Source organism: Actinia tenebrosa, unplaced genomic scaffold (assembly GCF_029948245.1).
Source record: "Actinia tenebrosa isolate PJP-AT-01 unplaced genomic scaffold, QUT_ActTen_1.0 PGA_scaffold3__52_contigs__length_22856419, whole genome shotgun sequence".
Lineage (NCBI taxonomy): Eukaryota > Metazoa > Cnidaria > Anthozoa > Actiniaria > Actiniidae > Actinia > Actinia tenebrosa.
Window position 1 is genome coordinate 10,622,414 of NW_028292580.1, and position 288,358 is coordinate 10,910,771.

General features: G+C 39.6%; 14 protein-coding genes and 6 pseudogenes across 24 annotated transcripts in view; 11 read left to right on the plus strand and 9 right to left on the minus strand.

Annotated features, from left to right (window-relative positions):
- Positions 1 to 6,477: 6,477 nt before the first annotated feature.
- LOC148908523 (uncharacterized) lies at positions 6,478 to 7,311 on the minus strand. The gene is made up of 2 exons (XM_089035911.1): positions 7,180 to 7,311; positions 6,478 to 7,077 (listed from the first exon to the last, which is right to left on the minus strand). Exons 1-2 carry the CDS (start codon positions 7,309 to 7,311, stop codon positions 6,478 to 6,480), a joined length of 732 nt encoding a protein of 243 aa, XP_088892037.1.
- A 5,470-nt stretch (positions 7,312 to 12,781) lies between these two features.
- LOC148908524 (uncharacterized protein F54H12.2-like) lies at positions 12,782 to 14,541 on the minus strand. The gene is made up of 2 exons (XM_089035912.1): positions 14,205 to 14,541; positions 12,782 to 13,944 (listed from the first exon to the last, which is right to left on the minus strand). Exons 1-2 carry the CDS (start codon positions 14,539 to 14,541, stop codon positions 12,782 to 12,784), a joined length of 1,500 nt encoding a protein of 499 aa, XP_088892038.1.
- Positions 14,542 to 17,246: 2,705 nt separating this feature from the next.
- LOC148908525 (uncharacterized) lies at positions 17,247 to 19,957 on the plus strand. Its single transcript, XM_089035913.1, has one exon. The coding sequence runs from the start codon at positions 17,522 to 17,524 to the stop codon at positions 19,955 to 19,957; it is 2,436 nt and encodes an 811-aa protein (XP_088892039.1). The 5' UTR covers positions 17,247 to 17,521.
- Positions 19,958 to 36,872: 16,915 nt separating this feature from the next.
- LOC116291078 (5S ribosomal RNA) lies at positions 36,873 to 36,991 on the plus strand (annotated as a pseudogene).
- A 201-nt stretch (positions 36,992 to 37,192) lies between these two features.
- Positions 37,193 to 37,311, plus strand: LOC116291079 (5S ribosomal RNA; annotated as a pseudogene).
- A 512-nt stretch (positions 37,312 to 37,823) lies between these two features.
- Positions 37,824 to 134,199, plus strand: LOC116291076 (uncharacterized). Of its 10 annotated transcripts, XR_016120693.1 has the most exons (4): positions 37,824 to 37,937; positions 39,602 to 39,809; positions 95,138 to 95,237; positions 133,878 to 134,199. XR_016120693.1 is itself a non-coding variant. In XM_089035052.1 (3 exons), the coding sequence occupies exon 3, from the start codon at positions 46,872 to 46,874 to the stop codon at positions 48,093 to 48,095; it is 1,224 nt and encodes a 407-aa protein (XP_088891178.1). In that variant the 5' UTR covers positions 37,824 to 37,937; positions 39,602 to 39,809; positions 46,814 to 46,871; the 3' UTR covers positions 48,096 to 48,284. The 10 variants fall into 10 exon arrangements, 3 of the variants coding, with proteins under 3 accessions (XP_088891178.1, XP_088891179.1, XP_088891177.1); XR_016120692.1 differs by lacking the exon at positions 95,138 to 95,237; XR_016120694.1 differs by lacking the exons at positions 95,138 to 95,237; positions 133,878 to 134,199 and adding an exon at positions 71,379 to 74,173.
- Positions 48,423 to 50,239, minus strand: LOC148908526 (uncharacterized; annotated as a pseudogene).
- LOC116293689 (uncharacterized) lies at positions 102,272 to 103,395 on the plus strand. The gene has a single exon (XM_031701149.2). It carries the CDS (start codon positions 102,724 to 102,726, stop codon positions 103,336 to 103,338), a length of 615 nt encoding a protein of 204 aa, XP_031557009.2. The 5' UTR covers positions 102,272 to 102,723; the 3' UTR covers positions 103,339 to 103,395.
- Positions 105,269 to 106,918, minus strand: LOC116293688 (uncharacterized). Its single transcript, XM_031701148.2, has one exon. The coding sequence runs from the start codon at positions 106,916 to 106,918 to the stop codon at positions 105,269 to 105,271; it is 1,650 nt and encodes a 549-aa protein (XP_031557008.2).
- On the minus strand, positions 122,169 to 123,048 carry LOC148908527 (uncharacterized; annotated as a pseudogene).
- LOC148908528 (uncharacterized) lies at positions 130,160 to 131,210 on the minus strand (annotated as a pseudogene).
- Positions 134,200 to 137,109: 2,910 nt separating the features above from the next.
- LOC148908529 (uncharacterized) lies at positions 137,110 to 144,417 on the minus strand (annotated as a pseudogene). Its single transcript, XR_016120774.1, has 4 exons — positions 144,153 to 144,417; positions 141,129 to 141,234; positions 140,895 to 140,983; positions 137,110 to 139,791 (listed from the first exon to the last, which is right to left on the minus strand). The product of XR_016120774.1 is annotated as an uncharacterized LOC148908529 (transcript).
- Positions 144,418 to 145,263: 846 nt separating this feature from the next.
- LOC148908530 (uncharacterized) lies at positions 145,264 to 148,643 on the plus strand. The gene is made up of 4 exons (XM_089035533.1): positions 145,264 to 145,329; positions 146,536 to 146,642; positions 146,946 to 147,055; positions 147,647 to 148,643. Exons 1-4 carry the CDS (start codon positions 145,271 to 145,273, stop codon positions 148,070 to 148,072), a joined length of 702 nt encoding a protein of 233 aa, XP_088891659.1. The 5' UTR covers positions 145,264 to 145,270; the 3' UTR covers positions 148,073 to 148,643.
- Positions 148,644 to 182,189: 33,546 nt separating this feature from the next.
- On the plus strand, positions 182,190 to 185,632 carry LOC148908531 (uncharacterized). Its single transcript, XM_089036056.1, has 4 exons — positions 182,190 to 182,718; positions 183,643 to 184,445; positions 184,827 to 184,936; positions 185,028 to 185,632. Exons 2-4 carry the CDS (start codon positions 184,295 to 184,297, stop codon positions 185,382 to 185,384), a joined length of 618 nt encoding a protein of 205 aa, XP_088892182.1. The 5' UTR covers positions 182,190 to 182,718; positions 183,643 to 184,294; the 3' UTR covers positions 185,385 to 185,632.
- Positions 185,633 to 205,436: 19,804 nt separating this feature from the next.
- LOC148908532 (uncharacterized) lies at positions 205,437 to 206,492 on the plus strand. The gene is made up of 3 exons (XM_089035914.1): positions 205,437 to 205,630; positions 205,708 to 206,440; positions 206,475 to 206,492. Exons 2-3 carry the CDS (start codon positions 206,027 to 206,029, stop codon positions 206,490 to 206,492), a joined length of 432 nt encoding a protein of 143 aa, XP_088892040.1. The 5' UTR covers positions 205,437 to 205,630; positions 205,708 to 206,026.
- Positions 206,453 to 212,376, plus strand: LOC148908533 (uncharacterized). Its single transcript, XM_089034899.1, has 2 exons — positions 206,453 to 212,226; positions 212,304 to 212,376. Exon 1 carries the CDS (start codon positions 206,501 to 206,503, stop codon positions 211,850 to 211,852), a length of 5,352 nt encoding a protein of 1,783 aa, XP_088891025.1. The 5' UTR covers positions 206,453 to 206,500; the 3' UTR covers positions 211,853 to 212,226; positions 212,304 to 212,376.
- Positions 212,377 to 225,155: 12,779 nt separating this feature from the next.
- LOC148908534 (uncharacterized) lies at positions 225,156 to 227,317 on the plus strand. The gene is made up of 2 exons (XM_089035915.1): positions 225,156 to 225,721; positions 226,018 to 227,317. The coding sequence occupies exons 1-2, from the start codon at positions 225,156 to 225,158 to the stop codon at positions 227,315 to 227,317; spliced, it is 1,866 nt and encodes a 621-aa protein (XP_088892041.1).
- Positions 227,318 to 227,413: 96 nt separating this feature from the next.
- On the minus strand, positions 227,414 to 229,267 carry LOC148908535 (uncharacterized). The gene is made up of 2 exons (XM_089034809.1): positions 229,073 to 229,267; positions 227,414 to 228,916 (listed from the first exon to the last, which is right to left on the minus strand). Exons 1-2 carry the CDS (start codon positions 229,154 to 229,156, stop codon positions 227,693 to 227,695), a joined length of 1,308 nt encoding a protein of 435 aa, XP_088890935.1. The 5' UTR covers positions 229,157 to 229,267; the 3' UTR covers positions 227,414 to 227,692.
- Positions 229,268 to 267,519: 38,252 nt separating this feature from the next.
- LOC116306774 (uncharacterized) lies at positions 267,520 to 270,035 on the plus strand. The gene is made up of 5 exons (XM_089035916.1): positions 267,520 to 267,849; positions 268,397 to 268,452; positions 269,105 to 269,211; positions 269,469 to 269,578; positions 269,655 to 270,035. Exons 1-5 carry the CDS (start codon positions 267,520 to 267,522, stop codon positions 269,964 to 269,966), a joined length of 915 nt encoding a protein of 304 aa, XP_088892042.1. The 3' UTR covers positions 269,967 to 270,035.
- A 16,656-nt stretch (positions 270,036 to 286,691) lies between these two features.
- The window catches only part of LOC148908536 (uncharacterized), a 2,109-nt gene continuing 442 nt past the window's right edge, over positions 286,692 to 288,358 (minus strand). The window contains exon 1 of the mRNA XM_089035918.1: positions 286,692 to 288,358. This exon is cut by the window's right edge and continues 442 nt beyond it. Coding sequence (XP_088892044.1) covers positions 286,692 to 288,358 — 1,667 coding nt within the window.

The window sequence follows — 288,358 nt, forward strand, 5'->3', positions numbered from 1 at the left end:
ATGACTGAGCTGATAACACAGCGCAAGCAATTCAACGCTAGCTATAATGTTTATGAGCTATTATTAAACGACTTAAAATTTATATTTATTGATACACCTTACAAACCTGAAAAGACACGCGGGCAAAACATCAACTGTCCAGCAAGAAAGTCTTATTTTTCCTTGTGGTTTTCCTACTAAAACGGAAAACATCGATCTGCTTCGATTCTCGTTTTAGGCCCTGTTATGGTCTTTGTCAAAGGTTCTTGAGTTATGGGTGTGATAGGGTCCTAAGATTTGAGTTACGGGTATTTCGGATTTAGTGTTCTTGGAGAAATTGAATGGAATGGAACAGAGGCCAGGATGTTATCTTCATTTATGTGGACATCGGGTTAACTGTACTAGGACTCGCATTTTTCCCTTAACTCACTATTTATTCTATTGTGGAGCGTTGTTGCACTTTTTGAATATACCACAATCCTGCTCGTTTATCCAAAACTAAAGCATAGACTTTATTCATTGTGGTGGAATGTTTACTTATTACAGAAATCGTGTTATTCCCTTGAGAAAAAGTGTTTTGTTTGAATATTTATGTCTTGTCATGCGCAACTTTTTAACACAAAAATGATAATATGGGAAATGACACGCTGTTTGATGGAAAAACATTCCACCATAACGAATAAGGTCCGTTTGTTGTTTCCTTTGATTATGCATGAATGTGGCTGTCGCCTATTTTCATATTTTACAACAAAGAAGTTTTGAACTAATTTGCATACACATTACAGGCACGCGCAGACGTGTCCCCCTCTTATCATATCTAATAAGTGGATCAAAGTATCTATTAAACTAAATGCAACAGTTTCAGTGTATTCGAAACAGAAAATTTGCTGTGTTAAAAACTCAGGACTTTTGCTCTCTATGCAGTTTTATGCACAATTAACATTGCAAAAGTAGTGAAAAGCAGAGGTGTATGTTCGCCAGCTAAACAACACGTTTTCTAAAATTTTTATATATTTTTCTATAAAAAACATTGTTTAGTTTGTCTAGATTTCATAATGGTCAAGTTTAATGGACACGTTCTCTCTCGTGCGAAGTTTATATTCGCAAGTGTGACTTTACTCATAGAAGAATTGAAATAATCATTTTTATGTAGACAAGAAGTAATCTTCAAGAATTCAGGTGCTTTTTAGCGAACAATCGGATATTTTTTACCGCTCTATGAAAAGTTTCGTTCGTTTCCACTTGACAATTCAAATGAGATTTTCTTTTTGAATATTTATAAAGATTATTTATTTTCAAATTGAAAGAAAAATGAAGAAGATCAAAGAGTCTTAAAATAAAGATAAAGAGTCTTTAAATTTGCAGCTGCATAAGTTGTCTCATACACTGCGGGGATCAGCTCAATTTGATACAAAGAAGATTACATATCCATCTAATATTCACCGTTTATTAAGCTTTTCCAGCTCCATAATTTCATAATTAAGTTAGCTTATATTTTGGCTGTCTTTTATTTAAAAAAATGAAAAGAAAATATCCAAATACATTTACAAAGAACATTTTTATTTTGCACTAGTAGTAGGGTAGGGGCAGCATGAGCCCTTTTTTGGACGGGGAAGGGGACGGGAAAGGACGGGGAAGAACGGGGAACCTTAATTATTCATCAAATATTAGCATAAAACGACGGGTAGGTATTGTTTCGGGTTACCATGACGACCAATTGACGTCATAAGACTATTGTTGACCGGTATGAACAAGTCTTTGTTTCGGGAATGGTGGGCCAGTGATGGGCACCTCCATTGTTTATTAAATCGTTATCATAAAATGACGAGCAGACTATTGTTTATTAAATCATTACCATAAAACGTCGGGGAGACTATTGTTATGCAAGTTTGGACAAGTCTTTTGTTTAGCAATCCAATTTATAGAGCGCGGGGGATTTCGAATTTTATTCCACATTTGGAGCTAACGTCTTGATCATTGGACTAGTTTGGAATTTTAATTCGACTCTATTTTATCTGATCATGGCTAAATTTTATTTTGATTCTGAAAATATGGACTTCAATGCTTTGGTAAGCATTCTTGTTTTAATACATATTCCTTTTTTTTTTTCAAATATATTGAATCTTAAAAGTCAATTACTTTACGGCTCGAAATTAATTGCTAGGAAAGAATGGATGCTGCCGAAATACCACCAGAAATCTTGGAACCGTGGAACGATTGGGAAGAAGAGTTTGTAAGTTTCTAAGTTTGATAAAATACATGCAACTTTATTAGAAATTAATTTTAACACTATTTTTTTAGGAAAATGCCTGCATTCCTCCAGAGATCTTGGAAGACTGGGGTCCTATAGAATTGTCAGAGGAATCTGTAGAGTGTTCTAACTGTGGGAAGAAATTCAATGACAAGACAAACATGAAAAGACACGAAAAGACAAACCAACTTCGTGGTGTGGAACGCGAGTTCACCTGTGGAAAGTGCGATGAAAAATTCCAAAGTTTGCCGGCTTTGAGAGTCCACGTAGAAACCGCTCATCCAAAACCCTCCACGAGTGGAGTGAAGAGAAAAAGAAGCAACCCAAAGAAAGCGAACAAGAAGCAGAAAATTGTGAATGGTAAGTAAGTATTAATTCCTTAAAATCTGTAAAACATTTTTTAATCTTCTTTTTATCCATCTATTTATTTCTAGAAGCGAATCATGAGTCCGTAGTGCAAGATAACCCATGGCCAGCTGACCTACCCACTATGCCACCCACTCTTGTCTTGAATGTGGAACAAGCGACCCGAACCGTGTACCGTAAAAACTGGCGCCAGATCCGTACTCGATTCAGTAGAAGAAACAAAGTCCAGGATTGGTATAATTTCAGAATTGACAACCTGAACACCAACGACCTTGTCCAACAAGTCGAGCGTATTTTCCAAGAGCAGTCTACCGTGTTCCGGCTGAATGTTTCCTTTGGATTCATTCTCCGGAACAATGAGACCGGTGAACAGCAATATTATCACGCTTCACATAATAACAGCAGACTGTTTGAGGAGCCATTCCTCATCTCCAACGCTCAAGATTTGGAAAAAGTCTACGAGCAGTTACGAAACCTGGATGTTCTAGAATGGATCCGCCAGAAAAGACCGAATAGTAAATGGGTCGTCAGCTTGGTAACCAACGTGTGCTTTTATGTCACCAAACTCCGAGAACATCCCATCGGTCGTTCTTTGTTGTTGCCACCCTATGTTTTAAATAACAAAGCTATTGTGAGTTTGGACTGCTATAAAAAAACTGGACGTCCCTACCAAGACAACCTGTGCTTCTTTCGCTGCTTGGCCGTCCATAACGGATGACACAAAAAGAATCTGGAGCGCGACACGAAATATTATTTCGAGAGGTTAGTAATTCATCTTAACTCTTGAGTCAAAACCTTGTGAAAAGACGCGCATCTTTTGTTTCTGACTTGAATAACCCCTAATTAGTTGTTGTCAATAGTCTTTTGTTATTATTTTTTCAAACCATTTTAGAAAAAAGGTTAAGTTTATCAAACTCATAGAGATTTTTTTTTTTTTCTTAGATTTCGTGAGTCCTATCCTACCCGTCGATTCCATGGAGTCCAACTGAAAAACCTTCCTGACTTGGAAAAACTGTTCCAAGTCAATATCATGGTGTACTCCCTGGAATCCGCAAGATCTGATGAGGAGGAGGAGGAGGAGGAAGAAAGTCCAGAAATTACTGCTCGCCTTGTTCGCCGCTCCCTCTGTCATCATTCCATTACTATGTACCTCAACCTGTACCGAAACCACTTCTCCTACATCAAATCTCTCGCTCGTTACTCCAAATCCTACCAGTGTTCTCGTTGTGGCAAGTACTGGAAACGCCCTTACAAGATGAACCGCCACGAACAGAAATGTGAAGCCAAAACAAGACTGCGCTTTCCTGGTGGCGCGTACACTATCCCGCAGACCATCTTTGATCAGCTTGCTGATGAAGGTATCGAGGTTCCTGAAGAGATGAGATACTTCTCCCACTTCGCCACGTTCGACTTTGAATGCTTCTTCAACCAAGAACATTTACCACATAACACTGAGAAATTGACCTGGGAAAACAAGCACATCCCGCTCAGTGCCAGCATCTGTTCCAATGTTCCTGGTTTTTCTAATCCCAAGTGTTTGATAACAAACGGTGACTCTCATGATTTGCTAGAGCGATTTGTTTCGATGCTAGTTGAAATCAGTCAGGAGAGTTATCGTTTGTTATTGAATGACTTCGAAGCTATCTTCGCCGCCATCGATGAGAAGATTGGTGAGCATAGTGATGATGATCAAGAAATGGTAGAATTACTGGTAGGACTGGAAGAAGAGAGCGACAGAGGGATTGATGTGATGGAGAGTGATGATGAAGACGAAGAACAGGTGGAGAGTGAGAATGAAGAGGATCGGGCCTTCATTAATGATGACAGTGAGAGCGAAGAAGAACAAGACGTGAATTTTTACAGAGCGTTGGACCAAGAACTCGGAGATCCTAGATCATGGAAATTACAAGACAGAATAAAGGAAATAAATAAAAAGTGGAACTTATTTCCAACGCCGTGTGAAACAACTGGAGTGCAACAGAGTATAAAGGAGAGGTCAGTGATGATGAAACCTTAGTATAGTGTCAAAAGATTTAGCACTATTTAACATTGTTAACATTAGCATTGTTTAACAAATAGCTGTTTAGATAGAGTGCTTGCACTTGAGTGGTTTTCACAAACCTGACAAATAGATACTTAACTTATACACAATTAGTAGATCCTAATGCCATTGCTTTCTTTTGTTCTCATCTGACTATTGCACATTTTGTACTAGTATTTGTTTCACAGGTTTATAAAAACCACTATAAATATAGGCAAGTCAAATTTCTGAGTTCCTTTTTATTTTTTTGTCAGGTTGGAAATCAGGTTACAAACCTTGACTATAAACAATCCCACACTGGATAGTAAAATTAGAATAAAACTGTCTGGAGATGGCACAAACATTGGCAAAAGGTTACATGTCATTAATATAACATTCACTGTATTAAATGAAGGAGAGAAAGCAATGTCAGTTGAAAGGAATCATTTAATTGCTGTTATAAAAGAGTCAGAAAACTATGAGAAGCTGGCAGAATCCCTGACAGATATTAGAAAAGAAGTGGAGTCTCTTAAGCAAATTTCACTGGGGAAAAAGAGATTTGTACTTGAGTGGTTCTTGGGGGGAGACTGGAAGTTTCTTGCCTGCGTTTGTGGCCTTGGTGCAGCACATCCCACCCATCCTTGCATCTGGTGCAAAGCACCACTATATGACAAGTATGACAACAGTACAGAATGGTCTCCCATTGATAATTCAAAGGGTGCTCGTACTGTCGAAGAAATTGCAAAAATATCAAAGCTGCGAAGAGTAAGTGCTGATGAACGTTATAATGTTAAGAAAGCTCCACTTTTTCCATCTATTGCTCTAGACCATGTCATAATAGACTCGCTGCATCTATTTCTCCGGATTTCTGACAACCTCATAAATCTTCTTATCCTGGAATTGCGACGTCTGGATGCCATTGGAAAAAAAAAACATTTCATGGTGGATTTGAAAGATCAAAATACAAGTACATGGCTAACTATGAGTCCTATCTTAACAATACAATGAAAATTCCATTCAACCTGTTTATTTGTAAAGATTCAAAGAAACTTAAATGGCGGGATCTGAATGGCCCAGAAAAATTGAAATTATTTAGGAACATTGATTTTTCCACAATACTACCCAATCAAAACAAATCTGTTGAATTGGCACAGCTGTGGAATCAATTTATGGCAATTAAAGACTTGCTGAGTTCCCCAAACCTTAGCCTCAGTATTGAACAGTTTCAACAGAAAGTTAAAGCATTCATGGATCAATTTTTAAAACTATATCACACCAAGCATGTGACTCCCTACATGCACGCTCTTTTGTGGCATGTTCCTGAGTTTCTAAAACTGTATTGCCAAATTTGCAGTTTCACTCAGCAAGGCCTTGAGAAGCTGAATGATAAAACAACAAAAGATTACTTCAGATCAACCAATCAAAGAGGACTTGATGCCATAACACAAATTATACAGAAAAGCAACCGAATGGAGTATCTAAAGGACCTTGGCTGCCAAAGGGAAAAAAGAAATTTTACCTGCAAAAATTGTGCTACCCATGGGCACAGCATTTTGACTTGCATGTCAAAGTGTAACACATGTGGATTCAAACCATATTGTTCCCCATCCCATGTGATTAAGTGAGATAGAAAGGGGGTCAAAAGATGTGACTACCTAAACTTGTAGTTTTGAGAAATCAATATTCAAACCTTGTAAACATTTAGCTTACAAGCACTAAATCCAACATAAGATAACATAAGTTCAGCAATCATGTTTCTCTCTATCGTATAATACAGTTCTGTTCTGTTTTTAGTTCTGGTTTCTGTTTTGAATTTGAGTTCCAAGGTAAAGATGTTTTCACCCAGCAGTACTTATTAAAGTCAATGTTCCCTCCAAAAATCATTGCTGTATTCTATTTGGACGCCATCTCCACGGACAAATGTAAATATAAGTTCAAGGTCATTCTGCATGTGACTTTCAAAGAGTTTATCTCCAATGTAAACAAATTCCGAAACTGGTTTCTTTTCATGAAGCCAAAATCGTACCGTTCCTGTGATAACAAAACTGATATCCCCATTGATGTTAAGTACTCTTTCATACCATTTATCTCCCAAAATAGGACAGAGCTGGCGATTCTCAACACAATGGACATTTCGTCCTCTAGACTCCTTTATCACTCCAATGTCTCTCAAGTATGCCTGGTAAATGTCCATATCCATATATTCAGTTATTCGCACTTCTGGAGATTCCCTTTTGCTTGAAAACAAGGCAAACTTTATGTCTCTAGCAAGACGATAGAACATGGCATTGGCCCTGTCTTCCAAAGATTGATTGCTTGGTGAAAATCGTGGCGTGTAACGACCAAGAGCAAGTTTCGCGGTACCCGTTAGCTGTTCAGCATCTCTCCACTCATCGTACTTAGCTCCATATCCAATAAAGTGGATTTTGACTTTGTTAGACGTTTCATTTCTTTCAATGATCTAAGAAAAAAATGATAATCCTTGAAACACAGTCAATCTTAGAAGCTAGTTGTCTTCGATTTCAAATTAGTTTGACCCAAAAGATTTAAATATCGTACTTACCTCGATCGGATAAATTTGCTCTTTATTGATTTTTTCTTTTTTGGTTTGAATCTTTTCCGCTCGTATACCAACTAAGCCGTCTTCTAAAGTTTTAAAAAACCCTTTCTCGGGACGCTTACGCTTACCCGCCATTTTGAAAGTTGGCTCCTCCACGCATGCGCTATATTATTCATGTGCAAAATGCGCAACCCTGGGGCGAATGTCTCGTCTGAGTGGCCAATATTTTCGTATGACAAGAACATCTCGGTTGAAGAGTATCAGTATTGTCAACGTGTATGGGACGAACAAAGTATGCAAACATTCCGAGACTTTTTGGTATGGTACAACGATCTTGATGTCGAACCCTTTGTGGAAGCAGTGAAAAAAATGATGGACTTTTGGCGGGAAAGAGAAATAGATATGTTCAAAGATGGTGTGTCGGTTCCCGGCTTAACCATGAAATATCTGTTTGGCTTTCCCGATGAGACGACGTATTTTTCTTTGTTCAACGAGAGAAACAAAGATTTGTACGATCTGTTCAAAGAGAATAACACGGGTGGTCCATCTATTATTTTTCACCGTTACCACGAAGCGGGGAAAACTAAGATTCGTAAAGTGGAGATGTTAGCTAAGGGAATCGAACCCAAAACCTGTAAGAAAGTTCTTGGTTATGACGCCAATGCTATGTACTTGTGGGCTATCATGCAGGATATGCCCACAGGGTCTTATACACGGAGACGTGCTGAAACCCACTTCAAACCCTAGAATTCTAGACGAATGGCAGATGAGTGGATCGCTTGGGAAGCTCATCAACGAGGGATCAAGATTCGCCATCAACTCAACAACACCGAGAAAAGAGTTGGGGCTCGGCATCTTCCTGTTGATGGGTTCCACAGTGAAAGTCAAACGGTCTTTCAATTTCATGGTAGGTTTTTTATTCTTTCTTAAAATTGGGTTTCCTGTGGTTTTATGTTTTCTAGAACTTTGGGCTGCCTGTCTTATAACACATATTATTTCTTTATTCTTATTAGGCTGTTTCTGGCATGGTCATAACTGCCATTTAAACAAGGGGAAGACCGTGAACACCATCCGCAACAAGTCCATGGTTGAGCTGAGGGAAGAGACGCGCGCCAACACCGAATACATCGAGAGTGAAGGCTATACTGTGGTGGAACTGTGGGAGTGCGAGTGGCGGCGAATGAAGAAGACGAATCCTCTCCTTCGAAGATTCTTGTACTCTGAATTAAAACGTCCCCTGGACCATTGTTGGGCCCTCAATGAACAACAGATTTTAGAATCTGTTGTAAGTGGAACTTTATTTGGAGTGGTGGAATTCGATATCAGAGTTCCGGAGTCTTTGAAGGAGAAGTTTGGAGAGATGTGCCCCATCTTCAAGAATACCGAGATTTCCCGAGAAGATATTGGAGACCACATGAAGTAGTTTGCTGAGGAGAACGAAATCATACCACAGCCAAGACGAAGTCTTATTGGCAGTATGAAGGGAGAGACGATCCTTGAAATGGTACTTGGAGCACGGGTTAGAAGTGTCCAAGATCTATCAAGTGGTAGAGTTCACTTCTAATCCTTGCTTCAAGCCATTTGGGAATGCAGTGTCTGATGCGAGAAGAGCTGGGGATGTTGACCCCAGTAAAGCCATTATCGCAGATACCATGAAACTGGTAAGTTGTTGATACTTTACAAATTTGCATCTTACGGATGATTAATTTTGGTTTTTACTCTCTTTTGTAAGGTTGGAAATAGCAGCTACGGAAAAACCATCACGAACCAGATGAAGCATCGAGAAGTGAAGTTCTGTGATGATGGAGTTGTTTCACGGCACATTAACACCAAGTTTTTTCGTCAGCTGGATCCCATAGACGAGGATACGTATGAAGTGCAATCTGCGAAGAAGAGGATCAGTCTGAATTTGCCTATGCAAATCGGCTTTTTTGTTTACCAATATGCGAAGCTAAGAATGTTAGAATTTTATTATGATTTTTTAGATAAGTATGTAGATAGGTCTGATTTCCAGTATTGTGAGATGGATACGGATTCAGCCTACATTGCTGTTTCTGGGGAAAGTGTGGAAAGTTTAATCAAACCCGAGTTGAGAGCGGAATTCGAATCCGACAAAGCTAACTGGTTTCCGCGTACTGATACGCCGGAACACCGGGCTTATGATAAAAGAACGCCGGGGTTATTTAAGGCAGAATTTGAAGGGGAGGGAATTATTGGGTTATGTTCTAAAACCTATTATTGTTTTGGATCCCATGGTAAGTTTAGTTGTAAGGGTATTAATAAGAAGACGAATGACATTAATAAGGATAAGTATTTGAATGTATTATTAACCCAGCGAAGTAGTTCGGGTATCAACAAGGGTTTCAGAGTAGTGAATAACAGAATGCATACTTATACACAAGCCCGGGATGGTTTTTCCTATTTCTACCCTAAGAGAAAAGTATTGGAGGATGGAGTCACCACCCTTCCTTTAAATATTTAGTTTAAAATAAATATAATGTATATAAAATATTTTTGAGAATTAGATTTTCTTTAATTCGTAAATAGTAACTAGACATTTTAAATTAGGATGATAATGGAAGACAAATATATGAATAGGTGAACGCGTCTCTTTGAAAGTCCCTTCTGTCACCTTTTGTCACCTTTTGTCCCTGGTTTTTAAGTCAAAAATGTTTGAAAACAAATAAAATAATCCCAACATTTTATAATTTGATGTTATAGGACATTTTTAATTCCATGAGTCTTACAGATAAGCTCTGAATTTTGTAAATAAATCTCTAAATATTTTGATAAGTAATTCTTATAGGATGTTTCTTTAATTAAAGTATTGTAAATAGTAATGAACAAAGATTTTTAATAAATATATTTGGTAGTGAACACGTCTCTCTCTCAATGTCCCTTTTGTCACCTATTGTCACCTTTTGTCCCCGATTTTAAGTTAAATTTGTGTGCAATTGTGATAAAATTTTAGTTGTGCCTAAACTTTCGTGGAGTGAACATGTCCAAGCGATATTGTAAGGATTGTCCGATAAGTAACTGTGGATCGAAGTATTTGGTGAAATTATCCAATCATTTGGCTCAAGTTCATAATTTATCAAGGGAGGAAAGAAAACCGCACTTACAAGAAGCGAAATTGCAAACAAGTAAAGTTGTTCGAGACTACAATACACCGAAGTTTCAGGAGAATTGGCTTATTCCCTCGAAAAAGATAAAATAGACGATTATAGACTTGAATTTTCATTCACCGAGATGGATCCAAGGCTTGTACATCCATTTGGTGCTCTTGTAGCCGGTCCGACATGTTGTGAAAAAACACAGTTTGTGAAACGGTTGTTGGAAAATGCTGAAATGATGATTGATGGTCCTCCACAAAATATCTTATGGTGTTATGGAATGGATCAACCTGCTTATGAAGAAATGATGCAAACTATCCCCAATATAAATTTTATTGAAGGATTACCCCACCACTTGGAATCCCAAATCGTTCCTTCTGTTCGTAATTTAGTCATCATTGATGATTTGATGAACAAAGTCAGTAATGATAAACGTTTGACGAACATTTTCACCAAAGGTTGTCATCACAAGAATTTGTCCTGCATCTTTATCTTACAAAATATATTCCATCAAGGAAAAGAATTGAGAAACATCAGCTTGAATGCTCACTACATGGTTCTGTTTAAATCGCCCAGAGATAGCAGTCAAATCAATCATCTAGCCAAACAAATGCATCCAGGTCACGTCAAATACATGCAAGAAGCTTTCAATGATGCCACTGCAAGGCCTCATGGGTACTTATTCTGTGATCTAAAACCCCAGACCCTAGAAGATTTTCGATTGAGAACCAGTATCTTTCCAAACGAGACTCAATATGCTTACGTCAAGAAGGGTTAAAAAGATCAGCACACAAGGAACTTTAATCAGTTGACCATGAGTCGCCGTGCGAGAAACAATTACCATCACTTGAAGGTGTTGTCTACTAGTAAACCTAACCAAGTAAAAGCTATCCTGAAAGAAGCCAACGATTCATTAATCCAGACTCTTTGCGAGTGTGTACACAACGTGTTAAGGTCTACAGTACCTATCACTCCCAAGGAAAAAACTAAATTGATCGAGTTTAAAACTCCTTTGCTGAAATTAGTGGATAAAGAATTAGCGTTACCAGAGAAACGAAAGGTTTTGGTCCAGAAAGGAGGTAATTTTCTATCTGTATTACTCCCACCTGCCTTAGCTGTCTTGGAACAATTTTTGTAAAATGAATCATACCAGGAAGATGGTGCTTGTTCCTGAACAGACCTTGGAGAGATTGCAACAAAGACAAAAAGTCAACACCACGCCTTTGACTTCCAGACTCAAGGATTTGGATCATTGATATTCAAGATGTCTTGAAAAGCAAAGAATTAACTGATGAAGAAAAAGTACGGGAATATGTTCAGAATTTACAAAATTACTTGACGTATTACTATTAGCGGAAAGATCATCCCTTGAAGGTGAAAATGGATTCTCCGATTCCAAGTGAAAAGAAAGAACAAGAGAAACCCTCCCCAGAGCCACAAGAGCAGGAAGAAGAAGATAAGATCGAACGAGATATTTTAAGGGGTTTACCAAAGACCCTGAAAGGAAGGGGGAAACTTTTAATCGGCAAGATTCGTGAACATCCTAACATCGTGAAGTGGGATCGTAGTGGCCAGTTGATTTACGAAGATAAACCCTTGTCTGGTTCACACATTGGAGATCTAGTGGGGGATTTTTTACGAGCGCGCAAAGGGTTTGACCCTCTTGGATGGGAAACGTTTGCTAAAGGATTTGCCAAGATGAATGCTCCAGAAGATCTGGTCAGAAATGAAAGGAGAAGAACCGCTCTCAGAGAGTTTAAAGCAAGAGCCAACCCTTTACCAGAACATGATGACCAATGGATTACCCCTACGCCACCCCTGACGGGAAGAAAAACCGTAAAAGGTCCTATACGAAGTGCAACGCGTAACCCTAAGAAACAAATGCGTCAACGATGGCTTAATTTTGCTCCATAACTGTGTGTAGCTGTAGTGTGAACAAATAAAATACTAGTTTGATCGTTACATGGTGTTTATTGATTTTTGTCTGGAACTTTGATGTTTGACAAGCCTTTTCCTAAGATATTTGTATAAGTATCCAAAATACTTAGTGATAAAATAATACACTAAACGATCGTTTTTCCTTGTATTTTTACCAAAGCGGTTTACTATAGTTTTCATGGATACGTTACGACAACGATTAATTACATAATACAAGCAATAATGTCCACGCACATTAGAATTTAGACTTTGAAGGTCTTGGTGATTATAAGTCCAATGATGACTATTCCTTTCTAGAAACTCGAGAAAATGTTGACTGTACTCTTGAGGCTTCAATCCATAGGAATCAAAAAATTCTCCCTCTTTATCTTGAGTGAAATAAAACGCACACCAATGAGAACCGGGACGTCCTATAGGGTCGACGTTGGCTACAAAAGCTGCTGGGTAATGCTTGATCTTGTTCGGCAGTTGGTCTGACGGGAAAACTCCTTGAAAGATAGGGTTGGTGATGGGATCCCTTTTCAATACTACCGCAATCTGTCTCGTGTTCATGTTTAACTCGACCAGTTAAAAGTCACGTTTCGATTCTCATCAATCTCAATTAAAGAATCAAACTCGGCGTAGATGATGCAGTTGACTGTCACAGGCAGGGGTTCTGCAAACTGAATGCCGATGCGAAGGTTGCCTTGCTTTATAGGGGAAATGTGAGGTCCAGCGGAAAGATCGGGGCTCAAATCAAAGGCGAACAGTGTGTATCCGTTGGGGTAATCCTCGCGATTGATCTGATTGCCTTGGTTATGAAATAGACTTCCCGTACCAAAAAACAAGCTCATGTATCCTGGGTACAAGTTTTGATCAAAATTGAGTTGCAATGCCTTCATGGGGTAACTTTCACCATTGACGTAGACTCCAACTTGAGTTGCTTTGAAGTGTTGGAAATTGAAAGGGTTTCTGTTGAATGAACCGTTAAAGGCTGTGTTTTCTACCAAGCCCAGAATGATCCGTTTAGGAATAGATCCTAAGAAGACATCGTCGGGGGAGAAAGACATTTGACCCGTAGAAATGGACATGGCTTTGCATTCAACTCTTCGAATGGCGTAGAGGGCAGGTGCCTGTTCTAAAGCAGTAGCAATACCCAGGAAAGGATCGTCGTAAATCTTTACTTTACGGATATACAACGTGGACTGTAAGATAACCAGCTTATAATTGGCATCCGCTTCTGAAGAGACGAGACAAAAACTGTTTTTGCTTCTATTGAGTCTGATACGTAGCGTCACACCGTCGAGCAGTAACCGGTCTTGACAAAACAGATCTAGATGTAAAGGTCCCATGAGTTCAAAGGGAGAACTCCCCTTGATGTGGTTGTATCGGGCATGTAAACCATGATTTCGATTAGCAGCTAGAGCTAAAGGATCCACAGCATCCATTTTCCCTGGCGTATCTTTTATAAAGAGTTCTGCTCCAAGTTGAGAGGTCTTAGCATCAGATCCATAAGTCATGAGGGTGGTGATCATAGCTCGATAAGGGTTGGTGTTGGTAGACGTTGATATCATTTTATCGTTGATAGTCAAATCCACTTGACTGAACATGGCCTGTTGGAAGAGATTGACGGGTCCCACTTTATCGTCGTCGGCTAGATCGGCTCCATTAGCTTTGGTAATCTTTACTTTGTTATACACCCAAGCTTGCCTCAAGTCGGTAAACTCATCTCCACTGCCTGAGACGTTAAATTCGATAGGACCAGAATCGGTAATGTTTGAGATAGGAAAATATTCAATCCACTGTCCTCGTTCAATGTTAGTCTGCACACTCGGAGCCAGAAATAAATCCAACTACGATTTACTGCAATGCTGAGATCGAGTTGGGTGAGCCATTATTATTGGAAGAAGTAGTACGGCGTTTTTTTCGCTTTTGATGTTGTCTGCTTCTTGGCTGGAGGTGAACTGGCGTTTTTAGCTGAGGTCTTTCTTTTTCTACCTTTTTGACCGGCACCTGTTTGCGCTCCTGAAGCATTCTGGGTATTCGTTAATCTCTTTCCGGCTTCGTTGACTCTCTTCATTGTAGAATCCTCCAAATCTTGACCTTCTAAGACATCTTGAGCTACATTCAGACCTCCTCTCAAGGCTTCACGGCCTACAGCTTTCATACCGGAAGATAAATGGGGAACTGCCCATCGATAAAGACCTCTTAGGATAGACCCTAATCCATAACCCTGTTGGACCGTAGCACCGCGAAAGGCAGGGAGATTACCTCCTTTCTGCTGAGCTTGTTCAAGGTAGTAATTCTTGTAATGTTCCGAACGTGGATGAGGCATGAGGTGTATTAAGGCCTGACTTTAGCATGGAAACGAGGCTAAAAATCAAAAAAAAAATTTCTAACCCCTAAATAATTTTTTCTTCACCGAACTGACATATATTATTAATCATATCAAAATGAAGTCTTTTTCTTCATTTTCGTTGCTATGGCAACCCTTGTCTGTAAAATTTCTTGAAAAATACTACATTAAAAACTCGGTGAAAAGAATTGTAAAATGGGGAAAATTTAAAGACTTTTAACTTTGCCTTATCCGGCCCTTATGTACTCATATGTAATTGAATAATTCAAATACGCTTTTTAAGGTTGACTACAATGTAGATAAATGAAGAAAAATTCCAAAGTCACGAGTAAATTACTATTTTGAGCATCTTTTCCTTTTACTGTTTGGAAACGAAGCTTTCTGGACTAAGTTGAAAGGCGTCTTTATAAAGAACAACCATGCTACTTTTCAGAAAAATATAAATTTACATGATTTTATATGATTAAATGTTCCCCATTTTAGAAAAACTATTGCTTTTTCTAACCATTTCTTGGAGCCGCCATTTTGGTTTGCATACCGAGCTGGGAATGGGCCCGAAATAGTCAAATTCCCCATCCAGGGGAGAGAGGGGATATAAAACCCCATTGGTTTTGAAGCTTTTAAAATCTTCGTCTTACCTCCCCAAGCGAAAAAATGGCACAATTTCAAAATGGCGGACGAAAACCTTCGATTCCCTCTATGTTTGATTTCAAATTGCTCATAAAATACAGATAATATTGATGATTCTACGAGCATGGTTCAATCATTTGATACCTCTTCTATTATAAAATGAGCAAAGATATTCCTTTTTGGAAGTTTTAGACAGGTAATTTTGATTTGAAAAAGGTTATGCACACCACAATGTTTGAGTGATCGTTTACTAACAAATAAAAGTTCTGCTCTATTAAAATGTTAAATATTCTTCAATATCTTCATGTTTATTTGAGTTTTAGGCGGGAAAACCTTGCAACGCGCGTCAATTTGCAAACAGAGCCTCAAATTTCTCTTCAATTCTATCGGTTTAGTCGAGGCAAAGGGATCTCCTACGAGACAGTCTGTTGAAGTCATACCCTTATTACAAGTAATTACTTGTGTTTAAACAGCTTCCGTAGAAGCTATATCAATTCTTTTCAAACTTATTTTTGTTTGAGGGGGATTAATTTAGTTGAAGACCTAAGTTTAGTTTGCATACAGCTTCTTTAGAAGCTATATGGTTTATGCAATTTACTTTTCTTCAAGGATAATTAATTCACTTGAACAATATTTAAGTTCAATATGTCTGTAAAAGTAGAATGTGCCTGGGCTAGAGTGTGCATTCGAGAAACCAAGAGCCTGTGTTCTATAAAAAAGGCCTTTAATGAGGGAAAGGCAAAGTTTGGGGCAAGGGTTTTGCATGAAAGGTATCAACTTTACAGTGAACATTTCAGTGGCCATGCAAAATTTAACCTAACGCAGTACGAATTTAACCGTGTTGCGAGGAAAATAGATGAGCAAATTGCTAACTGGAGAAACAAAAAAGACAAGGAGCTGTATTTGTCTCAATTTTCGATGACAAACTGGTCTGATCAGGGAAAGATGATGACCAGCGAAACACGAAAAGCACACTCGATAACATATTGCAAGGCTTGCCAACTCTATAACTCACAGTATCAAGCAGCGTATCCTTTGAAAAAAATGTCCATGTTAGGTAAAAGGGGCCCGCTTACCAGTATTGCCACAGATTCTAAAAAACATACACTGCTTTCTGAAGGGTTAAAGGCAACAAAAAAACAGCTGAAGTCTGTTGGACAAACAATTTATTCGACATACAATGAAAAATGTAAAGAAAACTTTGGAAAGACACTAAGGGAAATACTAGTTCTTGTCCCAGATGCTGGTCTTCAGAGAAAACTTTCCCCTGTGGAAAAGAAAAAAGAAAAAAGGAATAAGCTTCGACAGACCAAGAGAGATGTTGAAAACAGGGTTTTAATGGAGAATGACACTGGTGTGCACCTAAATTTAAGGGAATCCTACAATGCAAGACAACAACGCCGATTAGCACAGTCATTTGAAACACCAGAACAGGCACAAGAAAGGGCAAGTACAACACCCCCTAAAATAAAAGAGAGGTCCCACATTCCTGCACTAGAAAACATTACAGGTGATATCGATCAGCTTTTGATAGACATCAACTCATGGCCGCATGAACAAGTAAACTGGTCTGAAAAGGCTAGGGTGTACAAGATACTGTACAAAGGGCAAGACTCCACTCCTCCAAATGGTGGTCAAATATTGAAGACCTTACTGCAGAAAACTCAAAGTGTTAACCTGGCAAATTTTGATAAGCCTGAAAATAAGGATGGTCCAAAAGGTATTTAAAATCTATATATCATTGATTTTGAATTGTCATCAATGTAGTTGGGATGCCTGTGGTAAATATATTTAAATACCGGTAAGCTCCAGTACAATAAGTTTGTTCTATTAGGGAATGGGAAATTCAAACGTTGATGAGGGAATGGATAAAACAAATATGAACTTTGTTTTTCTATTATTGCATGTGCAGGTTTTTTTTTACTATCTTAAACAATAATAATGTGTGCTTAGTTATATGATGTACTGTGAGTTGAAATATAGTAATTTCTTTTATATGTGGCTTACAGAATTTCGAGTAAGAAGAGCACTGAAGAAGCAGGCAGGAGGTGAGATATCAGTTCCAGTTCCTCGCACCAATGAGAAGATCCGGGCATCCATCAAGCAACTAATTGAGGATGGGACATATGATGTTGGAGTCCCAGTGGTACAAACCGAAATAGTTAAGTTAGCTATTAGTAATGAGGGTGAAGTTATCCAAAAAAAGACTAATGTCTCTGCAAGAAAAATCCCCCTACAGCAAATTAGATCTGAAGCACTCGTTAGAAACAAGGATCTACTCAGAATCAAAGATGACAGTTCATATGACAAATTAACCAGAGAAGAAATAATGAGTGAGCTGAAAAGAATTAACGAAACAACTGGAGATGACACTGAAGAAATGAGAAGTCGCTTAAAGAAATTGCAGCGCCAAAGACATTGGCTAACATGGCATGACCACTCAACAGTGGCAAATCATGGGCATATGCTGTTCTGCGTAAGAGAACTGTATGACAATGCAATTCATTTAAGCACAGAAGAGTTTGCTACTAAGACAGGCCGAAGTATAGACATCCAAGCCACAATTGAAGAGCCACAGCTGTATATACTGGGTCCCAGTAGATCAACAGTAGAGGACCAAATGCAGTTTGTGCCTACAAGACAGGAAGACTTAAAGAAATTGAAAGACAATATCACAACTGAATCTGGAATAGGAATAAAGGATGTCATGAGATTCATGAATGGGGACAATCCAGCAGCAGAAATGGAAGATGGAACTCAACATGGGGGCCACTATGGATGTCCAGGTTGTGATGGTGATATTAATTTTAGCTGTGATATGGAATACTCCTTCCAGAGGAAATATAAAACGTTAGAAGAGAAAAAGAATTTGATTACTGCTGGTCCTGCTGGGAGAAAGAATTCACTGCATCCATTCAAGGACTTGAAAGTCAATGAACTCAAAGCTGAGCTTAGAGCTAGGGGTATGTCTGATGAAGGGAAAAAGAATGAGCTACAGAAAGAGCTAGCAGAAGTACTAGGTGGAACAACTAGACTGCCTGCATTGCTACACCATAATGCCTCAGTTCAAGATCTCAATCTGGAAATGTATGAAGTGCTGTGCTTTGAACCATTACATTGTTTGATGAACCACATCAAAAACATCTTGCAAGAACTGCCTCATCACATAACAGACATTGACACATTGATCAAGCTTAAGGAAATCCTTTCTGTACAGCTAGGTAAAGAGAAACTTAGAGGTGTGGACTACAGAAAGACACTTCTTTATGTGACAATTGCCCTTTACCCACTGGCCAACCGGGAAGTTAAACTTCTACTTGTAACTTTGTGTGAAATGGCTGAGATCTATTATAGCCAGGATGAGAAGAGATGCCCCAAGATGATCCTACGCCTCCACAACCTTTGTTGGAGGCATGCTATTCAATGCCGAAGAGTACTGACTCCTCCAAAGTCCCTGAGCTACAGAAAACTTTTTGGATTGTACTTCCACAGCTGCATCACACACTCCTCACAGCTTCTTAGAATAACATCCCACAGGTCCATTAATGCTGAAATGTTTGAAAGATTTTTTGAGAAGATATCAGATATCACTTCCAAGACTTGGAGCAGGAGAATACAAGATCTGCCAAAGAATGCCATTCTTCATGTCAAACAAGATCCATCCAAACCTGGTCTAAACTATGTTCTCAAAGAAGAAAGGGAGATCAGCAAACTAGCTAAGTCTCTTCCAAGGATGGGAAATACCTTTGTGCCCACAACTGATCTGATGAAATATGCAGGGGACTGGGAGGCACACCTGAAGCTCATTGCAGACTATTTGGAGCCAGGAGAAGGAGTATGGTGGAAAGAAGTTGTTGGTGGAATAGAATTCCTTGATGGTCATGATGAAACAAGCTTCAGAGAAGAGGGACCACAGCTTCATCATTTTCGATCAAGTACAATAAAGAAGGAGCAACAACATCTAGACACTTCCTGGAACAAATGCCTAGAGAGCAAGGTCAAGATTCCAGCAACAAAGCTGAGAGATGCCAAGGGTAAGTGGCATGTCCCTGAAACATGCTATTGCTCTGGAACTGTGCCTGATGATGAGGATGACAATGCCATTTCTACAGAGCAAATGATTCAGCTAATAACAGAAGACAGTGATGTTGGTAATGCCTTGGCTGATGATGAGGACAACATGGATGGAGAAGCCTTTACAACTACATGTGACATAGAATCAGAAGAAGAACAAATGGCTGCACATCAAGAGATGACTGAAGAAATGCATGGAAGTGTCTTGGGTGATGACAAGACCAGAGGGACAGAGAATGTATTGACTGCTGTAAATAAAACACCAACAACTGCTGAAGAAGGAAACAAACTACATGGTAAAAGGCCATACTCATTTCCTGAGGTCAATGAATGTACACCAGAAACCAAAAAGAAAAAGAATTCAGATGAAACAAACAATCAACAACTCAACTCCAAGACAGCAAAAGCCTTATGTACAGTGCTAGGCCCCTGTGAGGAAGTTTTGAAGTATGACAAACTAAGAGAGAATTTAAGACATAATTCCAAATCAAGGTTTCACATTGAAAGATATGAAACTCACCTTGTGAAAATCCAAATTGCAGTTCTCAAAGCTTTCAAACATCTGAGCTCATTCCTTGACAATGCTGAAGAGCCTGTAGTACAAGTAGATGAGTTCAAAACAAAGAAAGTACAATTAAAAACAGCTTCAGAACTTCTTAAATTATGGAAAATAACTGTACACTTCCAATAGGTAGTATGATGTTTACATGTCTCAAGAAATATAAAAGGGCCATTATATGTATACATCATGTATATTAAATTAATAATTTTTTTGTATGAGATTAATAAGATAGTATTTCTAGATGAAGCTGCTGTTAGAACTATTCACACCAATGACTAAATACAGATGTTAAGAAGCATTCACAAACACAACTACCTACTGCAGTGAATATGTTTGAAAACAACTTTGTATATAGAGAAAGCATCCATTACTGCTATTTTTGTATTTAATTGTATAAATATTTAAATAACTTTGTATATAGATGAAGCATGTATTGTTATTTTTGCATTCGAGTGTATAATATTTTAAATAACTTTGTATATAGATGAAACATGATTTGCTATTTTCACATTTTTAAACGATTTTGTATATACATCAAGCATGTATTATTAATTTTTTACATACTTTTGAGGGCACAAAAAATTTCTAAATAAATTATTTATTTATAAAGTTAGAATCATCATGTTATGGGTTGTATATAGGGAATAATCCAGTTATAGATTGGGACATCAAACTAAAACAAAGATCAATTAAATTGATAATGTACGAAACTTACCATGAGAAACGACAACTTTTGTCCACCAATTATGATGACAAGCTAATGTATTATAAGCCTATCAAATAGCTTATAAATACACCCAGCAATATTACATTGTCTGGAAGCAAATACAAAATTAGTGTTGTAGCAAATTTCTGGAGGCAATCACTGATAAAAATACAACGCAACAACAATTCCTAGGTTAGAAGAACTCGGTATTGTGACCTGTTTCATCCGCAAAACATATAAGATTTATAAGTTCAACTTGTAAACAAGCAGCAAAAAAACCCGGGCAAAAAAAAAAACAATGGAAAATTTGAAAAACATTCTTACAAAGCTTGGTGAATAAGATTTGCATCGCTTTGGATAAGCCTTATTGTGTTTAACCTTCAACGGCTCTAATGTTTCTCAATTCGACTTGTAGCAGAGTCAAACAAAAATGCAAACTTCGTGATAATACGGTTTCATTACCGTTGCGTTCGAATCTTTAAAATTTTAATTGACCTTAAAAGGTCAAGTTAAAACAACAACTTGGTATCACTCACCTTCATTCATCATATCTCATGAACTTCTGTTGTTCCCATCTTCAAACATACAAACTCAGCTTTGTACAACCAAGAAAGAAAAATACCTTTCATAGCAAACAACGCTTCGAATCTCATTTTGAATCTTCGGCCGCGTGTATCCCTAAGCATCCGCCATCTTGGATTTGCCAGCAAAGGAAAAAGCTTCGCGGGGGATATTTTGAAACTATTTACCAGGCCTTAATACACCTGAACATCTTTACTCTTTAATGAAAGTACGGTGAGGCTCTGCGGAGATGAAGTGTTAACAACACTCTTCCAGTTTCAAATGAGACTTTTTCACCTGTGTCGCGCTTAATATTGACCTCGATACTTTCGAATTGTTTTCTGCTGACCGGTAGATACTGCGGGTTCAGAAATATCTTGCTCACACGTTCCCCATCTCTTCCCTCTACAGGGACGATTCTCAGTAAGGGTACATGGGAGTCCCCAACGACTTGAGATTGAACGGTATCACAGTATATGTAGACATAGAGGTTATGAAAGCCCAAGTCCACTTCTCGTGAGGCGGTGGTAGTCTCGGAGATCAATTTTTCTTTTGTGAATCCGAGCGTAGTTCCAATATCGCTGAAAAAGATTGAACGGTTATCTAGTAGATGAATCGTTATTTTTCGAGTTAGTGTGTCGTAAGAAAACCTCACTTTATCTTCATGCCCTGTGTTGTCGATTAGATTGTTCATGGCGTCCACAATGTTCTGCACTGAAGAGTAATGACCTTGGCGGACAATATAGACTTTGATATCATCTCCTTGTTTGATATAAAACCGATTTCAAAATGTTCATGCACATTATTCCAGCTAGGGGGGTAATGAATTTCGGTTAAAGCCACCTCCCATTCATCAGTGAGGTTAATGGTTTGCGGTAGGCGAACTCTAAATTCCGATAAGGTATTGGAAGGGAAAACATCCATGCTGCTATTGGAGGGGAGCCAGAGGTAAAACTGAGTGTTATCCATAACGACGACTGGCGTGATATGAAGGCGCGCAAGTATTGCTCTAGCATTATATAGAAACAAGACAATTGAGAGTTTAAACAATATTTATTGGTTAATTCAAAGGGATTACAATTTTTGAACTTGGTTTGCTGGGATCCAGGAATTGAACTTATCTGGATACCCTCTCCATTTCACAAACACCTCAGCGACTCCACCCTTGAGTTTACGTCGCTTCAAGACCTTTTCTATCTGATACACATCATCTTCTTTTTCTATTTTCTGAAGTTCTGGTTCATAAAATACTCCTTCAATCCTTTCTCCCTGTTGATCCTTCAGACGATAGACAGGTGGATTTCTCGGAATTCGCTCTGTTACAGTAAATATTTCGATACTCCAATTGGCTTTATATCCTTTGTCAAATATTTTCTTAGCTTTACTGATTCTCACTTGATCCCCGACTTGAAATCGAAAACGCACGGGAGCGGCTATTGATGTTCCATACAAGGTATGCCATACCGCATTTTCATTCTTTTTCGTGACTTCGATGGGTTTCATTCGGATACTTCGATGAAAACTTCGGTTGTACGATTTGAGTAGATCTGGAAGGATGTCGAGGTACTGATGTGTGTTCTTGTAGGTGAAATACTTGTAAAGTTTTGTCTTTATTGTACGATTAAAACGTTCTACCGCCCCACATTTCGTCTCTGAATGAGTAGTGAAGGAATGGATGCCTTGTTTTTTCAAATAATTCTGAAAAATCTGGTTTAAAAATTCAGTTCCTTTATCCGTTTGCAACTTCTTCGGTTTTCTTCCAGATTTCAAGATTTTGGCAAAAGCGTCTGTTATCTCTTGTCCAGTCTTTGTCTTTAAAGGAATGGCCCAACCGTATTTACTCAAAACATCGATGCAGGTCAACCAATACTTGTATCCTTTGTTGAATCGACTCAAAGAGCTCAAATCTACCAAGTCGGCTTGGAATTTATCATCTTTTCCGCTGACAATCACTCTGTTTCCTGGAAATCTGTGGCGTACGGGCTTATGAACGGAATAGGTTTCTTGTTTTTGGAGCCAATCTTCGATTTGTTTATGGGTTACTTTCTTGAACCCTTTTTGTTTTAAAGCACGATAAAGGGCATCCACACCCGAAAAACTTGCGCCGTTTTCGAGATCGTAGTAGATTTTCTGTAGTTCGTCCTCCATCAGTAAATTCCGAGTTTTCTACTATAATCTGACCCCCACAGCAGGCCAGTATGCAACGAACTCGGTTGAAGATTCGGTCCAAACCAATTTGGTAAGATGGTGGAAGACAACCCATCCTCTATCCGCACAGCTAGAAGGTAGAGACAGAAATGATCCAATTCGAGAACGTGTTCTCTTAAAAGAGGTACTGAAACAGTCGTTCCCATTCCCTCTCGGTGAGTTGAAGTTCCTCGGCAAATCTTATGCAGGCCAATAAGCAAAAAGAACCTATGTTGACTACAGCAAGGTTAGAACGACACTGATGAATTTTAAAAGACTTTATTGGTATATATAATACAAATGACATACATATTCATCATCATACTAAATATTGATATTACATATTCAAACCACAAAATTTTACATCGATTTCCATAGGTTTTGATTCTTTTCTTAAAAACTCTTCAGGGCAATGTATTGGAACATGAGGCGTGTTAACTTCGTCGACTTTGTCAGACAGAATGATCTGAATTTTTTCAACAGTACTGAGTTCGTTTTCAAAATGTATAAGTTGACAGCGTAGTAGATACACTGTAGTCCATGGAAGCTTATAGAGTTCAGTTAAATAAGTCTTCCAGGAGCAATGAAGCGGAATTTTCATCATGTAGCATACACCAAGGATCTGTCTCCAAACTTCCTCTGCTTGGACAACGTCTTTGGCAAGATCGTAAAATAAGTTCCAAGATTCTTCTTCGGTTAACATCAAGCAGTCATGTTGTCTTTGGCTTGGATGGTTTACTTCACAACCATAACACTGTCTCTTCCTTTCGATATAGATAGGTTCCACACATTCATCAGCGTATACCAAGTGAAATATGTTGGAAATCAAAAAGTACATGTGATCTCTTTCAAACATATCGACCTCATCGACTCTAATACTTGCCATCATACTTGCTTGCTTGGATGAGTTTTGGAATAAAGAATTCAAAATCTCCGCGCTCTATAAATCGGATTCCCAAACAAAAGACTCGTTCATATCGGTCTGACAATAGTCTTATGACGTCGTGGTAGCATTAAACAATACTTGCCCACCATTTTACGCTCAAGTTTTGGTAGGCTCGTCCCCGTCCTCGAATCCCGAAACAAAAGACTTGTCCAAACAGGCCTAACAATAGTCTTATGACGTCAATTGGTCGTCATGGTAACCCGAAACAATACCTACCCGTCGTTTTATGCTAATGATCGATGAATAATTAATGTGCCCCGTCCTTCCCCGTCCTTTCCCGTCCCCTTCCCCGTCCAAAAAAGGGCTCGTGCTGCCCCTACACTACTACTTGCACTAATAAATATTTCTTGTTCTTGTGAAATTGAATGTAAGCTGAAATTATAGTTTCCGAAAATTTTTGTCGCTCGTGATTTTCGTATTTTTTCACAAATAAAAAACAAGTGAAAATTAGTAATAATTCAATTTGTTTATTTTTTAGTATTAGAATATTTTTAGTATCTCCACCTACCTTATTCCATCGACAGTTGATTCGCTTCACAAGAAATCTTTTCCCAGTTCCAATTTGTCAAACTAATTAATTAATTAATAATACTTTATTCAAAAATGCAGATTACGTATTTTGAAAAGGAAGACATTGAGGTTAGCCCTATATAAGTTCCCGTAACCGGCGTCAAGGCGCTCAGCTATGAATCAGATTGCAAGTGGTTTTGACAAAAGAATTTATTGAAAAATTCACACAACTTTACAATACATGAAGAAAAACGGGAACGAGATTACAGGATATCTCTTTACATCGTAGAGAATTCCTTGTCTTGATATGTGCAACGTCTTCAAGAACTTTTACTACACTGATTTAAGCTTAGTTTGGGCCTATTTTTATGGAAAAACCTGCATTCTTAAGACCTTACACATCCTACGCAATGTTGCACGCCCTAGGCGCAAACAGGATGTCCCAAACACGAACTTACGTAAACAAGCGCCAAACCTAGGCATGACTCACTGTAATGTAATTACGTACGGAAATTATTTCTTGCTTACGCATTTTCCACGCAAACAGTTAACTAAAGAATTACATTCCTATGTGTACACGAGGCATTCCTAATTAAAAATATAGATTTATGACTAAATAATTACTGTCCAAAATAGTGTCTTTTGACTCTGTCACACTTGCCCCTCCTTTTTGTTTGCTTCGTCCTCGAGCAAATTCAGGAACAATGATACGCAGGTGGACTCGTCAGTGCTGAAGTGCGGATCTTGGAAGATTATAGAGGTTGCTGTGTTGGCCTGCCGTTGTCCTTGTGGAACGTCGGAGTACAGGTGCAGCCAGTTCTTCCTCAGACGCATCATCACTATCATCATCATCATCAGGTTCAGCTGGTTCTGTCATTGGTTGAAAGGCGATTGTCATTCCTCCAATGTCATCTTCTTCATCTGATGATTCTGGCGATGCAGTACATGTTTGTCTAGACCTGTCAGCTTGCCTGTGTCGTCCTCGTATCTCCAGCATTGGTCTTGGACACACTTGCATTTCTCCTTGACTAACAACTTTATCTCCTCCATGTCCATCAGCTCTTTCAACGACATATGTATTGTTGTCTCTTCGTTCGACGATTTTGTACACTTGGTTGTCCCATTTATCTTGAATCTTGTTTCTTCCTCTGACTTTACGGTTGCGAAGGAGTACTCGCTCTCCAACTTGTAGTGGTTCGGCCAGTGCTCTGCTCTTCTGGTCATGGATCTTCTTTCTGATGGTAGCAGCTTCCTTCAAGTTTTGTGTCACAGTGGTATAAGCTTCTCGTAGACGAGTCTGGTGCTTGGTAATCCATTGCTGGTTGTCTACTGTCACTTGTCTGTCATCATCAGGAAGTAGAATGTCCAAAGATAGCTTTGCATCTCTACCAAACATCAGGTAGAAGGGTGAGTATCTAGTCGTTGCATGAGGCGTAGCATTATAGGCGTAACATAACTCTTTCAGGTGTTCAGGCCACCTTCTTTTCTTTTCTGCTGGTAGAGTTCTTAGAAGCTCATGTAGTGTACGGTTGAATCTTTCGCACTGCCCATTTCCTTGAGGATGATAGGGGGTTGTCCTTGACTTCTTAATTCCATACACTGCACACAACTCCTTGACTAGTTCTGCCTCAAATGACTTGCCTTGGTCAGAGTGTATTCTTTGGGGGATTCCATACACAAGGAACCATTCTTTAATCAGGGTCTTGACTACGGTTGTAGCTTTCTGATCACGGGTAGGTACAGCAATTGTAAACTTTGTGAACACATCTGTTAACACGAGGACATTTTCTCTTCCATCTGTTGCAGGCTCAAGCAAGGTAAAATCCATCGCTAGCACTTCCAATGGCCTAGTAGCTAGTAGGCTGCCCATCGGCGTCTTGACTGGAAGGTAGGATCCTTTGGCAATGACACATCTTTCACAATTTGAGATCCATTGCTTCACATCTCCTTGCATACCGGGCCACCAACATCTTTTTCTCAAGAGCTGTTCTGTCCTGTCTTGTCCTTGATGTCCACATTGATCGTGCGCACCCTTCAGTACTTGTGATTTCATTGATGTGGGGAGTAGCAGTAACCGAAGCTCACTTCCCTGTCCGACTCCTGTACGGCGGTAGAGAACTCCATGGCTTTCCTCAATCCTGTTCCAGTGACTAAGCAACTTCCTTGTATCCCTTGTCTCTTGTTGGCTTTGCCTTTTACTTGGCCGACGTCCAAGGTTTCGGTAGTGGAGGAGACGACTGATACATGGGTCCTCCTGCTGTAGTCGTTGGATCTCTGTAAGAGGTGTGGTTGGGAATGAGGTTGCTTGCTCCTCCAGCGCACTTGTCTCTGTGTTGCTTATGAATGCTGCTGATACCATCAAATGTTGACGTACCTCTTCTGGTAGGTCTGTAGTATTGGTAGAGTAGGCTAGGGTGCTTCTTACTTCAACTGTGGTTGGTTCTTCATCTCGGTTGATGCGACTTAGAGCATCTGCATTCTGATTGTGACGTCCAGGGCGATACTTGATGGTGAAGTTGAAGTTTGCTAACTCTGCAGCCCACCTCTGCTCCACAGCTTTCAGCTTACTCTTTGACTGTAGGTATGTCAGCGGGTTGTTGTCTGTGTAGACGACAAACTTCGATCCCAGCAGGTACTCCCTGAACTTCTCACATACAGCCCACTTCAAGGCTAGTAGTTCCAGCTTCCTCGATGAGTAGTTCTCCATGTTTCGCTCTCCACCTCTCAGGCCTCGGCTGGCATAAGCGATCACTTTGACTCTTCCGTCCTGTTCTTGGGACAGCACGGCTCCCAATCCTTCGTTGGACGCATCCGTCTCTAGGATGAAGGGCTTGGTGTAGTCCGGGTAGGCCAGCACTGGTGCTGAGGTTAGTAGATTCTTTAACTTGTTGAAGCTCTTTTGGCACTCTTCTGTCCACAGTACGCCAATCTGCTTCCGGGTGGTCTTGTTACTTCCTCCGCTCCCGAGCTCAGCAACTAACTTGTGCAGCGGGCCTGCCATTTGAGCGAACTTGGGGACAAATCTTCTGTAGTATGACGCGAAACCAAGGAATGATCGCAGATCGCGCACTGTCTGGGGGACTGGCCACTCGTTAACTGCCTTTGTCTTTTCAGGGTCTGTCTCGACACCGTCAGCAGAGACCACGTGCCCCAGGTAGGACACCCGATCTCTGAAGAGTTGACACTTGGTTGGTTCAACCTTTAATCCATGATGCTTCAGCTTACTGAATACCGTTTCCAACCGCTCAAGATGTTCTTCAATGGTGGACGAGAAGACTATGATGTCGTCCAGATAGACCATCAGGGTGCGAAGTATGTCCTCTCGGAAGACTCCTTGCATCAACCTTTGGAAGGTCGCTGGGGCATTCTGTAGTCCAAACGGCATCCGAGTGTACTGAAACAAACCCATGGGCGTTGTGAACGCAGTCTTGTGCTGATCATCAGGATGGACTTCAACTTGATTGTAGGCTGATGCCAGATCTATGGTGGAAAAGTACTTTGCGCCACGCAGTGCCTCCAGTGATTCCTCTATCCTTGGTAGGGGGTACTGATCACGCTTGGTTTTCTGGTTCAGCTTCCGGTAGTCGACGCACATCCTCAAGGCTCCAGACTTCTTTCGTACAAGCACTATTGGGGAGGCATAGTTACTCTCACTTGAACATATCACTCCTTTTTCTAGCAAGTCTTGTAGATGCTGTTGCACCTCCTGGTATTGGTTTGGAGGAATCCTTCTGTAACGCTCTGTGACAGGCACATCATCGTCTGTGTAGATGCGATGATATGTTGTCTTTGTACAGCCAAGGTCCTCCTTACATGAAGCGAACACCTCTTCATTTCTTTCGAACATCTGGAGAGCTTTCTCCCTCTGAAGTTCCGTCCCGGGGAAATGTTCCAGGGTAATCCCGTGAGGGGGTGTCTGTATCCTTTGCCAACGTACTTTGCCCACAGCTTCCCGTTGGGGTGGCATCTGAGGGTCAGCACTAAGGTTACAGCACACTGTCACCATGTTATTCTCGTGTAGGAACTCCAACTGCTCTCCTCTCTTGACCATCTCTCCCTCTCGCACAATTCCAATCCGCGTCCTCGGCTTTAGCCATATGTCCTTTGCCGTCTGGTTGGCAACTCTGACATAGTAACACGTCTTGGTAGTATCCACGAGAGTACTGGCCACGGTGAGGTTTCCTTCTACTGGTACACCAAGGGGTTCGATCACAGCATCATTGCCCCATGATGGGCCTGTGACCAAGACATCAGATTCCGTGAAAGCAGGGACCCAGACTTTGTCTGAGCCGGCTACTTTCACGAACCCAGTTTTACGTTTACTCTTCTTCTCTTCATCTTGCAGGATCTGTTGGTATTGGGGCACCTGCCCAAGAACGTTGGTTCCCAGTAGGCCAGGTACCCTCCTCTGCATTACTGTAGTGGCTGCTGTGTCCTTCGTGATGAAGATGCCGCACCCAGGGACCACCACTCCTCCGATCTCTACTGTAGCGACGATATATCCAATGTAAGGGATGTCCAAACCGTTAGCTCCTCGCAGCTGCAGTAATCTTGTTTCAGGGTGTAGGTCTCCTAGGGTTGGCTGTAGCTTTTCCCTGTAGAACGACTCGGTGATGAGGGTAACCATGGAGCCCGTATCCACTAAGCTTTTCACAGGTACTCCGCCAATCCTCGCCACCACTGTGGGACTTGTCCCGACAAACTTTTCGTTCTGAAAAAGAGAGTTAGAGCCACTACAGTTCCTCTCCACGGCGTGGCTCACTGCCGTGGAGAGCTGGAGTTTGACTCCTTCTGTGGTGCTGCTGGTGCCTTGTCTTTCAGGGGCTTTGGGCAGTTCGGCCGAAGATGTCCAAGCTCGTGGCAGTTGTAACATCTCCTCGGACCACGTGGGGGACTTCGTGGTGGTGATGGGCTTGCTAACTTCATGGTAAGTTGGGTTAGCAGCTTCTGCTGCTCATCCAGCAATTTTTGTTGCTGCATGAGCCTCTCCACCAGGGCCTTCTGTCCTGCGGTAAGCTCTTGGATGGCATTTACTTGGTTGCTCTCCACCAACACCTCCTTGGCCGCTGCATGGCGATGTGCTCCTCTATCTGTGTCTTCCGAGCTATGATAGGCCTCTTGCCTCACCTCGTTGAAGGTCTTCTCGGGATGTTCTCTGATATAGCGCTTGAGATCCCTGCGCAACAGGTTGTCACGCAAGTTCTCAACGAATGTGTCTCTGAGGTTCTGGTCCTTGTTTTCCAGAGCTCCTACGTGTACTCTGGTTATGTGCTCCGCCATTGACATCAGGGCATGGGCAAAGTCCTGGATGGGCTCCCTGTCACCTTGTTTTCTGGCGAAAAACCTCTGGAGAAGCTGGGTCTTGGTGAGCTTCTCCCCGAAGACGTCTCTTAGAATCCTGAAGAAGCCATCCGGGTCTGTCCAGTCATCCACAGGCCTTAGTCGAACTTCATCTCGAGCCGCACCTTCTAAGCTATGGTACAGGAAATCCACCGCCTCTTGACCAGTTAACTTCTGGGCAGCCACAGACCTCTGTGCATCCGCTATCCAGTCTTCAAGCACTTTGTCGTCTCTGCCACCAGCATACTTTCTCAGCTTCTTCTCCCTTGGCACTGTCACTTGTACCACTGGTGCAGGAACAGGTTGGGCAGGGGGTCCTCCTTCAGCCTGCATGCCATCCAGCTGTGCCTTGAGTGCAGCCAATTGCTCTGTGAGTGCAGCCACAGCTTCTTCTGTCATGATTTCAGTCTCGTTCCCGTAATATTCTGTCTTTTTACAGTGGATTCAAGAACCTTAGCATATTTCTCGGTTGAGAGTAAAAATATTCACAAGAACTAATTTTTTTCACGCGGGGTTTGCCAAAGACGACCAGTGATGTCCCAGTTTGTGTGGGTGACTTTGTCATTGGAACCCAGGTCACCACGGTAGATTGGTCCAAAACTTCCTTCCTTCAAATGTTAATGGCCATTTTATGGGTACTATCGTCGTGTACGGGTTAACCAACTACGTCATTTTCGTTTACCCCATAAGTCATCTTCATCACTATTATTTTTCGTTAAATTACATTCAGTTCTCAGTGCTTGTATGGGCTCCCTGTGTTTTAACTGACATAGTTTGGCTTTGCTGTTGAAGGCCATGCAAACTAAACTAGCTCGTAATATTTGCGAATTTTCTCTCGGTTGCTACCAAAGCTTTTAGATTTTGTTTTCTTTTTTCGGTTGCGGTAAAAATACGGTTAATACAAAATCAAAACTCTTTTAGTAAACAATCAAACGTTGCTATGCAAAGGAAGTAAAAGTAAGCTTATGATTTTGTTCACCATTTTTTTACCTTCAAGTTTGTTTAGAGTCGTTTTGTCCTGCCTTGGAAATTTCCTAAAACTTAATGGATTTGGATGAAAGACACCCGAGGTAAAATTAGTATCATCCGCATTCCTCCGCAGCCGTCATTAGTTTGGGTCCCAGATCCTCACAGGCCCTCTCCAATAGCCCACATCCGAGATATGCTTCGCTAAATTAAAATTCGTTCTAAATTAAATTTATTCTTACCGCCTGTCACGAATGACTGAGTATTTAGCACGTAGCCTCATACTGAAACCTTTGTGCGTGACAAGCGAAGGATATCTCGGAAGTGGCCTATAACGGCTGCTCACTCGCGCACTACATTCCTTTCCTTTTGTTTAGTTTGATGAGGAACCAAACTAATTCAGAGCAAATTTTCAAACTAGATCAGATCAGAGCTTTATCTAGATGCTAATGAAATTTCTATACAGTCGACTCTCTTTGAATGACCACTCTCGTAAGCGACCATCTCCCGTGAGCGACCATTTTTTGAAATTCCTGTTTTGTTCCGCATATAAACTCTGTAAAAAAAACTCTCTCGTAAGCGACTGCGACCACCATTAGGGTTAAAATTTTGGAATTTTTCATTGTTTTCATCTCCCGTAAGCGACCACCCATGAGCCAGTCAATTACACATCCTTTAAAAATAATAAAATTAAGAACGTAGAGTCATCGGATATTAAGAACCCGACGAAATAATGACAAATATAGTACTGTAAGCATATAGCACAGTTTACTAAGACAGTTTAATCGTTAATATTGTAGTTTGAAAACGTGAGTTACAAATAATGGTTTAGGCTTCTTGTGTTGGGATTCCCATTGTTTGGGCTTCCTGTGTTAACTCTCTAGTAAGCGACCATTTCCCGTAAGCGAACACTTTCTCCTGGCCCTGGGGTGGTGCCTTATAGGAGAGTCGTCTGTAGTAACATTTCAAAAACTCGTGCTTCGTGTTTCATTAGGGTTTCCAAACACGAGAAAACATTTTATCGTTTTCGAGTGTTTGGAAACCCTAATGAAACACGAAGCACGAGTTTTTGGAATAAGCCTGAAGCGAGATGACGTTTTACCCCCGTCTCTAGACGATAATCCTTTTCACAATGCTTTTGTTCTTTAATTATGACTATTTTTCCTGTATTCTCTAAGGAATTAAAAAATTTTCCCGGGGGAGGGGTTCCGGGAAAAGGGTACCATTGATGCTCGTCGTATCTCTTAGGGGTAAAAATTCGCGATTTGGTTTCTTTTAGGGTGTTAAATGCGAATTTTTGAAAATCAGCAATTTGTGGGATCTCTTAGGGTGTCGGAAAAGGAGAAAAGCGGGCATCGATATTGTAGTGTTTTGTTTTGTGTTTTGTTATGACCAGTATCCTCTACCCAACCCCGAGGAGTTATTCGTTACTCTAAGTGGCGGAAAGAAATTTTCAAGGTTAGATCTCTCTAGAGCGTATCAGCAAATATTGTTACACGAGGATTCTAGGGAATGTGTTACTATTAACACGCACAAAGGGTTGTACCGGCCGAGGAGACAACCCTTCGGCGTAGCCTCTGCCAGTGCAATTTTTCAATCTAAGATAGAACAAGTGTTGCTATGGATACCCATGGTAGTGTGCAGGGTTGATGATATCCTAGTTACTGGTAAGACTGACCAAGAGCATTTGCGTAATTTGACTGAAGTTTTGGCGCGTCTAGAAAAAGCAAGCATAAGGCTAAAACTCGCTAGGTGCAAGTTCATGCAGCTTTCCGTAGAATACCTAGGGTATCGCGTAGATGCGAGCGGCTTGCACGCAATTGAGAAGAAGGTCGAGGCGATTAGGGAATGCGCCAGCGCTAGAAAACCAACAGCAATTGCATTCATTTCTAGGCATGGTTAATTATTATTCGAAATTCGTGAGTAACTATGCAACCATAACACATTCGCTGAACGAGCTTTTGCATAACGGTGTTAAGTGGAATTGGGGTAGCGCCCAGGAAAAGGCTTTCACTGAACTAAAGAATAAGCTTTCTAGTGCACCAGTTTTGATGCACTACGACGAGAATTTGCCACTTAGGTGAGACACCGATGCTTCGAACTACGGAGTGGGCGCAGTTATTTCTCATGCTTTATCTAACGGCGAAGAGCGACCGATTGCTTTTGCTTCGCGAACACTAAATAAAAGCGAGCGCAATTATGCACAGATTGAGAAAGAAACACTCAGCATTGTTTTTGGGATTAAGAAATTCCATCAATATTTGTACGGTCGGAAGTTTTCGTTAGTCACGGATCACAAGCCACTGATAAGTCTTTCGGCTTATCATTACGATATCATTTACCGTTCGACAAATAAGCACGCTAATGCCGACTGTTTATCGCGATTACCGCTTCAGGTTACATACCACAACTCGGAAATCGATGACGTGAAAATGATAAACAAGATGCAAATCGAAGTGGCACTAGGAGTTGATCACGTTCGAAATGCCCGCATGAGCCGATCCAATTCTTTTAGAGTACACGTTATCGGGACGGCCGGAAACGAAAACATCGGAAGCCATTTCTTGATAAGCGACAAGAAATAACAACTGAAGATGGCTGGTTGTTATAGGGAATGCGAGTAATTATCCCTAAAGCTTTACGCAATCAGGTTTTGTCGGAGCTACATGCAGGGCACCCCGGCATAGTTCGAACTAGCGAGAATGCATGTGTGGTGGCCTGGTTTAGATGAAGATATTTCTCAGGTTGTTCGAGGTTGTTCTAAATGTCAGCTGTCACGCAACAAACCGCCACAGGCACCACTGCATCCGTGGGATTGGCCAAATAATCCTTGGCAAAGGATTCATTTAGATTTCGCAGGACCATTCATTGGTAAAATGTTTTTAATCGTAGTCGATAGCCATTCGAAATGGTTGGAAGTAGAGATTATGTCCAGCACCGTGAGTGAAGTTACGATAGATAGACTTCGTGACATGTTTGCACGTTTTGGATTGCCCAAACAATTAGTAAGTGATAATGGACCGCAATTCATGTCACAAGAGTTTGCCGAATTTACAAAACGAAACGGAATAAAACATCCGTGTCGCACCTTACCATCCGAGATCGAACGGACAGGCAGAACGGCTGAGGGAAACGGTTCGATCAAACAGAAATTAGCTCAATTTTTGTTTTCATATCGGAATACACCAAATAGCACCACTGGTCAGACTCCAGCGGAGTTGATGCTTAAACGGCGACCGCGCACGCGACTGGATCTGTTGCGACCACATCTTGGAAACAAGATGGAAGCAAAACAGGCCGAGCAGAAATCAAAATCAATGACCAACAATTCGAAAGAGCGAGAGTTTCCGATCGGTGAGCCAGTATTCAAAATTTTCGAGGAGAACCCAAATGGCTCAGAGCTACTATCACAGAGCGAATAGGACCTGTATCCTATAAAGCATTCGTAGGAGAGGAGATATGGAGACGACATGTAGATCAAATTCATAAGCGACCAGACGACAAGTTTCGAGAAACTGGCACGGCAGAGGATTCTCTTACAAATGCACCATCCAGTGCACGCACACACAAACCGATGATATTCGAGAGCAACAACACTGAACGCACCCAAATACAAGCACAGCAACTTATTACAGAGCCGGCGATAGAAGTAGCAGAAAACGCTGCCACATTCGAGCAGACTAGTAACGTGCAAGAAACAAAAACTCGCTACCCACCACGCGAACGTAGACCACCCGCACGTTTAGGTTTTGATGAATAAATAATTTGACAACACTAAAATAAGTATGGGGGAATGTAGTGTTTTGATTAATCATTTACTCTTAGTTAGTTATTGCTCTACTATATATCCTGTACAGCTATGATTGATTGATCTGGAATGTAATCACATGATACTTAAAGCTATATGGGTAGTGGGAAGAATGCGAGTCAAAAAGTTGCGAGTTGCGAGTTGCTGAAATGAAAAAATACATAAACTACAAAAATTAAAATTAAAAATTGACAAAATAAACAAGTAAATGGGAAAATAGGGTTAGTTTAAAATTGTTAGAAAGAACAGCAAGAGCGGTGCACTCAAACAAATAAAAATACAAAGCTGCCCAAGCGAAAAAACAAAGACAAAAAATAAGTTCAGATTCGAAAAATCTAATAAGTGCTAACTTATAGTGTAATAAGTAACCAATCACTTAGACAGTTATAACAGTTATTCATCCCGACTATGTTTCGGTTATAATTCATCGATATTCACTTCGCCTCCGGTTAATAATTGTTAACTATGCTGACCGTATTTTCTGAAGTCATGTACGTTTTTCAGATCAGTGGACGAGGATTTTCGTGAGGATTTTCTTTTACAATGGAGAACCAGGTATAGGCTTGAAGAAGGCGGAAATCATTGCGCTATATATAAGATATATAATCCCTTTATGTAAACAGCAAACGCCCAGCAACCTGACATCGGGTGGCTCTCGTGTTGCAAAAATTGACAGGCACAACATAAGTAATATACTTAGTAATAACGGTCCAAAGAAAATTCATGGGAGGGTTGCAGGAATTTTGGTTGCATGATTTTTTTTTTTTTTGGCTCAACCCTTGCACGTTATTTTGTTTTTGCGTACAGTTAGATATTTTTCTTCCAGCAGAAGAGGTTGCGCGATATATGTATATATATATATATATATATATATATATATATATATATATATTTGGTTGAAGTGCCAACTTTGGAGCCAGCGTGAACCCATCGTTATTACAACCTGAAATCTTCAATTCGTGCACAGACGAGGAAGAAGACTATTGTTGTTTGAAGCTAAGTAAACACGACGACCCGACACAGACTGATAGAGCCTTCCCATTTTAAGGAACTCAAGATAAAACGTCAGATAAAAGCTAGTCTAAGAATGTACATTTGCACGAAATTGGAAAAAATATAAAAGCTTTATTGTCTTAAAAAAGTTTCTCTCGTTTCTCTGCCGATCAGTAGTGGAAGTCAATGAAGATTTGCCAAGTCGACAAACTCAGAGCCAAGGTCGCATTTTCTCGTACTGGCACCATCATCTTTTTTCAAGACTTTACGATAATTATGTACAAGATATCTTCTTATCATCATTAAACATTGTGAAAGTACGTCGGTGGTAAAATGTTAGAACGTACCGTCACGAACCCCTACATTTTAAAGCATATCTGCTAATTTATTGCTGTTTTTTTTTTTTTTTGCTGTGAGAGTGCTGTTTGCATGTGTAACAAGAAACGGAACGCCTCAATGTACTGAGTGATAATAAATAAAACTTTTGTTGCTTGGGTTTTGATAACCATGATTTTGATAATTTTACAAGTGTGAAGTTATCGTTAAAGTACAATTTTTTCAATAACTCGCAACTTGCAACTATCGGACTCGCACTTTACCAAGACCCGATTATTATATTACAATCATTTGAATAAAGGTCTCACGTACGATTAGAACTCTGCGTGCTTATTCTCTATAGCAGAATATAAACGAACCCTTTTAACCCTTTTAACACGACAGATATGGCTTATCCTAGGCGCTTTTTATATAAAGTTTAATATTATTTGCCGTGGTATCTCTTAGAGGTTAAAAATCATTCACCCACGCCCTTTTTTAAAGACTTCCGATATCTTTTAGGGGTCTTTTTGAAAATTTCCGACGAGCATCCCCGCTACTCTTTTCCCGGAGTCCCACCCCCCCAACCCCCGGGTCATTTTTTTGTTCTTCTTTGTTTCTTTTGTATCTGTATTTTCTTTCTTCCTTGAAACGTTTGTTGCTGCTAAAAACGTTATCCAGCATAAAGCACTTATGTTGTGAAGCTACTTCTGTCTACGGCAGCACCACCGAGAAAAAACCGGTTCTCGACCGATCACCGAAGTGAAACTCGTTATGGCCAGCATAGTACTTAAATGGGTGACCGCCTGGGAATAACTGGTGCTGTAGACTTTCTTTTTGCATGTTATTCCACCTCTCTTTTCAAATTTCTTCCGTTCACTTTATTTGTTTCATTTTTTATTTTACTACTACACTCATTTTTTTGTTGTTTTTTGTTTGTTTTGTAGGTGAATTTTGTTTCTTCCTTGGAACGTTTGTTGGTGCTAAAAACATCATAATGCATAAATCACCTTACGTTTTGCAGATAGTTCTATCAACGGCAATACCAACGAGAAAAAACCGGTTCTCGTCCTATCACCGAAGTGAAACTCGGTAGGGCCAGTATAGTACTTAGATGGGTGACTGTCTGGGAATAACTGGTGCTGTAGAATTCCTTTTTGCATTTTATTCCACTTCTCTTTTTAATTTGTTCCGTTCACTTTATTCGTTTAATTTTTTATTTTACTACTCTACTCATTTTGGTTGTCGTTTTTTGTTTGTTTTGCAGCTGTATTTTCTTTCTTCCTTGAAACGTTTGTTGGTGATTAAAACGTAATCCCGCATAAAGCACCTTCAGTTTCGCGGCATTTATTGATATTTTAAATATTTTTTTTTTGCTATTGCTGTTGCTGGTTTTTCTTTTCTTTTCTTTTTCCCCCAGATTAACCGAACTTTTCCTCTACTATTTACATAAAACACATAAAAAATGTGAGAGGAGGAGGTCGGTTAAAAAAACATGACAAGCTTTTATATTGCAATAATTCCCATACATTTCCTTATATAACATGACACCACAGAAACCAAGCTTGGGCTACCTGTGCTATAAACCATGTATCTGATCCCCTTCCCCTCCCCCGTGGTGTTGTTTGTCTCGACATGTAAACGAGGCATGCACTAGGTTTCAGCTGAGTTCAAGAGCAGTCGACGAGAGAAGTTGTTGTGAGGGCGTTTTTTGACTAAAAATCTTTCTTTTATTCCTCAAATATGGATCTTTAAGGGCTCATACAGCATCCTAAAGGTAAAGTACCTATTACATTAGGCATTTATCGTTTAGTTTATTAATTTAAAGCGATATTTTAATGTTGAATTGAGCGTAAAGAGTTCGCTTGCTTGTCGCCATGTTTTGTCGGGACTCATTCTCAACAATTTAGCTTGAAGTTCAACGATTTATTGCTTGTAAAAAACTTAAATAAACCGAATTATTTATGCTCTACTTCTTCATTTGAGATTTTGCAATGTTTTCCGGTAACTTTTTAGATATTTTGTGAGATTTTGTTGCATTTTACGGCCTCGTCAAACAGACTTTTGAAGTCAGTTTGAAACGTTTATATTTTCATCCAGCGTTTGATTTTTGTTTGCGCTTGGATCATAACTAAACTTCGAGTCAAACTAAAATACGAAATAAATACAAGTCATAATAAGAATAATATATAATATAGTTCGTGTAACCTTGAAAAGTCCTTTTATTTCACCGTTTTTCCTTGAAAAGTCCTTGAATATTTGGGAAAAAATTCTGAAAAATATGGAAGCAGCAGTTGAACTTTATAATTATTTACCTTGCTCTCCATAAAAGTTGAATGCAAATTCTTAAAATAACCTTTATTATTCATCGTTGGGGCTTATTTTTATCATTTAATTCTGATCAAGATGCTATTTTTGGGGGTTTTCTGGCTATTAAGATTACTACAAATAAATGTGACGTTTATTTTAATTTTGATTTTGCATTATAAGACCCGGAGTAGTCAATGGATAAAAATCGATATCGATTTTGCCAATCGATAAATCGATAACAATTCGATACCTGCTGATTTGATTGATATCAATTGTATCGATCAATCGTTAAAAATCGAACTCACACTAAATTTTTGTATCGATTTTTATCGATTGATTTATTATATACATACATGTATCGATTTTTTTCGATTTATGTTCTTGAACAATTTCTATCGATGATCGTATGAGGGTCGTGTGGCTACGGATTTACACCACCGGAAATTACTCTTTCGTAACCATAGCTTGACACAAACCAGGAGTTTGTTATAGTGATCAGTGAACAGACAGCAAAAGTACTTGGATAATAAGCTGCCTGATCTACATATTATTACTCGTGAATTAATAGTTATAAAATCTATTACACCATCATCGATATTTTCGAATACTTTCCGTGAAATAAAGCTGATTATATGATTGTACTCATTATTGGATCGAATTAAAGCTGTCAAATCTTGATCGATAAAAATCGATTAAATCGATAAAAATCGAACCCACACCAATTTTTTTTATCGATTTTAAACGATTTCCCATAAAAATCGATACAAATCATCTGATTTCTATCGATTTTTATCGATTGACTACTCCGGGTATAAGAGTAATTGATAAGGCCAAGCATGGGCTGTAGGAGAATATTATTTGGTTTGCGACAGGGAAAATGTTTGCTAGTAGGCCAAATGAATCATTAATTACTCTCTTGGATCTGTCTATCCATGTTTTATTGATTGTTACGTTAGTCTTCGATGAATGAACATAAATTAAATGGTCGTTTTACTTCCCTAGTTTTCTTCGATTCTAACCCTCATCTTTGTCTTTCTAATGAGCCCGCTATATTTAACTAATAGATCAGGCTTAGCTATGTATATCATTATTTTACTACAGAACTAATATTGTTTTCCTTTATCAATATAGTGTGCTTCGATTTCTTGGTCAAGATTATTCGCTCCCCGCTTTTTGCTCGGCGATAGCAAATCGACATCTTCTTGCTTAGTAAAGCAAGTTTTTGCTTTTAATCTGGATCTCTTCCCTTTCGTCACAACCTGGATTTGTTTTGCTGTATCACTGAAAGATGGACTACTTGGCTGTTTCGAACCAGGCCGGGCATCAAATCCGTTTTTAGGTAGGTAGGTGATCTTTATTTATACACAACACTCTTAAACTTGGTTTTTTAAATCTAGTATTTTTTTTACTAAAATTAAGAAGTTTTTTCCTTAGATTAATGTCCTGGGAGCAGCACAAATATTCTTAATTTAAGTTGCTTAGGCCCAGGGCAAACGTCGGACTAACGTCACACTGAACCTATTTAACATAGGTTCAGTGGCTTTACGATTATTTCGCCTACGCACTGGTTCGCCTACTGAAGTTCGTCTACGTATCTATGTATCTATGAAGGGTGAGACAATAAATATACTGTAAAAAAAGGAAAAAAATAGTTCTCGTGTAAAGAATAAAACTTTTATATGAATAGCAAGGCAAACAAAGAGAAACACTGAAAACTTTAGACGCGAACGAGTAACTGGCAAGCCTTGTGTGACAACACCGTAAATCAAGAAAAGTTGTGAAACCTATCTTAAGGCAGTGTGACACATAAAATATATAAAAAGGTAAAACAAAGTGACTGCTGTTGAGTAAAGTAAGAGAAATGTTACGAATGAGTCAAGAACTTCCGAGATGGGAACGAGCTGTGAACGATCGTTGTGACAACAAAAGCCTAACGACTTGTCAAGTGAAAGCCGTAAACTATCAGATGTCATGAAAAAATCTTTGCTTACTTACCAATATCTTTATTAAAAACGCATCTTTTATCGCTAAGAACTATTTTTATAAGTATGAAGGTGATTAAAGAAAGAGAAACGTTACGAATGAGTCAAGAACTTCTGAGATGCGAACGAGTTGTTTTGGGCATACTGTAAAACATTGACTGGACTGGACTGGACTGGCCTGAAAAAAATCTGTAAAACATGGACTGCACTGGACTGGACTGGACTCGAAATCTGTAAAACATGGACTGGACTGGAATCGAAATCTGTAAAACATGGACTGGACTGGAATCGAAATCTGTAAAACATGGACTGGACTCGAAATCTGTAAAACATGGACTCAAAATAATAAGCTTAAATAACCGGAAATGACTCCACGACTTATTATCTTAGCTTATTATCTGTAAGCTTGATTATACATTGCCCATACATTTGGAATATTTGCTCTTTTCGGTCTTTTTCCTCTCTTTCCAAAGCAAAAGGTTGAGGAAAATTCCGAGGACTGACAAAATTGGATGAGGCCGTAGGCCGAGTCCAATTTGTCAGTCAGAGGAATTTTTCGAGTCTAATTATTTCTTGATTGGGGAGCATGAAATCCCAATACCTATTAATTACATAGCTGCCTAATTAATCCCATATCAACAAGACCTGTCCAATTAAGAAAATAATTGGACAGTTACCTATATGGGATTAATGAGAAGCTGTATAATTATAATAGTAATCATAACTAATAATAGCAGTAATCAAGTATTATAAGTGAACCGTAACAATAAAGAACGATAACCTTGAAATTTACGTCATTATATTTAACAATTTTGGCCATTCACTTTGGTTTTTAAATTTGAGGAATAGTGGAGAATTTTTAGCGAGGTGTGGGGATTCTTTTCACCCCACAAGTAACATTTCGTAAAAACTTAAAAAACTTTGGAGCGACTCTTTTTCAAACGATGAACTTTCCATTAACCGATCTTAATGCATACAGGAAGCTTGCGCTTTCTGCCTGTATTTGAATTAATTACGGCCTAGGATCGACGTCTGAATCTATAGTACAAACTTTGACAATATTTTGTCGATCTTAATGCTATTAGGTTCTGCTCATGGAAAGTTCGACGTCTGAACCGAGACAAAGACATATGACACTTAAACTACTTTTTTGAACCTTTCCTTAATAACTGTCTTGTGTACCACGTTTAGGAATGGTTTCAGGTCTTCCAGTACATCAATATGGTCTGGTGTGTAAGCAACATGATGGACGGCGATACAGTCCTAATGCCTGACTGCTCCCGTCAATCTTACGCTTGGACCGACTTTGATACTATTTGTCGATTCATACGTCGTACTGTTCAAGTACTTAATTCATGGTAATAATTTCGGCTAGTGTAAGGTTCGACGTCTGAACTGGGGAGACAAACTAACCCCAGAGTTAGGATTCGAGTTAGGATTCGAGTTAGGATTCGAGTTAGGATTCAAGTTGGGATTCGAGTTGGGATTCGAGTTGGGATTCAAGTTAGGATTCGAATATTGCAACAAATATCATTGGATAAATTCTTGGTTATTGCCAATAATTTGTTTAGAATCACAATGCAGTTCTTTTGACTAAAACATTCACGTAATACATAATAAAATCATTCCATACACTCGAATTATACAAACCTCAACAAATTATAATTTTAGGTCAAATTATCAAATTCATCTATTATATCATCCACTTAGATTTATTTGTACATAATGCTGTGAATTATTTACTTCAATTAATTGTGTTTAAACAAAGCTCAAAAAAGTATTTTCCCCAGCTTTAAAGGGTCAATAATTTGTGTTATTTCTCAATTGACACGGTTTTCTTTGTTATTCACAAGGCTTTATTCTTGTTATCACCCTCATTATAAATGCAAGGTCAATATATAGTTAGTTATTAACCCGGTTAATAACTATATATAGACACCGCATTTATAATGAGCAACATTTGATAGAAAACTTTCTCAATTGAGAAATAAAATACCTGCGGCCCTCGGGATGTATATGGCTTATTGCCTCCGTTCTCGGTAATTAACTCTTACTTAGATGCCAAAACGCAAAACATTTACTATAAATTGTAGTCAGATATCGATGACAGTAGTCATTGCAACAGTGATATTTTAACATGTGACGGATATGATATCTTCACTGTGCAGAATGTACGTTTTAAACATTAAAGAAGTAGTCCTTTTTTAACTCGTAGGAACGAGTTATTGTGAGGCGTCTGAATGTGACTCACACACACAATATGGCGGTGCAGATCGATATTTAATCGTATGTACATATTGAGTTGAGCATCTGCCGAACCCTATACGAATTTTCATGAAAGCGAAAGCTAGCTCATCTACGGCATAAGGTCATTGAGTCAATTGATGACAGTATTGCATAAGCATGATTTAAGAATCCGCTATATTTTATAGTCATTTAATGAAATCTCTGGGCTCAGTGCATAAGTATCCACGAGATGGCCATATGGTGCGTTTGATCGTTCATCGCTGCGCTTACTCGTGAAAATCCTTTCAACGCCCGAATATAATATTTGTATCATCGCGCGCCGCCCATGTAATATCCTCCATATAAATTCATGGGCGATTAGTAAATAAATAAGAAATATGAGTGAATGGATGCATGAATGAATGAATAAACGAACATAGTCAATTCAATGAAAAATCATTCCTGTTGCATAAACAAGATCATAAATATATTCACATTATTTATACATCATTATCGTTGTCGCTTACAGAAAACAAGAGTATAACGTAATTATAACATCGCCCATTCAACGAGAGAGTTCAGTTGTTGATCTGAAAAGATCTGCATGCTCGAGGCTAAGCGAATATCCAAATTGATAATCCAGACGTGTCTAAAAAAATTTGCAATATTTAATGGCGTCAGTTATTTTTACCTCGTACTCTAGTTGAGGCTAGTTGATGAGCCGGTGAGTGACAACGTTGAATCAAAAGAAACACAACAAGATACAATATAGCTGTAGGTGCTATTAAAGCACAGTGTCCATAACGCACGAACAAAACAAAACCAAATTCGGGAAAAATAGTAAGAGGGCTATATAATAAGCCTGAAGCGAGATGACGTTTTACCCCCGTCTCTAGACCATAATCCTTTTCACATTGCTTTTGTTCTTTAATTATGACTATTGTTCTTGTATTCTCTAAGGAATCAAAAATTTTAATATGAAAGAATTTTAAAATTTTTTATGGTATAGAGTCGGGGGTAAAACGTCATCACGCGTCAGGCTTATTTAGGTGATGTCAGCTATTCAACTCTGAGACCAAAAGGCTATTGACATACTAATACCACCCTAACAACCGGTTGGATTCAAGGTCATAACACGAGTGATATTCTCCCATTAGCTATAGACAGTAAAAAGTCAAGTAGTTCAAAATAAACGTGTGCCAAATATGTCTTGTAGACTTTCTTTTTGAAACTCGTCCAAAATTAATTCGGCTGCTGGCCTCAGCATATTTGGCGAGAAGTATGGGTGTCTTGCCCTCACGCACTCCAGCTGGCAATGGTAATATTTATTGCCCTCTGAGCTAAGGCGCTGGACACCCTGCTGGTCAAAGTACAGGTCCCGCTCTTTGTGTTGGATGACAACACCAACACATGCGGGACCATCCTGAGACCGGTGGGGATAGGGGCATCCAGCACATTTTTTCACCCTGTTGGAAAGGTTTACTAGTATAAAAGGATTGCTATTAAACCAAGGAGGCCGTCCAATAGGTACTATCGGACGTGGTGGGTACTGATTAGGTTGTCTGGACGCCGACAGCGGCAGGATCTGGGCGTGGCTGGTTGTCTGGATGCCGACAGCGGCAGGATCTGGGCGTGGCTGGTATTGCCAGTCGTCAGGGCTGGTTGTCTGGACGCCGACAGCGGCAGGATCTGGGCGTGGCTGGTATTGCCAGTCGTCGGGGCTGGTTGTCTGGACGCCGACAGCGGCAGGATCTGGGCGTGGCTGGTATTGCCAGTCGTCGGGGCTGGTTGTCTGGACACCGACAGCGGCAGGATCTGGGCGTGGCTGGTATTGCCAGTCGTCGGGACTGGTTGTCTGGACGCCGACAGCTGTGTAGGCTAGAAAGGTGAAACCCTTTCAAACAGTGTCTGCAAAACATCGGGATCAATAATCTTTTGACACAATGTCATCGTTTTCGTTTACTTTGAGTACGTTTATCATTGTCCAAATGACATGGAAGCACACGTTTCTTCCGTTACCAAAGGAACAGTTACAAGAGGTCGTGCTCCCGATCTCAACAAGCCTGATGTTGCCATTGTCGTTCAATTCAAATACCTTTTTATCATTATTGATGTCATGAATTCCTGTCAAATCAATTTTTGCTCGTTTTGCCAGCTTCAAAGATTGTTCAAAAGCTTTACTTCTTGACTTTCTTTTTCGATACTGAGGTCTGGCGTTAGACTGATGAACTGTTCCCTCCTCGTCAGTAGACCCCTCCATGTCTTGGAGATCAGCCATCATGCTCGCGTGATGATTTGTTGGTCACTTGGCCCTATGAGAGGAGTTTTCATCCACAAGGATGCCAGCTGTATAAAAGCTCGGATCTACATCGCCAGAAGAAAGCTCTCTAGCAAATGCACTAGCACGATCCACTTGTCTTCTAAGGGAAGTTTGATCTTTTTGCTTCTGGTTTCGGCACCTGCCCCCCGCATAGTTTCCCTCCATATACTGTTCCAGTTTTCCTTTTAGCAAGGCAGATTCGATGACATGGTCTTCTGCAGCCCGAGCCAGGGAATCATTGCGAGCCCCACGAATAGCATTGCGTGCATGGCCTACTTCGGCCATGTTGGTGTTTGAAGTGGTAGAAGACTTGAACCCACGAAATGCATGGAAGCGCCGTGGGTGCCAAAAGCTCTCAAACCACTTCTTTGCATTCACACGCTTTGCCTTTATACCGGACCACGTATGGAGCCGTCGCCTAGCTGCTTGATATGTTCCTGGAGTTAGGGCTGCATAGAGGTGGTGCGTGATCTGGCGGAATTCCGACTTCGCTTTCTCACTCCATTCCGAGCACTCTTGTTTTCTGGCACACGAGTAAAAGTGCATCTCACACGAGAAAGCACGCGCCACGGCCTCAGCCTTGAGTGAGCATCTTATTGACTCCCGATTCCCTCCGTGCTCGTCAGTTACAAACCCATGTGGGTCGAATACATGGTCTTTATCGCCAGTATAGTCTTGTAGTGCCTGGATAACAAATGTACAAATTAATGGTTATACTAAATGTGGAGGGCTACTTTAAATGGAAAAAGTTGGAAACGGCCTACAAATCAGGTGATACTTGTTGACGTTTAGTGAAAATAAATAAAAAAATTATTATATAAATAAATGAATCAATGAGTAAATAATTTAAAAGTAGAGGAATAAACAAACAAATTAATGAATTAATGAATAGACCCTTTCAGCTTCCTACGTCACCGATCGGTCACGTGGTCTGAAATGGGTAAACACACGCACGCTTCAAGCACGCTTCAGCCAAATACTATCGAAGTGGAAAATTAAAAGCTCGAAAATGGTTCACTATTGTTGCGTGTTCAATTGTTATAATAGTTCAAACGATACGACGCTTTCATTTCATGGATTCCCAAAAGACAAAAGTCTTCAAAAGGTGAGTTAAAATTCTTTTAGTTTTGTCAAACAATCAGGTGTTGACAGACTACAATGTCGTCTCTTGAAGGGTGCGCTTCACGAAATCTTTCATTAAGACTTAAATACCGGACTTTAATATAAGCTTAACACTTCAGCAAACGCCTTTTCCTATGTCTATAATGTAGAAGTGGACGTCAAGAATAAAGAGAGATCCAAGTAAAGACTTCAGGATAACACCCAGCACAAAAGTTTGCTCTTCACATTTTTTAGATACGGACTACAAGTTCTTAGACAGCAAATCTAGACGACTGAAGGAAGAAGCATGTCCCTCGATTTTTTCCTGGTCCAAAACGTAGGTTACGATACTAATCTACCTTTGAAATTAAGGAGAAACTACTGAAGACATAATATATAATAAGTCTCCAGTCATAATGTATGACAGGGGTGGGAACTGATTTTTTTACACAAGGAAAATTTAAGATCCCCCTTGTGATAAGAAAAAAATTCTTGAACGCCCCTTCCCTAGAATAGGCCAATAAAAATTTAGACATGAACTCAAAATCTGCAGTCTTCAAAAAAGAGAGACCCCCTAAACTCATTAAAAAAATTGTGATCCCCACCCAAATGTCATCTGCCCCCTCCCTCCCTTCCCTCCCTGCCATACATTACTATGAATGAAGGCTAATATGTACTTAAAATCTTAATACAATTTTCCTTTTTCATTTATAGAGAGAGCAATGAAAGACCTCTATCAGTCAGAAGAGAACAACTTCAAAGGAAAAGAGAAATGCTTAAAGATGAAGAAACAGAATCAGCCTCTGAAGGAGAAGGATTTTATGATATGGCTTCAGAATCTACAGCAAATCGTGGCAATCAAACAGATTTGGACATCCCATGTTCTCACCAACTATCAATAAAAATGTTAAAAACAAGGTGCCCTACTTCCAAAAAAGGAGAGAGGTTTTTCTCACATCACACTGGATTCAAAAACTACATGCAGTTTAAGGAATTTCTTGAATTTGTAGTACCGGGATTAAAAAGAGAAAACATTGTATACTGGGGAACAGACCAAGCACGCAATAATCGTATAGATACTTCAGCTTTGTTCAAGTCAATACAGGAAACCAAGCATTCAGATTCTGAGGACAGTAAAAGTGATGATAATTCTAGTAGTGGAGAGTTGGATGGTGATACTGAATATGAAGGGAATGGCAGAAGTGGAAATAAGGCAAGAAAACACAAGTTAGATCTGGAAGATGAATTTTTACTATTCATGATGAGGCTTAAATTAGGACTCACTGTCACTGATTTGTCATTTCGTTTTAACATTGCTGAGGGATCTGTAAGTAATATAATAACCACATGGTTAAATTATTTGTATATTCACTTAGGAGAGCTTAAGATGTGGCCCCACAGAAATATTTTACTTAACAATATGCCCTCAGATTTTAAAGAAAAATACCCCAATAATATCATTATCATTGATTGTACAGAACTCAAGATAGAGACACCTTCATCTTTTGTAAAACAGTCACAGAGTTACTCATCATATAAGAGTACTAATACTTTAAAGAGCCTTGTGGGAGTTGATGCCAAAGGAGGGTTTATTTTTATATCACAGCTATATACTGGGTCTATATCTGACAAGCAAATAGTAACAAGGTCTGGGTTTTTGAATATTCTAGAAAGGAAGTTATCACTTAGGGAAATATTACCTAATGACTCCATAATGGCTGATAAAGGTTTTGACATAGAGAGTGAATTAAAAGGTATTGGTTTGCAATTAAATATACCACCATTTTTGGGCTCAGAAGCTCAGTTTCAAGAGTCAGATGTATTAAAAACTCAAACAATTGCTCAACATAGAATACATGTAGAAAGAGCCATAGGAAAAGTCAGGAGGTTTGGGATTTTTTCAAAGCCATTACCTATATCCTTACTTGGTACTGTTAACCAACTTTGGACAGTCTGCTGTGTAATAAGTAACTTCATGGACCCTATTTTAGAGTAGCAGACTAATACCTGCCATCCTGTTGTTATACAATTCAGCAAAAGTGGAGCCTACAACACACTGATATGACACGTTCCTTAACTAAGGGAATGATGAACTATTACAGGGAATGGAATGTGGTTTAAATAGGTCATAATAGTTATCAAGGTGTAAACCCCATGTTTGAAATAAAACTTTTAAAACCTTGAACATTGTCTTGAAACACTTTAACAGCTGTATATTATTCCTTGTAAGTTTTAACCACCTGCATTTATTCAAATGACTAACTTCTATTCAGGCATTCTGTACCACAACCAAATATTATTTGCATAACAGTAATTACTGAGGGTGTAACACTAAACAGTTTATCATACAAGGAACTGTAAAGCATGCCTGAAATAAAAGTCTTTCAGTTTAGGCAGAACTTGATCACAGTATGCCTCATCAAAATAGACTCTTTGTACATTCATTTCTTTAGATACTGTTAAATAGACTGCAAAATCACACCACCTTGCTTTTGACAAAGCAAGCTGTCCCTGCACTTGTGCATAGTATCCAGCCTTATGGTTCTTCTTTAAGCAGTACTTTCCATCAACAATCTCACAGGTAAACTTTGGGTCCTGACAAGCATCTTCAAAGGTCATGTCCCTCCAAGTGAAAGGGCATTTGATCTCTAGAAGCCCAAATGGCTCTTTTTCTGTTGGATCAAATACTTTTGCATCTGGTGTTGCACCAAGGAAAGGCAGCGAAGGATTGACAGCAAGCCCTGCCTCAAAGACAGTGAATTTTCTGTTTTTCTTTTGCATTTCACATGCATATATAGCTCGTGCTTTCAGCTCATTTTGTCTCCCATGCCTTATTGACTCTACATTTGACAGGTCTTTAGGATCAAAAATGCTTTGCAAAAATGACTGTTGGTTTTTTCTTACGGTGAAGTACTGCACCAAAATTTGAGGCTGTTAGTCTTTTCTTTCTTGCTTCAAACCATTCAGGAAGTAATGATTGTCCTACAGTTTTGTCAAAGAGTTCCTGAGCCCTCTCAAGAGTTAATGTTATAGATGATAAAACTCTTACTTCTTCAGGCGTAAGATTTTCAGGAGGCACAAAGGGAATATTGTCAATTGCACCTACTGGTAAACTAGGGAATGGCTTTACATACTTCAATACATCACTCTCACTTCTGATGTTTTCTTCTCGCCTATCAAACACAAACTGTATTTCTTCATTGTTTTCATCAAAAAACTGATAACCCAGGTATGACCCGATGGGAACATTGCCAATAGCAGTGTTAATGAGATTTGTTGGTTCTTGATCCAACAAAAGGTAGGATGCAGGAGGTTTTTTATCGCGATTGCTGAGTTGAGAACATTCCTTAAACACTGTCTCTCTATTCCAACCTTCACCTTTTAGTTCTGTTGATCTGGCATCGTAAATTTTGCAGTGAACAGGTGGTTTCTTTCTTTCTCCCTTTTTATCTGTGTCTGCACAGGCAAAAAAGCAGCTCATAACTGGTTCAGGTTGAATTTGCGGACCCCTAGGCTTATGCCAAGTCTGTGGCATACTTGTGCATGTTTTGTCTGCTGGAATCTCATTGAGATTTAACATAAACCAGTGATTCAGCGTATACAATAATCCAAATAAGTGATTACAGTGTCCTCCATTCCTTGTGAACAAAACAAAAAATCGATATTACTCATCGTATTGATCAATAAATATCGGATAAACTTCGGCACTGAACTTATAGTATGCCGATCGCTTCATTTGCCACAGTATGGAAACATTGAATAAATTGAAACAATTTAAAACTTAACACAGAAATTCACGTGGCTCTTACCCGGCTTTGCACGAACATTTGGCTTTGATTATTTTAGTTTTTTTATCTTCAGTCCCAACTTCTAGCTCCATTGAATGCGGGGATTCCGTTTTCCTCTGGCTTCGATAGCACTGTGCCTTGACTTTCGTCGTATGAATACTTCCTGGCATTTTGGCAACATGTACATCGTGAATATAAGCTTCGGCAAAGAATTTGTATCCTTTTTCACCAATGTTCTTTTTACCACAGCCTTTTAAGTGCTCAAGTACATTTGGATACGAAATTTCAGGTAAAAATGAAAGTGATTTTCGCCAAACCACACCAGTGTCCGCCATATTGGATTTCATTTTGTTTACCCATTTCAGACCACGTGACCACGAAGCTAAAAGGGTCTATTAAACTTCTGTTAATTTAATTCAATATAATTTTTTGTCAATTTTCACACCTTATTTCCGATATAAATTACTTCATTACAATATCGCATCTGATTACAATGTGAAAACCTGGTTATTTTGCAAAACCAAGTTCCTAACAACATTGCCGTATTAACCACCCATGGAATGGCCATTTCCCATGGTTGAGGTATAGGAAAACCAAGTAGCAGGCAACTTAAAAGCTTACTTCGTTTAGGCATTGCCAAAACTTGCAGAGAGTTTCTGTAGATTCTGTAGAACAATCCATACTGGCAATGGTAACGATTTCTTTTAAAGTTGGATGCTCAACAGTGAGATTTATCGTCTTCATTCCCTTAACTCTATCGTGTTCAGCGTCCAGGAAGCAGTCTTCGTCTTGAAGAGGATGTCCACTCCCCACCTAATAACAACAACAGCTGATGATGATGAAGATGAAGATGATGATGACATGTAATAAGTTACCGCGTCACAGAGGGGTGCGTGATTAAGAGCAATGAGCCAGGACTCCTAACGAGAATAGTCTTTATCAAACAAATGATACGAGAAAGAAAATTCTCACCTGCATTTGTGCAGCCATTTCAATTTTTCCCCGACTTGTTCTGAACACAGCTGTAATCTTATCTTCACTCACACGTCCATCTTGAACTTTCCATAGTAGATAAGGGTCATGCTTATCTGTGGCTTCCTTGATTTTAGCTAGCGCATCGAAGGAGTGACCAACTGGATTAAGCTCTTGCAGGGTCTTTTGTTTGATGTTTTGGATTGCTTTCAGGTTTGTCAGCTTCTTTGTCTCAGCATATATTTCTTCTATTCCTTTCCCATCTTTAATAGATGCTCGTAAGGTCTCATATGGAAACTGGCACGGCTTGGCTGAAGTGTTATTTTTGAAGAATGCGCCTGCCTTTTCAGTGATGTCTGGCCGAGGTGACTTTGCTTGACACTTGTGCTTACCACTGTGATACACAATGACAGAGTCTTCTACAAACTCCCATATTTTTCTTGCTGGGCAATCAATTGCTTCCACTTTACATCCGCAACAGTCACAGACAACATCTTGGCCATCCTTTTTGAAATTTAACTTGTTCTCCTTGTTGTATGACATGAGGTACGGACATTTTTTGTTGGTACACTGATATGCCCCCTGACACGCAGCAACTCTTCTTGTTCCAGAGAATCCCACTGAAAAAAAAGGTGGAAAATGTTTCTAACAATCAATCAATCAGAATATCCTAGGAATATAGCAACATTTTATTGTGCTAAAATTTGGCTGCATGTGGTTGCTGCCTGCTTCGATCATGGGACGAGTTTTGGCGAATGAACTTGAAGTTTGATTTTGGATTTTAGATTTTAGATTTTCTCCCTCACCGTGGGCCTTTGTTTTTAAATCTTTAATGAAAAAAGTAATACTGTTGCAGCAATGCAGGACTCTCTGAGTTTAAAACCCGGCAATAGCAATGGAAACAAGAACTAAGAGAATTTTTTAGCTTCTTGGGTATGACGAAAGTGTAAGCTTTGCTGATAATAGCTTACCTCTACTGGAAGTTGTCCACTGCTTCCAGGGCCTCCCATCTTTTGTACTCTTCATTTTTTCATTGGGATTATAGGACAACTTGAAAGTGCACACGCCATCGATATCATGTGGGAGTTGCTCCACTTCTTTTGGTAAGGAAGAATTTTGAAAATTCCTTTAACATAAAAAATAAAAGAAATTTTAAAAACAAAATTGAAAACCGTTTTGAATTTGGACAACTTAATTTTAATCAAAAATGTAACCTTTTATTATGACTGCATAATGACGTCCATTTTTGACAATGAGTAGACCAAAACTGACACATTACCCTTAATCAATACACTCGGAAAAAAGTATTTGATTAGATGGAATATTTTTGAAAATATGACGGATTTGTTTAAAAAATAACTGATCTGATCGTTTTTGACCCCATCTGTGCCTACCGTAAACTAAGTGCCATGAGATTAGGGGGCTGTGGGTTCAAGTCCCGCTCGGGGCACATCTTTTTTTCTGTGCATTTATTTTTCTTTAACTCGTCCATGGCATATCAGACGTTCTTCTCTGATGATGATTTAAGTCAAAAATGGAAATTTGTCATTTACTTTTCAACTAGCGCATACAGTGATGCTAAATTAAAGTTAACACCTAAATTATTTTACTTGCTATGGCAAGCTATACACATGCAAAAAGACTGTCCATTTACACTTACAATTCAGAGAGGGACTGTCGCGTCTTCCTGGGAAGATAAAAGCAAACAAGTTAGCTACAAAATAATTTCTACATGCAGAAAATATTTTAATCTATCATTATGTGAATAATTAACATACTTTTTGTTATTGGGGTTTTCATATATTCGTTGTTTCGACACATTTAAATCTATAAATTGTTCTCTGCTTGCTAACAAATGAAACGAGATCTTTACGGTTCATGAAAAAGGCAATGTGAAAATGTTCTTTGTTCTTAGAAAAACGCGCAACTTACTTTTTCTTGGACTTCCCCTTACATCTCCCAAGATGCATGTGTTTGTTAAGGTTTGAATTTGATGCGAAGTGTTGCCCACATTTAGAACAGTTGATGTCGTCATTGTGCTCATCACTGGATGATGACCCTTGTGCTTCCAAATTTGGCTTTATTTTTTTCTACAATTCAGAAGTGTTAACTTAATTCTAGCAAAAGACATCATGGAAATCAATATTGTTGTGTGTGGGTGTGTGGGTGTGTGTGTTCGGAGGGGGGGGGGGGGGTCCAGAATTCTCTAGTTATCCTTTTTACTTTCACTGCAATTTATTCAAACTAATGCAATTAATGAAAACAGATGGAATCATGTAGCTTATGCATTATCGATCGAAATTCCTCTCCAGCTGAAATGCTGAAGAGCAGCAAAAAAGAAATTCATGATTTATTAGCATATATAATTACCTGATCCTGTGTGAATGTAGGCTTAAAGAGATAGTCATCATCATCATCTGAGCAAAATATTTTTTCTTTTCTTTCCTAATTAGAAAAAGGAAAAGAATCAGTGATCCGAAATACTAAGCTTACAAAATACTTCTACTATGTAAAAAAATAAAAGAAGGACGGGAAAATAAACCTGGCTAAACTTGTTTTTTACAATAAAAACCCTAAAATGTCTCTAAAAAAGTGTCTATTAATGATAATTAGAAAATTTACCTACCGTTTCCAACAGAGATGTATTTGTAACCTCTTCCTCATCACTTAGTATGTGGGTTATATCTGACACGTTTCTCTAGTTTGTAAATAAAATTAAAATTGGATGAATCAATGTAAAAACACTGACTCTGCACTCCATTGTATTTCGGATGCGTTGTGGGTAATCCTTACAATGATGATGATGTTCTCTGACAGAGAACAATAATGTAATATCAAATTAACTTACTCCTGGCCTGTAGAATGTTTCCACAAGTTCATCTTCCTCATCTTCTTGAATTGTATTCTATTAATAATGACACAAAAAAGTTATACATTGTGCAAAACTACAGCTACATTTGGGTGAGCTACGCTCAAGCTCACGCCCCCTCATGTGAGCCCATACAAATTATGTCTCAAAAACACGGTTTTTGGATGTTTTGTGGAAATAATGACTATCTAGGCAAAAAACATAAGTGGATTCAGTTAATTCAATTATTCACGGACTGTATTATATGGTTTAGATTGAATTCTATTGAAAAAAACCATCGTACGTTTTAAGTTGAATGTACAAGAGAAAATGCATGACATATAAACCGGGGTCAAGCTAGAAAATCGTCTCTCCTTGAAATAAAACAGAACCTGTCAACAAAAAACAACAGAAGTGGATTTGAAAACCACGGGCTTTCCTGAACATTTTGGTATATAATTCATAGGAATTTGTTAAAATTTAGAACCGTATTTTTGCTGATTTTATAAGCTCATAATATCTGTTGGCCTATACATTCGTGTCTTATGGTTTCTTAGGTTTCGTAGCCTCGAAAACACGCTAACTACGGTAGTTAGCGAATAAACAGAATATTTACAGGGTCTTACTTGTGCTTTATAACTTTACTTTTAAGAACAACCTTTTGCTTTGGAAAGAGAGAAAATATACCGAAAAGAGCAATTATTCCAAACGTATGGGAATTTTTTTTCCAATGGAAATTAAAAGATCAATTTGTTGGAATGGCCCATGGCATTGAATTTTGCATGTACACGTGACCAGACCTTTGTAAGAACATATATCAATATCAAGCAGTTGTGAAGCGCTCAGTTTTAAATATGTTCATGAATAAAATGCACTATTGAGATACGGTATGCCGGGTGTCTCTTGTGCTGTCCCGTTTGAACTGTTCTCTCTGTACCGATACATTAGTGCCACGTGAGTGCGAGTGCGGAGAGTAAAGTTTTCAGTTAAATTTTACCGCTCTCTGCTAATCAATGTATGTAATAAAATTTATTCACAATTAGAAAAATTGACAATAAGCAATATATTGATCTTACTCTTACCTCAAAAGCCTCTGAGTCCTCCATGTTGTTGTTCGACAAAAACTGATATAAGCCTGCGTAGCGGCAGGGACTTCTCTCATCAGAGGGCAAAGCAGGCTAACCTGGTATTCTATACTTTGTTTCCGGTGCCAATGAAACATGATCAAACAGCGGCTTCGGTGTTTGGTGTTTGGTGCTCCACGTGATTAAGGTTTTATTTTACAGCGATACCCCTATTAAGCAACCACCCTTTATAAAGCGGCTACTATCAAAGTGGTACGGTACCTCTGTTAAGCGGCCGCGGCCACCTTGAGGTTTGTTTTTATATCATGGCTATCAAATGATTAAACGGCTATATCATTTTTTTTTTTTAATGCAAAAAAAGAAGCGTTAATAGTAAGTACAGACTAGGCGTGATTTCAGGAAACATTTTGTAATTGTTATTAATTTATGCTCAGTCCCGAGTACAGCCTCTTATTTAATTTACCTCGAATCCTAACTCGAATCCTAACTCGAATCCTAACTCGGAAGATAGATACCCTCTGAACCGGGCCGTAGTTACTAACAGGTTAAGCCGGAGATTAACTTCTGCAATTTTGTCAGTCCTCGGAATTTTCCTAGTCCAATTATTTCTTAATTGGACAGCATGGAGTCCTATTACATATACTAATTTGTTAGCATTATTAACTTCGGGCTTACTCGGAAACCTGTGAGAAATGATTGTAGTAATAGTAAAATAGGAGTTGCTAATCTGAAGAATCATAAGATTGAAATTAAAATATATACACATTTCTAATCCAGTCTATGTGTTACTGATTCCGGCCGAGTATCAGGGCTTCAATTTTCTCATCGACTAGTTTTGACCTTGCCACAAACACAAGGCCGAAAGAGCCACGACCTATTGCCTCTTCTTTATCTGTTAATTCATCCCACTTGAAGAGCGGCAAACCAGGCGTTTCCTCTTGGAAATTATCTGGATTTCTCCTCCCAATGAGGGAGGGTAACTTAAAGGCCATAAAACGGGCCAAAATATTTGTAGTTAAATAGAACTGAAGTATTTATATTTGTTTGTAGTGGAGAGCTAGACCGGCTGAGTATCAGGCTTCCAAGGGCTGAATCAATAGTAGATCAACAGTGGATCTGTTTTATATATCGATAAATGACAGCTGCGCTTGACATACCTTTGTTTATTCAGGGGCACTTATCTTTATCTGAAGAACCAGTTACTAAGAAATTGCGATTTTATACCCAAGGCCTTATAATAGATATGAATATAAAAAACCGGGCGAAATATCAGTAGAGTTTTCCTGTCTCCCACAGTAGTATTTATTACAGCATATGATTTTGAGATACCGCTGTTGATACACGTACGTGATTGTCTCAGAATAACACCGGAAGTTGTTGGAAATGTAATGATCATTTCATATATAACAGCGGTAAATTGTGGTTGTGGTTTGATTGTTCACGACCGAGAGAAATTAAACATTTTTTGATGCCGGAATAAAAAATAAACTGATCAAGTTACGAATCAACATGTTTATACATCAGAAAAAAACTGTTAACATATATTTGGTCAGCTACGATTTCAAGCTCACACCCCCTCACCTGAGCGCATACAAATTATGTCTCAAAAACACGGTTTCTGGATCGTTTCTCAAAATAATGACTATCTAGGCAAAAAACAGAAGTGGATTCAGTTCATTCAACTATTCACGGACTGTATTATACGGTTTAGATTGAATTCTATTGAAAAAACCACCGTACTTTTTGAGTTGAATGTACGCTATTGGATGTATTTTACACACAAGAGAAAATGCATGACATAACCGGGGTCAAGCTAAAAAATCGTCTCTCCTTGAAATAAAACAGAACCTGTCAAAAAAACAGAAGTGGATTTGAAAACCCCGGGCTTTCCTGAACATTTTGGTATATAATTCATAGGAATTTGTTAAAATTTGGAACCGTATTTTGGCTGATTTTATAAGCTCATACTATCTGTTGGCTATACATTTGCCTCTTATGGTTTCTTAGGTTTCGTAGCCTCGAAAACAAGCTAACTACGGTAGTTAGCGAAAGAACAGAAGATTTACTTGTCATTTAGGATGTTGTGTCACGCAGTTTACTTGTGCTATATAACTTTACTTTTAAGAACAACCTTTTGCTTTGGAAAGAGAGGAAAAAGACCGAAAAGAGCAAATATTCCAAATGTATGGGCAATGTATAATCAAGCTTACAGATAATAAGCTAAGATAATAAGTCGTGGAGTCATTTCCGGTTATTTAAGCTTATTATTTTGAGTCCATGTTTTACAGATTTCGAGTCCAGTCCATGTTTTACAGATTTCGATTCCAGTCCAGTTCATGTTTTACAGATTTCGAGTCCAGTGCAGTCCAGTGCAGTCCATGTTTTACAGATTTTTTTGAGGCCAGTCCAGTCCAGTCCAGTCAATGTTTTACAATATGCCGTTGTTTTGTGACAACAACAGCGTAACGACTTGTCAAGTGGAAGAAGGGGGTTGGTAACGTTACCTTGCATATAGGGGCGCCTTGCATATAGGGGCACTTTCCATAAAAGGCCATCGGTTGAATGATATATGATATGAATTGTATACTGCTGCAAACTAAAACATAGAATATATCGAATAAGGTTGTGTGAATGTAAAAGATTGAAAAAATCAAACTAAAACATGTGCGATTTACAAGAGTCTATCCCTGTTTTGAGACCGGTTTTAGCGAGAGTGTTTAGCGATCACTGCCTGAATTAAAAGCAAGTTAAATCTCGCAACAATCATGTATTCATGCAGGGGTTTATAAACATCTATTGACTACTAGTGCTGGTTGTATTACATGATTCATTTACAAGGATTTCTTTTATCAAATATAAGCCGAAAGCGCCATTACAGACATAAACCTTCATAAACCAGTCACGTAAATATATCAGAGAAATGTTGAAAACCAAATTCGAAAAATTAACTTTACTGCTATGAAACAAACACCGTAGTGATCTACAGGATTAAGCGGTATCAATGTAAAAGTTTCAAGAGAAATTGATTCATTATTGTAATCTAGGGGCGCCTACTAGCCTTGAATATTGATGGTTTGCAAGCATTCCCAAGAGAGTGAAATTGTGGTGCCGTTATTACTGATCATGGGTATTTCGTGAAGCTGAATAATTAATATTTATAGTTCGTTTATTGAAACGTCAAGGCATCTCCCGCAAGCTGCATTCTTCAGGGTTTTTTTTCTCTTAGGAGAGCTTTCATAGAGGCTCTGCCGCCTTGCAAAGGAACAGATTATTGTGGCGCCGGGTAGATTACAGAGCAAGCAATTAGATTAGAAAGGAAGTAATTACAAACTACTGGACGTTTTTGTTTCATTACAGTGATTTGGAGTGAAAAGTAAATGCCATATCTGCCTTTACCGTAAAAAACAATGAATTCCCAGCTACATCGCTCAATATCCCTTTCCTTCTTGTTGCTCTTGTTGCGGTCTCTCGTGCGAGTTATAAACGTACGTCATATTGGGCGGCGGAAAACATTGAACGAATCAAATTTCGATCAAAAATTGTCAAATTCTTTCGTTTCAAAGTTGAAGTTCACAAGATACATCCCGTTTTATGAGAGTAAGCGGTCTGAGCAACTGGTGAGGTAAACACACATAAATTAAATATCATAGGATTGTATCATTTTTGAGTTCAACGAAATAAAACCTCTTCGTTTACTGGGCAAACATTTTGTGGCGTTTTTATTAATTTATATTCTTCAGGGATCTTTAAAAATAAAACCGATACTCCCTTTATTACTTTGATTGCTTTTGCTTCGTTTCATTTGACTGCTTTTAAGAAAGTGCGTTACATATGTACACATCGGGCGTCCCATAAAGAATAAATAGAGGATAGTACATGGCCACGCGGAGATACGAATTTTATCTTCGAGTGTTCAATTGAACACAGCGAACGAGAGAGATATCTAAATTAAACACGAGAAGATAAAATTCGTATCTCCGCGCGGCCATGTATGTATTTATTACATAGATATCGATGAAACTTAAATAAAACAAAAGCTCAAAAATTCTTTATTTCTTTATTGTCAACAGCGACATCTTCACGTGTGAAAGATATGGTATCTTCCACTGGTGAAAGATATCAAGTTTTCAACACTAGAAACCTGGTATTTCATCGATATCTATATAATAAACCAGATCTGATTACAGCTGATGTAGCTGTAAACTGATCTAACCAGGAGAAACCCTTTAAAGAGCAAACAAAATTATAAAAAGTTCCAAAAATCGGGTTCCCTGTTGTTACCTTGCATATAGGGGAGCCTTACTTACATTAATTTTTTGTTGTAAGACTACCTTTCTTTTTTTTTTCCATAATTGTGATCAAAAATACAAACAAATTTATTGTTCCGCAAAAGAATAACAAAGACGACTATAGATGACAAATAAATCTAATGATATACATGGCTGCTGGTCCCCTCTCACACACGAGATATTGACTATATTCAGAATCTGACTATATTCAGAAGGGTATCATCAGGTGCCACCTGACTCATTGTTGCCAGCGTTTAGTATTCATACAACTTTCTTTTTTTTTCTTTTTCCCAACACTTTTTCTTCTCTTGTTTTATTTTAAGGATTTCTTTCCCTTAGAAATGCTTCTCGGTGATTTTCTGTCCAGGGGTTTACTCCTCTGATTCTGGTTTATTTTTTGTCTAGAGATTCTGGGTGATTTTCTGTGCAGGGGTTTACTCCCCTGATTCTTGGTGATTTTCTGTGCAGGGGTTTACTCCCCTCATTCTGGGTGATTTTCTGTGCAGGGGTTTACTCCCCTGATTCTTGGTGATTATTACGATGGAACGGGATTGGATAAGATAGATGTGTGACGAGGACTGTTCCAAACAGAAGAGGAAGCGTTGATTATTACTATTAGACTGGAATCGGAAATAGAGACGCAAGAGGAGGACTGGAACTGGCAAGAGATATGGAAGAAGAGGGAATTGTGCTGGCGCATATGATTTTCTTTGCAGGGGTTCACTCCCCTGATTCTTGGTGATTTTCTGTGCAGGGGTTTACTCCTCTGATTCTGGGTGATTTTCTGTGCAGGGGTTTACTCCCCTGATTCTGGGTGATTTTCTGTGCAGGGGTTCACTCCCCTGATTCTGGGTGATTTTCTGTGCAGGGGTTTACTCCCCTGATTCTTGGTGATTATTACGATGGAACGGGATTGGATAAGATAGATGCGTGACGAGGACTGTTCCAAACAGAAGAGGAAGCATTGATTATTACTATTAGACTGGAATCGGAAATAGAGACGCAAGAGGACTGGAACTGGCAAGAGAGATGGAAGAAGAGGGAATTGTGCTGGCGCATATGATTTTCTGTGCAGGGGTTTACTCCCCTGATTCTTGGTGATTATTACGATGGAACGGGATTGGATTAGATAGATGCGTGACGAAGACTGTTCCAAACAGAAGAGGAAGCGTTGATTATTACTATTAGACTGGAATCGGAAATAGAGACGCAAGAGGAGGACTGGAACTGGCAAGAGATATGGACGAAGAGGGAATTGTGCTGGCGCATATGATTTTCTGTGCAGGGGTTCACTCCCCTGATTCTTGGTGATTTTTTGTGCAGGGGTTCACTCCCCTGATTCTGGGTGATTTTCTGTGCAAGGGTTTACTCCCCTGATTCTTGGTGATTTTCTGTGCAGGGGTTTACTCCCCTGATTCTGGTTGATTTTCTGTGCAGGGGTTCACTCCCCTGTTTCTTGGTGATTTTCTGTACAGGGGTTTACTCCCCTGATCCTGGGTGATTTTCTGTGCAGGGGCTTACTCCCCTGATTTAGGGTGATTTTCTGTGCAGGGGTTTACTCCCCTGATTTAGGGTGATTTTCTGTGCAGGGGTTTACTCCCCTGATTCTGGGTGATTTTCTGTGCAGGGGTTTACTCCCCTGATTCTTGGTGATTTTCTGTGCAGGGGTTTACTCCCCTGATTCTGGTTGATTTTCTGTGCAGGGGTTTACTCCCCTGATTCTGGTTGATTTTCTGTGCAGGGGTTTACTCCCCTGATTCTTGGTGATTTTCTGTCCAGGGGTTTACTCCCTACTTTGTTTGTATGTATGTGCAAGGTTACCGGTCACTGCTAATGTATGACGGATTCCGAATCAATTTCGAGATCACAAAAAGGCTTTGGTAATTTATCCTTGTTTTTTTTTTATGCATTTGACCATAGCTCTGCAAATTTTTTTGAATGGTTTCGCATGATGTCCATCACTTGTGTCTATTACATGTGCCATCTCATGTATAATGGTTTCAAAGAAATGCACATCGCTTGGAATTTCTTCATGGAAAATAACAATAAAGTAGTCGAGTTTCGGTTCTTTGGAGGTGATCCCTTTGTGCATGCTGGTAATGCCGTACAAGCATTTTTGGGTGGTTTTACATATTTTCATGTAATCTTCCATCTTCATGCACCCTACGTAGGCCTCTGCATTTGGTTTTAGCCTTTCGCTTGGGTACATTTACACTATCCGGGAATACACCTCTTGTGCTCGGAGGCTCTCTATTGGGTATTTCCTGGAAGCTTCGTACATGGCAATGAAATCCTTATGCTGGCGTTCTTTAGATTTATTCTTTTTGGCAATACAAGTACAGCAGTCCCACTGGGGATTACGAAAATCACCTTTCTCACAACTGCAATGATACCACTTTTGACATGTTGCGCACAGAACCATGTCTTCTCCATCATCTGGCATCACACAGTGGCAAAACACTTTGCAGTTCCATTCGTACAAGACCACGCTGTCTGTTTGATCGAAAGAGGCAACGGCTTCGACATAGCTGGTCATGTCTTTGGTTTCAAAAGCTCGAATTAGCTCTTTTCTCATGGAGTCTTGATGGTACAATGCACAAGAAGGATCTTTCCCCATGCATAACAATGCAGCGAAAGTAATTGCAAATAGGCCACAATCGTTTCCTCTTTTCTGTTGCTGAACGTCCTCAACTTGAAATGTCAGGCCACAATGCGGCATAACTAGTTGGCAAGCTGCTTGTTCCACGCTTATCGGATAGCTAATCTTATCTTTCTTGACATTAAGGGAAAGAAGGCTATCATACACACGCATTTGTAACGGAAAGCAATGAATATTGGATATCGTTATCCAATGATTTCCACGAACATTCAAAATTTGGATGTGATTTGCTTTTCCTGATTCATACTCAAAACCACTTCCTTGGGCACGCAAAACATCTTGGAGGCCACCAATCTCCGGTATAATTTCTTTCAATAAACGCATCGCCGCAAGAACTATCCGGTCATTTATCCACAGTCCGTCCTCAAGTATGACTCGATCTCTATTCTTCAGTCCAAGATTAAGATCCCAGTGCTTCTCCAGATACGATTGCCCGTTTCCTGTTGAGGACATTCCAGTTGTACCAGAGGGACTTGAAGACACGCTCGCTACTGTTGCCGGCTTATCAGTAGAACTAGAGGGACTTTGAGGCACGCTTCCTATGGACAATGTTTCCTCTACATCCACCCTTTGTTTCTTGTCTGTTTTTTTCCCTGATTCTCCTCTTCCTCAAGAAAGCTTCTTTTAAGGTGTTCTTGCTTCCCGTCATTTTGAACAATCTTTACGCACTTGTCTACCATAGCCCGACCATTTACATCTTTTTTTAATCCATGTTTGAATGATGATTGCAGTCCATCTTTTAGGCGCCGATTAATCTTTTCATTACGAATGTCTATGTTAGACCGAAAAAGGAAAATGTGATTGACTGGCTTCATATTGTTTAAATACCTGCTGTCATGGTTATAAGAGGAATGCAGCTGTTCGTCCCTCTGGGTATTAAGTTTGCCCTTCAACCCTTTAACAAACACTACTCTCCTTAAAATCTCTTCTTCCTTTTTCACATTTTTCTCGTGTAGCCGATCAAAGAGACACAAGTAGTGATCACTGCCAGATACAGGATGGACTTCTTTATTCTGGTCACTCAAGGTTGAGTCTTCATTCTTTTCTTCTATTTCAAGCCATGGAAGTGAAACATCAAGTTTACCATCTTTAGCCAACTGTATGTTTTTTTCGTTTGGCTCAGCAACCATTCCATCATGGGGATAAAACAAGTCTGGCGTCCTGTTTTTGCTATGAGCCACAAGCATGTTTGCCATGTCCCTGACAACGATATTCGGCTTGTGGGCCATTGACAAGATGATATCGATATAATCTTGTGGACTTTCTGCACGTAGCACAAACTTTAATGCGTAAATAACGCCATGCGGGCATCTACCAGACACCCAACCACCCGAGCTCCCCCACAACTTGTTGAACGCTTTTTTAAACTTATCGTCGTTCTTGGCAATGGCATTCTTGATTTGTATTACTTGATCGAGTTTCGATCCTTTACTTTTACAACCGAGAGAATGGGCAAAAGTTTGAACCTCTTTAAATGTCGAATTGTTAAGAAGTTCTATCAGTCGCTCTTCTGTAATCTCGCGGCAATCCTTTTCCAACTCTCCATTGTGTCGCCCGACCTTTCGATGTTCTGTGTTGTACAGAAGTGCGCTTTTTCTGGATTCTTTTCCTATGTATGGTGCCCAGCACAAAAGATTAGGTTTGACATCGAGAGCTGGTACTTTTTGCCAAGGAAAACCTCTTAACACCATATTCATTTCCACCCTCCACCAGAAGTCCTCTACGTCGACCAAATCAGCCCCATTCACGTCATATTCTTCAGGTAATTGGAGATCTGATACAGGACAGTCAAACGCAACCTTGTTAAGGTCCATGATAATTGTCGTTGGATGGTAACCACACAGTGCGCAATTAAAATCATATGAATGCATACTTAGGTTATCAAAATATAAGTATGCGTTCAATACAGTTTGAGAATTTAGGGTGGTGTGGAGTTGACTCTCCAATACATTGACCAAGCTTCCTATTGGCAAATGTTGCTGGAGACACTCTCGTAAAAACAAACACAGGTCAATGCTGATAATAAAAGTATCACTGAAATTATGCAAACCACTGTCATGCTCCTGGTACCTATAGCACACGTTACTCTTTGGACATTTCTTAAAGTATGCTTCCACATTCTCTACCACTTTGCTCTTGGTAAGAATTCTCACCTTGTTTGTTATCCGCATGGGCTTGGTAAGGGATTCTTGACAATAGTAGCAAGAAGTCTCCGTCGGTATTAGTTTCTTCAGCAAAACCGGTTTTGGCCCATCACTTTCGCTATTCTTCAACTCAATCCTCTTCTCTTTTAGAATGTAACTACACATTTTCGTCAACACTTCCGCTTCGCTTGGAGGATAAACTAATTCTTCATCGTTTATATGTCTATATCTTTTTCCATTTGCGTCCTTTTTGTTTGCTCTTCAGGGCTACTTGCAACGCGGAAGCTGTCAAGCTGGTTCGTCTCCCTGAAGTACCACAAGCAAATCCGTTTGTGCTTGCAAGTGACCTTTCTTCAACAGCAACGGCAGTCGAGCGTTCCATTTAATAAATCAGCAGTCACAACAATCCTACCGAACCTGCTATAGTAGTTAATATTCCCATCATACACCGAAAAATGAATATACCTGTCTCCATCCATTACTGGAACAACACATTGTGCGTTGGCCTCTTGTGCTTTTTCCTGCAGCTCTCTCGACTCTGAAACCTTATCGTCTGAAAATATTCTGTATGCGCCGTCTGCAGAAAGATCGTTAAGGGCGTCCAGTGAGAGAGACATGTTTTTCGGAAAATAAGGGCTTTTGCCGACTTCTTGAACGTGGCGACATTCAGCTGTTGTCATCCCGCTTCGCCAAGCAACCCTCAGGAAATCCATGCAGTCTGTAATTTCACAACGAACACCAGCCTTTTCGCCTTCCACGACCTTTTTAACATGTATTGGGTGCATTACACCACCCTTTGAGCTATGCCTGACTAAAAAAAGCCCTTCTTTTTCGTCCACACATGTTGCCATTTGTGCGACTTGGTGGTCATGCACGTCTCTACAATGGCGACCTACACTTTTAGCGTGCATGGACTTTCCACAAATGGGACATGACTTCTTTCCAGTGACATTTCTTTTGACTTTGATTTTTTCCTCATCCTCCTCTTCTATCATCTCATTTGTAGAATTTTCTTCTGCATCTTTCTGGCAGTTTGGTTCGGGGGTTCCCTCTAAATTATTTCCAAGCTCTGCCTCGGGATTGTTTTGTTGCTTTGTTCCCGACTTCTCAGTTTCATGCGCTTTCAAATGCGACTTGAATGGACCTTGGTATGTCACTGTCAATTCACAAATTGGACAGTGATAATGCGATCTGTCGGTCGTCTCCTTCACATCATCGTGACTTAATTTGCATGGATAACATGTTTGACCATCATGCAAAACAGCACGTGACTCGTGACTTTGTAAAAAGTGGCGTTTGCAGTCGTAGGGTGTTTTACGCGATTTTTTGCATAGCGTACAATGCTTGTGCTTTGAAGTTTGACCACATTCTATGGTTTCATCTTCCGAGCAAAGAGTAAAGAATACATCGAAGTTTGGATGATGAGACATTTCTAACAGATCCAGTTTCCTATAGAATCGCAGCAAAAAAATAACAGGTACGGTCTTATGAATATATACATATACATATATAAGTACAATAAAGAGATGAAGAGATCGAAGTGAGAAAAACGTGGGCCATGGAAACCAAAACTATACCCATCGTTCTTGGGGCACTAGGCCTCATAAATCGGTGTCTAAAGAGGTTGACATGAATGTCAAGCAACCTTCCGAAAACATAAAATATGGCCGAAGTGCAAAACATCTCACTACTTGAAACTGCACATATCATTCGAAAAACCTTTATGATGACCTGACTTCATGTATTAGTATTCATTCTTACTCTCCCAAGGTCTAAGGAATGGACCCGGTGAGTTTAGAAATGTTGTAAGCAAAAGAAAGCATTCATAAAATGATAATGATGATAATAGTAATAATAATAATAATAATAATAATAATAATGATAATAATAATAATAGAGGACACAGTGAACATCGAAGAAAAAGACATCCACTCAAGCTTACGAAAGAAAAAGAATTGGAGTTCACCTGGTAATGACAGAATAACTAATTATTGGATAAAGACATTAACAACTACACACAAAGGACTTGGAAAGGCTATAAAGCACAATTTTCGAAAACGACATACCACTACCAGACTGGCTCATAGAAGGAAAGTGCATTATGATTCCGAAGAAAGAAGATCCACAAGCCAAAGATCATCGTCCAATCACGTTGCTCAATACAATGTATAAGACAATAACATCAGTCGTAGACAGTAAACTTAAAGAACACCAAGAAAAACACCAGTACATGCAGCTAGACCAGAGAGGGTGCTCTACAAACTCAATGGGATGCATAGACAACCTGATAATTGATAAAACAACACTAGAAGAAGCAAGAGATAGAAAGAAAAACCTCTCATGTGTATGGATTGATGTGAAGAAAGCTTTCGACTCAATTAATCATGAATGGCTGGCTCTCACCTTACAAATACTCAACGTTCCAACGAAGATAAAGAACTTTATTAAGAACACAATGAAGAAATGGTCCATCACACTAGAGGTCAAGATTGAAGACAAGAAAGAGAAAATTGGTCCAATACGTCTGAAGCAAGGAATTCTACAAGGAGACTCGTTCTGCGTTAGATTATTCACACTCTGCCTCAATCCAATAGTGTGGTGGTTAAGAACCACAGAAGGATACACATACTCACACAACAAGCAAGAGAAGCTAACACACTTACTTTACGTTGACGATCTAAAGACATACCACAAGTCAGCTCAAAAGGCGCTATTAATAACAAAGACAACAAAGAGTATGTTTGAAGACATCGGACTTTTCTGGGGTTTGGACAAGTGCGCAACAGTCAACATCTTACGAGGTAAAATAGAAATAAATAAAGAAAGTGTAAAAATATCTGACAATGAAGAGCTCAAAGTGCTAGACACTAACGATTATTACAAATTTCTCGGTAAATATGAGAACTCGACGCAACTAGAGGAACAAGTCTATAATGAAGCAAGTAAGGAATACCTGAAATGCTTATCCGTAATATGGTCAAGTAACATATCCATGCCAAGAAAAGTACACGCGACCAAGACCTTTGCCCTACCTGGTCTTCAGTACCACATGTGGACAAGCGACTGGAAAATAAACCAACTGAAGGACATAGACCGACGCACAAGAGAGATAGTCAGAAAAGAAGGAGGAATGCACCATCACGAATCCATCAAACTACTCTACCTACCAGAAGAACTAGGAGGAAGCGGTATGAAAAGCGTTGAGGACACTTTTAAATTAACAACAATCAAAATTGCAAACTATATCAACAACAGCAAAGACAAGAGGATCAAGCATGCAAGAACGCTTGAAATGAATAGAATCGTGCAAGGTAGAAGGTCAATTTTCAAACAGGCCACCAAGTATGCGGCGGAATATAACATCACGTGCGACTTTGATGATACAGGCACTAAAATACCTACAAGTAAAGACCCTACACCTGCCAACGAGATCAAAACGATAACCTCACCTTCACCAAAATCAATAAAAGAGCTGCTGCGATCAAAGATCACGGAGAAGTATATAAAAGAAACAAAACAGCAGACATGGCTTGGAGCCTACACCAACCAACAACTCCAAGACAAACAGATTTCACCAACAGCCAACTAGATCCTGAAGAAGTGGAAAAACATTCCCGATATTGTCTACAGCTTAAACAAGAACATACGCCAACAACTACTACCAACAAAGACATACCAACAAAGCAAAGCACAGATGACCATCACAGACACCAAATGCAGAATGTGCCATATGGCTACAGAATCAACAACACATGTACTAAGTGGCTGCTCAAAGATCGCCCAAAGCCTTTACACAGCCAGACACGACAGAATGCTGAGACCGATATACCACTGTTTGCTGGAAAAGTACAACTTTCAGGAAAGCGACAATGGAAAGCCATGGTACCAACAAAGTCTACCATCAGCAGTACTTCAAAATGAAAAGGCAAAAATATACTGGAATGTACCCTTTCAACTTGAGAAAGCTCCAGAAAACAGTGCCAATAAACCCGACATAGTTGTAGAAGATAATGCTTGGACACTATTTGAAGGCACAGTTTGTCAAGTTGGTAAGATTGCGGAGAGAACTGTTGAAAAACAAGAAAAATACACGGAACTACGTGCAGGCATCAAAAAAGAGTGCAAAAGCTCAAGTGTAAATCAGATTAACATAGTGTTTGACTTTCTTGCAGGACATCACGAACAGCTAAGAAAAGACCTAAGAACAATTACAAATACAGACAGGGAACTGAACTTTCTCATAGAATGATGTCAGAAATGGATTTTAAGCCAGAACGTTAATATAGTCAAGAAGTTCTATGAATATGCATAAGCTGAAGAAAGGATTGAAAAAAATGATGAACTTAACCAGCCTAGACTTAGTCCGCTGGTCAATGTAAACATGATATATACAGACAAATAAAACTTGCCATAATAATAATAATAATGATGATGATGATGATGATGATGATGATGATGATGATTACAGTAATAGGTGGAAAACAAACTTCAATGTATAAATGGACTATCAGGATAATTTTTTCTTTATTTTTGAAGTTAAAAAGTGAGTGATCGTTTGTGCGGGAATCCCGAAATTAAATGAGTCGTCTGCGGGACATCTTGGTCAGAACAAAAATACCTCTATCGTTAAATAAACCAAAACGGCGTCAACACTTGGAGAGTTTCACTAAAAACTTTTTCCCAACTTATTTCGCAACACCAGAAATATCATATTTTTTTACGTGAACCCAAGCTTTCTAATAAAGTATACAACAGATAGTCAAATGAACTAATGATGACGATGATGACTGCTTACTGGCACCAGGTGTTTACACCTATTCGGATTCAGTACAAATCTTGTTTAATCACGTAAAGCGGTAAAAACTTGGTTCTTGAATCTCACTTTCAATTCGCTTTTTTCGATAATTAACCGATGTTTCGTGCATTAAGCAAACTCTGGCGAACTAACAAATACTTGAACAATATCCCAAGGGTGTCCCATTAAACTGTTATCACTGTATATCCATTTCGGAATCACTCAAGTCATGCGTGCATTATTGTGTCTTTTGCTTCATGAAGTTTTACGTTAAACTTGCCATTGTTGGATATTCAAACGTTACGAAACAAAACCAAATAAAAGACGTCCGAAAAGTTTACGTCTCGAAAAAAACTAGTCTCTCATGCCGGCATCGTCGAATATACTGAATTTCTCTTATCGCAAATGGCAAGCGTTAAAAAAGGAAAATTGGTCTAGTACATATTTCTCAAAAATTGTTCATAATGATAGCCGATTTCAATAGATCATATGCGATTTGAGAATATGATATGAAGTTAAAACAAATAGAGCGCATTCAGTCAAACCCGATGAAAATGTGAGCGAGGAAAGTGAGCTAGAAGAAGTGGTGAACGAAAAAAAAAAGGCTTCAAGGTATCGATTAAAGTCAGAAATGGGTCGTGATGGAACCAGCTAGCTGATATGTGTTTATGTTGTTAAATGAGCTTATTAGGTAAAATATTATTAAGTAAATGAAACATTTTATATCACGCAAGATTTTAATATTTTCTGATGTTAAACTCAACGTAATTTTTAGACATAACATGCATCACGAGTATTGTGTCTGAATCGAGATATGTGCTCAGGACTGCATTTAATAGTTTCTCTTCATGACAGAGAAGGCTCATTCCAAATTGAACAAATATTACAAATAAGTGAGTTTTTTCTGTATTTTCTATTACGTTCTTATATTCCAAATAAGTGAGCTTTTTTCGATATTTTCTATTTAATATACGTTCAATGCATATTCATTTCGCTGAAATGCTTTTTCAGGCCTCTACGTTGTGCTAGTTTATATTGCCAAATTACATGGTGAGTGCATGGTTATCTTAGTAAAAAGATCAGAAGAGTAATCCCAGCATGTGTGGTATCTAAGATAAGATCTACCTTCCCTGAATGTATGACGAAGATAATGGCTTTAAAGAAGATGGAAGTGAAGATGAAGCTGCTGACACGTACACCACATCGATTCCTTGAAGCCTTTCCTCGTTCGCCACTTCTTCTAGCTCACTTTCCTCGCTCACACTTTCCTCGGGTGTATTATATTCTTCTCCTCAAGCAATTTCCAGCTCAAATTGATAAAGAACAGCCATACTTCCATAGCGAAATTTGGCTGATTCAACTCCAGCTACCCAACATGTTCCACTATCTGACGTCATCACAGCCCAGGCATCCCAAGCCATCAAATCCGTGTTATTCCACAGGGAGCCCAGCTTAAGTTATTTCGCAACTTTGACGGACGATATCACCCCAAAAAACGGCATTTCATGAAATTTTCATTTCGATTTTCAAAATCAACAGGGTTTGATGTACATTTTAAGCTATGATGTGTCTGGCACCTCAGAGTCCCTTTAAAAGTAATAAATGTAGAACAACTTAAACTGGTCCATATGAAGATTGTAAACAATCGATCGTTAGTCAATTACAGGTCAGTCACAACATTACCCACCTGATCGGTTAGTCAATTACAGGTCAGCCACAACATCACGCACAGGTCGGCTAGTGTAGAAATTGTTTCGTGCATGCTAGTATACACATAAACCAAGTCTGGCAATCAGGACTCGACTTTTCAAGGAAATATCTATCCATATATTTTGAGAATATGTGGACCTCGTAGCATTTATGAAATACAAGATATAGAAATATAGATAAGTCATAGTGCTGGGGAACAAGGTTATTCCAGGCGAAAGACCCTTGGAAATAAATTTGGAAAAAATAAATTTCCGACCTAGCTGGGAAACGAACCCACGACCTTTGAAATTGTACTACCGATGCTCTACCAGCTGAGCTAGAGGTCAGACTGAGAGCAGGCTGGGGTGAAATAGATGTTTGGTTGCAGTAATGATGCAAAGATGAGAATATGTGGGCCACGTAGCACTTATGAAATACAAGATATAGAAATATGGGTGAGTTGTGGCGCTTGGGAACAAGGTTATTCCGGGCAGAAGACCCTTGGAAATAAATTCAGAAAAATTAATTAACAATAATGTTGAAAATCTCTTTTAAGGCAAACCAGTTTCCAACTTCAGCATTTAAGGATGATACACTATAGTGTCGAACATACGGTGGTAGAAGTTAAAAAATCGTTTTCTTTCAGCACCAGATTTTATTACTTACCAGAGAATGATGCCACTTATTATTCCTTTCAATTGCAGTTTGCTGCCCAGGTTTTTCCATTATAGTGATTCTTGGAAAATCTCTAGATACTTCTGTGCCATAATCAGCTATAGCAGCATTTAATTCATCTAGACCTACCAATACGTTATGCAAATAAACCAACAACATCAGTAGTTTGTTCAAGGTTTCTAGTCTCGCAATGAAGTGCACACAAGTTTATGTGGCTTAGATCTTCCTCAAGTAGAAATGTAATATTATCTGTTAAAGCAGTCCTTCTGCAAAAAATGTAAATGTAATAAATGTTCGTTAAAAAAAGAGTTTACCCTAGGTTTGTTTTTTTGTAGAATGAAGAATTGATTTAAAACTGGACAAGGCAAATTTCAAAATCACTCTTTTCGCTTTATTTTGGTGATTGAGAAGGTGAAAACGTGTATCATTGTCGAAGAACAGCTCAGGGAGAGTGACAAAGCAAGGGCTCGAAGATAAACACATGCAATATCACACGAATGAAAAAGGTGCAAAACTGACTAAAGCAGTAGTGATTGATGAGGAATAGAGTGATTTTCATAAAAACCGTGAAACAATGTTTAGCTATTAGCATCTATTAGCGATACAATGAAAGTAGTCAGTGAAAGTTCATTTACAATGTTTTATTACCTCTGTCTCATGTGTAATAACTCGTACTAGTTTGTATTAATGATCCTTTTACATACGCTAATATTTATTTCACGGCATTATGAAAACCACTCCATCATCAAGTCGATAATAAGATAATACATCGTAGAAAAATACAACACATTATGAGCTTAAACGAACCAAATTACTTGAACAAAATTGTTTCCACACTGTTCGATAGAATTTACTAAAATTGAATTCTCCACAATCAGATTACAATGTTTTCCAGCTGTAAATCTACAATATATTGTTACGACACATATATAGAATCTATGCATATATAGAATGTATGCATTCATTTAAAGTCTTTAAATGTTTCCTAAACATTCTCGTTTCTTTGAAAGACTCATCTCATTCTCTCGGCAGATATAAATGTAGAATAAAGTTTTTAGTTATAATCAAGACTATAATCATGTCAGAATGATTTAATAACTAACCTAGTCGTGACAAAATTCTGGCTTTTGGTCTTTAAACGTTTTTCCCCCCCAAAAAAGCTATTTTATAAACATCTTAAGCAAAAAGTAATAAATACATTCAGCATTGTTTCTATGGTCATAAATATCCGAGGTGGCAATTAGCCATTTCATATTTTCTAACTACCTTTAGCAGAGTATGAGTATGGATGCTAATGACCCTACTTCTCGGAATGGCGGAAAATATCCCTCAAAACCTAAAATGTTGAACGAAGGAAAATACCGTCGCATTCTAATATGCGAAATTAAAAAAGAAATAGATAGAATGAAGTGATTAAACAACTCTTCCTACAAGTAGAACAAAGATGAGGCACGATTATGAAGAATTTTCTTGGTGGCCACATGACGAAGCACAGAAGCACAAAATATATACAATATGTAGCAATTCATGCTTTTGTGGTAACTGCATGTCCAGGGCATCAAGAACTGTTTCTCTAATGAATTCGAAAGAATTATTTGTATGATAGTTATTTGCAGTTGTCTTGGCAAATCAAAACGACGGGAAAAATAATTTGGTCATGATCGCTATCATGTTGTCCAAAACATGCACAGTTTTTTTAGTAAGAAAACTAGTTGTAAAAGACAACATTTCGCTGTCATATAGCTAAAAGAAGTGTGAAAGTTCAATGAATAACAATAAATGAAATGAAATAAATCAAGGGGAATAATGACAATAAGAGCGCATGATAATGAAGTAAATCAAGTGAGAAAATGGCAAAACACACACACAAAAAAAAAAAAGAACCGAGTTTTCTTTCCAATGCACCCAATGTTATTAATAGCTTTAATAAATGCTCTTATGGCATTTTCAGTTATTCCTTTTGTTTCATCATTTAATGATTTGCAATACTCTAGGAATTTTGCGGATGCAAAGCCAGTGTTGTGCCGATACACATCCCTTGGGTCTAAAGTCATTCTCAAAAATATCGAGGATCTAGTTGTTAATGGCCTTTTTTGCAAGCGACCTTTCTACTTTCCAAGCTTTTAATAGGAAATCAAATGCGCTCCAATAAAAAAAAGTTTTTCGAAATTAGTACACACCTAATAAGTACAGTTTTTCTTGAATTTTTTCTTGCAATCTATAAATTAATACCTGTGAAATTCAGCAATTTCGAAATAAGTACATCCAAAAATAAGTAAGAATAAGGTATAAAATGTACCGCTTCTTCTAGACCTTCAACCTTTGAACCTTTGAGGCCAGACAAAGGCTCCCATCCCCAACGATGCCATTGGAGATTCTCTCCACAGACATTCCTCTGCTGCTTGATCTGAACAAGCTTATTCTTGGCGAGGAATAGCTGAATAGAAGGAGATGCCCATCACCCTACCAGCTGCTACCAAGCTGTCGAAATTGCTCCTTGGTACGCAAGCTACCTTTTCTTTCAGCAATATAAATTTCTTTTTGTAAGGCTGACCAGTCACTGAGGAAGGACTGGAATCCATGGTAAAATAATATAGAATTTGGTGCGCGATCGCGAGTAGTTCCTAGCACGTTGCCGTCAAGTTAAGGGAATGATGTGCAAGGATTTTTTTGTAGTATTGAATGACATAATCAAAAAGTATGCAAAGCATGTGTAACTAAAGGGTGCAGCAAAGTGAATCGTCTTTTGTGTAACTGAAGAACCTAGCTTTGACTTGCCACTATGATTCAAATTCCCGGTGCATAGGAGATACGCCCATTCCTCTAGTAACTATCGCCAAAAAGGGCCTTGCAGGATTGATGGCATGATAACAGGCCTGTAAATACTACGAGTAACAAAAAACCATTAACACGAGAATCATTAATGCATCCCAGAAAAGGTTGTTGAAACGAAAATGTTATAGCTTCATATATGAATTATAGTTAATAATAGATAAAAATTGCAGTACCTCATTAAACCCTGGCGGAAGAAAAATCAGGTCCCCTCCACACATGCTGCGGATGTAGTCCAAACCATGCACTAGATGATGATGATGATAATAATAATAATAATGATAATAATAATAATAATGATAATAATAATAATAAAAATAACCTATTTTTGGTAAACACTCAATCTCGATCTAAATCGTTCTATTAAGATACCATCTTAAAATTTGTTTACCTAGTCTTCAAATATATAGCCCCTCATTTTTTTCAGACTGGAATTTGTCAACAACTTTGACAACAATAATAATAGTAATTATAATGATAAAGAAAGTACTTAGTGCCTGTATAAAAATTACAAGCGCGTTGCAGTTTCTAGATAAATATTATATATGTGCTTAAGATTATTTTAAAAGGTTTTGTGCTATTAAGAGTTGAATGCACAATGGTCGCTGGGGGTACCCTGATACCTTAACCTACAAGTCAATAAATGGTCTTGGACCATCGTACCTAGAGGAGATGATGAAAAAAAGACCCATGAAAGGAACGAGAGCTGATGGAAATAACGATCTTATAGTAACCAAAATCAAACACAAGACCTTTGGTGGAAGATGCTTACAACTCGTAGTATTTCTATTCTAAATTTTTAGTGATTGTTGCATATGTTAAGTTTTACAAATGGACTGAACATAATAATATGCTATTAATTATAGTTTATAATTTTTCACCTTATTTTTTTTTATATTGAAATTTTATTTGTATATATTTATTATTATTATTAATATCCTAGTTGTTAAGTGCTATAGAGTTAATGTATATAGCGCTATAAAAATTATAAATAAATTATAAATTAATTAATTATTATCATAAATACTCTTCCTGAGAGCCGTGTCATACAAAACAAACTTAAATAGAGAAGATAAGAAATATATACAAACAAATGTTAAATTAAGAATTTCCTAATAAAATACTTTTAAAAAGAGGGAGGCTTTTTAATTCTCGTACCTTTGATGGCAGAGAATTCCAGGCAACTGCTCCAATATATTTAAAGCTATTTTTAAGGAGTTTGTCCTAGGAATTGGTAATGATAAATTTGAGTGACAACCATGAAGACCATAGTCATGAACTCCAGAGACTCCTACAGAGTCCGAATTATTATCGGCCAGTCGCTGTTTTGTCTTAAGAATTGGTCTATCGTCCTGTGGTTCTGACGAAGATTATTCGTCAGAGTCAGACAACTTGTCATGCTAGTTTGTTGACAGTGATGAGATTGATGTCTGCATTGTCTGCAGTGTGTTTACAATCTCTGAATTTTCTTTTCTGTTTTCTTCCATAAAAGTGTCCTCAGGCCCTTGTGCTGAGTCTGGATCTTCAGTTTTTTCTAAAGCGGCCTTTGCCTTTGGCAGTTTTGCATTTTCCCCCACCTTTTTACTCTGAGCTTTCTCCTCATGACCAGTATTTGTGCCCAGTTTTGGGCTCGTTTCCTGGAAATTTCGCTGTAAAGAAGTTAGATTACTCTTTGTTCTAGCTTGTTCTTCCAAGGATGTGTTGTCATCAATATCGTCTGTTTCCGGAAACACTGTGCGAATGCGATGATCCCGAAGGGTATCGAGTTGGTGAGGTAGAATTATAATAATAATAATAACAACCAGCAGCAGTAAGGGGGACTCGCGGTCACCATTCGGAATTGCCCGGGAATTACCCGTGTTTACGCACTAGCGTCCCCAGCGGGAATTACCCGTGTTCTGTTATATGTTGCGCGAACGTTAGGAATATTTGTCTTATATATGCATGAATGTAAAAAGTTCGCCAATGACTTCTGTATAATTTGCCTAAGATCCAAAGTTAACATACCCAAGCCTCGGGGTTTCTGGTGTTGTGGTAAGAAAATGCAAATAGAAGATGGCACGTCAGCACAGTGTTACGAATGTGGTAAGAATATTCGTAATGCCGTACCAAATGCTACCAGAGAGCAATATTACGCCAATGGAGGTCGTAAGAAAACCCCATACAAAAGAATAAAATACTTTAGGGACTGGATGAGTCATATCCAAGGTTATCGACCGGTATATTTAGACAACAAAGTAAAGAAGAAAATCATAGACCATTTAAAAGAGCCAACCCCACAAAGTCTACGGAAAACGCTGAAAAAATTAAAGCTAGGGAAATATTACAAAGCTATTCTCTATCTTTTGTCTGAAATTACCGGTAAGTCTATTCCCGAGGTTTCTGATATGAGCAGAGCCGAGTGGATGTTTTGTCGGCTGGATAAGGATATTCCTTATTATCCTGACGTAATTTACGAAATATTTTACAAAATAGACCCCAACCACCCCCTGTTAGGATGGATTCCGAGAAAATAAAAATGCAAAACTGGCGTTGCCAGAAACCCCACTGGGGAATGCATCGCGCAGAACACCAAGCTATCCCCAGTGGGGTTTTTTGCATTTTGGGCTTACGGGGCTTATTTCATCCCGCGCCAGAGGCCCTCTAGTACATACACATATATCTTTCTTACGACCCACCAGAGGGTGAACTCCGGACAGCGTCCCGAGACACCCCCTGACTTTTCCTCGCGAAACCCCCCATCGCGGGGTTGAATCGCACTTTCCACCCCTCCCCCCACGGTTGCTGTGAGTGTGGGGAGGCTTTTTTTTTCACTCACAGCAACCGGTCCAAATGCGTCTACAGTGAGGCTCGAACTCGGGACTTTAGGCCTCCCCAGCTCTAAAGTCCACGATCACAAGCGAACGCCAGACACATCTGGACGCTTATGTATGTGAAAATTATTATATTTAATTTGCATATTTTCTAGACTGACGTTCGATATGTAAATAGAATCCTGTCACGCTCTTTTCAAAGCAGATGTTTACTGAGCAAGCTTTCTTTGAAGCTCTTCTTTCGCTTCTTGGTAGATCTTTTTGCGAGATTCCTCGGAAAGATCTTTTACGACTGTTTTTTTATTCCTTATGTCCGTCTTTAGTTTCTCGTATTTGTCTTCTTCGGCCAGAATAAGCGAGAATTCTACGTCGTCTATCTTTCTGTCACGCAAAGCCTTTGAGACAAGGTCGGTAATAGTATTTACTTTAGCCCTAGACAGAGCTATTGTCGTGTCATGCTTGGATATTTTTGTGGATAGCTTTTTCATAATACCCGTAGCAACAGCAGAAATAATACCACAGGTTGCCCCAACGCCGGCCAAAGGAACTCCAACGATTATTCCCGGCCCAGTAAGCGAAGTAGCAACGCCGGAGCCCGTTAACACAACAGAAATGGATCCTGAAGTTATCGCAATCTTATGTAGCGTACTCCGGGCTCTGACGTACTTTTTTCTAACTTTTTCGTAGTGTTTTGTTTGCCCTTCCAAGTAAGCCAGGATTAAGTTCGCTTTATTAAGACGAAAGTTTTCAGCGTTTAATTCGTTAGGTCCCTCCCTAGGTAAATCAGGATAAAGTGGAGGTGCTGAAGGTATAACATCCATTATATATACTAATGTACGACGCTTTTGGGAATGATATTGAGGAGCAGCCACATCACGATAATCGAGATTACTGGAATTGGAGAGCATTTAGGAAGATGTTTCCGCATGCAGACCCTAGTAAGTTCGAAAGGAGACCCGATGGGATTTACTATAACGGCTCTAGGATGTACAGCAATGAGGATTTGAAGCCTACGCTGGTTGATCAGATAGACTCTCAGCTGAAGCATCCTAAGCCTAAACCCGTGCAAGGTTGGTCAAAGGAATTATTGCTGGGTACCAGTACTTATCCGATACCCGCAGTTTCATTTGATAAACACCCAAGCTTGGACCTAACGCTGAACATGCGGATCTCTAACAAGCATTCCTTTCCGTTAAAGGTGCGAGATATCTTCAAAAACGTGCCCATTATTCATACCACCGCCAAGGAATCTCATGAATGGTTAAGTGGTCCTAACATGCGTTATTGGCCACAGCAACTGAACTTTGCTGTTTGGTGTGCCACTAGCGGCTGCGGTGTGAGTGCGAACTTGATGAAGAATTCAATATTCATGTTTCATTTTCACTTCACGGTTAGAAGAATACTGCATGAGATGGGTGTTATTGCGCTGCCAGGAGATGCCACGTTTTATCCAAGAGATAATAAATACAACGTTCCTGCTTACGACCGACTTTGTAAGGAGTTCGGTGTTGTAGGGAAGGATTTTAGATGCACTGTCGGTGCTAACAATGGCTTGGGGCATATTTGGGCTTATTGGGGGATTGGTGGACACGAGCTAAGTGATAAGGAAGTTCATGCATTGAATCTACGATGGAACACTGGGTATCATAAAGAAACTCACGACAGTAGCACCTTCTTTGAACCAAATGCCAAGACCACTAAGGAAGTCAGAGACGGACCTCTGTTCAAAGACGAGGGTGGTAAGTATGCAGGGGCCAATCCACTGATTATTAAGATTACCAACGACGAGCAAACGAAGCAATATCTTAATTTCATACCCCCAGAAGGTAAAGGACTAACTAGAGCCGGCCTTGCCCGTTTGAACCGCAGCATAGAAGCTTACGTGTATTCTATCCTTGGAGCTCAGGTAAATACCCGATCAAATATAATTGGAAATACCGGCGCCGCAGAAGAGACGCGAGCCGAAGCCTTGGTCTTATTCGAAAGTTCGATCTTGGAGGGCGACATTAGCAAGGGCGTACAGCGTTACCAACTAGCTATACAAAATTCTAAGGCGAGGTTGGACTATGCAGTAGCCCCGGGTTGTTGGTTAATGCCTAGTAATTTATCTATAAATACTGGTTCTGTAGTAGGATACAACAACAAACTTCAACGAGCTACTAAGGATATGAAGTTTGGGGTGAACGACGTGAACTCTGACATGACCAAGGGCATTCCTCACTTCGTAGAGAAGCCAAAAAAGGTACACGAAACGAAGCTACCCGTAGTTAAGGAACCATCAAAGAAGGTCCTGCCAACCATACCCGAGGAATATGACCATGACTTATTAAAAGCCGGCTTAGCAGCTGCAAGCATTGGTCTGAGTTATTATATATGGCGATGAACAACCCCTACGTAGCTGGAGTGGATTGCGTTTACACGACTTACACAGGCGAGAAAAAATACAACCAGGCATTTTGGGTTGATGTCACGGGCATGTCCGTGAATTTGAACTACTCAGGAAAGAAGTTAATCCTTTGTAGTATTTGCATTGGCACGAGCAGCCATGCCAACGTGGGCTTTAGGTTCCTGGATGAGAATGGCGTACTGCAGCCTATGAGAAATAAGACAAACAACGGAGCCTGCGCATTTCTCCGTAGAGCCCAATCCCGGCAGCGCCGAAAATCTATCGGTTTGGACTTTCCACATGGTCGCCGATTGCCATGGGAAGGTAAAGCTGCAGATAAGAGTAGACGATACGGGAAAGGTTACGGTAAATAGCATAGAAAATCAAAGGGATACAGCTTATAATCACGCTACCATTAGCACCCTTACGGTAATGAGTCTCTAGAAGGAAATTTATTTCCTGAAATATATGAACCCACACGCGAAGGAAGAAGGCTTTCATTACTATTTAGGGGAGATTTACTACCAGGGGGATGAGTGGCACGATACCGGAATTTGGGTAAAGGTTGGGGGTTTAGGATTGGTTATGTGTACCCTTAACATTAACCTACGGAATAGCTGTAATCTTGGGTTTAGGATTGTAGATGAGGCCAACGCCCCACTTTTACCATATAGGAAAAAGGTAAATAGCAGGCACCCATCACACTTCACGTATGAGGCTTCGACATCGAGTGCGGAAAACCAGTCGCCGGTGACTTTTCATATGATAGTCAATTGTCAATATGCGAAGCTTCAACTTCGCCCCAGCGACGCCGCAAGTGATAAGTATAAAGGCTTTGTTGTATTTAATGCCGCGACGTCTAAGGGTGCCGTGGTGGACGCTGTTTGGAATCATAAGACCATTAGCACCATGACTGCTATACCTTTAGTTCCGCATTATCAAGGCGGCGCGAATACCATCTTTACTTATCCCCAGTCGAGAACACCTCGGGCGCCCGACGACGATAAGCCGCCAGTAATACACAAGGATAAGATCAACCCCTCATCTTCTTCAGGAGTACCACTCCAATAGCGACGACCAAGATCCAAATGTTATTCCCCACGAACTTCAACAGTTCACCGCCGGCCCTAAGTGCCAAGGAAACAACTGAACCCAGCAGCCCAGGAAGACCGGCTGCCATCTTTTTTCCCAAGTCCGTTAGTCCCTTGCCTAATTTCTTTACGCCTGCGCCTGTAGCCTTAAGGGAGCTAAGGATTACTCCTACTACGGTGCTAATAGCGACCGCAAATGCCAGCGGAACGCCATACTTCAAAAGGGCTCTTTTTACCTTTTCCTTGGTGGTAAGCCCCAGCTCCTTTTCCAGGTTTTCCTTTTGCGCCCGTAATTCCGCAAGGCGCACCTCTAGATCTTCTGTTTCCCTTTGGGCAGCCTCCCTTTCCTCTTCGGTACGAGTTTGGTCCGCAACTACTTCTTGCTGCCGCTCTATTTGCTCCTCCAGGTCTTCAATAGCCTGATCTCTTTGCCGTATTTGTTCCTCCATGGTATTAATTTCGGCAACCAACCGCCGCCGTTCCACCAAAGAGCCGGCTATGGTAGTTTGTAAGTCATTAGCATCTTCGCTTCTTAAGTCCAACTCTTGCAGGGCAAGGTTAAGGGCCTTTTGTGCTTGATTCCTTTCACGCCGAATTCGGGTTCTTTGGTCTACCAACTCACTTATTTCTTGATTTTTAAATTCGACTTCCCTACTATGTGCGTCGGCAAGCCGTTGGTTTTGCTTCATGTATTCTTCCTCCCTTTCTTCCAACGTTTCTCGCAGCGCCTCAACGGAGGCGCCTGAGCCTTTAGCCTCCTCCAGGTCCCTTTGCGCTTTATCCCTTTCGCGCAAAGCTTTATCCAACTGGTTCCTCATTTCTACCATTCTTTCGTTACCGAACTTTTTTTCGGTATCGACGAGTAGTTGAGTTTGCTTTGCGTATTCTACCTCCCTTTCTTCCAACGTTTTTTGCAGTTCGATAGCGCGTTTTTCTAGCGCGACCCTTTCATTTATGGCTTCCAACCGTTCTAACATGCTTCTGGTGGCACGCTGAAAGCCCTTTAATCTTGAGACGTCGCCCCTAACGTCACCATTCTCATCAAAGAGGGGTTGCGGTTTCGTCCAGCGGTCTTTGTCAGGAAACCTCAGGTCTTGGACGCTTATGAGGACTTTGTTTTCGCATTCTGTGAGCCTTACGTCGTCAACGTCAAAGTGGGAATAGCGCTGCGTTAGCTCTTGCGTCGCCCACTCTATGGTTTCCCGTGCGGCTGCTTCCGGCTCGCCCATGTTTTGAAGCTCTATGTGCTCACGCGGAAACGTGTACTCGCGTGCTTTGGGATGTCTTAGGGCCTTTGCAATTCTATTCCTTAGGGAATCGTCGACTTGTTGGGTGGGAAGCAGCGGTTCTTCGTCACCGTCGTTAATGTCAGCCTGACCTTCCTCAGTGGTGGGATCGAAGTCGGGGTCTGTTCCTTCTACTTCCATTATATATGATAAGCTCAAAGTTAAATCCCAACGTATTACCTAAGCAGGTTGGCGGGCTGAAAGCAGAACGCACCTTTCATCGGGTCACATTCACACCTTCTAGCGCAAAGCCAGGAGAAACCTTGTACGTGGGCGTGCCCCGCCTAACGGATAACCTAGTCTTAGTACCCGGCACCTTGGCTTTAAGGTTCGACCTAGCGGTACAGTCAAGCCCCACAGATGAAAGGATTATCGTTAACAACGTGGGTCGCAACATTGTTTCTAAGATGCGCGTAAAGTTCGCCGGGGAATCGCTATTAGATTTGAATAGGTACGATCTGTATACCACGTACAAGGACTTATGGTTGACGGCCTTTGACCGCGCGCAAAGGATAGAACAAGGAATTGGTAGTGTCATTCTACGTAAGGTACGCACACCTACGAAAACGCAACCTACTGACGGCAGCGGAGAAACAGCAGTGGCAGACGCAAAGCGAATAAAGACCGCCTATGGTAGTAAGTATGTCATACCACTGGACTTTGAAGTAATCACGAATCACGGTGTGTATTACCCAAGACAGTTATCCGAGTTACAGTTTGAAGTAACCTTAGCAGATGCTAATAACATCATTGGTGGGCTAAGCACTGCACTTACCACAACAACCCCATACTCTATTACCAACTTAGAGCTGCAGTACGAAACGGTGTACAGCGAAGAGCTGGCCCGTAGCGCTGGCATGGAATGCAGCTCCGGGAAGGCATTCTTATACGACCACGTAGTAATGTATAAGACGTTTAGCTTCTTGGATAAGACGGATGAGGTTATCAACCAAAGCATTAACCTCCCCCGAAGAAGTCTTACGGGGTTGATGTTGGTGTTTGCTAAGCCCTACGAGGCCGGTAAGCGCGACTCCGAAGACTTTCACAACCCCAACATTACTAACGTAGGGGTCAACATAAACGGCGTTCCAAACAAGGTCTACTCCCAGGGGATAAAGCCCGCAGACATCTACAGAGAGGCCATGCGCAAGTTTGGCGACCAAATTAGCCCCGAGGAATTCTTTAAGGATAAGTATGCGCTGTGGATTGACATGCGCACCATTAACGACGAAGACCTACATGGTCAGGGTTTACGTCTAGTAAATACGCAGGATGGCATAACATTGGAGATCAAACGCACCAAAAACGCCAGTGCCGGCGACGGCGACAAAATAAACTGCTACGTCTTCGTCGTGTCTGACGCGCAACTGAGCGTAGAAATGAATCAGCTAAAGAGCGTTGCCTATTGATCCACTCGCTCATCCTTTTGATAAAAAAATATCGTTGGTATATAATGCTTCGCGTATTCGAAAACAACGAAACCAAACTGCAATGCATAGTGCAAGGCGATAAACTATACTTCAAAGCAAAGGAAGTGGCGCTGGCGTTGGGTTACGAACGCCCAAAAGATGCAATTAAGGTGCATGTTCGTGAAAAGTATAAGGTAAAGCTTAGCGAACTTAGAGTGGAGGTGAATCGCCTCCCCTCGTATTCACAGCCTAATTCCCTGTACGTAACCGAATCTGGGTTGTATCAACTAATATTTAGCTCTAAGATGCCAACGGCAGAGACATTCCAGGATTGGGTCCTCGAGGACGTTCTTCCCGCATTGAGAAAGACAGGTAAGTATGAAATAGAAAGGCGGTTCGATAGCCCTAACAAGTTAGTCTTCAAAATGGAAAATGAGTTCGACCTGCATAAGAAAGTCGTGGACTACATACGCCGCTTCTACCCACAGATGCTCATAGCGCCCGGCTTAGGGGAATTGCAGGATTCTGACAGCAAACGCATAAAATGCTGGCAGAAGGGTTATCAAAGGGGTCAACCCGACCTCTTAATACTGAACGCGCATTTAAGGTATGAAGGGCTTTGCATCGAATTAAAGACGCCGAAAGGAAATGGCATACTCTCCGCAGACCAACGCAAGATAATTTCGCAGTATGACGCGAATGGTTACCTGACCATGGTTAGCAACGATTATGACGTCATCTGTCGTGCCCTTAGCAACTACGCGGAAGGCATCCGTATTCCCTGTCGGTGGTGCTGCAAACGCTTCAAGACTACGGAGACAAGGGCAACGCATTTAAGAATATTTCATAGATATAATGATCGTCAACCAAATACACTGGCGTGACCTGATTTGCGGTAAAGCAGACGAAATAAAAAATTACGTCGTCTTCGAAGACATCGACCGTTTACGGTTAGTCCTCAAAGACTTAGAAGGCAAGGAATATTCCCTTTGGGCGCCGGATTGCGTGCGGTACGTAATTCAGGGCGAGGAATTCACCCACTTACGCAGCTATGGTAAGGTAAATGGCCGATGGAAGTTTGACATTGAAAGAAGAGTCACTCCATCTCCTCTTTGTAGTTAAGCGCGTCTGCTAAAGTCCGCTGCGCTTTAGGATCCGCGGAGCACCAATGCCCCACAAAGGATCCTTCGGGGAATACCTTGCCACAATGAAGGCAGGTGTATTTTTTCTCCTCACGAATTGCGGGGGTTTCAGGGATTATGCAGTCGCTTGGTAGTTCGCATGTAATACAGTCCATATATTGAAAGGGCGATTAGGAATCCTCCAAAGAAGGCGGCTGCGTAGGCTAGCATATATCTTTAAAAGGGGTCCTTATTTTTATTGTTGTTTTGTTAAATGTTGATCCCTAACAAACAACAAGAAAAATAAGATCAGGATTTGAGACTCTTTGCACAAACCCTGCTTTACTATTAAAGGCCCCCAGAAACTATTTCAAAGAGTGTCTCAGAATGTTGACGTTTAGGTTAAATCTTTGTTAAGACACCCCGGAAACTATTTCAAAGAGTGTCTCAGAATGTTGACGTTTAGGTTAAATCTTTGTTAAGACACCCCGGAAACTATTTCAAAGAGTGTCTCAGAATGTTGACGTTTAGGTTAAATCTTTGTTAAGGATGCCTGGAAACTATTTCAAAAGTGTCTCAGAATGTTGACGTTTAGGTTAAATCTTTGTTAAGACACCCCGGAAACTATTTCAAAGAGTGTCTCAGAATGTTGACGTTTAGGTTAAATCTTTGTTAAGACACCCCGGAAACTATTTCAAAGAGTGTCTCAGAATGTTGACAATAAGGTTAAATCTTTGTTAAGGATGCCTGGAAACTATTTCAAAAGTGTCTCAGAATGTTGACGTTTAGGTTAAATCTTTGTTAAGACAGTTGAAGATATGTTCCTCTTCTCTAACACAACCACAACGATCGCACTCCTGCCTCCAATACTCCCTTTTAGTCCACGGAACGCCTTCGGCGCGTTCAAAAGAGGGGAAAGTACGGACTATCTTCTTATGGTAATCTATGCGATTCCTTAAGTAATCCTCCTTATGCGGGCAGCGACACATCAAATCCGCACATTGGTAGCAATCCACGCCTTCCAAGTCGTAAGCGCGGGAGAGAAATCGATAATTCACTTCATGCGTTCTCCGGTGCGTCTGTAAACGTTGACGACTACTAAGTATCTTATTACAGAAACTACACTGTCTGGTTCGATTACAGACGCCCCTTTTCAGATGCTGCTGCATTTCAAAGGGGTTGGGGAATTCCTTATTACAGTCCTTACAAAGCCCACAAATGCGTTTATCCTGATGTTGTTGCATCTTTTGAACGGTGCTGAATTCCTTACCGCAATCCTTACAAACCTTACTAATTGGCTTCTTTGTACAAACGCCGCGACGAACGTGGTATTGAAGTCTTTGTTTGGTGCTGAACACCTTCTTACACAACAAGCAGTCCATATATACTTAACAATATCTTAGCCTCCATTTAACATCCTTAACAAAGATTTAACCTAAACGTCAACATTCTGAGACACTCTTTGAAATAGTTTCCATATATACTTAACAAAGATTTAACCTTATTGTTAACATTCTGAGGCATTTTTTGGAATAGCTTATGGGCGACTTAACAAAGATTTAACCTCATTGTAAACATTCTAAGACACTTTTTAAATAGTTTCCAGGCATCCTTAACAAAGATTTAACCTTATTGTCAACATTCTACAGGGGATATCGCATGAAGTCCTTAACGGACTCCTTAGCCCACGTTGCCATCGTCACCAGAGCGCCAAACCGTTCTGCACGCTTCAGACCGCACATTTCATCGTACAACTCCTGCACGCGCTCTTTTAACCGGTCTATCTCCTCCCTTTGCATTTCTATGGTGTCTCTTTTATCTTTTGCGTCGGCGACAATTCTTTGCACTGCTTCCACTGGCTCCATCTATATATCTAGTGAAAATCCCTGTGATTTTCTAAAATATAAATGAACCCAGATCACATGCCTTGTAACGCTTTAATAGTAGGACCCACCGGCTGCGGAAAGACCCAGTTCGTGGTAGAGCAGCTATTAGGACCCTTTAGATACCGCTTCGACTACATAGTGCTATTATGCCCCACCTACGTGAATAACCGCACCTGGACGGGCGTAGGCGCGAAAGATGACGACTTCTTTGTAGATATCTTAGACCCTAACGAGTTATCCAGCCATCTTAAGTTTTGGCACAAACGATTCCCCAAGAATACTCAGACACCCCTCATACTGGATGACATTGCCTGCGGGGACGACGTAAAAAGACGCACCTCCGAATTAGTGAAGCTCGCCTTCAGCGGTAGGCATGACAATATTAGCGTTTGGTTGCTCTCGCAGCAGCTTACCAGCGTCTCTAAGCCCTTTAGGGAAAACATAGGTTCACTTGTCGTATTTTATACTCCGAGCAAGTCAGACCTGGAAACCATCTTAAGCGACTACGGCGGTGAGATAAGCAAGGAACAGTTGCATGAATACATGCGGCACCTAAAAACGCACCAACATTCCAAGATGATCTTCTCTTTGAGGTTTCCGTATTCCATTAACATATATGGATATTGAGCAGCTCTTAGATGAAGTCCCCACACAGTTAGATGAAAGTAACCTTAAGGAACAACTTAACATCCTTGTGTCTTCTGGGAAGTGCAAAGAAATGATAGGCAAGGAACTTACCCATGAGCAAGTTAATAAGTTGTCGGAAGAGGAAGTTAAGAAGTTCCATAAGAGGTACGAGGCTGCCCTCGCAAGTAAGACCACGGACGCCGTAGCAGACTCCGCCATCCGACTTGCGACTAAATTGCTTGGACTTGCGCTGCCCATAGACGACGTGGAGCAACTGCGGAAGGACATAAGCGAGGACTATGTCATCGCCCAAGAACTTAAGATAACCTGCGGCTGGTTGTCTTTGAAGTGTGGTAAGTTAATGGCAGTCGCCTCTGCGGCACTTCACGTAGCTCAGCATGTCGACTTGAAGGAACTTGCGGGCACCTTTGGTGCCTCTTGGAAGGACTTCAAGAAGGACAGAGAAGTCGAAAAGGTCTTCCAGGCGGCACTTACTGAGGTACCTGATCAAGTCACCTCAAGTACTTAGTCAAGTCGTCCTCAAGTACTTACTTAAGTCATTCTCAAGTACTTAGTCAAGTCACCTCAAGTACTTAGTCAAGTCGTTGTCAAGTCACCTCAAGTACTTACTCAAGTCGTCGTTAAGTCATTGCCAAGTCATTGTCAAGTCGTCATCAAGTTACTTGTCAAGTCCTTCAAGTCCCTTAATATAAGATGAGTGGCACCGAAGAACAACCAGAAAAGGCTCCCGTAGAAGATACCAAGATTACCAAGGCTAAATCTCCAGGCAGAGTTGCTGCCGGTAAGAAGCTCGCGGAGATGAATAAAAAGAACAAAGCCAAAAAAGAAGAAAAGGTGGAGGAAAAAGAAGAGGAATCCTTCATTAATCCTGGGTACTTCATTGGCGCGTTAGGAGTTGCTATAGCTGCAGGCAGCCTTTACTTACAATGGCGGGCAACGAAAAAGGTAGAACCACCAACATATCACGCGCCCGTGCACGCACCTGTGGAGCCGGCTGTTAGAAAAAGTAAGATCCCTGAAATGGAGTAATAACCTTCTCGCTTTGTAATATAATGTCAACCGCGTTATTGAAAACTGTTGAAGAAGCAGCTATTATTACTTCCATCGTTGCGGGTATTGGTTGGGTAGGTAAGAAAGTGCTCAAAGAAGACTTTACTGAAGACCCAAGCAAGAGCTTCGCTAATTTTGCTAAAATGACCGCTGCCGTAGGCGGGGCTATCATGGTAAAGGATTACCTACGGAAGGAAAAGTACCTGCCTAATGTATAAATGGCTAGCGTGGTCGCAGGTGGAGTTATTGCAGCTTTAGCATTCACTGGAGCTAATTATGGTGGTCAATATTTGGATAGATTAGTTAGAGGTGATCGCAGCGGAGATTTAGCCGCCGAAAGGAAGAGACACGACTTAGCGCTGGAGAAATATCAGCGGGACGTGGCAGCTTGGAATGAAAAAAGACAAGCTTACAGGGATTGGTTGGACAAGAACTACCAAGACAAAATGCAGGCAGACAAGAACTTTGAAAACACAGACTACGCCTTCAAACTTTATGCGCAAGCACACCCCGCGGTATCGACGGGGTTAAGAAAGCCTCAGTTTAAGAATTACTATCAGCCTTCTAAGAAACAAAAAGACAATGAATTGGTCTTTGTAGGAGTCGCAGGACTGGCAGGGGGCGTAGCTTTGGCGTATCTGCTCTAACGAAGGAAACTGTGTTTCCTGAAATATATGATTGTCTTTTTGGAAAGCGACAAGAATGACTTTACCACTTATCTGAATCTCCCCATTAAAGCCCATAAGGTTAGGCTGGTTAGTTGCTCTTTGTACAATTCTTGGTATAATTTAGTCAATGCCTTGGTCACCTGAGCATAAAGGCGGCGGCAATTATCAAGGCGTATTGCTGCCCGATGGACATTACACACCAATCACCCTTGCTAAGGAATTAGCAAAGCGCGGTTATACTCTCACCACAGGATTGCCGCACGAAATGACCCTCAAACATAATATGCCAAACTATTCAGTAACTTTTGGAAAGTCTGACCCATTGGGATCTTTATTATGTGCCTCGGGCAAGACAATTACCGACACGGCCATACCCGTAAAATGGAAAGTCGCATCCTCTTACGAAGTCTATTGCGATTTAGTCCATAGTTACAACAATGGAGAAAAGTCTTCTCTTATGTCCAAGTTTCTACCCAAAGGTAATCCATTTGACCCAGTAGAATACACTCCCATTTCTTTGAGCTATGACTTGTCTAATTTGGTAGAAAGCATAAACATCGCCATTAAGGTGGACGGAAAGACGGTGGATTTTAACGGACGTAAGATCAATCTCGTTTTGGAATTCATATAATGGGCCGCGTAGAGGACAAACTCAAAAGGATTTACTACGGGCCTGAAGGCTATTGGAAAGGAGCGTCGGCTATCAAGAAACTCGCGACCGCGGCCAGGGTATCAGAAGAAACTGGCTAAGAACTGGCTAAGAAAACAAACCCTCTGGCAGGTCTATCTTCCCGTGCCTAAGTACATTCCCAGGCCCAGCTTCACCGTAAATGCCCCCAATGAAGTTCATCAGTCAGATTTGCTTTTCTTGCCGCACGACAAGGTGAGAAAAAAGACCTATAGGTACGCTTTGACCGTAGTTGATATCGCAAGCAGATATAAGGACGCCGAACCCATAACCAGCAAGGATTCTGGGGAAGTCGCAGAAGCCCTAGGTAGGATTTATAAGCGCGTTTTCAAATGGCCTAAGCTGCTGCAAGTGGATGCGGGGACGGAGTTCATGGGCGTGGTTACTAAGACCTTGAAAGACCACAGCACTAAAATTAGGAGAGCTGAAGCAGAGTACCACAGGGTCAGAGCATCGTCGAAAGATTTAATAAGACCCTGGCCGAGCGTCTCTTTGGGTACCAGTATTGGAAAGAGCTGGAAGATCCCTCCAAACGCAACAGGGAATGGACCCAGAGGCTCCCCCAGGTCGTCGCTGCTTTGAACAACGAGGCGGCCAGGGCTACGGGAATGAAACCCAAGGATGCCATAAAAAAGAAACACGTGGAACACAAGTCCTACGTCAGAAGTTCGAGGGCGGTCGGACTGAAGGAAAAAAAGCTACCCCGCTACATAGTGGTCAGATACCTCTATCAGCCGGGGGAACTCGAAGGTGGCAGTAAGAGAGCCACGGATCCTAACTGGTCTTTGGAAACGTATGAGATTTCAAAGTCCGTCACCAAGGAAGGGCAACCCGTGTTGTATTACCTAAATGGCCCAAGTCGTGGATTTGTCATGGAAGAGCTGCTCATAGTCCCCAAAGACTCAAAGTAGTGCTAGCTGCCCTTCAAAGTAGCGCAGCACCGCGCGCCCGATTACACTCTAGGCATGTCAATCTTACGTTACCTCTGCAATGGCCGCGCTTGTTGTTGATACGATCCACGGAGAACTGCTGATCGTCATTCGGGTCAAACCTCCATAGTAGAGGTATGTTACATTTGGCACACCTTGCCCCTTTCTTATAGACGTCGTCCACGCATAGGTCGAATTTGACCCCTGCATAGCGGGGATCCGTACTCTTTTCTTCGTCGTGTCTTTTGTAGCGAAGGAGTTTCTTAGCAATGTTCTCCTTAGCTACGTCCTCTGGGGTGCGGTCGTAACGCAGTTGCGGCCCCCAGGCTCTTTTCAGCTGTTTGGCATACTCCACGCGGCTTACGGCGGTGTAGATAAGGTTGCTCCAACACAGCCGCTGGTCTATGATCCATAAGGTTTCTTTTATGGTAAGCCCCTGCGCGCTGTGGACTGTCATGCAATAGCCCAAGCGCCAGTCTGGATGGGAGGTTATTTTTTCCACCTTTTCTATGGGCACCCAGGCCTTATCATGCGTTACTGCGTTTTGCAGTTGGATGTCGGTACCAGGTACCCAGACGTCGCGGCGCTGCATGCGGGTGTCGTGGGGTTTGTAGCAAACAGGTACGGGATGCGTAGGGAAGCGCTCTCGGTGTAGTTTGAGTAAGTCTTTCTGTATGCGAGATTGTGCCGCGCGCTTACTACTTAGCAGCAGATCCTTAGGGTGCCATGTGTAAAGGAAGTCCTCGTATTTCTTCGCTCGTACGCGTTTGCGCAGTGTCTTGCATTGCTCGGCATCACTAAGGCCCCTTAATTCCGCTTTCAGGTTCCTTACTTGATCCTTGCTGCGGTAGTCGGCGTTAATTTCCTCCGCATGGTCTACAAACCCCTTTAGCCATTCGTGGGGCATCTCTCCAGCTATTGGAGGAGGCTGGCATGGATCTCCGGCGAATATTACTTGGCACTTTCCGCGGAGGAAGTCTACGAATTCTTGTAGGATTTCTAAGGGCACGGTACAGATTTCATCCCAAAGTATCACCGGAGGTATGTCGTGGATAGCTTCCGGCACCCACTTTTGGCCATTCCAACGAAAGAAGCTGTGGTAGGTTTGTGCGTCGTGGCCCATACCGCAGAGTTCTCTTTCCAAACAGTGCGTTGGCGTTAGCACCTTTATCTTAGGAAAGAGTTCTAACACATGCGTCGTCTTACCGCTGCCGCCGGTACCGTAGAGGTAAGAGAAGCGTTGGTAGGAAATGGGGTCGGCAACGGAAGGCAAAGGCTCCTCAGTAGGCGTTATGGCGCCTTTGGTATGCTCGCCGTGGTATTCTACGCGTGCTCTCCAGGCTTTTATCTCCTCATCTTTGACGCGCCATTGGCCACTTTCTGCAAGTTCGTCTTCTGTATAGAATTCCTTCATCTTTTCCAACACGTGCGGTTTTACGTACAAGGAATCCGTGGCTACACGCGGAATGTCTTCTTTGTCGAACCGCAGCAGCATCGCGAGAAGGTTAATGTGCGCGTAGGCTAACATGCTGGCACGCAAATGGTAATACTGCGGTCGATGGTCCTGGTAATAACACAGCGCATTCCATTCGTGTAGTTTATCGTCGACAAGGTAGTCCCATTTCTCTACAGACACCATCGTTCCTTTGTCATGCGCGCGCTTGATGAGGAAGCTTAGCTCACCTTCGTCCGTTATTAGGCGCCGCTGCATATGTTTTTCACCTTCTTTTGCGCCCTGCGTGAATTTACCTATGACCACGCGCGCTGTGGGGTTATGCTTCGGTAACCACTGCGTAAAGGCGCTGTGACAAAGTATGGCTTCATGCGCTGTGTATTTTAAAAGTTTGCGCTCTTCAAAGAACTTCAATAGGGGCACCGGTATCCATTCTTTCTCCTGCAGGTGCTTCCCATACCACGCATAGATTATGGGGTGCAGACCCGCTGCTAATTTCCAGGTGGTCAACCGTACAAACCCCGTTGCTGGGGCGTCGTAGTGACCATCCAACGCAACACGAAAGAACTGCGAATCTGGATGTCCGTAACGGTCGTAATATTCCTTACAGTCTCCCAGGCCCTTAAAGCTTGCGGGGTAACAATGTTTCATATCCAGCGACACGTATTCGTCTTCGTCGTATTCCATGTTCCACAGACCGCCGTGGCCGTGCTCTACGCAAGCTTTAGCTATGTCTTTGAACTCCTCCGGCGTGGATTTCCACCCGTTTCTTTTCTTTGCGGCTAATAAGTCCAAACTGCGACTGCTAAGCACTTCGTCAGAGAAGTCTTCTCCTAAAGTCTCACAGGCGCTTTGAATGCGCAGCTGTTCCACTTCAGGACGATACAAAGTACCATCTTGGGTCATAAATTGACTTCCCTCCGCATCCATTAACCAAATAGAATTCTCGTGCATTAGTTCTGCAAGCGGCGACTCCTTGTAAACGCGCGTCTCCTTCTTCTTTGGGAACCTTAACTCCCTCCACGCATGTGCGTTATGCTGGTAAATTACGATAGGCGCACCCCGGCCCCCATACTTGTGCGTCCCGGAGTAAATGAAGCCGTCGGTGACGTCTTTCACGTGTATGCGCCTTTCTAAAGCAACCTCTAACTTCTTGATGTTTTCAATGGTGGCTCCTGCCCTACGAGTAGCATGCTCCCATTTCCTGATGGCTTCTCTTCTCTTCAACGTAAGCTTACCTCCCCTAGAGGAATCCTCGAAGAACTCTCTAACTAACTTACCCACGCAGTTACCTGGATGCCGCATTGGTTTGAGCTTCTTAACGTCCGGGTTCTTAATTTCATACGCACCGTAAATAACCACGGTGACCGGGTAAGCAACTTCGTAGAACAACATGTCGATGCCCACCAGCGCCCCAGGACGCGTGTCCTTGTTTAAAACGAACAGGTCCTTCCTGCCAGACGCCCGTATTGGATTCCTGCCCTTTTCTATTGTCCACTCGCCGTCTAAATACTTTATAAACGTCAACTCCAGGCGGTAATTACCTTCGGGCATCAAGTCAATTATTCTTTCTGCTCTTTCCTCGCTCATCGTCTCATCTGTATCTCCCTCCATAAACGTTGTGAAGGCAAAGTCGGCGTCTAAGCGGTCCAGCACCTGAGTTCGCAGTCGGCGCACAGTCTTGTTACTAATGCTTTTGATGGTGTCCATCTATATCTAAGGAATATTTTATCCTCCGTTTGCGACACAAATATTTTAACCTTCGCAAACATAGCAGCAGTAAGGAAATCTTCGCACAACATATAACGGGACACGGGTAATTCCCGCGGGGACGCTAGTGCGTAAACACGGGTAATTCCCGGGCAATTCCGAATGGTGACCGCGAGTCCCCCTTACTGCTGCTCAACCACAAGCCCACAACCAAAACCACAACCATTTTCAGTTATTCCGTTTGTCTAGCTGTATTTAATAACATAATTATTTCAAATAAATTAAATAAAAGAAGGATATTACTAGTTTTTCAATGGAATCTACTGACATCCATTTTTTTGGAAAAAATGAATGGCTGTTATCATCACTCCATCTCCTCGGAACCGCATTTTCTTTCCAATGCACTCGAGGTCATTAGCTTTATTAAATGCCCTTTTGGCATTTTCAGTTATTCCGTTTCTCTTCATTCACTGATTTACAATACTCTAGGAATTTGTGCGGATGCAACGCTAGTGTTGTGCCACATACACATCCCTTGGGTCTAAAAGTGAAGATTAAGCATTGCTGATAATGATATGATAATACATGAATCCAACTAAATGAGGGTGAGTATTCCAAAATCACAGAAAAGCTCTATTATTTGTCAAAAACAGTCTATGGAATTTTGTGGGTTTTTTTTAGTGCTTTTGCAAATGAGGTGAAATTGCGTGAAGAAAAAATCTAAAATAAAAATTTACAAAGCTTTCGCTGTTGTACCACAACAGAGCTAGGCTCCAAACTAGGTGACAGCTCAAAGGTCGAATTAGAATTAAGAAGTTGATTTTTGAGGAGGGACGAAAACTGCAGAACCTGAGAAAAACCTTTGAAGCTCTGGAGAGAACCAACAAACAACTCTACTCACATACAACATCGAGATTGGCAGGACTCGAACTCTGGCCGCATTGGTGGGAGGCGGAGCATTAGCAGCAGCGCAAGCCACAGTGCTTTCCAGTTATGTGTGACATAGTAAGTGCTATAAGCGTTCACAAGCAAGGCATCCTTCATAATGACAGCAAGGGCAACAACATAGATATTCAGGAAAATCAAGAAAGCATGTGTCCTGTTCTTATTGACTTGGGCAAAGCTACCTACATAAACAAATCTAGAGGTATGTAGCGGAGTGTGGTTGTACTAAATAAAAATTACTGATAACAATTGTTTGTTATCATCATAACATGGCCGTGGAGAGGATTTCAATGTTTAGTTTAGTTTATTCGAATTTTGCCACAAACATAATACAATTAAATGCACAACATACAAAGCTAAGGGCGGCCGGAGAAGAAAACAGGGCGATAGCCCCAATTGAAATTCAACTCCTTACGTTAATTAGGAAAATATAAAATATGTCTGTTTAAGGCCCAGGTAAAACGCTGTACCCCACATGAACCGAATCCAAAGCGGAACATACAGTTCCAAAAATAATGCTTTTCGGTTCAACCTGCCGTGAAGTATGGTGCCTGACCCGGGCCTAAAACTTAAGAATACTTATATAAACAAAATTATAAACTATTACATGAGCATCACACTATGGCGGTCTGTAAGTACTAAGCTAGTTTTGTAGTGCTCGAAAAGTAGACTTTTGAATTGTGAAACAGTTGATACATATTTCAAGGAATGTGGGAGGTTATTCCATAACTTAACAGATCTAGGAAAATAGGAGTTAGTAATTCTTAGAGTGTTTAAAATGAAAACGGAAGTTGGCCGGATCATATTTACGAGTAGCATAACCACTTGTTTGAGGAAGAAAAAAGAGTTTAAAATTAGCGGAAATGAGCCCAACCTTAAATTTAAACAAGAGTACTAAGTCATGTATATCTCTGCGGAATTCTGGAGGAAGTAAGTTTAACTGTATCAGCCTGTCTATGTACGTTACTTCTTTTACTGGATAATTAAGTATGAATTTAGTTGAAATGTGTTAGGGCTAAAATTCATCCAAGACAAACAAGCATTAAGGGTCACTGTTCCACCATTAGTCATGCATCTTGATCCCTAATAATCCCAACAGAGCACAAGCGAAAAAAAAAAGATAAGTTCAAATCTACATTACCAATGTCTTATCAAATGTTTTGTATTAAATTTTCCCAGGATCAATTGTAAACAGCTTGCCACCCATATTGAAAGAGAAAACTACAGACAAAAGTACCCCCATATTGCCCCAGATGTAGTACTTGGTGGACCTCAAAGTGTGAGAAGTGATACATATTCCTTTGTTTGTTTGTTTTAAATATTTTGTTCTACCATTAAAGTATTCAAAGAAAGGAAAGAACTTGGGGATAAGAAATAGGATCTGCTAGAGATTGGAAAAAAAGTTACCCACTTCTATTCAAATAATAGGCCTGGTTTAAGTGAGGTGCTTGATGCTTTGAAGGGAATCATATTGTCATGTATATAGTATTTTTTGGTCTACTTATACAGTAACTTGAATAATATAATTTCAAGCCCTTTGGTCGCAACATGTGAGTTCACAGACTTTGGTGTGTTCTCTTCTTTGGAAGAATTTATCTCTGGGTTCTCAAGTTTTTCTTCCTCTTAAAAAATCAAATGAGTTGAGAGTTATGTATAAAGAATATTCAAATGTTTTTTAGTATGGGTGTGCGTGTGTGTTAGTAGACTTTTAAATATTAGCAATCCCTGCTACTTACAATTCTAGGTATTTTTATTTACATTAATGTACAAAAGGCAGAAACACAATGCAGTGTGAGGTAGGGTATGGACATTTTTTTCTGGAGCTACACTATATATTTTCTTAATTTCATGTACAGTAAATCCAACTACTAATGGTAGTCTTAAGTTAAGGAGCTGTAATACGATACCCACTAAATGCTTTTTTACACTGCACAAACTAATAATTGAAGAAAAAGGTATTGTATCCTCATGATTCATTAAACTCCAAACATTTCATCTCCTTGTTTCTTTGTACCACTGCACCATGACTCTCCTTTCATCTCTTTCCACTTCTTTCACCAAGCAAAAGCTTGATTCTGTTGATTCTGTGTTCCCTTCACACAAAGATTGTCATGGGCTCTTGGGAACACTGGTACATGAATTTCTGTTGTAAGGTTCAGATAGTTGACATTGTTTTAATTCTGTTTATGGGTTGGATGCTGTCACGGATTTAGGTGCAAGGAATAAACTTCGGGGGGTTTGTCCATTCTTGATAAATTATCTGGCCATTGTTTATTGTGGGGATATAATATCCACAGGTCCAACCATAAATATGTCAGAGAATTCCATAATTGATTCATTTCATCATCATCATCAGCATCATCATCATTATCTGTGGCAGAATTTACAACAATGGCAGTGTTGACATTAGCAGTTTCAGAAATTCCAGAAAAGGGAGAGACTTTTGATCCAAAGGATCCATAATTCCTACTACATACCGGGACCACGTTGTACATGCTGGTTTGTACGGCAGAGTGGACAGTTGGATGAGGGTAACGATGACTCAATCCATTGCTCAATGCATGGTATACACCCAATAAATGCAAAACATGCAGAGCAACTTGCAGCAGGGAAGTGTGCTGTTTGGAGGCATATCGTACACTTCAGGCTATATTTGGAAGAAGGTCGATCAATCATTCTTGGTATTTCTTCAATGATTTTATCTCTTCCTCTACCAATGCTCTTTCTTCTCAAGTTAAGTTTTTCCAAAATTGAGCTCCTAGAAAAATAAAAATAAAGAAATAAGAACCCAGGCAGGATATTGAGTAATGAGAAATAAAACAATTCTTAGTATTTTTGAACACTATCAATGATTGTCCCAAGTGCGAGTATACATTCACAACTTGTGACACAACTATATCCATGTATCTATATCCTACCATATATAACTTAAAATGTTTTAAAATTGTAAAAGTTGGTATTGCTTTTGGTTGCAAACTGGATTCATGCATACCAATATCTAAAGTACAAGAACACGAGTGGCAAGATACGATTTTATATTTGTATTAAGACAGAAGTACGACTTACCAATCAGAATTTGTAAGTCGATTGTTCTCTTGTTCATTGTCTTTGATGTCACTTTCAGAGACTTCTCTTAACTCTTCATCTGAGGAGATTTCTATCTCTGGTTCGAATTGATATGGCCGTAAACCAAACTTTCGTCCATTCCTAAAAATTCTTGAGCAAAATCGTCTCCCGAGCTGTCCGAGCCTTAGGAAGAAGAATTAGATTCTGACTTTCCTTTAATTTGAAGACCAAGTTGCAATATTGGGTAAAACGTATAAGAAACTGAGAAAGTCAGGCAAACGCTTCCAAACAATTGGAAGCTTGAACTCTTGTGACGTTGTAACGTCATTACGCTATAAAAGCGCAAGATGGCGGCCACCGGAGAGATATATGCGATGTTTTCAAAAATTCTTTTTAGAAAAATGGACGCTCTATCCCCTTTAAAAACTGGATTTTTAGACTTCTCAAATGATTTAGTTTCTCTTGAAAATGGGTCATTTTGGAGGGTCAGTCGTCCTTTAATGTGGCTAAAATCAGTAACGGAAAGCTCCGACCAGTAGAATTCAAAGCGTGCTAAAACAGACTTCCTCTTTTTCCAGCCATTTGATTTTTAAATATAAATTGTTCAATTGATTGAAGTTTAACATATTGGGTGTGTCATGTCGATCGTCTTTATTATGCAAAAGTTATGGGGAATTCCCGAAAAACAGTTTTTCGGGTCGGTCTCAAAAAATCCCTCATGGATTTTGTCCAAACTTAAGGATGTTGTATTTTGAGTCATGCCCTTGCTGATGAGTGAGTTTCAAGGAATTATATCAAGCCGTTTTAGAATTATGAAGCCCCAAAGTTGGTTGTTGATTTTTCAAATTCAATTCCACATCACTCACAGAGAGAGCTCTAAAACAAGATCTGTTCAATATTTCGCCCTGGAATTTCGCATGAGAAATTTTAAATAGGTTCTTTTTTATGATGTTGAGTTTCGATGCATTTGCTTATATCTATTTGAAACTACAGTTCGGCAAAGGTAAAGCATTTTCATGACAACATTCTCCGCACCTATAACATGTTAGTTAATTCACATTCCTCGGGAACGCCTCCATAGATTTTTGTAAGAATTTCAGCACGAGATACAATATGTATACAACAAAATGCATTCGTTACTGGTCGGAGCTTTCCGTTACTGATTTTAGCCACCTTAAAAAATCATTTAATTTTGTAGAGTTGTTCTTTTCAAGTTTGGATCGAAGGCTTGTTGCAAGCAGGCCAAATGAGGTAGCAACTACCACTACATGTACGTCCTTCTTCTTTGAGCCAAATATATCGAAGGGAGCCTTCTTTATGTCTTGAGTCTCCAACTCTGCAATGTACACTTCCAAGATCTCACCAGGAAAAGAACTTTGCAATGTCGCTCTTTAAAAAAATTTCTTTTCTGCAATTTGGCATCAAGCTGTTTTGAATAGCGTACCAAATTTTTCAAGAAATCCAGCAGAGGATCAAACACATGAGTCAACTTAAGAATACACGGAACACAATTTTCGTCAAAATTTTTTTTTTGAAACCATCCTATACCAAATAAAGTAAAATCTTTAATTTTACATAAAAATTAAGTTAATATGCTTTACGCTCATTGGCGTACTGTGCAGAAACTTGTCAACATTGAGTAAATGAACTTATAATCCCATTAAACTAAACTTGTGTTTTTCTCAAAAGCTTTATTCTCCCTCGGTTTTTGATCAATTATCGTGAAACTTGGCATGTGGATTGCTACTATGCTCGAGTTTAAAAATGTGTCTGCGTTTTTTCATTTTCCTTTTCTTTTGTCAGATATTTGCCATTTTCTCAATAATGCCCTTAAAAACATGTAGTTATAACTTTGGAATTGAATAAAAGATTAAAGAAGCGCTAAAAGAAAAAACGCAGACACACTTTGGTAGAACAACATACGTGCAATAAGATGCAAAAAAAATTTGATCCGTTCACGCTAACCAGAGGGAGTAAAAACATCTCGCGTCGAACCATAGCATTTGCAATCAATGCCCGAATTATCCAAAATGAATTATTTTTGTCCAAAAGTAAAATCGAATATGCAATATTTGAACTTTAAGCTGTAATAAAATGTATACTTTATGGGGAAATTTACGCTATGAGCGATCAAAAAACCCGACCCGATTGTGTTCTGTGTATCCTTAAACCATTTCTCTGCCTCGCCCTCCATCGTAAAATTAAAATTAAGCACTGATGATTTATTTTTATGATCCATTGGAAAATTCCAAAAAGATTACATTTACATGTACACATCCGCCATATTGAACGAATGACAAAGGGATCCCACTTCTTATAGTCGACAGACTCTTCCACAGTCCGCGCTTGTCCGCAACGGCGGTGTAGTAAAGCTAACCAAACGTGTTTGCGTAAAATTACGAATTAAAGTTCCTTACAAAGTTTTTCCTCTTCACAGCAGAATCAGATAGGATAATGTAGTAAAAAAGTAAAGATACAGAGTTGCTATAGGTTTTTTTTCAAAAGTTCGGCAATGCTGTGATGTAAAGTAAGCAAATTGGCACAAGGTTATCACTGGCCAAGGTTATCAAAGCGGCCTTTTAAAGGAAGTAAGGTGTGTGTAATGGTAAGAAATCATCGATATGATCTACTAATGGCATTAAGAGGAATTTACTATGACAACTGAAGGCTTGTTTTATTGGATTAACTTTGTAGTCATGACAATTCGAGATTTTGAACATCTCCTGCAGACAATTTTCAAAGTACCATAAAGCTCGTGATGCATAAGAGAATGTATGAGAATCAATCTTGCTTTACACTGGGCACCATTAGGTACAGCATTTTATGATCAATGAATATGTTATTCCGAACCCATAAATTAAGACCCAATTTTTGCATATCATATCAATTTATACCTTTAGAATAACCTTTTTAGGAATAGTAGGATTTTGTTGCTGTTTATTGTCGTATGTCGTCGTAAGGCTGAGCATGTGTGTCGCCAGGTTGACAGAACCAGGAGCATCCTTTGGTATCTTGTACCAAAGAGAATTTCTGGATGTGTGCTGCAGTGCACTGTAAAACGACTTGGGAGCTGCACGGCTGCTGCATTGATAGAGCACAGTTACTGTAAAGATAATGCGCAAGCTAAATCGTTCTATTACGATACCATCTAAAAAAGTTTCCTTTCGAACATTTCGAACAAACTTTTTAGGAATGGTAGGATTTTGTTGTTGTTTATAGTCGTATATCCTTCTAATGATGAACATGTGTGTCGCCAGGTTGACAGAACCAGGGGCATTCTTCGGTATCTTGTAGCAAAGAGAATTTCTGGATGTGTGCTGCAGTGCACTGAAAACGACTTGGGAGCTGCACAGCTGCTGCATTGAAAGAGCACACTTCCTGTAAAGATAACGTGCAAGCTAAATCGTTCTTAGATACCATCTAAAAAATTTTCCTTTCAAACCTTTCGAACAACCTTTTTAGGAATGGTAGGATTTTGTTGTTGTTTATCGTCGTATGTCGTCGTAAGGCTGAGCATGTGTGTCGCCAGGTTGACAGAACTAGGAGCATCCTTTGGTATCTTGTACCAAAGAGAATTTCTGGATGTGTGCTGCAGTGCACTGTAAAACGACTTGGGAGCTGCACAGCTGCTGCATTGATAGAGCACAGTTACTGTAAAGATAACGCGCAAGCTAAATCGTTCTTAGATACCATCTAAAAAATTTTCCTTTCGAACCTTTCGAACAACCTTTTTAGGAATGGTAGGATTTTGTTGTTGTTTATCGTCGTATGTCGTCGTAAGGCTGAGCATGTGTGTCGCCAGGTTGACAGAACTAGGAGCATCCTTTGGTATCTTGTAGCAAAGAGAATTTCTGGATGTGTGCTGCAGTGCACTGTAAAACGACTTAGGAGCTGCACAGCTGCTGCATTGATAGGGCACAGTTACTGTAAAGATAACGCGCAAGCTAAATCGTTCTATCACGATACCATCTAAAAAATTTCCTTTCGAACCTTTCGATCAACCTTTTTAGGAATGGTAGGATTTTGTTGTTGTTTATCGTCGTATGTCGTCGTAAGGCTGAGCATGTGTGTCGCCAGGTTGACAGAACTAGGAGCATCCTTTGGTATCTTGTAGCAAATAGAATTTCTGGATGTGTGCTGCAGTGCACTGAAAACGACGTTAAAGCGGTAATGCGCAAGCTAAATCGCTTTTTTACAATACCATCGAAAATTTTTTTACCAAGTCTTATAGTTGCCACTGTCTACCAATGTCAGCTCAAAGATATAGACCGTCATGTTTTCCAAAATGAATTTCTCAACAACTTTGACAACAATAATTATAATAAAAGTATTTATTTAGTGCCTATATAAAAATTCCATGCGCTTTACAATTTCTAGATGAAAAACATATGTGCTTAAAATTATTTCTATAAGTACAAAGAATAGTTAAAATGTGTTACAGTATGTATCTAATATATTATATCTTATGATATATATCTTTATATGCTTTTAAAATGTCTATGAAATTAATTGATTATGTAGTGTCAGTAAAGTAGTAATTGTTTTTATAACAAAGCTTCTCTAAAGAGGTGCGTTTTCAGTTTATTTTCAAAAGTAGTAAGGTTTCTAGGCTCTACTTTGTGATGGTAGACTGTTCCATGTTAGCGGCCTGGCAGCTGCAAAAGCATGATCACCAAATGTTTTGTACCTTGTACGAGAAATGAACAGAATGTTTTCATTGTTAGTACGCAGGGAGTAGAGTGCTCTAGGCTTTCCTTGTAACATGTCTCTCAGATAGGATGGCGCCATTCTTCTAAGGCTTTAAATACTAATAAAACGATCTTGAACTTTACTTGAAAGGTAATTGGAAGGCAATGTAGATTCTTCAGCACTGGTGTTATATGATGGAATCTAGTCCCAACTTTATCTCGTTTTTATGGATAATGCGCGAAAAAGTAGGGACTGTTTTGCAGTCTAGTTCCTCAATAAAAGTTTTAAGGTTAATATCATGTTAACTTTAGAATTACGTTTCACATGATAATGATAATGATAATAATGATAAACTTTATTTATACACGGAATCACATCATCTATAGCTAATAATGCTCTTCCTGAGAGCCGTGTCATACAAAACAAAGGTAAATAGATAAGATAAGAAATATATGCAAACAAATACTAAATTATGAATTCCCTTATAAAATACTTTTAAAAACAGGGAGACTTTTTGATTCTCGTACCTTTAATGGCAGAGAATTCCAGGCAACTGCTCCATTATATATTTAAAGATATTTTTTAAGAAGTTTGTCCTAGGAAGTTGTAATGATAAATTTGAGTGACAACCATGAAGACCATAGTCATGAACTCCAGATTTTAGGACATCATATGAAGGCAATCCTGTGTAAAACCGAAGTTTGTCCGGAGAATCAAAGAAATCGATAAACAGGTGTCACAAACATGTATTCAAATTCTTCCGTTTGTGTTTCAGTGTTGTTAAGCCTTCCAAAACCACTTTAAAGTTTTCTGTTTAAGTTGACTCTTCAACCATTTTCTTTGTAATACATGGATCGCGAATGTGAGTTCGCGTTGCATCGTGGGATAGAGTTCAAAGTCCAATCGGGCATAAGTTTATGCTAATTGCAACAGGTTGACATACAAATCTTGCCCGGAGAATTGCTTTACGACTTTTAGGCTCGTGCTTTAGTTATTTTTTTTAACTGATAATGGATGAAAATGACAAAAACATCGAAAATGATCATCCATCTTTTGATGAAGTTGCTATGTGGAGAGTCGAAGCCTTGAAAGAATTCCTCAGGAAGAGAAAACTCAAGGTGACAGGTAAAAAACAAGAATTGGTTGCTCGAGTATTTGCGGCATTTGAGCAAAGAATACCGATAAGCTTGCAAGGAGCTTCCCTAGTCAAACAAACCAAAGAAGAACAAAGTAGACTTCTGACAACAGACGAGGGAATTTTACCTGATCCTTTGACACTGAAAGATTGTTGGTTTGGGGAGGTGAAAGGAATGAGTCAATGGCCACCAATATTTTTAAGCGACATAACTATGTACATTATGAAAGATCACCCAGGTAATAATATCTCACTTCAAACTCGTCTTCTGAATGAATACAAGGAAGGAAAAGCTTACAGATTATATGATACAGGTTGGCTGAAAGAAATTTCCATCAATCATATCAAAGATAATTCCAAGCATTGCTTTATGAAAGCACGATGTACACCGTCGATGAAAATCAACGACACTCCTCACAATGTCTGGATTCGTGCCTCGAAAGTTAAAGGATCTATTCAAAGTGCGTATTGTTCTTGTACTGCTGGGTAAGTTTACCTTGAGTTTTATTGCACGGCTAAATTATCATGACATTTATTCATTCATTCATTTATCCGTCCATCCATTCAATAATAATAATAATAATAATAATAATAATAATAATAATAATAGGACTTTATTTCAATAAATGAATAAATAAAAATGAAATTTATATATCATTCATTCTTGTGATGCTTCTTCATTCATTTGTTTGTTCATTTATTCATTCATTTGTTCATTCATTCAGAACTATATTAGAAGAAAAATATAGATGGCAAAAATGGGGTCAACAGGAAAGAAAACAATCCCCATATCAAGTCAAACCCAAATAATATTTTATATGTGACTTTTTTTTTGTAGACTTGGTGGTTCATGTGTTCATATAACAGCCATGTTATTCAGAATTGAAGCAGGCAGTGAGAGCTGGATATAACAAACTTGCATGCACTTCAAAGCTTTGTGAATGGAACATACCATCCAAAAAAACCAAGATAGAACCTTTGCCAGTTAAAGATATGAATTTTAGGGCTGCCAAATTTAACAAAGGTAAAGAATTTAAAAAAATTATTTATGGCTAGTTTTGATCAAAATAAACTTGTTTTAATTATAAAATATAATGCTTGAAAATGAAATTCTTCTTTTTAGAGGTTTTCTATTATCTGCAAATCATAAAAGAAAAGTTTATCTAAAATTGATTTTTCTGCAACTGTTGCAGTACCTTCAAGACCTACCACATCAGCAGTTCGCAACTGAAAGTCATAGTGATACCCCAGAGAAAAACCGCAGGTTCATGTTTGATAATCTAAAGGAAATGATTCCAGATGGTTGCTTTACCTCATTTTATGAGAAAATTAAAGGGACAAATTCAACAAAGGATGAAGAAGCAAGTACAAATTTGGAGTCTCCTCCATGTAACTTAATAATAAAGTTAGCAAACAAATCTAAATCTGTGGAGGAATTTTTAGATGAGCTACCAACTCTCACACAATCAAACATACAAAATATTGAACATGAAACAGTTGGTCTATCTAATAACTATATGTGGGTTTTACAAAGGAAAGGAAGATTAACTGCTTCAAATTTTTACTCTGTTTTTACAAAAGTCAATTCCATCAAGGAAGATCCGGAAAATGCCTGCAAGGTTGAACCACTCATTAAAAAAATTATGGGTTATGAATCACATTATCAAGATATACCTGCACTCAAGCATGGACACATGTTTGAACCTATTGCAAGAGAGAAATATTTGTCACTAATAAAAAATTCTCACTCAGGATTCAAGTTCAGAGAATGTGGTTTATTCATAGACTCTCAAAAGATATACTTAGGTGCCTCCCCTGATTTGTGTATTGATTGTGATTGCTGTGGTTCAGGAGTTGCTGAATTCAAGTGCCCATACTCAATTGCCCATGAAAAACCAACAGAACAAAATTTGAACTACCTGGTCTCAAATGGTAGTGGTACCACCTTAAAAAGAAAGCATCCCTACTTTGCACAAATTCAAGGACAGATGGCTATGACAAAGAGGAAATATTGTGACTTTTTTGTCTATACACGAGATGGTTATTTTCAAGAACGCATACATTATGATCCTGATTATTGGTTCAGTCTCGTATCTAGTTTAGAATACTTTTTTCATAATTTCCTTGCCAAGGAACTTGTGTTTGAGGAAGTTCAGCAGAAAATTGAATTCTCCAAAGACACAGAAAGCTGAAAATAGATATCTGTTACTACAATGTAATACCATTGAGTGATGGCACTTGAAATTGATATGGCAATTTACTAGTTTCTTAGTCTATCTTGGACTTTGAAGGGCACTTTGCATAAAATCAATACAATAGATGTAATACTGCATATGAAAACTATTGTGTTTTATACGAAGATTTCGTTTCATAAGTTCAAGTACCATCACTCTAATTTGGATTTCTCCTAGGAAAAAAACCTATTTACATAACTTTGGATAAAGATTGCATAAAGCAGCACAGATTGCAATAATATCATCAAATTTATCTAACAGTGAGATGGGTATTTCATGCTTTAATATTCTGAAGGTCTTAAGTCTCCTTACGGCTTTTTCAACAAAAATCCGCAGATTTGCAATCTCTTTGGTCTTTTTCACTGCTTGTTTTGTCATCTGTTCATGACCTCTTTTCCCAGGAGGAATGTGCGGACGACAATGCCTTGCCAAGAGATCCTCAGTAATAGTAAAGCCCTTGTCGGCCATAACTTCATCTCCATGCTCCAGCAGGTCATAAAATCCAGACTCTCTGGTGATAGCAACATCTGATGTCCGACCACCCCATCCGCTTGATACAAAATTAAATGTGCCACATGGCATTATTGAAACTAGAACTTTCAAAGTTTGATGATGTTTATAATCAGACCATGTAGCAGCCCTTACCTTTGGGTCTTTTGGAGTTTCAATAAATACCTCTGTACAGTCAATTATATGCCTCACATTACTGTACTTTTTGCCAAATTTTTTTGGCAAATGTTGTAGTGTTATGTCTTTAGGTGGATTGTGTATTAAGCACTTCAATTCTATAGCAAGAAAGCGCACCCAAGTATTGATAATTTTGCTAACTGTTGTCTCAGATACTTTGAAGCGCTCAGCCAAGTCAGCATTTGTAGACCCCAGTCTAAGTTTCATGAAGGTTATTAGGAACTCATCCCTAGCAGACAGTAATCTTTGGGGTCCAGACTTTCTTGGTGTTTTAAGAAATTTTCTTTTTTGTGCAGGTATTTTACTTGGACCACTCCAGTACTTATGTTTAGGAACCTTGCCTTTAATCATTCTAAACAAAACATTAAAAGCAGCTCTGCTTGGGATCCCAGTAAAATGTTTGATTTTTTTATCAGACTTCAATGCTTGATAGCTGAATGGCTTGTTAACCTGCTTTGAAAACCTTCTTTTCCATCTCTTAACATCACTTTTAAAATACTCCACTGCATGTCTCAACTTTATTTTCTCAATCTTGCAGCCCTGGTTTTGGCAGATATCGTCTGGCTTGTTTAAATCATTTTGTTGAGAACTATCACTGGCTGATTTTGATTGATCAACTTTCGTGTCATCAAGATTGTTACCTGCTGTACATGAAGGTCCAGGTTCTTGATCATCTTGATTCTGCACTACACTATTAGAGTTTTCATTTGTACTAGTAACTGATTGTTCAGTGTCAGGCTTTTTCTTTTTCTTGGGTACAGGAGATTCCAGTGGCAATTTCTTAGAAGGTGGTTTTCTAGTTAGCTGTCTTTTAATTACAGCTGAATACCCAAGGTGTAGAATTGGCTCTGGATTTTCATCAGTAGGGTGGCCAACAGGGAAGTGTTTGGAACACACTCTTGAATTATCATTGGGCTCCCAGTTTTTCCCATTTTCAGTTTTTCGCTTCAGGGCTCTAATCCACCTTTGTCTAAGTTCCTTGTTGTTTAATTTGGTTGGGAAAGGAAATAAGGTAAAAGGTGCATGACAAGTGCAATGACCTCTTCCTTGGTTGCAATTGTGGGTTGGACATATCTGACTTATCCATTTTCGTAGCTTAGCTCCACTGTTTCCACAGCCAACAACAGCGCAATTACGATGACCAACCATGAAGAGTCTTATAAGCGTACCTATTACGTAAAGTAAGCTTTAAATATCGTAATAACTGATGTGATCAAGGCATACGAAGCAACGTGATGTTCTGAAAGGGTTTTTTTCCATGGTTGGAAGCAAGATAAAGTTGCTTTATATATTGTGATGGTGAAAAATATCCTATAGAAGTAGTTTTCAGACGATAGTTTACTTATTTAGTTCATGTGTAGGCGGCCATTTTGAAAACAAAACAACGAATAATTGCTAAAAGCTTGTTGAAGCTAGACGTAACTAAATATATTTGTATGAGATTATATACTATTAAGATCTATTATATACATAAACATTGTTTCTAAGCCAAAATACAAAGTCAAAACTGTATAAAAAAGAATTAAAAATGAAGCTCAAGACTCACCTTCCACACCATTTCTTACGACTCATGCCCGATTGGACTTTGAACTCTGTCCCACAATGCAACGCGACCTCACATTCGCGATCCATGTATTGTCTGAGTTCCTTTCTCGTTCCGTACTACGTCCTCGACTTCATGATCTACCAATGAACTACAACAAGGCTCATCACTGGCTTGAAAACTCGCAAAATCAGCACAAGTTAAAAAATCAATCTTATGAACCACTTTTAACTAGCTCCGCTCTGTTCTTTGCAGCTTCAATTTCTTGTCGTTCCAAAGCGTGCTTTCGTCGCTCCTTGGCCCTTTTGGCCTGTTCAAGCACAGCAACGTTCTGATCGTTTTCGCTGGTTTCGAACGCTTGTTCTTTCCCGAGGTTAAGGCTTGGCACCCAGTCAACATTATATTTATCCCAGACAGCTGATGACAATCCTGAGACAAAGTGTGTAACACAAACTCGCTCACTGTTGAGGATTATCTTTGTTGTTGTATCCCCGCGACTGATCGCCGTAATCCAACGCGTTCTTCTCTCTCTTGTGAGCTCTTCATGCTCTTCACCTTGATTTAAAATCTTTGGTACACAGTGGAATAGTACACGATGTTTACCACTTTTAGAACCTCAACCTGGGCTAGTATATCAAAAGTTTGAACAGAATCCTGAGACACAGGATTTAGAAAAAGCGGTCGCGAGGGAATACCTTCTAAAAAGGATTGCTCTATAACTTTAAGGGTCTCACCAAACTGAACGGGAGCAGATAATGTCCCTGAATGAGATTGATTTTCTGTCGACTCACGAGCCTCATCAAGAAGAGTAAGGGCAGGATGTTGTGGAAAATCCTGTCCTTCTGGATGATCTACGGCATAACAAGGGGATTCGATAAGATCCATTGAGCAAGCAATTGAATGTTGATTTCCCAAACCACCACGGTTGAAGACACCTCTTAGGGAAAGCTTGTTTTTGAATGCCCCCACCAGCTACACGAGAAGCAACATAATGATTGACTACGATATCGAACATGAGCGATAATTGGGTCCATGAGAGCACTTGCAGGGATATGTTCATTCAACGTCATAAAAAGGCGTCTATCCCTGGTTTCAAAGCCACGCTTATCTATATTTTGCACCATCTGGTTTACATTTCCATACTTTTCAAAATATTCTTTGATGTCCTTATCTTCTACCTCACAAGGGAGGTTTGAAACAGTCATGACTTGTTGAGGCGAGTCGACCGCTTTGAAGAAATAAAAAACAACCACTAGTTTACATTCCTTTTGTGAATAACTGTTCCCGTTGTCTATGGGTTTTATCCTTAAAAGTGACTCTACAAGTGTGACTGTGACTGTATACATTTTATAGAAGCACGGAACTCATTTCCAAGCACTTTAGCAATGGCCGAAATGATTTCGTCCCTGGTGACAGGTTGTCCAAGCCTTAGTAATTGGTGTGGAAGACCTAATTCCAATGTATTTGGCCGGTGCACAGAAAACATGTTTGACAAAAACGTTTTAAATTGTAAAAAAGAGAAAACAGAAAGGTACAGAGCCAGAAAAAGTTATACCAAAAAATTAATGATCAAGAACTATTCCTAGATTGTCGAAGTATGGGTAAAAACGTTATTTCCAAACCTCCAGAAGACCAATCCAGAAATCATGAGTCTTGAGTCGTGAATCTTGGATATTGAATCTGGGACTTGAATTTCTACACCTAAAAGCTCGTCCAATTTCGAAAACTTAAAAAAACATCACTCAACCTATGAATTCGGAATACTCGAGATCGTAAGATTTTCTATACTAGTAGCACATCTTCGACAAGGGGCTCTATCGTCCACTTGCGTATCCTTTTGGATAACAGCGGAATCTCTGGTGCTAGGCTGCCCAGTCTCTCTCTTGATGATCTGCCGCCAATGATAACTAGTCAGGTTCATCTTCCATCTTTCATCGAGTGATTGGAAGAAGGCGGAGAGCCGGGGACATATCCAGGAGATGGGCCTCAGGTCGAGGGTTTCATTAGCCGAATCCTGCAATGAAACGAGGGAAAAATGTAAGAAGAGGTAAATAAAAATCCCATCGATGTAGGTTGCTACTTAAGAATAGAATTCGGTTTCATCGTACTTATTCTATCTGTTCACTGTTTTTTTTCTTCGCCGTTTTTATATGCCTCGTCAGCCCCGCTTTCTTGCCGCTTTCCGCGCTTCCTGGCACTTGGATAAGTCGCCGATATAGCATGTGTTAAGAAGGATGATAGAAACTTTTGATAAACATTGGGGATCATAATATACTAAATAACTCGTTCTCGATATTCAAAAACTGTAGGAGTCCTATGGTAGTGAGTGAACATTTTTCACATGTATTAATATGCGTTATTTTCTCCTTGAAATAAACGAATAACTTTCATTGCCCTACCATTTATTCTTCTGGTCCCCTACCCCTAACTGACCAATTATGAATACTTTAAATTCTTTTGCGCACACTGTAAACGCTAATCTTTATTCCCAAAGCATGAAATAGTAACTATACTATAGTTGTTACAGTTGATTTGAAATATGAAATATAATTATTTAGTCTGAATCATCTGACATTTCTGGCACCATTCTTTTTAAGCACTTGCTGTGATCTTTTGCTGCTTTTGCTGCATTAGCTATTAGTGCTGGCAGTGATGCAAGAATATTTTCCATTTTTTCTTTACTTTCTTGTCTTCTTGTTCTTTTCCCTCCCTGTTTTCTGATGAAACGAACATGAAACTTTATATACGCAAAGTATGGAAGACATCAACTTGAATTATTATCGGCCGGAAATGCGTGCTTACATCCAGGTGGATGCCTAAACCCTATCTCATAGAAAATTGAAAAATGGATTCCCTTTTCAGGACTGATGGAGCAAATGTATGATTTCCACCAAAAGCATGCTCTCATTCAAAACGAAATAAAACATGCCCGTATATTGTGAGTACCCCCTGGGTTGCATTTTTCTTCCAAAGAGTACAATAAAAACTTTCACTGAATTTTGTACAATTCTGTCACTCACTTTTGCTTTGAAGTTTCTTATGCGCTTGCCACAACATCTTGTCTATACAAAGAGTCTGGCAAGGTCGGCCTGACGAACCGAGTATCTTTATTCTTGGTCGCATATACTTCTTCTTCTTCTTCTTCTTCTTCTTGGGCAATATTCAGCTCAGAATTGGCCTCTCCAATCGAATCATCAATAAACTCTTCAGAAGCAAGTGTTTCGTTCAGTGATTAAGGTTTCGCATCTAATTAAAACGAATGAAATATTGAATGCCGTGAATATAGCCAGCCAAAACTGAAAGCATCCCCATCTACATCGTGTCTTCCCGGTAGAGCTTTATGAGGGATGATTCAAAAGGACCTGATTAAAATTCAAAATGGCGCCTTTTTCCGACCTCATCCGAGAGTAGCAAACCGTTTCCGGTTATACTTGACTGGCACTTTAAAAATGGCGGATATTTCGAGGGCTATTTAAAGACGATTCTGAAAGTCAATCATAGCTGCTGTTCATCTGGTTGAACACAAATTTACAAGTACGTAAAGTATGTAGGTTGATGTTAATTATACATAAGTTTTGTAGTGTTTAAAAAACGAGTAGGAATGTTTTATCAGGTATAAAAGCACGAGGCGTAGGCGAGTGCTTTTATACCTGATAAAACACGATCTACTCGTTTTTTGAACTGCTTAAAACACTCATGAACAATTTATAAGATTTTGGTTCAACTGTAGCCACCATACACGTCACGAACATGCATTTTTATACTTCGATAGAGATTTGACGTCACGGGCATGCGCAACCAGATTCAATAGAAGCTCCCACAAGTTGGATATTGCGTGCCAAGGCAAAGACAGGTACGTTAGTCAAAGATCTTTAGGGTTGACTATGACCTTGATGAAGCTCTATGTCTTCATCTAAACTTGGATGCATACTTCATCCCTGATGAAGTCATCCTCATAGTATTCGAGTGGTCGTTATATAAAGACACATGTGTCTTTATATAAAATCACTTGAATACTAATGAAGAGGACTTTATCGGGTATAAAGGTTCATGCACGTGACGTGTATGGTGGCTCCAATTGGACCATTATTAATGAGTGTTTTAAAATTATATATTAGCCTGGAGAAGCTCATCACGAATATCTCTACGGGCAAATTTAGCGATTACCACAGGATCTGAGTCCTTATTGGATTTAGGAAGACGATGGCTCGTCGAGTTATCTTCAGGAGAGATATTGACATCGATTAAAGAGCCCAGGCTGCTTACAATTTCATTAATATTTTCCATGGATTTTAATGGGATGCCTCGAAAAATCCCTTATTGTATGCTGTTCCAGATTTTTGTTCTTTTCCTTTACTATCGTTTGCCATTTTAATAAATTATAGAGATTTGAATAAAATATCAAGTTATAGAAAGTTTTGTTGTTCCTCGTTTTCGTTTTATGGGTATTCTCGCAAAATCTTAAATGTTTTAAATTGTGGCTTTAGGGCGTTTCTTTCCTTCCACAGGATGTTTGTACAATATACAGCTTGTGTGATTGGCTGTTCTTTAATGCAGATAAAATCTTTATTTTGATTTGTGAATTAATTTATCAATTTTAGAATTAATGAAAATAAATTCAATTCAATCTTTTGGTATTTGAATCGACAGGAGGTCTTTAGGAGGTACGTTAAGCAATGTAGTTTAATTTATATACAAAAATAAAAATGTAACAATTGAAGAAGATTGGCAAAGCTTTCTCAAAATATTGTCTACATATGTATGGTGATAGCTCTTCATTTGTGAAAAAGATATTAGTCTATTAAACAAAATCACTCTAGCATTGATAACCTAATAGTAGTAACCAACAGTAGTCTAATATCGTAGAGACTTGCAAGTTAAGTGCAGAGATTTTATGGCATTATCCATTGCTGAACTAGAAGACTTTCTGCCTTGGCAATGTGACGCTAATTTTGCAAGATTGCTACGATTTGCCTTGCAGTTTACTTTGTCCCATTATATATCCAAAACTATCTATATCACTAGCGTCAAACTTTTGATGCTCACCACATGGTTTCTGAGGCAATCCAAGGATGCTGCCTCGTGTTAACATTCAAAGTCTGGTACATTGCGGCATCTACCCTCCCTGATTTTACAGGCCTTATACCAGTACAGGGTGCACATGCCCACCTAGCTTATCCACAATTATATTTTTCAAATGAAGGTCATCGTGTAAGAAGCGTAGGTCATGAACTGATTTCTTTCCTTCCGCACAGCGAACTAAAATTTCCCCAATTGCATCTTTTTTTCTTTGAACAGCGTATTGCTTTGCTTAAAGTAACACTACTATCAACTTTGATAGAATGAACCTTCGTGACAATATAAAAAGGAGATTTTAAATTGGCTCCCTAGTAAACACAAAACAAACAGAGATTGTTGTAAGAAGAGATAACTAGCTAAAAACTATATATAACTACTGATATAACGTAGGGATAACTTATGATGTGCCTAACATTAGCTCGTATTGGGACTGTTTTTCCCTGTCATGGAATATCAGGGAACTTGATACGCAAGTGACACGTCTAGTATCCACTTCCTATTCTCAATGATTTTCCATGCCATTTGTACATATCAATTAAGACATATCTATAGTGCCCAGATAAATTGTGTGAAAGATTAAGAACAAGAAAATGCGAGGAAGGCAACTTGCTGTTGACTTGGTTGACTTGGTGGTTATCAAACTATTGTATGATTTTGATGAAAATGCCAAAAATATGATTTAGTCAATCATTTTAAACGGCCATAACCAACCGTGTTCCTCTTATTGTTATTGTTTTGAAAACATGATTTTGGGAAAATATAACAAAAGACTTACAGCGCAACTCGTAAAAGTGAGCAATGCAGTTAATGTATTGGCATACTTTTGTCTCGGTGAATATCCAATAACTGTAGTAAGATTGTCTTAATTTTGTGTCAGATCAAAATGATAAGTATGTAAATACATTAGCAATGCTCATAGTTTAACCTGTCATGCTGTAATACAATGATTTTAAAATACTTATCACCTGAAATCTAACTATTCCTTTCAAGTTTCTGGAAGATGAAAAGAGATGCCTTTAAAGATTACTACTACAGAGCATCATGGTTGATTATGGGTCTTGCATGAATACATAACTTCAAAATATTGCTAATTAATTCAAAAGAAAATCAACATATTTTTGTAAGACCTACTTTTTGATACTCCTAATCACAAGTCAAGCGAATAAAATTATTTTGCTTACAACTGTCGCATGCAATCAGCGTTATGCCATCGGCTTAAGGCGAATTTCGACGGCACAACTTTTGCTTAAGGCTATCGCATGCAATCTGCTTACGCTAGTACGGCTACAACTTGTCGTATGCGATTTTTGTAGGGTTTTAAAGCATGTTACTTTGTCTTTTTTTTTTTTTTTTTGCAACATTTGCAGAATAGGCATAAATTTCCTATAACTTTCCTATGGCTTTATTATAACCTGCACCATCCTACATCACCAGATCTGGGCGCACAGTGAAGACACACACACACAGATAAAGTTGTTGTGCTTTTGTCTACGATGGCGATTTAGAGGATATTTGTGTTTGTATTTCTTTGGACAAAGAGGGCAGCAGTGGAAGTCGGTCGATGGAAGTGTTTCAGGTTGAATGTTTTCCTGTTCTTGCTGTATATTCATCACAACGACTGCTTCTTTGTTGAGACTCGAAAAAAGAGCGGCGATTCCAGCATCGCTCCTCCGCCATTCTTCAGGAATGTCCAACAAGTCATCTTGGGAGCTCATGGTCTCGACGTTCAATGAGATTCTCTCGCTACTTCAGCTGTTTTTATATGTCTAATGACGTATTTCGATTTAGAATAGAAGGTGATGTAACTTTTGGCGGGAAAAAGCTTTGCCATCTTAAAAAGTTAAGTAAAAAATACAGGGCCAGCAGATGTGCAACTTTTCTTAACCGGTTACATGTAGTGAATTTTAGTAAAAGATCCTATTACTGAAGAAGATCAAACAACAGCAAAGCTACAATTCAATATTCATAAAACCAATTTCAAACACACTTGCTACCAAAACAAAAGATCTTTTTAAGTATTTACCAGTTAATTATTTTAACATGTCATTCAAACACTTACGGATTCAAAGTAAACCAATCATAATTCTTATTAAACGTCTTTGCTAATTAAACACATCATCTTAACAAAAAAGCTTCAAAAAATAGGCCCAATCAGAACGCCCGTCTGACGTCTTTTGACTTCTAAAGGCTCGACTCATTAATTCATAACTCCTAACCACCAGTCGTCGAAACAAAGGATTTAATCCGCTCCAACAAAAGCTCCCTGCCAATTAAACATTGGTGATTCCGACAAAGCATCGGGCAGAATTCTATTGTTCTCGGCGACATGTACTTACAGTTGAGAGATTTTCACATATCGGTAATAATTATGAATATATTATAGATTGTGTATTGAAATTGTACTTCAGCTAACGCTGATTGGCTTGAGGCAGCACAAAACACCTATCACTCACTAATGATTGACAGAAATAAATTCGCTTGAGTACCAGGAACATGTCAATCAAACTAGTAAAAAGCGTGGAAACTACCAAAGTGTATCGGCAGTCATCGCAAATTAGAAAAGTTGCTTGGAATTTGAATATGGAGGTTCCCCGAGAACAACAACAGCCTACCGAAAGCGAACAGCCCCAAGAAAGATCAAGCAACATCAGTGACCCAAATAGAGCGTTCGAGGAGCAGGTGCCATGGCTTGTTCGACAGAACGCTTTATTCAGGGAAGCATTGAGAAGGGCAATGTTCCTGGGCCCTTTGGAATTTGCGTCTGTCAAAGAAGAGTAATTCGTCGAGTCACTTAAAGTCTTAAAATTAAACTGGCTCTTTTAGGAGCCAATAAATTAACAAAAGTATTGATCTATGCTGCTTTTTCTATGATCACTATTACGACAGGAGAAGTGTTTGTTTACTGATGAATTCGCTTTTTGATGATGAAGTGAATTAGTTTCATTCGCTAGTTGCGACTTAAATCTTACGTCTATTATACTAGATTTGTGCCTGGTAATCTCACGTCTTTTGAAATGTATAAAAACAATTTGATTTTGGATTCTTATATTATACTACAACGCGTAAGCTCAGGAAATTTTGGAACTTCGAATTCTAACACCTCAGAGTCACTTTGCTTCTTCGAGCGATCGATGAGCCTATCGTGTAAAATGAACCTGAACAAGCTTCAAATTCGGGGTAAAGAATCCCTACTTCTACTACGAGTCCAATAGGCATACTTAGATAGCACTTACATATTTTGATTGATTGCACGAGATTAACCTTTTTTTTTTTTTTTTTTTTTTTTTTTTTTTAATGAGTTTTTTAAAATTAAATAGTGTGTAAATTATTAATTACAAGCATGTGTTTTCAATACAAAATATATACATATTATTTACAAAGACATTGTCTAAGAATATTAATTGAAAAGTACATTATTCAAAACAAAGAAAGAAAAAAGGAAAAAAAAAAAAAAAAAACAGACAAAAACTAGTTACAATAACAAAATAACTACACTATATATGAATATGTTTATGAGATTGCACCCTGCCAAGTGGTCTACTCCAAAGCTGGATTGAGTTGAGTTTCCATTTACTTATATGTTTTGCAACAATATGTTTGCTTATCGCCATTCGATATTCAATATTTCTATTTTGTTTAGGAGCATTTAGAAAACGTTTTAGCGAAGGTCTTTTCATTTTTTCTCTAGATTTATATACAACTATTTTAAAATATAATATGATATAATTCATGATAGGATTATCTGAGCCCAAAATAATGTGCTGGTAGTTATTTTCTGGCAGATTTACACCAAATTTTTCAAAATGGTCCCTTATTTCGAAATAGAAGTTTTTTGATTCTACACAATCAACAAACAAATGATATACAGTTTCAGGATAAATAGAGCAGAAAGAACAAGAGGAATATTCTAAAATTTTGAAACGATAAAGATCACGATTGAGAAATAGTACGTTATTCAATAATTTGTACTGAAAATATCTTGAATAAGTGTCTACAGATGTTTTATAAATTCTGTTATAAATCATAGTCCAATCCAAATCTTTTTCTGGACTTATTATTTGAGATATGTATTTTTGTGAAGTTGGTTTCTTAAACTTTTTCTCTATAAACCAATTATAAAATACTTTAGTGTGTAGCTTAAATACGTCAATATTGTTATTTGCTATATTAAAAGTCCTTTGTAACTTCTTTTTTTCAGTTTTTTTTCCTTTTACGAGAGTTTTCCATTCGTCGGGAATTGCATGAATTATCCTGGCCCACTTCAAAAAATGTTTGTCTGCTAGTCCTCTTGATTTTGCATGTTCCCAATTGAAAAAACCATTATAATCGCATAAATCGTATATTTCATTGATATTCAGCTCTGAAAAATCTCTATAGAAAACGGAATTTCCTCCTATTTGAATATATTTGTTGTTCCATAGATGTTGATTATATACTGCATTTGGAGATGTACAATTCTCATCCGAAATCACCGACCATGCAATAAGAGCACTTTTATAAAATTGTGGAATAGTTTTAGGGATCCTTTTTTTGTCGAAGTTGTTTTGAATATGTCTAAAACCACCAATAGATTTCGTATATAACGATGGAATAAAACTAACTGTTGTCATTTCTTCCTTAAATTGAAATAGTTTTATCCATTTTGCTCGATTGGCATTTAAACATGATTGAAAATCTGTTAGCTTCAAACCTCCCTCTCCATAATCTCCAATAAGTGTACTATGTTTAATTTTTGGCTTTTTGCCATTCCAAATGAAATCTTGTATCGTGCTTTCGACAATTTTTGTAAACTCCTCGGGAACGTGAAGAACAGAACATACATACATAAGTTTAGGTAGGGCAAGTGCTCTCACAATTTGGATTTTTCCAAATAGTGTTAAATTGCGTGTCTTCCAGAGTGACAGATTTGTCTGGAAGTTCGTTAGAATTCTTTTAAAATTATTCTCGTAACTGTATTTATCATTATATGAAAAGAAAATCCCTAGTATTTTTATACCATCCTGGCAAAAATTGATCCATTAAAATTTTTTAAGGTGGATTTCTCTCGGTGGACAATGATTTCGACTATTTAGCCACCCAACTTCAGATTTTGCGACATTAATTTTTAGCGAAGAAAAGAGCGTGAATCTTTCCAGTTCTCTTAGTGCATTTTGGAATGATGTAATATCTTTAAGAAAGAATGTAGTGTCGTCCGCAAACAGTAACATCTTTTTTTCCAGTTCTTTTATCCTGACACCTTCTATTTCCTGATTGCATCTTATCATTATGGCCATTATTTCAATTGCTAGAATAAAAAGATAAGGTGATATAGGGTCTCCCTGTTTTGTGCCTCTGTATATTTCAAAATAGTCCAAGTATCTTGAGTGGTTGACCGTTCACGGACTGGACTTGTACATTGTGAATTTGGTTTAGTTCGCTGCTTCGGAGAAGCGGTATTTCTTCGAACAGTTTTTCACTAACTGCCGATATGGCGGCACCAGAGTCTATCAATATCCTTACTTTGGTATCTGCTATGTCCCCATAAACTGTGGATTCTCCGTCTGTCGGCATCTCGTTGGCCGTAACTGATACCTGGTAGTAACTGTCCCTTGTTTCTTTGGCTATTCTGTTGTTAATTTCCGTGGTCTCGTAGTTGCTGCTTGCTGCCAGACTTGCCATGTCTTTTCCTGTACTGGTATTCTCGGATTCTTGTGGCGCCACTTTTAACATCTTATTTCCTTTAATTTCATCATCGTTAATTTCGTCAGTTGCATCGTTATCAATACTAATCGTCAGTTCGTCTCTTTTCGAACTTTCTGGTACTACACCTTCCTCGTGGTTGTAGTTCTGTCTTGGACAGCGCTTTTGAAGCTCAGCCTTGGGCTCATTGGTCAGGACCTCCACTGTTTCAGGTTCCTGTTGATTAACGACGTCTTTATCTTTGGTATTCTTAGTCTTCTCGTATTCTGCAACTGGTTCCATATTAATTTGTTCGGCACTTCCTTTGCCGTGGTCTGCAACTTCTTGATTTACGTTTGTCTCTTCAATTTTCCTTGTAAATTCATGTCTTTTTGTCTCTTGGGTAACTTCTTGATTAAAACTTGATTGTTGTACAGGAAACGATCTGGCGAGTTCTCCGCCGGAATAGTTTCCGATTGGCCGGTCGGAAACGGTTCCGCGTTCAGCAACAGGTTGTTCGTTCGCACGATGAGTCTTCATTTGGCAGGGACTTTGAGGTTGTTTATCTGTCTCGGCTCCATGGTTCTGTTTCTTACCACTTGGTTGACTTGGATGAACGGTCGCGTGTAGGTAGGCTTGATTGTCTGTTTCTTGATAATCATTCTGGTGGCTGGTGGTTAATATCGTCCCAATCATTCCTTTATTGGGCATTTTTCTGTCTTCCTTCCTTGTTTGGCTACTTTTTCCGGGGACTATTGGGCTTTCATGCTGCAGGTTAATTGGTGTTGTACTTTTTCGTGCGTATTGTTCCGTGCTTCTTGTGGGCTGGTTACACGGTCCATTAATTTGTGTACTCCTTCGTGCATAATAATTAGTGTTACTTGTGGGGTTATACGGTTCGTTAAACTTCTTTGACGTGGGTATATACGGTGCATTTTGTATTTCAAATGGCCTGAAGGTGTTGTTATTTACATTTCCTCGGGCTCCTATCCTTTGGCTAACACGAACTCCTCGAATAGAAGCCCGGTTTAGTTTGACGGCGGGCGCTGGTAATTTTGGTGTGGGTCGGACATGGCTTCTATCGGTCTTGGTGGGAAGGCTTGGCTTTGTTGCTGGTATCTCGACTGCCTTGAATACTCTTGGAGATCAGGACAGCTTCGTCTGTAGTGTCCAACCCGTCTACAATGGTAGCAAATAACATCCCCTTCCGTGGTCCGTTGACCTCTACCTCCACGTTGGTTATAACCATGGTTACTTCGCTTTCCCCCCGTGTCGTACTGATGATTAGGCGGCATTCTGCTTGGTTGGTTCCTTCCCTGTGGTATCGCTGCCAAGGTCGGTTGGTTCAATTTAGTCGAGAGCGTCTTTATGGCATTAGCCATGGCAGCCATCTGTCGTGGCAGGTCGTCATTTTCGCTTCTCTGTTGTGGCTTTCCCAGGTACCGCAGTTCTTCCTTCAAGTCGTTCAGTTGAGCCTGCAGTACTTGGATTTCTGCTGATGACTGGACAGCAACTCCGCAGACTGGTTTCGGTTGGAGGAAACTTGCTTTGATAGTGGCGAGTTCCACTGCGTCTTTGTATGTAGTAGGTCGGGCCATAACTACGTGTTCTTGTAGTTGGGGCAGTAGGCCTTGAACAAACTTGTGGATCTTGTCGTGTTCGGACAGACCAAGACTGCGTGCACGCCGAGAGATATCCTGGGCATAGTCATTCACTGATTCCTCGGGCCTTTGCTTTCTATTATTCAACTCTTGGCGGCGTAGGTATGTCTGCCCATCGTAGTGAGCTTTCAGTCCGTCGATCAGCTGGGCATAGTTGGCCTTCACGTCAGCTGGGAGCGAAGAATACCATTCCCTGGCATGGCCAGCCAGGTAAAAGCCGATGATATGGCTTCTCTGGTCAGCAGGCCATTTTCGTAGTCCAGCCATGCTTTCGAACTGTACGATAAAATCTCTGACATCCTCGTCTGGATGGCCCGTGAAGGTTCGGAGCTGTGGTAGACCATTCAGGGATTTGTCCTGCTGCTGTTGTTGCTGCATGTCGGCCAAAGACTGGGCAATTTGGGCGGCTAGCTCGGGGACCATCCCTGGCTCTTGGGCTCCGGCTTCTTCCATGTTAACTTGGTTCACTTGGTCTGGCGGTGCTTCAACCTGTTCCGTTTGATAACTGTCTTCTGGTGGATTCTCGTGTTCTGGTGGGTGACTGTCTTCTGGTGGATTCTCGTGTTCTGGTGGGTGACTGTCTTCTGGTGGATTCTCGTGTTCTGGTGGTAGGCTTTTACTAGTTTCTGTTCCTTTTCTGTTAGTGGGTTTCTGTTTGGCCTTCGGCTGGTCCGCGGACTTTATGGTTTTCGCTTTACTCCGGGACCTCAAGTTCAATGTAAGGCTGCAGGTCCCGTCGCAGTACTGCTGCTGGTCCTTGGAATTCTCGTTCTTAGAAGTCGTTTCAGTGACCTTACTCATTCAATTTTCACAAAATATACACTACCTAGTTGGGTCCCCAGCAATACTTCTAGATTATTGTAGCTTCTAGCGTTGTCATACAATAACTTGCCGAACAAAACCAATTAACCCGTGATGTGGAATAAATTTTGTTAAAATGGTTGGTTGTAATGGTACTTTGTTTGTTGCCGTACAACACAAATAAAAGAGCAAGAACCACTAGAAATTACACCGTTTCCCTAGATTATCAGTCGAGACCCAACTGTTAATAACACAATACTACTTAAACGATAGCACTCAAAGTCTCTCGAAAAAAAAATTGCAACGATCCGTGCTTTCATTACGCATAACCGAATTACCAGGACAAGTAAAACGCAACAAATACATTTAGAGAGGAAATGACTAATACTCTCCCCTCGCGAAATTTAAAACTAAAAACTCATTTCCTCACACGGGGCACCAATTTGTGACGGCACTATATTTCAAATGCCGCGACAGCGCGAGTTCGTTGAGTTAACGCAAAGGAATGAGAACGGAGAGTAACTTTACAAAACAATTTATTGAATCGCACGACTGAATAATTTTAACTAATACAACTTGAAATCGTAAATATCACACGCTAGGAAAATAAATATCACTAAGTAACCAATACCAATCACACATACTAAGCGATTAAATATAGGATATCACACTTCTAAATTAACTCACTATTTTGGTTACACTCCACACTCGGTAACAAGAGAAGAGGTGCACTCATACCTTATAAAGTTGTTGGAAGCGTACCAAGTTGTTGTAGCATTCGGGTTCCCAACTAACACACCAAACTAGCGTGGTAACTCTCCTTTTATAGTCCAAGGATCTTGAAGGACAGCTGCCAGTCTAGCTCAGTTTTCTCTTAACAACCAGTATGTCGTGCACCCCTCCTTACTTAGCCTAGTTGGTAACTATGCAGTGAGAAATCTTAGTTTTCTTACCACTTCGTAATGAAGTACATAAAAACGTACATACTCCTAAAAAGACTAACTCTTTGTTTACCATCTTATGAAAAGAAATCAAACTTTAACTCAATTTGGTACGGGAATAACTTGGTTAGAATTTCCGAAATGGTAAACAGAAAATATCGCAAACAAGTCATAAACTAAGCTAAAATATTAAAATGATATTTAAGGACAACCCAGATTTAAGCGTCTGTGGCAACCGCGTATCCAACAAAACTAAACTAATTTCTAAAGAGATCGTAGGTTAATGAAGATTTAGCGCTAATGAGCACATGGCTAAACAATACGCGAACTAACCCGAATATTCCCGTGAGATCGTTATAATCGGAACCGATTTGTTAGCGCATTGTTTCAGCCATGCACAATCTATTGCTGCGGATTAACTCGTTATTCTTTGTAGTAAGAAAAGACTTCCTAATGTTACTATAACTTTTATCCTGCTATTATGACCAACTGGGCTTGAATTTGACTTATTGACTAAATTGAATTAAATATTGAACGGTTGAGCTAATCATTAACTCGGCTAAAATTCTCTGTCGTCACACTAATATCTAAATTATAACTTCAGTGTATCGATAAATATGAGACAGAAATGTCTCGATCAACCATGATTAATGGCCTTGATTAAAGGCATTAAGTAAAGCTCAAAGAGTAAGAAGAACAAATAAATAAATTATCAGTTAAATTTCTAGGATTTTACCTACGGGCCACAACTGACCCCTAATGTATAATTTGTCTGGCTCCGCTTTGCTGAAATACGCTGGAATTGAGTTCTCTCTAGCTTTTTTTAGTGTTGCCATCTGAGCGCGCCTTCTTATAAGGATTTCTTGTGGCAAATCCACGTACATTTGGTACTTGGTTCCTTTAAGCTCCCTTCCACGAGACATAATGCTCTCTGCATCTTTTGCTCTTAGGAATCTGGCTAGTATTGGTCTTGGTTTATCTGGTTTACTTCTCCTGTCTCTCCTGGCCGGATTACGGTGGACCCTTTGTATTTCTACGGTGTCAAAGTCGTAGAAGCTTAGCTTTTCGTCTAGAAATTTTCTTAGGATGAACTCTGTTGTGGTCTTCGTCCTCGTCTTCTTCTATGTTAAGGAATTTGATGTTTTCCCGCCTCGAATACGCTTCTAGGTAGAGATTCTTTGTACTAACCTCTTCGCATTTAACTTCAAGTGACTTAATTTTAGCTGCTGACTTCTTTATTTCTTGCTGGAGGTTTTGTACAGCTTGATCTTGACAATCTAGTGATCCTTTTAATTTCTTCATATCCTGACAAACGTCTTCTTGCTTTTTCTCTAGAATGTCAGTCTTTTCTTTGAGATTATCAAGTGATAGTTGAAATGAGTTAACTGTATTTTCAATAGCGTCCAGTTTAGAGAGTTTGTGTAAGATTGAATCGAGCTTCTCGCTCAGCTCTTTTGACATGTCGAGCGTGTCTTCTTCCTCTTTGAGTTGGCTTTTTATCTTTTTTTGATCTGGGGATCTTGTTGAACTTGAAGCTGAACTTGTCGATGAACGATTTCTTCTTTTACTTTTACTTTCTGAAGAAAAACTTTCCATTTACTCTCTAATTTTTAAATTTCGCGGGAGAGAGCTCTCTCGCCTTCCTTACGCCTCCATCACCTCGGTCCCAGTCCCAGATTAACCTTTTTGATTTTGATTCACAAGATTGATTTGTGTTAACGTTCTCTAACGGCAGGCAATTATTCATAAAGCAAACAATCAAATTTGGCTTTGCCATTTCTTGAGATTGGAAAAAAGACTACCGCTCTCAAACGGATAGTAGAAATAGCACCGCCAAAAATTGAAGAGTCAGGCCATGTGAAGGATACATGTAAGGCCAATTGTGTTCATGACTTTAGTCGTAAGCCGTCCTTTTGAACGTTCAAGTGCTAGCAGGCCCCGATGAAATAACAAGCAAAACGATGTATACAATGCCAATAATATGTATCACAGTTTATTTCCCCGGGTTTGTTTATATTTACAAATTGATGCTTTTGTGAAATAGAAATGAAATATTGCTATTAAGGAATTACAGAAATCATGATAAGTTCAAGCTACAAGCTTACAACATGAAATATATTATAAACAGGATAAAAAAATGAAGAAAGACTTCGCCTGGCACTGCGAGCAGTTCTGGCTGTGGTTCCGTCTGAACCGTCTTTGACATGAGCTCAGCGTAAATTATTTCTTTGGGCTTGACCTTGCCGGCATCCCTTAGAATCTGTTAAGTACAAGAGAAAATTAATACAGCAAAAAAAGCGGCAGTAAACTATCTATGCGTTGTGAATGCCAAATTCCACAAACTCGAACAAACATCGACGCAGCCCACACTAGCTTTCGCGGGTAGTTCTCATTCAAACTCGAACATACCTTGACGTTTGGATGGATTAAGTACCTACAGCGTCCATGGCGCCACCCAGCTGGTTGTCGCACTGGATACTCTCTATCAGGCATTTTGAAATTCTCTGAGGACCAGGGCTTTACAACAACAGTTTTATGATAGACGCGTTAAATAAGGGTTCTCAGGTTCTTGATACGTGTTCAGGCTTGTTAAAACTTTCAACATCCACCCATAGCATGTAATCTGATGCCTGTACGCTGAATTAATTGCTGACCACCCAAACATTTTTATTATGACTTTTAGGGAAGTCAAAAACTGTTATTCTTAAATTAACTTTTACCCAACATAGGTTTTAAAGAGCAAGCAAACAAGCTGTTTTCTAAGCTGTTTTCTAAGCTGTTTTCTAAGCTGTTTTCTAAGAGGTTCGGTCGTGCTTTGTTTTTTAGCATTTTGATTGGAACAAACGCATCGCTCGTTTGTAATCGTCCTATCAGAAAGAAACTAGTATTTGATGACATAAATGATGTACGCGCGTGAACGGGCAAAAGTTTTATTTCAGTTATCACAAACACACTTGGCGTAAAGATGTCAAAGCGTTCGAGACCTGCTCCCGGTTATTATACCTCACTATTTAGTGACTTTAACGACGGGTGTTTTAAATCTAAGTACAAGCCTGAAAGAAAACCAGTCGTCATGGGAATCTTCGAGGTAGAGCGAGTGGTGGGGAAGAGGATTCGTTCAGGGAAAGCACAGTACTTCGTCAAGTGGGCAAACTATGCATCAACAGACAACACATGGGAACCCGAAGACCATTTGACAAGCGAGCTCATATCGATGTTCGAGAACCCAACGCCACCATCGACAGCACATATAGAAAAAGCCAGAGAGCGACTTGCAGTTACCTTTGAAAAAGGACTTAAACCAAGGCTAGACTACGAGGAAACCCTGATTCTTGAAGCACGAAGTCGTTCGAGCCATATTTCCTCGACTTCCTTCACACTTTCATGCTGAACCACACCTGGCCGACGAGAAAGAGCTTATTGATGCCGGGTTTGGTTCCTTCCTTCAGCGCTATGTGACCGTAACAGGCGGCCGTTGCTGTGTCGCTACGCCAGTAAGCATCAAACTTTAGCTTGGCCGTTCACCCAGCTTTCTGGATAAAGATGGCAAGAAGGCCGCATCAGGAACAGTAGAAAAATTCACCATCAATGTTGGGAAAACCCATCATGCTGGTTTTCGCTGGACATAAAGCGATCACTATTTTAAAACCCCGGCTCCTTTAGGAGCCAAAACATGAAATAAAAAGTCCACTGACCTTTATGCTTAAAAACCTGTCTTTCCTTGAGTCTTATAAACAACGATCATAGTTTTTTTGGGAGTTGGGTTTTGTCAGAGTCATGAAGCTTATAAGAGAATTTTTCGATTAATAAATGATATCTAAAATTGTTTGTTGCAAAATTAGTCCATCTCAAGTTTGGAAAGCAAAGTACAAAACATTGGCGGTTAAAAGTCTATAAACCGTTTTGAAATATCCATCATAAACCGCCGGAATGAAATGTAGAAAGCTTAGTAGCCACGAAGTATTTTTCTCAAATAAAGAGTCCGAGTGAACGCTCATTTTGCGTCTTGTTGCCATGAAAACCAAGATTATCAGCAGTTTACTATTATGCTGACATGCACCATATTATTACCACAGAGACAAAACTTACTATAAACTAGACGCCCTTATTGGCGTTTACTCGGGCTACCTATGTCGAAAACAAAGAAGGTGAGAAAGTAGTAGGAGTGTGAAAGTAAAGGAGCGCAATCGGAGAGGATGTGTTTATGTTGGTCAACCCCGAAAAAATGAGAGGGTCTCGCGGGAACCGTTGTTGCCAGGCGGTTTGCTTGGTAAAAAAGATAAAAGAATATTGAGCATTTTGTAGGGCTAGTGCTTTGGCATTTTCGCTTCCTGATCCAAATGCTTCGCGATTGATAGCAGATGGTAGTGGTATCTTACTTGCGGACAGCTACTGTCTTCGATATTGCAGGCTCTGTACGAATCCCACCTATGCCCTACGCCCACGGGTAACTTGAAAATTTTTTAACTCGTGGATACGCGAAGCGTAGAAACGAGTTATTGTGAGGGGTCTGAATGTCACTCGCTCACTCGCTCGCTCAATCATTTGTTAGCAGATCGATTCTTAAACGTTAATCGATCGTCCTACGTGTCTTCGTGTACTCCAGTAAAGTTGAAGAATGTACAAAGAAAGGCGAGCTTAATGAGTCCCAGCGATCTTTTGAGCATGGACAGGAGAAACATCGAGACCATTAAAAAAAATGGATCTACAATCAGGCTGTTACGTGGGGCTATTACTGACAACACTGGTGAGTGATGTCTAGTCCTATATGACCAAGCCAACTGCGTTGACTAATCACATTTTTGTTTTTCTAAATAGGTACTATCAAGGTAAGATTCTGGGATCCCTACTGCGATCTTCAAAGTGGCAGAGCTTACAGTTTTGCAAATTTGAAAGTGCGTCAATACAGTGAACACAAGTACCTGACTACAGCTCCGTCCACCGTAGCCGATGAGATAGACGAAGAATTTCCAGTTCCTGATGAAGATGAATTGAACGATGTCACCACTATCAGAGTAGAAGGATTTAAGATGATCAACAATTACGCTACTTGGTACACGTGTCTGAACTGTTCAAAACATGTTACAGACGTACCTACTTTGAAGTCGGCAAAGTGCAATAATTGCAAGGCGATTATGCTTTTAGAAGCGTGCCCTAAGATGATGAGCGTAAAAGTGGCGATTTGTGATCCAAGTAATGAAGAATCTTATCTTTGGTTGACTATATTCCGGGATGTTCTGACGCAGATGATTCCTCCAGCCATTCGGAAGATGAGGTAGTAGAACGCCTTCTTGACTTGGAGAACTTTGAGATTACGTTCGATAAGAGTACAAATATTGTAAAGTCATTTCAGCTCTGAGCAGCTAGCATCACATTTGAGCATTTGTTACATTGACTAGTTTGTGTTTTATGTATTTGATTTTCGGACAGTTTTAAAAAACTTTGAGATTACGTTTCGGGAAAGTATGATCATTAGATTTTGATGAGAGTTTTTTTAGACGTAGAATATGTTCAATATGTACTCGGCGTTTAATATAGAGTAGAAGAAAAAATGACTTGTATTTTGGCGGGGTCAACTAGAAGCTTTCGTTACACAGTTTAATGTAAGAGATAATGGTTAAGTTACTGTATGATAAGGCCATAACAGAATTATGTATTTTATGAAATATATACATTGAGTTTGAATGAATACAGCTTGTCAAAATGTTGATGTAATAATCTTTGTTGAGCTGGCTGGTGACAACTGTTATAGAGAAACTGGACGCGATGGGCAAGATGATTGAATAAAGCTTGTCAAAATGTTGATGTAATAATCTTTGTTGAGCTGGCTGGTGACAACTGTTATAGAGAAACTGGACGCGATGGGCAAGTTGTTATTGAAATGCAAGGGACAGACCATTAGATTTTTGAGGGGGAGTTGGAAGATTTTGGAAAAAAAATAGACTTTCATAGTCTTATCCGCAAAAAAAATTTCCTACATCTTGAACATCCGGGTTCACTGTAAAGGGGCCAATTCAAAGACACTCCTCCACTTATTACACTTCAGATTCCTAGTCCTATTTTTTTTTTACTAGCCGACCTCCTCCACTTATTACACGTCAGATTCCAGTCCTATTTTTTTTACTAGCCGACCTCCTCCACTTATTGCACTTCAGATTCCAGTCCTATTTATATTCTTTTATTTTGCTATAGAAATTAGTGAATTTTTGCAGTAAGTTGTCCATTGTATTTGGATGATTAGCTATTTTACTAACTCACTTGGTTTGCTTATGACCAAATTGTTTGGCCACCTCGTGGTTTGCCATACACTGATGAAATTATGCTGTACCTGTAGTAAAGCTGTCCATTGCATTCTGTTGGCCACCTCGTGGTTTGCCAAACACTGATGAAATTATGCTGTACTTGTAGTAAAGCTGTCCATTGCATTCTGTTGGCCACCTCGTGGTTTGCCAAACACTGATGAAGACCAAATTAGCATACATTTTATACTTGTCTTGTAGATTGTTTTCCTTTCATGTTTTTATTGTTTAAGATCAATCTGAAATTAAGAAGGATAAGTAATGTATAATTAAATGATGTGTCAAATTATTTGATTATTGCAAGTCAGCATTATACTTACCTTATGCTCCAGCCTTGAAGATGTCATGACACCAGAAAGGTGCTACTGATATTTTGTTATGTGATATGATAGGATATAATATAAAAGTCAGTATTCTTCAAAATAATCTTATTTGTATTATTATGTATTTGGTATGCTTTGATGGAAATATAGAATTTACTTAAAACGCAATGAGATTTTGACAGCATCATGATCAGAGTAGTATACAGGAATTACAGAAGTGCCAGTTATGCTGAGCATTTCATTTCTTACATATGCATGGTCTAGCAAACTTCCTGATATAAATGTAGGAGTTTCAATAGTTTGTATGATATAGTTTAAGGAGTCCATGAGGACATTGAGTGGCTGAACTTCATTGTCATTTAAATAGTTTATATTAAAGTCACCTAGTATGACATCCACTTCAAGGTTATTCAGAATATATGTAATGCTGTTTATGTAATATGAAATGTTGGAACTTTGTTTACGGTAAAGTAGAAGCATAGTGATGGGGACAGGTGCTATATTATTGACAACAATAAATTTGAGTGCATTTGTCTCTGGAAAATAGTCATGTTCCTTGATTTCTAGATTGGGTTTTGAACAAATTGCTAAACTGGAATATCTGTCAGAGATATGATCTTGTCTAAATAGTGTGAAGGGATGGAGATTATTTCTTATTTCATTGTCATTGGTAGTTGGAAGTAATTGTGCTTCTGTAAAACATAACATGTCAGCATTGAAAATATTAGAGTCATGTTTAACATCAGTGCTGTGTTTTGTCAATGACCTGACATTAAGAAGAGAAATGGTTAAAGATGAGCTAGATTCTGTAATTGTTTGAGGATGCAATGGTGAAATTTCCCTCAATCTTTCATATTCTTTATGTACCCTAGGGTCTGCTCTTACATGTTTACTTTGAATGTCTCCCAAGATGTAAATACCATGAAGAGATGTTGAACGGCTCAAGGCAACATAAATCTGTCCAGAATTGAATGATCTTTGTTTGAATAGCTCAAAACTTATTACAACCTGATGTAAAGAGAGTCCCTGAACCTTATGTATTGTTACAGCATATGCTAATGTTATAGGGAATTGTACTCTTTGTATTTCTGGTGAAGATGCTTTACCTGGTCTTATTTTGATCCTTGCTAGTATTGGTTCAATAGGCACAGCATTGTTTTCTCTAACAAAAAGGCTGCTAGATTTTGTAATCATATTTTTGCCAGCTTTGTCATCATCAAATTTGATGTAAATAATAGTTGGTTTTTGTGTAACTTGGTTGATATCAATTTTTACAACACTGCCTATTTGGCCATTAATCAGTCTGTCTGCAATGTCAATGTTGTTTGTCAGCATTACCTTAGCTCCTACTTTGACAAAGATGTCATAATCCAGCCCTCCTGTTTCAGATCGTGCTTTTGATAAAACTTTATCAATGTCACTTTGACAAACATTCTTAGGATACTGGTCTGTTGCCCTAAGTTGAAACACAGATCCAGGTAATTGCTCTAGTTTATTGTGGTTGTGCTGATTGACAGGTCTGTTTTCAGCAAATACATGAATAGCATTTGATGGATAGTTATCATCTGTTGGGTCTATTGATCTTGACTGAATGCATTTAATATCTTCTTCAGTTTGGGTAGCAGTACGAAATCTGTTCAACATCTTGGCAAACGGTTGGTCATCTTTTTGTCTCATGATTTCAGTGAGTTCTATCATTGAGAAAAGATGCCAGGGATGACACAGGTTGTATGTCTCATTGTTGTAGTTTTCGAATACTGGTTTTCTCTTTATTGGTGGTAGTTGATACATATCGCCTACACAAATGATGCTTATTCCAGCAAAAAGTTTAGAGGCTGGCGTGTCAAACAATTCTCTTAGTCTTTGATGAATACGTAGTAAGGTAGTATTGCCAACCATAGAAATCTCATCTATTATGATAAGCTTCAATTGAGATAGAAAAATCCTCATTTGTGTTCTGTTTTGGTCTGTCAATGGTTTTAAAGTAGCACCTGTTTGTTTTGGGATTCCTAGAGCTGTGTTTATGGTTGTCCCATTAATGTTTATAGCAGCAACTCCAGTGGGAGCCATTAGAAGTACTGATGGCAGCTCAGGGTGCATGGGTGCATGTGTAAAAGTCTTTGTTACAGCATGGTATATTGTTTTAATCAAATGGCTTTTACCAGCTCCTGCACCTCCTGTGATAAAAATACATATTTCTTTGACTTCTTGTGGTTTCAGGCTATTCATATTTTTCATCTTATTTCTACACCAGGAGAACACATGATCAAATGCATATCTTTGTCTACTGTTTAAAGATCTTATGTACTGGCATAGTTCAACATCAGATATAGCTGTAGGTTGAGTATATCCTGATATTCCTGAAGGCACATGTTCATCAGTATTTGATGAAGACAGATGTGAAGGTATTTGTTCAGTAAAACATTCCTCTTGATTTGGATCATTGTGCATTTCATTGTGTATATCATCATTTTCTTGGTCATTCATAGAATCATAAGAATGAATGATGCCTGGGTTGTTTCTTAGACTTTCAAGTGCTTCTGCTACTGCATCTACATCAGGTTCAAATATAGACCTGTTATGATCTACTATTGGTTGAACTTCAGGGTCATAGTATTTTGATGCGTAGGTACCATCACTGCCCAAGAGCTTGTTTTCATCTCTCCATATATGGTAAAGCATCATTAAATGATGAAAAAACTTTTCAGGCTCCTTTCTCTTGTTTGGTGTATGATATCTTATTACAGCTTTGTTTCATAATTTCATTAGTATCTGTTAATCTTATTTGGTCTGGAAGTAAAGACTCTTGATTTTCTGACATACTGGTATGTTGAATTTCAATCAAATTGTCTGTGAGCACTTGTGGTTGGGCATCAGCTGTTTCATGGCATTCCTTTTTATAATCCTTATAGTAATAAGAGGCAAACTCTGCTAGACATAGATTGTTAACAGAAGGAATAGATTGTGGTCTCTTAGTGTAGCGTTCAATAATATTGGACTTGTACACATCTGTACTTTCATCATCAAGCTCTTCAAGTTCCTCTTGTGACTTTGCAATGCGTACTCTTCTGTCTGGTAAGTCAGTGCTGACAAAGATTGCTGCTGGGAAAATCTTCCTTAGCCATAATTCAGGCATACACCGGTATACACATTCTTGTGAACTGACTTCTCTAGTTGAGAGGAATGCAGCTCCAATTTTTTTCAATCCATCTCTTACGTTCATATTGGCATCTTTAGCTTCCCTTGCTGCATTCATGATTGCTTGTGAGCATTCAGTCTCATCTTTAGTGAAGTATGAACAAACATGTGATATACATACATACATACATACTTTATTCGTCCTCTATAAGGCTTTTCAGAATAAAGGGCCTAATTAATTACAATTAAAATAATACTATATATAATTATATAAGAAGCAAAAAGAAAAGATCAAAGAATAAAGTAAATAAATAAATAGATAAATAAATTGTACATTTAAATTACATTAAGGTTTTAGAAAATCTGAAATAAGATGTTGTTTTAATACACTTGTAGTGATTGAAAACTGGCTGTAAGTCAACATTAGCAGCAAACCCTTTTATTCCAGCTACAAAGTAATTGTTAATAAAACAACTGTCTATTGGTCGTTTAAGGTGTAATTCATAATCTGTATCAGGTGAAATAGATAATGCTGAGTAGTACTGGTCTTCTGTTATACCAATAGAGCTAAAAATATCAGATTCTGTAAATGTAGAGTCATAATTTGGTCTACTTAGATTCAATACATCATCTATCGTTTCTTTAACTAAAGTAAGAGTTTCCCTTCTTTTTTCAAGTATGCTAGTTTTCATGGCTTCATCGATATCATTTGAGAGAGGTTCAGCCACAATTGTTCGGTTTGTAAAAAAATTGCCCAAAGTTGAATCGGCAGCGAATGTTTTTATACTTTCTACAGGTTTTTGAATGGCTGTGTTTTTGATAAGTTTTAACTATCTCATGTAATTGAGGGTCTTCTTGTTTATCTGGGAGATAGCCCTGTACATGCTTATCAATGAAGTCTATGTAGTCTTGTTTATTGTCACTGGTTATTTTAGGGCAGTCAGAAGTCCATATCAAAGCATGTAAGTGAGGAGAGCCTCTCATTTGAAACTCAATCCGAAGTGCATAATAAACTATTTTTCCTATTGGGTTTGCATTAGAGAGCAGAACTTCAGTAAAAAACGTTTCAACCCTGTATTGGAAGTGCTTAGCAACGACAACAGGATTGAGGTTAAGCATTGAACATCTGTCATTATAAGAAAGAGCATCAACTTCCTCATTAGTCATATTCTTGCCCTGTGTTCTGGCAATTATCTGAAACAACTCAGGCCATCTAAGGTCAGCACAAGACAATGTCATAAACCATGTTGGAATACCAAGTTGTTTCACCATGGCAACCACTTCATACATAAATTTTTGCCAATACGGAGGTGTCCCCGGGATTTGTCTTAAAAACAAGTAAGCTTGATCTTGACGAATAAGGTTTTGTAAACTTTTTGCATTACATCTTAATTGATTTGCAGCAACTGGCTGGCTGTGTACTTTTTTAAGTGCAATGTTAATGCTGTCAGAGATTTTCTTTTGTTCTATTATAAACTGGGCAAACAATAGGTACTCTGGATTTGTTGCAAAGCGGCCACTGTAATGTAATAGTCTTGCATTGAAATATTTTACTGGTGATAATCTAACATCGCGATCAGCATTATAACCAAATTTTCCTCTAGGAAATAATACAGGGAATGCCAGTTCTTCACATTGTTTGTCAGTCATGAATGAGACAGGATGTCTGTTCTCACCTGGTGCAATATTGTATATTTCATTACCTATTGATACCTGATCATTTTCTTCTACACTAACAGGATAATCTGGAATTACAGATTGCAAACATGTCTCATTTGTTGGTGTTCTGAATTCATTCAAAGGATCATCCTTTTCTTCTCTATCATCAGTGGTATTATCATTCTCTGCACAGTTTTGCTCATGGCAACTTGACACAGTACTATTAGTTTCAGTAATTAACTGTTCGCTGTTTACAACTTCTTTTCATCATGATGACTTAAGACTTCATGATTTTGATTTGAACACTCTTCTTGAAGGGATATTAGATCTGAGTGGATGTTGCTCATGTCAACAGCTATAGCACTATATAATGGGTTATTCATTTTCAGCCAGTTGAGTGCACATAGTATCATCTGAGGGCGGACAGCTTGAAAGTACACATGACCTCTGAACGGAAGTTTTCTCTTTAGCTTTAACAATATAATGCCAGATCTTTCAGGGGGACGTGGTAATGTGTTGCATATTTGGTCACATTCAACTGGCACATAACAGATTGCTCCCTTAATCTTTCTCTGCTGACCCTTGGGCATTACTACTATTTTTTCAAAGACAATTCTTTGTGCAATAAGTATCTGTTCAAGTTTTTCCAAGACAGATAGTTCAGGTGGTATTTCATCTACATGCAAATTATTGTGCCCAGCTGGACATGGTATTTGTTGTTTCAGGAGTTTAGAGTGACAGGTTTTGCATATGTATTGTTTTTCATCAAATGACTTCTTTCCTGTAAACAGGTGTTGAATGATGTATTTACTTTCTTGTAATGTGATTACTGTTTTTCTATATAGTAACCTGTTACAGACAGAGCATATGTAGTATGGGCCCTCACATATCTTACTTTGAAAAGTTTTTATACATTGATCCAAATCATAGTGTTTGTCCTTTTTAGAGTGATACAAATTTTGTCTGCGCGTACTCATTTCTGATAAAAGTTTTTCTTTTCTTGCAGGATCCAAGGAGCTGCACCAAGCTTGATTAACAGATAAACGATCTTGTTTTTGTGTAGTATCCATGGAATTGTACCATGTTTGACTGTTAGATCTCAGGCATGAAAGGTTCTTTTCTCTTTTTGCAGTGTTCATAGATTTATGCTGTTCTGCTTGTTGAGACAAACGTTTCTTAAGGGCAGGATTCATGTTTGCATAGCTTAATTTGCGTTTCTCAGCATTAACCTTTTTTTGTGCATTTGATTTGTGTTTCCTTATGATACCGTGTCTTGCAGTGTTTGATAATTGAGTTGAGCAGGATATAAATAAAATATGGTAATCTAACTCATTTTGAAGTGTTTGTGTTGTTATACCAATCATTTTCTGTACTAAGGTGGTACACTGGTTACTTTTTCAAACATATCAAATTCCCCATTGTATAACACTATGAGATAAAAGTCGGTGGTCCGGCATTTATGGTGAAAAATGCAACAAATGCAAGAATTGGACAGCCATGCTAAAAATCCAGTATTGCCTTTTGTATTATTTGTTATTATCTTCTGTAGTTCTAATTTGCTTGTAGCAGATGTGCAGCACAATCACAGCACAAAAAAAAAAAAAAAAAAAAGATTTACGCAATATTAATCCTAGCGTAAAGCTGCTTAAAGTTAGTTTAAGCAGCTTTACGCTGGTGATAAATGCCTACTTTACTAACATTGCGTAAAGCTGGTGTAAATGGCTCTTACAGTTCTCACATAATCAAGGTTTACGTTTCCGCGTAAATGTAAATTAATGCCAAGAAATAAGCTTCAATTACGTTAAGAGTAAAGTTAAGGAAATCGCTACACCCGTAAAGCTGTTGTAAAGTTTTAGTAAACTAAGCATTTACTTTGCATTTAAGAGTGTATTTTAGTCATGCTTAAATTTAATATTTAATTAAACTTTACACTGGTAACGAGTATTGCTCAGGGCAATACCGTTGTTCGTTAAAGTTTTCTTAAAGTGAGTGTAAACTTAAGAAAAGGTTTCAATGTAGTCTTTACGTGGCATTTAAGAGTTGCTCTAAATATATATATTTTTTAAATATCGATTTAATCTAATCTAAATTTTTTCCCCCCCGGCCTTTAGACTCTTAGCTGTATCGACAAAAGCGATTAACTTCAATGGTTTTTAAAGCCCGGCAATAGCGGGCTTTATCTAGATAAAGCCCTTGAATTTTAATAAATGAGTAGCTGGGTAATATGGGAGATAAAGCCCTATGAAGAACAAAGAAAACCGTGTCAAATTTGAACTAAGGAGCAATAGAAGTAAACACGTGGCAAACAATTTTTGAGACCTGTACTATTAGTTGTGCAATAGAGTGCATTATATTCACTGAATATAATTAATGCGGTTAAATTTCAGTTCAAATATCTACACTTCTCCTCTTGATGTGAAAACGTTGAGGAGTATTAAAGTAGATGTACGTAGTATGGTTTATTACCGGCCTTCCCAATTACATGTAAAGTCTGCGTAAAGTAAGTGTAAAGCCCGTGTAAAGTTAAAACAAAAGTTTCGATGTCTGCTGTACGTAGCATTTCAGCAATTTTATCAACCCTTAGAATGAGGTAGTTAATTTGCTGTAATTGACTCTAGTAAAACGAAATAAGTCTGGTTAATTATTCTACCCATCTTATGTACTGGCATCAATGTTTAAAGCATCTGAAAACACGAGCCGTAGGCAAGTGCTTCTCCAGCGTTCTTAGTATTATATTTCCACGAATATGAAAGATTCTTCGATTTCTTGATAACATGACTTTGGGCGATCGAAGACAGCACACACCATGTACCATCATGTTTGTCAGATACAAAGGTTAAAAATCAACCTTTCTAAAAAATTCTAAGCTTTATAAATTACGAATATTATTACTCTGTATGGTTTACCGGCCTTCCCAATTAAAAGTCTGCGTAAAGTAAGTGTAAAGCCCGTGCAAAGTTAAAACATAAGTTTCGATGTCTGCTTTACGTAGCATTTCAGCAATTTTATCAATCCTAAGAATGAGGTAGTTAATATGCTGTAATTGACTCTGGTAAAACTTAATAATAGTACTACTACTAATAATAATGATAATAATAATAATAATAATAATAGAGACGATTTTGATGTTGCTTACATTAATTTCAAAGTGAAACAGAAAATGTTTGATTCAATGTACTTCATTTTTTGCGTAAAACAATCCACGAAATAATCAGCTGTACACTTTATAAGTTATCATTTAAAATTACTTTTTCCATTTTTTACTCATGATCAATGAGGAACTATTTTGCCTAACCCTTCTTTGTGGTGAATATGCGTAGTTAATAGACCTCTTTAGCTTGGGCGTGGTCGTTGGCGGATTTAAAGGGTGGGCTTGTTTGGTTTTTGTGCTATTTCATGGGTATAATGTTTGCACGCTATTACAAAGAGTAATTTGCTTAAGAGTAACTGCTCTATGATTAACAATAAAAAAGTGTGCAGCATGTCTGTGCAAAATATAGACAGAAGTTTCAAAGTCTTAAAACATCAGGCTTGGGGAAGAGAGGCTCTTGCATGTATAAAAGGGCAGGAATGCTCGTCAGGAATTAATGAAGTTTAAAAAGTATCAGAGTCTTTATTAGGTTGGTGAGGCATTATCTAAGTCAGATAATGAACCAAAAGTGGTTATCCTGGTTACACTACCATCAGGGTTGTCGATGTTATATTACTTTCTCGTATTCACAACACCCTTAGAAGTACTTATTTATAAATCTAGGACACTAAGAGATACAGTGTCTGAAGAGCATCCCCACTTAGTTTCTAAATAGACAGTCGTATGCAACTTGTCCAATCCAGACCACGTGTCATTCCCTTGAGAATTGCTCTTTTATGATGAACATGTTAAAATCTGTGAACATGAAAGATCAAACTCCCAAGAGTGGCATAACATGGTCTAAAATGGGCACAAAATAACAAACAACAAAGATAAAGAGGTAGATTGGAGTCCACCCCTCCTCCCAACCCACCTGCAGAATCTTATAAATTTTAATACTGCATTATCTTCATTAAATGCATTAGGACGTTTGCATGATGGCAGCATTTTACCACTACTACAATAATGCTTTGTGAATTTTCTTTAACATTCAAGTTTGTATTTCCTCGTGAGAATAGTAAAGGCAACTGAAAGAGTGCTAGGGATTTTGATAGCAGAGGTCAATGATGCCATAGTGCAATTGTCCTATTACACTTGAAATTGTATGATTTTTTCTATTGGTCGCGAAGTTCAAGAACTTGTACTTGAAAATATTATATACTTCAATGAAATAGCCTTGGTATTGGACTAACTACCAATTCATCAACACCTGTGCGCTTAATAACACAAGATGCAAATGTATTTGCAATTCTCTGTACTGGCATGAATATAGCTGGACCAGGATTATCAAAGTCTTTCAGTCTCCAGACCTGTGAGGGTTTTCCAATGACATCAATTTCTTCATCCCTTTTGTACCACTGTACACATGACAGGACATGCTGCTTTGCAGTACCATTTACTGTAACAGTATGCTGGAAGTAAAATTTTACTTGGCCTGGCCTAACAAATGACGACAACTCTATTTCTCCATCTTCACCAGCCCAAGAAGCCATCACCCTGGAGGATCTCGTACTTCTACTTTCTTTGTTAGATCCAAATTTTTCAGTTCCAAGACAAACATATGTGAATTTTCTTGCTACATTTGAAAGACAACTGAGTTGGAGATCTTCTTCAGGATACAACATTTTGTAGCAGTTAAGCAACAGACTCAAGTCATCATTGTCCAGATTCATGAGTCGATATGACTTTGGAAGGGATATAAGTGCTAAGTCATTCCAGTCAATTTCCTGTAGATTATAACAGCCAGCACTTTTCATAAAATATACAGCATTTATTGTGTTATGGTTATCTGAAAATTCATCCATGTTGTGCTGAAAAAAGGGAAGGAAAGTCTCTTTAAATTTTTCTGGCATTACTGTATTGAATACGAATCTACCTGCTAGAAGCTTTCTCATAAGTTGCACTTCAATTGACCTTCCATTCATGGCTGTACCTCCAAGTATACCATTGAAACGTTCAAAACTGAAGCACCAAAATGCATGAACTGGCCCAAAGTCTAGAACACAACCCTTCAAATGACAATGGAGGTGCATGTTTGGTGTTACGAATTTCTTTCCAAAGACATTTTCAAACTGTTCGCCAAATTTTATGAACAAACCATTTGCTCTAGCAATATCCACTTCAGATATTACAGGACATGCCATGTACTGACAAGCGAGTACAAATGTTTGCCAGCATCGAAAATAAGCTTCAGGTATAAGGCCATTTAAGCAGTATGTTGAGTATATAAGCGTCCAATTCTTCCACTGTGATGCTGTAAAACAGCCATAATTAGATAAGATATTCTTGGGAAGCCTGCCAAATCCAGTTGGAACATCAAAGCTAGAAAGCTTTTGTTCTAATGTTTCTGATGCCTTCTTATCAAGTATTTCTTCTGTCAGCAAAAGCTTGAAAATTTTTTTGATGTTCCCAAGAACAGATTATGCATGGGATCAATGACTGTCATTCTCACTGCATCAAAATATTCAAGCTTCAGAAGACTACTGTAGTAGACACCACGTTTTTTTGCTAGTTTTTCATGATTTGTAACATTTGAAGCATTTTTTACCTCCAATGCCTGCCTTCTGTGAGTTCTGTTATCACGTGGAGGCCAATTCTTTACATCATAACCTGAGTAGTCTGTTTTTTCTGTGAAAGTGCTGGGAAAAAACTTAAAACATTTTGAGCATCCTCTGTGGGCTGAATGTCCTTTAAAACCACAAAGTTTTCGGGAAGCTGGAATATCAGATGAGGCCAACAGTAGTGCTGCACGATGAACAAGGGGGACACTGCTAGTACTGGTCTGGAATCGAACACCTTTCCACAGCACCCTCAGCTCCTCTACAATAGGGTCTAAGAACGTGTTTAAGCTTTTGGGCTCCTTTTTCATTTCTGGTATGATTCCAGCAATAATCACATTTTCCCACTTATATCGTTCTTCTCTTGGTAAATTAAGAATTACCAAGTATATGGCTCCAACAGATCTGTCCTTTCTTCTTTTGTATGGTTGAAACCAATCCACATTAATCCCCAATGCAATATTATGTTTAGCTTTCAAAAACTCTTTCCCTTCAAACACTTGAAAGTCTTTCCATACTCTTCCATCATAGATATCTGCCATGACTCCTGAATCAACTTGTCGTCTTCTCCATTTTTCACATAAATCTGGCAAACCTGGCCTTTTTAGAATACTCTCTAGTTGGTTTATAACACTCTTTATGCAGTAGACTTTCATAGGATAGAAGACAGTTTTATTGTTAACAGTTACAAATTTTCTTGCTAGAACTGCACCATATTCTTTCTTTCTTCCCCTTTTAAATGGCTTATTTGTGCAGGTCTTTGCTTCAATTCGATCACCAATGCGTCTTGTGCAAGCATCAAGATGATACAACTTTGAGCACTCTGGACAAACAGCGTATTTTGTAAAATCATCCCGGTCTAGTTTTACGAACTGACGAAGGAGGTACAAAGAGCTTGGAAAAATCATAACCATCTCAATCAAATATTCATTGTTACATGACAAACCAAGGGTTTGTAGAAATTGAAATAAAAAGCAAAGTAGCCATTCAAGACCATTGTCACTAATCTTGCATGTAGTTTGCCAGAACAAAATGAAATAAGCAAACCAGTGCAACAAGGTTGTTATGGCCATACTTATTGATTGCTTTTTTCTTGGTTCTGGAAGAGGTTCCTCGTTGGTATTGATGTCATTCAAAATGTCTTCAGCATTGTCACCCCAAATTTCTGGTTCTTTGTCTGATTCTGTTTCATCTTCTTCACAAGAACAACTATCTGAACTGTCATTCAAAGACTGCAAAAAAAGCACAAAGATTCCAATCAAACAAAGAATTTAAGACATTTCAGATAATTTTCTATTAAAGAAAATATATTCTTAAAATTTACCATGCTAGCCGATTTCAAAGTTAAATTGTTTAAATAGAATTAAATAAAAGTAATTTTCCTTTAGCACTGGGGTAAAATTACCACTGACTGGATTAAAATTTAGAAGTTGATTTTTGTTGATGGAGAAGAACCAAAGAAAAATCACCAAAGTGCAAGAGAAAAACTAAAAACAGCAGAACTTAAACCCAATTGGCCTTATAGTGAGAGGCAAGAACTCACACTTCTGCGCAGCCCACATCATGCTTACCCTAAATGTATATTTATATGTAGATATTAATACAGCTGTATACAGCCTTATTATATTAATTAATAGTCATTATTGTTTTACTATTATTATCATTTTGCTTTTTTTTTATATATATATACCATAGAGGAAGGTGGGTTATTTATAAGGTTTTTTGTTTTAATTTTAGAGCTAGTGCATATGTCATAAATTCATGAAACTATTTATTACTAACTGTTCATCATATAATAATGCTTAGTTAAAAATCAACTATTTAGTTATAGACACATGCAAACTAAGAACTAATATAAATAATTTTTTTAGTCAAATCCAGAATCCCAAAGATGGTCCGTACAAGGTTATTCAAGCCATGTTTGGGGCTATATTGTGGAATTTCACTGTTGCATTTTGAAAAGAAAAAAAGATTGCCTGAGTTGAAATAAAGCAAAAATTCAACAAGAAGTGGCTTTTTTTTCTATCCTTAATTTGGTTTGAGGGCCAGTTATTGACATATTTTTTGACAAGTGCATGCATTATTAATATTATGAAATACTGGGCTTGAAATAACAATCAGTAAATGGACAATCTGGCCATAACTGGAACTTGTCTTCTATTGTCAAATCTTTGCATTGCCAGTAATTTTGATCTGAGTAACATTGATCGAGAAATGAGGTATGCCAAGCCAAAACATAATTGGCTAGTGATCGTGACCAATGACTGGCTCAACATTATTTTAATCCCTATATAATGCAAGCTTATTTCTATACAGATGTCTTCCTATTTTTTACCTCATTATTTCCATGATCGTGTTGATTATCTTCTAAAAGACTGGATACACCCAAATGTACGTCATTATCATACTTATATGCGTTTTGATCTAAAAACATGAAGGGAAAAAATCATTGACCTTAACTATACATCATATTATACATAATATATATAATTGGTGTTTCCTCAGTATACCTCCCTCGAAAAATCCACCCCCTCCCCCACAGTTTTTGTGAACGCTTATGCATGTTTACCTTTGCTTTGGTCAGATCCTAGTATTTCCATTTCTTCTTCCCCCGAGGAGCTGCACAACCAAATGTCTTTTTCGTCAGTCGAATCTTTGCTGTAACTAGTATAAAGGTCGGGGTCGCACTAGGCTAAGTTTTGTTTACCTACTTTCGCATTAAACAAAAATTTGCGATTTCATCTTTTGCCAGTTCCAATTTTTAGCGAGGTCGCACTAGGTGAAAAATGGATTCCCTAATTTGACACACATCAGTACTCAAGGGATATCATGTATACTTAAAGTTCAGATTATGTTACATTGAGGTCAATCACAGAGGTAAACAAGCTTTTGGCGGGAAACACTATTTGGTCTTTCTGGCAAGATGGATGTGACAAATATATTATTATTAGCTGTAGGATTTCTACTGAACTTCCAGTTACAAACTCAACAGCAGGTTGTGGCCCTAATGCTAGTGCTCATGCAACACCAACAAGCTCGTATGAGGATGGCTATGATTATGAGAAGGCGAAGATTGAGACAGAATATTCATCGCCGTTCACCTTGGTCTTGGACTCTTCCACGTCCGGCAGAATCATGGTTTGAAATCCATTTTTTTGACCGCAATATACCTGAGGAGTACTTTAGGAAACAACTCCGCATGAACAGAGATACTTTCCAGGCACTGGTAGGAATTTTGGAACAGCGAATACGCAGAGAAGACACACGGCTGAGGGATTGTATTCCTCCGGAAAAAGTTCTAGCTATAGGACTTTATCGGCTAGCACACGGGAATTCCTATGTGAGTATCGGTCCTGTGTTCAATGTCGGTAAATCTACTGTTATTGAGGCTGTTCAAGATGTTGTAGGAGCTTTATTTGAGCTCAGAAATGAATACATTCATTTTCCTGAGACATTAGCAGAAACAGCAGCTTCTATAGAGACATTTGCAGACCATTCGGACCTACCTAACATTGTTGGGGCTATTGATGGCACTCATGTTAAAATAAATGCGCCTAAAGAAAGTAAAGTTGATTACTTCAGCCGATACCAGCAGTATGATTTTATCATTCAAGGTGTTGCCGATGGAAATCTGCTCTTTTTGGATTTCTCTGCGGGCTATCCAGGTAGTATGCACGACGGAAGAGTGTTACGGAACAGTACTTTGTATGGCAGGGCCGAACAAGGAGATATTCTCACTGTTCCTGTCGTAGACGTGAATAACCATGACATTGGCCCCTATTTAGTTGGAGACAGTGCATATCCCCTTTCCCCGTGGATTCAAAAACCTTACACAGAGGCAACAAGAGACAGATCAGAGATAAGATTTAATAAGGAACTTTCTAGCGCTAGAGTTAAAGTCGAATGTGCGTTTGGATGCCTAAAATCGCGCTGGAGAATTTTGTCTAAGGGCCTCGATAGCGACATTGAATTTTCTGTGCAAATTTCAATAGCATGCGCAGTCCTTCATAACTTTTGTATCAAAATGGGTGACAACTGGGATGATAATGGGCCAGGAAATCATAACGGGGATGATAACAATGACGACGTGGAAAAAGATGTCGAAGAGATCCGCGATATTCTAAAGTCATTTATATAGCTTTTCAAACATACAAAATGTTTTCCTATACTAAATATTCAAATATATAAAACACCAAAGCGTTTTGTTTCGATGAAAACGGAACCATAAAAAGTGTGAAAAATTAGTAATAAATGTTGATTATACATATCAGAATTGTACCTTCAATATCACAACAGCATCATGATAAAAAATAAACGTTCGATTTGATTATGAGGATTTGTCTTGTTTCTCCTCACTAGCTTTTTTCATGAACTGTGTCATTGCACCAAGAAACTGATTCATCATTAATGTTTGTTGTTGCTGTGCTTGAGCAAAATTGTCCATGAAAGTGCCTAGTTTTTCTCCACTTTCTTTAAAACTCTTCAAGCTTTCGCTGAATACCTTTCGCTCTTCATCTCCTTCATCGCTTTCGTAGGCCCTCCTCTTTTTCCCCTTCCTTTCGTTTTGCTTGGCTTTTTTTTCTGCCACTTTCTCTTCCTTCTTTGCGGGTACGACTTCTGTATCGTCATCCGTAATGCTACTGCTTGAGGTGTTCAGCGTTGGCGAGCTTGTCCCGGCCTCAGACACTTTGTGCATCGTGACAACATCCCTGCAGCCAAGTATTGCATCGATTTCGTCATAGAAAAGGCTTTTTCGCTTATGCCCGCCAGTTTGCTTTTTATTCCATTCTTTTGCGTTCTTGTACTTGTCTATTAGATACGCCATTTTCTTCTTGCACTTCTCTACGGTTTTGTTTATCTCTGCGCGCTCGTTTAGCTTTTCGCAGATTTTCCGCCATGTGTTCCTTGCATCTTTGCTTTCAAGCGACTCGTGATGCTCGGCCCATAGCTGTACCAGTAGTTTCTGGTGGTCTTGCGGCCATGTGTCGTAAGATTTTTTACTTTTTTCTGCCGGCTTTTGGGCGCTTTTAGAGGCCGGCTCCTTCTCCTTGGAAGTAGTAGTAGTTTGGACATGATCTGAGCTTGAAGTTGTGCTCGAGTTTGAAATCGGAGATTCCGTCTGTCGTTGATCATAGCTCTGCTCTGTCACAAAAGCCGGGTTAAATTGATAGCTATTCATGTAGCTTTGGCCTTGATACATTTGGTATGGGTCTGGATGATATTGATATCCCGAATCATAAAAACTGCAGTTTGGAACCGGCTGAAAAGCGTTTCGACGGTCCATTATTGCTCACTTTTAAAGGTCAAGTGATGCAATCTCCCGCCAAAGTGAATGCTTCAAAGGATACATGATACCAGTCACATGACGAGAAGATTGACACTTTAAACACCAAAACAATAGGTCCGTTTGCTTTTCTAAATTTTAGGCTGTCCTGAGGCAGCCCTTCGGCTTCTTTGAAGATTTTGGCGAATGCACTAAATTTTGGCGAACGCCAAATTTTGGCAGAAACGGGGTCGCATTTATTTTCGTTAAGTGATGACAGAATCGGCACTTAAAAAAACACTTTTTCGCCTAGTGCGACCCCTGCCAAAGATCCTGATTGTTTTCCGTTTCACCGCATGGTTTCGGTCCAGGTCTTTTGACTTCAATGGACGCTTTCTTCAACCATCGATCTGTTGCTGGATTGTAATAGGCCTTACGGTGCTTAAAATATCCTGTCCGAGATAAATATTCATCGCAATGTTGACAGTAATTTGTATTTTGCTTTCTTAACCTATGTTTCGGCATTTTGATCAATCTTTTTATCTAACATTTAACTTTAGTCTTCCTATGTTGACATTTCAAGGACATTTCAAGGTTGCTTTTAATTTCGCGCTATATTTGTAGTATCGATGAGTTGTCGACTGAGCCGATGAGTTATCGAGTGATATCTAGCTAAGGGCAGCCTCGAGTTCATGTTGCAATTGACCAATCACGTTTCTAGAATTGGAGCGTGGTTCTTCGTCGTCACATGCTTCCCTCATTCCTTCATCGACGTTACAGAGTTTGCTTGAAAGTTTTATTTTATCCGGTTAGAATTGAAGATATGGAAGATTCATCTGAAGTTCGACTATCTGATAGATATGTCGAGCTTCTGGAGAAGACAATTAAAGAAAACGAAGAGCTGAGGAAAATGATTGTGGATCGAGACGAACAACAACGAGAGTTGTAGAAGAGTATCGAGAACCGATTGACGGAGGACTCAGCTCCTGCTCGGAAAAAGCGACGAGTAAGTCAGAAGATTGCGGTGCCGCAGCGTTGCAAGGTTAGTTAAAATAATGGTAAAGAAATAATTAAGAGAATTACAGAAGTATTGTTTAATTTGAAATACGAATTCAGGTTTGAAAAAGTAGGCCACATGCTTTCACACCTTGTCAACCAGGACGCCATGTGATGGCTGTTGATATACTTTAAGCTTATTCTCTCCAAGTATAGTCGATTTTTATTTCTAATACTCATAAGAAATTATAACTTTTAAAGTTCTTCTTTTTTTCATAAGAAAGCAATGACAATTTCAATTTCTTAGTTTGGAAGTATTTGAAGGTAGAGAGCGTAGAGGAATCCTACAGATCATGAAAGCACATTCCTGAAATTCCTTTTAGCAGCTAAAATTTGCACGATGTTAAACACTTGTATGTCTTTTTCTTCTTTTGTAGCAAGACTTTCGAAGCATGTATAAAGAATTGAAGAAAGACCAAGGAAACTTTCCAGGATTTATTCTTGATGAAAGGTAAAAAATATATTTATTTTTAAAGCACTTATTTGAAGTATAATGGTTAAGCAATAGAAAACTTTTTCCGTGTTTACATAGCCTGATAGCAACACGAGGGGAGGTTGGGAGAATTCGAGACAGTTATGCAAACCTGAGACGTAGTTGACTTTTTGCATAACTGTCAAGAATTCTCCCAACCCCCCGAGTGTTGCTATCAGGCTATGAAAACACAGAGAAAAAATTTTTCTATTGCTTTTATAAAATCGATACTAAGGGAAAACATTACCACTTGCAAGAAAATAAAACATTTATTTGAATTTGATTCTCATATCAAAATTCAAATTCTAACTTTGATCGTTAGCCAATCAAATTTCATGTAATAAACGCCAAGGAGGCAAATGTGAAGCGAGAAAGAATCGCTAGCTATTTTAAACATTTATCATTCTAAAACTTTAAAGCAAATACAAAGAAATGTCCAAAGATTGAATAGAAATCTTAATAAAAGATTTCAGAATTGATTATCTTTACGAAAGTGATCAAAAGTAGATAACTAACTGAGTGTCACTGTGACTGGAATTCTCGGTTGAAAGAAACATGGTTTTGCTCAATTTGACAGCCAGAAAACATGGCAGTGAAGTTGATTGTTGGACGTGTGTTGTAGCTCCTGAGGGAATTCTCTTTGCGGTGACCAACGAGAGAATATCATGATATTAGGATCAGAAAGACCTGCATGATACCATAGGGATATGCCTGAGGCCCTGACACAAGTCAAAATTTGGAACTTTGTCTTCAAAATACATTTTTGGGTGCGTTTTTTTCCTCGAAAGAAACTAAATTTTTGAACTTGTACCGGGAAAACAAGAAAGTTGTGACGTCAAAACTGTGTTTACATACCCTCATGCAAACATAGCTATCAACCAATCACAGCATGCGTACTATTTAATTTATTTTATAATTAAAAGTTGTTCACGATCATAAGTAATCACAATCACATTCCTTAGCTTAAGTCCAACCCCCCTAGAATCCCTACTAAAAGATATCTAAGGGCCAGGTTGGAAAAAAAAGGCTATTGTCTTTATCCGTAATCCCAATAAAGATTTATTTATTTATTCAAAACATCATCAAAACTCATAGCTGATAACTTCAGAATCCCGAAAATCAAAATAAAGGTTACATACACATGAATAACATTGAAAAATCTTTGTTTTATTTTTATTCTGCAAGTATCAAGACCGAAAGAAACCAGCAAAGAGTAGCTCAAGTGGTTTCTGCTGTGCAGAATGACCATGGAGGAGGTGAAAAGTGCCCTTGGTCACCTGCACAACTTAAAGGTAACAATGATACAAAGGAAATTATAAGAATCACCGGAATTTTTTCAAGGTATCACAAATGACTGCAATGCTGGATTTGTCCCCTGGGACAAGGGGATGGGAGAGAGACATGGTACATGGCAGGGGCTAGGGATAAGGGGACAGACAGGGAATGTGCAGGGGATAGATAGAGGATACCAGAGACATTACCATGTTGACAGGGGACACTGTAGGCCAGCCCTGGACATCCCTCTTGTTGAAGATATGAATTATCAATGAGTTTGAAAAATGTTATATTGCAGTAAGATTATTTATTGTTTAAAGGTGCAGCTGACACTTACTATAAGTCGCTCAAAGATGCTAAGATAAGGAAAGACAATGGAAAAGAAGGGGAACATGCAGTAACTTGCAGGCGCCAAGGAAGACAGAGAGTTGTAAGTCATTATGAACCAAAAGTTAAGATGACTCATCAGGCATTCTTGATGCACTCTTCCAAGTTTCATACTCATTTGATAAAAACGGTTGTGACTCTCCTTGAAGTTAAGTTTTTCTCATTGAAGAGTGTCATTAATTGCTGATGGGTCATCTTAAATTATGTCAAAGAAATGAATTATTTTAGTGATGACTGCATGGCTTTCAGTGATGAAGTACTTGCCCATAAGAAAAACGAGTATGAAAAAAATTCAGACAAACTCTTTTTTTTTTTACTTAACTCTAATTTTTCAACAGGGTCATTTATTCTTTTATTTATTTATTTTCCAAAACAGGACTGTTTGCAAAATAATTTAGTGTTTGTAAAATGTTGGTTATCCCTCAAAATCCCAATATTTTGTACTCAATTATGAATACACATAGCCACAACACACATACTTTCCCCTCTCTGCAATACACATGCAAACACACTTTATCATTTGCTTATAGAAAAAATTCTTAGTGTTTCATCGGATACCCTTCCATGTTCATGGTTATCGTAGACTTATAGATTAAGATGTTTTCTTACCAAAGTTATTTTGCATATTCTTTAGAAATTAGACAGAAGAACAAAGGCATTAGAGATGATGAAATGGTCTGAAGCAAAAAAGAATGTAGTTAGAAAAGTCCTAACTCCAGAATACATGAGTTCAGATGAAAGTGACTGGGGTGAGGATGAAGCTGGACCCATCTTGAAGGGATACTTAACCAAAAAACTGCCTTGGGAGAGATTGCGGCTAACGAAATGCAAGCAGGAACTTGATCTTGCCTACAAAAAGAGCTTGCCTGGTAGGTGTAGAAGCTTGATATTAAAAAGGTCAGCCAATCCTGTAAATTCTTGCAGGCCTAGGCCGACGTACTGTGAAGAATGGGCTGTTAGAACACCAACAGCTACAATAAGCGTTCTTGCTTCAACTCCAGTGCTAGACAATAGTATTTCTAGCATTGATTCTTTGGAAGAGTCCGCTATACAAGAGTAATGTTTTCTTCATATTTTTGGAATTTAATGGGCCATTTGCATTGTGACAGCATTTACTAAACCTACCAGAATCCCTTTCACACTTTCTTTTGTTCAGTTCATTAGTACCAATTGTCTTACTATTCTCATGAGGGAATGCAAATTTGAATAAGAAAGAAAATTTGTGAAGTATTCTGGTAGTTGTACACACCACAATGCAAACGGCCTATTGATATATTCTCTCAAAGAGCCTATGGCACATCTGACAATTTCCACACTTAAACAATGGAACTGGAACATCACACCTATCAAAATCTATACTGAAAGGAGTGTCAGAAGTGTCTTAGTAGTCATCTCATTAGACCTGGGTATTATGAAGTAAAACCTTTTACTGCAGATGCATTTGTACAGGGATAGCCTCACAGTTGTGTATAAATATTTAAATTGTCAACAAGAAAGCAAAAATTGTTGAACTTGAAATACATTGAATTTCCATGAGTTCTGGTACTTATGAATATGTTTCATGCAACTAAGGTGAACCCTGCAAGGATACACTATTTTGCTGTGCTTTGCAATGGTCATTTATGAATTCGAAACTGGAGTATTGCTTCAATACTTATAAGATGCTAAAATTTGCTAAAAAATAAATTTTTTTTTTGCTTCTTATGCATTTTTATGAATAGTTCCCAGGGTTATTGAAATTAGTATTAGTAAATAGCATTAATATTTTTAAGTATTTAATAATTATTATGATTAATACCATCAACTTTTACTAGAGTGGTTTGTATTAACCCATGAAATACCCTTAAGCGTGTTCTGCTTTATCATGCATAATCTTATTCAATCGTCTTTATTTGACTATTACACTTTAAATAGAGTGATTTTCATATGACTTTGAAAGAAAATAGACCATTTAGTTTGTAATAGTTGATAAAGAACAAAAGAAAATCATTGGTTTAGAATCTACTACTAATATAACTATTAGTTTGCCTATTCTTTCACGATCATACTGAAAATCACTCTAGTACACTTAGTTTGCCGGGTTAATGAAAACTACTCTGAAATCAAGATGCTAAACCCAAAGTTTATTAGAATTATTTTGAAATGAAATTATAGGTTGATGATCAGGGACTGTGGAGATAGGAGCTATAGCTACCCTACTTTTTCATTTTTCCCATAATAGTCTATCATGTTTCCACACTTTTCAGTTCTCCATGGTCCTCGAATTGATATCACCAATTATAAATAAAATTATTATTATAGAATAAAGAATATTGTTACTGTTTGGTCAAGAAAAGAAATTTTTTTTGAATAAAGTGTTCAATTAATATTTTAGATATTTATCATTATTTAAATAGATTTAATATTATTAGGTTTTTATAATTGATCATATTGCAATGTAAATAAATAATAACGTTCCAGTTTGATTAATGAAAGAACGTTTCTTTCATTAAGTACTTGCTGAATCGATATTTGAGGGAATTTGTTATTATTTGAATAAATTTATTATTATTAGGTTTTTATTGCCAGGTTTTTAGAAATATGTTACATTTTAGTATCACTTGTAAGACAATAAAAATGATTCGAAATAAAAAAATTGCCGTAATATTATTAGTTGTTGAAGTGAGTATTTTTACTTGGAGTAGGGGATGGTGTATTGTTACGAAACCAGTAATTTTTTCCCAAAAAAATTACGAAAAATGTCGCGGATTTGTTGCGGATTTTTTCTGAATTACGTGACATTCGTAGCGTGTAAATGTAGTTTATTCTTGTATATGCATTAAAAATTACGTCCACGTTTTGGTAGAGGAAAGTTTTAATTTAAAACAACATTACGTTCATTTTAAAGGGCGCGTTTTATAATGATTTACGCCAAAAACTTAAGCGTTTTTTTACCTTTATGGTTGCGGAATTTTCTCAATTACGTTAAACGTGTGTGTCTAAATGAAGCTTATTTTAGAAGATTAAGTCAGAATTACGTCGACTTTTGGTAACGTAAATTTCTACTTTCATCCAACTTTACGTTCATTTAAGCCATGCGTTTTATTGTTCATTTAATTCGGCTGTAAGCTTGTCCTGAAAGCTGACGTAAAGTTGTTCTTTAAATTACGTAAAACAGACGTAAACCCGTTTATAGTGGTTCTAAACGTCTACATTACGTAAACATTAAGCGCATGTAAATTTCGTTTTTTGTGCTGTGAATTTGCCTTGTTTTTGTAAATTATTTTTAACACATTATCTGCATCATATATCTGAAGGCTTGCTGGTAAATCATTGATTGTAAGGCACTCTTTGTTGAGGCTCCGAGTATAAAACATGTTTCCATGATCAGAAATTGATTCCAATGTATCTGAATTCCAATAGTTACAGGCTTTTAAAACGGCAAAACAAATACAATAAAATGATATAGCGCAGCAACGTTTCAAAATTATACCATTCATATAGGCATTGAAACTTGTATTATGACTGTTGTGGCTTTGTTGATCATCATCTGTGCCTTTACCAATCACTTCACTCTGTTCAGTTATGTGGGTTGGTAGATTAAAGGTATTTTCACTTGCATTGTTTTGTTCACACATTTCTGTGATATGCACTCCCCTGAGTTCAAAAGAACCTGTTGAATTGTCATAAAAACTTTGGAAGTAATTTATTAAAGCATTAAAGTCATCGACATCTAGGAGTACACAAGTACCTTGAGGATGAGGGAGGCCATATGAATTCCGAGCATGAGAATCAAATATTCTAAATCTGCCATCAGCATGACAATAAATAGCTACCGTACTACATTGAATGGTTAATAGAAATGAATGGTAATTTTCTCCAATTAAAATCTGCAAAGCATTACCTAAGGGCATACAGTAGAGGAAATCAACAGTAGATGAGACATCATGTATATTACCAGTATAACTTGGACTGTATTCCATTTGGTAAGTGCTTTCTAGTACTGTTACTATACTGGGTAATTCTGTCAACAGTAAAAATTCTTGGTTGTATAATCTTGATAGGACAGAATATAACTCATTCCCAATATTCATGGTGTTTACTAGGTCTACTGAAGAACTTATTGCACTCCTATGGTTATATATCAATGCACATAGTGACATGGCAACACACTGACGACCAGCATTTGCACCAAATAATGCAATGTTACCTTGAGAATATGGAGCAGAAATTGTTTTTTTTTTGTGGATCTATTACTATGTATGGACCAGGATTTTTTTCTACATCTCTGCGTAGGGTAAACGTACTGTGATTTATTCTGTGATTGAGACTCTTGTAAACATGGGGTAAACTGTTGGAAGCATGTTTTCCTGGACTATAATTTTTCAATATTGGCTGGCAACTACTATAACCAGCATTTATTGCTTTTTTGTGAAACTTTAATTTCTTAAGGAGGGATTTCCTGAATCGTAATTTCCTTCGACTGGCTTTGTTTCGTTTAGATCCTTTGTAGATTTTGCAATAACACTTCATTATTTCGTGATTCAAATGACATTTATTGACAAAGCAATGCATTCTAGATGTCATGGGTACATTTTTGAAAACATACTTACGAACCCTTTTCCGTATTTTTCTGCTTTTGTGCAAAAGGCGTGCGAGTTGTTCAACAAGGACTCTACTTGGTTCTCGATCACGCGAAGCAACACGAGGCTTGTGCTCAACACGGTACTGAGAAGTATAAAATTTGGCATAACGAGACCTGCAATCCTCTAATAAATATAATAGTTTATTGTGATCAACAAATACAGATAACTGTACAGCCTTTTCCAATAAATCACAGTCATTTTCCAAAGAGTGTACCAAACTCTTAGTTGACTCATTTATGAAATGTACAATTAAAATCAACATCATGCACAACAGGCTCGCTACTAATAGTTGAACGAACGATAGAATGTTGAAGAAACTGTCCAAAATTGAGAACAAAAAGAAAAGAATACATAAAAAACTTATCCTCGATGAAAATGGCGTAAGTCCAATGCTTGTTGATTCGCGGAAGGCATGAAATGTAGTAGTATAGGGAATGGGGGTTCTAGCGCAGTGACCACACGAGGATTTCCCGTTTAAAGTCACTAACCCGTGTTTGCGTAGCCCTCATTCCCTATGAGACCCCCAGGATTACCCGTGGGGGTAACAGCGCACTCGAAATATGTTAGTTTACGCCAGGATTACCCGTGAGGGCAACAGCGCAATCTCAACACGGGCAAGATCCGTATCAAAAATCCACCTACGGACGACCCCCCACTCCAAGTGTGGTTGAGGGCAACAGCGCACTTAAATATGTTAGTCTATATATGGAGTGCGAAGAATGTAAGAAGTTCGCCAATGACTTTTGCATAATTTGTCTAAGACCTAAAGTTATCGTACCTAAGCCAGAACCCTTTTGGTGTTGTGGTAAGAAAATGCAAATAGAAGACGACACGTCAGCACAGTGTTACGAGTGTGGTAAGAATATTCGTAATGCCGTACCAAATGCTACCAGAGAGCAGTATTACGCCAATGGAGGTCGTACGAAGACCCCATATAAGAGAATAAGATACTTCCGAGACTGGATGAGTCATATCCAAGGTTTACATCCGATATATTTAGACGATGAAGTAAGGCAGAAAATCATAGACCACTTAGAAGAGCCAACCCCACAAAGTCTACGAAAGACATTGAAAAAATTAAAGCTAGGGAAATATTACAAAGCTATTCCCTATCTTTTGTCTGAAATTACCGGTAGGCGTATTCCTCATGTCCCAGATATGCAAAGGGCCGAGTGGTTATTCTGTCGGCTGGATAAGGATATTCCTTATTACCCCGACGTAATTTACGAAATATTTTACAAAATAGACCCCAACCACCCGCTGTTAGAATGGATTCCAAGATGAAATGTGCAGCCGAAATCCCCCTACGTTCTTTTCAAAGCAGATGTCTACTGAGCGAGTTTTCTTTGGAGCTCCTCTTTTGCCTCCTGGTAGATCTTTTTGCGAGATTCCTCGGAAAGATCTTTCACGATGGTTTTTTTATTGCCCGACTTTAATTCGCCGTATTTCTTTTCCTCCGCGAGGATCAAAGAAAACTCCGTGTCGTCTATGCGGCGGTCCCGCAGAGCTTGGGAGACTAAGTCGGCGATGGTGTTAGCCTTTGCTCTTGCTAGGGCTATGTGTGTGTCGTGCTTGGATATCTTACCGGACAATTGCTTCATAATGCCTGTCGTAACAGCGGAAACGATGCCGCAGACGGCTCCAACGCTGGCCAAAGGAACGCCAACGACTATTCCAGGTCCGGTAAGCGAAGTAGCAACGCCAGTGCCTGTTAACGCCACGGACATGGAGCCGGAAGTTATCGCGATTTTATGTAGTATGCTTCGGGCTCTGGCGTACTTTTTCCTGACCTCTTCGTAGTGTTTCGCTTGCCCTTCCAAGTAAGCCAGGATTAAGTTTGCTTTGTTGAGCCTAAAGTTTTCAGCGTTTAATTCGTTAGGACCTGTATCCTTAGTGGTAGCGTGATAATTGGGAACATCTGGGTACAACTGAGGTGCTGAAGGTATAACATCCATTATATATACTAATGTACGACGCTTTTGGGGATGATATTGAGGAGCAGCCACATCACGACAACCGGGATTATGCCAACTGGAGAGCCTTTAGGAAGATGTTTCCGCATGCAGACCCTAGTAAGTTCGAAAGAAGACCCGATGGGATTTACTATAACGGCGAAAGAATGTACAGCAATACAGACTTGGAGCCGCATGAGGAGAGGAAAAAGGCACAGCATTTGTCAATAACGAAGGAGGCACCCGTGCATAAAGCACCCAATTTTCCTAGAAACTTATTGTTAACTACGGAAGATTACCCATTTTACGATGCTGAAGGTGGTGTAAACGACTTTGAAACGATGGTAACGTTCCTGAAGATTTCAGTGGGTAGGCAATCATTTGATGTAGTAGTAAGGAATATCTATGGGGATACGATGTTAAAGCATACGTCGGGTAAAGAGGCCAGGGAATGGTTAGCAGGACCCAATATGCGATATTGGCCGCAGCAGTTAAACTTTGCTGTCTGGGCCGCCACTAAAGGTTGTGGCGTTGCCGCGGATATGTTTCACGTTCCGATCATGCGGTTTCACGTTGCCTTTACGGTAAGGAGGTTGTTGAAGGAGCTTAACGTACCTTTACCGGGAGATAAGGCATTTAATCCAATGAATAATCGATATAACGCCGCAGCCCTAGAAAGGTTAATTAATGAGTTCAAACCACAGCAAAGAGACTTTCGTTACAAAGAGGGTAAGACGCATGGCCTTGGCATCGTTTACGTTTGGGGTGCCAACGGTGAGAAGCCGGCCGATTATGGGCATCAGGAATACCCAAGTAATGAGTTAGAGTTCGGTGATATGGGTGGTGATAAGAGTAATAATTCATTAATTACTAGAATTCAAACGAACTACCCCGGCACTTGGGATCCATTTGTGTTAATGAAAGGAAAAGGTTTAAGGAACCTAGCCAGGATTAACCGTAGCATTGAAGCATTTGTGTACTGCATCTTAGGAGCGCAGGTAAATACCCGCAGCCCCATCGTTGGATCCCAAGGTGCTTCGCGGGAAACGCAAGAAGAATTCCTAACTTTATTTGAGTCTGCAATAATAGAAAATGACATATCTAAATCGGTGCAGAGATATCAATTAGCGGTGCAGCAGTCTAAAGTGCGACTGGATTACGCTTTGTCGCCTGGTTGTTGGTTAATGCCAAGTAATTTGGTTATTAACACCAATTCCGTTGTGGGTTATAACAACAAGCTGCAGCGAGCTACTAAGGATATGAAGTTTGGGGTGAATGACGTGAACTCTGACATGACCAAGGGCATTACTCACTTCGTAGAGAAACCAAAAAAAGAGGTAGAAAAACCATTAAAAAAGGCGTACGTGCCACCAAAGAAACCAGTAAAGAAGGTTACCGAGGAATATGACCATGACTTACTAAAAGCCGGCTTAGCAGCTGCAAGCATTGGTCTGAGCTATTATATATGGCGATGAACAACCCCTACGTAGCTGGAGTAGATTGTGTTTATACGACTTACACAGGCGAGAAAAAATACACCCAGGCATCTTGGGTTGATGTCACGGGGATGGCTGTAGACTTGAACTACTCAGGGAAGAAGTTAATCCTTTGTAGTATTTGCATTGGCACGAGCAGCCATGCCAACGTCGGCTTCAGGTTCCTGGATGACAATGGCATACTGCAACCTATGAGAAATAAGACAAACAACAGGGAGCCTACGCATTTCTCCGTAGAGCCCAACCCCGGCAGCGCCGAAAACATCTCGGTTTGGACTTTCCACATGGTTGCTGATTGCCACGGGAAGGTAAAGCTGCAAATGAGAGTAGACGACACGGGCGTAGTAACGATAAATAGCATACATGACCAAAGAGATCGACCTTATAATCACGCTACCATTAGCACTCTTACGGTGCTTAGCCTTTAGAAGCAAATTTATTTGCTGAAATATATGAATCCACACGCGAAGGAAGATTGGTTTCTACATTTTTTGGAGGAGAAGGACTACTTAGAACAGCATTGGCATGACACCGGGCTGTGGGTGAAGGTTGGGGGCCTGGGATTGATCATGTGTACCATTAGCATTTCGACGGGGTATTCGTGTAATGTCGGGTTTAGGATCGTTGATGAGAATGACCGCCCATTACTACCCTACAGAAAAAAAGATAATAATAGGAACCCAGCTCATTTCTCGTCGGAACCCCCACCGCCGACTGTAGAAGACTTAACGCCGGTAACTTTTCACATGATAGCCAATTGTCAATATGCGAAGCTTCAGGTTCTTCCCAACGACGTTGCCTACCTTCGGATAAATGCCGCCCCGGCAAAAAATCCTCCAACGGATGCTACTTGGAATCATAAGCCCATTAGCACCATGAGTGTGCTGCCGCTAGTTCCGCATTATCAAGGCGGCGCGAATACTATCTTTACTTATCCCCAGTCGAGGACGCCTCGTGCGCCTGACGACGATAAGCCACCAGTAATACACAAGGATAAGATTAACCCTTCATCTTCTTCAGGAGTACCACTCCAATAGCGACAACCAAGATCCAAATGTTATTCCCCACGAACTTTAACAATTCTCCGCCGGTCCTAAGTGCCAAGGAAACAACCGAACCCAGCAGCCCAGGAAGACCGGCTGACATCTTTTTTCCCAAGTCCGTCAGCCCATTGCCTAATTTCTTTATGCCCGCGCCTGTAGCCTTAAGCGCGGACAAGATCACGCCTACTACGCTTGAAATAGCGACCGCAAATGCCAGCGGAAGACCATACTTCAAAAGGGCTCTTTTTACCTTTTCCTTGGTGGTAAGCCCCAACTCCTTTTACAGGTTGTCCTTTTGCGCTCGCAATTCCGCAACTCTCTCCTGAAGGGCTTCTAATTCCCTTTGTGCTGCTTCCCTTTCCTCTTCGGTACGAGTTAGGTCCGCAATTACTTCTTGCTGCCGCTCTATTTGCCCCTCCAGGTCTTCAATAGCCTGATCTCTTTGCCGGATTTGTTCCTCCTTAGTATTGATTTCAGCCATTAACCGTCGCCGTTCCACTAAAGAGCCGGCTATGGTGGTTTGTAGGTTATCGGTATCATCTTTAATTAGATCCAACTCTTGCAGGGCGAGGTTAAGAGCCCTTTGAGTTTGATTTCTTTCGCGACGAATTTTGGTTCTTTGGTCTACCAACTCCCTTATTTCTTGATCTTTGAATTCGACCTCCCTTTTGTGTGCGTCGGCAAGCCGCTGGTTTTGCTTCATGTATTCCTCCTCCCTTTCTTCCAACGTTTCCCGCAGTGCTTCCACTGAGGCGCCAGAGCCTTTAGCCTCCTCTAAGTCCCTTTGTGCTTTATCCCTTTCGCGCAGGGTTTTATCCAACTGGTTTCTCATTTCTACCATTCTTTCGTTACCGAACTTTTTTTCAGCATCGACAATTAGCTGAGTTTGCTTTGCGTATTCTACCTCCCTTTCTTTTAACGTTTTTTGTAGTTCCTCGACGCGTTTTTCTAGCGCAACCTTTTCATTCAGGGTTTGCAACCTTTCTAACATGCTCCTAGTAGCCTGCTGAAAGCCTTTTAATCTTGAGACGTCGCCCCTAACGTTGCCCTCCTCATCAAAGAGGGGTTGCGGTTTTGTCCAGCGGTCTTTGTCGGGAAATCTTAAGTCTTGGACGCTTATGAGGACTTTGTTTCCCTTTTCCGTAAGCTTTACGTCGTCAGCATCAAAGTTGTCGTAGCGCTGCGTTAGCTCTTGCATTGCCCTACTCTACGGTTTCCCGCGCGGCTGCTTCGTCTGTGTTTTGAAGTTCCAAGTACTCGGGGACGGGGCTGCCGCGGTTCCTTGATTGCCACATGCGATTCAAGGCTGCCTTGAAGCTTTTCCACCTATTGCCATACTTGCTTATCAAGGCCATGTCGTAAAGCAAAGGCTTTGCCCCCGCGTTTTTAGTCCATTCATCAAATTCTTCATCGTTAATATCGACTTGGCCTTCTTCGGTAAGGGGGTCAAAATCCGTTCCTTCTACTTCCATTATATATGATAAGCTCAAAGTTAAATCCCAACGTATTACCTAAGCAGGTTGGCGGGCTGAAAGCGGAACGCACCTTTCACCGGGTCACCTTTACCCCTTCTAGCGCTAAGCCAGGGGAAACCCTGTACGTAGGCGTGCCCCGCCTAACGGATAACCTAGTCTTAGTTCCTGGCACCTTGGCTTTGAGGTTTGACCTAGCGGTACAGTCAAGCCCCACAGATGAAAGGATTATCGTTAACAACGTGGGCCGCAACATCGTTTCTAAGATGCGCGTAAAGTTCGCCGGGGAATCCTTGCTGGACTTAAATAGGTACGATCTGTATACCACGTACAAAGACTTATGGTTGACAGCCTTTGACCGCGCGCAAAGGATAGAACAAGGAATTGGTAGTGTCATTCTACGTAAGGTTCGCACACCTACGAAAACGCAACCTACTGACGGCAGCGGAGAAACCGCAGTGGCAGACGCAAAGCGAATAAAGACCGCCTATGGTAGTAAGTATGTCATACCGTTGGACTTTGAAGTGATTACGAATCACGGTGTGTATTACCCAAGACAGTTATCCGAGCTACAGTTTGAAGTAACTTTAGCAGATGCTAATAACATCATTGGTGGGCTGACCACTGCACTTACCACAACAACCCCATACTCTATTACCAACTTAGAATTACAGTACGAAACGGTGTACAGCGAAGATCTGGCACGTAGCGCTGGCATGGAATATAGCTCTGGCAAGGCATTCCTTTACGACCACGTAGTGATGTATAAGACGTTTAGCTTCTTGGATAAGACGGATGAGGTTATCAACCAAAGCATTAACCTCCCCCGAAGAAGTCTTACGGGGTTGATGCTGGTGTTTGCCAAACCCTACGAAGCCGGTAAGCGCGACTCCGAGGCCTTTCACAACCCCAACATTACTAACGTGGGGGTCAACATAAACGGCGTTCCAAACAAGGTCTACTCCCAGGGGATAAAGCCCGCAGACGTGTACAGAGAGGCCATGCGCAAGTTTGGCGACCAAATTAGCCCCGAGGAATTCTTTAAGGATAAATATGCGCTGTGGATTGACATGCGCACCATTAACGACGAAGACCTACATGGTCAAGGCCTCCGTCTAGTAAATACGCAGGATGGCATAACATTGGAAATCAAACGCACCAAGAATGCCTCCGCGGGCGACGGTGATAAAATAAACTGCTACGTCTTCGTCGTGTCTGACGCGCAGTTAAGCGTAGAAATGAACCAATTGAAAAGCGTTGCCTACTAGGACGGCTGAGGAATGAAGTCGTCAATGTTAAAATATTTCTTGAATATACAATGCTTCGCGTATTTGAAAGCAACGGTACGAAACTGCAAGTCGTGCAAGGCGATAAATTGTACTTCAAAGCAAAGGAAGTAGCGGCCGCATTGGGCTACGAACGCCCAAAAGATGCAATTAAGGTGCACGTTCGCGATAAATACAAGGTAAGGCTTAGCGAACTTAGAATGGAGGTGAATCGCCTCCCTTCCAATTCACACCCACATTCCCTGTATGTGAACGAATCCGGGTTGTATCAGTTGATATTCTCCTCGAAGATGGCAAAGGCAGAAGAATTCCAAGATTGGGTCCTCGAAGAAGTCCTACCCGCGTTGAGAAAGACGGGTAAATATGCGATGAACAAGCGCTTCGACAGCCCGAATAAATTAGTTTTTAAGATAGAAAATGAAGCTGACCTGCATGCAAAGGTAGTCGATTACATGCGTAGGTTTTACCCTGAATTCATCATAGCGCCGGGTCTTGGCGAGCTTCAAGATTCTGACAGCAAGCGAATAACCTGTTGGCGAAAAGGCTACCAAGCCGGCCAGCCAGACCTTTTAATCCTAAATGCCCACAAGAAATACCGCGGGTTGTGTATTGAGTTGAAAACCCCAAAAGGAAACGGCGTCTTATCCGCGAAGCAATCCAAAAAAATCTCGCAGCTTGATGTAAATGGTTACCTAACTATGGTTAGCAACGATTACGACATTATCTGCCGTGCCCTGATGGATTACGCGGATGGCATTCGTATTCCCTGTAAGGGCTGTGTAAAGCGGTTCAAATCCTACGACACTTTGAAAACGCACCTAAAGATATTCCATAGGTATAATGAAGCTCAGCTTGACTCACTGGCGTGATCTTGTCCACGGTAAAGCATACGAAATAAAAAATTACGTCGTCTTCGAAGACATCGACCGTTTACGGTTAGTCCTCAAAGACTTAGAAGGCAAGGAATATTCCCTTTGGGCGCCGGATTGCGTGCGGTACGTAATTCAGGGCGAGGAATTCACCCACTTACGCAGCTATGGTAAGGTAAATGGCCGATGGAAGTTTGACATTGAAAGAAGAGTCACTCCATCTCCTCTTTGTAGTTAAGCGCGTCTGCTAAAGTCCGCTGCGCTTTAGGATCCGCGGAGCACCAATGCCCCACAAAGGATCCTTCGGAGAATACCCTGTCGCAATGAAGGCAGGTGTATTTTTTACGCGGCGGCTTACGAGGGGTAATGCAGTCGGCAGGTAGTTCGCAAGTAATACAGTCCATATATTGAAAGGGTAATTAGAATGCCTCCCAGAAAGGCAGCTGCGTAGGCTAGCATATACCTTTAAAAGGGGTCCTTATTTTTATTTATTATTATTAATGAATAAAAATAAGGATGGGATTTGAGACTCTTTGCGCAAACCCTGCCTTACTATTAAAGGCCCCAAGAAATGCTATTTCAAAAGTGTCTCAGAATGTTAACAATAAGGTTAAATCTTTGTTAAGACACCCCGGAAACTATTTCAAAAGTGTCTTAGAATGTTGACGTTTAGGTTAAATCTTTGTTAAGACACCCCGGAAACTATTTCAAAGAGTGTCTCAGAATGTTGACAATAAGGTTAAATCTTTGTTAAGGATGCCTGGAAACTATTTCAAAGAGTGTCTCAGAATGTTGACGTTTAGGTTAAATCTTTGTTAAGACAGTTGAAGATATGTTCCTCTTCTCTGACACAACCACAACGATCGCACTCCTGCCTCCAATACTCCCTTTTAGTCCACGGAACGCCTTCGGCGCGTTCAAAAGAGGGGAAAGTACGGACTATCTTCTTATGGTAATCTATGCGATTCCTTAAGTAATCCTCTTTATGCGGGCAGCGACACATCAAATCCGCACATTGGTAGCAATCCACGCCTTCCAAGTCGTAAGCGCGGGAGAGAAACCTATAATCATGCGTTCTCCGGTGCGTCTGTAAACGTTGACGACTACTAAGTATCTTATTACAGAAACTACACTGTCTGGTTCGATTACAGACGCCCCTTTTTAGATGCTGCTGCATTTCGAAGGGGTTGTGGAATTCCTTATTACAGTCCTTACAAAGCCCACAAATGCGTTTATCCTGATGTTGTTGCATCTTTTGAACGGTGCTGAATTCCTTACCGCAATCCTTACAAACCTTACTAATTGGCTTCTTCGTGCAAACTCCATGCCGAACATGGTATTGCAGTCTTTGTTTGGTGCTGAACACCTTCTTACACAACAAGCAGTCCATATATACTTAACAATATCTTAGCCTCCATTTAACATCCTTAACAAAGATTTAACCTAAACGTCAATATTCTGAGACACTCTTTGAAATAGTTTCCACGCATCCTTAACAAAGATTTAACCTAAACGTCAACATTCTGAGACACTTTTGAAATAGTTTCCAGGCATCCTTAACAAAGATTTAACCTTATTGTCAACATTCTGAGACACTCTTTGAAATAGTTTCCAGGCATCCTTAACAAAGATTTAACCTTATTGTCAACATTCTACAGGGGATATCGCATGAAGTCCTTAACGGACTCCTTAGCCCACGTTGCCATCGTTATCAGCGCGCCAAACCGTTCTGCACGCTTCAGACCGCACATTTCATCGTACAACTCCTGCACGCGCTCTTTCAGCCGATCGATCTCCTCCCTTTGCATTTCTATGGTGTCTCTTTTATCTTTTGCGTCGGTGGCAATCCTTCTTACTGCGTCCACTGGGTCCATCGTATATATAATGGATCCGAACCATATTCCCTGCAATGCTCTGATAGTAGGACCCACCGGCTGCGGAAAGACCCAGTTCGTCGTGGAGCAGCTATTAGGACCCTTTAGATACCGCTTCGACTACATCGTGCTATTATGCCCCACCTACGTGAATAACCGCACCTGGACGGGCATAGGAGTGAAAGATGACGACTTCTTTGTAGATATCTTAGACCCTAACGAGTTATCCAGCCATTTGAAGTTCTGGCATAAGCAATTCCCTAAAGATACGCAGACGCTCCTCATATTGGATGACATTGCCTGCGGGGACGACGTAAAAAAGCGCACCTCCGAGCTCGTTAAGCTCGCCTTCAGCGGTAGACACGACAATATCAGCGTTTGGTTGCTCTCGCAGCAGCTTACCAGTGTCTCTAAGCCCTTCAGGGAAAACATAGGCTCTCTCGTAGTATTTTATACTCCGAGCCGGAGTGACCTGGAAACCATCTTAAGCGACTACGGCGGTGAGATATCCAAGGAACAGTTACACGAATACATGCGGCATTTAAAAACGCACCAACATTCCAAGATGATCTTCTCTTTGAGGTTTCCGTATTCCATTAACATATATGGACATTGAGCAGCTCTTAGATGAAGTCCCCGCGCAGTTAGACGAAAGTAACCTTAAGGAACAACTTAACATCCTTGTGTCTTCGGGGAAGTGTAAAGAAATGATAGGCAAGGAACTTACCCATGAGCAAGTTAATAAGTTGTCAGAAGAGGAAGTTAAGAAGTTCCATAAGAGGTACGAGGCCGCCCTTGCAAGTAAGACCACGGACGCCGTAGCAGACTCCGCTATCCGACTTGCGACTAAATTGCTTGGACTTGCACTGCCCATAGACGACGTGGAGCAACTACAGAAGGACATAAGAGATGACTATGTCATATCCCAAGAACTTAAGATAACCTGCGGGTGGTTGTCTTTGAAGTGCGGTAAGTTAATGGCAGTCGCCTCTGCGGCACTTCACGTAGCTCAGCATGTCGACTTGAAGGAGGTACTAGGTTGCTTTGGAACATCTTGGAAGGACTTCAAGAAGGACAGAGAAGTCGAAAAGGTCTTCCAGGCAGCACTTGCTGAGGTACCTGATCAAGTCGCCTCAAGTACTTAGTCAAGTCGTTGTCAAGTCACCTCAAGTACTTAGTCAAGTCGTTGTCAAGTCGCCTCAAGTACTTAGTCAAGTCGTTGTCAAGTCATTGCCAAGTCATTGTCAAGTCGTCATCAAGTTACTTGTCAAGTCCTTCAAGTCCCTTAATATAAGATGAGTGGCACCGAAGAACAACCACCCGTAGAAGATACCAAGATTACCAAGGCTAAATCTCCAGGCAGAGTCGCTGCCGGAAAGAAGCTCGCGGAGATGAACAAGAAGAACAAGGCAAAAAAGGAGGAAAAGGTGGAGGAAAAAGAAGAGGAATCCTTTATTAATCCGGGATACGTCATTGGCGCGTTAGGAGTCGCTATAGCAGCAGGCAGCCTCTACTTACAATGGCGGGCAGCAAAGCCAAAAGTAAAGTTGGAGCCAGCGCATTACACGCCTACGGAGCCGCCCGTTAGAAAAAGTAAGATCCCTGAAATGGAGTAATAACCTTCTCGCTTTGTAATATAATGTCAACCGCGTTATTGAAAACTGTTGAAGAAGCAGCTATCATTACTTCCATCGTTGCGGGTATTGGTTGGGTAAGTAAGAAAGTGCTCAAAGAAGACTTTACTGAAGACCCAAGTAAGAGCTTCGCTAATTTTGCTAAGATGACCGCTGCCGTAGGCGGGGCTATCATGGCAAAGAATTACCTACAGAAGGAAAAGTACATTCCTAATGTATAAATGGCTAGCGTGGTCGCAGGTGGAGTTATTGCAGCTTTAGCATTCACTGGAGCTAATTATGGTGGTCAGTATTTGGATAGATTAGTTAGCGGTGATAGAAACGCAGAATCTAACGCTGAGAGGAAGAGGCACGACTTAGCGCTGGAGAAATATCAGCGAGACGTGGCGGCTTGGAATGAAAAAAGACAAGCTTACAGGGATTGGTTGGACAAGAACTACCAAGACAAAATGCAGGCGGATAAGAACTTCGAAAATACAGACTACGCCTTTAAGCTCTATGCGCAAGCACACCCCGCGGCATTAACGGGGTTAAAAAGGCCTCAGTTTAAGAATTACTATCAGCCTTCTAAGAAACAAAAAGACAATGAGTTGGTCTTCGTAGGAGTCGCAGGGCTGGCCGGAGGCGTAGCTTTGGCGTATTTAGTCTAAGCTGCGCTTAGCCTCTAGTGGCGCCTTTGGCGCCTAGAATATAATGATCGTCTTTTTGGAAAGCGACAAGAATGACTTTACCACTTATTTAAATCCCCCCATTAAAGCCCATAAGGTTCGGCTCATAAGTTGCTCTTTGTACAATTCTTGGTATAACCTGATTAGGGGCATAGTCACTGAGCATACAGGAGGATCTAACTATCAAGCCGTATTGCTGCCCGATGGACATTACACACCAATCACCCTTGCTAAGGAATTAGCAAAACACGGTTATACGCTCACCACAGGATTGCCGCACGAAATGACCTTCAAACATAATATGCCAAACTATTCAGTAACTTTTGGAAAGTCTGACCCATTGGGATCTTTATTATGTGCCTCGGGCAAGACAATTACCGACACAGCCATACCTGTGAAATGGAAAGTCGCATCCTCTTACGAAGTCTATTGCGATTTAGTCCATAGTTACAACAATGGAGAAAAGTCTTCTCTTATGTCCAAATTCCTACCTAAGGGTAATCCATTTGACCTGGTAGAATACACTCCCATTTCTTTGAGCTATGACTTGTCTAATTTGGTAGAAAGCATAAACATCACCATTAAGGTGGACGGAAAGACGGTGGATTTCAACGGACGTAAGATCAATCTCGTCCTGGAATTCATATAATGGGCCGCGTAGAGGATAAACTCAAAAGGATTTACTATGGACCTGAAGGCTATTGGAGAGGAGCATCAGCTATCAAGAAACTCGCGACCGCGGCCAGGGTATCAGAAGAAACGGCTAAGAACTGGCTAAGAAAACAAACCCTCTGGCAGGTTTATCTTCCCGTGCCTAAGTACATTCCCAGGCCCAGCTTCACCGTAAATACCCCCAATGAAGTTCATCAGGCGGATTTGCTTTTCTTACCGCACGACAAGGTGAGAAAAAAGACCTATAGGTACGCTTTGACCGTAGTCGATATCGCAAGCAGATACAAGGACGCCGAACCCATAACCAGCAAGGATTCTGGGGAAGTCGCAGAAGCCCTAGGTAGGATTTATAAGCGCGTCTTGAAATGGCCCAAGCTGCTGCAAGTGGATGCGGGGACAGAGTTCATGGGCGTGGTTACTAAGACCCTGAAAGACCACGACACTAAGATTAGGAGAGCCGAAGCTGAGTACCACAGGGGTCAGAGCATCGTCGAAAGATTCAATAAGACCCTGGCCGAGCGTCTCTTTGGATACCAATATTGGAAAGAGCTGGAAGATCCCTCCAAACACAACAGGGAATGGACCCAGAGGCTCCCCCAGGTCGTCGCGGCTTTGAACAACGAGGCGGCCAGGGCTACAGGAATGAAACCCAGGGATGCTATGAAGAAGAAACACGTGGAACACAAGTCCTACGTCAGAAGTTCAAGGGCGGTCTTCCCCCAGGAAAAGAAATTAGGTGATGTCACGGTTCGATATCTCTATGAGCCGGGTGAATTAGAAGGAGGATCCAAAAGAGCTACGGATCCTAATTGGTCTTTGGAAACTTACCAGATCCGAAGCGTAATAGCTAAGAAGGGTCAGCCCATCTTGTATTATCTTCATGATGGTCCCACGCGTGGGTTCGTCAAAGAAGAACTGCTTATCGTGTGATGTCCGAATGCTATCGTATGCACTCCGTCATCACACATCCATCGCTTACCGTCAAATGCAGACAGCGGCACCTTCTCCTGCGTGACGTTATGTATCTGATGACCATAGCTGCGCAGGCTGTTCATCTTATGCCGCTGTTCCTTGCGTGTTCGTAATACGTTGAGGTAGGACTCGTGCGTAATGTCCTTCTTAACCACGTACTTTTTTACGCCTTTAGCTTTCTTTTCTACGCCGTCTAACTTTAGCACGCTGTACATCTTTGGTTTCAGACCCACGTACTCTACTATGGGTTTTCCTAACATTTCGTCTTTCATCTTCCCAATTACCTTCTTATTCTTCGCAGAGTAAAGGAAGTGCTCCTTCGGGTAACCGCTGGTGTCGTACTCGTCTATGTCGGGGAGGCAGTCTTTGTAAACGTCTTCCGTTTGCACTTCTAGAATTAGGGAGTCGGTGTCTGTGTACAGGAGGCGACAGCGGTCTCCGTACTTTGGCTTAAGCTTATCAGTAGTAGAACTCATACATAAGCAGCTTCGATAGATCCAGCACCGTAAAGCCTGTGTAAACGGGCTTGTTTAGTAAGAGGTTTGCCCTTTTCATGTGAATCACGTAGAAGTTCAGCATTTCTACGTATCTAACGAAGCCTGGCTGTGACACGTATGCTTCTGCTTCCTCTTTGGTGCTGACTATTTTTACGCTTACGCGCTTGCGGATGTTCTCCATTGTCTTTCCGAACACGCTGTTGTTCATCAGTTTGAAGAGGTTTTTCTCGAAGTCATTTTTCGCTGCGGTACGCTTTTGCGTGTTAAAGTCAATGTAGGGGCGCATCCAGGGTTCCTGCGTGAATTTTAGGACTCTGTGGATCTTCTCTACGCGCATTCCGTGTCGCACGTAGAACTGCAGGTTGCGGTAATGTACCACATACTTCTTCTTATCCATCAGGTTCATAGTTAGTTTCCTGTACGGTTTGTAACCAGGGCACATTTGCTTTTGCAGCGGACTTAGCTGCTTAAATGGTATCTCTACGGCTTCTGGTGCTAAGGGGAACTCATTGTGTTCGTCGTGCAGGCGCTCTGGGTACTCCAGATCCACTTCTAAGACGTAACCCTTGTCTTCCTCCTTTCCTACCTGCATGTAGAAGTCTATCGGCTTCACTGGATCCCATTCGAAGTCTCTCACAGGTAGGTACTGTGACATTGCCCAACCATAAAGGTTATTCGCATCCAGGTAGTAAATGTATGTGGTTGGTTTCTCTGGGTCGTGCTCTACTAAGGGGTTGTTTGCGCGGGCGTAACGTCGGCTGGGTCCGCATACGCCGCCACGAATACCGTCTTCCATAAACCGATACATGTCGTACTCCGTTAGGAGATCCAACTGCGCATTTGTCTTCTTTAACAAAGCACTCCAGCTGAGCCCAGGAGCCGTGTAGAAATTAGCGGGATCCAATCCGTAATATTCCATAGCCATCTTTCTGAAGCTTTGGAAAACATCTGCAAGCAGCACTACGTCAGACCTTAGGTAGATGTCGTGGTAGTCCCCCATGTTCTCACAGGAGTACTTTTCCCACACGTCTAACGCATGCTGGTACTCCTCATCCTTTATGCCGGACTCGTTTAGGGTGCTGTAGAAGCGATCTTTGGGTGGTAGGGACTCTTTGAATCGATCCCAGGAATCCATGTATTCGTATGGGTAGACTCCTTTCCTTTCCGCGCCATATTGACTGGAAATGGGAAAGTTGGTGTTATACTTTACGAGGTTTGCTAAGGAGTCCGCCATAAACTGCTGCGAATCTAAGAACTTTAGCTTACCCACAGTTACGGACATGTAGCGCTCTTTGTTGTTGGGTATGCATTTGACGTCGGAGCCGTCTGTTCCTTGTAGTAGCAAATGGGAGTCGTAACCGCGGAGGTTGTGAAAGAACACCGGAATCTCCATGTCTGGATTTACTTTGAAGTTTATATTGCATTTCCAATGAGCCGCTCCTCTGTATTTACCCGTGATGTGGCAGTGATCCCTAACCTTATCCACATAGAAATCCTCAACAAATGCTTTGTGGCAGTGAATGCAGTGCGTGGAGGGCTTTCCCGGCTTCTCACCTTTCTTAGCATACTTCCCGCATTTAAAATGAGCTTCTCCTAGATACTTTCCATCTTCATCCCACGCTTTCTTGGCTCGTCTTCCAAACTGAAGAAGCGTATGTTGGCAAATGTGGCATTTTTTTTTGCCTTGTTAAAAGCCTCCTGGTTCTCTTTGGTAAATTCCATCTTCTTTGGTCGTCTTAATTGTTCTCTAATCTCCCCCTCCTCTTCTCGCAATGCTTCTAGAAACTCATTAGCTGCGTTCTTACCTCGGTAAATCACAGGAGGGTTTGCTTTACCGTCTGATTTGACTACTATGTAACCAAAGGAGCAGATCTCGTGTAATCCTACCTTATTCGTGGCACCACGTTTCTGCTCTTCCTTAGTTATCAACGCTTCGAAGTCTGCATATATCACGTAAGGCACTTGCATCTGCTTTTGATGGTCTGCGTATGAAAGCTCTTTGTTGGTGGGTATCTGGATCCGTTGCGCCACTTCTTCGACTCCGCGGCAGATCTCATCGTGTTTCTTTAGGGTATTTAAGGCTGTAAATGACAGCAAGCAGCAGTCGCAGAAGTACTTTTTGCCTTTGTGCTTAGTATGTCTGTAGAATAGTCTGCTAATGTGTTTAACCCATGAGTAGTGTCCGCCGTGGTAGAATAAATGTACGCGCTCTCCTTTACTTTTTGACAGAACTAACGGTACTATCGTCTGCTCTCTGACTCCGTAAACGTTAATTGCTAGATCGTTTATTTCCTCAAATATGGGGATGTCTATCAACTGCATGGGAAATTCCACACCATCCCACTCTAAATCATCTGTGGGATACTTACTTGTCCTACAGGGATCCTTCTCTGCTGGATACAGTGCAGACCTGATTGCCCACATAAAGCATCGATTGTCTTCATTCTTCACGTTTACAATAGCCTTCTTCCTTTCTACCCACGTTGGTAGCGGTACGTAACTCCCCCCTCGTATGGGTACGTACCTGGCCATACTTATCTCTATTCCTTCAACCTCCTCTACTGTCCAACCCGATCCTTCTTTCGTGTAGTTAGACAGCGACTCCATTATTGCTTCTAAGGCTTCACTGAGTGACCTATCCAGATTCGTGGATTCTAATATCACTAACGACTTTGATCGCAACATTGCTGTCGTCATTACCTCGTCTTTTGACAAACTTACTTCTACCATTATGCTCGCTTTCAGGGCTCCTAATTCTTCTATACCTTTTCGGAGAGTCCTTTTAACCTTCCTTTCTGACTGACGCCAAAACTGTCTAACGTCAATCTCACCGTTACCGGGTATTGACACCGTGCTGAAGTTGCTTTGGGATTCCATCTATATAATAGGAAATATTTTATACCTAATACCAAGCACTTTTTAGGTCGTCGTAGTCGTACTCACAGTCCTGACAATGCCAAAACAATTTAACCTTAGTCTCAAACTTCTTACCACATCCACAATCATAACTGCTCATACACTTCGTCTTCATTTTCAAATGCTTTTTCAAATCCGCTTCTTTCTTAAAAGTTCTCTTACATTCTTCGCACTCCATATATAGACTAACATATTTAAGTGCGCTGTTGCCCTCAACCACACTTGGAGTGGGGGTCGTCCGTAGGTGGATTTTTGATACGGATCTTGCCCGTGTTGAGATTGCGCTGGAACCCCCATTCCCTATACTACTTTCTTTGTCCTGCATCGGAATCCAAGCGAAACTGGCCGCCATCTTGGAAAATTGACACCGCTATGCATTCTGGGATAGGCTTCGGCCCTCCTCTGAGACTCCAGAAATAACGCTAGACTGATGATACGAAGTGTCACGCACCCTTATTTCCTCGACTGAACTACTACAGTATAAATACATATAATGCAATTCATGTTTAGATTTTGAAAACTGTTAAGAGACGAAGCCATCAACATTGAAAAAGATATTGTGAACTACCTGTAGTTATTTCATTGTTTCTGTTGCTTATATTTAATGTTTCTGACTTGGAAACCACCTGGAAGAATTTTGCGCGGCACGGACTCGCATATTGATCCATAAAAACACGAGATATTAATAAGAATAGTGCTAAAAAATCTACTGAGTTAAAGGGTGTAGGTAAATGGAGTGTGTCAAGCAAGTTCCCCTTGTCTTCCTGGTTATGTCTGGAAGAACAAGGAATGACTACCAGGAGGTAATTCATTTTATATTTTTCCTTCTGAGCTGGCAGCTAGCTGGGACTAAAATATAATTACCCAATGATTTTCCATTTAGGTTCTGCAGAAGATTGTAGACCTTTTACAATGCCAGCCACAAGTGTCTAAAGTAGTGCTCGACTTCGAACAAGCCCTTTGGGGAGCTGTGAGGGCAGTTCTTGGAGATAGTGTTGCCAGAATGGGTTGTGTATTCCATTGGAGTCCGGCAGTTTGGCGTAAAGTAAGTATGCAATAACCTCTAAATAATGACTTTACACACCTGACTAAATTAATCATGTCAAGATAAAAAAAAGACATAAGTCAACAAATACCAGTCGACAATAAATAATTTCCCATATAAAATGAGTTTTTGTTTTGAGAATGATTGACCATTTTCCCTTTTTTCCAACAGGTGCAAGAGCTTGGCCTGAGTATAGCTTACCAAGAAGATCAAGGTACACATGCCTTCATCAGGAACCTGTTGGCCCTGCCATTCATACCACATGAAGAAATTAGAACGGTTTTCTTGTACCTTGAACGACAAGCCACAACCAGGGCTCTGTGCAATCCTACCCGATATATCCGTGACCAGTGGATAGACAGTACCTTCCCCCCAGAAGAATGGAGCGTCTACGGTCAGGCCATACGAACAAACAACGATGTCGAAGGTTGGCACAATGGCCTGAACCGTAGAGCACAAGGAAAGGTGCATTTTCCTTTTCATATGTTAATAGAATTTCTAAAGAAAGAATCAGAATTAGTCCACCTTCAAATGCGCCTGGTTACCGAGCAAAAATTGAAAAGAATCCAAAGGAAACAGTACCGTGACCTACAGGGAAAACTCATTGGCCAGTGGGAAGAGTACTCTGGACAAAGAAAAAATGTTTTTCAGTTGCTGAAAGCGTGTGCTCACCTGTATGGTCGAGGACATTAGATTGCATTATCTCCCTAGCACAATAGTTCTTGTAAATAGTTCGATTTTTTACAAACACATTTTTTCATTTTCCAAACAGTTGTATTAGTTGTGAACATATAATTTCTGTAAATTAAAAAAAAGATTCATAATAAATTTTATTCTTACCTATTAGAAATGAACTGCATCAAATTCAGTTGTGTCGGCTTGGGCTACCTGTGGTCTCCTTTTAGTTTTTGCGAAAAAACAAAAATGGCGTAATGTTCGCGGTTTAAGAAATGCCATGAAATATATAAAAGCAAATGCATTCAGTAGAAAATCAATGATATATCCTCAATATTTGATTTATAAAAACGAACACTTTCAGTAGAAAATTAAGATGATATCGTCAACATTTGACTTACTTTAAATCGGTGAAATAGCCACCTCGAAATAGCTGAAATATATCTTATCAATGGACTCGACTGCTTAAAATTCGGTAAAATATCGTGCACAAAATGTTTCTAAATGTTCTTAAAATGTTTTTAAAATGTTCCTAAAGCTTTAAACACTATCATTTTGGACAACTTTAGTTATCGGACGAATGGACTTCAAATATCGGGCGGATCGACCGTGAATCATTTAGAGTTACTGAGCAGCAGTAAGGGGGACTCGCGATCACCATTCGGAATTGCCCGGGAATTACCCGTGTTTACGCACTAGCGTCCCCCGCGGGAATTACCCGTGTTCTGTTATATGTTGCGCGAATGTTAAGATATTTGTCTTATATATGCATGAATGTAAAAAGTTCACCAATGACTTCTGTATAATTTGCCTAAGATCCAAAGTTAACATACCTAAGCCCAAGGGTTTCTGGTGTTGTGGTAAGAAAATGCAAATAGAAGACGACACGTCAGCGCAGTGTTACGAATGTGGTAAGAATATTCGTAATGCCGTACCAAATGCTACCAGAGAACAATATTATGCCAACGGAGGTCGTAAGAAGACCCCATACAAAAGAATAAAATACTTTAGGGACTGGATGAGTCATATCCAAGGTTATCGACTGGTATATTTAAACAACGAAGTAAGGAAGAAAATCATAGACCATTTAGAAGAGCCAACCCCGCAAATTCTACGGAAAACGCTGAAAAAATTAAAACTAGGGAAATATTACAAAGCTATTCCCTATCTTTTGTCTGAAATTACCGGTAAGTCTATTCCCGAGGTTTCTGATATGACAAAAGCCGAGTGGATGTTTTGTCGCCTGGATAAGGATATTCCTTATTATCCTGACGTAATTTACGAAATATTTTACAAAATAGACCCCAACCACCCCCTGTTAGGATGGATTCCGAGAAAATAAAAATGCAAAACTGGCGTTTATTTTGCCAGAAACCCCACTGGGGAATGCATCGCGCAGAACACCAAGCTATCCCCAGTGGGGTTTTTTGCATTTTGGGCTTACGGGGCTTATTTCATCCCGCGCCAGAGGCCCTCTAGTACATACACATATATCACAGAGTGAACTCCGGACAGCGTCCCGAGACACCCCCTGACTTTTCCAATCGCGAAACCCCCCATCGCGGGGTTGAATCGCACTTTCTATCTTTTCCACCCCTCCCCCCACGGTTGCTGTGAGTGGGGGAGGCTTTTTTTTTCACTCACAGCAACCGGTCCAAATGCGTCTACAGCGAGGCTCGAACTCGGGACTTTAGGCCTCCCCAGCTCCAAAGTCCACGATCACAAGCGAACGCCAGACACATCTGGACGCTTATGTATGTGAAAATTATTATGTTTAATTTGCATATGAACCAGACAGCCGGCGTTCGATATGTAAATAGAATCCTGTCACGCTTTTTTCAAAGCAGATGTTTACTGAGCAAGCTTTCTTTGAAGCTCTTCTTTCGCTTCTTGGTAGATCTTTTGGCGAGATTCCTCGGAAAGATCTTTTACGACTGTTTTTTTATTCCTTATGTCCGACTTTAATTTCTCGTATTTGTCTTCTTCGGCCAGAATAAGCGAGAATTCTACATCATCTATCTTTCTGTCACGCAAAGCCTTTGAGACAAGATCGGTAATTGTATTTACTTTAGCCCTTGACAGAGCTATTGTCGTGTCATGCTTGGATATTTTGCTTGACAACTGTTTCATAATGCCCGTAGCAACAGCCGAAATAATACCACAGGTTGCCCCAACGCCGGCCAAAGGAACTCCAACAATTATTCCCGGTCCAGTAAGCGAAGTAGCAACGCCGGAGCCCGTTAACACTACGGATATGGATCCTGAAGTTATCGCAATCTTATGTAGCGTACTCCGGGCTCTGACGTATTTCTTCCTAACTTTTTCATAGTGTTTTGTCTGCCCTTCCAAGTAAGCCAGGATTAAGTTTGCTTTATTAAGCCTGAAGTTTTCAGCATCCGTTATTGGTGCCGTAGTGTGATAATTGGGAACATCTGGGTACAACTGAGGTGCTGATGGTATAACATCCATTATATATACTAATGTACGACGCTTTTGGGAATGACATTGAGGAGCAGCCACATCATGACAACAGGGACTACTGGAATTGGAGAGCGTTTAGGAAGATGTTTCCGCATGCAGACGCCAGTAAGTTCGAAAGGAGGCCCGATGGGATTTACTTTAACGGTTCTAGGATGTACAGCAATGAGGATTTGAAACCTACGCCTCAGCTGAAGCATCCTAAGCCCGCGCAAGGTTGGTCAAAGGAATTATTGCTTGGTACCAGTACTTATCCGATACCCGCGGTGTCATTCGATAAACACCCAAGCCTGGACTTAACGTTGAACATGCGGGTCTCTAACAATCATTCCTTTCCGTTAAAGGTGCGAGATATCTTCAAAGACGTACCCATTAATCATACCACCGCTAAGGAATCTCATGAATGGTTAAGTGGTCCTAACATGCGTTATTGGCCGCAGCAGTTGAACTTTGCAGTTTGGTGCGCCACCAGCGGTTGTGGGGTAAGCGCAAACTTGATGAAGAATTCAATATTCATGTTTCACTTCCACTTCACGGTTAGAAGAATACTACATGAAATGGGTGTTATTGCGCTGCCGGGAGATGCCACGTTTTATCCAAGAGATAATAAATACAACGTTCCTGCTTACGACCGACTTTGTAAGGAGTTTGGTGTTGTAGGGAAGGATTTCAGGTGTACCGCGGGTGCTAACAATGGTTTGGGGCACATTTGGGCTTATTGGGGGATTGGCGGGCATGTGCTAAGTGATAAGGAAGTTCATGCATTGCGGCTACGGTGGAACACGGGATATCATAAGGAAACTCACGACAGTAGCACCTTCTTTGAACCAAACGCTAAGACCACTAAGGAAGTCCGCGATGGACCTTTGTTCAAAGACGAGGGTGGTAAGTATGCCGGGGCTAACCCGCTGATTATCAAGATTACCAACGACGAGCAAACGAAGCAATACTTTAATTTCATACCCCCAGAAGGTAAAGGGTTAACCAAAGCCGGCCTTGCCCGTTTGAACCGCAGCATAGAAGCTTACGTGTATTCCATTTTTGGAGCTCAGGTAAATACCCGATCAAGTATAATTGGAAATACCGGCGCCGCGGAAGAAACGCGAGCCGAAGCCTTGGTCTTATTCGAAAGTTCGATCTTGGAGGGCGACATTAGCAAGGGCGTACAGCGTTACCAACTAGCTATACAAAATTCTAAGGCAAGGTTGGACTATGCAGTAGCCCCGGGTTGTTGGTTAATGCCTAGTAATTTATCTATAAATACTGGTTCTGTAGTAGGATACAACAACAAACTTCAACGAGCTACTAAGGATATGAAGTTTGGGGTGAATGACGTGAACTCTGACACAGTGCGAAATTACAGATTTCCGAAATCGGAAATATTGTCGGAAATTTGATAGTTTGGAATTTCCGTCAAATTTACGGGTACGGAAATCCACTTTTCTGAAAGCCAGTCCTCCTTCACATTTCCGTTAGGCGTTTAAGGGAAACAACGCCGTATACACATTGCTACATGTTTCCGTTCCATTTAAGGCACACGGAAATTGAATATAATTGTGAACACTTAGAAAAAATGTAACAGTTAAATGTAAATATAAAATATGCATGGATCGATATCGTGCAAGAAAATGCAGAAGGTCTACGAAGGATCTATGTAAGATCTAATCAGCTAAAGTGAAAATCATAAAATATTTTGAATAACTGAATCATACTAGGCAGAAACTAAAACGGCTTGCCAAAAAGCCATGCAGAAATAGCCAGTATTTGGTGAACAGCAGCGCTGTTTCGTCCTATTTGAGTTTGTCTTTTTAACTTCGTTTATGCGAACTACAACTTAAAACACATTATTTTGTGTCATTGCCATTTAATTAAGTTTTTCTTTATATTAGATTTCGAGGAAAGGGTTATATTTTTGCAAGAGAAATTACAAATTTTGACAGATATAATTTGCAGCTATTTCAAAAATATGTTCAGTGGTGTAGGATTTGAAGTTCGGTGCAATATGTATCAAATGCTATACTAGGTCTTCACCTTTATTCGAAAAAGAAGAACAAATGAAGTGATAGTATATACCATAAAAAAGCATCACAGGTTCTATTTCTTTAATTTTGATTTGATTTACTGAACATTGAAAAATAATTTCCAACTAAATTAGTTCCCGAAAAAGCGAAGCAAGCGGCTTATAACAATCCGCTCTTGCACCTTTGGATTAACGTAAATCAAGTATGTTTAAAATTAAACAAAGTGTTCTGAGGCATGGATCAGTTTGTGAAAGAAAGAAAGAAAGAAAGAAAGAAAGAAAGAAAGAAAGAAAGACTGAATAATAAATTAATGAATAAAACATTTATTTTGTATTTTTTTGAATAATTTTTATTACTGAAACATGTGTCTAATCAGGGGTGAGACAACGATTACATGTTGGTTTTCGCTTCTGTGTTCTCCGTAGACAAACCTTGAGCTTATTCTCTGAACTGGAATGAATGTTGCTGGCCCTGGTTCCTCAAAATGTTTTGCTTCCCAAACACTTAATGGATTGCGATATGATGTGATATGATTATTCTTTTGGTACCATTGAACGGCTGCAAGAATATGAGTTAATTGATCTCCATTGATCACAATAGTATGGCACAAATAAAACAAAACAAAGCCGGGTCTGCCAGTAGATGTTGCCTCAATTATTCCACCATTACCTGCCCATGAGGCCATGATCTTTCCTGAAGAATCAAGACGTGTGTTAAATCTTGAACCTAGTCTTTCGTCGAATACTGTAACTGACTTATACTTTCTAAAGGCTCGGTTCACTCGCTGACGGTCAAAATTCACTGTTGGATAAAGTTTCCTATACATTTCTTTTAGGTTGAATAAGTCGTCGTTGTCAAACGAAGAGATCACGAAGCTATTTGGCAATGCTACGTCACTAAAATCTGTCCACACATCTGTAAGGCTTTCTATTGATCCTCGTATTGCGATTTTAAATTTAGAAAGTCTATCTTGATTAATTTCCTCCTGAATATTATCCACTATAGCATCCCTCAGAAGAGCTTTGCAAAATGGAAAGAAAACTTCGCTGTACTCTTTCGGCAATGTATACTGCAAGTCTGCAGCGCTGCTCATGCAAATAAACTTCCTCATTTATTGTGATTCAATGAACCTGTTATTGGTGTGAAAGTTGCCTAACAATCCGTTATAACGCTCAAAGCTGAAACACCAAAAACCAAACACACTTCCATAGTTTTCAACACATTTCTTTAAATGCATATGTAGATGAATATTCGGAGTAACGGCTTCTCTTCCATAAAGATTTTCAAATTTTATTGCAAAGTCTAGTAGTTTTCTATCAGCTAAAAAGATATCAGTTTTCGAAATAGAGGTCTTGCACAGTAGCCGACAGGCGATTACAAAAGTTTGTAAACAGTTCAAATTTCTTCTGGGAGAATTCCTTCGAGACAATACAAAGAATAATAAAGAATCCAGTTTTGCCACTGAGAAGCTGTAAAACCACCATAGTTTGTTGTAATTTTATGTGGTAATCTACCAAGATCAGAAGTGGAATTAATGTTTTGTATACGTCGCTCGATTTCAATAATATTCTCTCTTGAAAAAAGCTCGTTATTGCTCCAGAGTTTAAAAAGGTGCTTAGCAGTACCCAGAAATAAATTGTGCATCGGATCAATCACACACATTGTGATACTACCGTAATACGGAAGTCGTAACAATTCGGTGTATCTTGTTCCAAGTTCTTTTTCCATTCGTTTCTGTGCAGTCTTATTTTTACATCTAGTGGTTTTAAGAGCATCTCGTCTATGCTGCTCATCTGTTCTTTTTGGCCAGTTGTCCCGATCTGTAAACCCGCTGTAATCCTTCTTTTCTCCAAAACCCCCAGGAAAGGTTTTTAGGCAATGACTACATCCTTTGTGTGCAGCGTGTGATAGAAATCCGCATAATTTTCTAGCAGCAGGAATATCAGATGCACAACAGAGAAGAGCAGCTCTTATCTTTATTCCACCTTCTGGTGCACCATGGGCATTGACTTTTACACCTTTCCATAAAGCTAATAACTCGTCCACCATAGGTTTCAAAAAATGCACAAGCGTTGCTGGTTCCTTATTTAATGCAGGTATTATTCCTACCAATATTATGTTCTCTTTCTTAAAACGTTCAGCTCTTGGTAAGTTAATCAAAGCCAAATACAGAACTCCTATAGAATAATCACTGCGTCTCTTAAATGGCTGAAACCAGTCACAGTTCAGCATTAAACCATAAGAGTGTTTAAGGTTTAAAAAGTCTCGTCCTTTATACTTTAGGAATGTTTTCCAAACGTCTCCATCCATAACGTCTGCATATGTGTCTTCATTAACATTTCGTTCACGCCATTCCTCACATTTTTCCTTCAATCCTGGTCTTTTCAATATCGTATCTAACGAATCTATAACACTCCTAAAGCAATAAGTATATATTGGGTAAAATTTGACTGAACCATTATTCAGGAAAACTTTTTTAACTAGCTGGCCTCCGCAGGGTTTTCGTCTTGAAGAGTGTGGAAAAAGTACATTGTCGCAAAGTTTTGCTTGGTATTTACCATTTACCTTCTTGACACAGTCCTGCTCTTTAAATAACTTTGTGCACTTTCCACAAACCACAAATTTTTGAAAGTTGTCCCTGTCTATACCTAGATATCGTCTCAGAGAATACATTGTTACAGGTATAAGTCCAGCCAAGGAAATCAATAGGTCAGATCCTGCATTTGCTGGTAATCCTTCGCCTACTTTGGAAAGTAGTGCACTTAGGTACTTCAAAAGACCTTCGATACCTCTGTCACTGATAAGATTGTAGTATTGCCAAAGAAAAATAAAATATTGGAGCCACGTTAGAAATGTGCGTGATTTTTGCCTATTGTTGATACTAAACTGCTCCTCCGTGACGTGATTTACAGTGCCATCGGAATTTTCTTCATCAATGATATCGCGCAAATCTTCTTCACTTAATTCATCCCAATGTTCAGGCGTTTCATCAGCATTCGAGTCTGAATCATGTTTGTCCTCATCACTCTCATCCTAAAAGTAGGTAAAACAAACGTTTTTTCTATTATTATCAGCCCGTTTAGTTTAGTTTCATGAATGTTGAATAAGCCAAAATTATCGAATGTTAATCTCAGAACTGGATGTAGAAAGTCATCACTGAGGCAAAAATGAACTGACGTTTTCAATGAAGCCTTCGAAAATTGTCTAATGACTGAAAGCTTGTATATGACACAAATCAAGATTTTCGTCCGATTTTCGGAACAAGAGTTTTTACTAATTTGTGTACATTCACTTAAAAATAACCGTTTCGCAAGTAACAGAGCGAAACTTCCATTTTGCAAATTGTTTCCGTTTTGATTATGTTATTTTTAATTCACTTTGTAAATAATTTGCTAAATAGCAACATGGGCGAAGGTGTTTCATTGTATAACAAACCTCTTCTTCGCTTGAAGAGTCGTCCGATGCCGCGACTGATCCTGATGTCATATATTGATCTAATGATTAAAATAATCTGGTTTAGTATTCAAAAATAATTGATACATAAATAATCAATGATTGGATTCTTTTCCAAATCCATATAACAAAAGTTTATCTATCAGTACCTGAATCTGTACGGATGTTGTGTGGTCTTAAAATTGGCCGTTCTTAGGCATGTACGCACGTAATGCATGATTTATTTAAATCCGCCTAAAATGAAGATATTACTAATATAATATAGGATAGGATAGGATGGGATGGGATGGGATGGGATGGGATGGGATGGGATGGATTTGGGATGGGATGGGATGGGATGGGATGGGATGGGATGGGATAGGATATACTAATATACCTGAAGTTAGTGTCCGGTCGTAATTAGAAGCATTATTTTCTGTTGGGAGTGTACAAGTCTCATCTGAAACAAAAAATAATTGAAAGAAGATTGAGAGAGAAGAATTTAAAGATTTTAGATATATTTATCTTTAAAATTTCCGCATTTTCCCCCCAGACTTTGTTAGTGGTAAAACTTATGAAAAGTCTCCTCAAATTAATTCTACGTACTCCACGGGTAGTCCAACACTGACACTCATGAACTGCTGTTATTGAATTACTTTTTAGTTTGGCATTTTTATACCAGCATTGAACATAACACGATTTCTCAAAGTACACAGAGTCCGTACCCCGCTTTTCAAAAGAAACATCATTCAATCGCAATTCCTGATTACAATCCAAAATCATTCTCCTCTCTTTTCTTCCCCAATACCGGCCTAATGATATACTACTGACAACGATACATTTGATAGATTAAGTATTAACTCGCTCGGCCAGCTCCGCGCAAATCGATCTCGCAATCTTTCAAAATCATTACCTTCACTTGAGCTACCAGGCAAATCTTCAATAACTCCACTAGTGACTGCTTGCTTTTGTAAATTCCACATATTCTTACTGGCATCGTAAAAACGCCTTTTGTGTTCATAATACTGACTCTTACCGAGCCGTTGTCCACAATGAGGACATTCAAAGCCTTCGCTGTTTTTAGATGCCCCAGAAGATCCCTCATTATCTACTGCTGACTCTTCAACGTCCGTCGTCCAAATGTTTTTCGCATAGTCGTAGAATCTTCGCTTATGTTCAAAAAACTGTCTTTTGCTGAGAATTTTTTGACAATGTCCACATTTGCGTCTCTTGGAATCAATTGAATTTTGCACGTGGCCACCTCTAGAGGAAGGGCGTTTTGAAGCTCTACTGGACATCGGTTAAACTAGTGCTCGGTTTATGTGTATACGTAATGGAACTTAAAGCTAGAAGTCAAAAACTCTTAGCGAATCTCAATCAAAAGCTAGTACAGAGCTCGATTTAAAATTTCTCACAACACGCCAAAAATACAATAAAGACTTTTAAATACATGTTCTATTGACCCATAGGTGATGACAGAAATGTCACTGTACACCTTTTGCTGTTCCTTAACCGCAAAGGAATATTCATTGAAGCGAAGAAGCATTGTCATTTAAGGCGAACGGAGTCTTAGTAGTGCGATTGAACGTTCATTAAGAAATTTAACATTGAATTTGACAATCATGAATATGTTAGCGTGGGTTCATCAACGTTTTTGAACTTTCATTAGCGTTTTGGTGCAGACAATAAACCACAACACATATTCAATACAGTGTTTTGGACATTTATTTACGCAATACAAATAAGTATATTGTGCTTTTACGATTGTAGATTTTCAAAGACAAAAAAGTGAATTTGCTCTCTATTTAAACATCTTGGACGATATGTTTACATGTGGTTGTACCATTGTATGCATTTCTGTGGATCTTCATAGGCACTCAAAAGACGCTAGTCTGACTCATTTGGAATTTGGTTTATTTGTTGAACCATTGCAATATCCAAAAAAGAGGAATTAAAAAACTCAAAACTGACTGATATTTATACCTAAGGGCGCTTTGTTTGTACGAAATAATATTCACGGCTTGTAAAAAAAATAAAATGAAAGGACAGTTAAAATCCTAAAATTCCTAGTGGAAAATATACTTATATTGTATTGCGTAAATAAATGTCCAAAACACTGTATTAAATGTGTGTTGTGGTTTATTGTCTGCACCAAAACGCTAATGAAAGTTTGAAAACGTTAATGAACTTACGCAAACATATTCATGATTGTCAAATTCAATTCTAAATTTCTTAATGAAAGTTCCATCCCACCTCCGTTCGCCTTATTGTATGCCTGTTCGCTCTAATGACAATGCTTCTTCGCTCCAATGAATATTCCTTTGCGGTTAAGGAACAGCAAAAGGTGTAGTATTTTGATATTTGCCAGATAAACACACCCGCGTTTAATTTTAAAAAAAATATATTACTTTTATTTCATATAGCAATGACTGTTTACAATAAAGAAAATAATTTTTTTTGTAGAAAATCTAATATAGTTCATGCAGTAGTTCAAAGTTCTGTGTAAAGAACTGTCTGAATGTTCTGTTTACTTCTCTTGCAATGAATCGAATTTGTTAATAAAACCCTGGATTGATAACCTCTTTACAGCATCATCGGTATAACATTCGTTAGCAATTTTTTCATACACTTTACATGATCTAACCTTACGGCATATACGACTAGCTAACCGTCCAAAACTGTAAGCATCAGTTATAGCAGTTGCTATTGCTGTGCCATCTAACAATTCCGGGGCAATATGACGATATCTTTGTTTATCTTCCGGATCCCTATCTGTGTTACGGGAACGTGGTTGCATTGAATGTGTGTGAATACTTTTTCCAAAATCTACAACAACTGGGCACCACACATTATTTCTTCGAAACATTAATACGTTACTGCCATGGATATCGCAATGGACAAACCCTTTCGAGTGCATATGAGCTATTGACATTGCTAACGAGTAAATAATTGTAGGCCAACAACTGTCATCTGTTATTAATCTTGTTAGCAAAGCCCCATTCAAAGTTAACACTTTGCCATTCTCTCCACAAAACTCCATGACCAGCAGTATATTTCCATTCTTTTCACAAATTCCATAGAAGTACGGGAAGCCTGGATGATCATCTAAGTTGGAAAGTAACTGCGCTTCTTTCTCAATCAAATAGCAGTACTTTTGTTGCTTTATTGTCTTGACTGCTACTAAATTAGTTCTGTACCTCATCAGTCGAACGATACCAAATCTTCCTTCTCCTAAAATAATATTCTCGTCACATTCTTGTAACAATGTGGGGTTCAATGAGTCTGTCGGACGTGGGCTGATCAGCGAAGATGTTGGCTTTGTGGGGTTTGGCTGAGTAGGATGAGGTTCATTCAAACGGAAGTTTCTCTTCAGCTTTGCCGATGATTGTCCAATTTCTGGTCTAGCTGCCAACAAAACCTTTCCTGCGTAAGTAGAACCCAATAAACGGCTATTGTTCGGATTGAGAACAAAACCTTTGTCGGGCTTGATTTTTTTATCTGTTTGATGTGTAGTACTATTTGCTGTGGATACCACGCTGTCTTCACTCTCTTGTACTGTATCCAGTGCGCTTTGATGTGTACTGATGTTTTCTGAAGATTTCTTTTGTACGACAGCTGTCTCCTCCTGTACACGTCGCAACGCCTGCTTTTTCCTTAAATTTTTTCGGCGCAGTGACCGTTTCTCCTTTGAACGCGTGTATTTCTTGACTGGTTTCATGATAACACTAGTAAATCATCTGAGAACGCATAGGGTAATTGGGCATTATTTCAATCCGGAATTGTGTACCACCCTCTAACAACCGATGACGTCAAACGTCGAGAAAAGGCGGGAAATGCAGTTGTTTCAGACCAACGTACCGGTAATATCTTATTCGTGCTTCTAAATATATTTCTCTGTACTAAAACTATCTTTCGTCAAAATGATTGGTCTTGAGGATGAAACAACTGTTGAAGAACTACGGAGAGAGGTGGAATTGCTAAAAGGAGAGATGAAAGCCCTCAAAGAATCGAGAATAGAAGATCAACGATCGCGAAGGCAAACAACAAGCAAGAAGCAAAACATCGACCATGACTGCTCTGTAAGTAAATTAAATTGTTGCAATACTTAGTGGAAGGACTAATTTATTGGTTATCTTGTATGCAGTCTATATTTCTGCGATTGATACATATGCTAAGGAGGAAAGTGAGTTTATTTTAGATTACAATTAAAATGTGCTTACTTGGGTAAATTTCGCGCGCTTTTTAAGATCTATAATTTATGCAGTGCATTAAGCAGTAGCCGTTTCAATTGCGCATACATTATGAACATACTAAAGTCAATAGTAATCAATGTTTGACATCAATTCGGGCCTATAAAATCTCGAAAGGCTATAGAAATCATTACAATCAAACAGTACAGTAAAAACCATAGTTCTTATGACTGGCGTACAAATATAATCATGTCAACCTAGAGAATAGAGTATTTATACTTGGGTTTCCTGTGGTCAATTACCTACGGACGACTGTTACACGGTCTTTCATCACTTCAACAAGATTAATGTCATAATTTCTATATCACGTTAATTTTCTTTTGTCTTCGAGAAAATCAGTTTGATATCAAATTTTTGACATCAAAAAGACTGCAAAGTTTAAGATCACACTGATTGTTGTTACTAACTTAACGAAAATATGATTTTTTATGTCGAATATTTGGAATGAAATGAGGTTTTAGTCTCGTCGGATATGCGATGAAAGGAAATTAAAATATATTTCTTTGCCAAGACGCTTACCAAAAACATAATAATAATTTTTGCATCTTTGCAAAGTCACTATCATGGATGTGACATATATTTGACAGTACGAACGCTTTTCTTGAAAATAAAATATTGCATATCACGCTAGAGTGTATACCATCTCGCACATTTTTCAGCGTAAAACTAAGCGAGTTTTGTCCCAAAACAAAAAAAGGTGTTTATTCCTATATTATGTAATTCAATTATTTGTTGTTTTTTTTTATTTTTTAGAAAGCAGTACACAAAGTGTACCGTCAGCTCTTAAAGAATGCTGACTTTAGTGAATGGAGCTTTCAAGAAGGGTATAGTACCGTTTTCAACAAATCATATGAAATAAGTTAGTTCGTCTCATTCGACAGGCCATCCGTCTTTGAGCGGAAAGCTAGTCGGTGCAGTTTAGCCGTCTTTGAATGGCAGAACAGCATTGAGACATTTTAATGGAAGAGCATGTGTATGTAGGCATCAATAGATTGCATAGTTCGTCTCATTCGACAGGCCATCCGTCTTTGAGCGGAAAGCTAGTCGGTGCAGTTTAGCCGTCTTTGAATGGCAGAACAGCATTGAGACATTTTAATTGAAGAGCATGTGTATGTAGGCATTAATAGATTGCATAGTTCGTCTCATTCGACAGGCCATCCGTCTTTGAGCGGAAAGCTAGTCGGTGCAGTTTAGCCGTCTTTGAATGGCAGAACAGCATTGAGACATTTTAATTGAACAGCATGTGTATGTAGTCATCAATAGATTGCATAGTTCGTCTCATTCGACAGGCCATCCGTCTTTGAGCGGAAAGCTAGTCGGTGCAGTTTAGCCGTCTTTGAATGGCAGAACAGCATCGACGATTCCGGTAAGTCATCTGTGCATTTTCATTCTTTACGTTGCCTGCATGTTTTGTGCTGAATTCTGTTCTCTTGTCTTTCCGTGTACTTTTCCCCCTAGATTTTTCTCTGATAGCAACAGGGACACCTCGCGAAAACTTAGAAGAGAAGTGAGAGGTCTGTACGGAGATGGTACTTGGAAGAAATCCGCTTTAAAAGGTTAATTTAATGTTTATATTTGTATCGAGTTGTACAATTCTGTTCAAGGTACTTGAAAATATGCAGTGCAAACAGGACGCTATGAATTAAAAAGCACATCTCCTTGCCCTCAGATAAGAAATCCCTATTTTTAACTCCGCGCGAACCTAAATTACTTTTATCATTATGATCTAAAAAATCACAACTTTTGAAAGTGTTTATATCTGCCGAAACATTGTCCATTTCAAACTCCAATAGAATCCTATTCAACTGCAATGCACTGAGGGTCAATGCCAATTTAATTTACAGTATAATGCATTGGATCCAGCGAATTTTTAACAATTATCGATATATATGTGTTTCAATTGTAAATCTTACAGTTGCTGTTCATAATATGTTCAGATTCTATTCACCGGTACTGGAAATCCCTGAGGGACGATCAAACAAGACGGAAAAACCAGAAGTTTATGGAGCATAGGAATAACCTACGACAACAACAACGAAAAAAACGGGTAAATGAGTGCCATCAGATGTTTTCCCTTCGTCTTGCCTGCAAACACCGCTGATATTTATTAATACATAGTTCTATACTTCCTTTGACAGAAACTTGAAAGACGAAGAAAAGCTCTTGCTTCCGTTGAGCTGTCTACCGGCGACAGGGAAAAAGCAAAAGAGATAATAGAGGGGCCATTCGCACTTGAGTGCATGTCAAGCGAGGAGAGCTGTGACGATGAGGAAGTGGAAGCTGGCCCAGGTCCCAAGCCTCGAAAGATTCGTAGGCTGTCCTGGGAAAGATCGCGATTGCATAACATCAAAAAAGCGATTGATGATCATATCAAAAAGAATCTAACAGCGGCGCAAAAACGGCTTAGTTCCAGGACCATCATTGCAACTGAGAAATCGAATCGCACAAAGCCTAAGGAAATACCTTCTTGGGCAGCCAGAGAAGGCAATGAATGAAGGCAGATTTGTCTTCTCCTTTACGATTGTATAAGAGCGATATCACATAAGCAATGTTTTACATGCAAATGAGCTGCCCAGTGAAATAGCATGATAATGAAGTGAACCAGATGAGTTTTGTAAGCTAAAACGTTACAACAATTGCCTTGTATTGGAAATATTATTTTTGACAAACTAAAGATCGATAGGACTTGAACTGTTTTCTAATACTGTGAAAATTGTATGATTCACGCATATCTCATTTTTAAACAGTAGTGAATATCGGACTGCTTTCCCACCTATACTATGCATGGTGCAATTTTTATTATTCACGACATCCAAAAAATATTGCTGTGCTTCAAGGACTTAATCAAAATTGAATATAGCAGTGTAAAGCCGTTTTTTGTTCATTATCATTTTTGTTAGAAAAGTTCAACACGTCTCTCGGCCATAAAAGCCACAAGCTCAGTAGTGCAAACAGCATGTGCACACTTCATTAGCATGCTATTTCACAGGGTAGCTCATTTGCATGTAAACATTGCTTATGTGATATCGCTCTATTGTATTGTTTCTATTGTATTAGAGTACATGTACAAACCCTAAAAGCTTGCAAATTTTTTCACTATTTAGTACAAATGGTACAAATTAAAATATAGAAAACAAAATAATTACGAAGTGAAAAAAAATTCGACAGCCGGACGCGATCTTCAAATTACTAGATGTCCACAGTCAAATAATTAAATGGTTTAGTCAAATAATTGGCATAAAATATAACTATACATTACTGTTTATGATCCACGCTTTTGATGTTTATACTTTAAATATGTCAGAGTATGTTGTCATAATTAAGAAGACATACACTATATAAGAGAAGCTAAACTCAGCCCATTCATCAGCATTGAATTGTCCGTTTTTCTCCTCGCATACTTTGCTTTTGTGATTCCTTTTTTTTTTTTTGTTCATTTTTTCTTTAATGCAATTTGTACTTATATCGCGTATTTGTTTATTATTTCTTTCGTTTTCAATTTTGATTTCTATAATTTGTAAGCTTGATTTGTAGTTATCGCTAAATCTAAAGTAGTTATTGCATTATTGATTGACTATTAATTTATACAATTGTAATGTTTATATATAAAATGAAATGTAATAAAATATTTTTTTTTAAATCCCGTCGTGGATAAATGTCTAAATACGGATTGCAGCAGTTGCGTGAGGATATGAATGAAGTGAATAGTAAAGTGAATAGTGAATTGAAGTATATAAACCACACAATCATGAAAAGTAGCGGCTTGATAAAAAAGCAATACGGCTCTTATTGATGCGTATATAAGCCTTTCTTATTATGAGTATAAGTCTCTTATTCATGAGTATAAGCTACCAAAACACGAGTATACGTTACTCGTATACTTGAGTTTCAGATGACTTAAACTCAACGGAAACAGAGTGCGGTTTTTAGTGCGTTTCCGTAGTTTACGGTAAAACGGAAACATGACATTACGACACGTTTACGCCAACTTATACAAATGAATAAGCAACGGAAACGTTAACTTATCCTTACGATTCCATCAGCTTTCCGTTGACTGAAATTGAGGATTTCGCACTGTGTGACACTCTTAGGAACATTCCCCATTTCGTGGAGAAGTCAAAAAAAGAGGTAGAAAAACCACCGAAGAAGGCGCACGTAGAAAAGCCTCAAAAGAAGATCCTGCCCACGATACCTGAGGAATATGACCATGACTTACTAAAAGCCGGCTTAACAGTCGCAAGCATTGGTCTGAGCTATTATATATGGCGATGAACAACCCTTACGTAACTGGAGTAGATTGTGTTTATACGACTTACACAGGCGAGAAAAAATACAACCAGAGCTCTTGGGTTGATGTCACGGGCATGTCCGTGGATCTGAACTACTCGGGAAAGAAGTTGATATTATGCAGCATTTCTTTGGGAGCCGTTAGCAATGCGAATGTAGGATTTCGTTTCTGCGACGACAGCGGGGCATTACAGCTCATGCGCGTAAAGACGGACAACAGAGAGCCTACGCATTTCTCCGTAGAGCCGCCAACGAATAGCGCTGAGAATCTTACGACTTGGACTTTTCACATGGTTGCTGATTGCCATGGGAAGGTAAAGTTGCAAATACGCGTAGACGACACCGGGAGCGTTTGCGTAAATAGCATAGAAAATCAAAGGGATACGACCTATAACCACGCAACCATTAGCACTCTTACGGTAATGAGTCTATAGAAGGGAATTTATTCCCTGAAATATATGAACCCACACGCGAAGGAAGATTGGTTTCTTTATTATTTGGGGGAGAGAAAGTACGAAAATGATAATTGGTACGACACCGGATTGTGGGTGAAGGTTGGGGGCTTAGGAATAATAATATGTACTATTAGCATTAACACGGGGCGGAGTTGTAATGCCGGCTTTAGAATCTTAGACGAGACCAATACCCCATTGCCGCCTTATAGGACAAAAGGTAATAGGCATTCAGTCCATTTTTCATTCGAACCCAACCCACTAAGCGGAGAAGACTTAACGCCCGCGACTTTTCATATAATAGCTAATTGTCAATATGCAAAGCTTCAAGTTCGCCCCAGCGATACCACTGGGGGTGGTAAATACCCCGGCATCCTCCGAATAAATGGTAAGCTTGAAACGGCTGTAGACGCTGCTTGGTGTCATAAGGCTATTAGCACCATGAGCGTCTTACCTTTAGTACCAAATTATCAGCCCGGGGCTAATACCATATTTACTTATATCCAGCCGAGAATGTCCAGGGCAACCAATGAAAAGGGCGAGAAACCATCTGAGAAGGCGCCGCCTGTCGGATAGGAGTTACCTCTTCATCTTCTTCAGGAGTACCACTCCAATAGCGACAACCAAGATCCAAATGTTATTCCCCACGAACTTCAACAGTTCACCGCCGGCCCTAAGTGCCAAGGAAACAACCGAACCCAGCAGCCCAGGAAGACCGGCTGCCATCTTTTTTCCCAAGTCCGTTAGTCCACTGCCTAATTTCTTTACGCCTGCACCCGTAGCCTTAAGCGCGTTAAGGATGACTCCTACTACGGTGCCAATAGCAACCGCAAACGCCAGCGGAACGCCATACTTCAAAAGGGCTCTTTTTACCTTTTCCTTGGTGGTAAGCCCCAGCTCCTTTTCCAGGTTGTCCTTTTGCGCCTGTAATTCCGCAACTCTCTCCTGAAGGGTTTCTACTTCCTTTTGGGCAGCCTCCCTTTCCTCTTCGGGGCGAGTCTGGTCAGCAATTATTTCCTGCTGCCGCTCTATTTGCCCCTCCAGGTCTTCGATAGCCTGATCTCTTTGCCGGATTTGCTCCTCTTTAGTGTTGATTTCGGCAACCAACTGCCGCCGTTCCTCTAAAGAGCCAGCTATGGTGGTACGTAAGTTCTTAGCTTCTTCCTTGCTTATGTCTAGGTCTTGCAGGGCAAGTTCGAAGGCCTTTTGGGCTTGGTCCCTATCGCGTAGGGCTTTGTCTGTTTGTTCTCTCATTTCTATTATTCTTTGGTTTTTATCGTTAAGTTCTCTCTTTTGAGCATCGAGGAGTAGTCGGGTTTGTCGCATGTGTTCTGCCTCCCTTTCCTCCATTGTTTCCTTTAGTCCTTCGACTTCCCTTATCGCTTCGATGCCTTTTTGTTGCCGCTGCATTAGGGTCTTGAACTTTTCAAAGGCTTCGCTGGTGTTTTCATCGTTTTCTCTTAGTCTTTCCACCAAATTAGGTCTTCCTAATGCGTTTTTGATTTCTTTTGGGAGATTACTGGTGAGCCTGTCGGAGTCTCTCCTTTGGTAGAGATTATACCACTTATCCCTTCCTTGATACTGGATTTGAATTTGCCCCTTATCTCCGGTTTGGAAATTAAGGCGGGTCAAGTCCACATTTGGAAATTTCTCCCTTACGTCGTCTAAAAGCCCCCTTAGCATTTCAGTTCTTAGGTCCGTGGAATCCAAGTTTTGCAATTCCAAATATTCTGGAATAGGTCGCCCTGGGTTCCTTGATTGCCACTTATCCTCTAAGGAACGCCAGGCCTCGCGGGCCCTGCTGCCATATTTGCGTCTTAGCTTGTCAAAAAGGCCCCGCCCGTCAACGTTGTCATCAGGAAGTAAAGACTCGTATTCTTCGTCGTTAATGTCTACTTGGCCTTCTTCGGTAAGGGGGTCAAAATCCGTTCCTTCTACTTCCATTATATATGATAAGCTCAAAGTTAAATCCCAACGTATTACCTAAGCAGGTTGGCGGGCTGAAAGCGGAACGCACCTTTCACCGGGTCACCTTTACCCCCAGTAGCGCAAAGCCAGGGGAAACGCTGTACGTAGGCGTGCCCCGCCTAACGGATAACCTAGTCTTAGTTCCTGGCACCTTGGCTTTAAGGTTTGACCTAGCGGTGCAGTCAAGCCCCACAGATGAAAGGATTATCGTTAACAACGTGGGTCGCAACATCGTTTCTAAGATGCGCGTAAAGTTCGCCGGGGAATCCTTGCTGGACTTAAATAGGTACGATCTGTATACCACGTACAAAGACTTATGGTTGACAGCCTTTGACCGCGCGCAAAGGATAGAACAAGGAATTGGTAGTGTCATTCTACGTAAGGTCCGCACACCTACGAAAACGCAACCTACTGACGGCAGCGGAGAAACCGCAGTGGCAGACGCAAAGCGAATAAAGACCGCCTATGGCAGCAAGTATGTCATACCACTGGACTTTGAAGTGATTACGAATCACGGTGTGTATTACCCAAGACAGTTATCCGAGCTACAGTTTGAAGTAACTTTAGCAGATGCTAATAACATCATTGGTGGGCTAAGCACTGCACTTACCACAACAACCCCATACTCTATTACCAACTTAGAGCTGCAGTACGAAACGGTGTACAGCGAAGAGCTGGCCCGTAGCGCTGGTATGGAATACAGCTCCGGAAAGGCATTCCTTTACGACCACGTAGTGATGTATAAGACGTTTAGCTTCTTGGATAAGACGGATGAGGTTATCAACCAAAGCATTAACCTCCAACGAAGAAGTCTCACGGGGCTAATGCTGGTGTTTGCCAAACCCTACGAGGCCGGTAAGCGCGACTCCGAAGACTTTCACAACCCCAACATTACTAACGTAGGGGTCAACATAAACGGCGTTCCAAACAAGGTCTACTCCCAGGGGATAAAGCCCGCAGACATCTACAGAGAGGCCATGCGCAAGTTTGGCGACCAAATTAGCCCCGAGGAATTCTTTAAGGATAAGTATGCGCTGTGGATTGACATGCGCACCATTAACGACGGAGACCTACATGGTCAGGGTTTACGTCTAGTAAATACGCAGGATGGCATAACATTGGAGATCAAACGCACCAAAAACGCCAGTGCCGGCGACGGCGACAAAATAAACTGCTACGTCTTCGTCGTGTCTGACGCGCAACTGAGCGTAGAAATGAATCAGCTAAAGAGCGTTGCCTATTGATCCACTCGCTCATCCTTTTGATAAAAAAATATCGTTGGTATATAATGCTTCGCGTATTCGAAAACAACGAAACCAAACTACAATGCATAGTGCAAGGCGATAAACTATACTTCAAAGCAAAGGAAGTGGCGCTGGCGTTGGGTTACGAACGCCCAAAAGATGCAATTAAGGTGCATGTTCGTGAAAAGTATAAGGTAAAGCTTAGCGAACTTAGAGTGGAGGTGAATCGCCTCCCCTCGTATTCACAGCCTAATTCCCTGTACGTAACCGAATCTGGGTTGTATCAACTAATATTTAGCTCTAAGATGCCAACGGCAGAGACATTCCAGGATTGGGTCCTCGAGGACGTTCTTCCCGCATTGAGAAAGACAGGTAAGTATGAAATAGAAAGGCGGTTCGATAGCCCTAACAAGTTAGTCTTCAAAATGGAAAATGAGTTCGACCTGCATAAGAAAGTCGTGGACTACATACGCCGCTTCTACCCACAGATGCTCATAGCGCCCGGCTTAGGGGAATTGCAGGATTCTGACAGCAAACGCATAAAATGCTGGCAGAAGGGTTATCAAAGGGGTCAACCCGACCTCTTAATACTGAACGCGCATTTAAGGTATGAAGGGCTTTGCATCGAATTAAAGACGCCGAAAGGAAATGGCATACTCTCCGCAGACCAACGCAAGATAATTTCGCAGTATGACGCGAATGGTTACCTGACCATGGTTAGCAACGATTATGACGTCATCTGTCGTGCCCTTAGCAACTACGCGGAAGGCATCCGTATTCCCTGTCGGTGGTGCTGCAAACGCTTCAAGACTACGGAGACAAGGGCAACGCATTTAAGAATATTTCATAGATATAATGATCGTCAACCAAATACACTGGCGTGACCTGATTTGCGGTAAAGCATACGAAATAAAAAATTACGTCGTCTTCGAAGACATCGACCGTTTACGGTTAGTCCTCAAAGACTTAGAAGGCAAGGAATATTCCCTTTGGGCGCCGGATTGCGTGCGGTACGTAATTCAGGGCGAGGAATTCACCCACTTACGCAGCTATGGTAAGGTAAATGGCCGATGGAAGTTTGACATTGAAAGAAGAGTCACTCCATCTCCTCTTTGTAGTTAAGCGCGTCTGCTAAAGTCCGCTGCGCTTTAGGATCCGCGGAGCACCAATGCCCCACAAAGGATCCTTCGGAGAATACCCTGTCGCAATGAAGGCAGGTGTATTTTTTACGCGGTTTGGGTATCGGTGGCTTACGAGGGGTAATGCAGTCGGCAGGTAGTTCGCAAGTAATACAGTCCATATATTGAAAGGGTAATTAGAATGCCTCCCAGAAAGGCAGCTGCGTAGGCTAGCATATATCCTACAACCTTCCTTAAAAGGGGTTCCTATTATTCTTGTTGTTTTGTTAAATGTTGATGATCCCTAACAAACAACAAGAAAAATAAGATCAGGATTTGAGACTCTTTGCACAAACCCTGCTTTACTACTAAAGGCCCCCAGAAACTATTTCAAAGAGTGTCTCAGAATGTTGACGTTTAGGTTAAATCTTTGTTAAGACACCCCGGAAACTATTTAAAAAGTGTCTCAGAATGTTGACGTTTAGGTTAAATCTTTGTTAAGACAGTTGAAGATATGTTCCTCTTCTCTAACACAACCACAACGATCGCACTCCTGCCTCCAATACTCCCTTTTAGTCCACGGAACGCCTTCGGCGCGTTCAAAAGAGGGGAAAGTACGGACTATCTTCTTATGGTAATCTATGCGATTCCTTAAGTAATCCTCTTTATGTGGGCAGCGACACATCAAATCCGCACATTGGTAGCAATCCACGCCTTCCAAGTCGTAAGCGCGGGAGAGAAACCTATAATTCACTTCATGCCTTCTCCGGTGTGTCTGTAAACGTTGACGACTACTAAGTATCTTATTACAGAAACTACACTGTCTGGTTCGATTACAGACGCCCCTTTTCAGATGCTGCTGCATTTCGAAGGGGTTGTGGAATTCCTTATTACAGTCCTTACAAAGCCCACAAATGCGTTTATCCTGATGCTGTTGCATCTTTTGAACGGTGCTGAATTCCTTACCGCAATCCTTACAAGCGCGGCTAAGGGGTTTCTTGTACAAACGCCGCGACGAACGTGGTATTGAAGTCTTTGTTTGGTGCTGAACACCTTCTTACACAACAAGCAGTCCATATATACTTAACAATATCTTAGCCTCCATTTAACATCCTTAACAAAGATTTAACCTAAACGTCAACATTCTGAGACACTCTTTGAAATAGTTTCCATATATACTTAACAAAGATTTAACCTTATTGTCAACATTCCGAAACATTTTTTGGAATAGCTTATGGGCGACTTAACAAAGATTTAACCTTATCGTAAACATTCTAAGACACTTTTTAAATAGTTTCCAGGCATCCTTAACAAAGATTTAACCTTATTGTCAACATTCTAAGACACTTTTTAAATAGTTTCCAGGCATCCTTAACAAAGATTTAACCTTATTGTTAACATTCTACAGGGGATATCGCATGAAGTCCTTAACGGACTCCTTAGCCCACGTTGCCATCGTTATCAGCGCGCCAAACCGTTCTGCACGCTTCAGACCGCACATTTCATCGTACAACTCCTGCACGCGCTCTTTTAACCGGTCTATCTCCTCCCTTTGCATTTCTATGGTGTCTTTTTTATCTTTTGCGTCGGCGACAATTCTTTGCACTGCTTCCACTGGCTCCATATATATCAGGGAACAAGTTCCCTTCGAGAAAAGGCAACTAGTGAAAATCCCTGTGATTTTCTAAAATATAATGAACCCAGATCACATGCCTTGTAACGCTCTGATAGTAGGACCCACCGGCTGCGGAAAGACCCAATTCGTCGTGGAGCAGCTATTAGGACCCTTTAGATACCGCTTCGACTACATCGTGCTATTATGCCCCACCTACGTGAACAACCGCACCTGGACGGGCATAGGAGTGAAAGATGACGACTTCTTTGTAGATATCTTAGACCCTAACGAGTTATCCAGCCATTTGAAGTTCTGGCATAAGCAATTCCCTAAAGATACGCAGACGCTCCTCATATTGGATGACATTGCCTGTGGGGACGACGTAAAAAGACGCACCTCCGAATTAGGGAAGCTCGCCTTTAGCGGCAGACACGACAATATCAGCGTTTGGTTGCTTTCCCAGCAGCTTACCAGTGTCTCTAAACCCTTCAGGGAAAACATAGGCTCTCTCGTAGTATTTTATACGCCCAGTAAGTCTGACCTGGAAACCATCTTAAGCGACTACGGCGGTGAGATATCCAAGGAACAGTTACACGAATACATGCGGCACCTAAAAACGCACCAGCATTCCAAGATGATCTTCTCTTTGAGGTTTCCGTATTCCATTAACATATATGGACATTGAGCAGCTCTTAGATGAAGTCCCCACACAGTTAGACGAAAGTAACCTCAAGGAACAACTTAACATCCTTGTGTCTTCGGGGAAGTGTAAAGAAATGATAGGCAAGGAACTTACCCATGAGCAAGTTAATAAGTTGTCAGAAGAGGAAGTTAAGAAGTTCCATAAGAGGTACGAGGCCGCCCTTGCAAGTAAGACCACGGACGCCGTAGCAGACTCAGCCATTAAGCTGGCCACCAAGCTTCTCGGACTTGCGCTGCCCATAGACGACGTGGAGCAACTGCGGAAGGACATAAGCGAGGACTATGTCATCGCCCAAGAACTTAAGACAACCTGCGGGTGGTTGTCTTTGAAGTGCGGTAAGTTAATGGCAGTCGCCTCTGCGGCACTTCACGTAGCTCAGCATGTCGACTTGAAGGAGGTACTGGTGTCTTGGAAGGACTTCAAGAAGGACAGAGAAGTCGAAAAGGTCTTCCAGGCAGCACTTGCTGAGGTACCTGATCAAGTCGCCTCAAGTACTTAGTCAAGTCGTCCTTAAGTACTTGGTCAGGTCGCGCCCAGGTTATTTCCAAGTCGTCCTTAAGTACTTACTTAAGTCATTCTCAAGTACTTATCAAGTCCTTCAAGTCCTTAGATATAAATGAGTGAACCAGAGTCGAAGGTAGAGCAACCCGAGCAGAAGATTACCAAGGTTAGATCTCCAGGCAGAGTCGCTGCCGGTAAGAAGCTCGCGGAGATGAACAGGAAGAACAAAGCAAAGAAAGAAGAAAAGGTGGAGGAAAAAGAAGAGGAATCCTTTATCAATCCTGGGTACGTCATTGGCGCGTTGGGAGTCATCATAGCAGCAGGCAGCCTCTACTTACAATGGCGGGCTACGAAGCCAAAAGTAGAACCCGTGCATGTGCCGCCAACATATCACGCACCCGTGCAGGAGCCCCCTAAGAGAAGCAAAATACCCGTGATGGAGTAATAACCTTCTCGCTTTGTAATATAATGTCAACCGCGTTATTGAAAACTGTTGAAGAAGCAGCTATTTATTACTTCTATTGTTGCGGGTATTGGTTGGGTAGGTAAGAAAGTGCTCAAAGAAGACTTTACTGAAGACCCAAGCAAGAGCTTCGCTAATTTTGCTAAAATGACCGCTGCCGTAGGCGGGGCTATCATGGTAAAGGATTACCTACGGAAGGAAAAGTACCTGCCAGCGGTGTGATTTTCTAATATATAATGGCTAGCGTGGTCGTAGGTGGAGTTATTGCAGCTTTAGCATTCACTGGAGCTAATTATGGTGGTCAGTATTTGGATAGATTAGTCAGAGGCGACAAAAGCGGAGAATTAACCGCTGAGAGGAAGAGACACGACTTAGCGCTGGAGAAATATCAGCGGGACGTGGCGGCTTGGAATGAAAAAAGACAAGCTTACAGGGATTGATTGGACAAGAACTACCAAGACAAGATGCAGGCGGATAAGAACTTCGAAAATACAGACTACGCCTTTAAACTTTATGCGCAAGCACACCCCGACTTTAGGTTGAAAAGGCCTCAGTTTAAGAATTACTACCAGCCTTCTAAGAAACAAAAAGACAATGAATTGGTCTTCGTAGGAGTCGCAGGGCTGGCAGGAGGCGTAGCTTTGGCGTATCTGCTCTGAGCTGCGCTCAGATCACTAGAGGGGAACTGTGTTTCCTGAAATATATGATCGTCTTTTTGGAAAGCGACAAGAATGACTTTACCACTTACTTGAATCCTCCCATCAAAGCCCATAAGGTTAGGCTGGTTAGTTGCTCTTTGTACAATTCTTGGTATAATTTAGTCAATGCCTTGGTCACTGAGCATAAAGGCGGCGGCAATTATCAAGGCGTAATGCTGCCCGATGGGCATTACACGCCAATCACACTGGCCAAGGAATTAGCAAAACACGGTTATACTCTCACCACGGGATTACCGCACGAAATGACCCTCAAACATAATATGCCAAACTATTCAGTAACTTTTGGAAAGTCTGACCCATTGGGATCTTTATTATGTGCCTCGGGCAAGACGATTACCGACACAGCCATACCCGTGAAATGGAAAGTCGCATCTTCTTACGAAGTCTATTGCGATTTAGTCCATAGTTACAACAATGGAGAAAAGTCTTCTCTTATGTCCAAGTTTCTGCCCAAAGGTAATCCATTTGACCCAGTAGAATACACTCCCATTTCTTTAAGCTATGACTTGTCTAATTTGGTAGAAAGCATAAACATCACCATTAAAGTGGACGGAGAGACGGTGGATTTCAACCGGCGAAAGATCAATCTTGTTTTGGAATTCATATAATGGGCCGCGTAGAGGACAAACTCAAAAGGACTTACTACGGGCCTGAAGGCTATTGGAAAGGAGCGTCGGCTATCAAGAAACTCGCGACCGCGGCCAGGGTATCAGAAGAAACGGCTAAGAACTGGTTGAAAAAACAAACCCTCTGGCAGGTTTATCTTCCCGTGCCTAAGTACATTCCCAGGCCCAGCTTCACCGTAAATGCCCCCGATGAAGTTCATCAGGCGGATTTGCTCTTCTTAGCGCACGACAAGGTGAGAAAAAAGACCTATAGATACGCTTTGACCGTAGTTGATATCGCAAGCAGATATAAGGACGCCGAACCCATAACCAGCAAGGATTCTGGGGAAGTCGCAGAAGCCCTAGGTAGGATTTATAAGCGCGTCTTGAAATGGCCTAAGCTGCTGCAAGTGGATGCGGGGACAGAGTTCATGGGCGTGGTGACTAAGATCCTGAAAGACCACGACACTAAGATTAGGAGAGCTGAAGCTGAGTACCACAGGGGTCAGAGCATTGTTGAAAGATTCAATAAGTCCTTGGCCGAGCGTCTCTTTGGGTACCAGTATTGGAAAGAGCTGGAAGATCCCTCCAAACGCAACAGGGAATGGACTCAGAGGCTCCCCCAGGTCATCGCGGCTTTGAACAACGAGGCGGCCAGGGCTACGGGAATGAAACCCAAGGATGCCATAAAAAAGAAACACGTGGAACACAAGTCCTACATCAGAAGTTCAAGGGCGGTCGGACTGAAGGAAAAAAAGCTACCCCGCGACATAGTGGTCAGATACCTCTATCAGCCGGGGGAACTCGAAGGCGGCAGTAAGAGAGCCACGGATCCTAACTGGTCCCTGGAAACGTATGAGATTTCGAAGTCCGTCACCAAGGAAGGGCAACCCGTGTTGTATTACCTAGATGGCCCAAGTCGTGGATTTGTCAAGGAAGAGCTGCTCATAGTCCCCAAAGACTCAGAGTAGTGCTGCTCCACGCGCCCGATTGCACTCTAGGCATGTCAGTCTTACGTTACCTCTGCAATGGCCGCGCTTGTTGTTGATACGATCCACGGAGAACTGCTGATCGTCATTTGGGTCAAACCTCCATAGTAGAGGTATGTTACATTTGGCACACCTTGCCCCTTTCTTATAGACGTCGTCCACGCATAGGTCGAACGTCATATCTTTTTCTTCGTCGTGCCGCTTGTAGCGAAGGAGTTTCTTAGCAATGTTCTCTTTGGCTATGCCTTCTGGGGTGCGGTCGTAACGCAGTTGCGGCCCCCAGGCTCTTTTTAACTGTTTGGCATATTCTACGCGGCTTACGGCGGTGTAGATAAGGTTGCTCCAACACAGCCGCTGGTCTATGATCCATAAGGTTTCTTTTATGGTAAGCCCTTGCGCGCTGTGCACTGTCATGCAATAGCCCAAGCGCCAGTCTGGATGGGAGGTAATTTTTTCCACCTTTTCTATGGGTACCCAGGCTTTATCGTGCGTTACTGCGTTCTGCAGTTGGATGTCGGTACCAGGTACCCAGACGTCTCTTTTTTGCATGCGGGTGTCGTGGGGTTTGTAGCAAACAGGTACGGGATGCGTAGGGAAGCGCTCTCGGTGTATATTTAGCAAATCCTTTTGTATGCGAGACTGTGCTGCGCGTTTGCTGCTCAGCACCAGATCCTTTGGATGCCATGTGTAAAGGAAGTCCTCGTATTTCTTCGCTCGTACACGTTTGCGCAGTGTCTTGCATTGGTCGGCGTCACTAAGGCCCCTTAATTCCGCTTTCAGGTATCTTACTTGATCCTTGCTGCGGTAGTCGGCGTTAATTTCCTCCGCATGGTCTACGAATTCTTTCAGCCATTCGTGGGGCATCTCTCCGGCTATTGGAGGAGGCTGGCATGGATCTCCGGCGAATATTACTTGACACTTTCCACGGAGGAATTCTACGAACTCCTGCAGGATTTCGAAAGGCACGGTGCAAATCTCATCCCAAAGTATCACTGGTGGTACGTCGTGGATAGCTTCCGGCACCCACTTTTGGCCATTCCAACGGAAGAAGCTGTGGTAGGTTTGTGCGTCGTGGCCCATTTCGCAGAGTTCTCTTTCCAAACGGTGCGTTGGCGTTAGCACCTTTATCTTAGGAAAGACTTCTAACACACGCGTCGTCTTACCGCTGCCTCCCGTACCGTAGAGGTAAGAGAAGCGTTGGTAGGAAATAGGGTCCGCAACTGAGGGCAGTGGCTCTTTGGTAGGCGTTACGGTGCCCTGGGTGTGCTCGCCGTGATATTCTACGCGTGCCCTCCAGGCTTTTATTTCTTCATCTTTGACGCGCCACTGGCCACTTTCTGCGAGTTCATCGGCAGTGTAGAATTCCTTCATCTTCTCTAAGACGTGCGGTTTCACGTACAAGGAATCCGTGGCTACGCGTGGAATGTCTTCTTTGTCAAACCGCAGGAGCATTGCGAGAAGGTTAATGTGCGCGTAGGCTAACATGCTGGCACGCAGATGGTAATACTGCGGTCGATGGTCCTGGTAGTAACGCAGCGCATTCCATTCGTGCAGCTTATCGTCGACAATGTAGTCCCATTTCTCTACGGACACCATCGTTCCTTTGTCATGCGCACGTTTTATGAGGAAGCTTAACTCGCCGGCGTCCGTTATTAGGCGCAGCTGCATATGTTTCTCTCCTTCCTTAGCGCCCTGCGTGAACTTTCCTATGACCACGCGCGCTGTGGGGTTATGCTCCGGTAACCATTGCGTGAAGGCGCTATGGCAGAGTATGGCTTCATGCGCTGTGTATTTTAAAAGTTTGCGCTCTTCAAAGAACTTCAATAGGGGTATGGGTATCCATTCTTTCTCCTGCAGGTGCTTTCCGTACCACGCATAGATTATGGGGTGCAGTCCCGCTTCTAATTTCCAGGTGGTCAACCGTACAAACCCCGTTGCCGGCGCGTCGTAGTGACCATCCAACGCAACACGAAAGAACTGCGAATCTGGATGTCCGTAACGGTCGTAATATTCCTTACAATCTCCCAGGCCTTTAAAGCTTGCAGGGTAACAATGTTTCATATCCAGCGACACGTATTCGTCTTCATCGTACTCCATGTTCCACAGACCACCGTGACCGTGTTCTACACAAGCTTTAGCTATATCTTTGAACTCCTCCGGTGTGGCTTTCCACCCGTTTCTTTTCTTTGCGGCTAAGAAGTCCAAACTGCGACTGCTAAGCACTTCGTCGGAGAAGTCTTCTCCTAAAGTCTCGCAGGCGCTTTGAATGCGCAGCTGTTCCACTTCAGGACGATACAAGGTGCCGTCTTGGGTCATAAATTGACTTCCCTCCGCATCCATTAACCAAATAGAATTCTCATGCATTAGTTTTGCAAGCGGCGACTCCTTGTAAACGCGCGTCTCCTTCCTTTTGAGGAACCTTAACTCCCTCCACGCATGTGCGTTATGCTGGTAAATTACGATAGGCGCACCCCGGCCCCCATACTTGTGCGTCCCGGAGTAAATGAAGCCGTCGGTGATGTCTTTCACGTGTATGCGCCTTTCTAAAGCAACCTCTAACTTCTTGATGTTTTCAATGGTGGCTCCTGCCCTACGAGTAGCATGCTCCCATTTCCTGATGGCTTCTCTTCTCTTCAACGTAAGCTTACCTCCCCTAGAGGAATCCTCGAAGAACTCTCTAACTAACTTACCCACGCAGTTACCCGGATGCCGCATTGGTTTGAGCTTCTTAACGTCCGGGTTCTTAATTTCATACGCACCGTAAATAACCACGGTGACCGGGTAAGCAACTTCGTAGAACAACATGTCGATGCCCACCAGCGCCCCAGGGCGCGTGTCCTTGTTTAAAACGAACAGGTCCTTCTTGCCAGACGCCCGTATTGGATTCCTGCCCTTTTCTATTATCCACTCGCCGTCTAAATACTTTATAAACGTCAACTCCAGGCGGTAATTACCTTCGGGCATCAAGCCAATTATTCTTTCTGCTCTTTCCTCGTCCATCGTCTCGTCTGTATCTCCCTCCATAAATGTCGTGAAGGCAAAGTCGGCGTCTAAGCGGTCCAGCACCTGAGTTCGCAGTCGGCGCACAGTCTTGTTACTAATGCTTTTGATGGTGTCCATCTATATCTAAGGAATATTTTATCCTCCATTTGCGACACAAATATTTTAACCTTCGCAAACATAGCAGCAGTAAGGAAATCTTCGCGCAACATATAACAGAAGACGGGTAATTCCCGCGGGGGACGCTAGTGCGTAAACACGGGTAATTCCCGGGCGATTCCGAATGGTGACCGCGAGTCCCCCTTACTGCTGCTTACTGCATGTGAAATATATAAGTTTTTGAAGCTAATTTATTACACTTGATTTTGAACGTGACAACCTAGTATGAGGTTTTCATTCCTGAGGTCTGAAGTATTTAAAATCCTCTAACCACAAATATGAGGTCTTTTGAAGGCAAAAACCCCCGGAAAATTGGTCATAAATACTAGTGAAATCTAGAGAGAATGAGGAAGCATGTAAACCCAATTTACTACTATGACGTCACAGCCCAGTCCCCTAGGTTATCATTTCACGCGGCCAGAGGTAACATATATTCATCCTGAACCTCATTATGTAGAATGGGAGACAACAATCTTTGCCCATTTTGCTTACAAGTGGACAGTCTTTCAAAGAGGACCAGAGGTGCTACATGTACCTCGTCTACTGAAAGTCCATCTACGACTACCAAACATATATCACCACAGAATCCTGGTTCTAGCTCATCTAATGAAAGTCCATCTGCAACTAACAAATCTTTACCACAACAGAGTTCTACAGATAAAAAACAAATAGGACATTGATTCCACTAATGGAAATAAAATATCAACACTTTGATATTGCTTGAACATCAATCATTTACAAGAATTATCTCCCACACGGGACCCCTGGCGCGCGGAATTCGGACTTTAATCTGTCCCAGCCGCCATATTGGCCGTTTGTTGTTTTAGGGAGACTGGGACCTAATTTACGAACACTGATCTTGTACGTTTTTTCTTTGCCGACAGTCAGCAAATCCGATTAACAAGAGAATGGCTTGTATTGTAAAATTGTCAGCAAAGGAGCTTCAGGTGACTTTTAAGAGTGCACTTTACACAAAAAATTTCATTTTTCAATGAAGGATCTCCTTTTACTAAGTTTTCTACTACGAAGTTTATTACTAATATTTTCCTACACCAATCGATTCTACGATACATGTGAGGAATTTTGTTCGTTTTTGTTTTTACAAAAGCGATTGTTACTGTCGATTTTTCAACGCGCAAAGATACCGCGTAGAGCTTAGAGAGCTAGCTATAGCAAAGAACACACCGTTAACCAAAGCGGAAGGTCAGCTTAACGAGTTGCAAAGAGATTTATAATACTTGTGAAGCATTTTTTCATTATTTCAACTGCCTGGTAATCCATAGCTCACAAACGTCTGCTTACTTGAGCAAAACATTCCTTTCCCATTGTTATAGATGCGAAATCATGGGCCAATCAAAATTGGCCTATTGTCTTATCAAGAGCCAATCAAATACGTTAGAAATTTCGCGCCAACTTGAAAGGAATGCTGCGTGCTGTCAAAATTTGCTTTGGAATTATTTTTGAAGGCGACAACAATAAAAGAAATGTAGAGGTGTTTGAAGTTATGGATATGGATGATTCATGGATGTTAAACCAGCGAAATTCGTTTTAGGAAGTGTGAAGGTTCGTTAGAAACAGTTCAAACATTGACAAAGGTCTGCTCATTGGCTTAATAGCCATTGATTTTCGTAAGGCATTCGATCTTATTGATCATGATGTTTTACTAACTAAGCTCCAACTCTATTGTCGCAGTGATTCAGCCATTGCCTGGTTTAAATCTTATTTGGAAAATCGTCGACAGTCTGTTATGATCGCAAAACGCTTATCCTCTCCTAAATCAGTATCTCATGGTGTTCCTCAAGGTTCTGTTTTAGGACCTTTGCTTTTTATAATATTTGTAAATGATCTATCTTTAATTACTAAAGAATCTACACTTGACATGTATGCTCATGATACAACTCAAACTGTGTCAGGGAAAACTCTTGAAGAAGTTGAATCTAAGTTGGCCGATGAATTTAAACCTATTCAATCCTGGGCGTCACGGAACAAAATGATCCTTAACACCTCTAAAACAAAAGTCATGCTTGTTGGTAGCTCTCGTAAACTATCTACTCTTGAACGTGACATTTCAATCGAAGTAGGTAACACAAAGTTACAAACAACTGATTCTGTTAAACTGCTTGGTGTCCAAATTGATCGATCGCTAACATGGGACTCTCAAATTGATAGTATTGAGCATAGAGTTTCACAACGTATTGGCTTACTTAAAAGGAATAAGAGGTATATACCTCATCCGGAGAGAATTTTGTTTTACAATACACTTATTAAGCCACTTATCGAGTATTGTGCCCCTGTTTGGGGAGGTTGTTCCAAGGAGGGTAAATATCGCCTTCTTAGATTGCAGAAAAGAGCAGCTAGAACAATATTTGATGCAGCACGTGATGCACCTTCTGTCCCTATGTTTAACAAACTTGGTTGGATTCCTTTTAATGAATTGTGCAATTACTTGACCGGTGCTCTAATGTTTAAGATCTTAAATGGGATTACTCCTAGTTATCTACTCAATTACATTAAACCCATGAAAGATGTTCACAAATTTGAAACTCGCTTTTCTAAGTACAACGTTAAGGTACCGAAAATATCATTGACTACAGCTGGAGGCCGCTCATTCAGTTTTAGAGCGTCTACTTTATGGAATTCCTTGTCTGTAGAATTGAAAACTGCATCTTCTATAAATAATTTTAAATCTAAATACTTATCGAGTATTCTTTTAAACCAGGAATCAATGGACCATTTTAAGATTTAGTTAGTTTTATTGGATATAAGTATATTTTTATTATTTATTTATAATTATTTAATCATATTCTAGTTAATATAGACTAAGTCCAGGGCTTGCGCCGGTGTGGTTGAAGACAGGGAGACCTGGCGCGACACAGAGCGATCTGGCGTGACGAGTCGCGCCAGGTCTCTCTGTTCGCGTGGCCTGGCCCCCACATAGGTGCGAGTCTTCGACTTGGTCTACAATATATAATATATTATTCTTAGTACTTTTTTATATATGTATATTTATATTTTCATGTAAATATTTATATTAAGTCTTTTGAGGGCCACAAGTTTGTAAGCTTTTGCTTTTGGGTGTTACCCTCTTTAAATAAAGTATATTATTATTATTATTATTAAACAGAAATAGTACAGGACTTCCAAAAAAAGGCAGCTGCACAGAATAAAGAGACTGAAAAGAGAGACTCGGTTCGATACTCGAAACACAAAATCTGGCAGAATAGCAAAGACGTTGGAGCTTGACTTTCCGATAGCACAACAACCTACTCAGGCTGTTTGTGCTTATCCTGTTGCCTCACCAGTTATTGGATGCATTCCCTTCGATGGTCTTCAAGAACTTGCTTCTACACCAAAGAAGAAAAGGGAAAGAAATGCCGTCTCGGTCAGTGTAATTATTGAATACCCAAGCAAGTCCGCGTTTCAGCGTTTGCCCGAAGAGTATGAGGGAATTAGAAAATCTTTGTCATATGGACAAACGGGAAGCTTGGGAAAGGCAGCTACGAAATTCAAGCCTTTGATGAAGAATGTTGTAGCCAATGTTTTGAAGATCTTGTCAAGTGAAGTAAATCATTTGTGTTCAAGAAAGAACCCCTCACTCCTGAGAAAAACGTCCCCAGAAGATCTTAAAAATTTAAACTTACAGTTGCTCTGCGAAGAATGGAAGACTCGGGCTCTGGCATGTTCAACGAAAGGCTAAAAAATGGAAAGTCTCACAGGAGTGGATCTGTCTCGATCTGTCTTACTTAAGCAGAGAAATCGGCACATGAACGCTACTGCTTCTGTTATTAGTCTTATGGTGAAATCAGGATCACTTGAGGTAGATATACTATTCTTGAAAAACATGACACCCACACACACACAAAAAAAAAAACAAATAAAGAAAAAAAACAGAGAGAGAGAGAGATAAAATTACAAGGTTCAGTTAACTGTTTTAAATATTTTGGATAATTATACTGAAATGCTATATCATTAGTCCGGAAGTTATTGTGAAATAAGTGGAGCAGAATGGAGTAATAAGGAATATGGCAATACACCGGGAGCAAAAGCTAGCAACTGCATGTGTTTTCGATTGATTTGTAATATTTCTTGCTGGTCAGGAATAACTATTTTACATGCAATCGTTATTGTCAATGGTATTCCTAGTCAAATTTGTGACACCTACAAAATTTCCATTCCCAATAACCTCAACTGATTAGTAATCTTTATTAAGTAATTTTTGAACAAAGAGACTTTCATAACTTGACCCACGAGTGATATGATACGTATGTCTTGTCGGGGACATCGTCAGTCCTTTTCGGTCATGCGTCGGTCAAATTCGTCAAGCTCTTCGTCGGACGAAAAAAACAGTTGGATGAATTATCTTGACCCGCGAAATCAAGCAAAAACTGCAGGCGGGATGATTTTTAAAGAGCTTGCTTTTAAGAAAAAAGGAATCGTGTATCCCTAGAGGAGCTTGCACCGAAATGAAGTATGAAGGAAGGGCGAGAACCATTGGCGTCTTACCAGCATACACGGCCGAGCAATTGCAAATCCAGCTGAAAGAAAACATGCCTTTCCTGCGTAACGCCCCTCTCAGCAGCTATGTAAGGATTGGTTTAAATTCTTTCTTACTTCATTTTATTTGTTGACTTTTTTAAGGATTAAGTTGTACCGTTCAACGAGTAGAGGTAATGCAATGGAGAAAATGACATCTGGTGTGCTAGATTATTTAAATGCACAATGTTAACTAGTTAATCTTTTACAAAGTTTTTTATTATATGATTAAGTGACTCGATACCTCAGTCAATCAATCTATGACACGTGCTTTTTCAGTAGTATCATATAGCTTTCTCGACGCTAACTACACCGTATTATCAGTCTTCAATCTATCAAAATTCTACCTTCTTTCTCAATCTTTATCCTATCCACGTACATCAAAGTAAGTGAATTTATTGATCTTGTAATAGCTAGCATAATTGATCTTAAATTAATGTTGTGTTTTAACCTGTATTTCAGTTCGAACCAGTTTCTTAGTTTCTTAAGATCGTAACAATATCTACCGTCAATAAATCTACTCTAGTCACTGCAACTGCGTTCGAATGGTGTACTCTATGGTTATCTACTAAAGGCTATCTTCTATCAGTGGTTGTAGACTACATTTAGTTCGAATTTGGTACGTATAGCTGTGTTATTTACGACTGTACATTGCTGTATAACTTCTACTTCGCCGTACTTGATTTCGTTGGAATGATCGGAATGCTGTATGGTTCAAAGGAACATTGATAACCGCATGGTCAAAGGAATGATCGGAATTCAATAATCTGCCAATCCAATAATGGAAGAACTGCGACAACTGAAACGAGCTAGGAGCGCCGCCAAAGGGCTTATTACAAAAACACAAAATGAAATCAAAGAAATGCTACTCAGCGTCGACAATTTAGAATCCATAAAATTGAAAATTCCCGAACTGGATGACGCGATGGACAATTTTCGAACTGCTCACGAAACTTACCACGCCAATCTGTCTGACGAATGCGATATAGAAGAATCCCATGAATACTTCGAAGCAGAGATGACAAGAGTTTGCGATTTAAAACGAAGAATAGACTCTATAGCCACAGCATCAGAGTTGGAGAAGAAGTCATGCGATCCAAAGGTCGATGACGACAACGCCAGTGTCACGTCTCATCGCAGCTCACGTTCGTCAAGGGCAAATATCGCCGCACGAAAGGCAGCGTTGAAAGTTCAAGTGACACTTCTTAAAAAACGACAAGCACTTCAAGAAGAAGAACTGCGTTTGAAACAGAAAATGGAACAATTGGAACTGGAAACAGAAATAGCAAAGGCCACCGCCGAAGAAAATGCCTACGAAGGTGAGAGCAGTTACGAGACAGTTTCCAATGAATCGAGCGGCGAAGAAACAGACGAGGACAGTACGGAAGAAAACGGAGATTTTAAAAGGCCTAAGACACCATTAACACCACCACCGATGCTCAACTTACCAGCCGACCTTAAAATATCAATCAACGAGAAGAAGACAGAGGACTTGAAGAAGGACATCAAGATAAAATCGGAAAACGAAGAAGCTATTCTTAGCGCGATGGCGGCCCAGAGAATGCAAGCTCAACAAATAGAGAGCCTACTGGTTCAGCAACAGCGACACACCCTTGCCTTGATGCTACCTCAGCCTGAGGTACCAACCTTTGACGGAAATCCGATAGAATATTGCAGCTTCGTCCGAGCCTTTGAGAATATCATCGAGTCCAAAACGGAGAGCGACAATGCAAGATTGTACTATCTTGTACAATATACAGCTGGAGACGTACAGGAGCTGATGCGGAGTTGCCTTTCAATGCCCCCCGCAGAAGGCTATCGCGAAGCCCGAAAACTTCTTAAGCAAAGATACGGCCAAAGCTACAAAATAGCAGCATCGTATGTTGGTAGACTAACCGAAGGCAACCCGATAAAGACCGAATCTGGCGAAGCACTGCGTAAGTTCTCAACCCTTCTCACGAGCTGCAGGAACACCCTAAGAGAGATTGGATTTTCGAGTAAAATAGAAAACCCGGACACGCTGAAGCGCATTGTGGACAAGCTGCCATACGGGTTACGCCTGAAGTGGCGCGACATCGCAGATAGGATCACCGAAAGGGACGGAAGAGAAATTACCATTGACGATGTAGCCGCATTCGTGGAGGATCGCGCGAGAATTGCAGCCCATCCAATATTCGGTGACATGTCAAACAACAGCAACCTGAATACAAACAAGCCAAGAAGTTACAACGAACGAAACACTAGGAGAACAATGTCGTTCGCAACTCAAGTCGACGCGAGAACATCTCCAAACAGCAATAACAAGAACAGCGAATGTCTCAATACTACGACGTCTCGGAGACTTCCAGAATGCCCGTCATGCAGCAATAATCACTGGCTTTCTCAGTGCTCCGTCTTCAGAGGAATGAGCTTAGAAGAAAGACACAAACTTGTTCGCAACAAGAGATTGTGTGACAACTGTCTTACCAATGGTCACGTAGCTAATTCTTGTTCAAAGGCAAGCTTTTGCAAGGTGGATGGATGCACACAAAAACATTCGACCTTTCTTCACCCAAAGTCGAGTACAGCTAAAGAATCCAAACAAGATGGCGAGGCAACAAGCAGTGATTCGAAACAAACCACCAACCAAAGTTCCTCCCAGGTTCGAAACGGCTATGTCAAGAGTCACCCAACAGTCCCGACCCGGAAGATAATAGCCTTGCCTATAGTTCCTGTGAAGGTCAAGGCAAGAGACTCCAACAAGGTAGTACAAACGTACGCGTTCCTGGATGGGGGATCAAATACCACCTTTTGCACAGAAAGACTCAAACACATGCTCAATGCCCAAGGAAAGGAAACCACTTTATCTATCACGACGATAGAGAAGGTCAACAGCAAAACTGAGACAACAGTTCTTGGCCTAGAGGTATCAGCCCTGGATGGTACTGGCCATCTAGAAATTCCTACCGTATTCTCCATTGCGAATCTTCCTGTCTCGACAGAAAGTATGGCTAGTCAAGTAGATGTAAACAGTTGGCAACACTTCAAAGGTCTTAGTATACCAAGCATCAATGCAGAGGTCGACTTACTGATTGGCAGCGACGTTCCCAGAGCCCTGCAACCGGAGGAAATCAGAGCAGGATTAGAAGGAGAACCATACGCAATGAAGACCATTCTAGGATGGGCGGTTGTCGGACCACTGAAAAATGGAGCCCACGAATTCCACATGTCGAACTTTGTTCAATCTGAAGCAAATCTCGAACATCAATTTAAGAGTTTCTGCAATATGGAGTTCAACGACTCACAATACGACAACAAGAGAACTATGTCAATGGAAGACAGGCGAGCTCTAAAGATCATGGAGGAAACTATTTGTCGTAAAGATGGGCATTACGAGTTGGCGCTGCCTTGGAAGAATGACGCGCCCTCTCTTGAAAACAACAGATGCCTTGCTATGCACCGTCTTCTGCTCCTGAAGAAACGACTCGGGAAGGACCCCAAGCTACACGAGATGTATTCAAGATTCATCGACAATCTGCTCGAGAAAGACTACGCCAGAAAGGTCACTGACTGTTACGTCGCCACGAATGTTACCTGGTATCTGCCTCACCACCCTGTGTTCCATCCAAAAAAACCCGACAAGGTCCGCGTCGTATATGACTGCTCAGCTAAGCATAAAGGCAAAGCATTGAACGATGAGCTTCTACAGGGGCCGGACCTTAACAACTCTCTGATTGGGGTGCTTACGAGATTCCGCGAGGAACCAATTGCCCTCATGTCAGACATTGAATCAATGTTCTATCAGGTACGAGTACCGGAAGGAGATCGTGACGCTCTACGATTTCTATGGTTTAAGGATGGAGATCTCGAAGGTGAAATAGAAGAGTTCCAGATGAATGTCCATCTGTTCGGAGGAACTTCATCGCCTAGTTGCGCAACGTTTGCTCTACGCAAGACAGCTGACGACTACTCAGGAGAATTCAGTACACAGGCAATCGAGACAGTTAAGAGAAATTTCTACGTCGACGATTGCCTCAAGTCTGTGGCTACCGAGAAAGCTGCAGTTCATCTCGCTAAAGAGCTGCGTGATCTATTGGCAAAGGGAGGCTTTCGTTTGACAAAGTGGATGTCAAACTCCGCTGCGGTTCTCTCGACAATCCCAGAACAGGAAAGAGCGCCTTCTACGAAGACTCTGGACTTCGATTCTACATGCATTGAGAGAGCTCTTGGCGTTCAGTGGAAAGTCTCATCCGACACCTTTGGATTCGCTATCGTTATCAAGGACAGACCCGCCACCAGACGAGGTATACTTTCGGTAGTCAGTTCGATTTACGACCCGCTGGGATTCGTTGCTCCATATACGCTACCGGCTAAGCTGCTGCTCCAAGACCTGTGCCGCCAAAGACTAGGGTGGGATGATCCTATGACAGAGGCAGACCTTCAACGCTGGCAGAGCTGGTTGCAAGATTTACCACATCTGGAAAGCTTAGCTATCCGTCGTTGCTTCAAACCAGACGGATTCGGTGAAGTCTCATCAAGCCAATTGCACCACTTCTCTGACGCTTCTCAACTAGGCTATGGAGCAGTAACATACCTCAGACTAGTCAATCGAGAAGGGAGAATTCACTGTTCTTTCGTCAATGGCAAGTCGAGGCTAGCACCCCTCAAACCAGTTACCATACCGAGGTTGGAGTTGTCTGCGGCTGTTCTCTCCACTAGACTCGATCAGATGTCTCTCAAAGAGCTTTCCATCCCAGTGCTAGAAGATTCGAGATTTTGGACCGACAGCACATGCGTACTTGCATACATCGAGAATGAGGACAAACGATTCCATACGTTTGTAGCAAACAGAGTGACTGCAATACGCGAGAAGTCAACAAGGACTCAATGGTCGTATGTCGACACAAGGTCCAACCCTGCAGACGATGCGTCAAGAGGTTTGTCGCCTAAAGCGGCCTTAGGAGATAACCGCTGGCTGAATGGTCCAGGCTTCCTTTGGAATTCAGAAGAGAACTGGCCTCGACGTCCTGCTGTGAAACTGGAAGATAACGACCCAGAAGTGAAGAGGGAAGCAGTAGTCAACGTTATCTCCACAGCGGAAATGAACGGGGATATGGTAAAGCGCTTCGAACGGTTCTCCAGTTGGACCCGCCTGCGCAAGTCCGTTGCCTGGATGTTGCGGTTGAAGTCAAATCTCCGTAACCTGTGCCGCAAGCGTCGGGCTCAAGAGACTGTCAACACTTCGAACAAGCTGGATCCGATAACAGTGGACGAGATGAATGCGGCAGAAAGGGAAATCCTCAAGTTAGTGCAGAAGTCGGCCTTTCCCGAAGAGGTTGTCGCTCTATCTTCACGTAATTCCACAGTGTTGCAGTCAAGTTCTATCTACAACCTCAGTCCTCAGCTGATTGATGGCCTGATATGTGTAGGAGGTCGTCTGGCGAACGCACCGATAGACGAAGATCACAAGCACCAAATTATTCTCCCTAGCAAGCAGCATGTCACCGAGCTGTTGATTAGACACCACCACGTTACTAATGGTCACTGTGGCGCAGAGCATGTTTTATCTCATCTAAGACAAAGATACTGGATTGTCAAGGCCCGAGCAGCGGTGCGCCGTGCCATCGGTACATGCTTCTTTTGCAGAAAGAATCACGGCAAACCACAGCAGCAAAAAATGGCGGACCTGCCAAGAGACCGCGTGACTCCGGATAATCCACCGTTCACATCCGTCGGGATTGACTTCTTTGGACCGTTCTTGGTACGTCGTGGAAGAACAACAGTAAAGAGATACGGCGTGATCTTCACTTGTCTTACCGTACGAGCTGTTCATATAGAAATTTCACACAGCCTAGATACAGATTCCTTTATAAACACGCTAAGGCGATTTATCGCAAGAAGAGGCCCACCTAAAGAAATTAGGACGGATAATGGGACGAACTTCGTCGGGGGCGAAAGGGAACTTCGCGAATCGATCCAATCAATGAATCAGCAAGCCATCCACGACGCGCTTCTAGCAAAGAATGTAAAGTGGACATTCAATCCACCTTCAGGCTCGCACCATGGCGGTGTGTGGGAGCGATGTATCAGATCGACCAGGAAGATTCTCCAAGGACTTTTAAAACAACAAACCATCTGCGACGAAACGTTATCCACCCTGATGTGCGAAGTAGAAATGATCATGAACAGCCGCCCACTTACAAAGGTTTCTGAAGACCCGCGAGACCTTGAAGCTCTGACTCCCAACCATCTGCTACTGCTACGTCCAGGTTCGACCATTCCCCCAGGTATTTTTGCAAAGGAAGACGTATACAGTCGGCGAAGGTGGCGACAGGTGCAGTACCTAGCCGACGTTTTTTGGAGGAGGTGGGTGAAAGAGTACCTGCCCAGTCTACAAGCCCGCCAAAAGTGGATCAAAAAGCAACGGAATCTGCAACCCAACGACGTCGTGATGATCGTTGATGATACCACACAGCGATTTTCATGGCCACTAGGCAGAGTACTAGAAGTTTACCAGAATAGTGTGGATGGCTTAGTACGGTCCGCTAAAATAAGGACGAAGACATCGACGCTTGTACGTCCAGTCAGTAAGATTGTACTTCTGGAGGAAGCAGATGTTGCAGCCTAAACAAAGGACTCTACGATATACTATTGTGCAATGCACGAGGGACACTAACTTTGAACTCTTAGTTTATTACATACCATTTACGATTATTATTGTTACCGTTCAGTTTTCTTGTCCTCCGGCCTTTATCCTTATAGTTTATTGTAAAGGCAGTACTTAGCGCCTTTAAGGGGCCGGAATGTTAACTAGTTAATCTTTTACAAAGTTTTTTATTATATGATTAAGTGACTCGATACCTCAGTCAATCAATCTATGACACGTGCTTTTTCAGTAGTATCATATAGCTTTCTCGACGCTAACTACACCGTATTATCAGTCTTCAATCTATCAAAATTCTACCTTCTTTCTCAATCTTTATCCTATCCACGTACATCAAAGTAAGTGAATTTATTGATCTTGTAATAGCTAGCATAATTGATCTTAAATTAATGTTGTGTTTTAACCTGTATTTCAGTTCGAACCAGTTTCTTAGTTTCTTAAGATCGTAACAATATCTACCGTCAATAAATCTACTCTAGTCACTGCAACTGCGTTCGAATGGTGTACTCTATGGTTATCTACTAAAGGCTATCTTCTATCAGTGGTTGTAGACTACACACAAGGTCCAAGAATTTTTTACTTTTTTTTTACAAAAGTCGCTTCAAGGAAGACGAAGAAGAGATGGTACCATAATGTTGTTGTGATTGTTTAAACAATCAAATTTAGTTTGTAAGTTAGCTCTCCTTGTTTTGTAGATGGTCAGCTGACAACACAATGACAACAACGTCTGTCACATCATTCTGGTTCGCGGTCGCATGAAGAAGGTTGCTTTCAACTGCTTTCGATGAAAATAAGCAGCTCAATTTTTCAAGCTTCAATAGGATAATGCTTTTAATGGTCATGGCCAATGGTCACGGCGTAAGAATCAAAACTTTATTCTCCTCTCGCATTCACTTCTTGGTTCGTCGTTGGCACCTATACATGATCAAAGTTTTTTCCAAGCGATATTCAAGAGGTGGCGATAAAAGAATTGACTACGATCGATCGATGGAGGCGAAGTTTCCACCAAATGGTTCGTAGGGTCAAAGTCGAATGCAAACAAGAATCGAACTCAAAATGTTTTCGTATCATCGACGCTTGGTGCATTTGCAGGCATTCTGAACTTATGCAAGGAGGAAAGAACGAAAACTTTGGGTCTAGTCAAGCACATATTGGACCTTATTCAAGAACAGAGGCTTGACAACGAAGACGTTTCGACCCCTAATAAATAGAATAAGAGACCATTACTTGATGAAAGAAAGCAAAATCATGCCCATTCCAAGCTGAGCCAGCCAAATCAAATCCATTCCCAGCCGACTAGCCCTCCTTCAAATCTCATTCAGCCCAGCCCGACTAATCTTATGAATCAGTCCAGCCCACCAAAACTTAATTATTTCAAGCAGAGCCCGCCAAATCTTGATTGCAGTTTTTCTTCATGTACTAGTGGCAGCAATGAATTTTCCATAATAGAAAATAAGAATTCTGATTATACTCCAGCCGTGAAGAAAAGAAAAATAAGAAAGCTGGCAAATAGAGTCATCAAAGAAGTACCGTAAGGCCACGTGACTAGGCCTTGTGACGTCAAGTTGTTTACAACGCTTGTATATACGAAGAGACAAAGAGAAAGATGAAAGCGAGTGTTCCAAAAACCAAAAGAGGAGGACAATATTGTGTTGCTGGTGCACCAAACGATCAAAGCTGCACCAACTTGATTTATTCTGAAGGCATAACTATGTATCAGTTTCCTGTTAACCCCGATATACGAGAAAAATGAGTGAAGTTCGTGCAAAGGCATAGGAGAGATTCTAGGGAATCCGTAAACAAATATGCCGCCCCTTGCTCGGCTCATTTTGAAGATTCGTGTTATGTGCGAAGACCTCTACTTATTGAGGGAATGGCTATGAAAATGAACAAGGTTTTAATAAAGGGTTCGGTCCCAACTCGAGCTACGGTGATACCAGCTAATTAACTTTATTATTGCATTCAATATTACGTTCAATAATGTCGTTAATAATGTTGTCCTAAATCTACCTCTAATGTAAAGGATCACTTCAACTGTACTTCATCTAACATCATCTATTGCATTCAATGCTCTTATTGTAACATGCTGTATGTTGGAGAAACTGGACGAAGATTAGGTGATTATTTCAGAGACCACCTTTACGATATTCCAAGAAAGACCTCTCTAAACCAGTTTCTTCACATTTTAATTCTGCGAACCACTCTAACGAAACTAATGCTATTGTTTTTAGTCATTGCTTAACACACGGTAGCAATAATTCACGCTAAGCAAAAGAAATGCGCTTGATTTATTCGCTAGGCACAGTTAATCCGCACGGGATGAACGAACGCTTCACCTTTAATTAGCCATTACAGACTTACCATTGTTATTTTCGATCTTTTTGTTCTCTTTTGTTTAACGACTTTCTATTTTCTTATTGGTTTGTTTTCCCTCTACACCACTATATTAAGCTCCATCATTCTCTTTCTCTCATTGACTCTGACGAAGGACTAACGTCCAAAACATCAGTCTACTTTTAATACCCACGGTGATAAAATTATCAACTACGACACATTTTGTTCCACTAAAAAACGCCGACGCAGTCCAAGCTAGTTCCAAAAGCAATCGTCATCGACATGGTGTTCAATTAGTGTAGTTTTGCGTTTTTCATGATTTTCGCGTATTTTGGGTTCTACTGCTGGATTTTATCCGAACATGCTGGTATTCCATCAGTAAGGTTTGGCGTTTTCAATGTGTACGCGTGCTTTGTATTCCGCTGATGAAGTTTATTCGTACATGCTGGTATCCCATCAGTGAAGTGTGGCGTTTTTTCTTGTTTCCGTCAATGAGGTTTCACGCTTTCAAGCTCCAGCTCAATCACAAATTGAATGTGATTCCACACTTCGTTCACTGCAAAATCTTAGAAATCTGTTTGCGCCACATGCAAGCACTTCTCTACTCTCTTATCCAAGTTCTTGGGGCCCAACAACGACGGTTACTCATCCACCCTCCAAGAGTACACGATTTAATCAAATACGAGAAACATGGACTCACGATTTTCCCTGCTTATCGGAGAAGAACACACAAGTCATACCAAACAAAGCTGAAAAACTGTCTCTGATTGATGCAGGCTTAAATCGACGTAAAATAGTTTTTGGCAACAAAGACGATTCTTTGCGTTTTAAAGAAACTCTTGGGAAGGCTTACCCAAAATCTAAAGCTGGTGGGGAATTCGAACAGCTAAGAAGTGGAGTAAGGCCTGGCGAATTGATCCTTATCAAGCCATCACCCCGTTTTCGCAAAGGAATGCATTGAGAAGTGTGTTGCAGATATTCAAAAGTAGATGCAAGCAAATGATCTGAAGTTGAATCGGGATAAAACTGAAATTATGCTAATTCACTCTAAATTTAAAGCCTACATTGACCCATCGATCATTTAAATTGGTGTTGATGTGATTGATGTTTCCTCAACTGCCACAAACCTTGGTTTTAAATTTGATAAGTTCCTGTGTTTCCATGAACAAATCAAGCAAGTCTGTAAGTCCTCATTCTATTTCATCCGGAACATTGCTAGAATTAGAAAGTTTCTTACTGATTCTTCTACAGAGAGTGTGATTCATGCATTTATTACCTCCAAGTTGGACTATTGTAACTCACTCTACTATGGTCTCCCGAAATATCTTTTGAAAAGGCTTCAGTATATTCAGAACTGTGCAGCTAGATTAGTAGTTCAAGCGAGTACATTTGATCATGTCACTCCAGTTTTGATAAAATTGCACTGGCTTCCGTTTTGCTGTCCGTTTCCGAATAATATTCAAGATATTACTCATTGTGTACAAGTGCTTGCATGATATCCCTCCCCCATACCTGGCTGATGCTAAAAAATTAGCGCAATCTCAGATCTACAACCATGGAGTGTCTAGAAGAACAAAGATCTCGTCTGGTGACCTATGGTGACAAATCTTTTTACGTTGCTGGCCCTAAACTGTCGAATGACCTCCCACTTCAAATTAGGAAAAGTTCTTCAATCCAATTATTCAAAAATGAACTGAAAACTCATTTGTTCAAGAGGTTTGTCTCCTCTGGTTCAAAGTGAACATCAATGAACTATGACATTTCAATAATATTGTAACATACGTGTGATATTTATTTTATTTTGTATTGTGAAGCGCCATGAATTTTCATATGTGCGCTATACAAGTTTGATTATTATTATTATTATTATTGGCTAAATTGTCCGTTACTTAAAAGATATGGCAGAATTGGGACAAGCAATTGTACATATAAGGCCACTTCAACAAGACCTAATCCATCTGAGTCAGATGACTCTTCAGAGTTAATACGTGGCCTTTTTTAATTTCTAAATTCGATCTTTTTCGATTAATTATAATGTCTTGCATATGCACCTATCAATGTAAGTCCTGGGGTAAACTTGTAGGATGGGTTGTTATTCCGGAGTCACTTATCTCAAACATGTGCCCTGGGTCAAAACTTTTTTCAGAGAGTCTATGTTTTGGTCCTGTTTGATTAACAACTTTTTCCCCACCTTTTCCACCCTGGGACATTTGAATTTTTTAAAAGTATGTATATCAAATCCCACTCGCTGCCTAATTACCCTCTTCCAAGCAAATACATACGTATATATTCATAACTTATTTGGAACTAAGTTGATGTGCAACTATGTACAAAACGCCAAATAAAATATGTCTGTCTCTCTGTCTGTCATGTTAAAGAATGACTCTGCTTATTCAGTGTCCTATTTATGATTGCGTGTTATTAAAAAAGCAGTGCTAAGAATGCTTGGACGAGAAATAACGTAAACCAAGATCCTATCAATAGATCTATCATGTAGGGTTCAAAAAACTATAGCATATGTAGATCAAAAAAATCAAAGTTTGACAGCAATTTTGTTATCAATAAAGCACAAATTAAAATTTAAAAAGCTAGAAATCACAAATTGAAAAGCGCCGTATTTGAGCTTGCAATAAATGACCGCTTTGTATTGTGACGTCACAACGTGAAGGCATTATTCAAAACAGACTTCAAATTATCGAGTGAGTATTTATAATATTTCTATTCCTGGGTATAAATTTATCAGTAAGAATTCAGAAACAAACGCCGAAGGTGTTGGACTGTATATAAAAGATAAAATCAAATTCATTAGAAGGATGGACTTAGACATAATTACCGATGGTCTTGAGTCGTGTTTTGTGGAGGTTGCCAGAGCTAAATACCAATTTTAGAATGTGATATATTTACAGACACCCATACAATGACCGTGCATATTTTCAAGAGATTTTAAGAAAGAAATTAGAATTTATAAATACCAAAGGCTATAAAGCCTACATTTGTGCTGATATAAACATCGATTTTCTTCGTTATAACACAGGATAAGCAAACTTCAGACTATCTTGATGATCTCAGATCAACTACCTTGCTTTTGCTCCCTTCTTCAGTGCTCTGTTTTAATAATTAAAGCTACACGAAAAGGAAAGAAAATGCAAAACAGATGTGACGTCGCTGGGAATCGAACTTGGACCTGCTGCAACAACTGTGCCATCCTTGCTCCTGTATAGCTCTTCTATAGCTAAAGCTAAGGCATTTTTTTGTGGCTCCCCTTCCAAATTGTTTTGAAGACCGGGTGGCCGTGGCGGGCTGAAAAAATGAGAAGGCGCTGGGTACGATAGCCTGCGTGGCCGGCGGTCTGCGTTTTTATTGGGGAGACATTTCATAATCAGGAACGAGCAACAATGGGATTTCCTGGAGGAGCTTTCGAGCTTCCTCCAGGGTTATCTCCGAATTTTGGACGCGGTAAGAATCGGTTAATGCCATAGTGATGGATGTTGTTAGTTGCGTTTTGAAGTACTAAGTTCTTGAATTGTTTATATCTTCACAGAACTTAACTTTGTTAAGTTGATTCCTGTAAAACGTCCAGAGTCATGATTAAAGAACACAAAAACAGATTGCTTAGTTGAGCCACAAGTTTATTATCGTAGATGTTTATGGAAGGTTAAAGAAGACTATTTCTGGACTACTATGCTTTGATGCTCGAACGCCTACTGTACTTTCGTCAAAACGTCATTCAAGAGCAACTTTGACGAAAAAATTTCAACTGATTTAAAATCGCATTCACGTTGAAATAATATTTTATAGTTAACCAAATGTCTAAGAAATTTTAATCGTTAAATATGTGGCAGAGATTTCAATTAATTTGAGTTCGGCATGCCGTGTCGGCACGAAGCACGGATGTCACAAGTAAGCGTGAATTATCAAAACGAATTTCTTTCATGACCATAGACATTCAAATGCTAAGTAACTAATGTTTATCAAACTTATTACATATGCATAACTAGAAAGCGAAACTAGGATATCAAACAGAACGTGAAGCAAAATATGGATTCCAAGAGTAAGATATATTTTGAGTCGAACTCAATCTGTGGATTTCGGGCGGTGTCCATAGTTCGCGCTAACGCAAAACGTGAACCGAAACGCATATAAAGACTTTGTGTTAGATAGCGGGATTTCTGTGTGTAGTGTGCCGATCACATTAAAACGTAACAATGGATAATAAGTCGGCCTACAATGAAGTAATTAATTCCGGCACAGGTAAGGATCACTTGCGTGTAAAAAGCGTGCTCTGAAGTTAATTTGAAATTAACTCATTCTTACATTAGGTGTTTGAAGTATGATACATATATTCAACTACAGGAAGCTATATAGTTTAATAGATCCTAGAATGGTTCTCAACATGCGAAAGATGTTAAGCAGGGAATTTTTAGCCTAAACACTCAAATTTTGGCAATAGAAAGAAAGTGCGAACGAAAGGGAAAAAAATCGGAACCCTTCATTGTGAGGGGTTAAAACCCCCAGTAATAAATGGCTATAAAGCCGCTTTCCGGTACTGGTTCAATGCATTTGGGCATATTGGGCCCTACGAAGAAGTAGTGAAGATGAAGAGGGCGAGGTGATTGGAGTAACACCAAGTGGCAATCCGATGTTTTCTCCTGGTTAGTTTACTAAATATAAACATTTAGACTACGTCAAAATAAAGTATACCGTATTTACTCGACGGAATAAGTTTCTCACGTCTGAAACGGCGCTGTTATTCGACGGAAGCGCTTAAGTATTAGTGGGAGGCGCTTATTTAAGAAACGGACACAACAGTTGATATAAGCCGTTCTCAGATTTGTTTTTCAATGTTATACAATTACTACAGTATTTAAAGTATTGTAGGAATTGTGAGACGAGAAGGGGAGACGTTTATTCGAGGAAGGTGCTTATTAAAAATCTTGGCCCAAAAGCCCGCTTATTCGGGGGAGGCGCTTATACTAGTAAACACGATACTCTGAAACTTTCAATCAATATTGTTTATGAAGCTAGTCACAATTGATGTAAAGGCATATTAATGGGGTTTAATTTTCAAAACATACAGATTAAAACAAAAAAATACTGATGTCATTTCATATACACAAGGCTTTTTACCTAGCTTTTAACCTGAGTTTCAGGCTCAAAGGAGAGGAGGATTGGGAGGGGGAAGAGCTGTGAAAAGGATAGCCTTTCCACCTCCTTTTCTCCCTTTTGGGCCTGAAACTAAGGCTCGTAGCTTTATGTTTTCCGACATAATGTTATTGCTGTTACTTCGCACCGACATTGAAATATATTTAAAGTTTTATAATCTTGCGGTTGGAGCTACATATCGTCCCATCAAAAATGCTGAACTTTTTTCAGTATGCATATGTATCCACATTTCAGGTGTGAAGCAAACAATCAAGCAACTCATCAAAAGAGCTAAGCGACCTTCAAAGAAAGAAACGCGTAGAGGTCGTCAGGCATATGAACCGAAGAAAGCCCCTCCATTTATGCTTGACGACCTCTACAGAATGAGGAACTACTGCTTAATGACAATAGAGGTGAAACAATGCTAATTACTAAGTTATATCTTTCAAGGGAATTGAAAGTAACTTTGTTCAGCCATTTGATTTTTAGGGTTTACGTGGATTGTGGCTTTAGACGGTTACCTTGTTCTCATTTTCCTTATTTCTACCTGGTGAGGAGCCACTCTCTTTTCCTGATGGTTTCGATCGTAAGTCCTTTTCGGTTTATCTTTCCCCGCCGTAATTTCCGCGCTTCTCTCAGATCGCTTAAAATAACTTTCTGTTTCTTGTTTTATCTAGCTCTCGCGAATCTACAAAGTCAAGAGAACATTCATATTCTCTTGACAAAGTAGACGTACACGCTCAGTCTCCTAAGTGTTTGGACATGATGGGTAACTACATTTAGTAATTGAAACTTCAATACGAATAGCATTTCACATCCCTGATACCAACACTGAAGTTAGCATTCGAAACTTTAAACTGCATACATGAGCGTGTGGAGATAAAGAAAGGCTAAGAAGCCATGTGGCGCGACCTGCTTTTTATTACGTCCCCCCCCCCCCCCCCCCCCCCGTGCTTTTCATTGGAAAAAACATTCTGGTTTTTTTTTTTCGATTTTCTTTTAGCAAAATCGGACATTCCTCATCGATTCGAGGTTAGAATTCCTTTCTCAAAAGCGGATAGACAAGCCAAAGGTATTTGTAACGGCGTTGGTACGCCCTCAGCTTTGGTTTACATTTGATTGTATTTTGATTTTATATTTACTTGTTTTATTGTCTCTCAGCGAATTATTGTAATTTTATATATCTGGCTTTATTTGATTAAGGATTAAGCGCTCATAGCAACAATCAATGTTTGTAATCTGATATTTTAATGTATATGATTTGTACGACCGAATTAAAGGCCGTCAAGATTTCGACTGGTAAAGACGTGACTCGACGTTGCTCTTTTCTCTGTTTGGTATCAAGGCCCTTTCGTCGTTATTCGTTCCGCGGCCCTCTCAAGCGAGCTGGCGCCATCACAGTATTAGTCCATCAGCTAACCCTCAAAATTTTCGCTCTAATACTCACTTAAGGGGAACAGATTAAACTCATTTTATGATAATCTTTGACTATTCAGGATTACAAAAAGAAATGATGGCAAATCTGGAACGGCAGCTTTCATGTTGAAATTGACATTTGAAATGAAGGAGTTTTGCGCCAAGCATCCGCGATATTGTTCTTTTACAAAAGCCTGTTTCAGTTATTCATTAATGTAATGAATTATTTCTGCATTCAGTGTCTATGAAATATGAATAATAACAAAGTTGAGTATCTACATCGTATATGTAGGTTGAAGTGATGTCACTCTTACGTCATATTAACGTCATTTCTTTTGTAAGAACTGATTTGAAATATATTGTTGGATAGATGAATAAAATGTCTTTTAAAGTCTATCAAAGGACAAAATTAGTGTCTTATTGTAAAAAGTAAAGCAAAAATACCAATTTAACTTTCAATCTCGTGAGATTAGAAAATAAAATTATGAAAATAGCATCATTTACATACTCAGACCCATGCCCCCTTATTTCTCAGAATTCAAGATGGCGTCCATTATGAACGTCGGATGAACGTATAGATCGAGTTTATGGCAGATTTATGCGTTATCTGTGGCAAACGTGGGTTAGATTTAACAACTCTAAGAGATGAAAGGTCATGGAAAACATTATACCAAGCAGCTGTGATACGAAATCACAAAACTATCTTAGAACTCTCATCTGGCGACTTCCCTAGAATACCTGTAAAGTATCACCGAGCATGTAGATCTGAATTTACTCACAAAAGAGATCTTCAAGTCAGAAATGCTGAGGACATCAATGAAGATTTACCATTAGGAAGAAGCAGAAGAGATGTAAGCCAAGTAAGTTCAACAGTTTTGCCAAATGAATGTCTTTCTTGTAATAAGTCAAAATACAAGGCAAACTCAAATACCAGGGAAAAATTGCATAGTGTCCAGGAATTCAGAGCTGATGACAAGATTATAGAATGTGCTCAATTACATATACAAAAGTGCACTTCTATGAGTGAGGTAGCTAGATATGTAGTTGGCTTATGTACTAAAGATCTAATATCAAGTGAAGCAAAGTACCATGCTTCGTGTTATAAAGCATTTGTACGAATTATCTATTCAAGCAATCCAGATGAAAATGAAAACTGTAATTCTAATGAATTCCAACCTGTTTATGATGTCATATTTAGCTTTTGCGAAGAACTTATTGACAATCCTCGTATTATTGAACTCAGGGAAATAAGAAAATTGATGACTGATGAGGCCCAAAGATTGGGTGTTAATATTACTGACTCCCATGGTAACAATCTTATTCGTAAACTTTCAAGCATGTTTGAAGAGCTTCAGTTCGTTTCTTATCAACATAATAAAGTGTTGGTGTATCCATGTACGTTAGATATGCAAACTGTTGTAATTGACAATTATAAGTCAAAATGTGAGTTAAACTCATTTTCCTCAAACAGAGATAACGCTGAAAGAGTAGTTGAAGTAGCAAAGCTTTTGAATGACGAAATAAGAAACCATAAGGTGAACATGTCATGGCCACCTACAGAACAAGATTTAAGAGCTGAAAGGGTAGGTTCCTACACCCCTGATCTTTTAGATACATTCTACACTGTTTTAATATCAGGTCAAGTTGAAGGCGAGAAGAACAAGAAAGAAAAAACTTTAAGACTTAAAAATTCTTTTGCTCAGGATGTTGTATTTTCAGTCACAAATGGAGCTATGAAGACCCCCAAAAGTGTCCTTTTTCCCTGTGTTGTAAAAGCGCTTTGCAACAATACTGAAATTGTGAAGATCATTAACAAATATGGACATGGTGTAAGCTATGACCTTGTTGAAGAGATTGATACTGAATGTGCATTAGATATCATCAATGAAAAAAAGGAAAATCGTGTCGTCATCCCAAAAGAAGTGAAACAGGAAGAGATTAATCCCTCTACTGCTCTAATGATTGCTGACAATATCGACAACTTAGAGAGCACCCTAAGTGGATCAGGGACATCTCACCGCGTGAATTCTATTCTTGTTTGGCAAAGGAAGAAAGAAGAAAATGCAATTCAGGAGCCAGAAGGAAACAATGAACCGCCTTCAAAAAGAAAGTGCAAGAGGTCTTTGCCATCAAACATCGTAGCAAGAGAAATCCCTGAGTACTGTAGTGGAAGGCGTGTTGGACCAGGGCAAATGAGTCATGTTGCAGATCTTGGTGTAAACTCAACGTACGAAGAAAAGTCCCAGTCACAAATAATGGAATATCTCGTCTGGATTGAATTGCGAAAGCTGAAGACTCACCCGTTATTGCTAGTACCGGGTTGGACAGGTTTCAACATCAAAGTTCGAGAAGGCATGGTTGTCATGGAAAGTGAAATAAGTTACTTAGATACGCTGGATTCTCCTGCTACAGATCTAAGGACTGTGTATGAAGTGCTCTGCAGAGGATGCGAAATACGAGATAAATTGCACCTTAAAGCCGTTGTTTGCGTGTTTGATCAGGCGTTTTATGCAAAAGCAGCGGAAGTATACTGGAAACATAAGACATTATTCAAAGGTCTTGTGCTAATGATGGGTGGTTTTCACTTGTTAATGATGCTGATGGGTGTGATCGGAAATCGCTTCGGCGATGCAGGACTTAAAGAGCTCGCTGTTGAAAGTGACATCATGGCAGAAGGCTCTATCGAGAAAGTGTTAAGTGGCAAGCATTATAACCGTGCAGTTCGACTCCACAAGATCACTTATGAAGGAATGATGCAAGTTCTAGTTGATGAATTCGAGTCGTCACTACCAGCAGCTTCTTTGGCAATGGTTAATGATGAAAAACGCCAAATGGAGAAACTTAAATTAAGCATTGGTCCGAAAGAGTTCGAAGGAGTTCTAGACAGTCAAGAATTTTCTAGATGGAAGAATGCGTTTTATGTGTTTTATGTGCTCATAAATATTTTGCAAAGGGGCACATGGAATGTCAGCTATTTGATTACGTCTAAACAATGGCACAGAAATCTTTTTTTTTTTTAAATAACATTTTATTTATTAACAAAAATAAATCATAATTACACTCTACAAACAATACAAATAATTACAAATAATGGTTACAAATGGTGCTACGGGCTTACTTGTGTTCATTCAGATAGTAGTTCTTGAAGATTTTGATATTTATTTACATGAGAGTGTAACTTGCATGCCACAGAAATCTATTTCGGTGAGAGTTTTAACGTATCGTCTCTACTGTTTTCGTGTTCATTTATTTCTTAATTTCCGTTTATACTTTTCACATATTCACATTATGGAGGATTAGTTTTTATAGGGGGTTCAGCCAACCAGAACATCAGATCAATCAGCACTGACCAAAGCTTGTATAATCCTCACAATGTCAGAGTTCAAGAAAATTAAAAATGATGTTAAATTATCGGAACAGAAAGACAACTCGAAAAAAACCCCTTAAGGGCCTGAAACTCAGGTTAGTTAAACTCGAGCTTTGTCAACTCGATTTGAATCAAGATCAAAATTTCGAATATCAACAATGGTCCGTCAGGTTTTATAATACGGTCGAAGCTCTCCTAAACGGACACTTCAGGATACAAAACAAAGTGTACTCCTATGAGAAGAGTGTACAGCATGAACTATGCTGATCATGTTTAGACGTGTTCAATACTAAAAATTTACTCGACTCTGAATCTTGTCATCCTAACAATCATTATTATTGTTATAAGCGATATTTTTTATATATTTATTTAATGTTGAAGTGTATAATAAAAACGGAGACGCATTCGACCATTTTAAATAAAATTTTAATCTTCAGTTTAAAGTGCTTATAAGCCTTCATTATTGGCTTTTTGAAGGGAAAGCTTAGGTCAAAGATAACACATTTTTAGGGAAATAAAACCGAAAAAAATGTGCCTCATTTTTTTACAGTGCGTTAAAGAATGCGAAAAAGCCCTATTTGGGCTCTCTGTCTATTAAATTCCGTGCCAGTTCCCAGGTTTCGCAGTGACGTAACTTAAGGCCAGCCATCTTTGTAAGTTCTGCAAGTACTAGTCTGCCCCGTGTGATTCTGATAGTTAATCTCTTTTTATGAACTTTGAAATGCCGGATAGATGCGTTGTAGGTGGGTGTTCAAATGAGTCTAGCTTACAGTTGGGCATTTCACTTCACCGAATACTCCAGTTTCATATTGCCCGCCTTTTTTAAATTACCGCTGAGCAATAACTTGGCGGGCGCGGAATTTTCGCGAAATCTAGGCTAAGACTGAGCAAGCTCGCTAGGCAACACAGCAACATAGAGCTATATGCGAGCAAACGTCTGAATATCTGCTGAATTCCTGTATTATTTTCCCATTTCATATAAATTTTTAGCCCTTATTATAAGTAATTATGGATTATACAAGCACTCTTCAGCAGTTTAAGTCGATTGAAGATTTTAGAAAGCTTAAAATAGATCGTTTGAAAGCCATTTTAAGGGAACACAATTTACCGAACAGTGGCAAGAAAGAAGACTTGGCACTGCGCTGCTATGTCATCGTCGAAAGAGATCAAAAAAAGGATGACTTGAACACTTCTATTTCTAAAGAAAACCAGCAACCATTGAAATCTGATTGCACGTGCGAACAGATAATAAGGAACGCTACAGGATGCATTTGGAAGAAAGATCTCCGTGAACTTCCCATGTTTACATTTGTGCAGCTGTATGACTATTTGGTGCTAAAAACGTCAAAATATAACAATGCTGCTCTGACCAGTTGTGGCTATAAAAAGCTAAAAGCTTTTCAATTTTTTAAGGAAGGGCATATCAAGGACCTGCAGCTTTGTTTTAAAGGAGACTTGATTTATGTGAAAGCAGAGGTTCTTGCTTCGATGAAATCAGAAAAATACAAGTCTGTTGTTGTCTTCGACCGAAGAACAAGCAATATTGTCAAAGCCGCTTGCAAGTGTCCAGCAGGGTAAGTATTTAACCTTACTTATAACATTTTAGTTCAATACATTTGATATATCTGTGAATAGAATGTAACTTTGATGAATATACTAAATGTTAGGATTAATGTGAAGCCTACAGCTTGCTCTGTTGCATTACAACAGGAAAAACCTATAGCATATATATATATATATAATTTTGTTAATCATTAAAACCAGCATCATTACATACAGGCTCGTTTGTAGAAGTTGTTTATGCTTGAGAAATACAAAATAGGTAGTGATAGTTTAAAAAAATAATTTTGTCATTTTTTATAATCAACAGAAGTGGAGAAAATGGCTTGGGAAGATGTAACCATGTTGGTGGAGTCATATTTGCCATTGAAGACTTCGCACGTTCTGGTCTGAGTAAGCATAATCGGCCAATTTCCTGCACCTCTCGCTTGTGTAACTGGAATGTTCCCAGGAATATGCGTGTGGACCCAAAACCAGTTGACAGGATTCTTCTAAAGAAAATAATCTATGGAAAGAAAAGACCCTCAAGCCCAAAGATCACTTCATATGACCCCCGCGCTCCTTCAGATAGGTCCATAAATGTTGAAGCCTTGCGTAAACTAGGAGAACACTTGTCAACCTGTCTTGCAAGCAGTAGTTTTTTCCTCTTCCATGACATTAAATCAAAGGTAGTGCCAAACTGTAAGGATGTGGAAATAGAAAGCATTTGTGAAACAGTACCAGAATGTGCTGAGGTTTCTGCAGAAAGTAGTGAGGAAAAGCCTGTACCATTCAATGACTCTTATGACATTAACAGTAAACAGTTCAAAGAAATGATTGACTTACATGTAAGTGCTCAGACAATAACAGATGAAGAAGTTTCCGATTTGGAGTCATTGACAAGGGGACAAAGTGAAAATGAGGAATGGCATAATCTCAAGAGAATCAAACTTACAGCATCCAATTTCAAGAGTGCAGCAATCAGGGTAAAAGAGCCTGATGCCTTACTTAAGAGGATAATGTACCTTGAAAATGACAGTACTACTATTCCTTCATTGGAGTATGGTAGGACTCATGAACAAGAGGCAGTTGACTGTTATATTGCTTATAAATGCATGGCTGGGAATAATGGATTGCGTATTTGGGAAGTGGGAACTATGATATCAAAACAAAGGCCTGGCTTCGGTGCAAGCTTGGATAGAATGGTTTATGACCCATTGACAAGTACTAAGAAAGGAGGTTTGGAGGTGAAATGCCCTTATGCTAAAAGAGGAATGACAGTAGATGAAGCCTGTCAAGATGATAAATTCTACCTCACTATTCATGATAGTCAACCTGGGCTTAACAAGGGACATGCATATTATTATCAAGTCCAAGGTCAGATGTTTGTTTGCGAACTTGATTGGGTTGACTTTGTAGTGTGGTTTGGAAATGACGTACTTTTTGTTGAAAGGATCTCATTTGACAGAGATTGGTGGTTGAAAGAGGCCCTACCTGCTTTGGATTATTTTCATACAAGTGCATTTTATCCAGAGGTTCTTACCAGAAGGGTAGAGAGAGGTGTCAGCCTCTACCTGCATGGTGGTTGGTCAAGCTACAGAAAACTGAAGAAACCAGATCGAGGACTTTAATTGCAGTTAGGAATGATTCCTAGTCCTCATTATTTAAGAATATGACTTTATTTTGATAATACTTTCACATTGCAAGACGTCATCAATAAATTTTTATCAATATATAAATTAAAATACTAATATAATAGTCCACCAAGCATGAGTGCCAAGATTTCAGCTTGTTAATTTTTTTAAATTTTTAACCAGAAATTCCATCAATTTTTCTGACAAATATTTAATAGAGTAAAGGCAATATTCACCTGGGAAACCAAAAATGATATGCTATGTTTGTGATAGTTTAACAAACACATTCTTGAAAATAGTATATCTAGTTACTTAGTCTATAGTCAACTAAAGATTAAAATGTTGTTTCAGTTGGACTGGTTAAGAATAAATCTAATCTTTCTTGCCTGGAGGCAGAAGAGGTGGTAAGAAATTTGTTAAGTATGCACACACACTAAAAATCTGGTTTGCTACATGTGCTAGACTTATTGGTAAAGTTCCATCAAGGATATGATAATTTTTGATTCTCCCTATTGCCCTTTCCACATGTATTCTCACTGCAGCTATTCTAGCTGTTTCTTCTACTTCTGATGCTGTAAGTTGGTCCCTAGTGCCCTTAAATGGTGGAAGGTTGAGAGATACTCCAGGGGGCAAAATGTCAGCTATGTCGAAACCCCTATCAGCCATTACATTGTCACCTTTATCAAGGAGTTCTAAAAGACCTGAATTTTGTGTAATACATTTATCTGATACTCGCCCACCCCATAGTTTTGACAAAAAAGTTACCTGGCCATTAGGAGAAATACATACTAAAACCTTAAAGGTGTTGTGGTGTTTATAATTAGACCAGGTTTCTGATTGGGCTTGCATTGCTGATGGCACCTCAACAAAGACTTCTGTACAGTCGATGATGACACGTGTTTTAGGGTAACGTGAGAACTGCACAGGCATGTTTTTGAATACATTGGCTTGAGTTGGGAAGGGAAACAATTGTCTGAGTTCCAAAAACAAAAAATTAACCCATGTGCTAAATATCTTAGAAAAGTGACCTTGTGAAATGCCAAATCTATCTGAGAGATCTCGTACAAAAAGACCAATCTTAAGTCTCACTAGAACCATTGAAAATCCTTCAAAAGCAGTTAGGTTTCTTTTGGGACCAGGTTTTTGTTTTCCATCTTGTTGATAAGCCCTGCTTTCAGAAATCTTCTTACTTCCCCAGTATTGAAGTTTGTTTACTTTTGGTTCCAGGTAATCAAAAACAGAGATTAAGGCTTCAAAATTGGGAAAACCTGTGTAAAACTGAATAGCACTGTTATCATCTTTGTACTTCTCCAGACTGAATTTATGTTCATCGTATCCATTGAGTTTCTTTTGTAAATTACCAATGTCACATCTTAGTTGATTGATGATATTAGTTTGATCCTCAATTTTAGCTTCAAGTCTCCGAACATAACCTTTTTGCTCAGCATATGTTTTGGCTGTGCAAAATGGAAATGAATATGAGTGGTCTATACTCGTAGTTGATTCTGTGTGATCTGATTCATCTGTTTGCACTGCTTTATCTTCTGTATTTGATAAGTGTGTTTGAACTGCTATCTCTTCTTTGAAAGCTGGAACCTAGAAGGAAATATAGAAAAATGGAAAACATATAAGTTTTATCATTTTTTATCACGTTAGTTAACTTGTTTTCTGAAAAAGAAATCGTGAGTTTATGACTTCTATGAAATCATAAGGAAAATAAAACCTATGAAAAGCTTCATAATTATTAAATACCTGTGTATATTCATAATACTCTATGTTGTCAAAGCACTCCATGGTATCTTCACTTGTTCCAATAGCAATATGTTGGTCAAACATTGTGGCCACTTGACATTCTTGATCATTATTTGCAGTGAAACGTTCTGTAGTGGTTGGTTTCAGGGGAACTGCCTTAAGCTCAGTTTCTAGTCTTCGTCTAGGGGAACGTCGTTTTGTCTTCTGGGAATTACTTTGCCATTTGAAAATTGTTGGTTCAACTCCTTAGTTAAGAATAATGAATAATGACTTAAGCTTGAATGCAAAATATGTTTCAAAAAAAACCCACAAGAAATATAATCAATTAATAGTATAGCACATGACTAACCTGTTTTGAGTCGTCTTCTCGTACCCCCAGGCGGCTTGTATATTTCTTGTGGCTTGAAATGTTTTTCACATATGAATGTGAAATTACTGACTGCAAATCCAACCCGACCATGCTGGCGTTTTATTAAGTTGCACCATCTATTTCGCTGAGGAGTCTTCATTGGAAATTTAAAGAAATGGATTCCCGAGCTGCTGCCATCCTGATTGTACTGAGTGCTATCGCACTCAGCAGCAACACATTCTTTGCCGCGGCTTTGTCGCTTTTTCTCGGAAAATGTTCGTTTATGAGGATCTGGCATCTGATACGATGTAATTCTGAGGCAATAATTGCAAGAAAAATCAGCGAAACGGGTTGTTTTTGACGTTTGTTTGCTTTCTTGATATGCTCTTCGCTTTATATAAGGTGAAGCGTGCTCAGTCTTAGCCTCACTTTCAATCGAAATATACGCCCGCTATATGGTTGTTCAGCGGTGTTCCAAACAAAAGCGGTGAACTCGAAAAGGGAGTATTCCTTTTTTCGCTGATGAGCGCCCAGAGGCCAAGAAAAGAAGAAAAAAATGGACGGACTTCGTCTTGAAAACAAGAAAGCACTGGAAAGCAACTAAACTGTCGGCCGTGTGTTCCGATCACTTTCTTTTTAATGACTTTGAGAGATACGCTTTGGAGATACCAAACACCAAATTCTATTCTCCACGTTTGAAAAAAGACGGCGTAGGGATAGTTGTCTTCCCCACGATAACAAAAGTTCGCGAAGAAAAGCCTCCATCAGCGCGTAGTCTAAGACAGGTAAGTAGTTCTATCTAAACACCTAAATGCAACATTTTATTTTGCCTCATGAAAGTACAGTCATTTGGTGATTTAAAAAATGTTTAACCTAAGAAAAAAAAAGAGCGGGAAGAAACAATTAGGACTCTTGTGGAGGAACAAGATGATGGCCAAACGCACGCAATAAGTTCTTTCTCATCGCTCTGGAAATGGCAATGCTAGCTAAGGAAGCAAAGAACATGGCAGCACTGTGGAAGCAGAAGGAGACGGGGGAACACCACAGTCTAACAACATCTGTATTAGTACGAGAAGAAAAGAACATCAAACAGCTGACGACCACCATTAAAAGATTATCCCACCCCTTCACCGAAGAGAGTGATGACCTTTTCAACCTGGTGACCAAAGTAGTTGTGCCAGATAATGTTAAGAAAGATCTTTGTGGCCAGAGTGAGATTGGGATGGAGATACTAGAAACCTCTACTCCCACGTACTTTCAAAACAGTTTGTTTAAAATGTAATTCTTGCAGAAGCCTCACTCTTTCTACCTTCTGTTGTTCAAATGTGTCAATATATCTACTTAAATTATCTTTATGCACTAAGTGTCACTTAAGACATTATTTTGGGCCCGCAGTAATTGGCCTAACGCTGTTGCAGTCACCCTGTCATATATATCACATTATTATTTTCAGTTATATTATATTTCCAGTTTAATATATGGCGAAACTAATAAATAAATAAATATTTTTTCCGGGGGTTTCAGCAGCCAAAAATAGAAATCGCATATAACAACATAATAACTTGTTAATGAAACAAGATTGATGACCACTGTTTCTCTCCCTCTCATCCATGCTTTGGTTACCCCTTCAGACAATGACTCAGAAGCCGAACAACGTCTCAAACCAACAGCAAAAAAGAAAAGGTATGCATATAATAGCATAAGAACGTGTTAATGAAACAAATGACCACTATTTTTCTGCCTTTTAGCCATGCTGTGGTAACCTCCATCTTTCCTAGTTCAATGCCTGAGACAGACCTTGAGAGTGACTCTTATTTTCAGCCTGAGTCATTCTCAGTCTGGCTCTCATTATGAAGAAACCATGCACGAAGAGGATGAGATGTCCGGCATCTCGGCATTTCTTCCTCGGTTAAGAAGGGCAAGGGGAAGGGAGCAAGCCCCAACCACCAACACCATGAAGGGGATGCTCTCGGCCTACTTGGTATTTAGACAAACCCTGCACGGAGGGCATATGTCTCTGGAACATGCCAAGGAAGACGCCGCAAAGGTAACTCACTTCTACAATAATAATGATAGTAATAGTAATAGTAATAACTTTATTAGATAACACATCTCACTTTTCCCTTTCAGGTGAAGAACGTAGCCAAAATATGCTCTGATGGTGGCGATTGCATTCTGGACGCCATTGCGGACCCAGATAGAGTGCTGTCCCGGTTTTTCCAACCACACCGAGATGGAACTGCAAAAATAATAAAAGCCGGGACCACACTCAAGGTATACTCCTGCTCCACGGAGTGCTTTTATTGCAATTCAGGATGCTAGATCTCAACGTACATGAAGCGGTAACTATTAGAGCTATTTACCATGTCTTGATTTCACTATCTCTCTAATCAACTTCCTCATTTTTCAGGAAGCCATCCAGCGACTCAAGAGCCTACAGTTGGCATGGCAAAGAACCCTTAGAAAAGATTGCTCGGAACGACGAAACAAACAAGTTAAAAAAGACAAGAAGCTCAATCTTTCTCTTAAGGAGGTAACTTACCTAAAGAATGGGTGTTCATGTGTTTACATGTGAACTAATCTATGGTTTCTTGCGCTTAGGTGAAATACATTTTGGACTCAAAGCACGGCCTCCGTTGTAAAGCACCATAGAAGATGAAAGCGAGAAAGAAAATGAAAAACTTCTCTCTCTATTTTCAAATTTAGGAGACAAGGTAAATTCAATAGTTTTGTTTTTAACATTATTCAACATGAAAATAATAAAAATAAATAATAGAAAAATATTAGAAAATGAAAAACTTCTCTCTCTATTTTCAAATTTAGGAGAGAAGGTAAATTCAATAGTTTTGTTTTTAACATTATTCAACATGAAAATAATAAAAATCAATAATAATAATAATAGTTTATTGAATTTGTATAGCGCAAATCTCAATTGGGGTATTTTCATTTGCGCTGAAATCAAATCTCAATTGTGGTATTTGTTTTGTATGGTGATCAATGGACATCGGAGAACAGCTATGAAATTGACTTTATTTTCTTTATCGATTGTTCTCATAGAAGTGTCGGCCCTTGAAGTTTGAAGTATCATTCGCTGCTTAGCATTTCAATAGCCATCAACAAATTAACTGTAACTGAAAATAACCATAAATTTCTTTCTTTATGGAGATTTTAAATCGAAGAAAATTGTTTAGCATCGCGAGAAAAACACGCTAACCAAGTGTTGTCAGCGGTGTTGAAGTAGCACATTGCGCATGTGTGTGATGTGTACGTTTTCAAGACGGCGGCGCTTCGGTATTCAAGAAGAGTAAAACGACCCAAAATTTAGTTTCGGGTTTTGGCTAAAATAATTAAACAATATTAATGACTACAAAATTATTTTTTTTCTCTTGTCGTCTTTTTGCTATTTCAGCGATTTATAACCTTCGTGTGCTTTGTGATCTGTCATTTTGAAATTTAAAAAGAACACCTCCAATCAAGCTTAAAGTAAGATTTTTATTTCAGGTTATGCTGTCATATAAAAAAGTCCCAAATTGTGCTGCAAACATTCTTGATCCGCTAACACACAGGCTGTATTAAAGATATTTTGTGCTTTTAGCCCATACGTTTTTTATACTTTTTCGCCTTCCGTATTTTCTTCTGAGCCGCGTTTCTGATTAGGAACTTAGAAAATTTCTAGTTCAAAATAAGAATTGCACATTTTCAATTTCAGTTCTTTGATTGATGGCTGTTAAAATGATAGTTGGCAAATGATACTCCAGGTTTTGAGGTTTGCGCATTGATGATGCTAGCCTCACTCGAAATGATCTTATACTAAGGGTAAGATAGAATGGTTGTGGTCACTGTAATCCACTTTAGTTTTGTCAAAAGCTTAGAGAACTGCTTTTCAAAACAAGCCGTTGTACTCTTACCTTGCCTATGGGGTGTTGTACTTGAATTTTTTTCCAAAGTCTTATTATTGGTTCCTTAAATTTAAATTGTATATGAATGTGTATTTTTGTAGCTCTTTTCTGGTTGGAATGACATTACTCTGGTAATGAGAAAGAAATTGTTCAAGAAAGATGAGGAACAATTTATTTATTTGACACTCGGGTATGCTGCACATTAAGATTGATGTTACAAAATGGGAACACTAAGTGAGTTATGTTCCGTTATATTACTTTGTTCATCACAATGCAAAGAATGGGACTTTCTCCTACGGGAGGTCTTTGGTTTGAACCTTGGGACAGGAGATTATAGGCACATGGCCATTGAGCATGCCTCATACTGCTGAGAAACCATCGATCCATTGGTGCCATGTCAACTCAGGGATTTGAATCAAGGCACAAGGTTCACAGGCAACTCTATTTGAGAGCAACATCCCATGATATTTCAGAAGGCATTTCATCAAGTCAGGGGACAAATAAAAAACTAAGAGCAGCCATCAAAGATATAATAAAAGTTATGAAACATGACAGCAATCATTCATTTAGTCATTTTGATCCCAAAATGTGCAAGGTGATTACTGACATAAATTGGAAGAGAGTTGAGCATTACTTTTGAAAATAGACTATTAGAAATAGCCATTTTGAAAATTAACTCTAGTCAGTGTTGAATAAAGTACATGTTCAAGTTTGTTTCCAATTTATGTTGTAAGTGCCACTACATTTATTTATCAAACACCCAAGTTGGTTTTCTATTTTTTAATAACATAAATTATTTTTAAAAAATAATGATCTATTTTACAAACTGTTCATGTATGGAGTTAAAACAAAAAAAATCCTAGAAATTTAAATTATCTCCAAGTAGCAACTGCTGCTGTCATACAGGGTTGTCATATATTAAGTATTTTTGAAAGTGTTTAACAAAGAAGATTCGGACCAGTGAAGATATTTGGTGGATGTCACAAATGGATAGTTAATTGACCTTGATTTTTGGGGTGGATTACCCAAGATATGAATATCCCATTGCAAGCTTGAGAAATGGAGCATGCATTGTTCTTCCTATAAGTATGTGCATAATGAATGGGAAAAGACATACCAACAAAGATTGCAAGAATATAAGTACCAATATGCACCACCCCAGAATCCTGGTCAGAGTCCCAATCAACAAGGAGCTCCACCTCCTCCAGTGTCACGTCAGAGTCCCAGTCAACAAGGAGCTCCACCTCCTCCATTGTCACGTCAGAGTCCCAGTCAACAAGCAGTTCCACCCTCTCCAGTGACCCGTCAGAGTCCCAGTCAACAGGCAGCTCCACCTCCTCCAGTGTCACGTCAGAGTCTCAGTCAACAGGGAGCTCCACCTCCTCCAGTGTCAAGTCAGAGTCCCAGTCAACACTGCAGTTATTGTGTAGAAATCCTGGTCTAACACGTGGACAACTTGCCTTACTCAACATTCCACCAGTGGCATATATCAAAGATTCTGATATCAAACTTGTACAAAATATCCAGTGCAACAATCTTAAAGACCCTTTTTCCTTAATCTGCCGTCCTTCCGAAGCTGTAGTGGACAAGGCTCTAAGTTTGCTACGTGACCATGTACACAGTGGTGGTGATATTGGGGCTGATGATAATCATTCATTTGTTAGCTTGGGAACATTTGGTACTTTTACTGGTGAGGCACTGGAAGTAATTAAATCATTTTGTTTCATAGCTGACATCAAGCAAAAAGTCAGAGAAGAGCTTGCATGGCTGAGTAGAGAACTCGGATATTAGAGAGACATTACTGTCACTTCGTCCCCAGGAGGAGTTTCTGGATGTTAATGGCTTTCTAATGGATGCAAAAGATATAATAACAAATTCAATTTAGCATGCTTACTATTGAATTACATTGATCAAACGAAAGTCTCGGATTTTGATGAGCGGCGTATTAATCCATAATAGTAACAACAATTAGTAGATATGAAGTACCTGCATCCGGTGCTCTCCCCCAGACCCTACTCCGGGCCCGTATTAACGGTGACGTATTCTATAGTTAGGTTCCAGTGAGGTTCCAGTTCTACATCAGGTGGATCGTGGATCAGGGCGGATCGCGGATCAGCCCTTGCAATGACGTCACCCCTATAAAATGACGTCATAGGATTTGAGAACCAATCAGAAGCCGTTCTGGTAACGATAGCAACTCCGGAGCGATCTACCAGACCCCCTTACGGATAGATCATATCTATTTTTAGAACAGCCCAAAGGTTGATGTCATAGCTTTTCTAAGTGAGGTGCTGTAGGGGGAGGGGTGGTCAGCTATATCTATGTTTTAGGTCGCTGGATTGCACCACATCCTATATTTTACGTCAAAGATTAATCTAGTATAGATCTAGTATAGATTCTAGTGTAGATTGACATCCACCCCACATCGACCCCACATCGACCTCTCATCGACCTCTCATCGACCTCATATCGACCTCACATCGACTCTGCTCGGCTCGGCTTGGATCGTATAGGCTCGTAGGCTCGGCTCGGATTGGCTCGTATAGGCTCGTAGGGGAAGAGCATAATTAGTGATTTGAGATCTCTCGTCATAGATGAGATTGTTGAAAGTGGTGGGGATATCATAACATGATTCTTTCCTGGACAATTTGCAGAAATTGCTCGAAAACTTCCCCCGCCTCCATACTCAACTTTCAACTCGAACCTTCTACTCGCCGCCATAATTTCGAATTGAACGTTGCAATGGAATAGCCGAGAAAGGAATGCAGACAAATCGCACCTCCAATTGGGCGGGTCACAGTGTCTCTGTGCATTGGCCAACTGGAGTACTTTAAGGCGAAGGTGCTTGACATGAGTGATCAAACAGAAGTTCAAGCTGGAAAGGCCAAGTTGAAAATGGTTGAGGCACTAATAGCTGACCCAAGTGGAAGCATAAAACTAGTTATTTGGGAGGATCTTATTTCCAAAGTTGACGGACATTATACTCTGTGAAGTAAAGGTTATTATATTTTAAAATGTACACATCAAGTCTGTTTTGTCCTGATAAGACAGTAAAATGGCCAAAACAGTCGCAGAAAGGCAAAGAATTCGTAGAGAGAAATTAAAACTTGACAAGGGACAAATATATTCTGTACAAAGAAGAAGATAGAGAAATAAAACCAATGCAAAGAAGTGTACCTCAATTTGCATGCAGTCTTTATGAAGTTCAGAGACTTAAAAGATTGAACAGGTATTATTTTGATTCAATATTCTGATGCATTTCAAATCCATCATAATCCATTTGTGATTTTAAGACTACTTTGGTGCATTGTGTTGCACAGGGAGAGAGTACAGAAGTTTAGATCAAAGAGAAGGTTGACCAGCCTTGCACAGGTTTATGCAGTACCACCCATGGTGCATCAAACACCACAAGCTTTAGGTAAAGCGATCTCAAAAGTATCAAGGGCTCCTCCTAAAAGTCCAAGAAAAAAAAGCCGTAGTTTATAAGCTAGCAAATGCAGCAGGATTTGCAAAAACGTCAATTGTTAACAATGGGGTCCACTTTAACACAATTTGACATCTAAAATACAGCCTCTAAAAAAATCTAAATCTGATGTCCTGAAAGATCTTTCATGATTTTCATCTTTTATGATTTACATTTTTTTAAATGTCAATATCAACTAATTCTTATTTTCCTTCTTTAAAGCGTCAAGCAACTCTCGATGTAGATTTATTGAGGTAGGTATCTAGATTCGGGTTAAGACATTTTAATAACATTGCCCCTCTTTTTTGTATTCATTTAAAATACACTTGTATTTAACTTCTTGCAGTGATGATGAGGATGACTTTAGTAATCATTCCGCTTCCGGGCAAGATGTCCATGGACTTCAAAGCAAAAGTGAATTGGAAACTTGCCTTCATTCTGAAGGATTTACAGTAACGTTGTCAATGCTTTATTAGGAAAAACTTCAGTGGCTAACGATGATGATGATGGTAATGACATTGAGCTACTGACACCAGCCTTTGAACAAAGGGACCTCAAGTGGGAGCTCCAAATTCTCCAGAAGAACTTTTCCGCAGAGGAAAAAGTCAAATTGAACGTTGATGAAGAAGACCTGCTCCAAGATGTGTTACTAAAAGATATTGAATTTTGAAGAATATTGAAAGATTTTAAAAGAAACTGAGAGTGTTATACAGAGGGTAGGCTGCATCAGACACTGTAGGTGTCGTTTGACAGCAATTCAATACTTTTTATTCCTTTTCTACTAATCACTGGAAATGCTGGTTGTGGTTGCGGCCCCATAGATGTGGATGGAGGTGGTAACTGTATATTAAACATGGGGGAGTTTTTAATTGGCCATGATGTCATAAGGGACTATATGTACCACTTCCTACATGGCTGGTATAGTGATAAAAAGTATGGGCTTTATGAAGGAATAAACATTATTATCCGCTGGGCCAGTCATAAGATTTAGTACATTATACACATACACATACACATACATTCTCAAAACTGTATATATATTTTTAATTGTGTATTTTGCTATAATCTTTCAAAACCCGAAAAGAATACGAATTTCAGAATTAAATCTATGTTTTCAAATAATCACCTTTGTAAAGATACTAAAACAATTATTTACCAGAGGCTCAGTAAAGTATTGGTGAACATTTACCTTGACTACGTCTTGGTAAATGTTCATCATCAACCTCCACGCTTTTGGCAAATAATTGGTAAATATTCATCTGTCCACTTGCATGTTTATATAATTCTTATCAATTTCATGTTTAATTTAACTAATTTAACAGCCAAATTGTTTAAATGTGCAATATATTTACATCGTAGTCTTTCTTATAATCGAATTCTTTGAATGATGTCCTTGTACTCCTACTATCAGGTTTGGATACGGAATCTTGAAGACACTGGAAAACAGAGCACTCTCTCATATTATAATTTTTATTCTCAGCATTTAGCAAAGGTTCAATATCTATCAGTTATGCTTATGGTGCATATTACTGAAACTTACTGGTGAAAATTACATTTACTGAATTGTTTCTTCACGCACTCTTACCAACATCTGTTAGATGTTTGAGACAGACTTATCTTGCAAAATCTGTCACCAAACGCCTGCCATATTATTCTTTGATGGCACTGCATTTGGTTTTAGAAAAAGCTATGTTCCTGATTATGCTTTACGGAGCAGTTTAGAATTCGAGAGATCCAAAACAAGGTACAAAGTGTTTTCTTTGAACATAACAGACATCGTATAAGTTCATTATAATATTGTTGTTTAGGAGCTTTTTGTTCGTATTTTGTACATGTACAAAACACATTTTTAAATATTTGCCATAATTCTTATTATCTAAATCTTAATGATTCTCATATTCCTCCCTCTAATACAGAAGTCAATTTAGCTCACGTCTAATCATCCCAAACAAAGAAACCAGGGACACATGGAAGAAGTGAGTTGAAACTTAGTGTAACTTGGAATTCAGTTTCAAATTTATATATTTTTTATTTTATGTTAAGGATGATGTTAAAACAGGTAAAGCATGGAAGTGTTTTTGACTGACAAAGTAACATAGAAATTTTCTTAAGAGAACAAAACAAAACAAGAAAATCTTCAAAATTGTGTAAAATTATTTTTAATTTCGATTCTTCAGGTGCTTAGAATCCCAGTCTGACACTTCATTGTTGAAGCTTCTCCTCCCTCAGTACTGTGCACCTCTGGTACCACTTATTCAATGGCTGGAGACAAAATATGGAGCACTTAGTGACATTCCGAGTGGATTTAGGAACTTCCTAATGGAGTTGACAAGCCCATCTGCAGTGTCGTCAATTATACCTCCTAATAAAGAAAGGAAGGTCGTCATTGGTGCCATCAAATCAAACACAATTACAAGGGAACCCCACAAACTAGCGAAGCTGCAGATGCCAATCATGTTTAACCTTTTCCAGCTTTTTCCCGGAAGTGGCATACCACAGGAGTTCTTTGGCTTACTAGAAAAGATGTTGCAAATCTCATGTGACATTCACTCTTCGCCTTCTGGAAGTTCTGCCCATTGGTCACATAGTGCCAATTTGTAAAAGACTTGTAAAAGAAGCTGTTCTTCAATCTAGCAAAAAAACATAAAGGAACAGGCATGTACATCAACGAAGATCTTTCCTTGAGAATTGTCAAAAAAAGACAGGATCAACAGGAAAAGTTACAAGCATGTCATCTTAATCTGGTAATGATCTTGCAAAGTATCACCGCGGTTCGTGAAATTGAACTCAAAACTTACTTTCAGAATTATTATCCTTCCGGCCAGCAGCTTCGATTCGAAAAAGTAAACTGCAAAAAAGTCTGCAAAAGAAACTTGGGGCGGTGTCATCAGTCTCGGCGGGGGCATTACAGGAAGTATTGTGTCCGAGCATTACCTCCACCTCAAACAAGAGCATTCTATTTCTGTATACACAGAATCGGACTACCTAGGGCACCAACTAGATAACTACTGGTGCCTCTCCCGAAATATTAGTAGCTAAAGATATGTAAATTTGTTGCAAACCGTCCCATAGCGATAGTTTTGAATCATTCGTTCTCCAACCAAATATAAAGTTTTCCAATTTTAAATTAAGAGGCACGACGTACTTAGGCGACTTTTCTTTCCTTTCTTTCATTCTTAACAATAGGTGCACATAAAGTACTGTCGAAAATTAACTCCTGAACAGGATACGATTTTTGTTACGGATGACAGTATTTTAACGAGTTTCTCGACAGTTATCGAAGACTCACTTCTCCGAGATTACAAACTAAAGGAGGTTTGTATAAGCCAAGAGTTTAGTTGTCCTTTAAAATTTTATAATGTGGATCAGTTTATGAGAAGTCTTTTCTCCTTTCTAGATGCATAGAACTATCTTATAATTTACGATTGAATAAAGTCCCCTTTCTATTGGCCACTTCATTTGTCTTAATGAGAAACACACTAGTTACACAAGAGAAGATACTAGAAAAGGGCTTATACATATGTTCTTATTTACTTATTTTGGTTGTCACGTTTTTCAAAACTAGACGGGATGGGGAAGGGGGATTTGTTTCCAGTGGGGCATTCTTGTAAGAACACCTTATCCAACCTTTTTCGAGATTGGTATGTGCCATATGTAATCATTAGTACAAGTGTTAAACATCACATTCAAAACATATTCAAAACACATTAAAAACGTTTTCCCACAACCGGGGTTAGAAATTCTTATGAATTTGCTAATGATGAAGTGGCAAGAAAGTGACTAGCAATGTTAAATTTTAGTTTTAAGCGCCATTGTATGATTATTATTCTTATATATAATCATTTTTGCCTGAACGTATTTCATTTATTACTTGTTCAGCAATTTCATAGTAAGCAAAATTCAGAGTTTACAGGTGTGCAGCATCAAGTTGGTAAGTATGATGTAGTTTACATTTATTTTAGCGTAACGTTTCAGCAAAAAACGGCGTTATTGATTTTAGTGAGCATTGATGAACTGTATTTCCTGAATGACATTACAGGACTGGTGCAGGACTTTTTTTACTCCTCATGACAGCCATAAGGCATAAAAAAATAACTGCACAAAAGAAATTGCCCTACCCCCCCTAAAATCTATAGGTCCATCCTTTAAGAACGCGGTTTAGATTTCGAATATATTGTACATGTTACGAGTGCATTGTATATTATGGACAATAAAGACGTCTTCAAACTGTGTGTTAACATTGTAATATTATCTAGAGAAATGGTATTCCTATAGGTATAGAATGAGCAAGTAATCATGTTTCTTATTTTGTTTTAGAGTGATAGCTGATGCGACCACCGCCAGCGCTGAAGGCACGAAAATTAAAAAGAAATTTTTAAGAGAAAGAAATGCGTCAATTTTTACGTTCTAATCAGGTTGTTCTAGACTGCACTCCATAAAATTGTTTTGGTAATGGTTTGACAACAACCGATTTAACAAGCTTTTGTCTAAAGGGCATCTTGGTTTAGGAACATTTGTCTTCGAATTATTTTTTCAATTCAATTTTTAGAAAACGTATTTTTCATTCGCCTTCAATGTGATTACTTCGGTTTTGAAACGATGGGCGGTGAGATTTGATGAAATTCAATGACAACAGGAATATGCAAAAAAAAAACTCATTGTTTTTGGCTGATACGGATTTTTGTGTTTGTGTGTGTGTGCAAAGAACAGCAATAAAAGAATCGGATTAAAATATGAAATGTTGCCTAAAGAAATAAATCATCCTTTTAGTTGTAAAAATCAAACGAGTGATAGACTAAGATTTTTATTCTAGTATAAGTGAAATGCTACATAATTTTTGACAAGTTACGGGACAGATGAGCAACCAAATATTTAGGCCTGTTTTGCGATAAGCTATACGATGTTGTTTTCATTGGAACTCTTTAGCATTGACGTTAAATCCTTAACTCATTTTATTCTCACTCAAAAGTATCGATTCGTACTCTGATCAAAGAAGCCTAAACAAAAAATCACGAAAAGAACATTGACAGTGGTGTTGTAAGACTAGTAGCAACCCAACCGGCAGCAGCAAGAGCTCATCCACAGCACTGCTGTCCCTCGAGTCCGTTGCTGGCCTGAGATCCTTCATAGCCAAACACAGACCTCTGCCTCATACCATGCGTGTTAGAAGTAGTAGATGCTGTTGTTTGATGCAGGGAGATAGATCCTTACAGTTAGTACACGATCTATTATATTAGACCTATAAAAGAAAAAGGAAATATATCCATTCATTCAAACTACCAAAAAGTATAACGGTAGAATGCAATCAATAGATATATCCTTCCAAACTATGATATACACTGTATTTAAAGCATTTATTATATATTGACATTTTCAAAGCCGTGATGCGGGATAAAGTTAACCTCCCACCAGCAGGAGCAGGAAATAAGCTTTCAGCTTCATGGACCTGCCAACAATACTGTGTTGTTTTCTTTAAAGAACTGAAATCCTATTTCAAAAGCCGGACAAAAATCTCCAGTCACTCGGAATACCTTTGAAAGAAAACAAGAAAGACTTCTGTTTAAGTATAGCTAGCTAAGCTTTTATGGATTTTATTTTTTTTAATTGTTTTATTCACTGAGTGGAAATTCTATAACTCCATAAGCAGACAAGTTACAGTGGTAAAGTCATGCAGTGTGTTGTATCTATGCATCTATTTACACAGGCTTTTTTTCACTTTTTATTTTTTCCACAGGCTTTCTTGCGTTCACACTCGAATTCACACCCAAACTGTTTTTAAGACTACACGTCATCGAACAATACTTGACCTATTTGAAGGTAAGAAAGGACTTTCGTAATTTTAATTTCTAGTAGTTAAAACAATTTTTTTCAACTATTGGCTATACCCACTTACAAGAATGTTGTCATATAAAGATAGATCAATTAGAAATTAATAAGAAAATACGTTAAACTAACTTTAATCTGTCTTCGGTCAGAGCTTAAATGCATTTTTGCTTCCATTCACATGTCATTTGGTTAAGATTTACTTGTTTCAGGAAGTCAGGCGATTAGAGAAATAAGAATAATAAGAATAGCATTGCTAATCCTGTCTTGCTCTCTTTTCAGAATGACCATGAACTGTGCCATATCTTACAAGACTGCGTGAAAAATCATAGGCTAGACGAAGAAAGACGTTATAATGTCTCTTGGAGAAGGCACTTGAGGGCTCTTGGAGAAAGATATACGGACCTCGTTTTTTTTTTTTTTGCTTGTTTGTTTGTTTGTTTGTTTGTTTTTATTTTTTGTTTGTTTGTTTTTTACATTCAATCGCATGTTGCTGTAGTGAGTGGTTGGTCCTTGTGCAGAATTCATTTTTCGTGATTTTGGTTGTCAGGGTCCCATAAGTGACGGTGGGATATTGAGAAATACAGTTTTCTTTCAAGTTCTTCAAGCCAACAAGGTAAATATCCCACACCCCCCACCCTCAGCCCTTCTCGAGGATGACACAGAGCTGCTTGAAGATTGGAATCCACTCATACCTCACTACTTTGTTGGAGATGAAACCTTTGCTTTATCCAAAAACATAATGAAGCAATACCCAAAGAGAGGATTGACCGAAGAAAAACGAGTTCTTAATTATCGCTTGTCTAGAGCTCAAAGAATCAGCCTGAGAGTGCTGTCAGTATCGTTCATGCATGTCTGGTTTTACATAATTTCCTGATGTGCAAACTCTCTACTGAGTACACAACACCTGGTTCAAAGGATAATGAAAGGGAGAATGGGGATGTGGTGAATGGTGAATGGTGAATGGAGAGATGGAACAAGTACCAGTAGCTGCATCAATGACATCTCACTTCCAGGACAGAATTATACCAGAAGTGCAATTCAAAATTATGGATCATCTATGTGAATATGCAAATGAAATGATCGGGGAATGCGTGGTCGCGTATGTTTATCCAGACTGCGTGAAGCAGGTCATCAGAGCGATAGTCGCTGATGACCTAGCTGATTATCCAGATCCTACAAGGGTCAAGGGTATGTAATAAATTCATTATATTTCCTCAATGGCATCCACTCAAATAAAAATATATTCAATTTCGCTCTGTATTATGTTCTCAAAACAATAGCATGTAACAGTGAACAATGTCAAAATGGAAGACCTATTCAAAGCCAAATGGCCTGCCATCAAGAAATAGTAGAAGTTGTAAATAATTTTATGCTCACTTGCTCAGTCAATTTTATGCTCATTCCACCTTTAATTTTAAAATTTAATGAAAAACATTTGTATTTAAGTGATTTTTAAAAATCGTATAAATAGTTATGAAAGATTATGATAAAATAATTTGTTTACATTTTGGTGTCCGCATAGGCCTGTTATAAGAGATATCCTTTACAAAAACCAACCTTGTGGTTTTATTGACGATCCAATTGTGACATCCAATTTGGGAGAGCTTCTACTCCAAATTCAGAGTGGGCCTGCCATGGGATCCCAAAAGGCAGGACTCACGCATCCTCAAGGACCACTCCTGATGACATCTAATGACCCGGTTATGCAAAGGTAATAAAATAAAAAAGAGAGAACGGCTGCCTTCTGTTTTCACTTTAAAAGATGTGAATTGTGCTATGTCTTCATAAGTTTAAAAAGAAAAGCTTAATATATTTTCACAGTTGTAAGACGGCTTATATTTTCCTATTACTATTGCTTGCATTTACAACTTGCAATGCAGGCTCAGATTTGTAACAGTAAATATTTCTTTAGGGCTGAAGGCAGAGTTATTGTCATAGAATACACAAAAGGAGAAGGGGCGTTTTCTGCTGACATGAGCAGAGACTTAGCGATGGAGTAAAGAAAATTGTAGCTGAAATATGGTAATAATCGTATAAGGGCAAACGCGATATTAATATTTAAGATAATAATGAATTAAAAATGAGTCATTTATAAAGATTAAATTGATTTTCCATACTCTAAATAACTATTCAATTGATAATTGCTCAACAATTTTTCAGGGATTTCTACTTGCATGGGCCGTGCAATTTAAAGACTTGTGGGACACTCTATCCAATGATGGCTGTGATGTCATTTATTCAATACTATCCAGGCTACGACCTGAATTACAGCCAAGGTGACACAAGGGAAGGTGGCACACTTTTACTCTTTGAGATTGCACTAGTATGTAACAAGGAAGTTTAAGTAATTTAGGCTGATTATAGATGTCATGAATTATCAACACAGATGCCTTCATTTTGGTCATTTTACGTTATAAGTGCTAGTCATGCTGTTTCTATCAACTTAGTAGATTGTCTGGTCCATCAGATTATTGACCATCCCGATTTCAAAAAAGCCTTACATTTAAGGCGTTCTTTAAGTGAAGGTTCATCTAATTCTTCTACTGTTCAAACATCACAGACGAAACCCCAAACGTCTGCATTAAGCTTACAACCCACCCGGGAACCCGAAGTGCAAGAAAATATAACCCGAGTGGAAACACCGGTACAGGAATTAATTAGAATATTACACAGTAATAATGCTACTGCACCTACACAGTATGTGCTATGAACGACCTGGGGCCCCGCTGGCCGTGGTAGTCGTGCGACTTTAAACAGGTAGAGTTGGTAGCCATAAGAGACAGCGAAGGTAGACCGAAAACGGGTACATTTAGCAAAGAGGTTGTTTTGTTACGGTGGCCAGATGAATGCATTACAAAGGGGAGGCAAAAGCAGAACTGCAACGGCTAGGTCATGTTATCAGTTCATTTACCTTTGAGAAAAAATTGTCAGCCAGTGTTTTGCACAGGAAGTAGTTGTCCACCTTTGACAGGAATGAACCGTCAATTGCAAATATTACCTGTGAACCCAAGTAAGTGAAATGTTTGTTGAGTTTAATAGCTAAATTAATTAACATGAAAAAGACGTTTCTACTTTGTCTGAATTCTTTTTGATAACGAATGGCGTCATCATGTCATCTTGCATGCGAAGTATCTTACCATAAATTCAAAATTTATGTCATTTATCATTTGTGTTTAGAAGTTTCAGTAATGGTCTGATTATGTTCAGTCTATCTAATTGATGAAATCGTCAATGTTTACCTTTGATGAAATTGCTTATCAATACGTAGCAATCGATATAAATTCAGATGCCAATCAAATGATTCATATTGAAAATTGATGATCAATATTAATTAATTTCTATTGACTGATATTGTTTTATTGATTGGTTTCTAAAAATTTCACTTCAGAGTTGAATGCAGACGGTACAGTATTAAAAAAACTGGGTAAATTGATTCAGTTTTTCCAGTTCACAAAGGAAACATCACCGACTTTTATTTGTAACATGTAAGATGAGCGTGACTGCGCATTATTGTTAGGGTCCCGAGGGATTTTCGGTGACTTTTTAAGAGCGAGGTTGAGCGTGGAGGGGGCGCGAATTCTTGTATTTGAGCTTGAATAGTTTAAAAAGGTAGACAACCCTTGAAAGAGGCCAAAGCTATTCCTAAAAGCAAGGACTAAACAAAGTTGTTACATTTTGGAATCTGATAAGGGACTATTTCATTGATTTAGTAGATATCAGCACAGACTCCGTGCCTGAAGACTCTAAAATCCGTTCTTATCTGCTTACTCGCGTTGGACATAACCTTGCTGAAGCAGCCAAGAAAAACGTGATCCAACGTTGGAGTACTATATCAGAAGTAATTTCAAGTAACTCTTGAAATTAACAGAGGTCGTTAGTCAAGTTCTAGACCATAGTTAAATAATTACTGATTTGGATAGCTTGACGTAGATGGAGTGGAAGTGCTTAACTACCTACAGTGATATTTGGTTCTATAACGAACTTTATAGCTGTATCGACAAGCTTAAAGATTAGACCTTTCAGAATGAAAGTGAAAAATAGTTTATACGATCCTCAAGCACCGTCAGACAGAGAAATGAATGTAACTGGTGGAATTTGCTGACTAAACTCGTACTTCAGAAGTCAACAAAATTCAGTCCTGTGATTGTTGTCGTCATCAAAATGGCCGACCGAAGACATGAATTAAGTCAATTTACTGTGGAAATCTTTCATAAACAACTCAAACAGAAAGGTTTGTCACCAAGTGGAATCAAGAAAGCACTCATTAAAAGGTTCGTGGTGCTTGAAACGATGTCTGAAACAAATTATACCTCTGAAGATGGCAAAACACTTGGCAATCTTGAATCAAACCTATAGTCGACAAATAGTAGTACTAGTACACAAAATGATGCTCGAACCGAAAAGGTTGAGCCAGTTTCTCAAGAAAATGAGCAGCTTAAGCTAAAGCTAAAGATTTTACAAGGGTATGTCGAAAAACTAGCTCTTGTAATCAAGAATTAGTGAACATTTGAGGAACAAAATTAAAGTACAAGTCAGACTACAAAGACTTAACGGAAACGGTCGACAATGGTGGTGACGAAGATGTCAGTAGAGGATATGAAGATGAGAATGTTGGCTCTGACCATGTCGCCGATAACAAGAATACATGGCTCTTTCAACCATTTGTCAAAAGTATGTCAATAACTTTATATGGGTGGCCAGGTTCGACGCGCACAACTGTAAATCATTTACAGGAGAATGAAAATGTTACTGAGGAAATAAAATCAAACGACATCACCCAGGCTGATTTCAGCTGGAAGAGTTCTTGATGTAAGTCACTATGCCTTGCAGCTGAAGTCACGGTGGTATGCAATTTCAAGCCAGAAAACAAAATAGTTAATGCTGTTTTAGCCCTTTGAGGTAGTTATTACTCCTTCAATGCAAGCCACCCTAAGTGTGCTAGCTAAAACATTCATTTATTTTTTGAACATTCAATTTTGTAAATGCACCACAGCTCTTTACCCATTGTGGTTGAAATTGGATTTCAACTTTGAAGTCTCATAAATTTTTTGATATTTGTTTTTGTTTTTAGTTTTATTACTTTTCGTATTTTTAATTTTTTTTGATGTTGCAGTACTTTAACTAGGCCAACACAGGCAAATTTTAAGAGGGAATTACCAATGACATTTTTAAATACTGCAGGGATGTTAAATAGTTTTGGAATTTGAACTGCTAGTCGTTCACTCCTGATATACTCATTGTATGAAAATTTGTCATTGCCAGAAGTCCTATACATCATGGCGCGACGTATGCACACATTTTTCTATTTGGTCGACTTAAATTTCGGCATTGAATACAGACTAAAATACAAGAAAATATACTCACTCATGATTCTTGAAAGGGAGCATTCTCTTAATCAATCCAATAAAAATGTCCCACACAAAATCTCAAATTGGGCAATCGCCTAGACGTACGTAATGTAGGGTCGGAGGATGAGCAGTCGGCAGATCTTTTGTCATTATATTTTAATTTGGTATTTTTTATAGTACATAATCCAGTTTATATCAGGATTATAATCAAACCGCCCTTTAGTGAACTCGTGGATATTACGTAGTTGCACTTTCCAGACATTAGGCTCCCTGTGTCCTTATGCTTGTTGACATTCAAAGGATTCAAAGTATTTCGCTCGATTTCATATTTCGAATGCTCAATTTAGCCGTTAAGATGAGTAATCGTCCTTTTATTTTCCTTTCAACACCTACTTTGTTTAGTTCTTTGTTTAGTTTTTTGAATCGGTTAAGAAAATAAAGCAGATTTTTTTGTGATATCTTTACCTATTAGCTTAATTAATTTGGTTCTCTATTTTTCAGGCACATAAAAGGTTCTTGGATGATAAAGGAAAAGACGGTTCCTCTTTCGACGAGACAATAAAGTTACTCAGCCATACGAGTGTATTGATCGATTTTTTTGCACTTGCAAACAAGCCCTCCATTCTACGCACGACAACAGAATCAGAAAGTTGGATTCCTTTCTTTCCTTTTTCTCGACATGGAGAGCAGAAAGCAAAGACCAACCGAAGTATTTCATTTCCTCAAATCTGTGGTTCAACTTGCAGAGCATTGTACATAGCTTCAAATCCATCGTTAAGACGAAACTTCCCGAGTCAGCAGTCAAACCTTGGATTCTAAATCAAGACATGGTGGACAATCATTGTTTGCCAAGTCAGAGCTTGTAAGCCCACGCATCATTTACATGAATCGATTTATTATATTCACTTGTGTAAAAAAATTGCTAATAATTATCATTATCATGTTGGCTAGGATTGTGATTTAATCATGTTTTATGTAACCTTCCCATTCTTGTTAATATCATAGTTCATAATCAACTTACCAAAGTGACAATACCATTAAAAGATGTGTTGGTTGACTAAAACATCAACATCCAGCTAACCACTAGACAATCTCTGGCAGCGATTATTGGAAACCTGTGGATTTATGGCACTACATCTGACGTGCTGCAGAGGGGCACTATTGGATGGTTGTTCCAGCATACGAAAGGTGGAGCCAAGCCTCCCTTGTGCTCTCTCTTCTTGTAGAGGTAATTAATATTGACTTTTTTTCTAGGACTTATACGTTGATGGCCATAGATTTCTTAATGATTTTTTATTCATGATTAAATTCAGGAAGATTAGGTTTAATAGTGTGTCTATTGTTTTCAGGACATCCATGCTGCAAATGTCACCCCAAGTGCATGTCTGGGCTACACCAAAATTGGTATAAGGAATTACGGTCTTTTCGCTACCTTGCACTTTCGCTAGTGCACATTCGCTACTAATAGAAGTCGATTTGCTACTTAATAGAAGTCGATTCGCTGCCTCGAGGTAGCACAATCGCTACTTTATCTCAAGATGCCTGTAAACCTCCTCTATAACATTTTGGATCGTTTATTATCAGTAACTCCAAGTAATTTGTTATTATTTGAATGTTTTATTGAAGAAAGAAATTTCAAAGCGTATTTGCGAACTCTACTCCAAGTGTTATAAATGTAAAGCTTAACCTTCCTCTATTTTTATATTCTTTTTGTCTCTAATATTACTGTCAAAACTCTCTTTCCAATGTTTTTTATCTTATAAGTGCTTGGGATCACTTTTCTAATTAATTAGTGATTAACTGAAATAATCTATTTACAAATACTTTGTTGTCAGATCATTTAAAGCCGTACCATGTTTACAATTTGCTTAATCATAAGATTCTTGTCAGTCAACTTGCACTTTCTTTATTGTTTCGTCTGTTCTTACAGTTTAAAATTCTTCTTGAATAAATGTGAATGAGTTGTGTTTTGGATTTTCTCTGTTCTTTGAGGGAATCCTTTTAAAATGCCATTATTATCTCAGTAGTCAGTTGTCTGTCCGTCGTAAAGTTTGCACATGAAAATCTCAGTGAAATCTGACGGCCACTTTTTCGTGTTAAAATTGCCATAATTCTTCAGCTTTTACTTATCTGTACCGTTCAAAATCTCCATTCCTTTCCTTGATACAGTCTTGTCTTTTCTACCATCGAGTTTTGAATATTTTTTAGAGAACAAGCAGAGATCTCGACGAAATTTGACCATGCACTTGTTTATTTTTCGCTACTCGCTATCTATCACAGGATATATAGATACTTATTTTTGTGCGCGATTTTTGAAATTAAAAATGGCGGTAAAATATCTTCAAATTTTTACAGTATTTTTCGATATCAAAAGCAATCAACTTGTAAAATATTTAGCGAGTTCTAACGACAGAATATTTAATTGTGAAAAGACAGAAATTGCGTTAAACCTAAGGTTCTGTCGTCGGGATACTTAAGTCGCGGTGTCAAATGATGAATTAAGTAGTCATGATTTCACACAAAATTCACCGCGAAAAACTGAAGCTTTAAATTTTTTTATTACAAAAAAGCCCCAATTAAGACTAATGTTGCATTGCTATGGTGACCCGTCACATGATATTTTTTGTAAATACTAAAACCTTGATTTACTAGTAAAGGTACAATGCACAAAAAAAGGGTCAATATGTAACATGTACCTCAAAAACCTTTTAACTAAATGGAGCTACCTTAACTAAGTACCCTCACCCAGAAAGAAAATTAATGTAATTCAAAAGCTAAAGTAAATGTATTTTTTATTGACAGTACTGTTCAAGACCTTAGTGATGATGACAACTGCCAGATGTTGGGTGTCTACGACAATTGCTTGATTGAAAGGTTATCATTTTGTAATATTGTTAAAAAATAACAATTTTGCCTTGAATTAGCTTGAACCAAGGTCGTCTTTGTGAGCGAGCGCTCTCACCACTAGGTCAAAAGTGCTTTCATTTTAATCAATCTTCTGAATGTACGCGTCCACAGCTCTAGTGAGTCAGACAAGTTGACGTTCCAAAAAGTACAGGAGAATGATATGACATACGCTCTCTAAAAACATAATTTGTACATTAAACATACAAAGACTTTAAGCATCGCTTGTATAATTTGTATGACAGTGATGGAAAACCATGCCCGTATGTGATGATGAGGCTACATACTCAGGCTCCTACCTCGCAGTCTAACTTTTTTTAAAACTGAAACACGTGAAGAGGCAGGTTCTGTGCTTCAAGGTAAAAAAAGTTTTATCACTTCCGTGATCAGTCCCACAAGTTCAAAACCTGAAGCAACGCCTCAATCATTCAGCGTCGAAACAGTCCAAGCATGGAAATGAAGATGAGCTCTATGCCATAGCTTTGAAATGTGTTGAAGAAAGCCAAAAAGGAGACAATTTCCTTCGATTCAAGGAGCACCCGAACGAATCGCTCTTTTAGTTGATGAGGCAGAAAAATGATGCTGAGCGTTTTTGTACGAATCCCTTTAAACCAACATATCGTCACCACTTGCTTTTAACAAGGCAATACCAAAAAAAAAAAAAACAGTTCTATTACGGACATCATACTATAATGCCAATCTTGTGCGCTTGTGACCTAAGAACCAGGAATTTGATGCTTCCCTTTATCTATAGATCAATGACATAGATTTACAAAGAATGTCTCTCGTACACAAAAATTGATAAATACCAATTTGAATTTAATTGTTGTCTAACAATTCAGTGACGCAATGTTAGTGACGTAACTATTATTTCTACTCATTTAAGGACATCGGTTGACAGTATTAAACTGCGCTATACGTATGACTGTAAAACGTTTGTAAACAATTTTGGTACAAAACCCTTTGTTTCAGCTTTTGACAGATATACTGTTTCCACTCTAGAGCACATTTATATGAATGATTTATTTAGAGACCAGTCATTATTTAACGGGGGGGAAACCACTTTTGGGGAGGGGGGGGGGGGGGTCGTGAACTTATATCCGCCTGAGGCTAATTTTATATTTTGCACCAAACTTCATTTTAATATTGATAAAGTGAATATTCTTTATTCTTCACACAAATTTAGTTTATTAAAGAACATTTCTACCATATGTTTAACTGAAAATTTCGAAATTGGAAGTGGCTAGCCTTGAATTATATCTTGAGAAACACCAAATCAGCTTTGTCCATGGTACACAAACACAACAAGATTAAGTCACTGCACATATAGCAAGCAAAATCAATCGTTGCAAATTTCCAAGAATGTGATACAGAAGAGGGAGAACTGGAAGATGAGGAAGGAGATGTTGAAGATGACGACATAGTGATTGAAGAAATTGGCGAAAACAGTGATGTGATGAAAGTGATAGTGATGATTGGGTGAATGATATACTAAGGGGAAAGACTGCTGGCGAGGACATTGAGCTCCCAGTTGATGAAGTACTTTGCACAACACGATCTGGAAGAACGTGTCAAACGTGGAAAGGAAAATCCCTTTATTATTAATGTATTTTAAACTCGATTTCGTTGTCTCAGGCATAAATGTGTACTATATAAAATATATCTATCTTTATAAATATTGATATCGATGTCTTTATTAACATTTCATATCCACTGAAGGGTAGTATTTTATATATTTCATAGCATTTTCTGTTGTTTTCCAATGATTACTTCAAGGGGGAGGTTCCAGTCTATACTTGCCGTCATTGCCGAACCACAACATCAAAGAAAGACCAAACGGTTTTTTCAAGTGAATTTCAAGTAAATGAGGAATCAGTACAAGTTATAGAGGTTCTGATGGAAAGATGGTTGCAATTAAATTAGGCTCTTTTTGAAACAGATGCTATATTTTACTAAAAGCATTTGCTTTTGAACTTGGTTGAGCTTACCTGCTAACGTATAAGGCATTTCATTGTTAATATTCTACACATGTTCATATGCAATGTCCATGGGTTTTCTGTTTCAGAGATTTTAGAACATCTAATTCAGTATTAATCAATAATTACTTTTTTTATAAGCTTTTCCGATGTTGCTCCGTTACCGACTGAACAAACACTGACTTTTACTGTCACTAGCAAGTCTAGGACGGCAATACCTATAATAATGTCATGGTTAAATTTGTTTCAAAAACGTATTTCTCTAGAAACTCAAGAAAATTTAGCACGTCGTGACGTCATTTTGTTTACAAGTCCCCAGATTTAGTTGCAAATACATGAAATATGTTTGAATGTAGAATCTTATTTTCAGGGAGGACACTTTTAAGGTTCCCAACTTTTGAAGAGAACCACGAAAGCTATCAAATGAAGCTGAATAGAACGTGCTTTTCCTCGTTATTTTATACCAACCACATTTTGTATTTAGTGCTTAAACTACTTAATCTATAGTGCAAGTCAAAATTTATTTTTTTTATCTTGTCATAACCGGTTATAACCGGTATTGGCAAATAATTGCTTTCTCGCCACGTCAAAATCACGATGTTTTGATAAACCTCGTCCAATGACGGTGTAATATTAGCGACTAGTTGAGATAAGATATGGTCATTAATCGATTCGTGCATTCCTCATATTGAAAACAAAATCTTCGATATTTAAAGGAATAGTTTGAAAATTTGATTACATTAACTGAAACTGGCAAAAGGTCACCCTGATATAAATGTTTTGATATTGAAGACTTCGTTTTCAATAATTAAATCATTAACCCCAAAACCAAGTAATTAATTACCTCTACGTGGACTCACGCTCGAGGTGGTTTGACCATGATTAATAGAGTTAATAATAGTTAACTATGGTTTGACTGTTGTAAATTGCTTTAGTTATGACATATTTTGGAAGTACGTGCATCTCTCTCCTATATGAGATCTGTCATTTGTTTTATTTTGTTTCCGTAATCGATTTATGATTATGTTCAATTTCAGGACAAATTCTAAGCCCTGTTTGGGGAGAAAGGGAGGGGGGGAGTTCGTAATTTGCCACTGGTCTCAAGATGGTACCATAACTGATATCAATATAACTCACGAAGGTCAACAGCTCACAAGCTATTTTGATGATACTAAATCAATTTAATCCGCACCACAGAATTATTCAACAGTATTTCCACACCAAAGATTTTGTGGCAGTGATCGGGGCTACCTCGGGAGATCCTTTGTTACTGCCCTGTCTTTTCTCAGAAAGAAATTGCATCTGCATTCGTCATAGAGCTGATGCAGAAGAAAATATCAGGCAACATATTGAATGGGATTTGACCAAACAGAACCAACTACGATAACTTTAAAGGGCAGTGTGGTTCATTTTGCAGGCTAAAATAATAATTAACAAAACGGCGGGCTAAAATGCATTTTATTCCGCTGCTATCATCAGCCAATCCGAAGCAAGAAAAATAATCGATCCACCCAATGAGACGAGGGAAACCACTTAATGGCTCAGCTCAAATTGATATGTTACAGCCGCAGTAAAAATATATATATCATATGTAATATCAAACACATAATTTATGATGATATATATGATATATACTTATGTAACTAATTTTTGTGCTGGGCCTATGGGCACAGTACATTTGTTTTTGGTGAGTTAGGTATGATCGGAATTTAGTGTAACGAATGCCATTGGTGGACCTCGTCATGATTGACATTGGTGAAACACGAGGTGAAAATGCACGTTGAGATCTGTAAGATCGGGACACGGAGGAGGTGAAAGAGGTTGAACATATGTGGTTTTCTTGGTAAGAGTGCCTAAATCCAACTTCGTCGTTTAAACTTAATCGGGTAGTATTTTAAGCAGATAATTAGAAACTGGAGCTAAATTAGAAACTTAAAGTGCGATTTTTGTCTTTTGATACAACTCGAATTAGTTACGTAAACAAAAAATTATAAATGGACAGGCCAGGAATTTCTACTACGTCATTGATGTTAAATAGTACTCGCACGAGTTTTATATTATTTTATTAGCTAGAAAAATTATATTTGGTTTGATTAGCAAAACATATTTATTGCGAGTTGAATATTTTTGTGGGGGAAAAAACGTATTTCATGCCGAAAGCTTGAATGGGGGCGGGCCAGGAATTTCTACTGCGTCACTGATCTAAAATAGTACTTGCATGAGTCATATGTTATTGCATTAATTCAAGTAATGATTTTTGCTTTGGTTAGCTAAACGTATCTATTTCTGGTCGAATATTTTTATGAAAAAAGGGGTTTTCATGCCGAAACCTTCAATGAGTGGGTGGACGAGGAATTTACTGCGTAATAATTTACATAAAAGAGTACTCACACGAGTTTTATATTAGTTTATTTATAGTTCATTTCACGGTTTCCAACGCCATATTGTTTGGGGGGCAAATTTACTAAGAAGCGTAGGGAAAGAGATACGTTTTTCGCAATATTTCCATTCTGAGGTTACCCTGCGAGCAGAGTCTCCTTTACCTTCCACCGAGAGAGAGTCTTCTTTCCTTTCTCTCACTCGGGGGAAAGTAAATTTTCGAGACCAAACTTTTTGTGTAGATGGAGAAATCTCTGTTTAATGTTTTGTGTGGTGTTTTTGAGGCGATGGAAACACCATAACACTAGTTCTCAGAGAGACGGAGGCTTGCTTTGGGGTTTGCGACCAAGACTCGTTTATGCTGGTTCAATTTGACCGTAAAAAAATCTTGCCTCGACGAAAAACGTATCTCTTCTATCAGCATTACAAAATATTCTATTTTAGTCAAACCGAATCTACAGACTTTCTTCTGTCTTACAATTACTAAATCCCAAATAGTCTTCTACTCTCTTCAAAGTATCCAATGTGCCCAGCACATTTGACACGTTTTCCTGTGGCAAAACTTGTTAATTTTAAAAATTGCTGGAAGAGAAAAAAAAAAGTTGTAATAAACTTCTCTCATCTGAGTTTAACTTTTTCAAGAGCAGACTAGAACATTTTAAAGTTCGAAAATCAGGAAACAAATTACCTTTCATGCCATTTTTTCCCCAACTTTTCAAAACGTGTAATGCAAATTCATGTGGTTGCCATTTAAAGCTGACCTTTTGTAAATTAATTTTGAAAAAGACTGTTTTTCTCTCTTATTTATCTGAAAACATTGTTCTGCAATTCTTATTTAAAGAATTTTTTTTTTCGCTAACATTAATATTTTCATATCGTCAGTAATTTTCGAAAAGGAATGTCCATTTCTTAATCACACAAGTGACAAGGATATCGATCAAGTTAAAGCATTTTATTTGAAAAGCGACACAAGGACAACACGTTTTTAAATAGAGACAGATTTTCGAATGTCTTCCACATTGTTATTCTTTGATAAAGTCAACTAATTTTAAGACATTTTTGAATGTTAAGTAAAGAGAAAATAATTTTCATGCTTAACTGAAATTTACCATATACCGTAACGAAATCAATTAAACTCCTTGTCCTCGACGTTCGTCCTCATTATAAAACAAGATATGGTATTTTTAGGCTTAATTTCTAAGGTTAGAGTGGTACACCATTTAAGACTGAAATTAAGGTAAATTTTTGTCTTTTCATTTCTGGTATTTTTCAAGGAAAGTAGGAGCCACAATGATAAGGGGATAACTCCACCATTATTATCCCGAATCACTACACAAAGACATGACTGCCATAGACCGCCAGTTCTCATCAGTAAGAAACAACATGGACAATGCCAGAATGAAGTGGAGGGAGTACCAAGCCACCTTGACAACTGTCCCATTTGATTTCCATTTGATATGCAAAAAAAAGCCAGTTTAATGGCCAGCCATTTAAAGGGCTTTTCAAGACATCAAGAGAGGAAGTAAAATGCTGCAAAAAGTGTGGAGAACTGGCTAGCTGAATGACTTTAATATATGTATTTATAAAATGTGCTGGTTTGGCATTAGCCAACAAAGAATTCCTTAACAAGAATTGGATGTGACTTTCATAGGGTATAGATAGGGTATAGATTGTATGACAATACCATAAGGTTGCTTCATTAGCCACCATTTACAATTTTTAAAACTTCAATGTTGTGAGTTTAAGTGAAACAAGCTTAGATTAAGCTAGAACATTAGAAAACTTAATTTAAGTGCTACTAGGATCAATCTTTAAATTCTCTAAGTAACATACCTGACTTTATGCAAAAAACTATATTTGTATAAATTAAAAATTCATAATGATAGTGTCGCGGCCAAAACCGCTAGAGGAGGACTGGGGCGGGGTTCCTCATGTTTGATTATAGTCTATAATGTAATCGAGCCGTGTCCCTGCAGAAGGACAAAATTGTAAGTTTTTTTTCCTTTGATATCTCTATCACGGTATATCGCCACTTATGTTCCTTTTCTCCATTATTTACTAGTTGAGAACCGCCACTTGAAACCTGTTTAGAGTGATTTCAGTCGTCTTTAGAACCGTGTAAGATCGAAAGAATTGTAATCAATGTAATCAACGTTCATTTGAGTAAAGAAAAACAAGGAGCGAGTGTCACAAGAATTTTCTGCAGCTACAATTAGGGAAAAAAAATACACACCGTAGGTATATGAAAAACAATGTTAAAACATTCATGCACATGTGTAATCCAACATTCAACTTGTACACACTTGTGGTGTGCATTTCGCAAATATGGTTATTCGTTAACTTCTCTTACCTCTCTTTTTTCTTTTTTTTTCTTTTTTTTCACAAAAAGGCTTCACTGGAAATCGAAATTTAAGCTTATTTCCCTTCAACTTCATCATTTTTTCCCATATATTCATATATAGTTATACCATTAATCTCTCAGAGAGAAAGCTCCATTGATGGTGAGATCTCTAATTACATACAGCCTCAAGTGGTGGCTGTAGGTGAGTTGTTTGACATGGACGACCTCTACATAGTGTGCGAGGGAATGATTCTTTGTGTGATTTCTCACAAGAGAATCACAGATGCTATACTAGCATTGACGAAAGCAGCATTCCCTCTTTCCTGGAGCAAGCTTTGCTACGATTAAGCAGAAGAAAGCCGCGGCTTTCTGTGAGTGTATTTTATAATGCATTCACAAATGCATGATTGCATATACTGTGTAGTCAATCAAGTTGTCCTCGAAAAGACTCATGCCTATTCTTTAAGTAAGAAAGTATGAGATTTCTGTATTGTACTGTTGGGTGCAAATATAAAATATTAATAGCCATAGCAAACCAATTAAGATAGCATAATCTGTATTTCGTAAGGACGCAATAGATCAGTCAAAAGCTTCTTTGAAAAGATATGTTTTAACTAAAGATTTAAACTGTTTAACAGTCTCAGCATTTTTTATTATTTCTGGTAGGTTATTCCAGAGCTTAGGCGCAGCGATAGAGAATGCTCTATCGCCATAAGTAGATGTAAATGATTTAGGAACTATCAATAGCTTCTTAGAAGCAGAGCGTAAAGCGCGCTTAGGTATATAAGATTCTAATAAACTGTTTAAATATGTTGGTGCATAACCGTTGATAATATTAAAAGTAATTAGTAAGACCTTAAAAGTTATTCTTTGCTTAATAGGCAGCCAATGCAATTGGCGTAAAACAGGAGTTATATGTTCTCTGCGCTTAGTTTTAGTTATTAGTCTGGCAGCTGAATTTTGCAAGCGCTGCAACTTATTTAATTGCTTTGTAGGTAAACCATGCAAGACGCTATTGCAATAGTCTAATTTAGACGTCACAAAAGCATGTACTAGGCGTTCTGTGCTCGTTTGATCAAGATACTTCCTAATTCTACCAATATTTCTAATTGCTAATGAGGCTGTGCGGCATAGATTATTCACATGACTAGACATAGTAAGATGTCTGTCAAAAATAACTCCGAGGTTTCGTGCTTCCGCATTAATTGATATGAAATGTTGACTAATACTGATACTAGAAATAGGAGCGTGGTTTGAAAAACAAGAATAAAAATGAACGATCTCAGTCTTAGAAGGATTGTTACTAAGCCTATTTTCTAGAAAAAAGGACTGAATGTCATTAATACATAGTTCAAGATTGTTTATAGCAGAATGTCTATGATCAGGATTCATTGTTATGTACACCTGAGAGTCGTCAGCATACATCATGCAGTCAAGGCCATGAGATGTAATTACTTCTTCCAAAGGAGCAAAGTATAAGATAAACAGCAGTGGGCCAAGCACCGAACCTTGAGCTACGCCGGACTTCATAAGCTGAGGACTGGACTCAGTATTTCCAAGTACGACTTTCTGAGAGCGCTCTCGTATGTAAGACTCAAACCATCGAAGTACTATTCCTGTAAAGCCATATTTGTTGTTCAATCTATTTATGAGTATGTCGTGGTCGATGGTGTCGAAAGCAGCCGACAGGTCAAGAAGAACAAGAATCACTTCCTTCCTGTGGTCGATCGTTCTAAGAATATCGTTGTGAACTCGTAGGAGAGCCGTTTCTGTACTGTGGAATTCTTGATATGCTGATTGTAATTTGGGATAGAGTTGATTTCTTGAGAGATAATCACGTTTTACCTGCATTATCCTGTTACGGGATATTTCGAATTTTACCGACGTGTAACTCTCGGTATTTCAACGACATAATTCAGGAATTATCCTATAATGGGGCTCCCTGTGGTACATACCGCTGATATGTTCTTCGCGCCGGCGCGCTTCTTCCACTGGTATATTGAATTATTGCCGTTTATAGTTACTAGCTTAATTATTTCGAAATATATAAGCTTTAAAGTTGTCCAAGATCGACCATCATGTCAGCTGTATCACGTTCAAGATCTTCTCAGAGGCTAAATCGAGCTTTTCGACTGAGTCGTGCACAATGGTAAGCAAATATTCATTGTATTCAAGCATTGTTAAGATTTGGCCGAGGTTTTTCCAACTTTAAAATAACTCAAAATATTGTAGCTCTCGAAAATGATATCTTAAACAAATGGCATGTTATGAAAGCAATACAAAATTACCGTTGATTAATTTTGGGAATGTTTTTTTTTGGAGGGGGGGGGGGGGGGGGGGGATTGGTGTCTTTTCAGTCAGATCAAAATAAAGAACCATATACCAAAAATACCAAAACAATGCTGCTTCAAAAGTGACAATTATGCCCTTCACCACTCCGACCTCTGCTTACCCCCTCCCCACATTGGCCAATGTACACCTATTTTTAAAAAATTATCTTTGTCGCATCAAATATCCCAAGTAACAAACCAAGACTGCAGAGAATGTCGGTGTAATTTCTAATCAATCAACTCCACAAATCTCTCAAAACATGGCTGCTTCCGTTGATAATATTGATAATATTGTAGAGCTGTAAGTGACTTGCGTTATGATCTAAGTTGATTATGAATAGAACTACCAACATCCTCTTCAATCTTGGCTTGATGCTCTAGGCTGTTGGTTGTGACAACAATTTTTGAAATAGGAATTATGTATATTACACATAACAAAATTAATAATGATGACTGTTAAGAAGTAATTAGTATTGTACGTATATCCAGTCAAAATCAAGCTCCTGATGAGTTAGCATCTTCTCATGAAACAGCATTGTAGAGAAACAGTAGTCATGGTTTGATGCTAAAACCCATGCAGTTTATTATATAAATCAAAATAATTAATTATTGTTCACTATTTATTTCCAGGCTTAAAACACAGATTGTTGAAATTAAAGGGAGGAAAACTGCATGTGAGGAAATTAAATACATTATTATGGCTAAATATGGAAGGATATCTGAGCAAGAAATTGGTCGGATAGTAAGACTAGCTTTCCCAAATATTAGGAGACGAAAGCATTCCTCAGGATACAAGTATTTTTACCATGACCTTTCTCGGAAAACAGCAATTGAAAATGACTGTGATGCAGCAGACAATTCCATATCTTCATCTGACAATATTCTCAAAGAAGAAAATAAAGAGTTGAGAAAGCAAGTTAAGTATCTAAAAGCAACAAATATAAAACATAATCATATCCAAAAAGAACTCAAAAATACCAAGAAAGAACTTCAAAAAGCACAGAAACAATTGCAAGATCAAAAGCATCAATATTCATGTAGTGATAGAAACAGGCTTAACAAAAATGTGATTACATCTACACCATCATCAAAAACTGTGAGAGATGATTTCACGCAAATTCCATGTCAATTACTTCTTGATATTGAAATTGCTGACCATAAAAAGTCAAAATATATAGGAAGTGGAGCATTTGGTATGTGTCAGCTTAAGCTCTATCGAAACATTGAGGTGTCAGTGAAGTACTTAAAGGACAGCTCATACCAAGATTTACTTCATGAAGCCAAGGTTACCAAAGTGCTTGAGGGACACCCCAACTTACCAGTATTGTTGGGCATAAGCCCAAAAACCACAAGTGAAAAATACCTTGTGACTAAGTTTCATGGGAAAAATTTGAAAGGAATTCCATTATGGTATGTATTGAAGGGTAAGAGTTGTGGTATTGAACTCAAAGATTTTCAGTTAATCTGCTATGGAGTTGCACGTGGACTTTTACATATGCACATAAAAGGTTATTTGCACAATGACTTGAAACAAGACAATGTGGTCATTGATTTTATCAAGGGAAAACCAAGTCCTGTTATAATTGACTTTGGAAAAAGTTGTACCTTATCAGCAGGAAGAACCAAAAATATACCACTAGGAGAACGAGAGACGTACCTTAAAAAGCACAGCCACATTGCTCCAGAACTGGTTGATGGCTATCATGAACAAACATGTTCTTCTGATGTATATTCTTTTGGCATTCTATTGAGCATGATTACCAAATATGTAGGTCAACATGAAAGTGCTGCAGTCATTGGTCTTGTGGCAGATAAGTGCATTAAGCCAATTCCAAGAACTCGTCCTAATATGGACAATGTTGTAGAGGAACTGAAATGATGTATATGACCAAATTAATCACTCATCAATGCTTTTAAGCCTGGCCTTCATTTCAGACATATACAGCTATTTCCAAAAAACATTGTCGCAACCAAGAGGCTCAAGCAACTGGACAAGACAGCAGAGAATGTCAGTACTTTTGAGAGTGTTTTATTCATGTTGCACACAAAATTGTAAAAACTGTTTAAGTGAAAAATAAAACAATTTTATTTACTACCAATATCTGCAGATAAAAATGAATCAAAACACTATAATGCAAGGGCGTATCAAGGATTTTTCATAGGGGGGTTCCCAAAATACCAAACTTTTACTATGATGTCATAGCACTCTGGTCAGATTTGCTCTTTTTTATTGCTTTTGTGGCTTACCCTAGAACCCCCTAAATACGCCCCTGCAATGCCAAGGAAGAATGATATGTGTATGTTCTAATGAACATAAGGAATGGTGTCAACATTATGTGAATATCATACTAATAAGCTTCTAGGTGTTTTTGGCTTCTAAAATGATAATATAGCCAAATTGAATTATCAATTGATAAAATACATAAAATTCAGGCTGACTTAGGAAAATAGCTGGTCTTTTAAGCCAGTTTTTACTCAACCTTATTTAGACTTAATATTAAAGTGCACCAACCCCTGATACAATACTTTCAGTATTGATTCTACAGGAGGTGAATAGTTGAATGCGTCTTTAAGTTATAAAGGTTTACACTTCCAATATGTAAAAGACTGTGTTTTACTTGTAATGCTAAACACTGGCCATTATGAGACACCAAATTTACGGTAAACATTGTGGAAACCATGATTATAATGATGATGCTTTTTAAATCATGTTTCTGTGATCCAGCTTGATTTTGTATATTTATGAAGCCTGCGGTGACATCACAGTCATATGCATATTGAATGCAAGATCTATTCATGGATTCCTCCTCTTATAGAATTATTTGCTCTTGTGTGCTCATAGCTTTCCCCTGGTGTGGTGGTGGTGGTGGTAGGGGGAGGGTGGGTTGTGTGGAAATCATAACCAACAAAGAGCGGCTTTACTGCATTGTAATACAACAATATTAGATATCATATTCTGGGTATTGATAATTAAGCTATGTACATTGATGTATTATCATGTTATACAACCTTTATTCTTCACCTGGAAGAGAGGTCACTATCAAAACTTTTTCCCTCTGAAATTGTCCTTCAGTTGCAACAAATATTGTAGCTAATCTTTGAATTGGTATAAAACAAGCAGGCCCAAAACTGTCAAAGTCAGTGCACCAAATCTGCAAGGGGTCACCAAGGGTCATTTGATCTGGATGCTTTAAATACCAATTTAATCTTGCCAGGTGGAAGGTGTATATTTGGTCTGGGATTGACACATCTAGAGATTTAACTTTGACTGTTTGGCGGAAATAATATAAAACTTCTCCAGGTCTTAAATTATCATCACAGATTTGACCAAAGTTGCCTGCCCATCTAGCTAGGACATAAGAATTCCGAATTGTCCTACTACTAAGGGATCCGTAGAGTACTGATCCAATCTTAATACAAGAGTACTTCCCAACTGTGAAAGGAATGTCCAAGCAGTCGAGATTCTCTATTCCCATCAGTTTACCATACACCAGTTTAAGATTCTCAACATCATCATCGTCAAGGGTAAAATCTTGAATAGGAGACAATGGCTGTACAAGGGAAAAATCATTCCAATCTGCTTCATCGAGTTCATTCACTGAAATGTTTTGCTGTCTCTTAAAGGCATGAAGTAGGTGAACTGGATCCAGTGTGGTTTTCAATGACCCAGTTGACTCTTTATCTACAAAAAAATCTTTAAAAGATTCTCTGTACTCTTCTGGGAACTCAAATACTTTTGACTTAATTTGTGCAAGAAATTTCCTCATAATTTGAATTTCTATAGAACGGTTGTTAGTGTTGTACTTGCCAAGTATACCATTGTATCGCTCAAAGCTAAAACACCAGAATCCATGAAACGGACCAAAGTCATACATGCACTCCTTAAGATGTCCATGTAAGTGCATGTTAGGCGTCACAGCTGAAGGTCCATAAAGTTCTTCAAATTCTTTTAAAAACTTAATCAGATACTCATCACCTAATTCAATGTCTTCATAAGTAATGACTTTCTTGCCAAGCTTCTTACAAGCATTGACGAACAGCCGCCAACAATCAAGATGCTCTTTAGGAAGAATATCCTGAAGAGCATACATGGAGTATACAAGTGTCCAATTTTGCCACTGGTCAGCTGTAAACCCACCAAAACTATGAGCTATTTTACCTGGAATGCGTCCAATGTCTTGTGGAGTAATCATAGAATCTACAATTAATTGCATCTTTTTGAAGTCCTCGTCACTGATCAATGGACATTCCTCCTTGAGCCAGATATTTTTCATCATGTGTTTTGCTGTTCCAAGGTATAAGTTGTGCATTGGATCGATTACAAAAAATCTTATGCAATCAAAATATTCCAGATCATGAAGAACAGAGTATCTTGCACCATGTTCAGAACATTTTGCTTGTTGGCTTGTAGGGGAAGTTTCATGCAGAGTGTCGCGTGCTAAATTTTTGTGTTCCTCTGAGGTTCTAGAAGGCCACAGGTCACGGTTAAAGCCAGAAAAATTTAAATGTCCGTCTTGATAAAACTCTCTTTTACATCTAGAACAACCCTGATTTGCCATATGGCCCATAAATCCTCCAATTTTTCTTGATGCTGGTATATCACAGGTAACACAAATTAAGCCAACTTTGATGCCTTTTTTTAAAAAACAGCCATAGACAGAAAATTTTTCTCTTTCTTTCCATAATAGCTTAAGTTCATTGACTAGTGGTTCCAAAAATGTATTTGCAGTGAGTTTAGGCTCAGTTGGTCCAGGTAGGATGCCAACCACTATAACATTTTCCAATTTATATCTCTCTTCTCTTGAAAGATTCAGGACAACCATGTAGAGAACACCAACTGAGCCCGGTGTGTGTTTGTGTGGTTGGAACCAATCAACATTTAATGACAATGCCAGACTGTTTTTTTTTGACAGGAAGCCAATGCTAGATAATTCTTTCCATAGCTCACCATGATGGACATCCGACATAATATTCTCTGGGGTTGTCTTCTCTCTCCATTCTTGGCACTTGCTCCAAAAACCTGGACGTTTGAGCAATGTTGGCAAAGATTTTATCAAAGAATTATAAGGATAAACCATTCTTGGATAAAATGTTGTTTTATTTCGACTTCTAACTGCTTTCAGAAGAAGTTCTCCACATGGGCCTTTAAAAGAAGACAAGTATGGATTCTTTAAATATTTACATCTACAAAAACACAGAACAGGAATCTTAAACACATTGTAAATCCTGATAGATTATTTTGAGGGCTGTTTCACACTTTGACATAAGCAGACAGGTGTATGTGCTTATGTAAACTTATCTACACCCCATTCACGCTTTGGATTTCACAGACATAAGCATACAAATGGAAAAAGTTCATTCATTTTTTTTCTGTACTTGTGCTTATGTTTATGCTTGTGTAATCCCAGTTCACACTTATGTTTTTATGCTAATGTTTTTTCTTATGCACTTAATTAAATGTATCAGCATGTGTACCAGTGGGGGAGGGGGGCAATCCCAGGCTTACCACTGAGATATGTGGGATTTGATGCTGACATTGCCCCAGCATTCAGGGAAAATGATTGTGGTAATTTAAACCTACAGGTACTGGGTACTAATTACTTTACTTACATGTAATCCTTTTGTCACTTGCTTTTTAGTTGAAAACGATTATGTTTACAGATGTTTCGGTCAAAATGATGACCTTCTTCAGTGTACAAAGAAACAAATTTTGCATGCACAACTTAGAGGTAACAAAATTAGCTTCTTTCTACACTGAAGAAGTTTATCGTTTTGGCCGAAAAGTCTGTAAACATAATCGTTTTCAACTAAAAAGCTAGTGACAAAAAGATTAAGTGAAGTAATTATAAACCACCCTAGCTGCAAATTCAAAATAAAAAAAGGACTGGGTACTATTTTCTAAACAAGTTGGGGATTGGTCATGAAAGAAGTTTCACAAAAGAAATCGTAAAGATGTTCCCAGCACTGGGAAGTCATGAAAATTGTTCTAGATTGTCCACCGAATTAGTCACCCAAGGAAGCCCCGGCCTGGTACATACTTTATGTCAAAGTGTGAACACCATCCCACTATTGTCTTTTAAAACTTAGGATGAAAACGAGCAGTGAAGCTAGCGTGGGCTGCATCAGTGTTTCAATGGAAACAGGTTGAATACAAGTGTAAAGGATACACTTTAAAACATAAAACATTAACTGACGTAAAACATTCACTGATGATTTATGTCAGTAAATGTTTTACTGTTTTTAGGGTGTACACATTACACTTTTATTCAACCTGTTTTAAAACTTATGTCTAAGTCTTAAGTCTTTGGACTGCTATGTAAAAGTTTACAAATCAAAAGCAATACATACAGTACCTCTTCTGCTCCTGTGGGGATGGTTTGGCCAGGGAATTAATTTGCATTTTGCAGAAACCTTGTTGCCAGAACGCATCTCAAAACAATCTTCATACTTATATAGGGATTTACACTTTGGGCAAACAACATATTTGTAGAAATCGTCATCAGCAATTCCTAATGCTTTCTTTAGCTTATAATGGGACTTTGGAAACAATTTGGGAAGTGCAGCCATAGAATTATGAAACATTCCCAAGAACCAGAAGAATTGAAAGATAAACTTCACCAGCACTGCAAGAGCAGTGTCAGTTATAGCATATTGGCTTTGCCAAGAACAGAGAAATAACATCAACCATAGTACCAGGACTTCAAGTTTTGACAAGTGTTTATCAACGTCAGTGAACTGTTGTGGAGTTGAGTCACTAGGCAATTGGTCTTCAGGGGCTGAATGATTTAAAGTTGTAGAGCAATTAAAGTCCACCACATCATCTTGAAAATCATCCCAGCTCTCTACTGGTGGCTCTACAGGAATTTCTGCGTTTTCTTCTGAAACAATACTATCCTCAGAATTAAGGTCAAAAAAATCTTGATCTTCTTTTTCGTAACGCCGCTGTTGCAATCTTGAACGAAATAAATTTGACATTCGACGTGGGATTGTCACTCCGGTAGGTAGTTCATCTTGATTTTTGCTCATTTCGTGGTCTTGCTCGTCAACTGAAATAGTTGCAGAACTGGAGATATCGGTGAAAGGTGTTACAGGAATACTTTCGGCAGTTTCTGTATCAGCAGCACAATCTGACTCGCCATCAGTACTACATGCAGAATTCGTTGGAAATTTACACTTCTGTCTATGTTGATTTATCCATGAACATGCGAAGCTTTGCCCGCATTTACTGCACAATTGCCGGCGACGTTTCCTAGCACTTCTGTCCATTCTAAGCAAAGCATAGAAAGAACCAAAGCAGCGTAATATTCGAAGGTGTATTTTAAAAAGTATTTTATAATAGAGATGGCTGTATTTACGTGGCGGGAAATTCGCGGGAACTAAGCGCTTCGAAAGTCCCGGATAGAAGTTGTAATTTGTATCCAATCACAAATCCCCTAAGAAACGCAATGGCGTCATCAAAAAATTATCCAATTAAATCTCTTGTTATGCAAATCTCGTGACCAGCACGAATTTCAAATTTTCATACCGTCTGCGTCCGTTAGGCAGTCATCGGCATCAATTGCGTGGTCTTCGAAAGCTAAAAGAAGTTCTAAAACCTTCGTCTAAAGTTTATCAATTTACTCTAAGTCAATAATGCCTGTTACTGGGGATTTTCGCACCATTCTCCAACAAATCAAAGAGTTGAGGGAAACGTTTAAAGAACAGAGTACCATAACAGATGCCGTAAACATAGTGGACGGGAATCTCACGATGTTTGGAGATGAGGTTTTTAAGCGGTTAGATGGGCTTGAGGAAAGGCTTAACTCAAAAATCGAGAGTACCGTGAAGCCCTTAGAAGAGAAGATCCTTTCTCTGGAGAACAAATTCTCAGAATTGATTGGAGAGAATAACTACGAGTCTGAAGGGAGTGTTTGCACACCGCCATCCAAACGAAGAAAGGTTCAAAGAAACCCCGACTTGTCGGTGAGTTAGTGAGAAAATTTAAGCTTATGCTAAGTTTATCGAACAGAATTGTTTTTCTTGGATCTAGTACTACTTTTTACTATAATAAAATTATTTTTTTATCTTCAGCTAGCTTACTTTTAGTAGTAAGGCCTACATATAACGCTCCTCATGCTAAAAAAATTCGTACCGACGCTCTAAATATTTGTCAGCTACAATCAATCACTTCCCTGACCATGGATAATGCGACCTTCCACGTCCTTTTCAATATTTCTTTTAGCATTTTATATCCGGCAGAGTAACATAGGAATAACATGAATTTGTAAGAATTATGATCAAAACGTGTGGTCAAAATCTTTTATCATCAATTCAAGGATAGATTTGGGTAGAATTTTTCGTAGCCTTTGTTCTAAGAGGGAAACTCTTATTTCCGTCTCTATTTCCGATTTGATCGACGTCATGCCTTATGAATGAGGTTGTTTCTATATAAAGGGAATTTGCTTAAAGTATACCCCACATCAAATTTAACTGTTCATTCTAATTCACTTTTATTATCTTTATTATTCAGCATCATGTTAGAAGCAAGCTAACAACTTTGGACCTATCATGGAACACAACCAAGAAGTAAGTTTTAATTAAGTCCTACTACTTTGAATGCTTCTATCAATATCTTGCTCCAACAGGGGGAGTGTGGGCAATATCATGCCCTGCGAAGCAGGTTTTCGAACTGAATTATCCTTGGTTTGCAATCAATCCCAAGAGAGCACAATAACAAAAGGGATGTCCGCCGTGTTGGAAGATATAACTAAAGAATTCATTTTAAAATCTTTTGTCAAATTCTTCCAACATGGCGGCTATGAGGTCTATTGCAAACGAAGAATAGGTTTTGATCAAGGTTTGAGAGTGGGAAATTTCACATTGATGTTGGGCTTAAGTTGTGAACAAAGTGATCTGGTGTGATCTGTTACTTTAAATTATGCCAGATCGCTGTTCATAACTTAGCCTCACATCAGTTTAAGTTTTGGATTTGGTTTATGGCTGGTCTTTGCCATATCCAAAATTCCTAAACCTAGAAACAAACAACATAATTACTAGCTCTATTCAATCCAGCCCAAGCCCTACCACAAATGTAATACCACTACTGAATGTTGCCCCCCCCCCCCCCCCCAATTAACTATTTGGCTATTTCAGGAGAAGGGATGGTTTCAACATAATGTAAAAGAAAAAAATTATATGATTTTAAAGCAATATTGATCATTCTCTTTCACATCATTAGGATAACTGACCCAGAGAATCATTCAGTTTTTGTGAGGCTATTGAGGGAAGTGAGTGAAGTTGACTCAGTTAAGAAGAACGAGCTCTGCACTGAGAGGAGGATTAAAGGTCAGTTCTTTACAAGTTTATGGTCATTCAAATGTACCCATAGATCAGTTTTCTCTTTAGAACTTTCCATGATCAATACATTGTAGTGTGTGTAGTATGCATGGTAGCGTGTTGTCTTTCACTGCTGTGGATCCAAGCGTTTGGTTTGTTTGCTGCACATTGTTCTCTTCTGTGCTACGAGGGTTTTCTCAGGGCACTCTGGTTTCCTCCCTCTTTAGAAATCAACATGTGTTGAGCTTTGTAGTGATTTGACACAGATGCAATTACATCTACTTACAAGACAAGCAAAAAAAGGAATAAAAGAGTAGAGCAGGGAGAAGAAGAAGCATACAAGAAGAAACAGAGAAAATTCCAGAGAATGGACAGGGTAAGCATTTTTTTCAAACCCAAAATAATTTGTTCCCTAATTCATTAGTGCTAATGATTATTATCTCACCTAACAGAAATTAAAGAGAAGAATGCAGTCACTTAACAACAATGAGAAACAAGGGGAAAAAGGAAAGGCTACACATATAAGCCTGATGAGCTCAGATGATTCAGGGGATGATGACTCCATTTTAAGACGGCCTCTCCCTTGGAGAAATGAAGACCTTTCTGCATTTTTTAATGAACTTGATGACAGACATGCTAGCAGTTTAAATTCTGCTCAAAGAAGAATGCTGATCAAAAGAACTGATGGGAATCAGAGTGAGAGAGATTCAAATAATGTTCCTGAGTCACTAAGGTTCTGGGTAAATGATGATAGACAGAGTTAATAGTTCAACACTGCATACTGCATACAGCTAATTTGAAAAAGGTTTGATACTGCATACCAAGGCCAAAGGGCATTGTTGTTCTTTTTTGAAAATAAAATGAGTAATGATTTGATTTTCAGTGCATGGAGTATTCAGTATCCAACCTTTTATGAAATAGCTCTAGCTATAGATAAAATACTTTCAGTACATTTCTAACTTTAAGTGAATAGTTTAAGTGATGAAATATTTCTAAGTTTAATTTTCCAATTAATAGGTGTGGTGTCATTGGGTTATTACTTAAAAAGACATGATTAAAAAGGCAACTACCTTGTTAATGGAAACAGTATTCAGTGGATTCAGCTATTCACAAACACAGAATCAATGCTGAAAGTATTTTTAGGATGTCTGTAACAAATATCCATCTATTTTTTTTTTTTTTAATTCCTTGCAATTGCTACACTTATTTATACCTTACAATTGTCTTTTGGGTAAGTGTAGCTTTTGAATGACTGTGAAATTCACAATAGTTTATGCCTACCTTGTCATGACCATGTTGTCTAGACTTTTGATAAATTGTTTGTCAGTAACATTTTGACCTTGTTTGTGCTGTCATCTTTTCCCAGTCATACTAAAACTGCTCTATCTGCAAATGTTCTCATAACATGATACATGATATATTTCTGCATGCAAAATAAATTTCAGACGTGAATCGTATATAATCCACCAAAAAAATAATATGAAATAATTAATATGATGATTATAAAAAAATATCTGACATTTTATGAAAGTTAAGTTACATGTTTGTAGAGTACAAACACTAAAAGTGTGCAACATAAATACCAGTAAATTGATAAATTATGCTAATTCTATTGCTTTCTAATGTTTGGTTAACATTATTTAGTAGTAAATAGTGCAAAGTGTTGCGCACATTTAGCGTTTGTACTCTATTACTATTTCTTGACTGGTTCAAGTTATTTAGAAATGTGGAATCCCTCAGCTTCAAGGATCATTCTCTCAGTAATTTAACCTAAAAGATGTAAGATCTTTTATGATATTTATATATACACCTAGTTGCAAGAAGGTTGTCATAGGAAGAAAGAACTTTTATAATTTAGTGAGAAAGGAATATATTAAAAGACAAAAGAAGAGTTCAGCTTCAGTGATTTTCTTATGTCTTTTTAATATATTTTTTTTCTCACTAAATTACTAATGTTCTTTCTTCCTATGACAACCTTCTTGCAACTAGGTATATTTATGTATTTAGGAATAGAGTTATAGTTTTATATGACTTCGGATACTTAGCCAGAATTATTGGATTCTGGTATAATTTCAGACTTGAAACTAGTATAGATGGTTAATGGGTTGTAATTGGTCCATCCACCTTTAATAGTGAGGTTTGCTGTGATAAAGTTTATTTATTTTTAGTTTCTCAAGTCTAGGAAATCAATTAGTATTATTCTACTAAATGTGTTAATGTTTTATATCGAGCGAAAAACTATTCTGCAGGCAGAATCACGAAAAATGACCGTCAGCGAAAAAGTTTCCAAGATGTGTTGTGGATACTTATTATTTAAACGGATTAAAGTATTTTTGAAAAAAAATATTACTGTGTCTTTAATTTGGTTGTACAGCGTTGTGACTACTTCATTTGTCGAAATCTTTACGCGTCCTCACACCCCTACATTCCCAAAACAACGGAGTGGTGAATTACCTGTATACATAAACCCCGAACGAAAACGCGGTAAAATGTACGTAATCCATTCATTATATCAACGGGAAAATGTAGGTACGTCATAAAATAGCCCTGCGTTTTCCCGCGAGATTATGCTGGTAAAATGCATATAAACCACTCGTTATCCTTACGAGATAATTCGATAAAACGTATGTTATCCCCTTGATTATCCGTTGAGCATTATGCGGTAAAATGCATATAAACCACTCGTTATACTTACGAGATAATTCAGTAAAATATATATTATCCCATGATTATCCCCGCAGGATTATGCGGGTAAAATGTATATAATCCACTAATTATCTTAACGAAATAATTCAGTAAGATGTATATTATCCAATGATTATCCGCGAAAGATTATGCGGGTAAAATGTATATAATCCACTAATTATCCGTTACGAGAAAATTCAGTAAAACGGTACGTTTACTGAAATTATCCCCTCAGGAAAATGTAGGGATTACGCGAGTAATGCAATCGGTAAAATACGGGATAATCAATGGATTATTCAACGTTATGCCTAGATTATCCCTTCATGGTCTCGCGGTAAAACGCGGCCTTTTTTGCCGTGTATCTTCTAACCAAAATGTAGAAAAGGAGTATCTTAATGATTGGTTTTCATATATTATTTTCAAAAAATTTATGTTATAAAAATCCATTACCAATGATTTTTGTAATGAATTATTTTTTTTGTCATTTACAATACATGTTTCTAATTTTGTTGGAATCGTCACACTAAAAAGTATTGTGCATTAATATAGGGTCTGTAGTGAGATATTACGAGACCAAGAGAAAACTATTCTTACATAGTCTTCATAAAAATGACTACATTTTTCTTTATTATCTTATCAGCTGTTCCTGCGATTTTCATTAATACAGGTCAGAAAAAGACAAACAAGTAGCAGCAAACCAACCTTTTATAATTGATCGTAATGGGTAGGTGATATTATACGCTTTCAATTCGATATTTCCATAGATTTTGAGGAGGCTGCAAATTAATTCTCTAATTCGTTGCTTTTCCTTTAGCCAACAGAGGAAATGACAATAGCGTGAGGCAACTGGAAACCAGGGTAGTTGCATGACAAAATTGGTCAAGGTAGAACTGGCCATGGACATTCAGATTAAATGCCTTTGTCGAACAATGGCAGCAGATCATCTTCAGCAATCACAAACTCTGCCTTAGGCAACTTGGTTCGGCTTCATTCCTCCTTTTCTGTGCCTACATTTCATCCAATATCAAGGGCTCAAACCCAATAACGCACTGGTAGAAGCAACTTTCAGGGAAGAAGGTTTGACGTTGCCTTGGTCGTTCTAGACTATCTTCCAAGTGACCTGGTGGTAATGGATTACCAGCATCACCATTCTCTGGGAACAGGTCAACTACCTCTGTTTTCATCATTTGATGAGAAGCGGTGCGAGCGAGGAATACTTTCCACTCTCAAACGTCAGGCAGGAAGTCAATCATCAAGCCAACTCTTTCGGCGTTACCAACAAGCCAACTCTTTCGACACCAAAGCATTCAATAGCTTCAAGGGAAATGGAAACCTGTATCTTAGACTCACTTCACCATCTGGTATAGACCCCAATCCCACTACACTCGATGAGAGTATGCCGATGGATGACCAATATCAGAGTGCGGAGTCAGGAATAGAAGACAATACGAACGAAGTTGCTTATGTCGGGAATATAGTTGGTGATCCAAGCACCATGAGCTCGAGCGAGTCTGGAATGCAAATCTCCAATTCTAGACCGAAAGTACTATACCCAGAGAGGTAAACATTTTTTATTTCCTTATTTTACTCTGCAAATGTTTAAATTTTTTTCACAAAAAAGGAAATTTTCAATGAATAGTAGGCATGATGTGAAGAAGCCTAAAGACATCAAGCTGAACTAGAATTGCATGAATTGCACATACTGTGTTCGCTGCCATGAGAACCTGGCTAATCCCTGTCTGTCGAAGTTGTGGTGGCACGCTATTCACCACTTCAACAGTTTGTTCATGTAAGTTAAACGAGTGATTTTCTGTACAAGGACTTTTCCGTACAAAACTTAAGTAGTGACTACAACACAAATAATAAATAGGAAAACAAAACCAAAAACAAAACAAAAAACAAAAAACAAAATACACACCGTAGGTACGTGAAAAACAATGTTGAAACATTCATGTACATGTACAATCCAACATTTAACTTGTACACACTTGTGTTATGAATTTTGCAAATATGCTTGTTCGTTAATTTCTCTTGCCTTGCTTTTTTTCACAAAGAGGGTTCACTGGAAATTGAATTTTTCAATAGAATTTTAAAAACTATATATATACAAAGAAAAATATGTAACAATGTTTGATGTTGAGTGTATGACGTCACAGACTCCAAAACATAATCGTAAAAATATCATACTTTCGTCCTGAATATCGAGAAAACACTTCATACAGTGAGTATTGGACCTTTAAAGACTATTCTTAGGTAGTTTCAGCTGAATCGAGGTTTGAGCGATTTTCGTCAGAGTAGCACTTTAAATGATCTAGTAAAGAAAAAACAATCATCTTTCTTGATATTGTTTTCGGAAAGCTCTAATGATAGACAACTCGAACAAATATATGATGGAGGATACCCCATAATTTTTGATATGGTTTTGATATACTTGTATATATATTGGAAGCGGCCACAAATTTTTCAAATGGCTGTATATATAAATACATATATTACTTTTTAGATAAGTAGATAATCAGTTCCACATCACGACTTCAGTCTTGAGTTTTTTGTAAACCTGTGTTAAAAAATAAACCATGTATATATGTTTGTATGTATGTATGTATGTACTGCAGTCCTGAATATATGCCTGTATCACACCTTGAGGTCATTCAGAAGCGAAATCCAATGCAAAAAAATGGGGATAACTTCAGCTCAAAGAATGAGGGTACTGGGAATTTTGTCATCGGTGGCTAATTCAAAGTCTGCAGCTGAATATGAGAGAAATTTGGATGCACTAAAGAATACTAACATTAGAAGTGTTAATGATTTTATTCTAGAGAACTGGCACCCTATGAAGGAACATTGGGTCACTTGTTTTAAAGACCAACAATCTAATGTGGGCGAAACTACAAACGATGGCCTGTAATCCACGTTTGTTAAGATGAAAAGTGTATTTTCCAGGTGCGCCAGCTTAATGCAGTTCTGCTCTGAATTTCTGACAGTGGTAAAATGCTAAGGGACGAACGAAACCATCATTACGCCATGGCTATCACAAGGAGGCAAACAGACTATTTGGAATTCATAAGCGCTGGGCAATGGATTTCTACCAAACAACAGATCGTCTGTGTCCCCATCATCCAATTCTGAAAGATCATGACTTTGCCGAGTCTGTCAAATATGTCACAACGAGTGAAAGTCAACCGAACCCTTTGACACTGTCCCAGAAATTCAGGAGAAGTCTCCAGACAGCAAAACTCATTGCGGCACTCATAAGTGAGGGAGATATGTCCACCCTCCATCGACGGCAGGGAGTACTAGAAGCTTTAATACAAAGCTGGTCCCGTGGTCAGGAAGTTGTTTTTCAAGTGAAAAATGACAGTGGTGAAGACCATGGAACACAAGGTTGTAGACGATGAAGACAGAGACGCAATGCCAGTCGAAATGAAAGATATCCGAAAACTGAATTAAATAATAATCATGATAATGATTTATTGAGCGCCAATTCCCCAAGGTTCAACAGCTCCTTACGCTTAATAGGAAAAAGTTCTAATATTTTAAAAAGGAATAAATAGAAGAAATACATATATGTAGTTTAAACGTCAAGCCTACATACTACAAAATTTAAATGGATAACAATTTTTTATACATTTTTCCTTTTTTGATACAAGTGTACAGTATACAATTGATTGATAATAACTTTAACAATTTTACCAGATAAAAGTGACAAGTGTGTAAGAGTGGCAAGGGTGTAAGAGTGGCAAGATCTAATGTTTGGTGGACGAAGGTATTCCAGGGTTCTGGGGTTGTATAAGGAAAGCTTTATAAACAAGAAAGTCAGAAAACGAATACCAAGATGTTTAGAGGTTGGAGCTGTAGGAAACTCGTATTGATCAGATTTCCTGCGCAGCCATTTATCAAAAGTAGAAAACAACACCTTCTTGATCGAGACTTCGAAAGACTTACTAAAAGTCATTATACTATAGGTTCTATACACCTTTTCCTCGCTTTTTCACACACTCAACCATACGATTTTGCAGTTTAATACATGAAAGAGTAAGGAAAACATGTAGAACCTATAGTATGACAATCAAAGGCAGATATTTGTTTGTAATTTATACTGAATTACACTTTTTTTGCACAGAAACACCAAACCATATTTCTTACACAGGTATTAACATTTCAAGCTGTGGTTATAGCAACCTGCGGTAAAAATAACAAGTGTACACACATTGCAGTTCCAAATGAAGGTGATCAAGATGATAATAATACAATCTGGATAACACTCTTCAACTATGAACTAAACCAAATACTACAGAATCAAGTTCCACCACTTGATATCTCATCAACAGAGGATACCATCACAGATGAGTAGTATAGGGGATGCCACTCCTGATTCACCCCTAGACCCCCATTAACGCCCGTGTTTAGGAGTCCTATAGGGGGATTCGCCGCCTCGAGTACCCCTACTTTTACTATGTATTTCGGATGCAACATGGGGATTTATTGCGCCAACTCCCCATTTATAGTAACCGGATTTTTACTATTAAGTAACTTTGGTAGTAATCGAAAATGAGCTCCTAAAATGACCCACGGGGATTACAGGAGCCTACTCAATAAGATAAGGAAACCACCAACGAATACCATTAAATATGCTAACATATATGCATGAATGTAAAGAATTCAGTCCAATTTATGACTTCTGTATAAAGTGTTTGAAACCTAAGTTTATGCCCACTAAACCAAATAAGTATATTTGTTGTGGTAAAAAAATGCAAATAGAAGATGACACGTCAGCACAGTGTTACGAGTGTGGTAAGAATATTCGTAATGCCGTACCAAATGCTACCAGAGAGCAGTATTACGCCAATGGAGGTCGTAAGAAAACACCTTATAAGAGAATAAAATACTTTAGGGACTGGATGAGTCATATCCATGGTTATCGGTCGGTATATTTAGATAACGAAGTAAAGAACACTACCAAGCAGCCCAGGAAGACCGGCTGCCATCTTTTTTCCCAAGTCCGTTAGACCATTGCCTAACTTCTTTACGCCTGCGCCCGTAGCCTTAAGGGAGCTAAGAATTACTCCTACTACGCTTGAAATAACAACCGCGAATGCAAGGGGAATACCATGCTTCATGAGAGCTCTTTTTACCTTTTCCTTGGTGGTAAGGCCCAACTCCTTTTCCAAGTTTTCCTTTTGCGCCTGTAATTCCGCAAGGCGCACCTCGAGGGTTTATACTTCCCTTTGAGCTGCCTCCCTTTCCTCTTCAGGGCGAGCCTGGTCATTGATTATTTCCTGCTGCCGCTCTATTTGCCCCTCGAGCTCCTCAATGGCCTGATCTCTTTGCCTGATTTGCTCTTCTTTGGTGTTGATTTCGGCAACCAACTGCCGGCGTTCCTCCAAAGAGCCGGCTATGGTGGTATGCAAGTTTTTGGCTTCCTCCTTGCTCATATCCAGGTCTTGCAGGGCAAGATTGAAGGCCTTTTGGGCTTAGGTTTTTTTTGCGTAGGGCATCGTCTCTTTGTTCTCTCATTTCTATTATTTGCTGATTCTTGTCATTGACTTCTCTTTTTTGAGCATCGAGAAGCAGTTGGTTCTGTCTCATGTAATCTGCTTCCCTTTCTTCCAACGTTTCTTGCAGCCCCTCGACGTGTTTTTCTAACGCAACCCTCTCATTCAGGGTTGCCAACCTTTCTAATGCGCTTCGGGTAGCTAGTTGAAAACCTCTTAATCTCGCCACGTCACCCCTAACTTCGCCATTCTCATCAAAGAGGAGTTGTGGTTTTGTCCAGTGGTTCTTATCAGGAAATCTTAGGTCTTGGACGCTTATGAGGACTCTACCGCCGCGCTCGGTAAGCCTTACTTCGTCTGAGTTAAAGTTGGAATACGTATCTTTTAGCCGCTGCATGGCCGAGTTTACAGTGCCTAAGTCCTCTAGCTCTATGTGCTCGCGCGTAAGTACGTACTCGCGTGCTTTGGGATGTCTTAGGGCCTTTGTGATTCTATTTCTTAGGGAATCATCGGGGGCAGGAAGCAGCGGTTCTTCATCGCCGTCGTTAATGTCTTCTTTACCTTCCTCAGTGGTGGGGTCGAAGTCAGTAGTTTCGTCTACCTCCATTATATATGATAAGCTCAAAGTTAAATCCCAACGTATTACCTAAGCAGGTTGGCGGGCTGAAAGCGGAACGCACCTTTCACCGGGTCACATTCACGCCTTCTAGCGCAAAACCAGGAGAAACCTTGTACGTAGGCGTGCCCCGCCTAACGGATAACCTAGTCTTAGTTCCTGGCACCTTGGCGTTAAGGTTTGACCTAGCGGTGCAGCCCAGCACCAAGGACAAGCGCTATACCGTCAATAATGTGGGCAGGAACCTCGTCTCTAAGATGAGAATCAAGTTTGCCGGGGAATCCCTCTTGGACTTGAACAGGTACGATCTGTACACCACGTATAAGGATCTGTGGCTAACAGCCTTCGACTGTGCACAAAAGATAGAGCAGGGAATTGGAAGCATTATTCTTCGTAAGCTTCGCAGCGATACCAACCCGGCGCCTACGGACTCCAGTGGAGCAACCGCAGTAGCAGACGCGACGAGGGTAAAGACCGCCTATGGTAGCAAGTACGTTATCCCCTTGGATTTCGAAGTAATTACGAGTCATGGCGTGTACTACCCCAGACAGTTATCCGAGTTACAGTTTGAAGTAACCTTTGGCGGACACTACGAACGTCATTGGAGGCATGGACAGCGCAATTAGCGGGGCTGTTGATCCCTATTCTATCACCAACTTAGAGCTGCAGTATGAGACCGTGTACAGCAAAGAGCTGGCCCGTAGCGCTGGCATGGAATACAGCTCCGGCAAGGCATTCCTTTACGACCACGTAGTAATGTACAAGACATTTAGCTTCTTGGACAAGACGGATGAGGTTATTAACCAAAGTATTAACCTCCCCCGAAGAAGTCTCACGGGGTTAATGTTGGTGTTTGCCAAGCCCTATGAGGCCGGTAAGCGCGATTCCGAGGCCTTCCACAACCCCAACATTACCAACGTAGGGATAAATGTCAACGGCGTTCCAAACAAGGTCTACTCCCAGGGGATAAAGCCCGCAGACATTTACAGGGAGGCAATGCGCAAGTTTGGCGACCAAATTAGCCCTGAGGAATTCTTTAATGATAAGCATGCGCTGTGGATTGACATGCGCACGACGAACGATGAAGACCTACATGGTCAGGGTCTGCGGTTGATAAACACCCAGGACGGCATCACTTTGGAGATCAAGCGCACCAAGAACACCAGTGCGGGCGACGGCGACAAGATAAACTGCTACGTCTTTGTCGTGTCTGACGCGCAACTGAGCGTAGAAATGAATCAGCTAAAGAGCGTTGCATATTAATTTCGGCAAACAAGTTTGCCTCTAGAGGTGAGCTATGCTCACCGACTTCGCTGCGCTCCCTCATCCTAGTTACCCTGAAAAACATGAAATATTTCTAGTGTATACGATGCTACGCGTATTCCAAAACAACGAAACAAAACTTCAATGCATAGTGCAAGGTGAAACTTTGTACTTCAAAGGAAAGGAGGTGGCTGCTGCATTAGGATATGAGCACCCCAAGGATGCTATTAAGGCGCACGTTCGTGATAAGTATAAGATAAAAGTCAGTGAGCTTAGAAGGGAGGCGATTCACCTCCCTTCCAAGTTACACCCAGATTCCCTGTACGTAACCGAATCTGGCTTGTATCAATTAATATTTAGCTCTAAGATGTCGACGGCGGAGGTGTTTCAGGATTGGGTGCTCGAAAATACGCAATAGAAAAGCGGTTTGACACCCAAAACAAGCTGGTTTTCAAGATCGAAAATGAGTTTGACCTGCATAAGAAGGTGGTTAACTATATCCGCAGGTTTTACCCACAGATGCTCATAACACCAGGTTTGGGTGAATTACAGGACTCGGATGGAAAGCGCATTAAGTGCTGGCAGAAGGGCTACCAACGTGGTCAGCCTGACTTAATGATCATGAATGCGCATGTTCATTACCGTGGGTTCTGTATTGAATTAAAAACGCCAAAAGGTAATGGGGTGCTTTCCCCGGATCAACAGCTGCTCCTGCAAAGATATGAGGAAAACGGGTACAAGGTGCTCATAAGTAATGACTACGACGACATTTGCCGCGCAATTAACGCATACGCAGAGCAAATCCGCATACCTTGTAAGTTCTGCTGCAAAGCCTTTAAGACCTCCGAGACGTTGTCGACGCATTTAAAGATATTCCATAGGATATATGAACCGGCTTACATCGAAAGGGTAATTGGTACAAACACAATGGCGTGAATTAATCGAAGGTGTTTCATATGAAATAAAAAATTACGTCGTCTTCGAGGATTTGAACCGCATGCGGTTACTCCTCAAATACGACGGCGTTGAATATTCTCTCTGGGCGCCTGACAGGGTGCGCTACATACTACAAGGCGAGGAATTCCCCCACCTGCGTTCGCACGGCAAGCGGGATGGGCGGTGGGTCTTTGACATCGAAAGAAGGGTTGCCCCGTCTCCTCTATGTGGTTAGGCGCGTTTAAAGTAGGGTCGTCGGTCGGCGACTCTTTTTTAACGATGCAGTCAGCAGGGGGTTCGCATGTAATACAGTCCATATATTGAAAGGGTTATTAGTACTGCTGCGTAGGCTATCATATATCCATCCCAGAATGTTAAATGGTGGTTAAGATTTTGTTAAAAAAGGTCGGAAACTATTTCAGAAACCATCTCAGAATGTTAAGCTGAGGTTAAAATATTGTTAAATGGGGTCGGAAACCCTCAAAAAGAATGCCTCAAAATGTTAAGCTGAGGTTAAATCTTTGTTAAGGCAGTTAAAGATATATTCCTCTTCTCTTACACATCCACATCTCCCACACTGCTGCCTCCAATATTCCCTGTTAGTCCATGGAACACCTTCTAACATGTCAAAACGGGGTAGCGTCCTACTTATCTTCCTAAAATAGTCTATTCGATTCCTTAGGTAATCATCCTCATGAGATCCCCGCACTGATAACAATCCACCCCTTCCAAGTCGTATCCCTTTGAAAGGTATTGATACGATCTTTCATGCTTTTCCTCGTGAGTTTGAAGCCGCTGACAACTACTTAAAACCTTTCCACAGTAACTACACTCCGTCGTTTTACGACAAATACCCTTACTTACGTGTTGTTGCATCTCTTGAACGGTGCTGAACTCCTTATTACAATCCTTGCAAGCCTTGCTGACTAACTTCTTCGTACAAACCCCATGGTAAACGAGGTATTTTAACCTTTGCTTTGTACTAAAAACCTTCTTACAGACTAAGCAGTCCATATATACTTAACAATATCTTAACCTATATTTAACATTTTAAGGCACCTTTCTTAGGAGTTTCCGACCCCATTTAACAATATCTTAACCTATATTTAACATTTTATGGTGGATATCTCATAAAGTCCTTAACGGACTCCTTAGCCCATGAGGCCATCGTTAACAGCGTACAAAACCTTTCCGCGCGCTTCAGACCACACATTTCATCGTACAACTCCTGCACGCGCTCTTTTAATCGATTGATCTCCTCCCTTTGCATTTCAATGGTGTCTCTCTTATCTTTTACGTCGTTAACGATTCTCTGCACTGCTTCCGTAGGCTCCATATATATGAACCCAGATCACATGCCTTGTAACGCTCTGATAGTAGGACCCACCGGCTGCGGAAAGACCCAGTTCGTGGTAGAGCAGCTATTAGGACCCTTTAGATACCGTTTCGACTACATAGTGCTGCTTTGTCCCACCTACGTGAACAACCGCACCTGGACGGGCGTAGGCACGAAAGATGACGACTTCTTTGTAGACATCTTAGACCCTAACGAGTTATCTGGACATCTTAAGTTCTGGCACAAACAATTCTCGTCTCACGAGGCTCGACGAGCGAGTACGCAAACCTTGCTCATACTGGATGACATTGCCTGTGGGGACGACGTAAAAGACGCACCTCCGAATTAGTGAAGCTCGTCTTTAGCGGCAGGCATGACAACATTAGCGTTTGGTTGCTCTCGCAGCAGCTTACCAGTGTCTCCAAGCCTTTTAGGGAAAACATAGGTTCACTTGTCGTATTTTATACTCCAAGTAAGTCAGACCTGGAAACCATCTTAAGCGACTATGGCGGTGAAATATCCAAGGAACAGTTACACGAATACATGCGGCATTTGAAGATGCACCAACATTCCAAAATGATCTTCTCTTTGAGGTTTCCGTACGACGTTGGAATCTTTGATTCCTAATGTATATGGAGATTGAGCAGTTGATAGATGAAGTCGCCACACAGCTAAGTGAACCACTTAACATCCTGGTGTCTTCTGGGAAGCGCAAAGAAATGATAGGCAAGGAACTCACCCATGAGCAGGTAAATAAGTTGTCAGAAGAGGAAGTTAAAAAGTTCCATAAGAGGTACGAGGCTGCCCTTGCAAGTAAGACCACGGACGCCGCAGCAGACTCCGCTATCCGACTTGCAACTAAATTGCTTGGACTTGCGCTGCCTATAGACGACGTGGAGCAACTACGGAAGGACATAAGCGAGGACTATGTTATCGCCTAAGAACTTAAGATAACCTGTGGGTGGTTGTATTTGAAGTGCGGTAAGTTAATGGCAGTCGCCTCTGCGGCACTTCACATAGCTCAGCATGTCGACTTGAAGGAACTTACGATGTCTTGGAAGGACTTCAAGAAGGACAGAGAAGTCGAAAAGGTCTTCCAGGCGGCACTTGCCGAGGTACCTGATCAAGTCGCCTCAAGTCCTTCTTAAGTACTTACTTAAGTCATTCTCAAGTACTTATCAAGTCCTTCTCAAGTACTTACCCAAGTTATCAAGTCCTTCAAGTCCTTAGATATAAATGAGTGAATCGAAGGCGGAGGAGCAGCCCCAAGAGGAGCAGAAGATTACCAAGGCTAAATCTCCAGGCAGAGTCGCTGCCGGTAAGAAGCTCGCGGAGATGAACAGGAAGAACAAAGCCAAAAAAGAAGAAAAGGTGGAGGAAAAAGAAGAGGAATCCCTTATTAATCCGGGCTACGTAATTGGCGCGTTGGGATTTGCTATAGCAGCAGGCAGCCTCTACTTACAATGGCGGGCTACGAAGCCAAAGGTAGAACCCGTACATGTGACGCAGGAGCCTAGAAGCAAAATACCCGTAATGGAGTAATAACCTTCTCGCTCTGTAATATAATGTCAACCGCGTTATTGAAAACCGTTGAAGAGGCAGCTATTATTACTTCCATCGTTGCGGGTATTGGTTGGGTAGGTAAGAAAGTGCTCAAAGAAGACTTTACTGAAGACCCAAGCAAGAGCTTCGCTAACTTTGCTAAGATGACCGCTGCCGTTGGCGGGGCTATCATGCTAAAGGACTATCTGCAGAAGGAAAAGTACATCCCTAATGTATAGATGGCTGCGATAGGAGGTGCATTAATTGCTGCTTTAGCATTTACTTGCGCCAGTTACGCAGGTAAGTACATAGAAAAGGCGGTAACTGGCGGAAGTAGTCTCGAAGCCGAAAGGAAAAGACACGACTTAGCGCTGGAAAAGTATCAAAGGGACGTGGCGGCTTGGAATGAAAAAAGACAAGCTTACAGGGATTGGTTGGACAAAAATTACCAAGACAAGATGCAGGCGGATAAGAACTTTGAAAATACAGACTACGCCTTTAAGCTCTATGCGCAAGCACACCCCGCGGCATCGACGGGGTTGAAAAGGCCTCAGTTCAAGAATTACTACCAACCTTCTAAGAAACAAAAAAATAGCGAGCTGGTATTTGTAGGAGTCGCAGGGCTTGCCGGAGCCGTAGCTTTGGTGTATTTAGTCTAAGCTGCGCTTAGCCTCTAGTGACGCGAAGCATGAGCGTCTAATATATATGATCGTCTTTTTGGAAAGCGACAAGAATGACTTTACCACTTACTTCAATCCCCCCATCAAAGCCTGTAAGGTTCGGCTCATAAGTTGCTCTTTGTACAATTCTTGGCATAATTTAATTGGGGGCATAGTCACTGAGCATACAGGAGGATCTAACTATCAAGCCGTATTGCTGCCCAATGGACATTACACCCCAATAACACTGGCCAAGGAATTAGCAAAACACGGTTATACTCTCACCACGGGATTACCACACGAAATGACCCTCAAACATAATATGCCAAACTATTCAGTAACTTTTGGAAAGTTTGACGCATTGGGATCTTTATTATGTGCCTCGGGCAAGACGATTACCGACACAGCCATACCTGTAAATTGGAAAGTCGCATCCTCTTATGAAGTCTATTGCGATTTGGTCCATAGTTACAGCAATGGAGAAAAAACTTCTCTTATGTCCAAGTTTCTACCAAAAGGTAATCCATTTGACCTGGTAGAATACACTCCCATTTCTTTAATCTATGACTTGTTTAATTTGGTAGAAAGCATAAACATCACCATTAAAGTGGACGGAGAGACGGTGGATTTCAACGGGCGAAAGATCAATCTTGTCTTATCCTTTGCTTGAATCAAGCGAAGCGCGATTATATTCATATAATGGGTCGAACTGAGGACAAACTCAAAAGGCTTTACTATGGGCCTGAAGGCTATTGGAGAGGAGCGTCAGCTATCAAGAAACTCGCGACCGCTGCCAGGGTATCAGAAGAAACGGCCAAGAATTGGTTAAGAAAACAAACCCTCTGGCAGGTTTATCTTCCCGTGCCTAAGTACATTCCCAGGCCCAGCTTTACCGTAAATGCCCCCAATGAAGTTCATCAGGCGGACTTGCTTTTCTTGCCGCACGACAAGGTGAGAAGAAAGACCTATAGGTACGCTTTGACCGTAGTTGATATCGCAAGCACATACAAGGACGCCGAACCCATAACCAGCAAGGATTCTGGGGAAGTCGCAGAAGCCCTAGGTAGGATTTATAAGCGCGTCTTGAAATGGCCTAAGCTGCTGCAAGTGGATGCGGGGACGGAGTTCATGGGCGTGGTTACCAAGACCGTGAAAGACCACGACACTAAGATTAGGAGAGCTGAAGCTGAGTACCACAGGGGTCAGAGCATCGTCGAAAGATTCAATAAGACCCTGGCCGAGCGCCTCTTTGGATACCAGTATTGGAAAGAGCTTGAAGATCCCTCCGAGCGCAACAGGGAATGGACTCAGAGACTCCCCCAGGTCTTCGCGGCTTTAAATAACGAGGCGGCCAGGGCTACGGGAATGAAACCCAAGTATGCCATAAAAAAGAAACACGTGGAGCACAAGTCCTACGTCAGAAGTTCGAGGGCGGTCTTCCCCCAGGAAAAGAGATTAGGCGATGTCACGGTTCGATATCTCTACGAGCCGGGGAATTAGAAGGAGGATCTAAAAGAGCTACGGATCCTTATTGGTCTTTGGAAACTTACCAGATCCGAAGTGCGATAGCTAAGAAGGGTCAGCCCATCTTGTATTATCTTCATGATGGTCCCACACGTGGGTTTGTCAAAGAAGAACTGCTTATCGTGTGATTACCAAACGCGTGCGTATGGATACCATCGTCGCACATCCACCTCTTACCATCAAATGCTGACAGCGACACCTTCTCTTGGGTGACGTTGTGTATTTGATGTTTAAAGGACCGCAGGGAGTTCATTTGATGCTTCTGAGACTTTTGAGTTTGAAGTACATCCACGTACGATTGGTGAGTTAAGTCTTTCTTCACCACGTACTTTTTTACGCCTTTGGCTTTCTTATCTGCGCCGTCTGTCTTTAATACGCTGTACATTTTGGGTTTAAGACCCACGTATTCCACGATGGGCTTGCCCAGGCATTTCATCCTTCATCTTACCTATTACCTTTTTATTCTTTGTCGAGTAAAGTGGGTGATCCTTCGGGTAACCGCTGGTGTCATATTCGTCAATGTCCTCCATACAGTCCGCGTAAACGTCAGGCGTCTCTATCTCCATTATCAAAGAGTCGGTGTCCGTGTGTATCAAGCGGCAACGGTCGCCATATTTCGGTTTAAGTTTGTCATAATAAAACTCATACATCAGCAATTTTGACAGCTCCAGCACTGAAAACCCTGTGTATACAGGATTGTTTAGAAAGAGGTTCACCTTCTTCATGTGAATTACGAAGAAGTTCAACATGTCTACGTATCGAACAAACCCTGGTTGCGAAACGTACTTCTCCGCTTCCTCGCGGGTGTTAGCAATCTTTATGCTAACCCGCTTACGAATGTTCTCCATTGTCTTTCCAAACACGGAGTTATTCATCAACTTAAACAGGTTTTTCTCAAAGTCATTCTTTGCTGCTGTGCGCTTTTGGGTATTAAAGTCGATGTAAGGCTGCATCCACGGTTCTTGACGAAACTTCAAAGCGCGGTGCACCTTTGTCACACGCATTCCGTGTCGCACGTAGAATTGCAGGTTGCGGTAGTGAACCACGTAATTCTTTTTATTCATCAAATTCATCGTTAACTTACGGTACGGCTTATAGTTGGGGCACAGCTTCTTTTGAAGTGGGGATAGCTGTTCGAAGGGTATTTCAATTGCTTCTGGGGCAAGTGGGTAATCATCGTGAAGGTGGTGTAATTCCTCAGGGTATTCTAAGTCAACTTCTAAGATAAAGCCTTTGCGGCTGTCAGGTCTTATTTTCATGTAAAACTCGGGCTCTCTCGGCTCCGTCCATTCAAAGTCGCGCACGGGTAAGTGCTGGGACATTGCCCAACCGTAAAGGTTGTTAGCATCCAGATAAAAGATGTAGGTGTTTGGTTTGTCGGGGTCGTAGCCCTCCACTTGGGGATTATTCGCTCGCGCGTAACGCCTGCTGGGTCAGCAAACGCCACCTCGGATGCCGTCTTCCATAAATCTATACATTTCATAATCAGTTAATAGATCCAGTTGCGTACCTGTCTTCTTTAACAGCGCACTCCAAGAAAGCCTGGGGGCTGTATAGAAGTTTGCTGGGTCTAACTGATAGTAAGACATAGCCATCTTTCGGAAACTTTGAAAGACGTCTGCTAATAGTACGACGTCTGACAACAGGTAAACGTCGTGGTAGTCACCTAAGTTCTTACATTCGTGTCTCTTCCAAACCTCCTTCGCATGCTCGTATTCAGCATCGGATATCCCCGACTCAGTTAAGGTGCTGTAGAAACATTCTTGTGGTGGCAGCTGCGTTTCTTTAAAGAGATCCCAGGAGTTCATGTACTCATATGGATACACACCTTTCTTTTCTGCGCCGTTTTCGTCGGATATCGGTGAATACTCGTTGTATTTAGCTAAGTTGGCTAAGGAATCTGCCATGAACTGCTGTGAGTCCAGGAATTTTAGTTTGCCAATGGTTACGGACATATACCGTTCTTTGTTATTAGGTATGCACTTTACTTCGTGCCCCTCCACACCTTGCAATAGTAAATGGGAGTCGTACCCACGAAGATTGTGAAAGAACACAGGAATCTCCATGTTTGGGTTTATCCTTTGCCTGCATTTCCAGTGGGCTGCACCCTTAAATTCACCGGTAATTTCACAGCAATCAAGAACTTTGTCCGTGTAGAAGTCTTCCTCTAATGGCTCACCGCAGTGAAAGCAGTGCGTGGAGGGCTTACCAGGCTTATCCCCATTTTCTGCGTAACGTCCGCATGTAGGGTGTGCTTCTCCCAAATAAGCTCCATCCTTAGCCCAGGCTTTCTTTGCTCGGCGTCCGTACTTTAACAAACCTAGCTTGCAAACGTGGCACTCCTGTGCTGCATGATATGCTCCTAACTGCTCTTTGGTTAACTTAGTCTTCTTCTTATGCGTTAAGCGGCGTCGAATGTCTTCTTCCTCTTCTTCTAAAGCCGTAAGAAACTTCCTCGCGGCAATAGGACCCCAGTAAAGCACTGGTTCGTCTGCTTCACCGTCGCAGCGGACAACTACGTAGCCGTACGAGCAAATCTCGTGTAGTCCTTTCTTTTGCGTGTTACCGGCTTCCTCATACTCATCCGTAATCAAGGACTCGAAGTCCGCGTAAATCACGTAAGGCACCTTGTTTTGCCGCTTATGGTCGTCGTATTGTAAGTTCTTGTCTTCTGGTAGCTGAATTCTTTGAGCTGGCTCCTCAACTCCTCGACAAATTCTGTCATGTTTCTTCAATGCTTTTAGGTCCTTAAATGGTAGCAAGCAGGCATCGCAAAAGAACCTCTTATGTCCGTTTTTGCTATGCGTCGCAAATAGGCGGCTCGTCGACTTTACCCACGAATAATGCTCACCGTGGTAGAAAAGGTGTATGCGCTCTCCCTTACGGTCTGAAATATGTAGTGGGACTATAGTCTTTTCTCGAACGCCGTAAACGTTTATCGTAAGGTCGTTTCGTTCTTCAAACTCTGGTATGCATCGTATTTCCATCGGGAATTCAACGTTAGACCAATCTAAGTCGTCGTGTGGATACTTAGACGTCCTAAATGCGTTTTCAGTGGCTGGGTACAACGCTGATCGCAGCGCCCATTGAAAACATCTGT

Coding starts and splice junctions, on each gene's coding strand:
- LOC148908525 (XM_089035913.1), top strand. CDS start 17,522: ATGAGTGAGCTGAAAAGAATTAACGAAACAACTGGAGATGACACTGAA.
- LOC148908533 (XM_089034899.1), top strand. CDS start 206,501: ATGGAACAATTGGAACTGGAAACAGAAATAGCAAAGGCCACCGCCGAA.
- LOC148908532 (XM_089035914.1), top strand. CDS start 206,027: ATGGAAGAACTGCGACAACTGAAACGAGCTAGGAGCGCCGCCAAAGGG.
- LOC148908524 (XM_089035912.1), bottom strand. CDS start 14,541: ATGCCTCATCCACGTTCGGAACATTACAAGAATTACTACCTTGAACAA. Junction 13,945..14,204: donor AACAGGTGCCGGTCAAAAAG/GTAGAAAAAGAA, acceptor TTAACGTCTCAG/GCAGTGGAGATGAGTTTACC.
- LOC116291076 (XM_089035051.1), top strand. CDS start 46,072: ATGGATTCCCAAAAGACAAAAGTCTTCAAAAG. Junction 46,104..46,813: donor AAGACAAAAGTCTTCAAAAG/GTGAGTTAAAAT, acceptor TTTCATTTATAG/AGAGAGCAATGAAAGACCTC.
- LOC148908534 (XM_089035915.1), top strand. CDS start 225,156: ATGGATTATACAAGCACTCTTCAGCAGTTTAAGTCGATTGAAGATTTT. Junction 225,722..226,017: donor GCTTGCAAGTGTCCAGCAGG/GTAAGTATTTAA, acceptor TATAATCAACAG/AAGTGGAGAAAATGGCTTGG.
- LOC116306774 (XM_089035916.1), top strand. CDS start 267,520: ATGCCTGTTACTGGGGATTTTCGCACCATTCTCCAACAAATCAAAGAG. Junction 267,850..268,396: donor AAAGAAACCCCGACTTGTCG/GTGAGTTAGTGA, acceptor TTTATTATTCAG/CATCATGTTAGAAGCAAGCT. Junction 269,212..269,468: donor CACTGAGAGGAGGATTAAAG/GTCAGTTCTTTA, acceptor GATTTGACACAG/ATGCAATTACATCTACTTAC.
- LOC148908531 (XM_089036056.1), top strand. CDS start 184,295: ATGTTTTGTGCTGAATTCTGTTCTCTTGTCTTTCCGTGTACTTTTCCC. Junction 184,446..184,826: donor GAAGAAATCCGCTTTAAAAG/GTTAATTTAATG, acceptor TAATATGTTCAG/ATTCTATTCACCGGTACTGG. Junction 184,937..185,027: donor AACAACAACGAAAAAAACGG/GTAAATGAGTGC, acceptor TTCCTTTGACAG/AAACTTGAAAGACGAAGAAA.
- LOC116293689 (XM_031701149.2), top strand. CDS start 102,724: ATGGATGAAAATGACAAAAACATCGAAAATGATCATCCATCTTTTGAT.
- LOC148908530 (XM_089035533.1), top strand. CDS start 145,271: ATGTATAAAGAATTGAAGAAAGACCAAGGAAACTTTCCAGGATTTATT. Junction 145,330..146,535: donor GGATTTATTCTTGATGAAAG/GTAAAAAATATA, acceptor TTATTCTGCAAG/TATCAAGACCGAAAGAAACC. Junction 147,056..147,646: donor GCCAAGGAAGACAGAGAGTT/GTAAGTCATTAT, acceptor CATATTCTTTAG/AAATTAGACAGAAGAACAAA.
- LOC148908535 (XM_089034809.1), bottom strand. CDS start 229,156: ATGTTTGACCAACATATTGCTATTGGAACAAGTGAAGATACCATGGAG. Junction 228,917..229,072: donor AGTATTATGAATATACACAG/GTATTTAATAAT, acceptor ATTTCCTTCTAG/GTTCCAGCTTTCAAAGAAGA.
- LOC116293688 (XM_031701148.2), bottom strand. CDS start 106,918: ATGGTTGGTCATCGTAATTGCGCTGTTGTTGGCTGTGGAAACAGTGGA.
- LOC148908523 (XM_089035911.1), bottom strand. CDS start 7,311: ATGGCGGGTAAGCGTAAGCGTCCCGAGAAAGGGTTTTTTAAAACTTTA. Junction 7,078..7,179: donor AGCAAATTTATCCGATCGAG/GTAAGTACGATA, acceptor TTTTTTTCTTAG/ATCATTGAAAGAAATGAAAC.